The sequence below is a fragment of the Elgaria multicarinata genome, chromosome 6, assembly GCF_023053635.1.
Source record: "Elgaria multicarinata webbii isolate HBS135686 ecotype San Diego chromosome 6, rElgMul1.1.pri, whole genome shotgun sequence".
Classification (NCBI taxonomy): Eukaryota; Metazoa; Chordata; class Lepidosauria; order Squamata; family Anguidae; genus Elgaria; species Elgaria multicarinata.
This window is the reverse complement of record NC_086176.1, coordinates 84,119,996-84,331,856: the sequence shown is the minus strand read 5'-3', so window position 1 is coordinate 84,331,856 and position 211,861 is coordinate 84,119,996. Positions and strand designations below refer to the sequence as shown.

The window sequence follows — 211,861 nt, the reverse complement described above, 5'->3', positions numbered from 1 at the left end:
CTACTTGGTGGCCTGCCTGCTTACCTGGACTGCTTCAATCTGCAGCTGACTAGTAAGGGGTTGCTGCTGGGGACTGTGTGGTGGCTGGATTAGGCCAGAGCCTCACCTGGAAGAGGTTCATGAAAGTACCAGCCCTGCTGTGCCTTTTCTTCCTTCCAGCAGCACAAGGGCCCAACTGGCAGCATGGGGCTGATTGGGCCATGCAAAACACCTCGCCTTCTGCTGTTTTACCTGCCAGCAAGAGTGCCTTCTTGCTTCTCCAAGCTTTGCTTGGTGGCCTGCCTGCTTACCTGGACTCTCAATCTGCAGCTTTGCTGGTAAGAGTTTGCCGCTGGGACTGTGTGGTGGGTGGATTGGGCCAGAGCCTCACCTGGAAGAGGCTCATAAACATCCAAGCCTATGGTAAGGGGTCTTGCCTGGATTGTTCCCAAGTGGTGGCTTGACCCCAAATGTGGGGCAAGCTAGGCATTTCTCTCTTCCCCCCTTCTTTCTCTTTTCTTATCCTTTCATATTCTCTCTCTCTCTCTCTCTAAGTTCTGGGGTAAGGATTTTTACAAACCAAGTTGTGCCAGGATAGAAGGGAGGGTAAGGTGGAGGTAGAGGGTGCTGCCATAGCAGCAGGGCCCGGGCCAGACTATCTTGCACCCTAGGCAAGGTGAGCTACTTGCACCCCCCCAAAAAAATTGCCAACTTTGATTTTTAAGAACAAATGTTTTGTAGAAAAAATAAAAAGCACAAAACTTGAAACTGCTAAATTTCTTTTAAATTACAAGAATAAGTAATAACTAATCAATTTGTAATTATCCTTCGCAAATCCAATGGGGCGGGGGGGGGGGAAACCCACCATCTCACGTGGAGACTGAAGAGGCCCAGAGGGGTGCAAATGGGGTGCAGAAGCACCGCTTGCTTAGCCCCTTCCATGCCTGCACGTGAACATATCGGGGGAGGAAAGAGAGGTGGAATTTGCCCCACTCCTTTCGGTAGCTGTTGCTGCTGCCGCTGCAGTTCTTCTGGTCCGAAGCAGGAGCTGCCTGCGGCCCACGATGCCGCCCACACGCGGCGGCAGCAGCTCTGAGCCGCCACCGCCGCTGCCTTTCCATTGTAAATCTGGCAGTGTGGGAGGGAGGCAATTCCGTGCCAAAGGACAGGCGCCCTCGGGTGTTCTGCGCTCTCAACGCCCCCTCCCCCCCCGCTCTCTCTCTCTCGTCCTGCCAAGAGGCAAGAAGAAGGCACAGGGGGTCCAGAGGACAGCGTCTTCCACTTGTATGACTCCCGTGTTTTCCCACCTCTTCTGTCATATTTTTTCTCTCCAGAAAAAAAAACATTAAGGGGGAAAAGATGGAACATGTGTGCCAAGCCTTTTGATTCATAGCACTCAAAGCTCTCTTCCTGGAAGTACACCTAGGCGACAGTCCTATAATCAGTTACCCGGGAGTAAGCACCATTGAAATCACTGGGGCTTACTTCTGAGTAGACATGTGTATGATTGTCCTTAATCTAACTAGACCAGGATTATTTATTTTTAAATGAAGGAAATATCTATGACAAACACCCACACTCATAAGTAATGCCTCAAAGCAATCACCACACTCCCCTGCCCCCCCCACTCCCAAGTATTTTTCTTAAAATCCAGTTCCCCCATTTCCTTTTGTTTCAGAATTATTAACATGGGGGGGGGGATATACAGCTCTCCAGGAAATGTGCTAGATGCAAGTCAGGAAGCTGTAAGAATTCAAATCTCTTTCATGATAGCAATCACATGTCTTAATGCTGCAGGGTCTGTCTTCAGTGCCAGAGCAACAGCTCCTGCCCAGTCTGCTGCCCTCCAGATGTGTTGGACTACAACTCCCATACTCCTCAGCCAGCATGGGCAATTGGCTCAAGAGTGTGGGATTTGTAGTGCAACACATCTGAAGGGGGCAGTGTGGGGAAGGCTGCGATACCTCCTCTCTCTTTCTCTCAACCCCCACCCCACCCCACCCCACCCCACCGTCTGGCATGAGAAGAGTTCAGTGTCGGGCTATGCTGCCTGGGCTTCGAAGGCAAAGCAACTGCAGCTATTAATTAAAGCGGATATTCTTGCCCCTCTCCTTCAAATGGGGCCATGGATTTGCCCAGAAACGGGGATCTGTGGTGTTTTGGGGGGAGGGCAGCAGGTGTGCTTCTAGATCAGAAGCTAAAACTTGATCCCAGGGGGCTCCTCCTCTTGATGAACTTAAACATCTCACCCCTCCTGTGCAGTTGCCTTGCTGCATGCATACAAATGATACCTGCTGAGGAGCCCTGTCCTCCTTTCCATATGGTCACCCTATGGTGTAGACATGACCCAGCTTTGCCCATCTGGTTATTTAGTGCAGCACCAAACAAGCTTGAGGGCCAGGGGTTGGGAGTTGCCGTGATCCATAAAAGTTAAATCTTGCTCACCAGGAGATCCCCTCTGCCCTGGGATAGGCTATGAGGGCCTGTACCTTGTGCTGAGCCAAAGAGACAGATTAGGGATACTATTGGTGTACCACCCACATTGCTACCCAATGGTTTCCCTGACTGAGTTGCCTGGGGAGCTCTCGGATGTGGTCTTGGGAAATCCTAGGACCTTGGTCCTGGGAATTTCAATGTTCTCATTGAGGCTGCCTTAACAGGACCAGCTCAGGATTTCATGTTCTCCATGAAAACCATGGGGCTGTCTCCATTTGTCACAGGCCCAACACATAGGGCAGGGCATACCCTTGACTTGGTCTTTACCTCAGGGTGTGAGAAAGTGGTCTGGATTTTGTGGGGAATGGAAATTACCCCATTGTCATGGTCAGACCACTTCCTAGTGCAATTTGGTCTCATGGTGCCAGTCCCTCCCTGCAGGGGTGGGGTACCCATTAAGATGGTTTGTTCCCAGAGACTTATGGACTCCGAGTGATTCCTGAATGCTTTGGGGGAGTTTTCAGTAGCCAGAGCCAGCGATTCTGTCAAGGCTTTTGTCACACTATGGAAGGATGCAGTGTAAAGGACCATTGACACAATCACTCCTGAGTGTCCTTTTCAACACTGTAGGTCTTGGAAGGCACCCTGGTTTACTGGGGAGATCAGGGCAATGAAACAGGTCAGAAGATGGCTGGAGTGTAAGTGGCACAAGACTTGTCATGCAGGTGATCAAACATGTATAAGAGCGTATAATTGTGCCTACTGCATGGCAGTGAAGGCTTACTTTGCTGCCTCCATTGCATCAAGCTGTTATCCAGCAGAGCTTTTCAGAGTGGTTCGGAGATTACTTACATCTAACCCACCAAATTCAATACTAGAACCCTCGGGGGGCTCACTGTGATGAGTTTGCAAGACACTTTGAGGATAAAATTGCTCACCTTCACACTGACTTAAACGCCACTATTGATTCAGTGTCTGTTGTGATGTTCAGTGCATTGTCTTAGCCTGTTTTGTGGGATCAATTCCAGTTTTTGGAGCCTGAGGACGAGGACAAGACACTAGCATCTGTTCAACCCACCACATGTTCTCTTGACCCTTGCCTGTCATAGCTTATCTGAGCTAGCTGTACTGGCCTTCTCCTCCTGGCTGTACTGAACGGCAAATGAGCAAAGAAACCCTATTGAAATGCAGCTTCTGTTTGAGGGACACCTGAAAACTAAGGTGTCTCTTTGGATATTGCAATTAGTAAGTTTTACTCTTTTTTTTTTAGTCTTATTCTATTTGTTCTTGTACATAATTGTACATTTTCACTTCTCTTCCCCAGCTTCTCTGTCTGCTTGATCAGCTTGCTTCAAAGAAAGGTAAGTGCCTGGGAATTGATTTTATAACATGTTTTGTGGTTTGAACTGTTGGGGGATGCATTTTACTTCGTCCTGTATTTTGTGGTTTGAGAGTTGGTTTGTGTCATTCTTCAGCATTTATCGCACAATGTTATGTGTGTTTAATCAGAAGTAAATCCCAATGGCCCTGTTCAGAAGGCACCTTAAACCATGGTGGTTAAGTCTTTTTTGTTAACAAAAAAGCATTAGCCACTGTGGTTTAAGGTGTTGAGTGTTTACTGAACGAGGCCAAGATCTTTGACTGTGAAATGGGAGGGCACCAGGTTGGGGAACAGTGGTGTAGAGGAAGAATGGCTGGCAGTGACAGGGTTAAACACACCTTACCAAGATTCCTTCCTGGCTTTCTCATTGTGCTTTCACAATTTATATTGCATTTTATTTGATGATGCCTTTTGTGGATTGAATTGTGGATTGAATTTTATTTGATGCATTTTGTGGTTTGAATTGTGTATTGCATTGCATTTGATGATGCATTTTGTGGTTTAAATTGTTGTGAACAGTCCAGAGAGATCAGTTTTTGGGAGTTGGTTTGTGTCATTTTTAGGGTTTTATCACACGCCTCTACATGTATTTAATTAGAAGTAAATCCCAATGTCTATAACTGTGAAATGGGAGGGCACCAGGTTGGGGAACAGTGGTGTAGAGGAAGAATGGCTGGCAGTGACAGGGTTAAACACACCTTACCAAGATTCCTTCCTGGCTTTATAATTGTGCTTTTGCATTTCATATTGTGTTTTACATCATAATGCATTTTGTGGTTTAAATTGTTGTGAACAGTCCAGAGAGATCAGTTTTTGGGAGTTGGTTTGTGTCATTTTTAGGGTTTTATCACACGCCTCTACATGTATTTAATTAGAAGTAAATCCCAATGTCTATAACTGTGAAATGGGAGGGCACCAGGTTGGGGAACAGTGGTGTAGAGGAAGAATGGCTGGCAGTGACAGGGTTAAACACACCTTACCAAGATTCCTTCCTGGCTTTATAATTGTGCTTTTGCATTTCATAGTGTGTTTTACATCATAATACATTTCGTGGTTTGAATGGTTGTGGATTGCATTTTATATTTTATTTGCAAATATAAAACATAAATATCAGCATGCAAGGAGTAAGTATTAAATTGCATATACTTTTTTTCTAAAAAGAAATGAAGTCCAACTATACAGAGTCCAACACTATAAACACACAGTACAAATTTAACATTAGTTCTTAGGCAGATTTAAAATATAATTAACTAATGGGAGGAGGATAGGTCCCAAATCAAAAGCAAGGCTGTCAGTTTATTATTGTTTATTTTAATGTTTATTCCTGTGAAAAAATTGTAATGATAAGTTATTAAAGACATTTTGAAACCGTGTTGGTGCTTTTATTTCGTTTGTCCGTCTAATAAAACACCGGCATTCCATTACAAAAGTGTCATTTTTCTTTACGCCTCTTAATACTTTAAAACGTTGAATAAGTTTCTCTCAGAGTGTTATTTATGATACTACATTATACCATTTCCTTACGTTTAAACTTTTTGCGACATTTGGCAATTTGCATTACAATTCATAATGTGTTACATGGTTTTAATAGTTGTTCTTAATTGTCCAAACAGCTTAGTTGTAAGAAATTGTTTGTGCTACCTTTTAAAAGGATGAGATGCCTATAAGGTTTCTCCCAGGTAAGTGTGCTTAGGAATGATGAATTCATTAATATCACTAGAAGACTTGCAGGCCCAGGCCTGCTGCCTCAATTTTCACAAGGTGAGTGTATAATTCTAGACATGTGAGAATAGAATCATAAAAATAAACACAGCAAGCATCCCATTGATTGGGATGCCAGGGTCTTAAACCTACCCTGCCACCCTGTTAAAGGGCTGGCGGATATAAAACTGTGTTAGACACAGTTAGCGTCCCTTTCATTGGGATGCCAGGGTCTTAAACCTACCCTGCCACCCCGTTAAAGGGCTGGCTGATTAAGACTGTGTAAGACACAGTTAGCATCCCATTCATTGGGAAGCCAGAGTCTTAAACCTACCCTGCCACCTGTTAAAGGGCTGGCTGATTAAGACTGTGTTAGACAGTTAGCATCCCTATCATTGGGATGCCAGGGTCTTAAACCTACCCTGCCACCTGTTAAAGGGCTGGCTGATTAAGACTCTGTTAGACACAGTTAGCATCCCTTTCATTGGGATGCCAGGGACTTAAACCTACCCTGCCAGCCCGTTAAAGGGCTGGCTGATTAAGACTGTGTTAGACACAGTTAGCATCCCTTTCATTGGGATGCCAGGGACTTCAACCTACCCTGCCAGCCTGTTAAAGGGCTGGCAGACCTAAAACTGAGTTAGAAACAGTTAGCGTCCCTTTCATTGGGATGCCAGGGTCTTAAACCTACCCTGCCACCCCGTTAAAGGGCTGGCAGACCTAAAACTGAGTTAGAAACAGTTAGCGTCCCTTTCATTGGGATGCCAGGGTCTTAAACCTACCCTGCCAGCCTGTTAAAGGGCTGGCAGACTTAAAACTGTGTGTTACACACAGTTAGCGTCCCTTTCATTGGGATGCCAGGGTCTTAAACCTACCCTGCCAGCCCGTTAAAGGGCTGGCAGACCTAAAACTGAGTTAGAAACAGTTAGCGTCCCTTTCATTGGGATGCCAGGGTCTTAAACCTACCCTGCCAGCACGTTAAAGGGCTGGCTGATTAAGACTGTGTTAGACACAGTTAGCATCCCATTCATTGGGATGCCAGGGTATTAAACCTACCCTGCCAGCCTGTTAAAGGGCTGGCAGACTTAAAACTGTGTTAGACAAAGTTAGCATCCCTTTCATTGGGATGCCAGGGACTTAAACCTACCCTGCCAGCCCGTTAAAGGGCTGGCAGACTTAAAACTGTGTTAGACACAGTTAGAATCCCTTTCATTGGGATGCCAGGGACTTAAACCTACCCTGCCACCCCGTTAAAGGGCTGGCTGATTAAGACTGTGTAAGACACAGTTAGCATCCCATTCATTGGGAAGCCAGGGTCTTAAACCTACCCTGCCACCTGTTAAAGGGCTGGCTGATTAAGACTGTGTTAGACAGTTAGCATCCCTATCATTGGGATGCCAGGGTCTTAAACCTACCCTGCCACCTGTTAAAGGGCTGGCTGATTAAGACTGTGTTAGACAGTTAGCATCCCTATCATTGGGATGCCAGGGTCTTAAACCTACCCTGCCAGCCTGTTAAAGGGCTGGCAGACTTAAAACTGTGTTAGACACAGTTAGCGTCCCTTTCATTGGGATGCCAGGGTCTTAAACCTACCCTGCCAGCCCGTTAAAGGGCTGGCAGACTTAAAACTGTGTTACACACAGTTAGCGTCCCTTTCATTGGGATGCCAGGGTCTTAAACCTACCCTGCCAGCCCGTTAAAGGGCTGGCAGACCTAAAACTGAGTTAGAAACAGTTAGCGTCCCTTTCATTGGGATGCCAGGGTCTTAAACCTACCCTGCCAGCCCGTTAAAGGGCTGGCTGATTAAGACTGTGTTAGACACAGTTAGCATCCCATTCATTGGGATGCCAGGGTTTTAAACCTACCCTGCCAGCCTGTTAAAGGGCTGGCAGACTTAAAACTGTGTTAGACAAAGTTAGCATCCCTTTCATTGGGATGCCAGGGACTTAAACCTACCCTGCCAGCCCGTTAAAGGGCTGGCTGATTAAGACTGCGTTAGACAGACTTAGCGTCCCATTCATTGGGATGCCAGGGACTTAAACATACCCTGCCAGCCCGTTAAAGGGATGGCAGACTTAAAACTGAGTTAGACACAGTTAGCATCCCATTCATTGGGATGCCAGGGACATAAACCTACCCTGCCAGCCGGTTAAAGGGCTGGCAGACTTAAAACTGAGTTAGAAACAGTTAGCGTCCCTTTCATTCGATGCCAGGGTCTTAAACCTACCCTGCCAGCCTGTTAAAGGGCTGGCAGACTTAAAACTGTGTTACACACAGTTAGCGTCCCTTTCATTGGGATGCCAGGGTCTTAAACCTACCCTGCCAGCCCGTTAAAGGGCTGGCAGACCTAAAACTGAGTTAGAAACAGTTAGCGTAACTTTCATTGGGATGCCAGGGTCTTAAACCTACCCTGCCAGCCCGTTAAAGGGCTGGCTGATTAAGACTGTGTTAGACACAGTTAGCATCCCATTCATTGGGATGCCAGGGTCTTAAACCTACCCTGCCAGCCTGTTAAAGGGCTGGCAGACTTAAAACTGTGTTAGACAAAGTTAGCATCCCTTTCATTGGGATGCCAGGGACTTAAACCTACCCTGCCAGCCCGTTAAAGGGCTGGCTGATTAAGACTGCGTTAGACACAGTTAGCGTCCCATTCATTGGGATGCCAGGGACTTAAACCTACCCTGCCAGCCCGTTAAAGGGCTGGCAGACTTAAAACAGTGTTAGACAGACTTAGCGTCCCATTCATTGGGATGCCAGGGACTTAAACATACCCTGCCAGCCCGTTAAAGGGATGGCAGACTTAAAACTGAGTTAGACACAGTTAGCATCCCATTCATTGGGATGCCAGGGACTTAAACCTACCCTGCCAGCCCGTTAAAGGGCTGGCAGACTTAAAACTGTGTTAGACACAGTTAGAATCCCTTTCATTGGGATGCCAGGGACATAAACCTACCCGGCCAGCCCGTTAAGGGGCTGGCAGACTTAAAACTGTGTTAGACACAGTTAGCATCCCTTTCATTGGGATGCCAGGGACTTAAACCTACCCTGCCAGCCCGTTAAAGGGCTGGCTGATTAAGACTGTGTTAGACACAGTTAGCGTCCCATTCATTGGGATGTGAGGGAATTAAACCTACCCTGCCAGCCCGTTAAAGGGCTGGCAGACATAAAACTATGTTAGACACAGTTAGCATCCCTTTCATTGGGATGCCAGGGACTTAAACCTACCCTGCCAGCCCGTTAAAGGGCTGGCTGATTAAGACTGTGTAAGACACAGTTAGCATCCCATTCATTGGGAAGCCAGAGTCTTAAACCTACCCTGCCACCTGTTAAAGGGCTGGCTGATTAAGACTGTGTTACACAGTTAGCGTCCCTTTCATTGGGATGCCAGGGTCTTAAACCTACCCTGCCAGCCCGTTAAAGGGCTGGCAGACCTAAAACTGAGTTAGAAACTGTTAGCGTCCCTTTCATTGGGATGCCAGGGTCTTAAACCTACCCTGCCAGCCCGTTAAAGGGCTGACAGACTTAAAACTGTGATAGACACAGTTAGCATCCCTTTCATTGGGATGCCAGGGACTTAAACCTACCCTGCCAGCCCTTTAAAGGGCTGGCAGACTTAAAACTGTGTTAGACACAGTTAGCATCCCTTTCATTGGGATGCCAGGGACTTAAACCTACCTTGCCACCCCGTTAAAGGGCTGGCAGACTTAAAACTGTGTTAGAGACAGTTAGCATCACTTTCATTGGGATGCCAGGGACTTAAACCTACCCTGCCACCCCATTAAAGGGCTGGCAGAGTTAAAACTGTGTTAGACACAGTTAGCATCGCTTTCATTGGGATGCCAGGGACTTAAACCTACCCTGCAAGCCCGTTAAAGGGCTGGCAGACTTAAAACTGTGTTAGACACAGTTAGCATCCCTTTCATTGGGATGCCAGGGACTTAAACCTACCCTGCCACCCCGTTAAAGGGCTGGCTGATTAAGACTGTATTAGACACAGTTAGCATCCCATTCATTGGGATGCCAGGGTCTTAAACCTACCCTGCCAGCCTGTTAAAGGGCTGGCAGACTTAAAACTGAGTTAGATACAGTTAGCGTCCCTTTCATTGGGATGCCAGGGTCTTAAACCTACCCTGCCAGCCCGTTAAAGGGCTGGCAGACTTAAAACTGTGTTAGACACAGTTAGCGTCCCTTTCATTGGGATGCCAGGGACTTAAACCCACCCTGCCAGCCCGTTAAAGGGCTGGTAGACTTAAAATTGAGTTAGACACAGTTAGCGTCCCTTTCATTGGAATGCCAGGGACTTAAACCTACCTTGCCACCCCGTTAAAGGGCTGGCAGACTTAAAACTGTGTTAGAGACAGTTAGCATCACTTTCATTGGGATGCCAGGGACTTAAACCTACCCTGCCACCCCGTTAAAGGGCTGGCTGATTAAGACTGTGTTAGACACAGTTAGCATCCCATTCATTGGGATGCCAGGGTCTTAATCCTACCCTGCCAGCCTGTTAAAGGGCTGGCAGACTTAAAACTGTGTTAGACACAGTTAGCGTCCCATTCATTGGGATGTGAGGGAATTAAACCTACCCTGCCAGCCCGTTAAAGGGCTGGCAGACATAAAACTGTGTTAGACACAGTTAGCGTCCCTTTCATTGGGATGCCAGGGACTTAAACCTACCCTGCCAGCCCGTTAAAGGGCTGGCTGATTAAGACTGTGTAAGACACAGTTAACATCCCATTCATTGGGAAGCCAGAGTCTTAAACCTACCCTGCCACCTGTTAAAGGGCTGGCTGATTAAGACTGTGTTACACAGTTAGCGTCCCTTTCATTGGGATGCCAGGGTCTTAAACCTACCCTGCCAGCCCGTTAAAGGGCTGGCAGACGTAAAACTGAGTTAGAAACAGTTAGCGTCCCTTTCATTGGGATGCTAGGGTCTTAAACCTACCCTGCCAGCCCGTTAAAGGGCTGACAGACTTAAAACTGTGATAGAAACAGTTAGCATCCCTTTCATTGGGATGCCAGGGACTTAAACCTACCCTGCCAGCCCTTTAAAGGGCTGGCAGACTTAAAACTGTGTTAGACACAGTTAGCATCCCTTTCATTGGGATGCCAGGGACTTAAACCTACCTTGCCACCCCGTTAAAGGGCTGGCAGACTTAAAACTGTGTTAGAGACAGTTAGCATCACTTTCATTGGGATGCCAGGGACTTAAACCTACCCTGCCACCCCATTAAAGGGCTGGCAGAGTTAAAACTGTGTTAGACACAGTTAGCATCCCTTTCATTGGGATGCCAGGGACTTAAACCTACCCTGCAAGCCCGTTAAAGGGCTGGCAGACTTAAAACTGTGTTAGACACAGTTAGCATCCCTTTCATTGGGATGCCAGGGACTTAAACCTACCCTGCCACCCCGTTAAAGGGCTGGCTGATTAAGACTGTATTAGACACAGTTAGCATCCCATTCATTGGGATGCCAGGGTCTTAAACCTACCCTGCCAGCCTGTTAAAGGGCTGGCAGACTTAAAACTGAGTTAGACACAGTTAGCGTCCCTTTCATTGGGATGCCAGGGTCTTAAACCTACCCTGCCAGCCCGTTAAAGGGCTGGCAGACTTAAAACTGTGTTAGACACAGTTAGCGTCCCTTTCATTGGGATGCCAGGGACTTAAACCTACCCTGCCAGCCCGTTAAAGGGCTGGTAGACTTAAAACTGAGTTAGACACAGTTAGCGTCCCTTTCATTGGAATGCCAGGGACTTAAACCTACACTGCCAGCCCTTTAAAGGGATGGCAGACTTAAAACTGAGTTAGACACAGTTAGCATCAGTTTCATTGGGATGCCAGGGACTTAAACCTACCCTGCCAGCCCGTTAAAGGGCTGGCAGACTTAAAACTGTGTTAGACACAGTTAGCGTCCCTTTCATTGGGATGCCAAGGACTTAAACCTACCCTGCCACCCCGTTAAAGGGCTGGCTGATTAAGACTGTATTAGACACAGTTAGCATCCCATTCATTGGGATGCCAGGGTCTTAAACCTACCCTGCCAGCCTGTTAAAGGGCTGGCAGACTTAAAACTGAGTTAGACACAGTTAGCGTCCATTTCATTGGGATGCCAGGGTCTTAAACCTACCCTGCCAGCCCGTTAAAGGGCTGGCAGACGTAAAACTGAGTTAGAAACAGTTAGCGTCCCTTTCATTGGGATGCTAGGGTCTTAAACCTACCCTGCCAGCCCGTTAAAGGGCTGACAGACTTAAAACTGTGATAGAAACAGTTAGCATCCCTTTCATTGGGATGCCAGGGACTTAAACCTACCCTGCCAGCCCTTTAAAGGGCTGGCAGACTTAAAACTGTGTTAGACACAGTTAGCATCCCTTTCATTGGGATGCCAGGGACTTAAACCTACCTTGCCACCCCGTTAAAGGGCTGGCAGACTTAAAACTGTGTTAGAGACAGTTAGCATCACTTTCATTGGGATGCCAGGGACTTAAACCTACCCTGCCACCCCATTAAAGGGCTGGCAGAGTTAAAACTGTGTTAGACACAGTTAGCATCCCTTTCATTGGGATGCCAGGGACTTAAACCTACCCTGCCAGCCCGTTAAAGGGCTGGCAGACTTAAAACTGTGTTAGACACAGTTAGCATCCCTTTCATTGGGATGCCAGGGACTTAAACCTACCCTGCCACCCCGTTAAAGGGCTGGCTGATTAAGACTGTATTAGACACAGTTAGCATCCCATTCATTGGGATGCCAGGGTCTTAAACCTACCCTGCCAGCCTGTTAAAGGGCTGGCAGACTTAAAACTGAGTTAGACACAGTTAGCGTCCCTTTCATTGGGATGCCAGGGTCTTAAACCTACCCTGCCAGCCCGTTAAAGGGCTGGCAGACTTAAAACTGTGTTAGACACAGTTAGCGTCCCTTTCATTGGGATGCCAGGGACTTAAACCTACCCTGCCAGCCCGTTAAAGGGCTGGTAGACTTAAAACTGAGTTAGACACAGTTAGCGTCCCTTTCATTGGAATGCCAGGGACTTAAACCTACACTGCCAGCCCTTTAAAGGGATGGCAGACTTAAAACTGAGTTAGACACAGTTAGCATCAGTTTCATTGGGATGCCAGGGACTTAAACCTACCCTGCCAGCCCGTTAAAGGGCTGGCAGACTTAAAACTGTGTTAGACACAGTTAGCGTCCCTTTCATTGGGATGCCAGGGACTTAAACCTACCCTGCCACCCCGTTAAAGGGCTGGCTGATTAAGACTGTATTAGACACAGTTAGCATCCCATTCATTGGGATGCCAGGGTCTTAAACCTACCCTGCCAGCCTGTTAAAGGGCTGGCAGACTTAAAACTGAGTTAGACACAGTTAGCGTCCATTTCATTGGGATGCCAGGGTCTTAAACCTACCCTGCCAGCCCGTTAAAGGGCTGGCAGACTTAAAACTGTGTTAGACACAGTTAGCGTCCCTTTCATTGGGATGCCAGGGACTTAAACCTACCCTGCCAGCCCGTTAAAGGGCTGGTAGACTTAAAACTGAGTTAGACACAGTTAGCGTCCCTTTCATTGGAATGCCAGGGACTTAAACCTACACTGCCAGCCCTTTAAAGGGATGGCAGACTTAAAACTGAGTTAGACACAGTTAGCATCAGTTTCATTGGGATGCCAGGGACTTAAACCTACCCTGCCAGCCCGTTAAAGGGCTGGCAGACTTAAAACTGTGTTAGACACAGTTAGCGTCCCTTTCATTGGGATGCCAGGGACTTAAACCTACCCTGCCAGCCCGTTAAAGGGCTGGTAGACTTAAAACTGTGTTACACACAGTTAGCGTCCCTTTCATTGGGATGCCAGGGTCTTAAACCTACCCTGCCAGCCCGTTAAAGGGCTGGCAGACCTAAAACTGAGTTAGAAACAGTTAGCGTCCCTTTCATTGGGATGGCAGGGTCTTAAACCTACCCTGCCAGCCCGTTAAAGGGCTGACAGACTTAAAACTGTGATAGACACAGTTAGCATCCCTTTCATTGGGATGCCAGGGACTTAAACCTACCCTGCCAGCCCGTTAAAGGGCTGGCAGACATAAAACTGAGTTAGACACAGTTAGCATCCCTTTCATTGGGATGCCAGGGACTTAAACCTACCCTGCCAGCCCGTTAAAGGGCTGGCAGACTTAAAACTGAGTTAGACACAGTTAGCGTCCCTTTCATTGGGATGCCAGGGACTTAAACCTACCCTGCCAGCCTGTTAAAGGGATGGCAGACTTAAAACAGTGTTAGACACAGTTAGAATCCCTTTCATTGGGATGCCGGGGACTTAAACCTACCCTGCCAGCCCATTAAAGGGCTGGCAGACTTAAAACTGTGTTAGACACAGTTAGCGTCCCTTTCATTGGGATGCCAGGGACTTAAACCTACCCTGCCAGCCCGTTAAAGGGCTGGTAGACTTAAAACTGAGTTAGACACAGTTAGCGTCCCTTTCATTGGAATGCCAGGGAATTAAACCTACCCTGCCAGCCCGTTAAAGGGATGGCAGACTTAAAACTGAGTTAAGACAGTTAGCATCAGTTTCATTGGGATGCCAGGGACTTAAACCTACCCTGCCAGCCCGTTAAAGGGCTGGCAGACTTAAAACTGTGTTAGACACAGTTAGCGTCCCTATCATTGGGATGCCAGGGACTTAAACCTACCCTGCCAGCCCGTTAAAGGGCTGGCAGACCTAAAACTGAGTTAGAAACAGTTAGCGTCCCTTTCATTGGGATGCCAGGGACTTAAACCTACCCTGCCAGCCCGTTAAAGGGCTGACAGACTTAAAACTGTGATAGACACAGTTAGCATTCCTTTCATTGGGATGCCAGGGTCTTAAACCTACCCTGCCAGCCCGTTAAAGGGCTGGCAGACTTAAAACTGAGTTAGACACAGTTAGCGTCCCTTTCATTGGGATGCCAGGGACTTAAACCAACCCTGCTAGCCCGTTAAAGGGTGGCAGACTTAAAACTGAGTTAGACACAGTTAGAATCCCTTTCATTGGGATGCTGGGGACTTAAACCTACCCTGCCAGCCCATGAAAGGGCTGACAGACTTAAAACTGTGATAGACACAGTTAGCATCGCTTTCATTGGGATGCCAGGGACTTAAACCTACCCTGCCAGCCCTTTAAAGGGATGGCAGACTTAAAACTGAGTTAGAAACAGTTAGCGTCCCTTTCATTGGGATGCCAGGGTCTTAAACCTACCCTGCCAGCCCGTTAAAGGACTGACAGACTTAAAACTGTGATAGACACAGTTAGCATCCCTTTCATTGGGATGCCAGGGACTTAAACCTACCCTGCCAGCCCTTTAAAGGGCTGGCAGACTTAAAACTGTGTTAGACACAGTTAGCATCCATTTCATTGGGATGCCAGGGACTTAAACCTACCTTGCCACCCCGTTAAAGGGCTGGCAGACTTAAAACTGTGTTAGAGACAGTTAGCATCACTTTCATTGGGATGCCAGGGACTTAAACCTACCCTGCCACCCCATTAAAGGGCTTGCAGAGTTAAAACTGTGTTAGACACAGTTAGCATCCCTTTCATTGGGATGCCAGGGACTTAAACCTACCCTGCAAGCCCGTTAAAGGGCTGGCAGACTTAAAACTGTGTTAGACACAGTTAGCATCCCTTTCATTGGGATGCCAGGGACTTAAACCTACCCTGCCACCCCGTTAAAGGGCTGGCTGATTAAGACTGTGTTAGACACAGTTAGCATCCCTTTCATTGGGATGCCAGGGTCTTAAACCTACCCTGCCAGCCCGTTAAAGGGCTGGCAGACTTAAAACTGAGTTAGACACAGTTAGCGTCCCTTTCATTGGGATGCCAGGGACTTAAACCAACCCTGCTAGCCCGTTAAAGGGTGGCAGACTTAAAACTGAGTTAGACACAGTTAGAATCCCTTTCATTGGGATGCTGGGGACTTAAACCTACCCTGCCAGCCCATGAAAGGGCTGACAGACTTAAAACTGTGATAGACACAGTTAGCATCGCTTTCATTGGGATGCCAGGGACTTAAACCTACCCTGCCAGCCCTTTAAAGGGATGGCAGACTTAAAACTGAGTTAGAAACAGTTAGCGTCCCTTTCATTGGGATGCCAGGGTCTTAAACCTACCCTGCCAGCCCGTTAAAGGACTGACAGACTTAAAACTGTGATAGACACAGTTAGCATCCCTTTCATTGGGATGCCAGGGACTTAAACCTACCCTGCCAGCCCTTTAAAGGGCTGGCAGACTTAAAACTGTGTTAGACACAGTTAGCATCCATTTCATTGGGATGCCAGGGACTTAAACCTACCTTGCCACCCCGTTAAAGGGCTGGCAGACTTAAAACTGTGTTAGAGACAGTTAGCATCACTTTCATTGGGATGCCAGGGACTTAAACCTACCCTGCCACCCCATTAAAGGGCTTGCAGAGTTAAAACTGTGTTAGACACAGTTAGCATCCCTTTCATTGGGATGCCAGGGACTTAAACCTACCCTGCAAGCCCGTTAAAGGGCTGGCAGACTTAAAACTGTGTTAGACACAGTTAGCATCCCTTTCATTGGGATGCCAGGGACTTAAACCTACCCTGCCACCCCGTTAAAGGGCTGGCTGATTAAGACTGTATTAGACACAGTTAGCATCCCATTCATTGGGATGCCAGGGTCTTAAACCTACCCTGCCAGCCTGTTAAAGGGCTGGCAGACTTAAAACTGAGTTAGACACAGTTAGCGTCCCTTTCATTGGGATGCCAGGGTCTTAAACCTACCCTGCCAGCCCGTTAAAGGGCTGGCAGACTTAAAACTGTGTTAGACACAGTTAGCGTCCCTTTCATTGGGATGCCAGGGACTTAAACCTACCCTGCCAGCCCGATAAAGGGCTGGTAGACTTAAAACTGAGTTAGACACAGTTAGCGTCCCTTTCATTGGAATGCCAGGGACTTAAACCTACACTGCCAGCCCTTTAAAGGGATGGCAGACTTAAAACTGAGTTAGAAACAGTTAGCATCAGTTTCATTGGGATGCCAGGGTCTTAAACCTACCCTGCCAGCCCGTTAAAGGGCTGGCAGACTTAAAACTGTGTTAGACACAGTTAGCGTCCCTTTCATTGGGATGCCAGGGACTTAAACCTACCCTGCCAGCCCGTTAAAGGGCTGGTAGACTTAAAACTGTGTTACACACAGTTAGCGTCCCTTTCATTGGGATGCCAGGGTCTTAAACCTACCCTGCCAGCCCGTTAAAGGGCTGGCAGACCTAAAACTGAGTTAGAAACAGTTAGCGTCCCTTTCATTGGGATGCCAGGGTCTTAAACCTACCCTGCCAGCCCGTTAAAGGGCTGGTAGACTTAAAACTGTGATAGACACAGTTAGCATCCCTTTCATTGGGATGCCAGGGACTTAAACCTACCCTGCCAGCCCGTTAAAGGGCTGGCAGACATAAAACTGAGTTAGACACAGTTAGCATCCCTTTCATTGGGATGCCAGGGACTTAAACCTACCCTGCCAGCCCGTTAAAGGGCTGGCAGACTTAAAACTGAGTTAGACACAGTTAGCGTCCCTTTCATTGGGATGCCAGGGACTTAAACCTACCCTGCCAGCCCGTTAAAGGGATGGTAGACTTAAAACTGAGTTAGACACAGTTAGCGTCCCTTTCATTGGAATGCCAGGGACTTAAACCTACCCTGCCAGCCCGTTAAAGGGCTGGCAGACTTAAAACTGAGTTAGACACAGTAAGCATCAGTTTCATTGGGATGCCAGGGACTTAAACCTACCCTGCCAGCCCGTTAAAGGGCTGGCAGACTTAAAACTGTGTTACACACAGTTAGCGTACCTTTCATTGGGATGCCAGGGTCTTAAACCTACCCTGCCAGCCCGTTAAAGGGCTGGCAGTCCTAAAACTGAGTTAGAAACAGTTAGCGTCCCTTTCATTGGGATGCCAGGGTCTTAAACCTACCCTGCCAGCCCGTTAAAGGGCTGACAGACTTAAAACTGTGATAGACACAGTTAGCATCCCTTTCATTGGGATGCCAGGGACTTAAACCTACCCTGCCACACCGTTAAAGGGCTGGCTGATTAAGACTGTGTTAGACACAGTTAGCGTCCCTTTCATTGGGATGCCAGGGTCTTAAACCTACCCTGCCAGCCTGTTAAAGGGCTGGCAGACTTAAAACTGTGTTAGACACAGTTAGCATCCCTTTCATTGGGATGCCAGGGACTTAAACCTACCCTGCCAGCCCGTTAAAGGGATGGCAGACTTAAAACTGAGTTAGACACAGTTAGAATCCCTTTCATTGGGATGCCGGGGACTTAAACCTACCCTGCCAGCCCATTAACGGGCTGGCAGACTTAAAACTGTGTTAGACACAGTTAGCGTCCCTTTCATTGGGATGCCAGGGACTTAAACCTACCCTGCCAGCCCGTTAAAGGGCTGGTAGACTTAAAACTGAGTTAGACACAGTTAGCGTCCCTTTCATTGGAATGCCAGGGACTTAAACCTACCCTGCCAGCCCGTTAAAGGGATGGCAGACTTAAAACTGAGTTAGACACAGTTAGCATCAGTTTCATTGGGATGCCAGGGACTTAAACCTACCCTGCCAGCCCGTTAAAGGGCTGGCAGACTTAAAACTGAGTTAGACACAGTTAGCGTCCCTTTCATTGGGATGCCAGGGTCTTAAACCTACCCTGCCAGCCCGTTAAAGGGCTGGCAGACTTAAAACTGAGTTAGACACAGTTAGCGTCCCTTTCATTGAGATGCCAGGGACTTAAACCTACCCTGCCAGCCCGTTAAAGGGATGGCAGACTTAAAACTGAGTTAGACACAGTTAGAATCCCTTTCATTGGGATGCCGGGGACTTAAACCTACCCTGCCAGCCCATTAAAGGGCTGGCAGACTTAAAACTGTGTTAGACACAGTTAGCGTTCCTTTCATTGGGATGCCAGGGACTTAAACCTACCCTGCCAGCCCGTTAAAGGGCTGGTAGACTTAAAACTGAGTTAGACACAGTTAGCGTCCCTTTCATTGGAATGCCAGGGACTTAAACCTACCCTGCCAGCCCGTTAAAGGGCTGGCAGACTTAAAACTGAGTTAGACACAGTTAGCATCAGTTCCATTGGGATGCCAGGGACTTAAACCTACCCTGCCAGCCCGTTAAAGGGCTGGCAGACTTAAAACTGTGTTACACACAGTTAGCGTCCCTTTCATTGGGATGCCAGGGTCTTAAACCTACCCTGCCAGCCCGTTAAAGGGCTGGCAGACCTAAAACTGAGTTAGAAACAGTTAGCGTCCCTTTCATTGGGATGCCAGGTTCTTAAACCTACCCTGCCAGCCCGTTAAAGGGCTGACAGACTTAAAACTGTGATAGACACAGTTAGCATCCCTTTCATTGGGATGCCATGGACTTAAACCTACCCTGCCACCCCGTTAAAGGGCTGGCTGATTAAGACTGTGTTAGACACTGTTAGCATCCCATTCATTGGGATGCCAGGGACTTAAACCTACCCTGCCAGCCTGTTAAAGGGCTGGCAGACTTAAAACTGTGTTAGACAAAGTTAGCATCCCTTTCATTGGGATGCCAGGGACTTAAACCTGCCCTGCCAGCCCGTTAAAGGGATGGCAGACTTAAAACTGTGTTAGACACAGTTAGCATCCCTTTCATTGGGATGCCAGGGACTTAAACCTACCCTGCCAGCCCATTAAAGGGCTGGCAGACTTAAAACTGTGTTAGACACAGTTAGCGTCCCTTTCATTGGGATGCCAGGGACTTAAACCTACCCTGCCAGCCCGTTAAAGGGCTGGTAGACTTAAAACTGAGTTAGACACAGTTAGCGTCCCTTTCATTGGAATGCCAGGGACTTAAACCTACCCTGCCAGCCCGTTAAAGGGCTGGCAGACTTAAAACTGAGTTAGACACAGTTAGCATTAGTTTCATTGGGATGCCAGGGACTTAAACCTACCCTGCCAGCCCGTTAAAGGGCTGGCAGACTTAAAACTGAGTTAGACACAGTTAGCGTCCCTTTCATTGGGATGCCAGGGTCTTAAACCTACCCTGCCAGCCCGTTAAAGGGCTGGCAGACTTAAAACTGAGTTAGACACAGTTAGCGTCCCTTTCATTGAGATGCCAGGGACTTAAACCTACCCTGCCAGCCCGTTAAAGGGATGGCAGACTTAAAACTGAGTTAGACACAGTTAGAATCCCTTTCATTGGGATGCCGGGGACTTAAACCTACCCTGCCAGCCCATTAAAGGGCTGGCAGACTTAAAACTGTGTTAGACACAGTTAGCGTTCCTTTCATTGGGATGCCAGGGACTTAAACCTACCCTGCCAGCCCGTTAAAGGGCTGGTAGACTTAAAACTGAGTTAGACACAGTTAGCGTCCCTTTCATTGGAATGCCAGGGACTTAAACCTACCCTGCCAGCCCGTTAAAGGGCTGGCAGACTTAAAACTGAGTTAGACACAGTTAGCATCAGTTTCATTGGGATGCCAGGGACTTAAACCTACCCTGCCAGCCCGTTAAAGGGCTGGCAGACTTAAAACTGTGTTACACACAGTTAGCGTCCCTTTCATTGGGATGCCAGGGTCTTAAACCTACCCTGCCAGCCCGTTAAAGGGCTGGCAGACCTAAAACTGAGTTAGAAACAGTTAGCGTCCCTTTCATTGGGATGCCAGGGTCTTAAACCTACCCTGCCAGCCCGTTAAAGGGCTGACAGACTTAAAACTGTGATAGACACAGTTAGCATCCCTTTCATTGGGATGCCAGGGACTTAAACCTACCCTGCCAGCCCTTTGAAGGTATGGCAGACTTAAAACTGAGTTAGACGCAGTTAGAATCCCTTTCATTGGGATGCGGGGGACTTAAACCTACCCTGCCAGCTTGTTAAAGGGCTGGCAGACTTAAAACTGTGTTAGACAAAGTTAGCATCCCTTTCATTGGGATGCCAGGGACTTAAACCTACCCTGCCAGCCCGTTAAAGGGCTGGCTGATTAAGACTGCGTTAGACACAGTTAGCGTCCCATTCATTGGGATGCCAGGGACTTAAACCTACCCTGCCAGCCCGTTAAAGGGATGGCAGACTTAAAACAGTGTTAGACAGACTTAGCGTCCCATTCATTGGGATGCCAGGGACTTAAACATACCCTGCCAGCCCGTTAAAGGGCTGGCAGACATAAAACTGAGTTAGACACAGTTAGCATCCCTTTCATTGGGATGCCAGGGACTTATACCTACCCTGCCAGCCCGTTAAAGGGCTGGCAGACTTAAAACTGAGTTAGACACATTTAGCATCAGTTTCATTGGGATGCCAGGGACTTAAACCTACCCTGCCAGCCCGTTAAAGGGCTGGCAGACTTAAAACTGTGTTAGACACAGTTAGCGTCCCTTTCATTGGGATGCCAGGGTCTTAAACCTACCCTGCCAGCCCGTTAAAGGGCTGGCAGACCTAAAACTGAGTTAGAAACAGTTAGCGTCCCTTTCATTGGGATGCCAGGGTCTTAAACCTACCCTGCCAGCCCGTTAAAGGGCTGACAGACTTAAAACTGTGATAGACACAGTTAGCATCACTTTCATTGGGATGCCAGGGACTTAAACCTACCCTGCCACCCCGTTAAAGGGCTGGCTGATTAAGACTGTGTTAGACACAGTTAGCATCCCTTTCATTGGGATGCCAGGGTTTTAAACCTACCCTGCCAGCCCGTTAAAGGGCTGGCAGACTTAAAACTGAGTTAGACACAGTTAGCATCCCTTTCATTGGGATGCCAGGGACTTAAACCTACCCTGCCAGCCCTTTAAAGGGCTGGTAGACTTAAAACTGAGTTAGACACAGTTAGCGTCCCTTTCATTGGAATGCCAGGGACTTAAACCTACCCTGCCAGCCCGTTAAAGGGATGGCAGACTTAAAACTGAGTTAGACACAGTTAGAATCCCTTTCATTGGGATGCCGGGGACTTAAACCTACCCTGCCAGCCCATTAAAGGGCTGGCAGACTTAAAACTGTGTTAGACACAGTTAGCGTTCCTTTCATTGGGATGCCAGGGACTTAAACCTACCCTGCCAGCCCGTTAAAGGGCTGGTAGACTTAAAACTGAGTTAGACACAGTTAGCGTCCCTTTCATTGGAATGCCAGGGACTTAAACCTACCCTGCCAGCCCGTTAAAGGGCTGGCAGACTTAAAACTGAGTTAGACACAGTTAGCATCAGTTTCATTGGGATGCCAGGGACTTAAACCTACCCTGCCAGCCCGTTGAAGGGCTGGCAGACTTAAAACTGTGTTACACACAGTTAGCGTCCCTTTCATTGGGATGCCAGGGTCTTAAACCTACCCTGCCAGCCTGTTAAAGGGCTGGCAGACTTAAAACTGTGTTTGACAAAGTTAGCATCCCTTTCATTGGGATGCCAGGGACTTAAACCTACCCTGCCAGCCCGTTAAAGGGCTGGCTGATTAAGACTGCGTTAGACACAGTTAGCGTCCCATTCATTGGGATGCCAAGGACTTAAACCTACCCTGCCAGCCCGTTAAAGGGCTGGCAGACTTAAAACAGTGTTAGACAGACTTAGCGTCCCATTCATTGGGATGCCAGGGTCTTAAACCTACCCTGCCACCCCGTTAAAGGGCTGGCAGACTTAAAACTGAGTTAGACACAGTTAGCGTCCCTTTCATTGGAATGCCAGGGACTTAAACCTACCCTGCCAGCCCGTTAAAGGGCTGGCAGACTTAAAACTGTGTTAGACACAGTTAGCGTCCCTTTCATTGGGATGCCAGGGTCTTAAACCTACCCTGCCAGCCCGTTAAAGGGCTGGCAGACCTAAAACTGAGTTAGAAACAGTTAGCATCCCTTTCATTGGGATGCCAGGGACTTAAACCTACCCTGCCACCCCGTTAAAGGGCTGGCTGATTAAGACTGTGTTAGACACAGTTAGCATCCCTTTCATTGGGATGCCAGGGTCTTAAACCTACCCTGCCAGCCCGTTATAGGGCTGGCAGACTTAAAACTGAGTTAGACACAGTTAGCGTCCCTTTCATTGGGATGCCAGGGACTTAAACCTACCCTGCCAGCCCGTTAAAGGTATGGCAGACTTAAAACTGAGTTAGACACAGTTAGAATCCCTTTCATTGGGATGCCGGGGACTTAAACCTACCCTGCCAGCCCATTAAAGGGCTGGCAGACTTAAAACTGAGTTAGACACAGTTAGCATCCCTTTCATTGGGATGCCAGGGACTTAAACCTACCCTGCCAGCCCGTTAAAGGGCTGGCAGACTTAAAACTGAGTTAGACACAGTTAGCATCAGTTTCATTGGGATGCCAGGGACTTAAACCTACCCTGCCAGCCCGTTAAAGGGATGGCAGACTTAAAACTGAGTTAGACACAGTTAGAATCCCTTTCATTGGGATGCCGGGGACTTAAACCTACCCTGCCAGCCCATTAAAGCACTGGCAGACTTAAAACTGTGTTAGACACAGTTAGCGTCCCTTTCATTGGAATGCCAGGGACTTAAAACTACCCTGCCAGCCCGTTAAAGGGATGGCAGACTTAAAACTGAGTTAGACATAGTTAGCATCAGTTTCATTTGGATGCCAGGGACTTAAACCTACCCTGCCAGCCCGTTAAAGGGCTGGCAAACTTAAAACTGTGTTAGACACAGTTAGCGTCCCTTTCATTGGGATGCCAGGGTCTTAAACCTACCCTGCCAGCCCGTTAAAGGGCTGGCAGACCTAAAACTGAGTTAGAAACAGTTAGCGTCCCTTTCATTGGGATGCCAGGGTCTTAAACCTACCCTGCCAGCCCGTTAAAGGGCTGACAGACTTAAAACTGTGATAGACACAGTTAGCATCCCTTTCATTGGGATGCCAGGGACTTAAACCTACCCTGCCAGCCCTTTGAAGGTATGGCAGACTTAAAACTGAGTTAGACGCAGTTAGAATCCCTTTCATTGGGATGCGGGGAACTTAAACCTACCCTGCCAGCTTGTTAAAGGGCTGGCAGACTTAAAACTGTGTTAGACAAAGTTAGCATCCCTTTCATTGGGATGCCAGGGACTTAAACCTACCCTGCCAGCCCGTTAAAGGGCTGGCTGATTAAGACTGCGTTAGACACAGTTAGCGTCCCATTCATTGGGATGCCAAGGACTTAAACCTACCCTACCAGCCCGTTAAAGGGATGGCAGACTTAAAACAGTGTTAGACAGACTTAGCGTCCCATTCATTGGGATGCCAGGGACTTAAACATACCCTGCCAGCCCGTTAAAGGGCTGGCAGACATAAAACTGAGTTAGACACAGTTAGCATCCCTTTCATTGGGATGCCAGGGACTTAAACCTACCCTGCCAGCCCGTTAAAGGGCTGGCAGACTTAAAACTGAGTTAGACACAGTTAGCATCAGTTTCATTGGGATGCCAGGGACTTAAACCTACCCTGCCAGCCCGTTAAAGGGCTGGCAGACTTAAAACTGTGTTAGAAACAGTTAGCGCCCCTTTCATTGGGATGCCAGGGACTTAAACCTACCCTGCCAGCCCGTTAAAGGGCTGGCAGACTTAAAACTGAGTTAGACACAGTTAGCATCAGTTTCATTGGGATGCCAGGGTCTTAAACCTACCCTGCCAGCCCGTTAAAGGGCTGGCAGACCTAAAACTGAGTTAGAAACAGTTAGCGCCCCTTTCATTGGGATGCCAGGGTCTTAAACCTACCCTGCCAGCCCGTTAAAGGGCTGACAGACTTAAAACTGTGATAGACACAGTTAGCATCACTTTCATTGGGATGCCAGGGACTTAAACCTACCCTGCCACCCCGTTAAAGGGCTGGCTGATTAAGACTGTGTTAGACACAGTTAGCATCCCTTTCATTGGGATGCCAGGGTTTTAAACCTACCCTGCCAGCCCGTTAAAGGGCTGGCAGACTTAAAACTGAGTTAGACACAGTTAGCATCCCTTTCATTGGGATGCCAGGGACTTAAACCTACCCTGCCAGCCCGTTAAAGGGCTGGTAGACTTAAAACTGAGTTAGACACAGTTAGCGTCCCTTTCATTGGAATGCCAGGGACTTAAACCTACCCTGCCAGCCCGTTAAAGGGATGGCAGACTTAAAACTGAGTTAGACACAGTTAGAATCCCTTTCATTGGGATGCCGGGGACTTAAACCTACCCTGCCAGCCCATTAAAGGGCTGGCAGACTTAAAACTGTGTTAGACACAGTTAGCGTTCCTTTCATTGGGATGCCAGGGACTTAAACCTACCCTGCCAGCCCGTTAAAGGGCTGGTAGACTTAAAACTGAGTTAGACACAGTTAGCGTCCCTTTCATTGAAATGCCAGGGACTTAAACCTACCCTGCCAGCCTGTTAAAGGGCTGGCAGGCTTAAAACTGTGTTAGACACAGTTAGCATCAGTTTCATTGGGATGCCAGGGACTTAAACCTACCCTGCCAGCCCGTTGAAGGGCTGGCAGACTTAAAACTGTGTTACACACAGTTAGCATCCCTTTCATTGGGATGCCAGGGACTTAAACCTACCCTGCCAGCCCGTTAAAGGGCTGGCTGATTAAGACTGCGTTAGACACAGTTAGCGTCCCATTCATTGGGATGCCAAGGACTTAAACCTACCCTGCCAGCCCGTTAAAGGGCTGGCAGACTTAAAACAGTGTTAGACAGACTTAGCGTCCCATTCATTGGGATGCCAGGGTCTTAAACCTACCCTGCCACCCCGTTAAAGGGCTGGCAGACTTAAAACTGAGTTAGACACAGTTAGCGTCCCTTTCATTGGAATGCCAGGGACTTAAACCTACCCTGCCAGCCCGTTAAAGGGCTGGCAGACTTAAAACTGTGTTAGACACAGTTAGCGTCCCTTTCATTGGGATGCCAGGGTCTTAAACCTACCCTGCCAGCCCGTTAAAGGGCTGGCAGACCTAAAACTGAGTTAGAAACAGTTAGCATCCCTTTCATTGGGATGCCAGGGACTTAAACCTACCCTGCCACCCCGTTAAAGGGCTGGCTGATTAAGACTGTGTTAGACACAGTTAGCATCCCTTTCATTGGGATGCCAGGGTCTTAAACCTACCCTGCCAGCCCGTTATAGGGCTGGCAGACTTAAAACTGAGTTAGACACAGTTAGCGTCCCTTTCATTGGGATGCCAGGGACTTAAACCTACCCTGCCAGCCCGTTAAAGGTATGGCAGACTTAAAACTGAGTTAGACACAGTTAGCATCCCTTTCATTGGGATGCCAGGGACTTAAACCTACCCTGCCAGCCCGTTAAAGGGATGGCAGACTTAAAACTGAGTTAGACACAGTTAGCATCAGTTTCATTGGGATGCCAGGGACTTAAACCTACCCTGCCAGCCCGTTAAAGGGCTGGCAGACTTAAAACTGAGTTAGACACAGTTAGAATCCCTTTCATTGGGATGCCGGGGACTTAAACCTACCCTGCCAGCCCATTAAAGCACTGGCAGACTTAAAACTGTGTTAGACACAGTTAGCGTCCCTTTCATTGGAATGCCAGGGACTTAAAACTACCCTGCCAGCCCGTTAAAGGGATGGCAGACTTAAAACTGCGTTAGACATAGTTAGCATCAGTTTCATTGGGATGCCAGGGACTTAAACCTACCCTGCCAGCCCGTTAAAGGGCTGGCAAACTTAAAACTGTGTTAGACACAGTTAGCGTCCCTTTCATTGGGATGCCAGGGTCTTAAACCTACCCTGCCAGCCCGTTAAAGGGCTGGCAGACCTAAAACTGAGTTAGAAACAGTTAGCGTCCCTTTCATTGGGATGCCAGGGTCTTAAACCTACCCTGCCAGCCCGTTAAAGGGCTGACAGACTTAAAACTGTGATAGACACAGTTAGCATCCCTTTCATTGGGATGCCAGGGACTTAAACCTACCCTGCCAGCCCTTTGAAGGTATGGCAGACTTAAAACTGAGTTAGACGCAGTTAGAATCCCTTTCATTGGGATGCGGGGGACTTAAACCTACCCTGCCAGCTTGTTAAAGGGCTGGCAGACTTAAAACTGTGTTAGACAAAGTTAGCATCCCTTTCATTGGGATGCCAGGGACTTAAACCTACCCTGCCAGCCCGTTAAAGGGCTGGCTGATTAAGACTGCGTTAGACACAGTTAGCGTCCCATTCATTGGGATGCCAGGGTCTTAAACCTACCCTGCCAGCCCGTTAAAGGGCTGGCAGACTTAAAACAGTGTTAGACAGACTTAGCGTCCCATTCATTGGGATGCCAGGGACTTAAACATACCCTGCCAGCCCGTTAAAGGGATGGCAGACATAAAACTGAGTTAGACACAGTTAGAATCCCTTTCATTGGGATGCCGGGGACTTAAACCTACCCTGCCAGCCCATTAAAGGGCTGGCAGATTAAAACTGTGTTAGACACAGTTAGCGTCCCTTTCATTGGGATGCCAGGGACTTAAACCTACCCTGCCAGCCCGTTAAAGGGCTGGTAGACTTAAAACTGAATTAGACACAGTTAGCATCCCTTTCATTGGAATGCCAGGGACTTAAACCTACCCTGCCAACCCGTTAAAGGGATGGCAGACTTAAAACTGAGTTAGACACAGTTAGCATCAGTTTCATTGGGATGCCAGGGACTTAAACCTACCCTGCCAGCCCGTTAAAGGGCTGGCAGACTTAAAACTGTGTTAGACACAGTTAGCGTCCCTTTCATTGGGATGCCAGGGTCTTAAACCTACCCTGCCAGCCCGTTAAAGGGCTGGCAGACTTAAAACTGTGATAGACACAGTTAGCATCCCTTTCATTCGGATGCCAGGGACTTAAACATACCCTGCCACCCCGTTAAAGGGCTGGCTGATTAAGACTGTGTTAGACACAGTTAGCATCCCATTCATTGGAATGCCAAAGTCTTAAACCTACCCTGCCACCCTGTTAAAGGGCTGGCAGACTTAAAACTGTGTTAGACAAAGTTAGCATCCCTTTCATTGGGATGCCAGGGACTTAAACCTACCCGGCCAGCCCGTTAAAGGGCTGGCAGACTTAAAACTGTGTTAGACACAGTTAGCATCCCTTTCATTGGGATGCCAGGGACTTAAACCTACCCTGCCACCCCGTTAAATGGCTGGCTGATTAAGACTGTGTTAGACACAGTTAGCATCCCATTCATTGGGAAGCCAGAGTCTTAAACCTACCCTGCCACCTGTTAAAGGGCTGGCTGATTAAGACTGTGTTACACAGTTAGCATCCCTTTCATTGGGATGCCAGGGACTTAAACCTACCCTGCCAGCCTGTTAAAGGGCTGGCTGATTAAGACTGTGTTAGACACAGTTAGCATCTTTTTCATTGGGATGCCAGGGTCTTAAACCTACCCTGCCAGCCCGTTAAAGGGCTGGCAGACTTAAAACTGTTAGACACAGTTTGCATCCCTTTCATTGGGATGCCAGGGACTTAAACCTACCCTGCCAGCCCATTAAAGGGCTGGCAGACTTAAAACTGTGTTAGACACAGTTAGCATCCCTTTCATTGGGATGCCAGGGACATAAACCTACCCTGCCAGCCCGTTAAAGGGCTGGCTGATTAAGACTCTGTTAGACACAGTTAGCATCCCTTTCATTGGGATGCCAGGGACTTAAACCTACCCTGCCAGCCCGTTAAAGGGCTGGCAGACTTAAATCTGTGTTAGACACAGTTAGCATCCCATTCATTGGGATGCCAGGGTCTTAAACAAATCCTGCCACCCCGTTAAAGGGGTGGCAGACTTAAAACTGTGTTAGACACAGTTAGCATCCCATTCATTGGGATGCAAGGGTCTGAAACCTGTCCTGCCACCCTGTTAAAGGGGTGGTAGATTTAAAACTGTGCTAGACACAGTTAGCATCACTTTTATTCGGATGCCTGGGACTTAAAACTACCCTGCCACCCCGTTAAAGGGCTGGCTGATTAAGACTGTGTTAGACACAGTTAGCGTCCCATTCATTGGGATGCCAGTGTCTTAAACCTACCCTGCCACCCCGTTAAAGAGCTGGCTGATTAAGATTGTGTTAGACACAGTTAGCGTCCCATTCATTGGGATGCCGGGGTCTTAAACCTACCCTGCCAGCCCGTTAAAGGGCTGGCAGACTTAAAACTGTGTTAGACACAGTTAGCGTCCCATTCATTGGGGTGCCAGGGACTTAAACCTACCCTGCCAGCCCGTTAAAGGGATGGCAGACTTAAAACTGTGTTAGACACAGTTAGCATCCCTTTCATTGGGATGCCAGGGACTTGAACCTACCCTGCCAGCCCGTTAAAGGTCTGGCAGACTTAAATCTGTGTTAGACACAGTTAGCATCCCATTCATTGGGATGCCAGGGTCTTTAACAAATCCTGCCACCCCATTAAAGGGGTGGCAGACTTAAAACTGTGTTAGACACAGTTAGCATCCCATTCATTGGGATGCAAGGGTCTGAAACCTGCCCTGCCACCCCGTTAAAGGGGTGGTAGATCCTCCAATGTTGTTCACTGATGCCCCCATGTGTAGGAAGCAGACCTTGAGGAGCTTCATCTCTTCAAATTCCGTAGGCTCAGATGTGAACGGCAGAGATGGAAGAAGCTGCAGTTTGGCGCCTCCTTTGAAAGCAACATGCTGACCTAATTAGCCTGCTTTGCTTCTTAACAACCAGCCATAAATCAGTCCAGCCAGAACCAGATCTCTGCTGCCTTCAACTGTAAGTTAACTTCAGGATGTTGCCTTGCTTCTCTGGACCCTGCTGACTCCTGGACCCTCAACAATCCATCTGGCCCACTCTCCTGCACAGCAGCTTCTAATCTTGAAGGATGAGTTCATAAAGTGTTTAGTTAATTCTTACAGAAAAGAGACATACAAACTGAGTTTCTTTACTCTGTGATGTAAAGCTTTTGCTGCCAAAACTAATGCTGTTGTCTAGTGTCTTTGTCAGTCCTTGGAAATCCATGGCAATACCTGGGGTCCTTGTCTGAGAATCGACAGTGCTCATCAGGACCACATCGGTAGAAGCCCTTTGGGGACCATCATCCCAGTGCGCACCAAGGTAAGGGACCTTTTGAAATCCCTATTGGCTTGGCCTCCCCTTCGGGTGGAACCGTGGGTCCAGAGTACGCTCGAATCCCAGCCCAGGAGCTCTGTGAGAGCAAGCAAAACAGAAAAGTGGACCTGACTGCCTCTAAGTAAAGAATGTAAAGCGTTTTACTCACCACATAGAGTATTTCTTGATATCCTAAACATGTTGTGACCTTGTTGAAAGGCATGATGTGGCTTTTTCCTCCTTTGGAGGCTGGTTTGAGTTTCCTGACTCCTCTTCATGAAATCCCAACTTCCAGCCTGATCACCTGGGGTCTTGGAATTTTATGAAATCCCTTTTTGCAGTTAATGAAAGGGAATATCGAGGATACAAGGACACACCATGTTTCAGAGGAGAGGAAAACCCATACCTTCTTGGTATTCTGAGCCGTATGCAGAGTGTAATGCCATGATTAATAGCATAATTACACTGGTTTGCCAGGCTGAGCTAGCAGATGAACTGCTGTCTGACTATTGCAAGAACCTAATGAAGTGTGTTCAAGTTTCTCATTCACAGGTAGTCAAAAATTGCATCAACTACTAGAGAAAGGCAAGAGCATCCGTTTCCTCCAGCCTGGAGACTGGATCTACATCAAATTGTTTCAAAGGAAGAACATCTTGTAACCGAGGTGGAAAGGTCCGTAGCAGGTGCTTCTTGTGACCAACGCCACTGTGAAGTATAACCAACGCCGTAAGTGTGAGGGCTACAAAAGCTGGGTCTACATCTCGCACTGCAAAAGGGTGACTGCTGCCGTCAGTCAAGAGATGACACCAAGGGACAGAGACAGCGATCCCCGACGGAGCGATGCAGGCTGCCCAGCCCAGAAAAAACTGACTGCAGTTGCTGATGGCTTTCTCATAGTACCACCAGATGGACTGCTACTCCTGCGGGAGACCTCAAAGTGAAGTTGAAGAGACTGAACTGACAGGATTTGCCCTCAGTGAAAACTGGTTTAGAAACCAGTTACTCATGGGTTCAGCCACGCTGGTTTTACTTAGTGTGTTTGCTTTTCATAGTCATTATTATTGTTACCATAATTTTGTTGACAGAATTCTGATGATGAGAGAAATCCTGCTATTAGTCTTCCTATTAGTAAACCCCTGTGCGTTCCTTCTACTCAGGCAACACTTTCCTCCACTATGTAAAGCAGATAGAACAAGACACAGAACAAGACCCACTACTGGGTCTGTTCTCACAGGCCCAAAGATGCCAAAAGTGGCCTACCCATATTTTCAGTCCTGGCCGGTCTTGAGTGGGATGGGGAAAATGTCTCCTGGATGTAGGCCCCAAGTAATGAAAGCTTTTTACTCTCTAGCACAAGTGGGTACCCTCCTCATATGCTAATGGTACCCAAATATATGCTCAGATGAGCCAAGGGAAAAGCAGGAGTCTGGCAGATCCCTTCCAAGACAGTTTGAGCAATGTGTAGATTATATTTGTCTATGCATATGCAGCTGGAACATTTTGGCAATGTAAAGAGAGTGTCCATGAAATGCTTCCATACAATGACATTGGCCTGTGTTCTTCCTCTGGGAGAACCCTGAAATCCTTGCCTGCTCCCCAGATTCACAATTATCTCAATGCTAAGGGAGGAGCAATAATAGAAACGTACCTCAGAGGAGCTGTTCCCTTTTATGAGGCAGGTGCCAAGCACATGGATATTTTAAAATTATCTGCAGCCCTAGAACTGGAGAACTCTATGGCCAAAGCCCTCGGAGCCATGAGTTCTGAAATGGGGCCAGTAAGGAAATTGTCCCTACAAAATAGAATGGATGAGAGAGCCACATGGAACTTTTGGGGACCACTATGGGATTCATTAAGTAGTTCGGGGAGTATGGGGCTGTGCTGGCAAGGGCTGATGGGAGTTGAAATTGAAAACATTAAGAGGGTACCAGGTTGGGGATTGCTTATATATCAATATATCTGGAATTTTATGGAGAAGGTGCCAACAAAGGTGAGCCAATTCAATTGTACCTGCCTAGGCTTCCTTGCATAAAGGAAGAAGAAGCATGTTTATAGGTTTTTTTAAATGTTTGTTGTGTATGCTGCAAGTTTTTATGGGTTTTAATTTTATGTAAACCACCCAGAAAGCTTTGAGAAATGTAATAAATAATAAGCAAGAATGGCTGGAGCAGAATGTTGTTGCCTTGATGTGTCATGTTATTCTACCCCTTCAATAGAAAAAAAAATAGCCCATGTATGCCTTCATCTTATCACCAAGAATGTAGTTGTTACTGAAGAGAGTTGAGATGCTTCAAAGGGGATTAGCTAAATTCCTGCTCTGCGGTCCACCTTCAAAGGTGTGGTTGGCTGGGATGCAAAATTGGGTTTGTTCTGCAACACTCGGGTTATGCATCTCCCTCCTTGTTTCCCTCCCTTTAGCTTTAGACATTCAATTAAGACTTCTTTTTATTATTATTTCACTTAGCTTGGGCAGAGCTAAGTGAAATAACCTGTTGCTACAAACTGTGGGAGGAACAGGAGCAGCGAAGCAGCACTCCAAATTGGGGATGGGAAGTCACTACGGATAACTCCTGATGGACTAGAATGGAGGGAGCAGAGCTTGCAGGAAAAGCCCCAGGCTGTGGTGAGACCAGTCCAGCTGCCCCAGCCCACAGCCACGGAACGGGGAGTGAGTTTGTGAGCGACCCTCACCGGGTGGCTCCTCTTGCTCTTCCTCCAGGGCACTGAGGCAGCGACCTGGGCTTCAGCCCCATTACAATTCAGTGCTTGGGCTGGTCATTGCTCCCACCAGTGGCCAAAGCTGTAACAATCACCCACCCTCCCACCTCACTGCAGTCTAGAAGTATGAGTGGGTTGAGTGAAGGACATGGCAGGGGGAGGGAATGTGTGTGGGATGGTGGCCATCAGTCGGCCAGGCCACCTCCCACCCAAAGAGGAACAACCCACGGGGAACCTCCACTGGCCATTCTTCCCATGCTGGCTGGCTAAGGAGCAGGTGGTAGTTGCAGAAGCTGCTGGGGTACATCAGCTAGAGGTGGCGTCTTCTTGCCTGGAACTGCTCTCAGGTGCAGGCAGGTTGCTCCTGTTAGGTAATTGGAACAACTCCACACATTTCCAGACACCAGGGGGCCAGCCATAGTGATTGTCCTGTAGCTCCATCACTTCCTATTTCCTGCTTCTTCCCTTTCCTCTTCCTCTCTTTGTTTTTGCAATAGGCACCATGAAAGGAGCAAGTTGACATATCTTATGCCTTCACTCACTTAACTCAAAATACCCAGCATTAGGAGGTGTTAAAGCTGGGTATTAGATAGCCTTCTCTGACAATGTGTATAAGCACTTATAAAGTAAGTTGAAGTTGTTGCCATCTTGTGTTTATTGCCTCCCATATAAAATACTGGGTTGCCACACTTTCTCTATATAAACAACTCTGCTGTAAGTCACACCACACTTAGTAGCTCTGAGGCAGCAGCCCCACTGTGTGGCCTAGAGCTTTCCCCACCGCTTGCATGGCCAGCTCAGTGAAGTGTGGAAAGTGGTGGTGCCCAAGGTATTCTTGCCCAAGTAAGGGCCCCAAAGAAGTGGCCTTGATGGTCTGGTTGGGATCCACACTCACAAGCCATTTTGAAGGCTGAAGGTTGGCATTTAGCCCCTGCCCACCATCTTTAAGGGGGCTATTACATTACATCAAAGGGAATCACATGCTCAATTTTGCAGGAGAGCATGTTGGGCTTAACACAGCACGTGTGTATGCACACGCACACACACACGTTTCATTGGGCAGGAACAAGGGTAAAGTCCTGTAGAAAAGCAGCCGCTTCTCCTGACAGACACCCCACTCTCCCATCCCAACCCATCAGTTCTCAAAAAATGCAGAGGAAAATGGACTTATTTATTTATTTATTACATTTTTATACCGCCCAATAGCCGAAGCTCTCTGGGCGGTTCACAAAAATTAAAACCACAATAAAACACCCAACAGGTTAAAGACTTGTCACAGCAGGCCGCCTTGGGATGATTGCTGGGGCATTTTGTCAGTTGTTACCTCTTCCTCCTGGCTCATAGCAACCTCACATGCTAGGCATGCCCCCCAGATGTTTTGAGCAGTACCCCAAATCTTTAAAGGTGCTCTAATTGCCATCATCTGTCTTCATACAAGCCTTCTTCTTCCCTCTGAACTCAGAAGCCGTGCAATTACTAGGAGACCTTAGGATTCACTCCCTTAGACTAATAGGGAGCAGAACAGAAAGGCACCAGCCTTCTAAACTCGAGGGGAGGCTGCCACCTTTCGTTTCACAGCCAGCTCATTATTTTCGTTAAGTCCAGAGTCCAAAAATGATTAACAGCACCGCTGCCACCAAGCTTTCTTGGAGTGTGCCTGACTCGGCAGAGACCTGCCCAGCTGATTGCTACCAGGCAATTGCACTTTGAAGACACGTTCAGAGCCTGAGGCTGCTGCCTCAGACAGCTGATTTGGGACCTCCAAGTGGAGGCATGGAGGGTAAGTGTTCAGTAAGGACGGTTTGGGGCATTGCAGATTGCACAGTTCTGTCCTGAAGGCAAGTGTTAATTTACTATTAAAAATCACTAGGGAGGGAGTAAAGGATGCGGCAGGCGGGTGTCCATAAAAGCAGCAGCAGCAGGGCTCCGAGGAAGCACCGTTGAACGCAGAGCGCTTTGCTGCGAGGCAAAATCGAGGCGCAGCATGGACAGGCTGGCCCCAAGCGGTTGGAAGGTACAGGCTAGAGACGGAGGACACACACAGCCATGATGTCGGCGCTTTAAAACCTCCCGCGCCGCACAAAAGACAAGGCCAAACCCTCCCACCAAGCGCTGTTCCCGAACACAATTGGAGATAAGAGGGATGGGGGCCTTCCAGGCACAGGCTCTCGCACTGTTCGTCTTGGCAATGGATCAGTGGCGTGACGTGTGAGCATGTGCAGAGCGCTTTAAAGTAGCACCCACGAGGGAGGAGCACACAATCCACACACACCCCTCCCATGCCCTTTCCAAGTTAAGGGCTATGCGAGGGAGAGCCATCAGAGGTGGGCCCTTGGAGGGTCAGGGGGGCAACTGATTACAGCCCCTCTTACGCACCTCTTCTGCAACCAGCTGCGTCCTCAACTGCGCGTGGGTCACCACCGCCCTCCCCATTGGATCCACGGATGAACACATTCCCCTTACGTTAACCCCTCTCCTCAGCACCCTGAGCGGCACCTCAGCCTCTCGCTGCCCTTACAAAGATGGGGCTGCTTCTGGCCCTTGTCAACCCACCGGCCTAAAACCTTCACAGCCTTCTAAGTGCATCCTGAATTTTAACCTCTTTTTATAAAGGGCTGATTGACTCAAACCAGTTTGGGCTATTGCGATATAAGTATATCATCCTTAGGAAGGTGGGTCCACCCACTAAGTAATTTTCTAATTTGCTAGCTAAACGACTGACATTGTAAATGGAGAGAACAATCAGATCCTCATAAAAAGATCTCTCTTCCCCTTCTGAAATGTTCTGTATGCCTGTCGGAGGCTAAGATGTTTTCTCTGATTCTCAGTGAACTCTGGGTATACCCTAGAAACCAAGATTTTACTCAAGTAGGTAACATGTAACTAGTTCAATTAGACTGACTTTATTGACTTTATTTATAATTTTGTGCATGTGTGTATTTGTGACCATTGCTTTCCCTTGTTTTTTTCTTTTCCCAGCTCAAAACCTTTTTATATTTGGCTATGTTCTTTCAAAGGGGAATTCTCACCAAACTCTTCTCCATGCGAAGGACCACAAGGTTACAAAACTACTACTTATGGTCTCAGTATTTTTACAAGGTTTTGTTAAATTTTCTTTTTCTGGGTCCACCGGGAAGAAAAGTCATCCCTGTTCCAACTCTTGTAACATGTAGTCTTGAGTCTTATTTTTTGTATTGGATAGTGTAAACTGGCACACTATACTTGAATCTAATTAATTTTCTATCATTTCCAATGTGAAAAGTATTTTGTAGTCTTCCTTGAATATTCATATATCATTGTGAGTAGATTACTATAATTCAAAGTTTACCGATAGAGACTGCAGCTGAGAATATGACTTGCCTATGACCAAGTGTTTCATATTTGTATCACAAACTTAGAAAATTTGTGTGCCTTAGCCACACCAGGACACCTCTAATGTGTTGAGAAGGGGAGCAGGGTCACATCCATCAGTCTTGCCGTCTGCCATTCCCAGAGGTGACACCTGCTGGCAAATGTTTGGTGAATGTGAGAATGTCCCTACATGTGCTCCGGTGTACTTAAATTGAATGCCTCCTCGTGAGGGGGGATTTCATGCTCACTAAACATGTGGATGATCATAGAATCATAGAATAGCAGAGTTGGAAGGGGCCTACAAGGCCATCGAGTCCAACCCCCTGCTCAATGCAGGAATCCACCCTAAAGCATCCCTGACAGATGGTTGTCCAGCTGCCTCTTGAATGCCTCTAGTGTGGGAGAGCCCACAACCTCCCTAGGTAGCTGATTCCACTGTCGCACTGCTCTAACAGTCAGGAAGTTTTTCTGGACTTAACCATGGCATGGGCTAGCCAGCACAGTACCTTGACTCTGCTTTGAACCCATGAGGGGGGAATCCATAATCTGGGAATTGCCCTATCATCTGGGAGATATGAAACCTAACCTTAAAAACCTATCCATTAAACTTTCCTGCTAAGAGAATGGCTCAGGTATATTAGTTCCAAGACAGTGCAAGTTTTCACCTCTTGCCAAGTGGTAGGACCGGACAACCCAACTGTTGGAACTCTTGGGACTTGTACCGATCCCAAGATGTTGTGTGCATAACAGCCTTATAACACAATAAAAATGCAGTAAAAATGTGTTTTTACTAGCCTGGGAAATGGCAAAGGGGAGATAGAGAGCTCTGGTCCTTCTTCAGTTTCCACTGCATGTAGAACAGAGAGGAGGGTGCGCCCCTCCTCCGATTACCTGCTTGGTTTCTATGGTTTTAATCTTTGTAAACCACCCAGAGAGTCTTGGTTATGGGACGGAATAGAAATCCAATAAATAAATATGGTGGGCACAGAAGAGGAATGGAGCACGCCATCCATTCTCTGCCATTCCCTCACCTTCATGCAATTCCTTGATGCCCTGGTTATGAAGGATGTGCTTAAATAAAAGGCTGCAATATAGCTATAACATGCCAAGTCAATTTTTTAGGCTGTTTGGATGGCCTGCGAATGTACAACAATAGAGAAAATCCCCTTAATCTTTGAAATGTGATTTCATGGAGAATGGAGTGCAGAGCTGCTATTTTTTGCCCAACTGTAAAACTGTGGATGATGATTTCATAGCAATTTGCACTTCAACAACTAAAACTGTTTCACAAGCCTGGCCATGTAGAACTGGAAAAGCTGAAATAGTCTTTACTGCTAAAGCAGAAACATTAAAGTACAGTTTTATTAGTGGTTATTCTGTTTATTTTACATTACAGAGAGTTTCACAATTCAAGAAATGGAGTCTTATAAGATTGTTTTGGAAAACATTCTATATCAATTAAAATATTTTGGAAAATATGTTAATTGTAAATATATTATGAATAACATTTTAAAACATACAATACATAATTTATATAAACACAAATATACATATAACACTGCTTTCTTCATATTGCTGGTAAAATCCCTTCATTTAAGAGTTAAGTGTCCCTCATCATACATTAGATGAATTATTTTTAAAATAGGCAGAAAAGTAGAATATCCTTCATGATACAACTTCCTACCTTGTTTTACCTACACAATCTATTACACTGCCATGGGCTTGGTGCTATCAACTGGTCTAATTCAATAAGCGAATTGCCCCCCTTAAAGTGAAGTTAATTGTTTTGGAAACGCAGGGCATGCTTTGGACAACTGCACTGAAAATAGTTTCCTATGAAACCACAGAACAGAAATGGTACAGGCAGTACAACAGCGTGGATTGATTTAAATCAAGGCAGCTAGGATTTCATTTCAGTGTGTATGTATGTGTGGTTCTGTATAGATAAGACCTAAAGTGTCTGAATTTAGGGTTCTAAATATATTATGATTGCATAAAGTGCCATAACATATATTTGTACAGTAAAAGGTGAACTAAATCTTAAATCTTGGCCTTACTTCCAAATTATCAAAAGCTCACATTTAATAACATGATCTATGAAGTAGATATTAATTACCAACTGAAAGCATAATCCTTTCACTTTTCTTCCATATCCAAGAGTTATGAAAATGACAGCCATCAGTATCAAGATATATTGAGAATTGCTGACTTTTAAAGAAAGGCTTAGTACTCCTAAAGAAAGGACATCTTGTTCACCAGCCTAAACAAAGTGAACATTCAGTACATTTTTATTCTTCAAAATATGAAAAGTTATTGTAAGGGCAACTATTTGAGAGTAAAATGTTACTTTGGATAGTGCAAAATCATCTATAAAATGTATACACAATGGAGAAAGCCTGAGCAACATATTTTACATCCAAACTATTGTACCATAACAATGATCAAAATGTCCTTCTTAAAATATACTGTATTCATTTGAAAAATGCTTCTATAGTGCCCTTAGAATTGTTTGACTTGGCTTTTTTGGATGTTGACTGTGGAGCCATTGTTCCAGACCTGAAATTAAACACACACAAAAATATCACTAATTAAATTAAACAACTGTAGTAACAGAATGGTTGATAGTATTACATTCTAAACATTCAAGTAAAAGTTTACTTAGCACGCACAGAGCTTACCGTTTTGTTCCTATTGTTGAGTTTGTACCATGTTGCCCTCTATCCAAGATTCCTAAAGAAATGAAAAAATAGCATGCATTCTCTAAGAAACATATAATACAAATGGAAAGCCACAAAAACTGAAGAGAATTCTACTACATTACCTTTCCCTCCACTGTTATCCCCCCACCCCATTTTTTCCTCTGACATCTCTACAACTCCCATTTACCATTCTTTTTATATCATGCTTGTCACCATGTTGGGGGTTGGGGGGAAGAAACATCTGGCTTTAAATGATTCATCTATATCAATAAAAATGTAAATGTTCGTTCGAAACAGACGTTATATCTCCGAAAGTTCTTCACCAATTGCTTTGAAATTTTGACAAAACGTTGCATTCGAATACGCAAGCGTTGTTATGGAACTATGTTCTATATGGGGTCAAAAGTTTGTCTTAAAATCGAAGAAATAGGCCTCCTCAAAACCAGTCCTGCTGATCATTGTGACATCGCCAACCAGTAGGCCAATCCACTGCCTTTGCCTTCTCTCCTATTTGCATGTTCTCTCCTATTTGCTCTTATAGGTCATTGTGACATCGGCAACCAGTAGGCCAATCCACTGCCTCTGCCTCCTCTCCTATTTGCATGTTCTCTCACAATTGGCTGAGTGAATATAGATGTCACACCTGTGACAGTTACACGTTCTGAAGAAAGGTAACTGCCAGGAGTTTCCACTAACCTCCTCACCGTAAAAACATCCTTTTTAAAAAACCAAACAGTAGGCCAATCCACTGCCTCTGCCTCCTCTGCTATTTGCATGTTCTCTCACAAAACTTTGCAATGGCACGCGGCTTGCAGTAAAAAAATTACTGAGCAATGTCATAGAAGGAACAATCTTGACAGGACCTTTCAAAGGTGAAGATGTCCTCATTCCTCGCATTCCTATGATTCCAACAGATATGCCATTTCAATTTAAGAGATTGCAATTCCCAATTCGATTGGCGTTTGCAATCACCATCAACAAAGCTCAGGGCCAATCTTTAGAATTGTGCGGTTTAGATCTAGACACAGATTGCTTCTCACATGGACAATTATATGTTGCGTGTTCTAGAGTCGGAAAACCAGACAATCTCTATATCTACACAGACAATGGAACAACTAAAAATATTGTATATCCACAAGCATTGTGAAATTAAACATATTAGAAACATCCGCTTTGTCTTTTCTTTCTTTTCAATTTAACCAGACTGAGCCACAGCAACGCGTGGCAGGGTACAGCTAGTATCAAATAAATTTAAGAAACTCTGCAGGTATTTTTCAAGTGTGGGTCTTCTTCCATTCTGAAGAGGCAAAGGAGGAAGTAAAGCAATAACACCTATAGTAGATTTGGGGCAACAAGGTATCTCAATCCACTTTAGAGCTCTCCCTGCCCCGTGGTTGAGCCCAAGTCTCAGTGGGAGAGCCCAATTTCAATGAGACCAACACAATTGAGTCAGTGCAATCAGTTCAGGGACAAAAGTGGGATGAATAGGGGTGAGAGGATAGATTTAGAGGAAGCACATGGAGGGATGCACTTCTGAGACCTAAGCAAACTACAGATTACTTCTCCAATGGGTAATGCTGGCTGAGAATGGTTAGCTAACTATGTTCACAGTCCTCTGAGACTCCCAAACAAATAACGGAGAGCTTGTGTTAGGTTGAGTGGAGGTGACAGTAGATCTTCTTGCTCCGGTGGGCAGAGGGTTGGATCATTTTGGACTCCCCTCAATACATTTTCTCCAAAAATATGGGATCTCGTACTCTGCCTGATCTCCTACTTTCACATCTGCATGCAGATAAATTGGGTGACAGATGCATATATAATTCAGGACTTCCAGGCCTTAGAATTATTTAGGACAAGGTTCAAAGTATGGGACATTTATTTACTATACTTTAACGGTCAGTTGAAACCTCTCTTATATAGGCAAAATAAACTACTTCTGGTTACACTATAAAATGCAGGCACTAGTGACCTCAAGACTGGATTACTTCAAGGTAGTCACTGAGGTCATCAGATGGGATGCTTCTGGTAGTTCCACATGGACCTATAGTCCAATTAGAGTCCATCCAGAGTATAGCCTTCAGTGTGGTGGTTCCTTTTCTGAGGAACTCCCAGCTCCTAGAGGTTAGACAGGAACCAACGCTGTGTTGTTTTGGGCCCCTGCTCAAGACACTCTTATTTCAAGAAGCCTTCCTTGACTGAACAGCCATGTGTTTTTTTGGTTTTCTGTTTATAAAAAAAATCAGTATGGTGTTTTATTCTTTTATTGTTAAGAACACTGGAATCTGTTTAGATGTGGAACAATATATAAATGTTGTAACAAATAAATTAGTAAATTAAAAACAACAGTAGAAGAACGAATTAAAACTTCAGCAGTTGAAAATAGTCTTACTGAACAATGAGAGAAGTTCGCTACAAGACTACCGCAATGGTGGTCGAAAGAGAACTGAGTGGGGGAACAGGTGGGAACCTGTTAGGGAGGTGTGCCATGGGATGGTAGGGTTCCCGTCAAAACTTCCTCAGCTACAGACGTTTTCTGAACAAGGCTCTGAGTGGGTGTGATGATGAGCCATCACAAACAGTAACTCTTTACCAAAGGATGGAATATATATATTAGCCAAGTATTTCCAAAACAATGCACAATTCTAAAACATGATGCAAATTTACTCAGACATAAAGTCCTCCATGTTTAATGGGCCTTACTCCCAGGTAAATACACATAGGATTGCAACCTTAACAATAATTCCCCTTGATTATTGTTATTCAATAAAGAAAGTATTACTTTGAGCAAGTTTTTCAACAATTTTTGTTATGTATTTTTCTGTATACATTAAAATATCTCAACATTACATTGCTTCCAAATGAAACGTAACGTTTAAAACCTTTGTGAAGTTTTTTCAAGGAAGCTACATTCAAAGGTGTATTTCTTTCATTACTACATATCTATTTTCATGACCTAGAAATTTATTGCTACCCCCACTAATAAATGTGTGAAGTAATTTTTATACTGTTAAATACATGCTCCTCTATTTTCTATGCCAGACTTAACAGTAATATTGATAGCTTATAAAACAGATGACAAAATTAACTCAGTATGATTCAAAATATGTAGTACTACCAGTGAGGTGGCACTCTTTGAGAAAAGCCACTAGTAGCTGGTTTACTAATAGAGAAACAAATATGGGACATACACTAGATAAAATAAAGGTAGGAATAATTCATCCTGAAACTTCCACATAACCTGTATAAACCAAAGATAGGCAGCACCTGTTTTATTTCTTATATTTATATCTTATATTTATATCTTATATTTTGTGAACCACCCAGAGAGCGGTATTGGGCGGTATAAAAATGTAATAAATAAATAAATAAATTTATATCCTAGTTCCTCAGAGTTTATGAACTAGCTTTTATTTTTTTTGAAGAAAAATTAAGCCAATTTCTTTCTTTTTTAAAAAAAGTAGGGAAAACAGATCTCATATACATTCACTTGCTGCACCATATTCAAGGCCCTAATTTGTTCAAAATATGCCTTTAAAATTCTTTAAAAGAATGACTGGTAAACTAAATACTCACCCACGCTTTTTGAATTTTCTGTCAACTGCTTGATAATGCCTTTGTTTAAACAAACATCCACATGCCTATTAAACAATGTAAGATCCTTTGTTTCTTGTTCTAAGTTGCAGACTGGACAAACTAAAATGTTGCTTTCAGTAGCATCAGAAAAACATGGCAAATTGATTTCTGAACAACTGGACTCTTCAAAATATTCTTTTTTCCCCATTAACAAGACATTAGAAGAAAAGTCCTGTTTTGCATTTATATCAAATACAAAGTCACTAGAAAGGCTATTTCCACTATCAGTAATTTTTTCATTATCTTGAGGCATAGGAAAAATATCTGTGCTACTACTGGTAGCATAATCAACTACATCTGTTGATTGCACTTCAACCCATGGCTTACATGTTTTATTTTTTTCACATTCTTTCTTTTCCCGGTCCAAAAACAGATTGGTTGTATTCTCCCATGATTTGCTGCTATTTGTAATTTCCGCATTATCTTTTTCTAATGTTCCACTAAGGCACTTGTCAATATGCCTATTAAATTCCTCTAAAGTCCTATCTGGATGCTTTTCAAAACAAACAGGACAAATGAAGATCTGGTGCTCATTATCCTTTCCTTGTTCATCTGGTGTCATCTCTGGTAGATTCTGCTTCTTTGAAGGCTCACTTGAAGAAGTTTCTGGATTGGCTTGCTTTCTTGTAGCTCGTTTTTTATTGAAAAAACTTTCTTTCTCGGGTCCTTTTGGAAAATTTTCCTCAACAGATTTCCTAAAAAAGAGCCTAGAAGCACTGACTTGTTTTCCTGGCTCTAAGAAATTAACAATGCTCTTTTGTTGATATTTCTTTTCATCTTCATTTAGAAAACCTGATACTCGTATACCTAAATATGACAAACAAGCCACATAAAGTTGAATGGCAACAGAACTTTAAAAAATCTCACTGAAATCAACAAATATTAGGTAGGTAAATAAATAAATAAATACAATTTCATGCAGAACTGCAATATTCCCTACAGGAATGAGCTCCCTAAAGAGGTTCGCCTGGCATCTACGTTGTACTGTTTCCAGCACCAGGTAAGGATCTTTTTATTTTCCCAGTATTTTAGCAATTTACTATCCTAGTCTTTTAACGCTGCTATTTTAAACCTGTATTTTAAATCTCTGCATTGCTGCTCAATTTTATTCTGGTTGTGCCTTTGTATTGTGGTTTTAAGCTTCCATATTATATTTTATGCTGTACTTGTGGTTTTAACTTTTGTGAACCACCCAGAGGGCTTTGGCTACTGGGCAGTAGAGAAATGAAATAAATAAATGAATAAAACAAACTTTTGCAAATAGAACATTTTGATTAACCTTACTATGGAATCCTGACACCTGCATGCCATTCTAACATGTTAGCTGGGCCATCCTATGGGTCCCTGGGACAGCATGCTAGGGGCCAAAGCACAGACTGGAAATTCCCCTCCAAGGTCAGAAACAGAGCTTCTATCTTGGAGGAAGAGATCCACTCTCAGATTCCCCCTTCCTACTCTGTGGAAAGATCATCCTTCCAACATAGCAGAGGAGGAAAAAGAGAATCATGGTGTTGGCAGAGTAGGAGAGACTCTGGTTTCCCCACAACAGGGAGAAATATTTAGACCAGCCCTGGAGCACTTGAAATGGGAGGGAAATGGTTAAAAAAAGTGGAAAAGTAGCAAATACCACTCCATGCCCAACAGGACAACTGCCCTGCCCAACAGGACTTTGGAAGTATCAGAGCGCTCTGACATAACAATAGGATTGCAACTTAAGATAGTTTCACTCAGTTCCCATTGAAATCAATGGGATTTAAGTTAGTTAGGAGTAACTTTGCAGACTGATTTCAATGGGACCTAAATGCAACAACCCATTATGAATTCCGGAGCTTATAAAACATTATTGCACTTCAACACATGTGATGCCGCTAATTCCGTACCATTTTATATATCTTATAAAATACTTATTCTTTGAACATGTCGTCTTAGGATAGCTGCTTTTCAAATCTTTTTAAATCTTAAAAATATTTATCAAAAAAAAGCTTAGAACTCAAAATTCCTCCTGCTGCCAATGAAAGTTTTATGTAGCAAAGATTAATAGAATGTTCTAAGTTAGCATATTTTGTTACAAGTAGCATTTAAATTTGTGTTATTAGGATTTTTTGGCAAGTAATGACTAAAGGGAAACAGAAAAGTATTGCGACTGAAAACCATAGACATGTAGTGATGATGATGATGATAATAATAAATAATATATTTATTTCTTACCCACCTCTCCCTCTGATAGCATCATTATCACTTAAATGAAGCTTTTTCCTGACACCGCCTGAAGAGTTTCAGCTGCATCACCACAAGCATGAGGGTCTGCTTTCTTTTCATTTAAGTTAAAACTGATATTCTGAGAAATAGAATTCTGCATGGAATTCCCTTGCAAACACTGGACTGGATCCAGATTTAGGTGCATGTAATAGAGTGTGTGGGAAATGACTTTCCTGCCCCCTCCCTCCCATGCCAGCCCCTTCAGCCCCCTGAAAATTCTACACAGATCATCAGGGGACACTGCTGAATGGGGTACACGCTGGGGTGCTCAAAGAAGGTGTCTTCACCTGATTTTCAGGGATGTCTCATAGAATCATATAATAGTAGAGTTGGAAGGGACCTACAAGGCCATCGAGTCCACCCCCCTGCTCATTTGCACAAATCTAACTTAAAGCATACCTGACAGCATCTCTTCCTGTGCACTCCAACCTATCCCATTCAGCATGGTCCACCAACCCTCTGTGTAGCATTTTCAGGGTGGGACGGCAGAGATGCCCAGGGGAAGGAAGTCACGGAAGTCTGTTTCCACCAGCTGTGCTGCATGTGCCTAAAACTGGATCCAACCCATTGCAAGTGGCAACCAGTCCTGTTCATAATTAATGAAGAACCAAACCTCTCAACAACATAAACCCAAGTAATTGCAAATAACATGCAATTGTCATTTGAAGAGGTGTTGTTATATTTGAAGAAAAGTGGTGTAACAATGGCACATGGTTATCATGACTGTCTTTTCTTTGAAACATCCAGTGCTACTACGTTGCATGATTCTTTTTAAAAAGTGTTTATTTAATGTTCAGAAAATATAACCGATATAAATTAGTTATAACAAACCAACAATACAATTGCTAAAGTGATATTTACCCATCAGTCTTAGGCGTAAAGGTTGTGGACTGACACCCTCTATTTCTGATCTAAGCAACTCTTTAGCAACAGCAAATATTTCTTCTTCAGTAGAAACTGCAGACAGTATTGTAGAAGCTCTTGTCTTCACTTCAAAGTTTACATTCTTCAACTTTAAAGTTACAGTTCTAGCCTATTAAAAACAACAAGCCTTTTCAAACAGATTTAGAACCTTTTCTCATGTTACACTATTCTGAGATATAAGATACAGCTTTACAATAAGGTTCAAACCCCTTTATGTGAACTTTTAACAGATGTCATTACTCACTGACATTGTTTTTCTATTATGTCCTTATAGATAGGGTTGTCAAGCAACTGATCATTCAACTGTCTTGCTTTTGTCCAATTGTATTGAAGAAAAGATTTATCAGTATTCCTTAGGTTGTCAGACACTAATGAAAGCCAGGGCAAGGCTATTCAAACAGGAGCAGGCTCAGTTTTTAATGGTTCTAGTAAAGTTTTATGAGTCAAAATAAAAAGGATGAAAATTGGAAAGGCTGTTGGTGGAGAGATGAACCCTGTTCTTCTGAAGAAACAGGACTGAATATCATTTTTCCCTAAGGGCCGAAAAATACAGTATAGCCGTTGCAGATATTGCAGTGGTGGTGATGGGGAGCCTGGTACTGGGTGACCCAGCTTTCACACAGTGTGTTCACACTGAGGATGTTCACACAACACAACAGCATACTGTGGGTTATTTAATCCACAGTGATGCTGCGTGGGGGGGGGGAGTGCAGCCCCCATTTTGAATATGCAACCCCCACTCAGGGATTGTTTTGTCATGTGAACTTGGTGAGTGTGGGTTGAGGACTGAACCATCATTTGTTTTAGGGTTATGCGAGGGTTGTTTAACCCTCACATAAGCCACACTCACTGGGTTCACACAACACAGCAACCCCCATGCAGGGCTGGATAAGGAATTTGGCGCTCATGGGTGCCGTGGCTCAGCATGGGTTAAATAACCCACAATGAGCTGCGCCGTGTCAGCAGTCTCGAAACAGAACACATAGAAGTGCATCACAACACATCTTTTTGCATTTCCTAGTGCATAGGCCCTCCCTCCGTTCTTCCTGTCCATCATAATTGATTTTGCTAGTCAGTGAAAAGTAACAGCATCTCTGTGGTTGTCATATTTGAGAAAAACAAACACAAAGAATATTGGTGGGAAAATGTTTACATTAATATACCTAAAGATATATTATATTCACCAATAAGTGTTTGTACAGTGTTCACTTTTCATCCATTTCATCAACACTTGAGACCTTTTCACAGAGGAATATAAAATAGGTCACTTTATATCAATGATTTTATAAGAGATTGTTGTGATACTACATAATTTAGGTCTAGATTTGAGGCTGATTTAAAAAAAAACGACTTCAATGAACTTATATGGAGTGTAATTTAGAGCAAAAGTAGTAACCAAATTAATTATGCCTCTGCTGTTATCTCTTTAAATAAATTCCAAATAAATAAGTAGTAGCTAGAATTCCTCTAGATGTCCTTGAGCATTTCTCCTTCTGGTGCCATAAATGTCAAAATTAGACAGTGTAGCTGAAGTTCAGTACATACAGTATACCATTCTCTATTATATGTCTGCCTTGGGCTGCATCTATTATGAATTAGATGAGAAGAAATAATGGTACATCTTTTAAATGTTTGATCATTATATGCTTGGGCAGAGTAATACCAAAAGCAATCTATTACTGTTCCTTCTTTTACTAATTAACAGCTTTTACTACAACATCTACTCTATGCAAAAGTACTTGGTGAATTGATTTTGTGAGGCACAACATAACTTTAGGCTAGATAAATTCTTGCCTAAATTATTCCTTACAGGAAAACAAACAAAACAAAAATACGTCCCACACAATGCCAAGCGATGCAGAAGGCCTGAATACTAATAAGTATGAGGAAATTTATATTTTATCATGAAGTTACCTACTTTAAGTCCTTCCTTTTTCAAATCCTGAGCAAGATCACTGCAAAGGTCTTGACACAATTTGTATTGTTCTGCTGCTGCAGTTATTTCATTAAATGTCCTGTATGCCAAAAGAGGGAGGGGGGAAATCCAAGAATTTGTCCTCAAATATCACAGGGGAATTTATCATTTTTCTATTGACCCTTGTGGAGTACATATCAAAGTATTAAAGAGATAGATTTAAGCTAAGCAAGAGAGATTTGCAAAAACTACTGAATAAAAAAAGGCTATTTTACTCTGGCATTTTAAAAAAACAAATATCTCGATATGTAATAGAAAATGGTTATCAACTAAACTCAAGGAAACAGCCATAGTATGGTTTCCTGTGCACCCTGCTGTATAATACCAGCAAAGGAAGTGATGCTTGAGCTCCTCAGCATGGGATAAGACTAAGTTACTCTCACTTAGTTCCCAATGAAATCAATTTGATTAAGTTAGTCATGACTAATTTCTTACATTAATTTCAATGGGATCTAAGTGCTACTAACTTAGGCCTTTTAGTAGAATGCCTAGATCTCCAATAAGAAAGGCTCAAGTATGCTAGAATCACATAATTTCCATCTCCAAGGAACCAAAATCTATTCCTCCTAAAGCTGTTAAAACAATTATAAAGGAATGTTTTTATAGGAATAAGTGTTGTACTAGACATATTGTCCTTACCACTGTCTGTTCCCTTGATGAAGAAGGATGTCCGCTGGACACAAGAAATAGTAAATCAAGATAGAAACTCACTATAGTACAAACACCTCCACATTTGTGTTTGCATCATCTATAAGAAAAGTGACGTTTCCAGCACTAGGAAAAACTTTATAGGTTATTTGCTTAAGCAAATTCAAGTGGTGTGGTATATACATGGATATACATGTGACTACATACCTTTCAGTACTCATACTTTTTCTTTCCCCATCCCTTTAAAAAGAAAGAAAAATATGAATGTCCAGACAAGTGTTAAATTTAAAAATACCACAATCACAGTGTAGACCCAAGGAACAAAACCTCAAGATTTATGAGCATTTTACACACATAAACAGAGCAAGAAACAAAGCAATGGAAATGTTAATTACTGTAACTAAGTATGATATAAAAGAAATAAGAACTTCAGTAAAAGCAATCACTTCCATGCCAAATTGCATAACAAATTTGATACAGGTTCAGTGGATGCAATTTTGGCTCCTGCTTGTCCAATTACAATGGATATTTTTTCAAATTGTACAGCCCGAGGATGTGGACAGGATCCTTGGAGAAGTGAGGCCTACCACTTCTGTGCTGGACCTTTGCCCTGCCTGGGTTATAAAAGCAGACCAGGAGGCGGGGGTGGGAACTGGCTGAGTGGGTAAGGACAGTGATTAATACTTCTTTACGACAAGGTGTAACTCCATCTTGCCTAAAGAGACAAAAAGCAGCTCAGAACCCCACTGTGTTGAATAATTTACAACCTGTCCGTCTTCCAAATCGGCTCTGGAATGTTCCAATGGTGGATGGTCAGCATTGGATACAATGCAGAATAAATACAAGATTAGAATAAACATATCTTTGGCTTGGTAAAGGGCAGTTCCAGTTGTTCCTTTTATGTATGTATGTACTTATTTATTTGAAGTATTTTCATGCCACTCCTCTGCCCAAACAAGGCTCTCAGAGCTGCTTACAAAGAATCAGTGAAATAAGACATAGAATATGTAATATGCTAATAAAATATTCAGAAAATATCTAAAGTGAACGTAATGCACAAACTACCTCTCCAAATGTGTTGAACCCAAACCAAGAGAGATTTCCAAGAAGTTACGCCAAGATGTTTCAGAGAAGAGGAGAGAAATCAGTGCCCTCTGTTGGTAAAGTTCTGTGCAAGTCACAATTCCCAAAGCTTTGAGCATTTTCTCTGTTACTTTTCCTATGCCAGGCACCTGAAAGAGAATTATAATACACCAATGAAAAGGAAACTTCCAGTAAAACAATGAGAGTATACTTCAAACATTTCCTCTGGAAGTGAGAATATTTATCAGTCCCAGTTACTCCCAATGATTAACCATCAACAAGATTCTAAGGTACAAAGCACGATGTAAACTAGAGAAAGATAACATACAGTAATTTATTAACTATTATCTTGGAAATAGAACTATTTTTTAAAAAAATCACAAATAGTTACATGCCCTTGTAAAGTGCCTGCCATGGCTGGTGAAGCTATTACATTTTACGGCTTCAATATACTTAGGTCCAGCTGTGCTGTGAAACATGTGCATTGAAGTCTAAGATAGTTTATCCAGTTTATCCAGTATAAAATTAATACATTTTACTTTGTTCCAAAACCAGTAGAATTGCAGCAGCAGTGCTTAAACTTAAAACTTAAATTTATTTTTTTTCAAAAGGAAAATGTTGGGGCTCCAGCTTTTCTAGAAGCTGCCTACTCTACCGAAGCCCTCGATCTCTTTATTAAGCCACAAACAAACAAACCAAAACCAGTGGGGAGGAAGAAACGAGGTTGTTGGGCATGATGAAAATACCCTCGTCTGCAGTTTTTAGTAATCTTAAAATGGAGCAGAGCTGCTGTGCAGATTTAACTAGTTTAAACCATGCTAGCATACCCTTCAAAATTTTAGATGAAAATAGGGGCATGGCATTTCTACTACCAAGGATCACTTTTCAAGCCCCACCCCCTCCAATATGAATATAGTGTTGAAGGTTCTTAAATGTCTGCTGAGCAGAACCTTATCCTCTGTTGATTTAAAGTCAAGAGGATGATTGTTCTTTTGGTTACAGTTGTACTCGGAAAACGTAATACATTATCAACACTTCAAAACATACCAAAAAAGCAGCAGTGTGTGCAAACAGCAGGCTGTGTACTACCTGTTGCCCTATCCGCATTCTCCACGCCATGCATAATTTTGTACACCTGTATCATGTCCCCCCCCTTAGCCTCCTTTTTTCTGTTGTTGTACTCTTCCTTCATGGGGGAGATGCTTCAGCCCCTTGATTATTTTAGTTGCCCTTATCTGCACTTTTTCCAGCTCTACAATTTTTTTTTTAAAGTATGGTGACCAAAACTACAGAACTAGCCACACTTGGATGTTACAATTTAGGATTTTTATCATCCAGATGATTAAAAAAAAATGGCATAGGCAAAGAAGTTGAGTGTTGCTAGTCTCCAGTGATGTTATGGGCACCAAATTGCTCAAGACAATCATGCAAACACATTTATTTATTTATTTATTTATTTATTTATTACATTTTTATTCCGCCCAATAGCCGAAGCTCTCTGGGCGGTTCACAAAAATTAAAACCACAAAAAACATCCAACAGGTTAAAAACACAATTACGAAATACAGTACAAAAAGCGCAACCAGAATAAAACCACACAACAAAGTTGATTATAAGATTAAAATACAGAGTTAAAACAGTAAAATTTAAATTTAAGTTAAAATTAAGTGTTAAAATACTGAGTGAATAAAAAGGTCTTCAGCTGGCGACGAAAGCAGACAGATTTCAGAATGCATGACAAATATTAACAGAAAATCCGGGAGGGAGAGATCACATTTTTCCAGCAGCATCCCATGCCAAGAATATATTGTATGGGAAGCCCTAGTCCAAAAAGGACCTAATTAAGAAGCCACGGATAGCATATAAGTACCTCAGTTACTGAGAAGTATTTCATATTTGCTCCAGCTTTGACATAAAATTCTCCTTTCTCAAGACTGATACAACAAATGGAAAGGGGCACAAAAGGGAAGCCGAACGTAATTATGAATAGAATTATGAATAGTATAGAATGCCATTTGGCAGTGCATTTTTTATGTATCCAAGGGTTTTTCTTTTTTTGCAGGTATCAAGCAAATATTTCAGAAATGTAATTAGGGAGTCCAGGCTTCATGTAGGTATAGAAGAAGAAATGAAGACTAAGAAAGAGGTTAACAGGCAGTAAATAGTCTACTTATGCAGACACCAACAGAAATAAGGGTGGCAACACTGAATAATAAACCAGTTAGCACTTCTTACCTTTCTAATGGGTAAATCTTTGATGAAATTCATCACAGTATCTCTTTCTGGGGTGATTCTGTATTGACCATTAGGTTTATTTTGATCACTGCACATTTTTGCCAACATCATATTTGGAGCGATGCCTAAACAAAAATGAACAAGCATCAAACAAAACAAAAACAAAATATCTTCCATCTTCAATTCTCCATGATTTCAGAGATAACATACTGGTGCTGCATATGTAGTAAACAAGAATAATTTTAATTTTAGTTGAGTTTATTTTCAAAGATATAAATAGATCCTAAAAATCTTGACAACCACAGGTCAAGTTCAACCATTCATTAAGGTAGTAATGAAATAGTAGAAGAATTATCACTATGAATCCTTTGTGAAATGTGCATAGTTGAATGTGAAAATTACTACTACACACATTTCAAACACAAGATTCTCTGCTATTTCAGTTATGAAAGCTACTTTATACCACTAAGAGGGACAATGAAAATCATCATTTATGGAAAAGTTATATTTAAATGAATAATCTGTTCTAGAAGTATAGTTCTAACTTTTTCATGAAACGACTAAATAGAACCAAGGATTTGGAATGAGGTGTCATCAATACATTATTTCTCTTTTACACTGGATTCAGTGGAAAAGCTAAATCAGTGCTTGATATCAATAATGGAATGGATGAAGGCAAATAAACTGAATTCTAAGATGGAGGTGTTGTTGATAGGTGGTTTGTTTGTTCAGAGAAGTGGTATTCAAAAAGTTCTGGATGGAACTGCACTCCCCCAAAAGAAAATTCACAGTCTGGGGATGCTCACAGACCCAGCTTTATCCAGCAACTGGTACTGAGAGGCATATTGCCTCAGATACTGGAGGTAGTGTATAGCCGTCATGCCTAGTAGCCACTGATAGCCTCCTTCTCTATGAATTTGCTAATCCTATTTTAAAGTTCTGGTACCACAAAATTCTGGTAGCAAAATTACAGAGTTTAACTATGCACTGTGAGAAGAACTATTTCCTTGTATCTGTCCTGAATTTCCCACAACTTAGCTTCACTAGACCAAGTTGTAGTGTTGTGTTAGAGTTAAACTTCTTTCTGTCCACTTTCTCCACACCAGGCATAATTTTATACACCTCTATTATGTCTCTCCTTGCTTGCTTTTTTTCTAAGCTAAAAAGTCCCAAACATACTACTTACACAAGTCAGTAGTATTCTGAGAACTACATTCCCCGGTACATTCCTTGTATCTGGCCCACAGCCATAGCAGCATGCCAGGCATGGGTGGGGGTGGGGAATCCTCTGCTTTTCCTCTGCATCCAGAATAGCAATAAGTGTAAGAGGGATGGGAGGGGGCTTGGAGGAGATTGGGGGGGGGGTTGATGAGATGGAAAGCAGGGTTAGGGTTTATTCTTTGTTTATTCTTTGGAATTTCTGAATATTAAATACTTGAGAGTGGAAACTAATCCCAACTTTATCAAGGCAAAGGTTAGGTGTATGGTGAACAGAGTTCACATCTCTGTTTATCAACTGTTGAAGAATCTATGCCATTATAGAGTAGATTTAGCCTAATTATAAGGCTTCTATAATACTGATTTAAGCCTGAAGATTTCAGAATTGTATTTCTCATGGTTAAAGTACATGATTCTTAGACAGTGATTTTAGCAAGTCACTGTCATTTATTTTTTTCTGAAAATAGAATCCTCACAGTTTTTCACGTGACAAGAATGTTGTGAACCTACTGTGAACTCTGAGATGTACATTTTGGAATTAAAAAATAATATAATAATATAAATGTATTTACCTGCACTGGCAGTCAGCCTTGTTTTTTGTTCAATCCTAAAGCGAATTTCCTCCACAACTTCCTCAGCAGATATTCCAAAGACAACTGATTTTATTTCAGTTATTGATTGTTGATGTTTCTCTTCTTCCAAATGCAGCAGAGAAGAGTCCACTGAATGCTTATTTATCAGAGTATCATCATCAAACAAGACTGGTGAACAGGAATGCACCTCTTCACTCAACTTTGATTCATTGCACGTAATTATATTCTGCTTGCCTCATTATAAAAAAGGGAAAGAAACCATCAGAATTCTGTAAACGAAATGATCCCTTACACAGCAACAAAAGTAGATCCAGCTTTTCTATTCACTGTATTTGCCAAGTATTTGCAATTTTTTATAAAATGGCACTAATGATTTTTTTTTCATTGTAATTGCTGCAGAGCCTGCTTGCCCAAGGCAGGGAAAACTGTAAGGTCTGCAGTGCCACAGCAAAGGAGGTTTCGAATGCATACTCCTTATAGAAGAGTTGCACATTTACAACAACAAAAATTGGCTCTGAGTGAAAGGGTGTATATTAATACAAGCAATATTTCTTTAGATTTATTTATTGCAAGCCACACAGAGAACTTTCTGTTATTGGGCAGCCTAAAAATGTAGTAAATAAATGAATAAGCTTTTATAAGCTTTAGCATTTTCTGTTTACAGATAGCAAGACAGAGCTGCAATTAAGATCACAATTCAGACCAGCATTCACCTATCCTGATGAAAGTAATTTGTCCAGGTAAGCAGAACAGGAACTCCCTCCTAAAATGAATGCAGACACTCATATACAAAAGGGATTCAGAGTACACATGGAATGCTAGACTGTGACATCAGTCTGTTGATCTTATCAATAGCTACTTGACTAGTGTTCTGTCTTGACCTTGTCAAGAAGCCCGCAGGCCACCATGGAGTTAGGTATTGCAGCACTGTGAAGAGTTCCAGTGAGCAACTCGCTACAAAAATTTTTTTAGGACTGGACTGATGTCTTTTATTCCTCCAGGGCTAGATCACCCATCCCAGTCTCTACCCTTCCTTGAGGACTGGAAGGCTTTAAAGAGATAGGTCTTCGGTTTGGCGCCTGGATAAGATCTACTCTTGATGCTGGGGCCTTGATCAGCTTCCAGCACCTTTGCCTCTGGTGCCACTGATCTTATGGATCTGGCAAGCTCCTCCTTATCTGAACTGGAGCCCAGACTGTTGCTCAAGGTGGAGTTCCTTATTATGCAGTGTTAATTTGAGAACTAATTTTAAAAAGTAACACCTTTGAAATTAACCAGTATGAGACTTAATAGCAAGTGATTCTTTCAAAGATGGCTGCAACTTTACCTCCTGGAAACAAATTAATTCTACTAGGTTTAATTGGAAATGAAATATTAAAAAGGAAACTGTGCGGGTGATTTCAAAAAGTGTTCCAACTAAATTACTCTGAAATAAACATTACATGCAAACAGCTAATAATTAAAAGTATTTAAAAAAAATATTCCTCTGCCATGTAATTTCCTGTGCTTGCAAGTCAAAGTAAATACAAAGTAAAGTATTCTTTTGGGATGGAAATTCCTGATAATTGCTTACCAGCTAGAGCAGAGTTGGATGTTTTGATGAAATACCTTCTTTTTCCTTCATCCCAGTTCTTTCTTTCTTCTAAGTACTCTGTTATATTCAAGTAGGCTTCATCAAGACCCATGGGCATATAGTGAGGATCATATTTGGCTAGTATTTCCCTAACCTTGATAAATAGAAATACAAAATACAAAGTCGTGCTACTGTTGCATAAAAATAAAAAAAAAACCTTTGAAATACCATGCATCTACTCAATACCAACACTGACAACAAACCATTGGTTTAAAAGCTGCTAAGATGCCGTGCACAAGAGAGAGGAGGTGCACTGGCTGCAGTGTGCCTGCCTCTTCCGCTTTTATTTAGCAACCCAGGATCAACTCCTGCTGAGCCTGGGTTTGGATGTCAAGCTCAGCAGCTGCCACTCATGGATTGCTGAGCTAATCATGGGTTGCTGAGTAAAAGCGGAAGAGGCAGGTGTGCTGCAGGCAGCACACCCACTTTCTCCCGCTTGACTCCGATAACCAACTGATTTTTAAACCTATTGGTTGTTATTACGCACCATTCAGCATGGGAAGTAATGCTGGAGGCTTCATAAGGAGGGGGAATTAGTGATTATCTTCCCCTGATTGGAGCATCCTGAGTAGAACTCTACAAAGAGCAGAACTCTCCATCCTACTGATGGAGAAAATGTTGGATCATAACCACATTTATATGTAGTAAAACTGAACCTTCTAATAAAACTTTGTTCTAGTTAAATTACTGTTGCAATAGAAATCAGACACACACACGAATATCTTCAGTGTTCTCTTTCCTTGCATGTCTTTTTTTTTTAAAAAAGCAACCCTATAATATTCAAGTTACGTGTCACCATATGATATCATAGCACTGACAAAAAATGTAAACAAATATTTGCTGCAGAAATTATTGCCAGAAAAGAAACATCTCCAGTCATCATCAATGCCTACACATGCACACAAGATCTGTTTTTATATTTTAAGGTATCAGGATACTACATATACCTTTGTGAAATTAAATCATGGTACATTTTTTACTAAATCCTAAATTTCAATAACATTGAAATTCTGCAATACTTCCATATGAAATTAAAATACAAAGTGTCTTCATGAAAATGTTAAGTATAGACAAACAATTTATATTAATGTATTACATGAATAGAATCTCTGTACCATTAATATTATATTGGGTTCTTTCCATTGAATTTCATGGTACTAGACAAGTTGAGATCTTTAATATACTTTTTAAATATTATTCTCTCTTTTGCAATAGTTAAACTGAATTTCATAACTTTTGTTAAGGAACAATTAATTTTCTTCCATTTCTAATGTATTTTCATAGACAGAATAAAAACTATTTGAGAAATGCATTTTGATAGACAGGATAAAAACAATTTGGGAAACAGCTGTTGCAGAGATGGTCAGTTGTCTGGGTAAGATCAGCTAGGTGAAGTTAAAATGGGCTTGTGGCCATATAAAAGAGGAACATGTATAGAAATAATTTGAGGATATGGAACATGCTGTCTTTTAAGAAACAGTCAGGGTGACAGATACATGTTGCCTTCAAAGACAGAAACACATTCTTTAAAACAAAGAAAATTGCTTGTTTCACTTGAATTTAAGAGGAAATAAAAGCAGGTTAAATAGACAACCATATCTCCTATACAACTTATTTTAATAGGTGCTAGTGGAGAAGATAAACTGTCTTAAGGGTAGTTCTATTGGAAGGAACTACCGTATTTCTTTGATTCTAAGACACACTTTTTTCCCCATATAAACATCTCTAAAAATGGGGTGCGTCTTAGAATCGCGGGTGCGTTTATTATTTCTTAGAATCAAAGCTTTTTTTCTGTTGGTGGTACTGAAATTAGTATGCATCTTACAATCGATGGCGTCTTAGAATCGAAGAAATACGGTAATCCAAAATCACAGGTATTAACTCTACTTTTCTGTCTCCCTCATTACACAACAAATATGTGATAACAGCTTTAACATAATACTTTATTCAGAACCCAAGGAAATTAACAAAAATATGAAGCTTAGCGATAGTCATTTCAAAGAACACATATGACAAATTAATATATTTTATTTATTTTTATTTATTTATTGCATTTTTATACCGCCCAATAGCCGAAGCTCCCTGGGGTTCACTGTTCACATAATCAATGTGCATTCAAATATGGAATGAAATTACATACCTCTTTACTTACTTCTTCATATTTCTTAAAGTTTAATGGCACTATAGTAAGATTTGGGCAGAGTTTCTTAGCAATAAATCCAGGCATGGCTGCACGTACCCCAAATCTTCTAGCAAGATAATTTGAAGTAGACTTAAAGAGACAAAGACATAATTTAAAGTCATACAACAAAGCCATTTTGAATGAATTGTATATTATTGCTAGAATACAATACCCAGTTAGGTATGCTTAAGTTTCATTACTATCTAGAAGACTTCAAGTACCAGTAAGCACAGCAATTACATTCTTTCATATAATAAATATTATAAGCCAATCCCATATCTTTTCACACAACACATGAATGTATCTGGGCAAATGTAAAATCACTAAAAATATGATAAAAAGCAGGAAGAAAATGTCTGGGTTCAGACAACACGATAACCAACGGTGGTTTAAATAGTCGACAGTTGGTTATTTAACCCAGTGTGGGTCATTGTGTTGTGTGGAGGAAGTTTTTTTTAACCAACGTTTGGTTATTTGGCCGAAATAACAAACACAAATAACTAATGTTGTGCATAGTTAGCTATTTGAACCACCATCGGTTATCGTGTTGTGTGGAGGACACCATTGCTTATTTCCTTGTCCACCACTGGTTATTTCGTCAGCCACAGTCACAAGGCAAGAGTGGTCAAAGAGACGGCTGCTGCTCTAGTCCAGCTGGCAGCAATGGCTGATGGGATACAAGCGGGGGTGAGAGGGCAGGAGATGAGTGAGTCAACTCAGTGTGGACTAACAGTCAACTCAACATTGATCCTAACCCACACCATGTTTGACTATTATCATGTTGTGTGGGGAGTACACCTAAACAACTGTCAAGTTGATTATTATTCCACGGTTGACTATCGTGTTGTCCAAATCCAGCCAATGGCTACTTTAGCTGTCCTAGAGATTTAATTATGAAATGTCTAATCAATTATCTTGGGACCTCTTAAACAGAGTGTATATAAGAACATAAGAAGAGCAATGCTGGATCACTACAGAATTCTGTAAAACACTACAGAATTCACTACCATAAGATGTAGTAATCACCACCAATTTGGATGGCTTTAAAAGGGGGTTGGATAAATTCCCAGAGGAGAAGGTTATCGATGGCTACTAGTCCTGATGTCTGTGTGCAACCTCCAGTATCAGTATATACACCAGCTGCTGGGAAACATGGGAAAGAAGGTGCTGTTGTACTCGTGTCCTGCTTGTGGGTTTCCTGTGGACAGCTGGCTGGCCACTGTGTGAACAGAGTGCTGGACTAGATGGACCCTTGGTCTGATCCAGTATGGTTCTTATGTTCTTATCAGATATGAAATTAAGTGATTTATATGCTACCTCAAGAGGTTTTATCGTTAAAGGTGGCCTAAAATTAATTTAAAATAATGAATAATACTACCTTTTGTTTTCCAAGATTTAACCATCTAGATATATCTACCTGTACTGTGCCCAGTTCAAATCAGGGCCTGTACGTTGGTATTGGAATGATCATGCCAATGGATCAGACCATTTCTCATGCTTAGAGCATGAAAATTTAACACCAGAGTTCAAGACAGTGGATAATTTACTTTGTCTCAAACATGCAATGAAGGCAAAGAATGATACAATTCACGTTGAGTTTAGTCAAGACAAGTTTCAACTCATAAGATTATGACATTCTTGTACCCTCAAGGGCGGGATGTTGGACATGCCAATGTACCAGTAGTGCAAGTTGGATTCCTACCATATATTTATCACACTGTCACATAACTAGCTATAGTGTACACTGTTATGCATAACTTCCTCTTTATTTTTGATAGCTCAAACAATCTCCACTCCCCTTCTTCTGTGATTAGTGTTTCTTCCACATTATTGTTGATATTGTTTTAAGTAATCCAAACAAGTTTGATGGCCTAATTCCTATGACCAGTAATTTTGACATTGCCATGGTTTTGCAGCACTATATATATAGGCAAGTAGCTCAATGGAAGTAAAGTTATTGATGGTTTTGTGAAAACAGGAATCTTTCACATCAATGTGATGGAGTCAAAAATGAATGGTGCACAATATGTGAGGAATCTCCATGGAATGATAAACCTAGCTGAAGCAATACAGCATATGAAATGAGGTACATTTTGGGTGGTGACAGACAGCATGAAGAACCAGAGCAATTCCATGTTCTTTATTAGGTCACATTGTTTTTTTAGCAGCATCTTGGAGTCGATTAGCCTTGTGAGAGGCCCAGAGGGGATTGCTGGTTGGCATGTAGACAATGTAGACATTTTGAACACCTTAAAGGAGGATGAATCTGGCTTTTCTTGAAGGAATGGCTCTGGCTGTCTCCATGGTCACAAAATACCTAGCTCTGTGGAAGGGAGTAGAGTGCTTTCAGCTGGGGCAGTGTGAAAAGTGTCAACCCTCCCTTTGACTTTACATTCTGAAAGGGAGGGGGGAGCATAAGGTACTGGCTTAATTAGGGTATATAGTTGAGGAGGGCTGCCATGCCATTTGCCTTTGAGTCTCATCTTACTTCAGAAGGAGGTGTCATGTTTGTCAAGCCTAAGCAGGTCCAGAGTAGTCCTTTATTGTTTTAGTCTGTGTTTGTGTTTCCAACTGTTTGTACTTGGATTATTCTGTACCAAATTTTGCTTTGTAACTTCCAGCCTTGTACCAATTTGTTTTTGTGACTTCCAATCCCCTTTCTCTTCTTGTAAATAAATTATGTACCTTTTAAATCTGTGTTTTTTCCAGCCCGGGTCAGTTTTAAGTCCAATATTACTCTGCAGCTTGCACTACTAACTTTATTCTTCTCCTTGGCTCTGGGGAATTGAGGGAACCAGTTTCGGTTGGTCCCTGATCCGGCAGAGTTAAGGAGGCTAAGCAGTCCTGAGGAATCCTCCATCTCAGATGGGTAGCAGAGGGGGGTTGGCAACTTTCCATTAGAAGTAGTTCGTCTTTGAATCACATTGTTAGTTCTGTCTTCCTTTACAGACAGTAGTAAATATTTCAATATTCTGCATGCAATTAGGCATTTGATGATGCTATTAAAGGAAAGAAATTCTGCACACTGTTATGCAGTTTGAGGAAGCCCTTCCATAGTCAATAAACTAAAACATGATTTCCAAGAGTTCCCAAAGGCTTGTCAGAAGCAATCACAAATGTGAACTTACTGGGACCAGTTTCTTAGTCTTGATGAACTTCTGAAGAATTTAATTGCTTCAGACAGGGAAAGTGACTGGGAAGGTCACCTTCAGACAATCCAAAGTCTTCTTCCAGTCTTCCATGAATGTATAGCATTAATTATGGTACTTTATCATGGTACATTTAGAAAATGATTAAAGCTGATCATTCAGATATTTACAAAAAGTTGAAGCAGAACATTTCGTTGTGAAGTAGAATCAAGGACTTTTCAATGCTGTCGATCTCCCTGACATGAAGTGAAGCAAACAGTACAAAGATCCGAGAAGAGTTTTGAAGTTATAATTGCACAAAGTTACGTATAGATTAAGACAACTTCAAGTGTGTTTCTCAATGGTAACTGATCTATCATAAGTTTGAAACTATTTGTGACACCTTTTGACAAGTCGCAAATGCTGAAAAGGGCTATCATGAAACAGTAATAGACCGTGGATGGGAATGCAAACCAAGAGTTGTATGCAAGTAGAGTCAAGATTCATAAGTGGAAATTGTCAGTCATTATTTTCTTATGGAATATAAGAAAATATTATATCTTTCAGTCTACCTTACTACAACTGTTGTTGTGAGAATAAAATGGGGTGGGAAGTGAGGAAAGGAACCAGAATTTAGTATGCTGCCTTGAGTTCACTGAAGGAAAGGCAGGATATAAATGTAATAAAAATAAATATAATTATCTACTCTGAATTAACTGTTTGATTCAAATGTCTACTTACCACAACTTACAAATAAGGTACCTAGAAACTTTTAGAAAAATGACAAATATTCTTCTAAATTAAATCATAGAATCATAGAACAGTAGAGTTGGAAGGGGCCTATAAGGCCATCGAGTCCAACCCCCTGCTCAATGCAGGAATCCACATTAAAGCATCCCTGACAGGTGGCTGTCCAGCAGCTGCATCTTGAAGGCTTCTAGTGTCGGAGAGCCCACAACCTCCCTAGGTCATTAGTTCTTGTTTGTTTTACAATGTAGCAGTGTTCTTGTCAGGCTTTGATACTGTAACAGCTTGGCTGGTGGACAGCCCTAATACTAATAGCCAAAATACTGTAGATAAGTACGGGAACTCCATTTCCATGGAGAATTACCAAAGCCCAAGTTTAGAACATCTTTTAGAAATATGTCATTTACAGCACAATTCTGTGCTATCATGGTTACTTATGCATCTGGTGTTGTTGTTGTTGTTGTTGTAGCAAATGTTATTTTGCACCTTACCAACATACTCAATGATCCCACTGCTATGGGCTTGTCCTTCAATTCAGGATTGTCTCTCATTTCTACAGCAGCATAAAAGGCATCCATATCAATATGTACAATAGTACAGCTAAGATCACGGCTCTGATCCAATTCCATTGCAAGCTTATCCATCTGTGCATAAATAAATGTACAAAATTGGATAAAGACAGAGCAGCTTTTTTTTTTGGCACATTGTGAGTCTTAACAAAAATTTAGCCATGACTATACAAACAGTGCTAGCATTTTAGAAGCTATCTTAAGAGTGTTTAACACAAAAAAATGAATAGCGTAAAGAGAGATTGTGCCCTACTACATGATTTTCCCCACACCATTTCAATGCATTCAATTTGCAGTAGAGAGGAATAAACCTCATGGCAGCATCTAATCAATGTCCCAAGTCACTGAGGTTTGTTACATGAAGCGTTACATGAAATTCACCAAGTGAATTTCATCACAAATGGTTTCTGTAATAAAGTTTGTTTGTTGTGACATGAGGAAGTGGTACATGTACATATAGGAGTTGTGGTATGATTAACTTAGGGTGCAATCCTATTCCGATTCCTGTCAGCCTCTGAACTCAGAGGATGGCAAGAATCCTATGCAGAGCAGGAGCAGCACAAAAATGATCTTCGCCTCTGGGCTCCTCCACCACCACCCCCTCTGCATTTTAGCTAGATGAGAATTTTTGCCCATCTAGCTGAGGCATTGGGCAGCCTCCCCAGTCTCCTCCCCTCCCTGCCCACCAGCATGCCCCTTTCCCTTTCCCTCCAAGGTCATGTTTGCGACCTCGTACAGGCAACCAGAGCAGTTCCCTGTGCGCTGGCTACAAGAAGGCAGGGTAGTTGGACTTCATAAATAAATGTTTTAAATTGGTCTACACAAATTCACTTATTGACAATAAAGAACATATATTTGAAAACCAACAGTGTCTATATGGATATAAGACCTTAAATAATCACAGAAACGTAATAGCATTTGAAGTAAAAAAAGAACAAAAACAGACATTCTAAATTCTCTCCCACACTTTCTCTATTCTGTTTTCACTGCTCAGGTGACAAACTGTTATCTTAATTATGTTTTAAAGCGCTCTCAAAAGAAAGCATTATACAATAAAGCATATTAGAGAACAAAAGCATTACTCTGTAGTTTCTGTCCCTATTTACAAGATTTTATTCAGCTTAGGCAGTCAGGTTTATGGGGAAGGTATTCACTGATACACATTCCCACTCCCATAACAACAATAAATTCAATAACAATAGCTTCAATAGCTTCTGGGGTTGTTAAAGATGAAGGTCAGAAGATCTAGAAAAACCAGTTGAGGCACTCCAGAAGGTATGCTCCTGGAATTTATGCAAGAGGTTGATAAGATTGAGGGAGGCATGAAGCAAACCTATTTTTCTTTACTTAAATGGCAAACCCTTTGTCAAAAGTTGTCTTAACAGCATGTTTACACATGAGAGTATAGTGAGTTGTCTGAAGAATACTGTACTCATGTACTAAGGCCTGACCTATACAGACGTTTTAAAAAAGTAAAACCAAATAAATCAAGATTTTTCATAACTGAAGTGGTCTACACTGGAGGAATCTTTCTACCCCTTTTTTCTATGTGTCCTAGCCTTCCCAGCTGGATATTACCTGTAATTGTGCTTTTATGATTTGTTGGTCTGTGATTTTATTTTTGAGTTTCAGCATTTTTTCAATTCGTCTGTTAACTTGTTGATCTTTCTTAAGTTCATTTTCATAAAATTTAGAACCCTGCCAAAGAAATTAACATTGATTCTTAGCCTTATTTAGCACATTAGAGATTGATGTAATTCTTTTTAAGTTATAAAGGGCATTTGAAAAGCATAAAGGAGGGGAAATGGAACTAAACCCAAAGTGTTGTCAGACCAGCTCTTAAGAGTGACATACATTATCTTCATGTGATTCTGGTTTCAGTGACTGTGCTGCCACCTTCATTTTCTGCTGTTTAAGGGCACAATCCTATGCATATTTAGATAGAAATATGCCCTAAAACTCTCAGTGTCTCCCTGCAAGCCATGATGCTTGGAGTTGTAGGACTTATTTCTGTCTAAATGTGCATAGGATTGTGCCCTTAAACAGCAGAAAATGAAGGTGGCAGCACAGTCACTGAAACCAGAATCACATGAAGATACATCAAACATTAGCAGAAGATTGTGTCAGAATACTAACTATTACACAGAAAAATAGGTTTATTTGCATGAAGATGAAATATGTTTTGGTAAGCTATTTCATGCCACTGTGAGAAAGGCAGGGTAAAGTGCTACCAACAATTAACTAAAGTACTAAACTAGTGCAACATCATCAAACAACAATAGATAGATACTGCAACAGCAACACTGCAAGCAGAATTGCACCAATATTTAGGATTTGCACAGAAGGTTGCAATTCTAAGAATTTAAAAAAATGTGAAATATCCAATTGATTCCAAGTTGAGCTAGATCATGATGATGACTAGCATACCTTGCCTTCTACACTGAACAATGAAGTCATACTGGTAAAAACCCTGCACCCTTTATTGAGTGCAATCAATACCTATGAATAGCTAAAGCATTTGTGAAAGCTTATACAAACAAACCTTGGAGGCTTCCATTATGATTTTGTTGATCTTCTCTTTATCCAGCCCTTGCATTCCAGCTTTGTTATCATTGAGGCCCATTCTAAGCAGAAGTCCCTCTCTGGAAGAGGCATTACCTTTATTCTCATTTTCCATTGCACAACCAAGCGAACAGTTTCTCAATTCTTGCCCTGAAAAAGACAAACCGCATAGTTTTGAAAAGTGTACTGCTAACACTATTATATTACAATGCTACAGAATTATTATCACTTAAGCAGACCAACATCAAACTCTTTTTTTCTGTGAATAAAACTCAATTCCAATATGTTCAGCCAAACCTGGATGAAAATCTAAGGTCATATCAACATTTGGAGACAGGAGGCTGGTTCTAAAGAACTGTAGGCATAAACAAAATTGTCACTACTACTGTTCTGTGAATGCTTAGTTTGTGCAGTGTTGTAATAGATGGGCTTTAGAGCATGCTTCTACTTGTGCAAGAGGTTACACAAGCCTTTTTACAAGAACTTCTTTGGATAAAGGGTGCTTCCAGGTGAGGCTTTCATGGCACCATCACTGTGCCTCATTCACAGACATCTGGGGAACATGCAGACATCCTTGTCTTTTACACTTGTGACACTCCCACGTTTTCTTACTGCTTCTTTCAACTTTGTCCTTAATACAGAAAATCTGTTAAGGGGGAATAATGGAACAGCTACACAATGCCTTCTAGTTGTTAGTCTTAGGAGCCCTCCATCAAGAAGCACCCTTATACCAGTACAAGGTATAAAACACCCTTTCTTTCAGCAAATGGGCACCATTGGATTCAATGCAGTATTTTAAAGCAGTTGTAAAAAATACTAATCCATTGGATTTTACTCATTGCAAAAGTTCTACAGTGGTCAAATTATGGGGAAGTCTGGTTCTTAAGGAAACCCACAAACAACACTCACTGGTTCCATGCTCCCCACTGTAGCCTTCTAAAAACAGTAATGAATAGGGCTACCACAAAAGTTAAGGATACACTTTAAAAAGAACATTCGATACAGGTGCATCTGCTCATAAGTATCAGACAGAAACTCATAGCTTAAGGATCAAAATGAGGCATTTCTCACCTACAATACTCACCCAACAAAGTGAAAATAATGGCAACACTATTACAGGACCCAATAATACCATCCACAACTTTAGGGGTTCATATAACTGCTCATTGTTCAATGTGAAATATGTCCTCATTTGCCAGCATTCTACAGGCCTAATAGGCCAGTCACTAGGAAAAAGAATAAATGGACATAATGGCAACGTCTGGGAATTTCAAAGACAGATAAATTGCTTTAGTATAATTCATCAAGAGATTCTTATTTATTTACTTATCACACTATTATTATTATTATTATTATTATTATTATCATCATCATCATCATCATCATCATCATCCCGCCTTTTGTCCAATGCTGGGCCTCAAGGCAGCATTACAAAATATACATTAAAAACCTATAAATAGAAATATACAAAGTTAAAAATATGTTAATTGGCTCAGCACTGCAATGTTTGTATTATCACGCAAAGTTTTTAAAATAGCAACCATTAAGGTAATCATGACTGTAAGTACTTTTTGCATTGCGAATCTCTCAGGCAAGGCAGTTTACATCACCCTGCCCCCCAGCATGAGTATATAAATCTGCCAATTTCATGCATCTGATGAAGTGGACAGTGTTCATGAAAGCTTATACCACAGATTAGGAAAGGTAGCACCAAGCCCAAGAGGTCACCAGCATTATTAACGAGCAGTGTCAAGAAAGCAATTAGAGAAATGAAGGTTTACTTTAGAAATGGAAGTCATGCCCAAATGAGAACAAAAGGCAAAGAAACTTGCACAAAGGAGATGCAAAAAAACAAAAAAAAACCCACACCCATTTTGAGGAGCATATCACAAATAATATCAAGGCCAATGATAAAGAATTCACGAAACATATCAGAAGCCGGAAACCAGCTAGGGAGGCAGTTTGATCGCTGGATGACAATGGAGTTAAAAAGAGTACTAAAGGAGGATAAGGAGATTGCAGAGAAGCTAAATGAATTGTTTTCATCTGTCTTCACTGCATGAGATGTATAACAGATATTGGTGCCTGAATGGATGTTTTCAGTAAGGGAGTCTGAGTTCCCATAACTGCCACTTTATCCACTAAGTCATCTCTATTGGTCAGAATCTAGTCAAGGATATCCGATCCTCTAGTTCTTCCTCCACTATCTGTAGCAGAAAGTAATCAGCAATACACGCTAGGAATTTCTTGGAGGGGCCACATTTGGCAGAATTTGTCTTTTAACAGATATCGGGGTAGTTGAAGCCCCCCATTACTACTACATCGCACCCCTGATGAAACATTAGCAATTTGCTTTTCAAAAGTTTCATCCTTGTCTTTTCCTTGATTGGGTGGTCAGTAGTAGACTGCAACTACCATGTTCCTTTTATTCCTTGCCCCATTTATTTTAATCCAGATGCCTTCGATGGGCTACCAGGTTCATCCTCCTGTATTTCTGTGCAGGGATAAGTATTTTTAACATATAGTGTGACTCTGCCTCCCTTTCTATTTCTTCTGTTGTTTTTGAATAACTTATACCCTTCAATTGCTGTAGTCCAGTCATGGGAGTCATTCCACCAAGTTTCAGTTATACTTATCAAGTCGTATTTGCTTTCACATATTAAGAATTCAAACCCGTTCAGTTTGTTTCGAGTAGACATTAGTATATAGACATCAAATACCATGTGCTTTATAGTCTGGTTTAAGAACGTAAGAAGTGCCCTGCTGGATCAGACCAAGGGTCCATCTAGTCCAGCACTCTGTTCACACAGTGGGCAACCAGCCATCGGCCAGGGATGAACAAGCAGGACATGGTGCAACAGCACCCCCTCACCCATGTTCCCCAGCAACTGGTGCACACAGCCTCAAATACTGGAGAAGTTTTTTTAAAATATCCTTTTTAACAAGAAAAATAATAAATAAAGTATCTTTTCACAGCACCAGAGCCAGCGTCTCTCTTCTTTCGCACACCCATGTCCAGCCATCTTTTTTTGCTCCTCCCTCCCAAAGAAAATAGCTCCTTTTGTGCCTTTTCATTTAGGGTTGGGATCTTTGGTCCCCCATCAATTCTCAACTCTGCATCCCCAATTCCCTTCCCCAAATATCTCTATTTGCAATGGTGCTTTCTTTCCAGTCACCTTAAAAGAATGTTTAATTTATTTAAAACATTTGTATCCCACAATACAAATGTTTTAAATAAATTAAATAATTTATTTCATTATATCATTAAGATCTCAGGGTGGCATACAGATAAAAGCAATAATTGCTTTTATTATTATTAATAATAATAATAATAATAATAATAATAATAATAATAATAATAACAACAGCTTGCTGAAGATAAGTGCATAGGATGGGAAGTAAAAAGCCTGCATGAAAGCACCACCTCTTCCTGGCTCTGCTCCAGCCTAGGCTCAGAAGGCGCGTGGAGCGGGTGTAGAACAGGCTGGGCTAAGCAGAGCCACTTCTTCTTCCATAGAATTGGAAGCATATCACCTGCATCACCTGCTGGTACAGCAACTTAAAAAGTCAAATTCCTCTCAGGCTTCCCAACCAGTGGAATTTTCTTATTGCCCAGCACTACCCAGAATTGCAATTTGCAGTTTGTTTCGCTCTCAGACTACTAGCGCCCATGGCGAAATGGACCTTACACTAATTAAACAATAGCTTTCCTTTATTTTTGAATATATCTTTCACCTTTAGCACCACTGCTAAAACATATGCCATAGTAGCATAATTAACTGAATCTTGCAAATAAACCAAATTAGGAAGGCTAAACCATTCCAGCAGGCTGTAATGGAGGGAGATGAGCATAGAAGCAGGGCCATTACATCACCCCGGCTGAAAGACCACACACCTGAAGGCTCCTCCTTTCTCAATTATCATCTCCAGCAGCCATTCCAGCAGACTTTACAGAAGATGAGAGAGGACGCAGAGCCATTCTATCAGTTCTGCTGAAAGACTACTCAGAGTGCAATCCTATGCATGTGTAGACAGAAAAACGGCCTACAACTCCCAGCATGCCCAGAACCTGCCATGTGTTGTAGAACTTTTTTCTGTCTAAATATGCATATGCCTTTTCTTTTCCCTTCCCCATTCCTTTTTCCTTGTGTGTCATGTAATTAAGATTGTGAGACTAAGGACAAGGATTGTCTTTTTTTACTGACTTTATCTAAGATACTCCAGAAACCTTTTTGGCTAAGGAGTGGGCTAAAATTACTTTAAATAAAACAAATAAGTGTGCTGAACTGCTAAACTTTCATAACTTCCACAATGGAACAAAGCCCTATTTGCCATGTTAACAAAATTGATAAAGCTCAATACTCATTACATTATTTATTAAGAACTTTTGTACTGGCTGAGATTATTCAATCAATTATCTATTCTTCTGAATTTAATGTTTTTGATTTATTCTTAATATGGAATATAATATTCTGTACATCTAATATCCCTTTTCTAAAGAGGCATCCTTAATATTGGTAACAATGGATTTTAGCAAAATATTTAAGATTCACTCATTTCAGCAAAAGATGTTCACCAAATTAGGTTATGAAGCATCAGGTTTTCCTTCACCTCCCCACTCCCCTAATCCGTGCTCCTAAAGATTGGAAGTATTGAAAAAAGACATGTATCTGCTTGTAGGGCATATAATCCTTCTGTAACTATCAGGAGCATTCTTTCCAGTCACTGGAGCTTTGCAATTTAGAAGAGCACTAGTGGAACACAGGATTCTTGTCAGTTTCAATCTCCTGCTGGTTTGCAAGAATAGTAATACTGACAAGGAGAATGGTGTGATTAGTTTGCATGTGCTCAGGGGCTTATGAGGCTTGGCTTGCCATAGGCTTTTTCAGATTAATAGCTAAAATCACAGCATTGTTATAGCCTTTGTTTTACAGGACTAGCAATGACAGCAAATGCAAATATCTTACCATTATAGTGCAGTACTGAATATTTTTAAATCACATTTATGACCTAGTTAACATGAAATGCTAGCTACAATTTTCCGCAAATGGCCAAAACTCTTAACTTTGATAGGCTGTGGGTCAGACAGATCACTCAATAACATTAATCCAGGCTAGGGTTTTTTTCCAATCATGACAGATAATTTTGGTTGCACCATAGCTGACAACAGTTTGAATATGACTCCTTTAGGTTCACAGAAAAATGGTTAAAATATTGAATGGCATACAAAAACATGGAGAAAATCTTAGTTTGCAGTTATAGGGTGAAATCAGACTTAAGATGCTTTAGGAATAAGAAGATTATATGAAAGTAGCCACAAATAGGTAACTGGAATTTATGAGTCTAATAAGTAAAAGAAAAACAAAGGACGGCATCCAGAGAAATGCATAAGGAAGTAGATGAGTAGAAAATGATTTTCCTGCCCCCTCCTCGCCAACTGGGCAGCCCCACCAAAAAGATTGTCTCTAGGGTGGGGGAAACTTGCTGAATCAAATGAGCAGTGGCATGGGCCTTCCATGCATGAATAATGCATTCGCCCAATTTTCAGCAATTCATCCCTTCCCACCCAGCCACATGTTACAGCCATCTCCACTCAAGGGGGGCCCCTTGATGACAAATCTTGATAAAATAGTTAAGAGCAGAGACACCACACTGACAACAAAGGTCCGCATAGTTAAAGCAATGGTATTCCCCGTAGTAACCTATGGCTGCGAGAGCTGGACCATAAGGAAAGCTGAGCGAAGGAAGATAGATGCTTTTGAATTGTGGTGTTGGAAGAAAATTCTGAGAGTGCCTTGGACTGCAAGAAGATCAAACCAGTCCATACTCCAGGAAATAAAGCCAGACTGCTCACTTGAGGGAATGGTATTAAAGGCAAAACTGAAGTACTTTGGCCACATAATGAGAAGACAGGATACCCTGGAGAAGAGGCTGATGCTAGGGAAAGTGGAAGGCAAAAGGAAGAGGGGCCGACCAAGGGCAAGATGGATGGATGATATTCTGGAGGTGACAGACTTGACCTTGGGGGAGCTAGGGGTGGCAACGGCCAACAGAAAGCTCTGGCGTGGGCTGGTCCATGAAGTCAGGAAGAGTCGGAAACGACTGAACGAATAAACAACAAAACAGGAAAGTCACCTTCATCAGGCATTTCTCTGGATCAAACACAATGCGTCCAATTTTAATATAGCCTCTTCATTTGTTTTCTAATTGATAGTGGCATCCACAATGGCCATGACCTGTAGACTTGCATGGTTTGAATCTATCCAGCCATTGATATGGAAGTACTGAGCCACTCCAATCCTGCCAGTAGTTTTCTGCCACAGAAGTAAATGAAGCAGTTTATTTTATCCCAATCAATTCAATGGCAACTATTCATTCTTATGTAAAAAGCAGAACCTCGGAGCACTGGGTGATAACAGAATGAAGACAATGCATTATATCTCTTCCCCAGTAGCCCCTGTAATATACTTGACCCCCTGACTGTCATAATTACAGATATTTCAGTACCATATAATATACACATTTTTAAAAAAAACTTAGGAGACATCCCTAAGTGCACAGCTACAAGACTAACAATTATGTAATTTGCTCAGTAATCGTCAGGGGTGCAACTGTAAAACAAATGTGTAATTACCCTCTAACCTAGGGCAGTATTGTATGTTGTGATTACTATAAGAAACATAACTTTGTTTTCTCTACCAAATGAGTCAAGTATAGAACTCATATATGTATCTATATTTGCAGGTAAACACACATATTATTATTATTATTTATTTATATAGCACCATCAATGTACATGGTGCTGTACAGAGTAAAACAGTAAAACAGTAAATAGCAAGACCCTGCCGCTTAGGCTTACATTCTAATTAAATCATGGTAAAACAATAAGGAGGGGAAGAGAATGCAAACAGGCACAGGGTAGGGTAAACAGGCACAGGGTAGGGTAAAACTAACAGTATAAAGTCCAAACAACATCAAGTTTTAAAAGCTTTAGGAAAGGGAAAGGTTTTTAGCTGAGCTTTAAAAGCTGTGATTGAACTTGTAGATCTCAAATGTTCTGGAAGAGCGTTCCAGGCGTAAGGGACAGCAGAAGAAAATGGACGAAGCCGAGCAAGGGAAGTAGAGGCCCTTGGGCAGGCGAGAAACATGGCATCAGAGGAGCGAAGAGCACGAGCGGGGCAATAGTGTGAGATGAGAGAGGAGAGATAGGAAGGAGCTAGACAGTGAAAAGCTTTGAAGGTCAACAGGAGAAGTTTATATTGGATTCTGAAGTGAATTGGAAGCCAGTGAAGAGATTTCAGAAGTGGAGTAACATGGTCAGAGCGGCGAGCCAGGAAGATGATCTTAGCGGCAGAGTGGTGGACAGAAACCAGCGGACTGATGTGAGAGGAAGGAAAGCCAGAGAGAAGAAGGTTGCAGTAGTCCAGCCGAGAAATAACCAGTGCATGAACAAGCGTCTTGGCAGAAGAGACAGACAAAAATGATCGAATCCTGGCAATATTATACAGGAAAAAATGGCAGGATTTAGCTACTGCCTCAATATGAGGAATAAAGGAGGGCGAGGAATCAAATATAAAGCCAAGACTACGAGCTTCCTTGACTGGAGTAAGTGTAACATCATTGACAGTAAGAGAGAATGAGAGATGAGGAGAAGATTTAGGAGGAAAAACGAGCAATTCAGTCTTTGCCATATTAAGTTTCAAACGACGATGCAGCAGCCAAGCTGAGATATCTGAAAGACATGCCGAGATATGATCGTGAACATCAGGAGAAAGTTCCGGAGATGAAAGATATAATTGTGTATCATCGGCATACAGATGATATTGGAGGCCATGAGATTGAATAAGATTGCCCAAGGGCAACATGTATAAAGAAAACAACAACGGGCCAAGCACCGAGCCTTGCGGAAACCCTACTGAAAGGGGAAAGGAGGAAGACGAGCTGCCATTAGCCAACACGCTGAAAGAGCGACCCGCTAGATAGGAGGCAAACCAGTTATAGACAGAGCCGCAAAGTCCAAGGTCATGAAGGGAATCTAAGAGAATGATCAACCGTGTCAAAGGCTGCAGTTAGATCAAGGAGAATAAGAACGGAATAAAGGCCTTTCGACTTGGCAGTAAGAAGATCATTGGTGATCTTAGTAAGGGCTGTTTCAGTGGAATGCAAAGGACGGAATCCAGATTGAAAAGGATCCAGAGCAGAGTTACTAGAAAGAAAGTCAAGACAACGAGAGTAGACCACACGCTCCAGGATCTTTGAAACAAAAGGCAACAAAGAGACAGGTCGGTAGTTAGACAGAGATAGCCTATCAAGAGTAGGTTTCTTGAGAATAGGAGAGACTGTAGCATGTTTAAAAGCAGAAGGAAATGAACCAGAGGACAGAGAAAGATTAATAATATGAAGCAAGGAAGGGAGGATAGCGGGAGTAAGATTAATAAAGATGCGGGAAGGAATCGGATCACGAGAACAAGTGGAAGGCTTCGAGGAGCGCAGTATTGTAGACAGTTCATCAGCTGAGACCGAAGGAAACGTAGAGAAATTTGCAGGAGGAACTGACAGATGAGGAACAGGAACTGGAAGAGGAGCAGAGCTGGCCAGATCAGAGCGAATAGTTTGGATTTTAGCATTGAAAAAAGAGGCAAAGTTATTAGCAGACAGAGAGGCGGGAAGAGATGGTGGATTAGGCTTCAGAAGAGAATTGAAGGACGCAAAGAGCCGCTAAGGATGCATAGCATTTGACTGGATCAGCGTTGAGTAGTACTGCTGTTTGGCCAATGAAATGGCAGAGGAGAAAGAGGAGAGTACAAATTTGTAATGGACAAAGTCCGCCCAGTCCCTGGTCTTACGCCAAAGGCGCTTAGCTGCCCGGGAACAAGAGCGAAGGTAGCGGAGGAAAGAGGTGAGCCACGGTTGGGGTTGAGAAGGGCGAACTATCCGAGTTGTAGATGGAGCAAGATACATGCCTAGGAAATTTGGCCCAATCAATAAGAGCAAGGCTACTTTTCCCTCTCAAAAATGTTCTGCCAGTTACTAACATTTTCTTATTAAAAATATTAATTTTGGAATAAAATTGACTAGACCAGAAGTTGACCAGTATAAGGTCTAGACAACTTCACCTCTCTGAGCTACAATGGAAAGTTGCTGCAATTAAGTGAACATCTATTCTTCCTACTCCTTCCAACCACAAGGCTCCTGCTCATCCTTCATTACCAAGTTACAAATATTAGATTTAAATCTGCAACAGTAATTTGTCCTCATTGTTCTGTACCTATATACTCATAGAAATTTTTATCCAACCCTTTGGAAGCAATCCCATGTGAGCCCCCTGTCGTCGTCCCCCCCCCCCCCAAAGACAGTATCTGGCGGAACATAGGGTGGTTCGGTTTCTGGACTCTGAGGTTGGAAACAGGGAACTGACCATACTTCTCAGCTACATTTTCACACTCAAAAATGGAATGCAGAGACACAAAAAGGAGGCATTCCTGGGAGTGGGGAAGAGACTGGGGCAGCAGCCATACTATGTTTCCTATGGCTGCCCCAGCCTTCCTCTTCTTTCAAAGCACTTTCACCTGTCTATCAGAAATACAGGACAGCTGGACAGCAGAGGAGAAGATTGCCTCCACACTCCAGCTGCCATGCATTGGATACCCAGCAGCCTCTGACTTCAGAAGCTGCCAACTATCTTCATAGGACTGCACCCTAAGTCACTAACAAACAAAAAAAGGGGAAATTCAAGTGTCACTTTAAATACTACATCAGAAAGCACGATGCTGTAACTATCCCTGAAGGATGCTTTACAAAACTCTCCAAGTAGAAATTTTGCAATATTACCAGGTAACATATATCATTCCTATATATATATATATGTAAGTCTCCAAGTATTCGGAAGCTAAAGGGTAACAAAAAGGGGAATTGTTCTTCACTTTCTTGTGGCAACCTTTAATAAAATCCCTTATCCACGTTTCTTATTTCGCAAAATGAATTTCTAATATTCTAATCTGTTGTTGCTGCTTTCCTCTGAACTGTTGCCAGTTTGTCTGCATCCTCCTTAGGTGTGGCAACCAACACAAGAGTAGTTCCAAAAAAAGTTATGATCAAAGCAAAGTAGAAAACTGTCACTACCATATTTTGTCTAAAAAAATTAATGAAACTGTCAGTTTACTAGGTCTTTTTTCTTTCATTTAAAAATACAACTTTTGGTTTGCCCTCCTCTAGTTTTTATCCACCTTTCAATTTGATCCTTGCCATAGTATTGTGTATTCCCTTCTGCTTTCCTGTTTATATGAATATTATATGAATAATATTGCTTCCCTCTTCTAGAAAAACTTGTGTTAATGTTTGGGATTAAAAAAATACTCCAATTTTGAGGTAGCAAAAATATTTTTCAAATCCATGTTCAGTGGTACTGAAAATACCCCAATAAAATGTTCCAACACATTCACGGAGGGATGTACACACAGTTTTTAGACCCACTGGGAAATTAACTAAGGGTGTAATCCTATGTCCCCTAGACAGCATCTGGGGGACATAGGATTTTTCAGTTTCTGAGATCCAACATCGGAATCAGAGCTCTGACCTCAAAACCCAGAAGCTGTGCTTCCTGGAAATAAGTCCCATCAAACTCAATGGGACCTACTTCTGAGTAGACATATAAGATTGTACAATAAATGTAATTTTTAATTTTAAAAAAATCTATTAAAGAACAATATTCCCCTCCATTACTTAAAAAAGAATATTCCAGAGTGCAAGCATTTTCCCACTACAAACTAGTAGGAAAATATAATAGTGCAAAAGTTTTTTCTTCTTACATTGTCAGGAAGATAGTTAGAAAATTAAGACATATTATCATTATAATCTTCCTCCTTGTCCATTAAAAAGAACCTATTTGGGGTGCAATCCTGCCTGGATACCCATCAGCTTCCCAACTTGGAGACTGACAGGCATCCTAAGTAGAGCAGGAAGATTTCTCCCACTCTGCATTTTTGTTAGACTCTGGGGAGGGAAGGAGGCTGAGGAGGGCTGGGGACAGCTCACAACCCCGCTTAACCAGTCCCCTCCCACAGAACTGCCATCTTTTTTCTCCTCTTTGAAGCACAGGTCCCTTTATGACTCCTGGATCCGAGATTGGAGCGCTGTCTCTGACCTCGGATCCAGGAATCTGAACTATCCAATGCCACCCCCACCACCCCCACACTGTCTAATGGCCATATGATTGCTCTCTCACAGGGTTAATTTTATTGGAAGCAGAAATAATGTTTATTTGCAGCTAGTTTGAACAGAGAACACAACTCCAAATATTATGGAAACACAAATCTGCAAATGATGAAGACTTCATCCTACATCTTACATGCATGCTAACTAAATCCTATGCTGTTGACCCTCATCACTAATATAAATGTAACTGCTGCTTTTTGCAAATATTTTCCCTTCATGCCCAGTGCTGTTCTATGACGGAGGTTGGAGGAGTAAGGAGGGACCACAGCTCAGTCGAAGACCACCTACTTTGTAGGCAGAAGGTCCCAGGTTCAGTCCCTGACATCCCCTGGTAGGGCAGGAAAAGCTCTGCCTGAAAACCTGGAGAGCTGCTACCAGTCAATACTGGGCTATATGGACCAATGGTCTGACTCAGTATAAGGCAGCTTCCTCTGTTCCTGTGAGAGAAACACCACTCGCTCCCATCATTTCTAATCCAACCTATCAAATTTATTTATTTATTTAATTTAATTAAAACATCTGTATCCCACCCTATATCCCTAGGTTCTCAAGGTGGTGTACAGATAAAATCATGTAAACAAATACACACAGCTAAAAAGTATTAAATTATTAACAAATTAAAACCAGATTTTTTTAAAGCAATAAAAATAATTAAAACTATGTGTGACCATAGAGAATTTAGCCCTCAAAGATTTTGATAAAGAGCTATGTTTTAACTTGGCACTGAAATGAAGCCAGTGTCATCACCAATCAGGCCTCCAAGAGAAGGGTATTCCACAGCTGGGGTGTCACAACAGAGAAAGCCCTCTCCCATGTCCAAACATAATGCATGTCTCACATTGGTGGGACGCAGAGGAGGACTTCTCCAACAGATCTCAAATCTCAGGCAGGCGTGTGTCTCCCTCACACCCTCTGCCAACTTTCTGAAAGTAATGGGATGCTACAAGGGGGCAGCATAATCACGTTTTCAGATTATGTGTTAGAACTATCACACATTCATTGGATTCAATATTTGCAGACCCTCCTTTTTCAAACAATGAGATAGTTGGAATTTGTTTCACATAAAGAAATATAAAGAATACAAGAGTTGCTTTGCTAGGTGAAATCAAAAGGGACATGTAACTCTTTAACTGTGTGGCCAGCCAGATTATGTAATGGCTACAGCCTCTTTTCTAGGTGAACCACTGGTTGGTTGGATTGCAGTGTGCCCATAGATGAAAATCAATTTGAGAATCTGTGTTCCAGATAAAGTCTGGAAAGTAGGATTCACAGGCTGCAATGAAACCCCTGAGCAAATTTATTTGCCCCCATTGGGCCTACAAGCCATTGCACAAGGTTTACTCAGCTTTATTCGTAAGTGAAATAGTTTTCAAACATTGCTAGAGGTGATCTCTTTCCTGTTGGTTTGGATGCAATGCTCTGATCATAGCCAGGCACATGAACTGTTCTTAACTGATCGCTAACTTGTGCATTTCGGGTCCTTGACCTGAATAACGTCTGGGTTGTTGCAGCCCAAAGTCACCACGTTTCTCACCCCCACAACTATCAACATCGCAAAATGCCCTAAGTCTCAAGTTAACTTCTCTCACGTAGACCGAACCATAACAGCAGCAACATCAGTGCTAGCCTTTTACAGAGCACTGCTACCCATGTTTACTCGCAAGTAAGTGCCACTGAGATCAGTGGGGCATTCTGTCAAGTTCACGAGACTGCAGTCTTCGTTTCCTTGAGGAGGCAATTGCAGCCCCTTCCTCCCCTATACACGTTGCCCGACACCCCACCCCTCCCTATACGTGATTAAACAGGTATAAAGCTTCATTTGTGAGGAGAGCCTCTTTCACTTCCCTTCGCCGTTTTGTGTGTGCGTGGGGGGGGGGAATCCCTCTATTTACACTCAATTTCCTTCAGGATTTCCAGGATTTTCAGGATTTCCTTCAGGAAAAGACGCTAAAAAGGCGAGAAAAAGAAGTGCAAGCCGGACACAAACCCAGCTTCTTCCTAACAAACGACAGAGCAGCCACAAGCTCCCCACCAACAGACACACCTCAGTCTCAGCTGCTTCACCAGCCCCGGTTTCCGCAATAATTAAGCCGCGCCAAAATGGCGACGAAGTTTTGAAAAAAGGAGAAATGACGCCAGGATTTACGAAGCCCACCCAAAACTACAACACCCAAGAAGCCCAACGAACGTAAACGGCCGCCGAACAATTCTGTTCCTCCTTCCCACCTAAGCCTGCCCCATTTCCCAGAAGGCATTGCGCTGCGAGACACTCCGTCCCAGAGGACTACACTTCCCAGCATACCGTTGTACTAGTCTACACAATATGGGAGGAGAGTGTGACATGGGCTTGGCAAATAGTGGCCGAGAGCGAACTCCATGAGTAAGATGGCGGTCGTAGCGATAGTGCTGCTCTGAGAGGAAGGGGAGGAAAAGGAAAGGGGGAGACGAGCGCTCGCCCCGCGGTGTGGCTGCTTCAAATGGTCGGGGCTGCAAGCGTGAGCTGAGGGGTGGGGAGAATTTCGGGAACTGCGGTCCCGGCGGTGGCCAGAAGGGGACAGACAGGAAAGCTGCGAAGGTGGCTCAGGCTGGGGCGGCGGTAGCAGCAACAGCAGCGGCGGCGGCGGAGCCCCGAGGAAGAGAGGTGTCACTCAGGTAGAGCGAGCCGCTGCGGTCTCGGCGTTTCGCGGCTCGGTGGCGAGGGGCTGAGGGACGCGTCTCCATGTCGGACAACCAAAGCTGGAATTCCTCGGGCTCCGAAGAGGATCCCGAGACCGAGTCCGGGCCGCCTGTTGAGTTCTGCGGAGTCCTCAGCAAGGTAAGAAGCTCCTCCGTTCTTCCCTTCTAGCTGAGGGGGAAAGAGATTGGGGGCGGGGGGTGGGGTATCCATCTGCCTTACCTGAGCTACTGAGGAAGTGGGCAGCTTCCGCCGCCCCCCTTTTCCTTCGCCGTTGCTGGGGTACTTGCCGTGGGGAGGCGCAGTCATGCGCTATCCTCTGCAAAAGAAGCGCTGGGCAAGCCATGGTGGGAGCCTGACGTTGAGTCACTCCATCTGCCCACCGCCCGGCTGGCGTCGGCGGCCTACGATCCTGACCGCCTTTCCAGGGAGTGGGAGAGCCCCCGCATATCTCTTCTTCCCCGCCGCCTACTCAGCGAACAGGGTGTGGGGGGAAATAATAAGCAGCGCCCTATAATCCATTACCACCGCAGTCTGGGTGGGCGCTGGGAATCCTTTTATCCTGGTAGGGATTGCCTGAGCTTCAAAACGAAACGTTACCCCTTCTCCCCCCCTCTAAGCGGAAGGTATCCAGCCCTTCTTGTGAATGTCTCTTTTAGTAATTCCCTGGAGCCCACCCACCACTACCTTTATTTTTTGACGCTCGAGTATGATTCTAGGTTTGAGAAAGGGTGGGTTATTAAATCTTTGTGCTCATTGGATGGGATTCCTTCTTCTCTCTCGTTGGTGCGTGTGTGATGCAGAGAAGGAAAAGATCAATCCATTCATCAGGTTCTTCTCAAGAGCCTAGTAATCCTATCCCAGCCTTCACTTGTCGGTATAAGCTGGCTGAGTAATGCTAAAGCTAACTTCATCTTGGCCCTGTGAAGGCAAAAGCTTTCAAGGCTTTGTGTGTCTGTGTGTGGTTTTCCTTTCTTTTCTGAATAAAGGAAAAGAAATCATATGTGCATAAGCAAGTGTAACACACAATTGTAGCATTGCAGAGGAGTGGTGTGACTTTTACACTAAATATCAAAACGGTACAATAAAATAGATTGGTTGAAGGATGTTATAGAGGTGAGCAAACGTACTGAAAGGAACAAGCTGTATATGTTACTGAAGGCCTCTATATGCTTCCTAAATTTTAGCTCGAAACCTTGCTAGTCTTGCTGTTAAAAACTTGTAAAAGAGACTTATTAGCCAGTTAGGAAAGTTTTAAAAGAAATGGATTAAGCTTCAACGGAATGCATAAATCCTTCAGAATTGTGAGAATTATGGCTTTTCAAAGCAGTTTCACTCTTACTTTTTTATATATAGTTTTGTGTACTGAAATAATAAGATGTTTCTATTCTGTCAGGGATGCTTTAGGGTGGATTCCTGCATTGAGCAGGGGGTTGGACTCGATGGCCTTGTAGGCCCCTTCCAACTCTGCTATTCTATGATTCTATGAAATCAGAAAACATACTGGCAGAAAACCCATATAGTTTGGACATTTTCCTGGGGAAACTTAATGCAGTCTGCAAATTCCCAGTCATTTATTCTCTATTAGAAGGTAGACAGAAAATTTGGATCAGATAATAAGAATATTACATATGTCATCCAGTCCATACAACAGAGAAAGCCCATGAACCCACAGGTTCAGCATGACTTTTCAGATTAATATTATGTATCATAAGGAATTTAAGAATCATTACTACAGCACACTGCCTAATTGAATACAAATTGTTTCTGGTGGTGGGGCTGAAGGGGAGTGCAAGCTTGCATCCATCCTGGTTATTCCCACTGGTCTTAACCACATGCCTGATGTCTGTTCTAAAGTTCAAGCTCAGGGTGCTCATCTGCACTGATCTATGGACAGAACTATAGTGCTGGCAGCCAGTGTGTGCAGGCATAGAAATGGTGCAATGTGATTTGTATGTAATATAGCGATTGCTCAACATCTTTGGCAACTTTCTTTTTTTTAGGAACTATGAATATATATGTATATATATTTAAAGCAAAACACCTATTATTCACAGCATACTGTAGCTTTTATTATTAGCCAACATACATTCTATGCCATTGTTTCAGCTTCTTGTCACTATGTGGCTACTAAACATTAAATCTCAAGATGTGTATGAAATGCCTGTAGCTCATTATAAAATGTGATGTATGTGGGGTTTTTTTTAGATTTTTCTTTTCTACTGTTTGAGCCAGTCTGACACAAGATGCCTTTCCTGTTCTCATCCATGCAAGAACAGATTGAAGGAAATCCAGTTTAAAAATATGGTGACGCCTGTTGCCTAAAAATGTGTTGAAATTCATTGTTGAATAGTATTTAGAATTTTCTTAATGAAAGTCACATTCAGTTGAATTTATTGATAGTTTGCTAGAATAAAAATATTAAATGTGCAGAAAAGTATTTAAAAACTTCTGCTAATTAGTTTACCGCTAAATTAAACTATCAGATTTTAAAACAATGGCAAATTTTATTACCTGCAGTGCAGTTGCCAGTGCAGCTACCAGATTTCCAGAAGGATTTAAAAAATAACATAGAGCTAAATATATGTGCAAGAACAAATTGTTTATTTAGTGGTATTGGGCAACCTGTAGCCTTCGGATTGTTTTGCCTACAACTATCATCATCCCTCACTGTTAGCTGCATTAGCTGGCCACTGTTGATGGGAGCGGGAGGGGCACAAGTTGTTCACACCCCTTATTATAGAATGCCAATTTGAATGGCAAAATATGCAAGTGCATAATATATATGCACATGTATTATCACTATGGATTTTTATGCAGAGAGGAACTCTCTGAATTGACCATTTTCTAGCTTGCTTCCACCTTTTGGTACATTTTTTCTTCTGTGAGTATTATTTTAAAGTCTTTTTCTTAATTGTATTTTAGCTATATAATATTTAAGAAGCAATATAGCGTTCCTGATCAGCAATCAAGTTTGTTCCTTAGGTTATTGAAATATAAGTACCAGTGGAAGCAGAAAGCTCTTGGTTAAATGCTTTTCAGAATTGATTAATAGATTTGTAGATTTGCTTTGGGGGATGATCAAGCAATAGCTGATATTGTCTGCTATCCTGGTTCTCAGTGGCAGCAAGTTGATTGCTATTAAAGACTTAGGAACTTCTTTTAAACAAGGTAAAAATTATTTGAAAGTTAATGTCTATCGAGATCAACTTTACATTGTGATGAATTTACTCAGGAACAGCAATGTGGGTTTTCTGGGAAAGTCATAAAATTCTCAATCCTAGATCAGTTAGGTCTTATTTGATATCTTTAGATACTGCATTGTAAGCTTAAGCTTGATGTATATATGTCCTAGAGATAATCTTTTAAAAAAGAGTTGCAACTTTGAAATTCCCTATTTTGGTATTATACCCATTCATGATGTTTCAAATAAAATTTATGAAATGGATGTCTTCATCAGATCATTAATCTGCAAGCATCTCTATAAAATCAACTAGTACTAAACACTATTTGCTTTTCTAAAAATCATTGATCAATTAACTGAAGTATAGGTTGCTTCCATCCTTATTTCTAGACTGCTTATTTTGGTTGAGAAGAAGTTCTTTTATGTGGGAAAGAGTGAATTATTTTCTCTTTCTCCATGCAGATTTACGGTCTTGGATATGTTCATCATATGAATTTCTCTTCAAGATGAAATCTATGGTAGTTACATATATTTCTTTAAAATATAGGTAATTGGGTTGATCCACTGGAAAAAAAATCCAAAACGCCATAGTAATGTAATGCTTTTATTAGGTGTAGCCTAAAAGCTGCAAATTAGTGAGAACTCCAAAGCTTTCCAACTAGTTTGTGATGTTTTAGATGGCCCTAATAAACATATTATTCTCCTGTGTCTGCATTGTAAGAATGGATGACAAGAATTGCACTCTGTGTCCTAAGAACTGCACTATGGCTTTGTCTATTCATGTTGCTTTCCATTCTGTTATAAATAGTTATGTTTGCCTTTTGAGTAGTGAGATGTGCAGAACTGATTATTGCATTATTATAAATGAATCCCAGTGCGTTTTCTCTGTTGTAATAAACTCAAATTCGACTGCGTGTATGTAAAATTTAGCAGTGATTATTTCTAGTGATTAAATATATTACAGTTACCAATTTTGAGCTCTTAATAACTCATAACACGGGGTGCTTCTACATTACAATTGTAGGCACAGGGGTGCCTATATGTTACAGTTTTCATTCATGGTGATGGTCCCATGAATGTACAATAACTAGCACTCTAGTGGTGGTAGCACTCCTATGTGTAAAAATCCATAATGAGAGAAAACAATTCTGGAAAGCTGTTTACTTCAATTTTTTTGAAGTTTTGTTTTCTTGAAAACTTCGTAGCATCTAATAGTTATTTATTATTTATTTATTTAAAATATATCTCGCCCTATATCACTAAGATCTCAGGGTGGCGTACTTGTCATACAATTTTAATTATTAGTAGTACATGTAAAATAGGGCTTTTTCACAGCTGGACAAAATCAGGTGCTGGAAAAGTACATCTGTCTAAGACCCTGGAGAGCCTCTGTAAGTCAGAGTAGACAATATTGGGCCAAATAAGCAAATAGTCTTATCTAGCAGAAAGCAAATTCCTATGTTCCTACTCAGGTATGGAGTTACCAGCCCCAAACATGAGCATTTTACATTGTGTTTGTGTTTAGAATCTGGAGAGTAGTAAATGGAAAAGATGTGTTTCTTAATTCCATTCCTCCTGAAACATCCTTGAATAGTGCAGGGAATAGCTAAAAAAAAGTATTGCTTATTTTTCATTTCCCCCACAACTTCCAATTTTTCCATGTGTGTGATTGTGTTCCATGGCCTCAAATTTTCTGGAAATTTTACATCTCTTCATCTGGGAAGCTGAAGTGTTTTGCACATGGATTTTGAATATTCCCATTTCTGAAGTCAGATTTATGTCCATTTATACAGAAGGGCATTACTGGTAGAACAAGCTGTGTGTATATGTGTATGCCTGTATGTGTGTCACAGTGCAAGTTGAGCAAGTAAATGAACCCTTTATTTATTTATTACATTTATATACCACCCCATAGGGGCAGTTTACAAAATGTTGTGGGTGACATTATTAGGTCCTGTAATATAGTATTCCAGAGGCGATATCAGCACAGAGCGGGCATATGGGTTTGTTGCGTCTAGCCCCATGTGTTTATATCCTTGTTATGTGGCCTGTTAATGCTTGTGAGGAGCTGTATTAGGTTTTGGGGCAGTCTATAAACAAGCACAGGCCTTCCACCCAAGGCCTGTGAGAAGAAAGTGTCATTGTTCAGGATGGGTTGTAGATCATTGATACACTTGAGTGGTTTTAGCTGGGAATTGTAGGATTTTTATCATACTACATGTGGTAATTGGCTTACCTAGTTCCAGGATGTTTGTTTGATCACTGTGATTTGTAACTGTGAGTACTTACTACATTTAATTTCCTTCTGATCTCACTGTTTACAATTCTTTTTCTCCCCCACAAACACTATATAAACCTGAAACTCTTCATAACACTCCATGAATCTGATGAAATGGACTGTAGTTCACAAAAAGTTTATATCAGAATATATGTGTTAGTCTTTAAGGTGCCACAAGACTCTTTATTGTTCTTATAGTGATCAGCTGAGATGCGAACAGTTCAGGGAGAGGAAGAGTCAAAAACAGCTGTCCCTCAGAGTTGAATGGGGTGCCCCTGCTTTTTCATCTCTTCCTTTGTTGCAGCCTGATCGAATGGTGGCCCTGTATCACTTCCAAGTTGATCAGCACTCAATTATCTGAGTAGCCTATTAAAGGGGATATTTTTATGAAGCCACTTGCTTATGTTATGCATGAGTTATGCTAGCATTATTTCTTTAGCACTTTTCAGTGCATATTATGACATACTACGTAATACCAAGACCCGTCCCAAGAGGTTTTTTTGCTGTCATACACAAATTAAAATGTCACTACTCTACCTACAAAGTCCTTGTCTTATCTCACATCGCATAAAGGCTGCAATCCTAGACCTAGTTTCTTGGGAATAAACTCCATTGAACTCAGTGGGGCTTAATAGGATTACACTGTAAATTATCAAGAGTTGATCATGGTACTATTTTTTCTTTCTTAATGTCTGTTACATTTCTTTCCCCTGAATAGCAATCGAAATTAGAAGGCTGTTCTCTGGCCCTAGAATGCAGAGAGTATCAGCCATCCAGAAAACTGCTGAGCTGCCTTTATGGACTTTCTCCATAAGAGAAGGCAATGGCATTGTTTCCAAGGTATTTACATAGCTGAGGCTGGTGCCCTTAACATTTTCTCACCCTAGGTGGTTGCATGGTTTGCTTCAATAGTTTTATAAATCCTGATTATGTTCAAATAACATCCCAGACTTTGCATTGCTCATTGAGGTTTCCCAAAATTAAACATCTAACAGGTATTAGTATGACCTCAATTTAGTTAGAATCTCAGCCATCTACCACAATTCAAATTATTCCTCATCATCATATGTAGACTTTTATCATTAAGAGTGGCATTACTTTTAGCTAATTTAGCTGTACCTAGGTGTGATATAGCTAAGCAGATTTGTCATCACTTCCCACCTTCTTGTGCAAAGTTGTAACAGTGCAACTTTGATGGATTCTGTACTGTTCAGGAATCCACAGGTTTTGCTTATATTTGACAGCCAGCTATTACTTTTGGTTTCCACTGGCTACCCTCTTCCATGCCTGTATAACATTTTTTTCATTCCATTCCATTTATTATAATCCTATACTGCCCCATAGACAAAGCTCTCCAGGGAGTTCACAAAATGAACCACCCAGAGTTATTTTTGTGAATGCTGCCCTATGAAGAGAGACTGAAACAACTGGGCATGTTTAGCCTGGAGAAGAGAAGATTGAGGGGGGACATGATAGCACTCTTCAAATACTTAAAAGGTTGCCACACAGAGGAGGGCCAGGATCTCTTCTTGATCATCCCAAGACATGGAATAACGGGCTCAAGTTACAGGAAGTCAGATTCCGGCTGGACATCAAGAAAAACTTCTTGACTGTCAGAGCAGTACGACAATGGAACCAGTTACCTAAGGAGCTTGTGGGCTCTCCCACACTAGAGGCATTCAAGAGGCAGCTGGACAACCATCTGTCAAGTATGCTGTAGGGTGGATTCCTGCATTGAGCAGGGGGTTGGACTCGATGGCCTTTTAGGCCCCTTCCAACTCTACCATTCTATGATTCTTTCTTTATCAACCATACATTTGGCTTCATCCTGGTAATGTTGGCCCCTTTTAGGCCCCTTCTAACTCAGTATGCTTCAGCTGATACAGGGTTGTTACAGTCACATGAGCAGGTATTAGTAGAATGCTAGAAACAGTAGTGGCCTCAGCCAGTCAAATGCCTTCTATATGAGGAGCTACTGATAAGATCTACCCATTGAGCTCTGCCCATGTGCATTGTAGCTACAGAAGCAAAGACCACCCACTGTGGTCCATCCATCCTTTCTGACTACCAAGGGTGGTGGTGATGGATGGTAGCAAGGGCAGAAGTGGTTTCATCATTTCACTGCAAAAAAAGTGGTTGCCAAAATTTACGGATCCAATTGCCAACCCGGCAAGTGTTTGCAAAGTCCTGGCACCGTGGACTAGCATGAGAGTGGTGGGCATGTCAGTTGAGCTATGGAACTAGTCTGATGGAGCTAGTGAGTTATCTTGTGCAAATTATGATTGTATTAAAATATTTCCAGCAATATTAAGAACCCAAGATTAAAATCACAACTGTGAAGTAATCTTAGTACCAAATATTAAGAGAAATGTATATTCAAATGTATATACAATTGGATTTTGTAATAGGTTGCAGAGCACTCTACATATTAAACATTGCTCTGAAGGAGATCACATAATTTAGCCTGGACTAATTGTACTCTGTGTACAGGTGAAACATGATACATACTCAGAATAAACTTCAGTTACATGTACAGTTTTTATTGTGAAACTGTAGTTTCACAGTGGTGAATTTTTTGAAAAGAGTATGAGATGGACGAGCAAGGAGAGTTGGATTAGGATATAGAGTTTCTGTGGAATTATACTGTTTAGTCTCCGGCACATGATCGTTAAAATGTGTGTTTAAAGTCCTTTTTCTACACATACATTGCTTGTGAGCTATCAGTTTTTTCATGATGAGGGCTGCACTTTTGCTGGTTTTAAAACTGTGGTTGAGATAGACATGAAGACAAATTGTGTATCAAAGTCCAGAGTTTCTACTTGATGATGTATTATGTGGCATAATTGTCAATTGCAGCAGATTTGCTAGCTCTGATTTCTATGGTTGTGATCCTTACCTTCTTCCTTGGGAATTAGCATTTCATATTCAGTGTTGTCATTAAATGATTTATTTAATCCAAAGCTTCCTGAATATTTTACAATCCCTCTAAGTTGTCTACATCAATATTTAAACTTTATATGTTGGAACTTTTTTGATTCAAAGTACTAAATATTGTCAATTTCATCTCTTAAAATAAACTGGTTTGTGAACCAATTTTATGAAAAATGAGTAACAAGATGTGGAACAAACTAAGAAAATTATACACTAACTTTATTATGCAAATATGGTACCATCGAAGAACATGATAATTATTTTGGCACATGTTTTAATAAAATATATGCATTTGTATTCTCCAGTGGACCAACTACATCCATGGGTGGCAGGACCGGTGGGTGGTCTTGAAGAACAACACTCTAAGTTACTACAAGTCTGAAGATGAAACAGAATATGGCTGCAGGGGCTCAATCTGTCTGAGTAAGGCTGTTATTACAGTAAGTGCTGTCTTAAAGTTTCTTTATCTTGTTATATCAGTGCTTTAGATATATTTCCAGACACTAATATGGTCAAATCAGAATAATCTTTGATGTAATCTTGCGTCGGACAGCGTGGCTAGGAAAGTATTGTATAAGAACTTGTGAATATTTTTAATTGACCAGACCAAGATAGAAGATCTTCCTTGCAAATTATCAAAAAATAGGACCAGGTCAAAAGCATAATATTTTCACATCAAGGAGAACCATGCTTATAGCCAGACTTTTGGTTTATTTGGTGTAGCAATTCACACTATTGGAAGAGACTGCTGTTTAAAAAGTGGCTTTTCTCCCTGGTAGCAGGAACACGGCACAAAAAACAAACAAGCTCTAGCTGTACATGTGGTTCTCACATGTATATATATGAGACTGGCCTGGTCAAGGCTATTTAAAAAAAAACATTTGGTAAAGACATCCGATGGCTGATCATACATTACCAACAGCAGTATGATACCAATGTTGAGAGTGTGGGTGCTCCCATGCAGATCTGCTGATGTATCAGGAAGCAATCATGTGTTTACGCTGCTCATGTGCTTGCTTCACATGCCAGTGCCACTTTGCCCCAGGATCTAACAATACTGGCATAGAAAGTAACTATGTTTCTGTCTGTGCCTCCATGATGGCTTCCTTGAACTGTTGCCAGAACATCACAGGAACAACTATGCAACGTTGGCTCCTTCCTCTGCTGGTAATAAAAGAATGGACCATAATGTAGTCACGCTCAATCTCAACTTCCTATATAATTTCAGTTGAATTAGAAGGAAAAGACAAGTTGCTACCCTCAAAAAAGCATTGGAAAGAATAACATCTGTGTTTCCAAGGGTATATGTAATATGTCAGATAGCGTGGGAAATAAAGTGTATATGATGCCCAGCAATAGCTTCACAAACATTCCCTTACAAATGCATTTGTGAAGTGGTAAATAAAGAGAGAAAATGATTACGCAGTGAGGTTGTGGGAGAACACTGCTTTGAGAGGTTATTCTTGAATTGTAGCTTGTGAAATGCACAAGGATTTTTACTGAACATGTCATTGTCTGTTTTATTGGCTAGTGACCATTCTTTAGTAGGGCTATGCACAGTCTCCCCAATTTGCCTTGGAGGCCATTTCAGAGCCCCCGAAACAGTCCCAATTCAACTCAGGGTGCTTCAGGGGTTGCCCACCTCGTCTCAGTGCAGAAGCCAAGGCAAGATTTGGGCCCCCTGAGGTGATTCGGCCTTACAGGTCCCTGGGTGCCGTCAGCACAGCCAGCACTTAGGAAAGCCAGGAGCAAGGCTGGGCAGGAGTCCATTGGACTCCAATACCTTGCTGCCCCCTTACCCCTCCAGCCCAGAGCTGCTGCTGTTGGGACTTACCCACTCACCTTCTGCCACCCCACTGCTGCCACTGCCACATCATCGCCATCACCGCCACAACCAGGAAATGTAGCATCCTACTGAGAGCCAGGCCACAATTTCAAGGTATTGTGGGGGGAAACTACAATGGCCACAAAGGGCCCTGCTTTAATTGATGCATCATTTCTGTTCTGTTGATAGTTATATGCAACTTAGTTACATCAAGGCTGGATATTGTTATATGCTGTAAGTCAGACTGCCCTTAAAGAGTGTCGAGAAATTTCAGTTGTCAGGAAATGCTTCTGCAAGGCTGCTAACCAGAACCAGTTTTACAGAGCATTACTCCATCACTCCACTGTCTGCCAGTTTGTTTCTGTGCGTAATTTAAGGTGTTGGTTAAGGTCTTTTAAAGCCCTAAATGGTTTAGGGCCAAGTAACATTATGGACTGTTCCCTGCAATGAGCCAGAGAAGCGCTTCGTATTCCACTGCCAACTGAGGTATGGTAGGAACATGGAAAAGGCTGTTCTCAGTAGCACTGCTCAGATTGTGGAACTCTATTCCCCATATAATTGGATTTACCTGCCAAGTTGAAACTTTCTGTTTAAGCAAGCATTTGGCTAAATTATTATTTTTACTGTACCATGGTTTAGTTTAAATTATGGTTTTAGATGTATTGTGTTGTATGCCATCTTGAACACTCAGAGCAGAAAGGCAAAATCTAAATCCTGTAAATAAATATATATTTTTAAATGAAGATGCCTGCATTTTATGGATTTGTAAATTCTAAATGTCTGCCCCCTTTATTGGTGTTGCCTTTTAAATCAATCAATCTGAACATTTTATACCTACTTCTAAATGGGTTTCATTCATACCTTTCCTCAAAATCTTGGAATTTTGGGAATAAAATGTTTTTGGAAAGGGAGACTATTTAACTGTCTAATTTAGCACACAGGCATAATATATTCTAATTTGGTGCTTTATCCCTCTAGTTTGTACTTCATGGAAAGCACTCTTATCACATATTTGCTTCTCTTTACTGTCATTTAATAATGAGCTTCAGTTGTTCTATCACTGCCATAAACCCTGTATATGATAATAATTTATACTGATCAGGCTCATCATTAAGGCGTTGTAACACAGGGTCTAGAAATAAAGGAAACAGCATTGTCATAAATAAACTGTGCAGATATGAAGGAAATGTAGCTTTAACAGTCTTTTAGGGTAAATTATTTTTCAAAGACCTCAGAATCATAGGCCAGGCTATCCTTTTTTCGGATAGTGACCCAGTTCACGCGATGAAACAGTCCATGGTTTGTTAACCTGAAAGGCAGCCTTTTATAGATCTTAAATCTGCAGTTTACAATCCTTCTGGACCGCACCTCTGTATCTTTAGATAGCTGAGCATTGTTACGTTGTATTGTAACATAGTCACTTAATGAAATAATAGTGTTTGTTTTTGCTGTTGAAGTGGCTTTGTTAAGTACAGAAGACTAAATCCAACACAGAGGGAGAGGCCTGCTTTAACCTATTGGTTTCAAGTGGCTTAAGCATGGCTAGCTCTCTGTTGGATTTAGGCCATGCTGCATTTTTAATGGATATCCTGTTTTTAGGCTAATATATAAATACACAGCCATTCCTGTAACTTGGAAACATCTTATAAAGCAAATGTGAAATTACTTTACTGATGGAATTTTGTAAACTAGCATCTACAAGCACTTCTTTTGAGACATTATAAATATGTACTTGTGAACAAATGAGGGTTTCTGATCTCCATTCCATGACCTGACTTTTTATTTACTTATTTAATTAGAGAAGTCTTGGCAACTAGTGTTTTGGAGTCATGGCAAAAGCTGTGAGGAAATGTAAAGGGAAGCAGTAAAATCTCTGTATAAATACATTATATGTTGTATTGCACATCGCTTTACAGCAAAGGCACGGGTTTGCTTCCTATATAGAATTTTCTCATTCTGTATATTTTATCTGTGAAACAATTACTTTGAAAGTTTTTAAAGAAAAAAATACAGCCTGAGCTTTTAGTAATTCTAAACTCACTAATATGTGAGTAGGCAATGTGGTGCCCATGGGCACCAGTGCACCCCCATACACCTTTATGAGTGCCTACCAAGATGCCCTATCCCTAATTTAAAAAAAAAAAAAAAGATTAACACATTTTCTAAGCAGCAGCTGGGTTTGCTTCAAAGCAAAGTGAGAGCTACCAGTTGCTGCCATCTTCATTTCAAATTAAAACCTCTGGACTACATGTTGGGGTTCAGTGACATTCTAAGGATTGAAGATGAGAGAGAGAGAGAATATGGATGGGGGCATGCGAGTGTATGGTTGGAGTGAGGGACTTCTCTGCATGGCTGCCCCACATCTCTGGAAAAATCCCCATTGGAGGTCTGCCATGCACCATCGTTGCAGGCTTTTAAGAAGGCTTTAAAAACATTTTATTTTACCATGGCCTTCTCATGTTATGAATACTATTATTGCTGCTATTGTCATTGTTGTTCTTGTTGGTTTTATTGTTGGCTTTTATTGGTTTTAATTGCTAGTTTATTGTGCTTATGTTTTAATTACTTTTAATATTGTATCTTTTTTATTTATTTTATTGTTGTAAGCTGTTACAGAGGTGCAGTCAGAGCTCCAAAACAAAGCTACTCTTTTGATCCCAAATAAATATGACTCTTGATGACAGAACTTTGCATCATGCCAGACTCCCAGTTTAAAAAAATAAAATTAAAATATCAGGAGGGGCAGGTGGGGCACCAAGACAGGTGTCTGTGGGCACCTCATTGGAGACCTTAGCATTGCAGTATAGGTCTGGCCTGGACCTGAACATACTTCATTTTAGAAGGTAGAGCTGCTTCTTGAGTCTTGGAAGCATGAGCAGGCTTTTGGGGGGCCCAAATTTGGCCTAACACACTACTTAAGGGCTACGAAGCCTTGCCCTTAGTAGGGCAAATGCACTGGTTGCTATTGCATATCTCAATTTCAGCCTTTCCCCTATTCCACTTCATTTAGCAGCATAGATATGGGGTGTGGAATTTGCAGGTTGACTATTTGCACCCAAGGGGAATAGGTGTGGAATGAATGTTGGTGGCATTTAGTCAGTGGAAAAGAAGATTTGGATGACAGAAATGTTTAGTCTGAAGGGCAGGGCTAGCAGCTATTTTGAATGTGAGAGGATTTTGAATGTTAAGCAGTGACCGCTTAGATGTTGGAGTTGTGAGCAAGAGATGGATGCTTGGACCCAAGGAGCTAATGTTTGAAGCAGTACTGATTCATGTAAAGGAAGTTGGGTATGCTGTATGTGGAGTTGTACAGTGATCCTGGCCCCTACAATATGTATTTTGCTTCATTTGTTATTGTGAATATTAACAAAGCAGAACAAAAAATAAATCGTGAAAAAGAAAAACAAACATTACTTATATAAGAATATCATCGTTTCCCCCCCCCATAAAATATACTGTTCATTTAAAAAAAGGGTGGCGGGGGGGAGTTATGCATAGGTTTCAAGAAAATCAGAACAAATATCCATGTATTTATCCACTTGCAAATCATACCTATATAACACCTGTTCAGATGTTTATAGTGTTGGTAATTCCTCAGTCCATTGCATTTTATTCTTCCAGCTTGATGGTATAAGTCTTTTAGCTCTCATAAGAGCTCTGAAAATCCATTTGCGCTGACTATGTGTTAACTTCCAAGAAGACGGTAGGTAGTTTAGAAGGACATGCACATCGTTCCATATTATGTGAACTGCCCAGAGAGCTTCGGCTATGGGGCGGTATCCAAATGCAATAAATAAATAAAAATAAAAAGATTGTTTCAGTACAAAGTTTATCCTTATTATAACCTCCTCCCAAAAGGAGGCGACTATTGGGCATTGCTAAAACATATGAATTAAGGAAGAATTAGGTGCATTACGTCTCCCAAGAATTGTGCAAGTTAGATAAAACCTTATTGAAAAGGCGTTGTGGAGTCCAATAAACCAGAAACATTTTTTTTTTTTTGCTAAATAAGACATAGCCTAAGATCCATAGAAGCTTCAGATACAGATGCTAGGGCAACAATCCATTGATTAGGCAAAATAGGACAATTCTCTATTCCAATCTTATCTTAAACTATGGGTCTCATATTTATTTACTTCTACTAAATGCTTATACATATGGGTCGTAGATCGACGCATCTGTTCAGCTGCTATAAGTGTTTCTAACAATACTGGAGGCTTTGAAGCTGTAAAAGCAGCCAGACCAAACCTAGATTCCTAAATTATCTGCCCACTGCCTGTTTTTAATAAATCCCACTTGTTCTGGTCTGAGCAGTGTTCTAATGACTTGTTGCAGTCTATCAGCTGAAATTGCAGTTAATATTTTAATAACAATGTTTATTAGTAAGATCGGTCTGTAATTCGCATACTTAGTATGGTCCTTGCCAAGTTTAGGGATGACTATAATATAAGCATCATTTAATGATGAAGAAAGCGAACCCGCTTCAAATATATGTTTGTAAAGTTATTAAAAGTTTTAGAGGTAGAAAAGTAGAAAAAGTTTTATACCACTCAATTGGGAACCCATCTAGACATGGGGATTTTCCATTGTTAATACTCATAATTGCTTTTGTAATCTCTTCAAGTCTTATAGGAACTATAAGATGTTGTCTTTGCAAGGAATCTAAGCAAGGGAGCTTAATCTGGGCAAAGAAAGTATTCATATCTTGCTCCGATATCTCGCTACCCTTACTATACAACTCCGTATAAAATCTTAAAAATTGTAAATTTATATCTGTAGGAGAAGTATGTATCATGTTATTCTCATCTTTAATGGCGGAAATGACATTTCAATGTTTTTGGTGTTGAAGACAGTGTGCCAAAATTTTACTGGGACCTTCCCCATTTTCCCAGTATACCTGTCACAAGCAAGTTAGGGAAAATTACGCTTACTGAGAAAGAATATTGTTTAGTTTGCATTTAACTTTTGCAACTCCTAATACAGTTGTGCTGATGGGGAAGTGGCAAACTGGGTTATAAGAGATTTCAACTTATTTAAAGGCACCTGTTGTGCTGTTCTAAGTTTTTTCTTATGTGAAGCATAGGCTATGATTCAGCCCCCAATAAAGGCTTTGCTGGCCTTCCATTCCATGGCACAGGAACCCACAGTACCCTCAATATTAAAATATTCAGACAATTCAGCAGAGATCTGAGATTTAAAAGAGAAAGATTTAAAATCATTTAAAAGAGAAACATTAAAACGTCAAAGATCTGAAGGCCTTGGCAAGTCTGAGAACTGTAACTCCAAGCATACTGGGGCATGGTCTGAAATTACCAATAATTGCCTGTTGCAGAGAAAGGGAAAGTCGTTTAAGAATTAAAATTGCCACCCCTTTGGAACATGTTGAAGTATCTGTTACATGAACCTCACCAACCCAGTCCTTGTTTAACAAGTGGGCGTTTTCAGCAGTCAGGTGGGTTTTTTGTAAAAATGCCACATCAACATTAAGTTCTTTTAGCTTAGACAGCACTCTTTTCTGCTTGTTAGTATTTCAGGGTGGGGGTGAATGGGGTGTAAAACCAAAGTATTACAAGCAAAGAAGTATCTGCTTGCCACTATAATTCAGCCAAAATGGTTCCCTCCAATAGATTGTTTTGACAATTTAATAACATCTTAATAGAAAGCAGTCAAATAGAATTTTGCGGCTGCTAAATCTTTCCTTATCAAGCCTTTGCTACTCTGTGTTAAAATAGGGGGTGTTATTATTATTATTATTGGTGGAAAAGTCATTTGATGCTGTTAGAATAGAAAAACGAATGTGCAGGTTTTACAGTACATGCATAATAGTTTCAGTGGGACTGCACACCAGAGAATAAGACTGAGAAAGGTGAGGTGAAAGGGAAGACATCTAAAATGTATTGGAACAGAGGGGGAAAGACATAAGAACTATAACAATACTTTTGCATAGCATTTTCAAAATGAAGTGTTCAAAATGCTTTACACACACTGTCTAGTTGTAAGTATTTACAACTCTACAAGATGGTCATTATCATCTCCCATATTGCAAAAGAGGTGACTTTTGGACTTTACTGCAGAAGTATGAAGATCATCAAGAATGGAAAGATAGCTAATTTGCAGATATAGTTAGGAATGCAGCTCCTTTTTCTGATCTTTGTTTTACATGCAACTATGTGGCTATAAGAGGGCAAGGATTATGCTCTACTTGTAACTAACCAGGTTTTTGTCTTGAACTTTTGTCCCATCAGTTCTTGGATGGGACACCTCCTGGGAACCTCAATATATGCCACCTTCCTTGCTATTGAAGAAACGCAGGATTGAAATATAATAGATAAACAATTTAATGACACAAAGCAACCAACTGTAATAAACTGAATGGTACTTTATCATATTTCTTTCCAATGAGCTATATATGTTCTGTGAAAAGAAGTTTTGAGGGGGAAGGTTTAGTTTAATTCATAACTTAATTTATCTTTGGATTAATTTGTATCAAATGGTGTCTGAGTGAATTTCTCCTCCCTCAGTGCCCCCTAAATCTGCTCTAGAGGTTTGGAGGATCTTCTGAAGCAAATTTGGGGGAGATATGGATGGCTGCATAGGGGGTAAGTCCACTCACACAACATTTGATTTTAGCCCTTTGTTCCTGTGGTGTGTTTTGAAACAATGAAGCTAAGAAGAATATTAGCAGAAGTGAAGTTTCTAGATTCTGTGTGCATTTTAATTCAAAGAAGAAAAACTAAAGAAGCTAGGTGCAGTTAATAGAATTTGGTGATTGTTTTGGGGCCAATTCTAAAGGTGGGATATTTATGCATTAGTTATATTAGTAAGTTTTAACTGTAGTACAAAAGAATTGATCTGGAAAATCACCCTAGATTTCTATTACAGACTAAAAGACAAATCTAGCCTCTCCCAATCTGATGCCCTCTAGATATGTTGGACTGCATTTCCCATCAGTTACCATGGGAATGATTTACTATTTTATTATGTTTCTACCCCTCCCAATAACTAATGTTCTCTGGGTGGATTGCAAACTGTTAAAAACTAAAATCCCACTGAACAGTTAAAATATAACATACAATATAAAAATTTAAAAGAACAAAATACATAATGCTAAACAATAGACAGCACTGGAATTGATAAAACAGCCATAATAACATAGAATGATGGGAACTGCAGTGTTAACACATCTGTAGGTGGTCTAGAAAATACATAAAATTCCAGACTGTGTTACCAGCCAAAATAGTTTTAGGTGTGGAAATCCAAGGAGCAAAACTGACACTTCCATCTCAAGCCAAGACTAGCTGTGTCTTTCTAAGTTCACACAAGTGTATTGAAGTCATATTGGAACTCAGCCCATGGAGGAAATTAATACTATTGTGTACATTTTTTATTTTTTTGCTGTACAAGGTTGAAAAGGACTATGTCTCTTAGTTTGGTTTAAAGTACAATTTTTTAAAAATATGTTACTTACTTCATCTTCAGGTTTATAATTAACTTTTCAACTTGCTGGGTTTTCTAAAGTCTGATTACAGGAATACACAACAAATTTTATTGCATTCCAGCACACCGAAAGTTACATACATAAGGAATGAGTGTTCATTTAGCTATTAAAAGGACAAGTAGTCATGGAGGATCTAATAGAAATGGCCAAGTTCAAAAATTTGGCCACTTGGTCGGTGATTGACTTGTCTGAATTCTGAAGTAGTAAGGTCATTAGGAATTCAATAGGGTGACCAGGAAAAGACTTTAAAATGGGGTTCAGAAGATCATTCCTAGCCCTTTGATAAAATCTACAGAACAGTAACACACGTGATGTGGTTTCCACCTTGGTATTATTACAATAGCATCTGTTGAGTAGTGGGATTTTATTATATCTGCCACCTAAAAGTTTAGATGGAAGAACATTAAATCTAATGTTTAGAAGGAAGTTTTGAAGGAAGAACGTTAAGTCTGAACATCAAAATGCTGAGGAAGTATTGAACTTTTGTGCATCCTTTCAGCTCTACATCTAAGTTATGGCTTGCTGAATGTCTGAGTGTAGGGTTTGAGTGGTTGTCCTTTACTCATTGTAGATGAGTAGTGGCGATGAATTTTGTATTATGTTTATACGGGTTGATTGTTTTTCCTTTCTATATTAGGATTTCCCATCTCTTCCCCTGGATATCCCTTTGAGAGAGCTAAGATGTGTGTTACAGCTTTCTGCTTCACTTACACGGGGGTGACGTGGATCTGTTGTAGCTCTCTGTAGTGTTTCTGTCAACTAAACAAGGATCCACATGTCCTACTGTACATAAAATCACTGGGCTAGATCCAGAGTTTTGGTCTGTTGGTGGGACCATCCCCAAACAAAGGCCCACTCAGAATGCTCCCACTGGGAGAAAGTGGAAGAGGTGATCTTCACTGATTCCCCCTCCCTCTGCAGCTCCCAGTGCCGCCACCTCCACAATTCTGAAGGAGTAGATTTTCAGGGGACGTAGGCAAACATCCCTTTCCCCATTCATCCAGCAGAAAAGCTCTGCTGGATCAAAAGCGTCCTGCTGACGAAAGGAATCACTCTTTCCTCTTTCCGTGAGAAGCGTGGCCAAATCCAACCCATCATTTGAGGGGAGTTTGACCCCCAGCAACTAAAATTATTGGCTGATTAAGGCCAAAATATAACATATGGGAAGGATTTTAGTAAGTGGCTTGGAAGGGTCATATTATTATTATTATTATTATTATTATTATTATTTATTACATTTATAAATGTATAGCCGAAGCTCTCTGGGCGGTTTACAAAAGTTATGAATGGATTCAGAACCAAAAGAAAGTGCTTCTGCTCTAGGGCTTCTCTCCCCACCTTTAAATATATATAAGATCAATAATACACTGTTCAATCCAGTCATAAAATCCTATTTTAGCTTAATCTTTTACTCTCATAGTCCTGAACACACTTGTACTAATTAATGTGTAGGCAACAGTTTTGTAAGCCCTTTTCCGCTGTCACCTAACGCTCACTCCCAACTCCTTGGTTACCAAAGTCCTGTTAGAACCCTCCGAATCTCACTGGTCTAGGGCAGTGGTGCAAAAAGTAACCTCAATAGGGCTATCCCCTTTTTTCCTGCTATCTCTGGACTTGGACAGCGCTAAACAGATCACCAAACAGAGACTACTGGATATAGACCACCAAGAGCTCCGGGGAACTGCCTGGGGACCATGTTCCCCCCAATCATTGGGTCTCCTAGTCCCTTCTTGCAAAGATGGAATGCCATATCTGGGTTGGTTAACCATTCCCAAATACAGGAAAGCATTCACCCTAGCAAGATTTAACGTCCTCCCCTCCAAGTTGCTGGAGGGCAGATATAAGAAAATTCCATCCAAAAACAGATACTGCCCATGTAATAACATCGAGGTGGAATCCATTCTGCACGTGCTCTTCCATTGCAATTTTTACCAACAGGCAAGAAAAGACCTATTATGTCCTATTATGCAACGTCTCCCTGGACGATCCCCTGAGTCACTCCTGATTAGTCTACTTCAGGGCTCCAGTAAATCTACCACTGAGCAGGTGGCCAAATTCCTGAATTTGGCCATCCGCACCAGATCGCTTATGGATGTTGATTGCGTTTAAATCCACAGATTAGCAATTTTATTATCTATATATCCCTCCCTTTTTCACTATGCTAGGCCCCAATAACCCAATTCTGTTCCCTTTTCAGAAACCAACAAATAACAATCTAGTATCTTTAGTGATTTTGTAACACTCCTTCTTTTTTATCCCTACTCTGTATTGTTTTATATAATGGTGTATCTTCTTGTTTTATATTGGTCTGTTGACTGTAAATAAAGAAATACAATACAATACTATAAGCCTTTTTAAAAAAAGTAATCTGTCACTTCTAAGCTTTATAGTCTCTAAAACTGTTTCAGGGTGGTATTTTTTTTATCGCTCTTTGGGAACAACCTTGCAGACAGCATAATAAAATTAAACAATCGTGTGCAGGGGCCTGTGAAATACCCTATGAAAAGAAAACAGTTATTACATTTGAATATGATGTAAAACTCTGACAGTATGCCTACTGTTTTTATTGCTGACTCAACAGGAAATCAGTGATTAATCTCTGGCAAAATTCTTTCCCCACAGCAATGGTAAGCCACCATACTAAACTACCAACTTCCAAAGAATACAGTATTGGAAGTGTCAGGACAGCTAGGCAAAAATGCAGTGCAATCATGTATACCTTGGGGTAGGATAAGGCCACTCTTCAGCTGGTAAACGTGACTCAAAAACTAGGAAACAGTGAAATTGAGCATTAAGGCTATTGTCTTTTTCAGGAAGTCGAACTGTATACTCCTTGTGGCACCCACCCTCTGGGAAGCCCTACCTCATACGGTTCATGAGGCAGAAAATGTAACATCCTTTAAATGCCTTCTGAAAGCATACCTTGTCACACAGGCTTTCCCGGGATTTTAACTTATTTTTATTTATTTATTATTGCAAGGCAGCATACCTCCTTCTCCTCCTCCTCTCTGTTTTATCCTCGCAACAACAACCCTGTGAGGTGGGTTGGGCTGAGAGTCTGTGACTGGCCCAAAGTCACCCAGTGGGTTTCCATGGCCGAGTGAGGACTAGAACCTGGATCTACCGACTCCCAGTCCAACACCTTAGCCACTACACCACACTGGCTGTCTGGTTTTATATTGCCTTTTTAAACTTTTAACATTTAAAATGTATATGATACTTGTTGTATTTTATGGTTTTAATTGTGCACTGCTCAGAGAGCCTCCACTAATGGGCAGTATAAAAATGTACTAAATAAATAAAAATAAAAATAATGATTCAGTAGCAGTTGATTGAAAGGTGGTATAAAAATAGGCTGGCCTCTTCATGGGAAACTGATTGGAAGGTGGTATAAAATACATCTTATAAACATCCAGAGATGGATAGCAAATTATGGGAAGAATTAGTTATGGAGTGGGTGTATTTGGGCTTCCTGATACAAGGAGGAACCCATGTAAGAGGATGCCCTAGATGACAGCTAGGGTGCAACAGGCTAGATTAAAAAGAAAGTTTTAAAAGATGTAAGTTGGAATTAAAATAAAATAAATTGGATGTTTATTTTTAGTTGTCAATACTAGCTTTCTCTTCAAGAATAATTGAATATTGAAAAAATCCAACATCGCATAAGTGGACTATACAATAGGACTTTCTTCCCCCAAAATCTCCTGTGTAGGATTCCTCAATCCTCTGGAGTGGATATTAAGAGAGTGAAGAGAGCTGCAAGTAGGCAGGGAAATCACCCTGTTCCTGTTCTGCTGACAGAAGAAGTTATGTCAGTGGGAGGGGCTAATGGGATGCAACCCATCAAGTCTGAATATAAGCATGTTACCCTATATATCTCTAAACTGCATCAATACCTCTACAAAATACATTGGGTAGGATCCAGACCAAGTCATACTTTGAGTAAGTTAATTGATATCAATGGAATTCAAATTCGTCATGAAATTGCAAGGAAAGGGGTGGGTGGGAATCTGGCATGGCTGACCTTGTGTTAAATCACTTATCTCTCATCCTTGATGTTGCTCATCTGTAAAATAGGAGTGCTAGTTGGTTGCTTTTGACAAGGTCTTGGTTCAGTTCAGGTTCAGATTGTTATGTTAGTTTATCTCAGCAAACTCACAGATAGATTTGTATTTTATTTATTTCACTTATATACCGCTCCCATAGCCGGGGCTCTCTGGGCGGTTTACAGAAATATATGCCGGTGTGTGGTTCATAGCCTGTAGTGACCCAATATCCTGAACCACCATGTTGTATCCAACTCAACATTCTAGTGAAAAGCAAAATAGATCCCCCAAGCCTGAAGTCTGCCTTTCCCTGGCCTAGTGAATTTATTTATTACATTTATATACCACCATTTTTCCTCCTTTAGGAACCCAAGATGGTGTACATAATCCTCATTTATCGATTCTATCCTCACAATAACAACCCTGTGAGATAGGCTAGGCTGAGAGTTTGTGACTGGCCCAAAGTCACCCAGTGACCTTCCATGGCCAAGTGGGGACTAGAAGCCAGATCTCCTGACTCTCAGTCCCACACTGTAGCCACTACACCACACTACACCAGAAGTATACTCCCTCCTGCTACCAACTATCTCTGGAGAGGCCACCAGTGAGGGAGGAAGCAGCAGCCAGGCACCTCTCCACCGTGCCTGGGTCCAGCTCCAGCTGAGAGCCCCCTCCCTCCTGCTGTCAACTGCAACTGCTGAACTTTCCAACTAAGATTGTAGTGCCTGAGTTTGCTTTCCTTTTCCCCCTCCTCCTCCTCCCTCCCAATCCCCTTTCCTTTTGTGTCATGTCTTTTAGATTGTAAGCCTGTGGGCAGGGACTGTCAAGAAATACTTTTGTAAGCCGCCGTGAGAGCCTTTTTTGGCTGAATGGTGGCATAAAAATCCTTAAATAAATAAATAAAAATAAATAAGTATTGATGAGAAATTTGATTTAAATCAATGATTAAAGCTGTCTTGCTAATTTAAATTGCCTTGATTTCAGTCAATCCACCCTTGGGGGCAAGGTGGTCCAGTGAGAGATGGTCTGCCAAGCTATTGTTGGTGAACTTCTTGGCATGTACTTTGTGGGTGGTTGAGAGGACTGAAAATATTATGTTTTCTGCTGCTCTTATGAGATTAATGTTTCTGTTTCTGCTGTGTTTATTTTGATGTTGCTGCACTGAGAGATTTCCCCTTTAATTGTAAAGCTTTGCTATGTATTTTTTTTTACTGCTGTCCTAGTGATTTGGATTAGTTAGTGAATGATTTATTATGTGAATTTATAACTATTTTTAAAATATTGCTCTTATTTTTAAAATGTCTTTTTTATGTTTAGGGAAATGTTTTTGATAGCTTGCTAATGTGGATATAAATATTATATTGTGCATCATTTTTACTGTACCTGCTTGGATGTGCTTGCTGCCCCCCTATTTACTTTTGGAGAGCTATCAGGGAATTACTTAAAACTTTGCTTTTGCACTTTCTTTCCCATATCAGTCTGAGGACAGTTTCAAGGTATAAGGCTGAAGGAGTGGTAGGAGCCTACTTGCTACATGGTTTAGGACAGTTCTATAATTAAATCCATCTGATGTCATAGTAATCGAGAGATGTGATTTTAGAGCAAGGGCCAGGGGGATTATATAGAAAACTTGTGTTCTGTTAGCTTCTGTTACTTTTATTGGTTTGGATATAAGTAAAGTTTTTTTGTTTTGTTTTAAGAATTGAATTGACCACCTTGTAGTTTGTCATCGTTCATCTCTTTCACGTTTACATTGTCCTAATTATCTTTTTTTTCTTCCACAGCCCCATGATTTTGATGAATGCAGATTTGATATTAGCGTAAATGATAGTGTTTGGTATCTACGAGCTCAGGATCTGGATCACAGACAACAATGGATAGATGCAATTGAACAGCACAAGGTATGGCTCTGTTTCTTAGCAATTAATAATGGTGTATGGTTATCATAGAATCATAGAATAGCAGAGTTGGAAGGGGCCTACAAGGCCATCGAGTCCAACCCCCTGCTCAATGCAAGAATCCACCCTAAAGCATCCCTGACAGATGGTTGTCCAGCTGCCTCTTGAATGACTCTAGTGTGGGAGAGCCCACAACCTCCCTAGGTAACTGATTCCATTGTCGTGCTGCTCTAACAGTCAGGAAGTTTTTCTTGATGTCCAGCTGGAATCTGGCTTCCTTTAACTTGAGCCCATTATTCCGTGTCCTGCACTCTGGGAAGATTGCTTAACAACTTTAGTGAGATATCGATGGCTGAAAGCAGATGCTGGTGTGCTCAAGCACTAGAATAGGTAATACGAGTGAATGAAATAAAGATTGTGTAGGATGTTGCACTTGGCAATTGTTGTAGAAATTTTAGCAATAATGAGAGACTGGGGATGTATGGAATCAATGTATGGCAATGCAGAAAAGAAGCAACAGGCATTATCTCTAGCATGTAGAGGTTAAACCAACTTGAATAAAATATCTTATGCTGATAGTAAAGTTAAAACATCTATTTTTACAGTAGGTGGCACTAGGATAAAGCAGTCTTGCAGTGGTGATTAAAAATGGTCAATTCTAAAAGGTGCTGTTGGGTTCATCCTGAAATAATGGCTGGATTTTGTGTCAAAGGTTTTCTTACACTAAGGAAGAAATCCCATGGTCCCTAGACAGTCTCTGGAGGCCATAGGAGAATTTGGATTCCTAGTTCCAAGGTTGGAGAAACTGTTCCAACCACAGATCCATGGAATCCATGCTCCCTGCACCCTAACACTTGCAGCTGGCGCAGGGAGAACCCCACTGACTGCCTCTCTAAAGTCACAAAAGTGACCTTGGAAAGGGGGTAAAGGGTGAGTGCCAGGGGTGGAGGGCACTGGAGAAGCCAGGACGCAGTGTATCCTGTGGCCTCCCATCTCTTTCCCTCCCATTTCGACACACCCCAGCTAGATGGGCAACAAAGCCCATCTAGCCAAAAGGCAGAGCAGGAGGAGCCCTGAGAAGGAGCTTACTGGCATTCCCATAGGATTGTGTCCTTAAATAATTATTAGCTAGGATTTTTGTTTCATTTGCTTTTCCTCTTGGGTGGTAATTAAGGGAAAGAAAAGATTTATAATCAGCTCAAAGGCGCATTATTCTAACCTTTAAGCTTCTGATTTGGATCTGAATGACTCATCTAATGCTGGTGTGATAGCATAAAAGACCAGGAGTATATTTTTCAAATGCTATTATGAAGTATATTTTTCAAATGCTATTATGAAGTTACAATAGGAACTAACTTTCCATTAAACATCTTCATGTTTCTATCATCTGTCTAAAGGATGATAAAGAACATACCAGATAAATCTTCTGTGGGAGAGCATTCTACAAAGTGGGTGCTACTGACAAAACACTCGTTCTGTCTCTTGTAAATTGCATGAAAAGGGAGAAATGCACTCTCAAAAAATGTCAAATTTGATTAGAGCCCAATGCATTTTGAAAAATTACTTTCCTTCTTCAGTGGAAATCTGAATAAATATGTTTTTGTATTCAGGTTGCCCCTGAAGAAGGAAACTAATTTTCTAAAACACAGGGGCTTCTTACAATTGACATATTCTGATAACTTATTTCTCTCTTGTGTTTATGCTGCATGTAATGCCTTCTTTCTCTGTTTCTCCTTGAAAATTGCACATGTGTAAAATGCAGGACACGGGCCTCAAAAGGTGATCTCAGGGACTGGAGGGAAACATATGGGAGTAGGCTCTTCCTTAGGTATGCAGGCCCCAGGCCATTTAGGGATTTCGAAGATGAAACAAGCACTTTGAATTGTGCCTGAAAGTAACTAGGCATTCCATGTAGGCAAACCAAGATTGTGGTGTTATGCTCTCTATATCCTGCTTGTAAGAAATGGGAGTTTGCTGCCACTTCTGAAAAGTGTTTAAAGACAGTACATTATATTAAAGGGCATTGCATTAGCCTAAAGAGAGTTTACTGAAGCTAGACCAGAGCCAGATCTTGATCTAATGAAGTGATGTAGTTTGTTCATTGTAAAAAGTGCTATGGCTTCCACTTAAAAATCAGTAGGAATTTTTAAGTGGGGAGAGGGGAACAGACTACAAACCTCCTTTAGAGAGAGCCTAACCCTGGCAAGAATCGATCAATTAATTATCTTAAAGGCTATATTAATGGAGTCTGTTGAATCTCAATTAGAAGAGAGTTCTACAAAGTGGGGCCACTATGAAAAAACCTCTCTCCCTTCTGCCTGCCAGCCTGATTGCTTTCACCAGGTGGGTACAGACACCTGGGCTCAGAAGCATGTGGCTCAGAAGCATACTCGGACTCAGGATGTGGGCAGGCTGATATGGATAAAGGCAGTCCTTCAGATAATCCAGTCCCAAACTGTTCAGGGCTTTAAAAGTCATTACCAGCATTTTAAATTGCAGTGGTAACCAATATAATTCATACATTATAGGTGTCACATATTCTGACTGCCTGGCACCCACCCTACGCAGGTGGCCACGGTTCACACCACTTGAAGTTTCCAAGCCCTCAACATTGCATAGAGGGCATTACAGTATTCCAGCCTGGATGTTGTTAGTGCATGGCTAACTGAGGCAAGGTCTGTCCTCTGCAGATGAAGTTGGTGTACCAGCCTAAGCTGATAAAAAGCATTCCTGGCCACCACTGCCACCTAAGCTTCTTCTGTTGATGTCAAGCCCAGGAGAATTCCCAAACTGCAGACTTGGTCCTTCAAGGGGAGTGCAACCCGGTCTGAGACAGCAGTAGTCAGTTTTCTCAGCCGCTGTACCTCCATCTTATCTGGATTACATTTCAGCTTCTTCACCCTCATCCAGCCCCAAACTACCTCTAGACATTCGTTCAGAAGTTCAACGTTCTCTCTGGGATAAATAGATGGATAAGTGAAGTAGATATGAAATAAAATGACAAGATATGCCTAGCCTTTCTGAAAATTAGAATTAGGGGGGGAATTTTAAGAACAGACTCTTGAAATTTGAAAAATGCACTTATATTGTCTAATGCAATTATTATTATTATTATTATTATTAATAATAATAATAATAATAATAATATACAGTTAAACAGTTCAACATAAATGTTTAATGAGTGTTGAATATTACCACATTGCCCAATGCTCACATCAAAGCACAGTAGTTCATAAAAGCTCAGTAGTTTATAAAACAGTTAGCAATAGGGCATGGATATGTGCTGTTTGAATGGAAAAAGTAAAAGCAAACACAAGAAATCCACTGGACACACTCAAGGCTTGAGCATGCTTAAAGGATCTGTCTTGGCTCCTAGCCAATGATTATGCTAAGTGATGCTGTAGGCTCTTATATTCCGGTGAAGCCTTTTTAAATGACATCATGAGCAAGTGTCATCCAGTGCTGTCCTAGCTGGATGTTGAAGTGTAAAATACAATCTGCAAGGGTCACTTGAAGCACTTTCATGAGTCAACAAGCCAATCTTGGGAGCTGCATCATTTAGATTGTGTGGACCGTGGACACAGTTTCATATTCCCACCTCCATTGCATCTTCATGTCCAGCAGAGCTGTTTTGGATGGTAAAAGGTCTATTATGATCTGACCCTGAAAGGGAATTGGTTGTTTCTTCGATGGCTTGCTGCTACAAATTCGTAAGTCACTTTGAAGGGGAAACCGCCTGCTTTTGGCAGTGTAGTTCCTGTAATTGCAATATCCAGAGTACTGTCTGGTCCAGTAGTATTGAATGACAGTTGCTGAGGCCCAGGGATGCAGAAAATGTCCTTGGATGAGTTCAACCAGAATGCCCAATCCTTGTTAGTCTTGGCATATTTCATTTAATAAGGAGGCAATTGCCAGTTGGGTCTGAGTGATTATAAATTGCTCTGAGAGAGGGGGGAGCATTAACAGTCTCTCTGAAAGAGCCAGAAGTTAGGCTGCTCCTGAAGAAACCTTCCCTAGACCCACTGGTGGAAGACTGTAGGACAGTTGCTAATATCCCCTTCTTGGAGAAGGAACTGAGTGAGTAGTTCCTGATCAACTCCAGACACAATTGGATGAAGTTGATTTTCTAGACTCATTTCAATCTTGAGACAGAAACTGTCTTGCTCTCCCTGTCTCTTTAGAGATCAATAGGCTAGTCTCTTGATGGGAAACTTTTTAATGCAATATTACTACTACAGGAATGAAGCTATGCTATAGCTCTTGACGCTGCAATTGAAAAGTTTCCTGCAAAGTGCAAAATGCCCCAGCCAACCATCCATATATGTGATATTGTACTGTGATACTGTTGAGACAAAATTATGGGAGTTGTAATCCAACACATCTGGAGGGTGCCAGGTTGGGAAGGCTGCTGTAGACTGCAGCGGAAATGAGCATTTTGTCCAAACCTGGATTGTAGGGTTGTTGAGGAGCTAAACAAACCAGCAGTTAGCCATTGGTTTGTTGTTGGGTTAATTGCTGGATTGTTTAGCTCCTAAACAGCCCAGTGGTCTGGATTCAGACAATCTGCTCAGCAACCTTCGACAGAACTGCTCATAGGTTGCTGAACAAAAGCGGAAGGTGCACGTGTGCAGCAAGCAGAGTGTCCCATGGGTTGAGGCAGGTAGCTTTCCAGAAATATTGTATTCAGGGCTCTGTATTAAACCATCTGCTCTTTTTTATGTTGTTGTTATTATTTCTATATTAAAAGCTGCTCTTAGAAAAATGAAACCCTGTAACTAGTATGACTGTGCAAATTAAGCATTTTATTTTATTTAGTTTTTTTGGTTGCTTCTCCACTAATAATTCCCAAAGTAGTATACAGCATAAACACATGATAGATTAAATAAAACTACAAATCAATAAAAACATTTGCTGTGGCTATTTCTGTTTTCTTACCATAGATGGGATAAAGAGCAGTGAAGGGCATAGAAGCCCATAGAAATCTCTAGCATCTGCAATTTTGCCAGGCAGTACAGCTTTCTAGTATATCCATAGCTTTAATTTTGGGGGAGAAACTTTTGTTTAATATAAAGAAAGCAGAGATTCTTAGGATGTAGAATTCTCTGCTTGTTTAATACTGGCATGGTGTGATTGCAAAATCACAAGTTACTGACTATATTAAATTTATTACATATCCTGCCCTTCCTCCATGGAGCTCAAGGCAACATTCATGAATCATCCCCACCCCCATTTTATGATATGAGGTAGATTAGACTGAAAGAGAGTGATTAGCCCAAGGTCACCCAGTGAGCTTAATGGCTAAGTGGGGAATTTGATCCTGGACCTCCCCAGCTCTTTTTGCAGCATTTAAGCCACTACCCTATTTCTTCAATTCTAAGATGCACTTTTTTCCCCATATAAACATCTCTAAAAATGGGGTGCGTCTTAGAATTGCGGGTGTGTCTTAGGTTTTTTTTTTCTGTTGGTGGTACTGAAATTAGTGTGCGTCTTACAATCGATGGCGTCTTAGAATCGAAGAAATACAGTATATTACACTGTCCCTCCCCCACATCCTTCTGTAACCACACAAGAAATTAATTGACCTTTGTTTAGGGTCAGTATCGTTGGCCTCTAAAGAAAACAACAACAACAACAACAACAACTGTTAGCAGTTATAATAGGTCCTGAAGCCTCAAGTCCATCTTGTAAGTTTTACTCTGAAATGGCTAGGCCCAAAAGTCTATAAAGAGAAAATCTTACGTTTATTGGGTTATGATTCTCAAGGTTTTAGTTTAAGGAACATGAAACAGTACAGGATTTGCATCTAAAGCCAGACATTTTTGAATCTCTAATCATTTAACATTGGGCTGCCTTGAAAACATTTTAAAAGCAGAATAACTGGTATATAATGAAAGCAGGATAAAGGTTACTGTTGGACTTTGACCAATAGTAACCTCCAGCAGTATCTTCATACTCTTCTTATTGCTGCCATCTAGTGGCTACTATCATTTCTTGGATGTAATTTTTATTTTTTCTTCCCAAGATTTCTAGCTGTGTAATTTAGTGTCTAATCATGTCATCTAAATACAACAGGTATCATTTTTTGCATCTGAGAGCAGATCCATGTGTTTCTACACTAGAGTGTTTATGCATGCACACACACGGAAAATGATCAGTTAATATTTGTAAGTAAACTGGCTTCCTAGAAACAGTATTTTAAAAATTTATTAACAGTATCTTATAATAAATTTAAATTTAGACTTAAACTAATTAACTTAGATTTTTCTGTGATGTGTGTTGAAGGCGATATGCTGTTCTACATTCAGTCTATTTGCTTAAGAAGCTTCTTCTTATCTGGCTTCGTAAGAGTGTTACAGCTGCATCTCCACAGAGCTAGGAGAAACTTCAAGTGCATGTAGCCTTGAGATTCAAAACATTAACCTCCTGTAGTGTTGGGCTTTGAAGATCAGGTTATGCTGGATCTGGGAGTGGACAGGAAGACAGTGTAGGGATTTAATGAGAGATATCATGCGATGAGAGAGGTGAATGGTTTGGGCAAGAGAGTGCTGGATGAAGTGACCAAGGTGAGATAATGGAAGAACAGAGAGAAGACTGCAGTAGTTTAGGCAAGAGATGACTAGGCATGGACCAGAGTTTTTGCCTAGTTTTGTAAGGAATAAGTGACATAATTTGGGTATGAATATTATTATTATATAATAGGGAATGAAGGAGAGCTAAGGCAATGTGCCTGTTCAGGGTGGATTGTAACATTGTTAATGGATAAGGAAAAGCATTTGTGGAAAAGAGGGCTTTGGAGGAAAGATGAGAAGATTGGTCTCAGAGAAAATTTTCATGTCCTAGAGCAGGGGTGGGCAACTTGTGACCCTCCAGATGTGGCCCTACAACTTGTGGCCCTACAACTCCCATCATCCCTCACCATTAGCTATGCTGACTAGAGCTGATGGGAAAACATCTGGAAGGTTACAAGTTGCCCACCGCTGCCACAGCGAGGTCTAATTTAACATGTTTATTTTACTTGAATATAGTAAACAAGGTAAAATGAATACCCCATGTACTTAACCTGAAATGTTTGAGAAGGGGGAAATAAAGGACATTAATGTGATTTAAATGTTACAATATATAGAATTTGTTATTGGAATACTTGTAAAAAAAATTGAAAACAATAGCATGTACTTCCTTTATATTCTTTAAATTTAAGAAAAAGTACTGAAAATTGTTGACACAGTAATTATTTTTTGCAACTAAAAGACAATGCATGATATGCTGACAACCTCGCATCTATTTCAACAGAGTTCAGCTGTCTTCCACTATGGGCGCAATCCTATGAATGGTTAGACAGCAGAAAAAAAACCTTACAACTCCCAGCAGTCTCCAAACAGCAAGACTGGCTGGGGATGCTGTGACTTGCAGGACATTTTTCTATCTAAACGTGCATAGGATTGCACCCTGAGGGTTGTTGGGTGCAATCAGTTTTGCGGTCACTAGTTGTTAGTTCAATTTCATTCTGACACATATATGTATTTTCTCACATACTTGCTAGGTATAATCACCTGAAAAACATTAATTACAACTTTGAACCTGCCAAACCTGCCTAATAGTGTATTTGCAATTGGCATGCATTCATTTTTACTGATGGACTTATGAAATTTAAGAAAAATGAAGTACTGAAAGTAATTCCATGGAATGTTTTCCACCCTATATCATTGGGAGACCATTCAGACCCAGAGGTAAAGCTGGGTGTCATTTGCATGCAGATCGTACTGAAAGCCATGGGATATGTTGAGGTCATTCAGGGACAAGAGAGAAAGAGAAGACTAGAAGGCCAAGAACTTTAGGAAGCAGGGCAAACATATTAAGAGGTGATGCTAGGGATGAGTTGAAGGTTGTAACTGCTGTCTGCAGAGCAGGCAGAAGCAGAGCCGTCCCTCTCATGAGGCAGAGTGAGACCTTGTCCCAAGCTGTGAATTACATGTACACCCCCCACCACTGCAGGGCCTTTCCAGCGCTGCCAGCTAGGCACAATGCCTTGCTCTGAAGATGGATTCCTTAGAGTGAAGTATTGGGGTGCTGCAGAGAGCCTCACTGTCTGTTCTTCTGCTGCAGCAAATATCACAGTAGAAAAAAGTCTGCCATCACTCCCTAGAGCATCTGGTCTGATGCCTTCCCCAGAGGAGTTCTCATAGGGTAACATAACAACAGCCATGCTGGATCAGACCAAAGGCCTATCTAGTCTAGCATTCTGTTTGACAGTGGCCATCCAGATGGTTAGGGGAGACCCACAAGCAGGACATTCTTGCAAAAGCTCCCACTTGCTCCTATTTCCCAGCAACTGATATTAAGAGCCATACTGCCTCTGATACTGGAGCCAATATGTAGTCATCATGCATAGTAGCGACTGATAGACTTATGCATGAAGTTGTCTAATCCCCTTTTAATGCTGTCCAGGTTTGTGGCTATCCCTACATCTTGTAGTAGCGAATAACATAGTTTAACTATGCACTGTGTGAAGAAGTGGTTCCTCTTGTCTGTCCTGCATCTCCCAACGTTCAATTTCATTAGATGATTCTGGGTTCTAGTATTATGAAAGAGGTGGCCTATTTACTTTCTCCAAACAATGCATAATTTTGTATACCTCTAGCATATACTCCTTTCTTAAGAACGTAACAGCCATGCTCGATCAGACCAAGGGTCCATTTAGTCCAACATTCTGTTCGCACAATGGCCAACCACCTGTCAACCAGGACATTGTGCAAAAACACCCTCCCACCCATGTTCCCCAACAACTAGTGTACATAAACATACTGTCTCTGAGGTAGCATATAGCCATCAGGGCTAGTAGCCTTGATAGCCTTTTCCTTGTTGCTACCTTTCCTAACCATTTTAGCTGAGTTTCTGTTATTATGGTTTTGAGTAATCCCCAAGCATTTTGAAGGGATTTAACCCTCTTGACTCGCCCTTCAATTTCCTTTTCACTAATTCCCTCATTTTAGAGAAGTTTCCTTTTTTTTTTAAGTCAAATGTGACTGTGTTGGACTACTTGCGCAATTTTCCAATGAAATATATATTAAATATGATATCACTTCCTCAAGATTTCTTGCTCTTTATTGCAACTCTGCCCATTCTCCTTTGCTGCACCTGTGTATTCAGCTCCCTCAGAACATGTGCATCTCTTCCTTGAGTTTCTACCTCAAAACCCACTTTTTATGTGAGGGCTTTGCTTATCCCCTTAATCCTCAATTGTAGTTATGACCAAATTTTAAATACATATAAAGGCTGCATTTACCCACATTTATCACTTCCTGCACTCTGTTGGTTTTCCTTTTGTGTGTTTTAGATTGTCAGCTTGGGGAAAGGGACCTGTCTATTTTTGCCTATGAAATTCTTTTAAGTTGCCATGTATGCTACTTCTGTGTAATTAGTACCATTGCTGTTTATTTTTCCTTGGCATAGTATCGGAACTATTGCTATTTATTTTTCCTTAGCATAGTATTGGAACTATTGCTTTAGAATAACTTATTTGGAAATGGAATGAATATACTGCTTGGGACAACTATTATAAAGTTCTACCAGGCAGCTGTTTTCTTTTTATTGGTCTTAGAGAATGTTCTTTGAGAAATGCAATCTATCGTATGCGATGTATGTAAAGAATAGATGCCACCTAGTGGGCACTTTATACTGTTTAGCTGAAGCCATTGGAAGACAGTCTTGCAATTCCTCCACCCTGAACCTCCCTACCAGCATTTGATAATCAATCTAATTTCTGTACTTTGTATTTTCCTGATGACTACTAAAACAGCTGCGATCTCAGAAAATGCCTGAAATGATTTACCTAATTTAGCAGCTAGAACTTAGTTCCTCATTAGTAGCCATACAGCAGAATAAAATATTCTGAAATATGGTACTCAACTGCAGGCTTCGTAAACAAAGCCTACTTACTTTCCAGATTCTCACATGTATTATATATTGGACTCACACTTACCTAAGGAGGAAGGATAGCCACTGCAAGGTCCAGGTGCATAAGACTTATGCCTCCAAGTCAAAAACATGTTCTGTTAGAGCTCTGTCCTCCCACTACAATATAGTCAGAGCCAGCATATTTTGCAAACCAAAATTACATAAGATACGAAGTTATTTTATAATCATATCAATGGCCCATGCCCATCAAACAGAGTGTTTCCAGAATCTTGGGCAGGTGGGAAGAGCCATAGCTCAATTGGCAGAGCACATGCTTTGCATGCGAAAGGTCTCCGGTTCAAGCCCTGGCATCTCTAGGCAAGGCCAGTGAAAGACTGCTGTCTGAAGCCTTGGAGAGCCAATGCTAGCTAGTATAGACCAGCTTTCCTCAACCTGTATCTCTTCATAGTCAGGGATGATGGGAACTGTATGCCAAAACCTTTTGAGGGACCCAAGTTGGGAGAGGCTGGTATAAATAATACTGAGGTAGCTGAATCAGTGCTCTTACTTGGCATAAAGTAGCTACTTCTGCCTTTTTCCGTTTGTTTTCCTATGATTCCAAGAAATTAAAGTAGGAACCCTTCCTTACAAAATAGACAGAAAGTCCCATCCAAATGAAGCCGTTTGCATTGACTATCACTTATGTCTTTGTCCCTCTGTGCCTATCGTGTTGGAGTGTTTGCCTCCTGGCCCAGTGCTGCATTAGATTTTAGTAGACATGTGACACTACTATCCTCTATCTCTCAATGTTATTTTGGTCTGATTCTTAAATTTTCATCCTCTCAAAGTCATAAATGAGGACTATGCCATGGCAGCTCCCCCTCTTTTTCTTGGTGTCTTTGGGAATTCTAGTTGCCCTTCATCTGAACCAAGATGTATGAAACCTTATTTTGATGAAAGTGTTTGAGCCACAATCTCCACCCCTCCCCCAAGCTTTAAATCATAAGCAGTATGTCTCTAGTAATGCGTGTGCAGAGTTTTGACCCATCTTTTTACAGTATCTTCCCCTTACCTACTCCAGGATGTTCTCATACCTTGATGCTGCTTAGCTTTCTTTTATCTCGTTTTATACTCGATATTAGTGAGGTATGGATCAAAAAAAGCATTCTTCATGTAATTACTTTATATAAAATTGGTAAATAGTATCTGTAGTGTGTTTATCCTGCTGTTTCTCTGTTGCTTTTCTTTATAATCAGAAAAGAGTAACTATTTGCTTATAGCTATTATGCAGCATATCGAAAAATGTCTGTTTCAGCATGTGACAGTTTGAGTTTCATGGGGGGTTAAAGTAAATGTATCTAAATATGAGAAACCCAGGGCACCAGACCAAGTGATGTTTCCCATGAGCCTGAGCTTTTTCTCTGAAGCGTTGCTGGCCCACTTAAGGAAATCCCAGTCAGAAGACTGAGTCAGCTGTGAAGGTCTGATTTGAGGCTGGATACACTTAGCTATTGTATTGCTGAATGCTGATTCTCTTGTTGCTGACAGACACCATCGCCTCCACTAACAAAATATTACTCAGAGCTTAGGACCATGTGACATTCTCCTCTCTACTGTCAACCTATGAAAGAGCTTTCTGAAAAGAATAATGGAGGCTGTTCACAGATGCAAAAAGCTGGTGAAGATGTTGCAGTGTGCTTATATTGTCAGTTTCAAATGTAGCTTTGAGGCTACACCCCATGCATGGATTTCTGGTGAAATGGCTTCTGGATGTTCAGCATGGTAACTGGCATTCGTGTTTAATGTTATGTATTGATTGCTACAACAACAGCGAGCAACTCCTTTCATTTCAAGGTGGTGACTGTCTTTTTTTTCCTGTTGAGTAGACTTTGGCTGCCTCTGTGTCTTTTAGCAGCCCTGACGTATTCATACTTGGGGTGGAAGACTTTGTATCATCATCATTTTTCATCTCGATTATAACGGAGTTATTTCTGCAGCGAATTGCTAATGATCTGCTCTGCAAGACATAAAAAGTGCGGCACTGATCTGATCTGGCTTAGATGTTGCAGTAATAGAATGGTGGGGCTTTGCATGATGCTCGCTTTCATTTTTTCTCTCTCTGCATGCTGCTTTTCTTTTTCTTTTTGCAAGTTAACACTACCTCCTATACATATCTCTATGCACTATTAATATTCCTTGCTTTTCTTCTTTTTGAAGCTAAACTGAGAGACCCTGGATTTAGCTGTTTTCCACAGTAGTAACTAAAACATTTTTTTTTCTTTGTAACAGACTGTCACAAATTATACAAACACTGACACTGCATAAGGTTACTCTCCTGTGTTGTAGCAGATGAAACTGTGCAATATGCTGTTTTGCAACTCTTCAGTAAAATTAAATAGTTTCCTAGTATACCACTTTGAAGCCTGAAAATATACTTAAGGATGCTATTCAATGGAGGTGGAAAATACTATGAATTGAATGTACTGATGTAAATGTGTATCTCTGTTCTGTTTGGGACTGCATTCATTGAATTGAACAGAATTGTTTATGTGTCAGTGGTATTTCTGGCAGAATGATGAAGGAAAGGCAAAAACATAAGGTACTCATGTCTACTCTATCATATCCTTTGTCAAACAAACTGGCTTCATTTTTAAGTCAGACTGAGTAAAAACTCAGGCAGGTAAAGTTTGCTTAAACGTGTTGATACTTAGTTATCTATTAGATTCTAACAAATTGTGTTTTGTGTTTGGACAGTTATGACAAACTGCTTTCTTTACAGAGGCAGTTTACTATAGCACAGAGGCTCTTTAAAAGTGGGCAAGATTCCCCAGATTTCTGCTTGTGCATTTTTGAGGAGGGGAGAAAGATGATTTGTTTGTGTATGCTCTAACTTTCTGCAAACTCCGATCACGGTGACTAGTTAAAATTTTGGGTTACCAGAGGATGGTTCTATCATATACAATATATTGGTACATATCAATACTGCACCAGCCTCCACTTTGATATTGCAATGCTGGGTGAATCCTATCTTTTGATTAACCAAGAGGTTTTCCTTTAGGATCACTTTTATCCATTCATCTATCTGGGTCATTATTCCATTTGAATCCTTTTGCTGGATCTCCATTTTTCACTGTATCAAGTTCATCAATTTTTAAACATGGAGCCATTTTGACTGTAAAGCAGTCTTTGAACTAACATTCCTCCTTGATTCCTTCCCAAAATCTGATTTTCTTATTCTTGATAGCTGTAACATATAAATTATATGTTAGCCCTTAACCTACTTTCTTCACTACTCCTTAGTCAGCTTGATGTATTGTAAAACCCTTTTCAGAGCAGACATTAACATTAAGTGGTTATTCTCTTCTTGCTATTTTGAGATTATGCTCTCATATTACAGTGCTCTAAAATATGATTCCTGTAAAGTTTAATAAATTCATAATTTCTTTGGTTATTTTAAGTTTGAGAGGTTTAACAGAAGTTCGTAGTTGAGTGTGTGCCAGTAAAATTGCTTCCCAACACCAAGATGTACACTTTTAACCTATAATTCCTTTAGGAAAAAGAGCTGATGATTTGTATTATAACAGCATCACCAAAACAGTACAAAAATTATAGTAGTTGCGTAAAATTGCAGATCTAGTCTTTAGTTGTGGAGCATTTGATCTGATAAATGTATTGCAAATTCTTGTTTTTAATGATTATGTTGAATGTCTTGCATCACAGAACATGTATGAATAAAACAGAACAGGCAGTAAGCCTGTGTGCACCAGTTGCTGGGGAACACAGGTGGTAGGGTGCTGTTGCATCATGACCTGCTTGTTGGTCCCTGGCCAATGGCTGGTTGGCCACTGTGTGAACAGAGTGCTAGACTAGATGGACCTTTGGTCTGATCCAACATGGCACTTCTTATGTTCTTATGTATTGTGGACTTCTACTTTCTTAGCCATGTTTAAGTTCAGCATAAATGTGCTTTGGTGATGCACCACTTCCTGTGGAGAACCTTTGGTTATCTGTTGGATATGCTGCCACCATTTGCTTGACTGAAGTTCCAGTAGACTGAGATGCTGGTTGAGAGCTGGGAACTGGGGCAGCAGATAACTTCCAAGTTCTTTAGACAGGCCTCTGCTGTTGTAGGGGGAAGGCAGAGGCCAGAGCTGGGGATGAAGGGAGAATGGAAAGGGGTGGGGATATGTTCCCTTCCCTCTAGCTGCTTAGTTAACTTTGAAGATGTATATGTTATGAACAATCTGTTTTTTGTTCTGTTTTCTATTTAACTTTTCATTAGATAAGATATGAAAACAAATTTAGATTATTGCATCTTGCAGTTTGCAATAATTTTTCTTCCTTCCTACAACAAGATATCCTTTCTGGTATTGGATCCTTGTTTCATTTGAGTTCATACATTTGTTTAGATACCTTTCTCTAAGCCACAATTCTAGGAATATCAATTTTGAGAAATCTCTACAATAGGGATTTGCTTCCTACTATTTCATAATTAATGCATGTTTGTTTTCTTCAGACTGAATCTGGCTATGGATCTGAGTCAAGCTTACGGCGCCATGGCTCTATGGTATCCCTTGTGTCTGGAGCAAGTGGGTACTCTGCAACATCAACCTCTTCATTCAAGGTTAGTGATGAACAGTGTAGAGACCATGGGAAATCTATTTGATTACGTTTTCAAAATAAAAAGGAAATTACTGGAGATACATTGATGATACTTTTATGAAGAATATGTAGCATAAATTCAGGCTTCACTGATGGGTTATGTTGTAAATTCTCATGGCAGCAAAGAATGTATGAGCTCAGGGACCATTTGCTTGTATAGTACTCTTTGAAATATCTGCTGCTGTGGTTTCTCCTGAAGGCGCATGGTCTCTTTGGCTGTTGTGGACAGAAAAGGCCCATCTCTTTCTCTACTGATATTCCAGCTGATGCGCATGATACAGCACTCCAAAATCAAAACAAATGACCGCTAGTAGCACATCCATTTTATAAATTTTAAAACTATTTTTGTTAAATTATAAACTGGCTGCACTACTAGTGTTTTGTTTTGTCTTTCTCTACTGCTGGAAAACATGACAGACCTCCATAACAGCCCTGCACCTTATGGTCTAGTAACCCTCTGAGTTACTGTGGCATAACTTTAGAGCAGCACTAAAGAAATATGGTGTGTTTGTGCTGTCTGTAAGTAGTCAAGCCTGCCCAAACACTGGCATGCAGGTGTGTATATGGAATAGATAGAGCTTAATAAATGGGAGTAAGTAATAGGGACAATTCAAGTGGCTAACAGATGAATAAAACATGTAAAAAGCATAGATAATGTTCGTAATCGTTCTCTGAACTGATAACTTTAATAAACACAAGACCTGCTCAGGTGGGACAATGAAATCAGCATTTTTGCTATTTTGTACTTTTTAATGAAATATATATGCTAATTATACTATCTGGTTACATATTACTTCTTATAATTTTGTTGAAATTCAAAAGCTATTTACATCCCGTACTTAAGCAGCTTTAGTGTTATTGGTCAACTTCTATCAAGGTTTCTTAAACTCAGCCTAATTATTTATCAGATACCCTTAAAATGCATTAAGCACAGCAACCAAATCTAATGGTATAATGCAAATAGCCAGTAAATGTTACCTTCTCCACATTTCCTTACAGAAATATCATACCCCATATATTACATGTGTGTCTGTGAAAAAATGTGAATCTATAGTTGGGGTAGGTTAGTAATGTTAACAGCGGAATGATTTTTAAATTCTAATTTTTCAGAAGGGTCACAGTTTGCGTGAGAAGCTTGCTGAAATGGAAACCTTCCGAGATATATTGTGTAGACAGGTCGATACATTACAGAAATACTTTGATGCTTGTGCTGATGCTGTCTCCAAGGATGAACTTCAGAGAGATAAAGGTATACCTAAAGTCGATTATTTTAAACAAAAGGCATCATATTCTATTCTAGGGTCTAGTTGGTAATTGGCAAATTTTAAGCTGTCATAGTAAGATATTTTCCAAGCGCTGATACTACGCACTGTTGTTCTGAATTCAGACCCCATGTCAGTGAGCCTTGCTCCCAAGTAAGTGTGGATAAGATGCAGCTTTAATATAAGTAGTGCTTAGTTGAAAAGATTTTTCACTGTATGCTTTGACAATGAATTTACTGTAACTAGCCAACTGTTCTCAATACAGAGTCTTGATATTTTACAGTAAAGCTTCTAAAAACATAGCAATGAGGTCAGCCAAGTTTCTCTATTTTCTTAGAGAATCCAAAGTCATGGAGTAACTTATGCAGTGAAACCAGCATAGTACTGGAGCATATGATTAAAGATCACTTTAACTGCTTTGCTGAACTGGTGTCTCATGAATGAACCATTACTATCACCTCCAGGATTTGGATTTCTACCAGTTTTAATTTTCTGCCACATGTAGACAGAATGGTTGGTTTTTTTAAGTATGCAATTATGACCATGGAAACTATCTCCATGTAGGAAATGAACTTATGAAAAAACCCCACAAGATTTAGTAGCATAGAAACTCTGGCTGATCCTCCAGATATTACTATTCCAATAAAGAGTGTTTTATCTGCTGCTCTTGGGATTCTCTGCTAGGCTTAGTAATCATCTGTTTCTTTGTTATAGTGGTAGAAGACGATGAAGATGATTTTCCTACAACACGCTCTGATGGGGATTTTTTGCCTAATAGTAATGGTAGTAAAGAAAAATGTGAGTATTTTAAATGCATGATGTTCAAAATGTTCTGAAGGTATAGGAACAGTTTAAGCACTTATCCAGAAGGAAACCAGGTATAAATATAATGTATAAATACTTCAAAAAAAATTGTTGTAAGTATTCGTTTTTAGAGTTTTTGGATTGTTCCTGCTCACAACATTTTAAAATAATGACACTTCTACAGAGATTTGAAATGCAATTCTAAGCATAGCTACTCAGAAGTAAGTCTTGTTGAATACAATGGGTCCTATGGCCAGCTAAGTGGGTATAGGCAGGTATGTTGGTCAAAATTATTTTGTTTTTTAACATGCAAGAGATTTGTAAGTAATGGAGTTACTGAGTTCATCTTGCTTGGAATTGCCACGGAGCCAAGACTTAAGCCTGTTCTCACTGACGCTCTTAAATGTCATGAATCTGTTTTACTTTAAGGTCCAAAACTTTAAAAACTTTTAATGTTTTATTTTGCTGGCTTTTTGGTGATAACTTCCTTGGTGATTTTAGGCAACAGGCTAGTTAGTTCTCAAGCACTTTAGGACGCAGTCCTATTGATAGCACCCTCAATGTTCATAAGCCTCTGAACCTGGAGGCTTACGAGTATCCAGTGCAGAGCGGGAGCCATGACGGAGATGATCCTTGTGTCCACCGCACTTCCTGATCTGCATTTCAACTAGCTAGCTTTTTTGCCCATTAGCTTGGACGTCTTGGAGGAGGAAGGAAGGAGGCTGGAGAGACCTCGGGATACAGCGTAAGCCAGTCTCTCTAGTCCCCTCCTCTTCCTGCCCACTGAAGTGCCCCCTCTACCTCCTCTCCAATGTCACTTTTTCAACCTCAGACAGGCAGCTGGTGCAGTTCTCTACACCAGCTGCCATGGGGATTGGGTAGTGTAGATTCCTGGGTCCAAGGTTGGAGCACTGTCTCTGACCTTGGATCCACGAATCCTATGACCCTGCCCTCCCGACTCTGACTAGGGGACTTAAATTACCCCCTTAGTTTATTTATTTATACATTTCTACCTCACCCTTTTAGTGCCTATGCACTACTTAGAGTTGCTTACAACAATACTTTAAATCACAATATCATAAAATACAATAACAATGCATTAAATACAACAAAAGCTGAGACTACAGGCAAAACATAACCTGTATCTGTTCGTTTGTTTGTTTATTTGTTGTTTCAACCATCATGGTCATATCAACGTTAGAGATAACATAACCTGTAAACAAAACAACCAATACTCCATGGGTAGGCAAGTACTGACACCTAGTTTTCTGTTTGCCTATCTGGCAATCTTGTCGAAGCCATTGTAAATCTCTGGAATACGGAAATTATTTGGAGGTTGACATGATCATTCATATGTGTCCTCTTCCGCTGAAAAGGACTTTGCTGGTTTCTTGCTGTGATGAAAAAAACAAAAATGTGTTGGCAATAAAAAAAATTCCAAGATCCATATTACTGTAATACCTTTATTGGGTCAATTAAAAGATCACAAAAATGTGCAAGCTGGAGATCTCAAAATTCCCCCCATATGCAATACAGATTTACTTTCTTTTACTGACATGTCTAAGAGATAGAAGAATAATTCCTCATTTTATTTTGTCATAACTTTGAACAATCTCCTATTTAAAGCTATTTAACTTCTTCATGAAACCATTGGGAGAAATTGTTAGGGGATGTGGAATGAGTGCCATCAGTATGTAGATGAAAGGCAGCTCTGCATCTCCCTTCCTTTTGGACCAAGTGTTGCTGCTGAGATTCTAAATTGATGCTTGCAGGCAGTTATGGCCCAGATAAGGGCAAATAAATGGATAAGATGAACATCTTGATGGTGCTGGGTTCTGGTCATGTGCAAGTAGGAGTTTGTTCTGTTCTAGTTTGGTTGTATTTGCCCATGTTTGTAGTTGCAGAGTTAAATGTTCGTTATGTTTTAGTTTAGGTTTGGATACAAGTGGGCAAGGGACCTTGCTGGAGCTACGGCTGGTGGGTGGTTAGTGGTGAGAGAGTGTGAATTCAATTGGCTTGAGCGTGTAAAGTGGGAGGGGGAGGTATTAGTCCCTGCTGTCCTGAGTGTGTTATTCCTTTGTCTGTGTTTTTCCCCCAAACCTCTTAGGTGTTTACCTTAATGTGTGGGCCCTTAAGGAAGTGTGTTTGTGTAAAGAATAAAAGTGTTTTAGTCCCTATCTCCCGTGTGGTGTTGTTTCCTTGAGAACCAAGACTCCTAAAGGGTTAAAAGCTGCAGTGAAGGGGCGTGTGTCTGGGCTGGCCGAGCCAGACCCCCCTTTCCTGTCCGGGGAATTGCTGAGTCAAGCTGAGCAGTTCCACCACATCCAGAAGCAGTGTTTATCAGTTTAGGCCACTCTTGGTATTCCTGCTCTTGGGATATACTGAACTAGCAATGGTCACACATGCCATGGTTTCTATATATTAAATTGTTGTAATGAGAGTCCAGAATGACTTTGTGAGGTTGTTGGCTGGTACTTTTTTTAATTAAACATCTAAAACAGCCTTACTCAATCTGGTGCTCTCCAGATGGTTTTGGTGATAACTCCCTGTCCATTGGCCATGCTGGCTGGAGCTGATGGGAGTTGGTCCAAAACATCTGGAGAACATCAGTTTGGGGAAGACTGGGATAACACCTTTCTTTAAACAACTTCACTGGATCCTAATTGGTTTCAAAGTGCAATTCAAATTGCAAGTTTTGACCCTTTAAGGTACTTAAAAGACCCACTGTTTTCCCATACGACCTTGTATGCTTACTTAATTCATGATCTGCATATAGCCCGTTTTTTGCTCTTCCCCCGACTAGTAGCCAGAGTAAAGCCTTTTCAGTCTTGATAGACATTTGAACTCCCCTCCTAAAGAGCTTTGTCTGGCACCCGCTGCCTTTAAGAAACAGGTTAAAATCCTGTTTTAGAGAACTTTTGAGGGTGAAAGGGCCATGATGATTGTATATCGATATTGCAGTGGGGTTTTAAAGTTCTGTTCATGCTGATTTGCTGGGTAGTTTCCCTTTAGTGGTACTAAATTTGATCTGAGTATACTTTGTGATTATGCTTTTTATAATATGTTAGCTGCCTTGAGCGCCTCTTCTCAAGGCAAAATCATTCTTAATAATTATTATTATTTATTTATATAGCACCATCAATGTACATGTAATAATAGTATAACATTGCCATTGTGATGAGGGGAAGTACTAGCAGTTTCAGATCCTGCCTGCATATTGCTGTCTCTGCTTTGGCAAATCTTGTTAATGTACTTCTTGGAGCTGCAACATTAATCAGTTCATTGAGTAAGTTAAAATGGGGCTCAATTTAAAATTGACCTAACTAGTCATGTATTGTCCCTATCATCATTCAACCTACCATTTTAACTTGTGACTCTCCTCTTCTCAGCCAGGAAATGGAAGGTCACTCCTGAATTCTCTGTAATGTCCTTTCCTTTTGTACAAACTTTTTTATTTTTACTAGTAGTTAAAATGATGGTTTTATCCTTTAAGGTTTTACAATTCCAGTGTTTTATTAATTTAAACCTTCATATGCAGCTTTTTATTCACTTAGTCCATTTTAAATGTGTTGTTCTCTACACATTTCCCCTGATGAAGGAACACTTGGTTCTAAAACCTTTTGGGATCAATAAAAAGCTTTTCATTGTGACCTTTGGGAATAAGTTCTCTTTTCACATTCTGTCCAGTTTTGTGGCTTGCACTCTGGTTTTTATTATTATTATTATTATTATTATTATTATTATTATTATTATTATTTATTTATATAGCACCATCAATGTACATGGTGCTGTACAGATAACACAGTAAATAGCAAGACCCTGCCGCATAGGCTTACAATCTAATAAGTTGTAGTAAACAATAAAGAGGGAAGGAGAGCCTGTGAGCACACTTGGGCATTTAAGAAAATGTACTGGGCTGCTGTGGAAGGTCACAAACCTGCCAAAAACACTGAGTACAAAGCAGAGATGGCATCTGAGCCCCAATACACAAAACTATTCAATTTAGAAACAATAATTTTCTGTATCGATAGAAACCTATTTTTTCTCCCCTTGCCATCCCCAGCTCCAACAGCCAACCCGTTATCCTCCATCTCTTTTTCTTGCAAACTCTGTATTGCTATCCATACTCACTCACCCTGCCATCACATGTATGTTCTATCTTCCTCTTTCTCTGTCATGCACATATACACACCTCCCTTCTTTTCACAGCAAGCCCACACAAGGAAACCACTCACTCTCTTTCAGGATCCCTCCAAAATCCCCCTCTCTCCCTGGATCACCTTTCTTTCACACACCCTTTCTTTCACACAGACAACGTAGCACTCATCCATTCAGACATACAAGCACACAACTCTCTCCAACCTTCCAGGTGGCTCTAGTAGCATCCCACTGGCATCACCTGCTCTCCCTAAACTCCTTTCCACAGCCTTCCTGTTGGCTTTCCTAACCTTCCTAGCCCCCAACCCAAGCTTACTAGACTGCAGCAACAGTATGTCAGGAGACATCTGTTCACTTTTGTTTGTGTTGATATAGTTTGCTTTGCTGCTTGGTTTCAGGTTGTATTAAGTGTCTGCAAATGTGATTGCCAGGTGGCCAACTGTGGCAGTAACTTCCAGGTAACACCTGGAAGATCTTGCATGAAGAGGGTGACTCTCCATGTTGGGTAGGAACAACAGACTTCATGTTCTCTTGAGTTCTCTAGCATATGCAGAGAACTTACAAGAGAGGTCAGTGTTACTTCACACTGGGTTCTGGAACACTCAGAAGCAGCAAGACTTCGATGCTTCTCAGTGTCTTCGAAGACCGACACAGCAAGATTGACAGGCATCTTCCCCCAATAGAAAAGGGTCAATGGCCACCACAAATAGTGGCTGGCTGCAAAGACTAGCCAGATTTTGTTATTTACTATGTTGTAGCTTAACAAGCATTTTGTCCAAAGTGCTGAAACTTTTGATATGCGTTCAGAGTCTAACATAGCATCTTATGCTGGAGACAGATCTCTTCTTTTCCAGAGGCAGTTTAAAATAGGTTTTCCAATTGGGAAATTATATCAGTGATCAAGTATCTCTGTTACCCAAACCTTGGATCTGCATATAAAGAATTTGGGCCAAATTAGATGTTTGTCACTTAGTTCAGCCTTGCATAACTGATTTTTAAAAAGAAATTGCCAGCGGGAGGTGGCCTCAGCTATATCAGGTCCATGGCTTTAACAATTTGCCCATGCTATGGACCAAATGAAAATTTGCTATGCGCCACCCAATGCCAGCTATACACAAAGAAAGGAAAGCTCATTTGGAATTGTTCTTTGCCTGCTAATTGCATCAAGGCTAGAGTGAGGGCAAACAGTTAAAGCCCCCTTCTAAACCCCATACTGTAGTCCCATGTTAGCTGCACACACACCTTCTTTTTTAATCCAGCTACACAATGGCAAACTATGTGATAAATCTGTCTAATTTAGTCCTTTGACCCAGAACTCCATCAGAAGTACAGAGTGTCTGTAGAACTCCTAGGGAGCAGTGTCTTTGCTATTCATTGTTTTTTCAGAACCAAATTCGCATGCACAGTGTTATATATATGTGCACACGTAGCTGTCCCTGGAGTTCTGAAGAGTAGGGCATCTCTTCTTCATGTGAAAACTCTTGTGCACAAAGGGAGCTTCTTATTGATCTACTAGCCATATCAATCTGCTGAAATAACTTCCATGCAGAAAATTCTTAAGATTAATGAAAACAGAGTAATAGCTCTGTCTTGGTCTCTCTTGTCCTTCCATTTTTTTTTCTTTAGATCTAGAGCTGTAGGAATTTGCCTGGATTGGGGTGTGTGGAAAAAGGGAGATTTCTGAAATGTCATCATTCACTTCGTCTCCAAAAGCTGGAGAAACTAGAAAGACATGACTATTCTGTGTGTAGACTTGTTTGTCCCCATACTACAAACTTTTATAACCGTTAGTATTGGTTTAAGATGATCTGTCACACAGAGCAAAAACTTTGAATAGAACGTTGTATTTGAAAATAGAACTTATGAGAGGACTTAAAGCAATGTTCTCTGAAAGATGCTGCTTTCTGTATTGCTGTTTACCTTTTAAAACAATCAAATAGATAATCTTGAAAATTATAGGCAATTCAATTAGAAGAACTTCAAAACCAGCAGCAGGATGATGGATGTTTTGGCTAATGTACATTTATTGAATTAAATTGCTTCAGCAGAACTTACCAAAGCTATCACCATCCCGTTCACATGATAAAAGCAGCCCAACGTGGTTTACAAGCCGTGGTGGGCTGTGGTGCATGCCAGGCAGGATTTGCATCTTCAACCCCCTGCCCTGGCTTGTTGTTTTGTTTAACCCTTGCATAACCCCTACCACTTGGGTTTACATGATGTGAAAAGTTGCAGTCAGGCGTTGAATATTCAAAATGGCCACCCACACATGCAGCCCACTGTGGCTTAAAAAAGCCATGGTGAGTTGTTTGATAATGTAAACCGGATTTTAATATCCTTGCTTCTACCAGATCCAATTCTGTTGACAGAGATTTGTACACTCCCACCCTATGAAACTGCCTTAGTCAGTGCCCTATGACAGCTCCTAAGAGTATGCTGAGAAGTGTCTGCTTCAGACCATGCCTCCACCATGAACTCGCTAGGTGGCCTTATTTTTTTGGGCTCCAAACTCCACCTGATAATACTGGTTGTTGTAATCACTGCAAATGGATATGAAGCTTTTTGAACACTCTAAAGTGCTGAACTGCCAAATGGTGATACCTTGCAATGTGCTGGTTTCCGTTATCTGTTACAGGTTACTTACTTAGGTTATAGATGTACTATTTTAAATCACATCTATTTTGGATTGATGCTTGGAACGCTCTGTATACTGAGCTACGATAACAACCCCAGTCTTAGTATGTCAACACCTGACATGATTTGAATAATATGTTTTATCACCCTTAATATATGTTCATGTATTTTTATACCATTCTGTCTCCTATACTTTTAAATAGATCACTTTTATTTAAACATGCTTAGCAACAGATGGCTGGTGCAGTATGAGGTATTTGAAACCATTGTAGCTAAGGAAAATTCATCTGTTTAGGTATATTCAGATAATGCCCTTCCACTTCACTGGACATCATTACAAACCTGATCACTTTCTGTAGGTCACTTTTTAATAGTTCATAATTAGATTCAAGTGCATGTTAATTATTGGTTTTGAAATACTGCATCTGCTAAGCTTTAAGGTGGTTCTGTTTTAATTAGGTCCCACTTCAAGCTGTCAAAGTGCTATTGTTACAACAGCATTACCACTTCTGCCACCCACATAATTTTTTTCGATGCAGTTATACAGCATAGAAGAACTGAGATAATATACTAAAGATATAGTAGAAGAAGGGCATTTCTCCTGCTGAGCTTTCCCTATGTTTTGCAAGTAGGAGAACTCTCACGGACGCTGATTTTAACTCCACTCAACCCATGTGTTACAGTAAATGCTTTTTGAGGTAACACTTATTTGAATAACTTAAATTTGTACTGATAAATCTCTAATCTGTTTGTTCTAGTGTTTCCACATGTAACGCCCAAAGGAATAAATGGTATAGACTTTAAAGGAGAAGCTATAACTTTCAAGGCGACAACAGCTGGAATCCTTGCTACGCTTTCCCACTGTATTGAGCTAATGGTAAAACGTGAGGAGAGCTGGCAGAAAAGATTGGATAAGGTAAGATCTCCTAGCTTCTGCAAGAATGAAATGGTGTTTACTTAGCTTCAAGTATATTGAGGATGGTCATTTTTGTGTTTACATACAAATATGTATATTAAGAATGTATTTGACAAAAGTTTTTTAAACTGTCAGTCCTTCACCTCTGGTATAGTGGGTTTTGGCTCTCCAGCCCTCATCCATCCACATATTCTCTGGCAATTTGTTGCTTTTTGCTGTTGTGTGTTTCAGGTGTGCCTGTTACAAATCAGTTTGTAATTAGTTTGAAATTGGATTAAAAGACAAGCTTCAGTAATATTATGGGAAACCAAGGGAAACCCTCCTAATCTGTATTAGGCATACTGTTCATAAGTGCAGATGCTGAGTACATTTGTTGGATCTAAAGTTGCCACGTGGAAGGAACTTGTTTGTGCAAGGTGGGCTCTTCAGTTCCACTGATTCTGTCTCTCATACACACACTCACACAAACACCCATTTGACTTTTTCCTATGCTTTTAGCCAGCAAATATTAGGGAATAGAGCAACTGTTCTTGACAAATGTATTAAAGACATGAATAAACTGCTAGTATGTGCTGGAGGACTTTGAACAGTTGACCTGTAAATGTCCATGAATACGCCTTTATTTAAATAGTGTAACAGACCTTCAGTATTTACCTTTGAGTGCATGTGTACATACATACACCCATGCACACACATGTTTAGAGAAACAGGCAGCAGAAAGTTTGAGAACTTGGATTTCAGTGATTGAGAATAGACTTATTTTCCTTGTTCGAGATAATTGTACTCTTGGTGCTTTTTAAAGTGATGATTGTTTTATCAATTTAAGAGAGCCAAATAAATGCAAAAGGGAGTGCAATATAAGCAAAAATGGGTTCATAGGAAAGCAATTGCAGTAGTAGCCATTCCATTCATGACGTCTTGCTGCAAATGGGTATAACCTCTTTTTTCATTATCTCTTGATTATGTTTGATTATAGTTACAACAACCATTCACCTTTTCCTGTTGGGTATAACTGTATTGCATTTCTTAGTGCCTCTGCTTTTGTTTTTAAATGCTATAAAAGTTAAAACCAAATGGTTCCAATAGCTTTCATCCTGATAACTGTATATTTCTTTTTTTTCCAATTAATACTTTTATTTATTTTCCACAAAAAACAGACACATAAGGAAGGTACAAAAAACAAACAAACTATACAAACTACTACACCACACATACATCTAGTAAAATAAACACAATACATAATTTCAATACATATTTCATTTAAAGCGATCTTCATGACAGACGGCAAACATCCGTTGTTTCTATATTGCCAGGTACGAATTTCATAACAACAAGCTAATGTATATATATCAAAGGCAAAGGTACAGGTTATATATAAAACCCACAAACAAATAAATCATCCTTTTGCTGTTCTTGTATATACTCAATAAAAGGTTTCCAGTCCAATACATATGAGGCTATCGTTCTTTCATGTACTAGTGCCGTTAATTTCTCCATCTCTGCCAATTCCATCACCTTGATGCCATTTTCCATTGTTGGTACTTGTGTTTTTTTCCATTATTGCGCATATAGTAGTCTTGCTGCTGTCACCATATGTTGGAATAACAATCTTTTTTCTTTAAATTGATCATCCCCGAGTCCAAGCAAAAGCAATTCTGGTTTCATTTCTATGTTTATCTTTAAAATCTTTTGCATTAATACATGTATTTTAACCCAGTATGCTTTTGCTCTTTTACAAGACCACCACATATGATAAAAGGTTCCTTCTTGTTCTTCACATTTCCAGCAGTCCTCCAAACAACCACTATACATTTTTGCTAACTTTGATGGAGACATATACCATCTATACATCATCTTACAATTTTTTTCCTTTAGTCTGGTACTTAATGTGTACTTTAAACCGTTTGTTCACATATTTTTCCATAATTCAATTGGAATCTTATGCCCCACATTGTTTTCCCATCTGACCATACAGTCCTTCATTTGTTTTTTCTCCCCCTCCAGCTGTAATAACAGTTTATATACTTTACCAATAAGATGTTCATCATTAGTACATAATACTTCTTCAAACAATGATTTTGACCCCTCAAATCCTCCCTCTTTTAAATCACTCTTAAACTTCTCCTGGATCTGTAGATACGAAAACCATTGACATACATGTCCTTCTTTTACCAACTCTTCTCTTGGTCTCTCCTTGGGTTGTCTCCAGGACATCCCTATATTTTAACCATGTGTGTCCACTTGATAGTTCTCTTCTGAAAAAAGCTTCTTGAGCCGACACCCACATTGGAATCTTCTGATATAAACTCAATTTATATTTCTTCCATACATTCAAAATAGACCTTCTAACAAAATGATTGTTAAAGTCCACATTGACCTTTGCTTTCTCATACCACAAATATCCGTGCCACCCAAATCTTATATCATGCCCCTCCAACTCTAATAGCCGTCTGTTCTCCAACACTACCCATTCTTTCATCCACACCAAGCAACATGCATAGAAGTACAATTTCAGATTGGGTAGTCCCAAACCTCCTCTTTCTTTGGCATCTTGTAGAATTTTAATTTTTATTCTTGATTTTTTACCTTGCCAAATGAATCTAGAAATATCTCTGTGCCATTGCTTGAATGGTACATCCCCTTTTACAATAGGTATTGTTTGGAACAGAAATAATATTTTTGGCAAAACATTCATTTTTATCGTGGCAATTCTTCCCAACAGTGATAACGTCAATTTCTCCCATTTAGCTAGGTCCTCTTTAATTTCATTCTATACTTTCACATAATTATTAGCATATAACATACAGTTCATATTTGTCAGCACAATTCCCAAATATTTAACCTTTTTCTCTATTAAAAAGCCCATTCTCGCTATCAACTTTCTTTGTTCTTGTATTTCCATGTTCTTGGTTAATATTTTCATTTTCTGTTTGTTAACCCTAAACCCTGCTATTGCACCAAACTCTTTAAGTTTACTCATCAAGGTCTCAACTCCTTTTAGAGGGTCCTCCAGTATCCGCCATCTCTCCCCGCCTCTCTGTCTGCTAATAACTTTGCCTCTTTTTTCAATGCTAAAATCCAAACTATCCGCTCTGATCTGGCCAGCTCTGCTCCTCTTTCAGTTCCTGTTCCTCATATGTCGGTTCCTCCTGCAAATTTCTCTGCGTTTCCTTCGGTCTCAGCGGATGAACTGTCTACAATACTGCGCTCTTCGAAGCCTTCCACTTGTTCTCGTGATCCGATTCCTTCTCGTGTCTTTATTAATCTTATTCCTGCTATCCTCCCTTCCTTGCTTCATATTATTAATCTTTCTCTGTCCTCTGGTTCATTTCCTTCTGCTTTTAAACATGCTACAGTCTCTCCCATTCTCAAGAAACCTACTCTTGATAGGCTATCTCTGTCTAACTACCGACCTGTCTCTTTGTTGCCGTTTGTTTCAAAGATCCTGGAGCGGGCGGTCTACTCTCGCTGTCTTGACTTTCTTTCTAGTAACTCTGCTTTGGATCCACTTCAATCTGGATTCCGTCCTCTGCACTCCACCGAAACAGCCCTTACTAAGATCACCAATGATCTCCTTACTGCCAAGTCTAAAGGCCATTATTCCGTTCTTATTCTCCTTGATCTAACTGCAGCCTTTGACACGGTTGATCATGATCTTCTCTTAGATTCCCTTCATGACCTTGGATTTTGTGGCTCTGTCTATAACTGGTTTGCCTCCTATCTAGCGGGTCGCTCTTTCAGTGTGTTGGCTAATGGCAGCTCGTCTTCCTCCTTTCCCCTTTCAGTAGGGGTTCCGCAAGGCTCGGTGCTTGGCCCGTTGTTGTTTTCCTTATACATGTTGCCCTTGGGCAAGCTTATTCAATCTCATGGCCTCCAATATCATCTGTACGCCGATGATACACAACTATATCTGTCATCTCCGGAACTTTCTCCTGATGTTCACGATCGTATCTCGGCATGTCTTTCAGATATCTCAGCTTGGCTGCTTCATCGTCGCTTGAAACTCAATATGGCAAAGACTGAATTGCTAGTTTTTCCTCCTAAACCTTCTCCTCATCTCTCATTCTCTCTTACTGTCAATGATGTTACGCTTACTCCGGTCAAGGAAGCTCGTAGCCTTGGCTTTATATTTGACTCCTCGCTCTCCTTTATTCCTCATATTGAGGCAGTAGCTAAATCTTGTCGATTTTTCCTGTATAATATTGCCAGGATTCGATCATTTTTGTCTGTCTCTTCTGCCAAGACGCTTGTTCATGCACTGGTTATTTCACGGTTGGACTACTGCAACCTTCTTCTCTCTGGCCTTCCTTCTTCTCACATCAGTCCGTTGGTTTCTGTTCACCACTCTGCCGCAAAGATCATCTTCTTGGCTCGCCGCTCTGACCATGTTACTCCGCTTCTGAAATCTCTTCATTGGCTTCCAATTCACTTCAGAATCCAATATAAACTTCTCCTGTTAACCTTCAAAGCTTTTCACGGTCTAGCTCCTTCCTATCTCTCCTCTCTCATCTCACACTATTGCCCCGCTCGTGCTCTTCGCTCCTCTGATGCCATGTTTCTCGCCTGCCCAAGGGCCTCTACTTCCCTTGCTCGGCTCCGTCCATTTTCTTCTGCTGCCCCTTACGCCTGGAACGCTCTTCCAGAACATTTGAGAACTACAACTTCAATCGCAGCTTTTAAAGCTCAACTAAAAACTTTTCTTTTTCCTAAAGCTTTTAAAACTTGATGTTGTGCAGACTTTATACTGTTAGTTTTACCCTACCCTGTGCCTGCTTACCCTACCCTGTGTCTGTTTGCATTCTCTTCCCCTCCTTATTGTTTTACTATGATTTTATTAGATTGTAAGCCTATGCGGCAGAGTCTTGCTATTTACTGTTTTACTCTGTACAGCACCATGTACATTGATGGTGCTATATAAATAAATAATAATAATAATAATAATAATAATAATAATAATAATAATAAACAAATCGTCTGCAAAGGCCCTCAGTTTGTATGTCTCTTTTTTAAGCCTTACTCCACCAATTCGTTCATCTTGTCTTATCTCCCGGTTCAAAACCTCCAACACCATTTTCTATACCGCCCTAGACCGGAGCTCTCTGGGTGGTTCACAAAAATTTAAAAAGTTCTTAATCATCATTGTATCTTGTCCTTCCTTTGGTATCAGTGTTATATACGTAATAACTGTATTATTTCGTCTTACCATTTAAAATAACTCAACAGTCCACTGTACCTCTGCCTCTTATAATGTGATAGTAACTTATGAAGATACTATTGCAAAGTGTTCAATGTTTGTTTTCTTAGGAGTAAACTTCTTTCCTTGTGTATATTCTTACAGGAACTAGAAAAAAGGAGGAGAATAGAAGAAGCATACAAGAATGCTATGACAGAGCTTAAAAAAAAGTCCCATTTTGGAGGGCCAGACTATGAGGTATGAATTGGCATGCAATAACCCTGTTAAACTAAGCATGGATGGTGTACCTTTTTGTCTGTCTCTTCTGCCAAGACTCTCGTTCACGCACTGGTTATCTCTCGGTTGGACTACTGCAACCTCCTTCTCTCTGGCCTCCCCTCATCTCACATCAGTCCGCTGGTCTCTGTCCACCACTCTGCCGCTAAGATCATCTTCCTGGCCCGCCGCTCTGACCATGTCACTCCGCTTCTGAAATCTCTTCATTGGCTCCCAATTCACTCCAGAATCCAATATAAACTTCTCCTGTTGACCTTCAAAGCTTTTCACGGTCTAGCTCCTGCCTATCTCTCCTCTCTCATCTCACACTATTGCCCCGCTCGTGCTCTTCGCTCCTCTGATGCCATGCTTCTTGCCTGCCCAAGGGTCTCTACTTCCCTTGCTCGGCTTCGTCCATTTTCCTCTGCTGCCCCTCATGCCTGGAACGCTCTTCCAGAACACTTGAGAACTACCAACTCAATCACAGCTTTTAAAACTCAGCTAAAAACTTTTCTTTTCCCTATAGCTTTTAAACTTTGAGTTTGTTCTGACTCTATACTGTTAGCTTCACCCTTCCCGGTGCCTGTTTACACTTCCCTGTGCCTGTTTGCATTCTCTTTCCCTCCTTATTGTTTTACTATGATTTTATTAGATTGTAAGCCTATGCGGCAGGGTCTTGCTATTTACTGTGTTATCTGTACAGCACCATGTACATCGATGGTGCTATATAAATAAATAATAATAATAATAATAATAATAATAATAATAATAATAATAATGAAGCTGTTACGGAAAACTGGATACCACACGGAGAAACTGGAATCCACACCAAAGTTCTTGTTCAAACAGATAGCTTTATTCGCTAGCGAAACAGCAGCACGGGATGAGTCCACGGGCGGCTGCCCTGGGGACTGGGAGGAGGGGCTTTTTATACACGCCCCTCATACAAAGGGAACGCACGCCCCGTACAAAGGGAACATGCACGCGCATACATTTTACACAAAGGAATTGCGTGCGCACCTATAGCAGCATGGCAGAACCTGTTCAAACCTGTTCGGCAGGAATGTCTGCTTCGGACCTCAGGCATGCGCAAAGGGCACGGGGTTCATTTACTCCGAGGTAAGGTCATAACCGGAATGACAGCCGGTTCCCTCACATTCCCCCCTTTGATACACTCTTAGCGAAGGCACAGAGTGCTATCATTATTACAGAGTGTCCTCATTGATAGGAACTGGCCTGTAATCCTGCAAGGCCATTAGGTGCACTGCAGTACGTCTATCTGCAATTTGCTCTATCATGTCTTTCAAACTTTGTATAATCATTGTCATAAGACAGGGTAACAGCAAGCATAACAAAATTCCTACAACAACAATACCGATCACCCCTTTTAGCCCACCAAACCAATTGAACCATGAGCCTAAGCCCTCGGCCCATTCAAACCCTTTCCACGTCTGGACTGGAACATGGGTTAACTTAACCATTCGATTCGTGATGTCTTCGATGACTTTCTTGTTGTCATCTATTTGCAAACAACAATTACTGAGATTAAATTTCCCACAAAGGCCTCCTTCCGCAGCGAGTAAATAATCTAAAGCCAAACGGTTCTGATATACTGCGTTTCTAAGCTGGGTCTGGGTTTTGGATAAGACATTCAGAGCGCGTGCAGTCTCATTGATAATTAACTCTAATACTGCTTGCAACCTGATAATACGGTTTAGCATGTATATTGGTGTTCTGTAACCAAACATGCCATCTTGTGCCCAAGTGGCAGGCCCGTAATATTGGATTATCTGCTCAGGGGGCCAATCTTCATCTGCCCAGTCACCAATTTTTATATTGGTCAGGTCTTTGCGCTTTCGATCATAAACTGTATGACCTAGGCGGACCCCATCAGTTAAAGGGATCAAGAAGAAAGAGGGTCTGATCTCCCCTATGGTACAAGTGCCCTCCCAGGGTTCAGGTAATTCAGAATATGCATAATTTCCACATATCCAATATAATCCTCTGGGGGCTGGCCAGGCGCTATTTTGAATAGTATTTAATCTGGCCTGAAGTGTGCTTGGCCATAGGCGATTAGGAGGTATGACAGTTTGATTTGGCCAATAGGACAAGATAGTTTGGTTCAGCGTGGTAATGGTCTGACATGGGGTTTCCCCGATCTTGGGAGCTCCGGAGGATATTCTTTGGATGCACCACCTTCCAATTAGGGTGTCTGTCAGCATCCACTGACTATGGGGGTTGGGGTCAGTGGTCTCATTATACGGCTGGCTGACATTGTATTCTTGGGCTTCCCAAGGCCATTGGTCTCCTAGGTTGGTTCCTCCACATACATAACAATTAGATACATTCAGAGTCGCAGCGACAGTTTCTGCAAAAGTGACAAAAAGGATGCGCGCTATCTCTGGCACTTCGAAAGGCTGTTCGACTTCTTTCCAAAAGTCTTGGAAGAAGTGCTCTTGTATGGTGTGGCCTGTTTCTACAAACTGAGCGAGTTTTAGGTAAATCCGCCCCAGGGGATCTGCTCCCCGTCCATGAATGCGGAGCCCGAATTGGTTCCCAAAAGTGGTCACGAACTGTTGTGGGTTAAAAACGGTAAAATTCACCAAGTTGCACTGTTGTGCTTTGCAGTCACTGAGGACTGGCACTTTGGTTAAGGAGGCGTGGATTTTACCGAGGGGGGGTGTTGTTGAATAAGTGGCCCACCATACACAGTTCCAATAAGGACAGCTGTTATCGCAATTGGCTTGTTTGGGGATGGTAGACCGCATCGGGTCTGTGGAGGGGCATATCAAGAACGCTCTTCCAGAACATCTGAGAACTACAAGTTCAACCACTGCTTTTAAAGCTCAACTAAAAACTTTTCTTTTTCCTAAAGCTTTTAAAACTTGATGTTGTGCAGACTTCTACTGTTACTTTCTACTGTTAGTTTTTCCCTACCCTGTGCCTGCTTACCCTACCCTGTACCTGTTTGCATTCTCTTCCCCTCCTTATTGTTTTACTATGATTTTATTAGATTGTAAGCCTATGCGGCAGGGTCTTGCTATTTACTGTTTTACTCTGTACAGCACCATGTACATTGATGGTGCTATATAAATAAATAATAATAATAATAATAATAATAATAATAATAATAATAATCTTTTAAATATTTATCTATTCAATATTTACCCTGGATCATGAATAACTGGAAGCAAGGTTTTAGTGCAAGCTTTTTGACAATCAAGAAAAGGTTATAGCTTAATACCTTAATACATCAGCTTAAATACAATTCCTGCTATAATACTACCACCTTAAACTGTTTGCAAGTAAAATTTCTTGCTTAGTTGCATGTTTGCTTTCTCTTCCTCTATGTCTGTAAATGTATGGCTTGCATTTTTTAATTGCTGATGACCACTTGAGTCTAGTTTTTTTTCTTTCTCACATTGGTAATGCCCTTGCTTAACTATGTAAACTTGGTTCAATCTTCTTGAACAATTACCTTAATATTAGAACCCCATGTTCTTGCCACCTTACTGTAAATATAAGAATAAAAGGGAAACATTTTCCTCATGATGAAGAAGTGGGAATTCAATTTTGTACGTATTATTAACCTATCTTTCACTGATCTTTGCTGTAGGAAGGTCCTAACAGTCTGATTAATGAAGAGGAATTCTTTGATGCTGTTGAAGCTGCTCTTGATAGGCAAGATAAAATAGAAGAACAGGTAATTCATGTTTGTGTATGCAATTTAGTGCAGAAACTATATGTTATAGTGGACTGACGGCCCCCTTAAGAACACATAGGAAGGTGCTGTCCAAAGTGTACACTTCTCTATGGATTAAAACAATCCATAAATATTTGTTTATGGAATATTATTTATATTCCACTTTGCTATGTAAAATATTTTTGAAGCAAATATTTATTTATTTATTTATTACATTTCGATACCGCCCAATAGCCAGAGCTCTCTGGGCGGTTCACAAAAATTAAAACCATTCAAAGTATAAAACAACAGTATAAAACCATAATATAAAATACAATATGCTCAACCAGATAAAAACAGCAGCAATGCAAAATTACAAATTTAAAACACCAAGATGAAATGTATTTATAGATTGGCGTCTAAAATACTGGGAGAATAAAAAGGTCTTCACCTGGCGTCTAAAAGCATATAATGTAGGTGCCAAGCGAATATATCTTTATTTATATTTATAAATATTTAGTTATATTATGCGGAACACTATAAGTGAGTAAATTCTAGAATCATGATGGTTTAATGAACACAATGAACTTGTTTGTTAAGTTCCTTACATTGTAATTTTTTCTGCTTTATTAATTCCCCCACCCCACCCTAAAAAAACTTGCATTAAAATAGGAGACAATTGCTGTCTGCTGTCAGTGCAGCCATTATGTTTAAGGCTTTGCGTTTTTAACTTACAGGCTGGAGTGCCATGTCGTGCCTGCCATAGAGAATTGTTTTTAGCATTTCTGTGGTGATGTATTCATGCTACATCCAAAATTGCAGACTAATAAATGTGCTTTTGTTCTTTTAGTCCCAGAGTGAAAAGGTCAGATTACACTGGCCATCATCATTGCCACCTGGTGATGCATTTGCTGGTGTGGGGACACATAGATTTGTTCAAAAGGTAAGATGCTTCCTAGGGTGCTCCTGAAGCAGAATCGTTGTGTTTTTTGTAGTCTGACTAACATAACTGATCTGCTGTGATGCAATCTGTGGAGATTCCTAGTAGGTGTGAATGAAGTCATTCAACTTGCTTATTACTTTGTGGGAAGGAAGCTGTTTTTAATTGTTGGCCTTAAAACACTTCTGCCGTTAAGCGTTTGTACTTGGAAATTAAGCCCCCGAAAAATCACAACTTGAGCCAAAAGCTTTATTTACCAGGTTTCTACGAGTCTTTGCACCCTGTTACGGATTCTGTACTTTGTACTGTTGAACATGTCTTGTCTATCAAGCCTAGCCAGCAACATTTAGCATTACTGGGAAAGGATTCTTTGCAGAGCAGTTTCAAGAGCATAATACATAATAGGTGCATGAAGTCAGCATTTGCTGCTGTACTCGCTGCTTATGGTGCTTTGTTTTTCCTTTTCTTCATTATGTTGTGCTTGGAAGTTGGTACTGAATGCTCTGTCGTGCCTTTGTTCTGATTACTTGGTTTTTTCTTTGTCTGTCTCTGTTAGCCCTATAGTCGCTCTTCCTCCATGTCTTCCATTGATCTAGTCAGTGCCTCTGATGATGTTCACAGATTCAGCTCCCAGGTACCGTATGACTACACAGACTGGCTTTACCATTTCTTTGCGTTTTATTTCATCTTATTTAATGCCTCTGTTCCTCTTGTTAAACATTTGTGCTTGTTTTAACTAGAGTACAAATGATACCACACAGAGGAATTTTGTACTCCAGTACTACAAATGATTATTTCATTGTTTGTACATCTACCACTCCATGCCAAAGTCTGGTTCTGGAGGGGAAAAGGCAGCACTAATTTATATAATAAAGTGATTTTAAAACTTTTTCTATTATTCAGCATCCTGGGTATAAATAATTTTTATCATAAAAACAGAAAAACACCTGGTCTGTGTAGGATGAAGACAAATTTGGTTTCAAAATAGCTGCTGTTGTATATAAATTCAAGATGTTCCAACCCAAATTTAATTTCTGTAAAGAATCAATATATCTGAGTTAATCAGTGCCCATTACACTACTTTAAAATTTTCAAAAGATTGTGTTTGGATTTCCTAATTCTTAAATTTAAATCTAGGCTACATCTATCTTGGCGAAGTTTATCTTGAAAGCTCCAGATTGTTTTGAAAGCTCCAAATATAGTATCTTCTTGTTGAGAATATTTGGGATTCTGATGTATCTATTATTATTATTATTATTATTATTATTATTATTATTATTATTATTATTTATTTATTTATTTATTTATATAGCACCATCAATGTACATGGTGCTGTACAGAGTAAAACAGTAAATAGCAAGACCCTGCCGCATAGGCTTACAATCTAATAAAATCATAGTAAAACAATAAGGAGGAGAAGAGAATGCAAACAGGTACAGGGTAGGGTAAGCAGGCACAGGGTAGGGTAAAACTAACAGTAGAAAGTAACAGTAGAAGTCTGCACAACATCAAGTTTTAAAAGCTTTAGGAAAAAGAAAAGTTTTTAGTTGAGCTTTAAAAGCTGCGGTTGAACTTGTAGTTCTCAAATGTTCTGGAAGAGCGTTCCAGGCGTAAGGGGCAGCAGAAGAAAATGGACGGAGCCGAGCAAGGGAAGTAGAGGCTCTTGGGCAGGCAAGAAGCATGGCATCAGAGGAGCGAAGAGCACGAGCGGGGCAATAGTGTGAGATGAGAGAGGAGAGATAGGAAGGAGCTAGACCGTGAAAAGCTTTGAAGGTTAACAGGAGAAGTTTATATTGGATTCTGAAGTGAATTGGAAGCCAATGAAGAGATTTCAGAAGCGGAGTAACATGGTCGGAGCGGCGAGCTAAGAAGATGATCTTTGCGGCAGAGTGGTGAACAGAAACCAACGGACTGATGTGAGAAGAAGGAAGGCCAGAGAGAAGAAGGTTGCAGTAGTCCAACCGTGAAATAACCAGTGCATGAACAAGCGTCTTGGCAGAAGAGACAGACAAAAATGATCGAATCCTGGCAATATTATACAGGAAAAATCGACAAGATTTAGCTACTGCCTCAATATGAGGAATAAAGGAGAGCGAGGAGTCGAAGATAAAGCCAAGGCTACGAGCTTCCTTGACCGGAGTAAGCGTAACATCATTGACAGTAAGAGAGAATGAGAGATGAGGAGAAGGTTTAGGAGGATCAGTCTACCTTAAATCAGTCTACCTAGTATCAGTCTACCTTAAATTGGCGATCTAGTGTATAATCAGTTGACTTTAAAACAGGATATCAACAAGCTATATTTGTAGGAAGTTGAAAGACACTGGCAATTCCCTCTATTTTGTCCAGCTTTGCCATACTCTTGCAGATGGATTTTCATGAGGTGCTCCAAATTGAAGAATATCTCTCCCATCAATCGATCTTTGAAATAACTGCAGCAGAGAATTTGAAAAACCTGTGTTCAATTGCAAAAATAGGAAATAAAACCACCCTAAAATGGAAAGCCTTTAGACAGCAGAACTTCTGAGTCCTGAATCTGGTTTTGAGAGTTTTGAGTTTTGAATTCTATATGCTTTGGAGAGAGCACCTCCAAAATGCATTTCAAAGAAATTCCACATAACACTATGAAACCAGGAACAAGGAATAATGGTAGGGTGTTGTTGTTGTTTTTTAAAAATGCAAATCCCATTCTAACAAGAGTACAGATCTCAAGATCTTCAGTTATCACTGTTCTTATATCTAGCTCTCTGCTCTTGCAGTTGGAATTCTGTAGTTACTGGAACTCCAACTGAAAATTTTGCAGTACATTTTCCAGACTAGGAAAAGCAAAACTTAATTAATTGTCTATCCTGTGAAAAATGTTTTGTGGTACTGTGGCTATGTAAACCAAGAACAGATTCAGAAGACACATTGCAGCTCACCATGGGTTGTATATATCACAGAATATGCAACACCCGCTTGGGAGGTTGTAGTGTTGTATGAACCCAGTGAGTGTGGGTTATGCAAAGGTTAAACCACCCTTACGTAACCTAAAACGTACCATATGTGGTATACCATAGATTAACCCTTGTATAGCCCACACTCACCAGGTCCACATGATATGACAACCTCCGAGAGGTTGCTTATTAAAAATGGCAGCCACATGCATCCCACACATGCCACAACTTCACCATGGATTAAATAACTCACAGTGGACTGTCGTGTCATGCAAACAGCCCTTATCTGTGTTTACAAATGAAAAATCAAATTATTGATGTGCTCTTGCCTTCTAGAGAAAAATCCCCCATATCTTTCTTCTTACAACAATTATTTCTAACCTTTGCAGTTTCAGGTGTTGGCCAGTCTATGTTTGTATGATGCTCTAGTAACTGAAGATTACCTTTATGATATAGTGGGATGGTAGCAATATTTCATCACTGGCATACACTAGTTTGGAAGGGATCCAAAAAGTGTGCAAAGAGAAGGAAGAGCTGTACCTCATAATCTGGTGCACATAATCATAGAATCATAGAATAGTAGAGTTGAAAAGGGCCTATAAGGCCATCGAGTCCAACCACCTGCTCAATGCAGGAATCCACCCTAAGCATACTTGACAGATGGTTGCCCAATGATAAAATCCTTGGAATAATGGTTGTTTTAATATGCAGAGCTCCTTTCTCGGATTTTCCTTGTCATACTTGGCTTAATCAGGGAACAGAAGATAAAGTTTAGAAGTGGACTATTAACTTTTCTTTCAGGACTAGCTTGATGTTCTGGAAATGTTAGCATGGATGTCTGGTTGTCACTTAGATAAGTAATCTGCAGCTTGGCACAATTTGTTCTCTTGTATTAAGATGGAAACCTAAGAGTGACTATGTGAATGAGTGTTGAGGGCATGGTGTTGAGGTGTAGGATCGTATTTGCAACAGCTTCATCATCCTCAAATCAGGCTAAACTCATGGTTGTAACTAGAAGTAAGTCTGGGTAACTGAGCAGTGTGCTATAGGGTGCAATGATTGGTTTTTCTTCCTAAGGCTGAAAAGCCTTCAAATATGGTCTTCCTAAATACAGCTGTCATTGTAACAGTTGGGCATAATAGAAAAGTCAGAGTGGCCTACTAAATATTTTTGGCATTGTGTTATAGCCTTGAAGGTGGTAAACGGTCAATTTCTTGGTTAGTTTTGTTCCATGGGAAATCTTCCAGCTATGACTGAATATGGTTCTGCGGGCTTCAAACAGATGGAAACATTTAAATAAATTGAAATTAATATATGTTAAAAACCAAATAACCCTGAGGTGCGCAACCCTAGGGTCACCTTAGTAAGTAACCAAGTCTAGGTTTCATAGACATTGCGTTATGGCCTGGATAGACAAACACACACAGCTTCTTTTATTAATATTGCTTTGGTTCTTCTTCTTTGTTGTCTCTGTGCATCACATATATGAGCTCTGCGCCTCTGCAGACCCTTGATTAAGAACCTTCTATCGCTGAGGTTTTTTTTGTGGGAACCCTCCCCCACTGTCCCAGTGCATAAGTCTCTAGTGGTTCCCACCTGTTCTTTCAGTTCTTTTTCGACTGCCATTGTGGCAGCCTTGTAGGGAAATTTCTCTGTTCATTTGTTTCTTCCTGAGGAAATTATGATATGCTGAAGCAAACCAACTTACGTTTTTTCTTCTTTTTTCTGTTGCTATCCACTTGTTTCTCTTCTGTTGTGTTTTTCTTTTATTTGTATTTTATTCATTTGCAATCTGTGCAATTGCTTGAGGGCATCTGGCCCTTCAGCACCTTTTCAGAAGTGGGCCCACTGTGGCAACAAATTCCCTCCAACAGACGGACACTTCCCATGCCTGTCTGGAAAAAGCGCATAAAATAGAGTCCTGCTTGTTTTCTCAAGCAGACAAGGTGTAATCAAACAGTAAAACTCCAAGCTGTTCTTTCAGAGAGATCTTTGGAAGCAATAGAGCCTAAGATGTGAAAGGACACACAACCCAATTGGGGCATCGAAGTCCCTGGCACTGTTGCCTAGAGAGCCTGTGGAGACTCAGGGATCTAAGTCTCCATTGCCAATGAGACTGGCCATACCACACCACCAACACTTGGCAAGTTTTTGAAGCTTATGGTAACAAAACAAACTCCCCCAAAAAGTGACGGTTCATAAGATCTTCAGAACCAAAGAAGAAGTCTTCAGTGTATAGTCCATCCGTGGCCCCAAAATCAGGTTCGTCTCTGTCAGTATCAACTCTGCTTCTGAACCTGTCAGCACCTCCTCCGCTACTTGATTCTCCAGTTCCAATGCAGTTACCTCCAGCATCAGAAACAATGCTGACAGTTGTACTCGTAGACAATCCTCTAGTACTTTGTGCGTGCTTGCTGGCTTGCAGAGGTTCCTTTGTCTAAATCCATTTTTTCAGTTGTTTTGTTGCTAATATTATTTGTGTACTCAAAAATGAATATAGTGACTGAATTCTGTGTACAGAGGAGAAGGTAGAAATACTTTTATGAATATTTTTTCTTCTGCCCCTCCCTTGTGTTTTAAAGGTGGAAGAGATGGTGCAGAACCACATGACATATTCATTACAGGATGTGGGGGGTGATGCTAATTGGCAGCTGGTGGTTGAAGAAGGTGAAATGAAGGTAAGTAGAATATTGTAACACTTCACATTTTGGAAATGTAAAACTAAAATTTTAAACTGAAGGAAAGAATAGAAAGGTTTTAAATAAATTAAGGGGGCAATCCTATGCATGTTTAGACAGAAAACAGTCCTAAAACTTGTAGCATGGCTGCCTGGGGACTGCAGGGATTTATAGGACTTCTTTCTGTCTAAACATGCATAGCATTGCATACTGTAAAGTGATGGTTAAAATTGGTACAGTTTCTTAAAGGCATTTGAACTTGTAAGTAAATTGCATGTGTCACAAAGTTAGCAGAATCTTACCTCAAGTTCCATTCCTTTTTGAAGAAGACTTGTCTACTTACCACCATTCCTTTAAAGTCCCTTATCAGAAGGACTTATTCCCTTTTGCACAACTGAATAAGTGATGCTGAATACCATATATATCATCCAGTGTATTCATTACTGCTTTTCTGATGATAACACACAAATAGCTTGAACAGAGACCAAGTATTGCTAACTTGCCTTAGGCTGTCTCATGTTCCATAGCAGGGTTGAGATTTGAACCCAGCAGTCCCACAGATTCTGCCTAGTGATCCAGATACTCTATTTTTCTGCTTCAGGTTACTCTTTGATTTTAATATTCAGAGCAAGGGTGGGCAACCCTGGTGCCCCAACAATGAAATATGTGGTAGTGGCGGCAAAAAAATTCCATTGGCTTGCCACCAAATTTCAGTGGCAAACTCTACAGAGGTCAGATTTAGTTTGTTCTCAAACTAAATTTGACTCCTTTGCTGCTCTGTAGTGGTTTGCCACCACAGAATTTGATGGTGCAGCTCAGCGCGGCCCATAAAAGGGTTCAGGGGGTCAAAAGTGGTGCCTGGATTCTCCGCCCCCCTCAAAGTTGCCCACCCCTGATTTAGAGGTAGCATTACATTGTCTCTCTCTTACATTTGAGTTAAAAATCCTACTTTAAATTTGCTTAGAATTATGACTGCCAATTTAACTCCATTTTAAATTAATTCTAAGGATTAGTTGTATTTTGAATGAAGTTAAGCAAATGTTCTCAAACATTTTATGTTTGCTCAGGTATATAGGAGGGAAGTAGAAGAAAATGGCATTGTTCTAGATCCTTTGAAAGCCACACATGCAGTCAAAGGCGTTACAGGGCATGAGGTCTGCCACTACTTCTGGAATGTTGATGTTCGTAATGATTGGGAAAGTAAGTAACCCATTTTTCTGCCCTAGATATGTATGAAAACATTACCTATTTAATTATTTTGTTTTGACAATTATCCTTTTTTCCATTTTAGCAACCATTGAAAATTTCCATGTCGTAGAAACTTTAGCTGATAACGCAATCATAATCCACCAGACACATAAGGTAACACTTGACATTTTTATATAACACCTTCTTATAAAACTGCAAAGAACCATCTATGCCAGGTTTGCAGAACTAGTTTGTGGTGAGGGACTGGGTTGGAAGGGGGAACAGTGCACAGGGGAATCCCCACTGTTACTTCCAATGTCAGAATGGAGATAATAGTGGGAGCGGGTGATGTCATCACGTAAGATGGTAATTTAAACCAGACCTCCAAACCAGCATAATAATTAAAACCAAATAATGAAATAAACAGCCAATACATGCACACAAAAGACAGGTCTAGAAAGGGCATACCAGTCTCTTAGCTCTCAGGACAGGCAGCTGGAGAAATATTTTGGACCGAAAACTGGACCAGCAAAACAGGAACTAGGAGAGGATGCAAAGGCCGGCCAAAATGAGTGAAGTCAATATGGTTATTATGGCAGAGCAGATTAGACAATTTAGGAATGATTGGACTCAAGCGATAAACCCACTTAAAAAATAAATAGAATGAGCAGCGATAACACAATGATATCTCCAAAATGGCCAGTGAAGCAATGACTTTAGGAGTATGCCAACAACTTCATCGTATGGAATCTCCAGTGCAGCTTTATCAGGACTTGCGTCCAAAACCCCTGATAAAAAAGAAAGGTGCCTAAATTCTGTATGGAACAGTTAAGGAAAGCTAAAATAAATTACCACTGGGAACACCCAGTTAAACTAATTCAGGAAATGGGGTGGGTGGGTGGGTGAAACCCACGCTGTCAGTACATGAGTGGAAGTGAGAAGGTTATGGAAATTGCTCAACCTAAACTCAGGGGAGGAGGATGGAACAAGCTGGGAAGAAGGTATAGTGGCTGGAGATTCCTTAGGAGAAGAGCAGACTGAGTACGGCAAAAAACAAAGGACGAAAAAAGCAACATGCTAAACCCATGAAGTTGCAAGTTACTCAGCCAAAGCAAGTAGACTGCTTGCTCTGGCTGAACCTCAGTAACAACAATTATTAAGTTGGAGAGGTTTGTCTTCATACTACCCAGAGTTTCATAGAATAATACTGTTTTAGGTTTATTCACTTCTTAAACTGTTATGGGGGGGGGGGAAAGGAGCTCGGGTAGAAAGGGGTAAAATTAGTTTGTATATTTATTTCTTAGAATTTTTTTATTTTTATTCTTGTTGTTGTAACAAGTTATACATATTGCAACCTACATCCTGCCAAAATAGCCATACCTGGAATGAATGTAGCACAGGGTTAGCTTTTGGCTAACTTGTGAGTTTTCAGAATGTGGGGAGGTGGTTGAGTGAACAAATAGTTGTGCTCAGCGATTTGTAAAGGTGTGTACCATCGCAGAAAAAGAGCAATATGGAAATCTGGGGTAAATGATGTACTTGTGAGAATCTTAGCAAGCAATACTTTTAGAAGTGCAATGCCAGGCTTGAAAATGTTATCTTAGAATGTAAAGGGAATGGGATCACCCATTAAGCATAAATGAATATAATACCTGCTTCACAAAGAAAATCCTGACATTGCACTTCTTCAAGAAATGCATCATAATAACAAAACAGAGAAGGATCACTCCTGAAATATACAGGACTAGGAAATATACATGCAGCCACAGGATCAACAAAATCAAGTGGGGTTTTTTTTTATAGCAGTGGCCAAAAGATATGCTTAGTCGTGACAGAGACAATGAAAGACCTACGTAACTAGGCAGATAAATTTCCCTGAAAGGCACATTAAGATCCAATAAAATAAACTCTGAAATGCTTGTTGATAGGCATAGTAAATAAGACTTTGTAATGACAGTAAGCTTTGATTATGTAAGGTTGTACCTAATTGTTGCATGAATGGAAATAAGAACATGGAGCCAACCTTTCCCACACTCTGTGTCCCTGAATAGCCTCACCAACGGGTCATGGTGGGCCTTCTGAACATCATGAGCTTCAGAGTGCCATTTTGTTTTAAAATTTTCATTTTGGGAGATGTTGCCCACCCCTGCCCTAATGGCTTCCATATTTATTTTAAAGCTGGTGTAGTGGCTAGACTAAGCTACAAATCTTTGAATCTCTTTTGCCATGGTCTTAGTTGTTGGCTTTAAGGCAAGCCATTCTCTCTGTCTCTGCAATATGTGAGATAATACTGATCTGCCATACAGGGTTGTTGTAAGGAATGCAATAAAATGTGGGTGAAGTTCTTTGAGCATTCTAAAGTATTCTATAAATTCATACTTCTAATATCTTTCCCTATAGAGAGTATGGCCTGCTTCTCAACGTGATGTGCTGTATTTGTCTGCTATTAGAAAAATACCAGCTTTCAATGAAAATGACACTGAAACATGGATTGTCTGCAACTTCTCTGTGGAGCATGAAAGTGCACCTGTAAGTGAATCTTCCAGTTCTCTGAGGGTGTTTTCTCCTTGAATAATGTAACCAAACAACTCCCCCAACTGCCAGAATAAAATTCTCTGGATACATTGTTGAATGAGTTTCTTTAATTGACAAGAAAATGGAGGGGCAATCTATGCTGTATTATGCCCTTATAATCCATATGCAACCAACATAAAAACCTAAATTCTTGTATTTCTTGACAGTTGAACAATCGATGTGTTCGTGCCAAAATAAATATTGCTATGATATGTCAGACGTTGGTAAGCCCACCAGAAGGAAACAAGAAAATAAGCAGAGACAATATCCTATGCAAGATTACGTATGTAGCAAATGGTAAGGCATAACTACTTTTTACAACTTCACACTCACATATGCTACAGATTTAGTTTAGGGGAAAAGATCCCCATCTCCCAGTCTCCTTTTCTTAACAAAATGTGTAGTTATAGGCACTCTTATCTCTACCTATAAAGCGGAAAGTATGTGTGTGTCATGTATGTCCGGAAATGTTTACCCACTTCCAGATGAGTTAGAAATGTCTGACACAGTGATAGGTCTGGCTGTACAATGTACCAGAAAAATCTATAAACACAAATTTCAGGGTTTTAAGTATTTTGAAAGAATTAATAAAAACCTAGGTTTATGCCTACAACTCCCAGCTTGCCTTGGGCAGAACTCCCAGCATGCCTTAGGTGGGAGGCCAGACTTACCAGCCTTTGGTGGCCATTGTGATTCCTAAGGTCAGTCTCGAGAAGTCAACCCAATACCACATAAAAGGAAACCACCCGCATAAATGGGCTGCATCCATTTGCGGTGCCTCCTCCCACCTGCCATGTGTGGTTTTAAAATCATAACTAGATACGACAGTGTAACTTTGAGAGGCTGGACACTGGACATGCTCAAAGACAACCCCATCCTGATATTGCTGTTTTTCAGAAATGGGGGGAAGCACACACGCAGCCTTCATCCTTCACAGGGAGGGAGAGAGGAAAGGGAAGCACTCAGCACAAGAGGCTCAATGGAGGGGGGCAAGTAGATGGGCTTGCCCTGACCCTTCAGTACAGGCTCCTAATGGAGCTTGGTGGGCAAGAAGTGCCGGCTGGGGCAGTCCTGGCAGGACTTGGCTGGAGCTGGGCGTGTCCATTGACAGCCGCTCACTTCCCCTCCTTCGCAATACTACTACTCTATCGTAGAGCAGCATTGTCACTGAGAGGAGGGAAGCGCCTCTCAGAGGATGTGGGCACCTGTGGGTCGCCAAAGGCATGTAGAGTGGCTGATTTTAAATAAAGCTGGGTTAGCAAACCAGTATGTGCAAACCACGTCACTATCTCTCAGTCCTAACTCCACCCCCACTTTCCTGACCTCTCACGAACTGTCTTTGTTCTCCTTCTAACTGACTTTCCCCAACTGCCACTAACCCTGCGACCATTCCATTCTAGCCTCATCTATCAGTCGTCCTCCATTCACTCTTCTGTTTCTATAGTAAAGTCAGGGGGGGGGGGGGAACGCAGCATAAAAAAGTCTCATCAAGTTAAAAGGCCCTGGAAAATATATTTTTTAAAAAAATCACTTGTCACTTAAAAGCCGTTAATGCAGTCATTAGGCAAGCCTCCCTGGGAAAAAGAAATCCATAACCAGGGTGCCACAACTAAGATGGCCCTCTCTCCAGTGTCTCCCACCACACCTCAGACGGTGTTCAAAGATGAACACATTATTCAGGGCCTAGGTGTATACCTACAACTCTACAATGCCCAAACTGCCTTCCTTATCTCAAAAGATGCAGAAGGTTGCCTAAAGTTTCAAGTACTTTTGGACTTAATTTCATATTCAGCCATGATCGGACTAGTTCTTTTCTAAAAAGGATTATAAATTGAAATCTAATAAAATAGTCGAAATCTTGCATTTTGTAGGTTAGGAACTTATGTTTATTACTGTGGAATCTTGTAAGAGTGGTTTATAGTAAGATTAATAAATTACCATTACTCAAGACCTATTGTGGAAATAACAAGAGCAAGTTGAAGGGTGGTATAGAAAAGAGGAGTAATTTATTAATTGCTAAAGAGCAGTAACACTTTTGACCACACTATGTCACTGTAAAGCAATAAAAATAGTTTCACAGTTTCTGCTTCACAGAGAACTAACCTTATTAAATAATATTGCTTTGTGAAGAAACTTAGGTTGGTTCAAAATTGCAGTACAACACATCTGGCAGGCACCAGGTTTAGGAAGGCAGTTGTACACCATGACTGCATGTATTTTGTCACACATAAATACCATGGCAACCTGAAGGAACATGGCTAGAATGGGACTTTCAGCCATATGTGTTGCGTGCTACCAAATAGATTTGCATACTCTTTGCATACGAGATTCACACTAGAGGCACACAATCTACAGAGAAGTGACATTAATGTTGGAAACTTGTCATTTGTGAGGCAGCCTGTATAGTTTTGTGTGTGATCACAATTGATATAAATCCTTCCTCTATAAGTTCTGGTCCAATGCTTTGTTTGGGCTTTAGACACCGTGAAGTGTATTGCCACCATGCCAATTGGCACCGAATGTATAAAAGAGTAAGGAATGGGAATATATTCCCAAAACTAAGCTTTGGGCCACCGCAAAACATGCACACTAATTGCCATGAGAGTGTCCTCTGGATGGTAAACCATCATGCCTGGCCCAGCTCTTCATTTGTGCCCAGGCCACTTTCAAATGCATACATTTCTGACACTGCCAGAAGCCCCAACACTTGAAAGGTTTGTAGTACTTCTGGATGGTAAAACCACTGGACTGTGCATAATCAATGAAGCAAAACAGCATCTGTTTTGAAGAAACTCTCTTAATGCCTGGAAAATATTCCACAATGCAGGCAGCTCTGAAACACCCAATGTTCATGGAGGTCCTCCATGGGTAAAGGTATTTCAAAGATATCTAAAGTTACCAAATTCTGCAGACTGGGATTAAGAGAGGAAAGGTGGATCTCACCAAAGTGAACAACTCTTCGGCAAGCTCAGGAAAAATGCGATGACCTGATGACATTGGGCCAGTTCGCATGTAACTGCACATCGTGGGTTAATGGGCCAGTACGCATGTAATTGCACATCGTGGGTTAATTAACCCACAATTCACTTATTCAAGTGGGCAAGAGTGGACCTGCAGTGCATCAGCCTCTTCTGCTTTCAGTCAACAACCTACAATCACCCAGGTCATAGGTTTAAACTGATTTGCAAACATGGAACACTGGGTTGTTTAGGGGATCAACAACACAGTGGTTAACCCATGCTTTGCACTCCAGGTTCACACATCATGCTCAATAACTTACAACCCAGCTGATCATAGATGCTTGATTAAAAGCGAGAGTGAGGAGCACGCAGGAGGTAGTACTCACTCCTGGTTGGGCAAGGCAAATTTTGGGTTATTTAACCCATGTGCAAACTAGATCATCATAACTGGAAAAGGCATGCAGAGTCCTATGCAAGTGCTACAGTACCACCCTTACCTGCACTGCTGTATGCAACTGTGAAGAAACTATTTTCAGGAGTGACGCTATATAGTTCACAGAGAGAACTTATGCCATAAACAGAACAAATATTTAGGTTTTCAGATGAAGCTTAAAATAGTACATGAATGTGATCATATTTATGTCACATAAACTTATGTCCCATACAGTATTAATTTGCATACATAACTGAGGAGTGTGCACATTTATTTGGGGGTTATTAATGGTGGTAACATTTAGTTTGTGATGGATATATAAATCTTTAAAGACAATATCTTGCAGTATTTAACAACATTTTCTAGTGAGCCACTTACATGCATATTTTAAAAGATAATAGAATTTTACTGTAATGCAAGGATTCTTATTCCTAACAAATTGGATAAACTATCTGAACTACCTGTCAAAACAGACCTATGTTCAAAATCTTATGAGCCTCATGTGGTGCAGAGCGGTAAAGCAGCAGTTTCTGCAGCTGAAACTCTCCCCACGGCCTGAGTTCGATCCCAACGGAAGCTGGTTTCAGGCAGCCAGCTCGGGTCGACTCAGCCTTCCATCCTCCCGAGGTCGGTAAAATGAGTACCCAGTTAGCTGGGGGAAAGGTAATAACGGCCAGGGAAGGCAATGGCAAACCACCCCGCTATAAGGCCTACCGAGAAAATGTCAGCGAAAGCTGGCGTCCCTCCAAGAGTCAGTAATGACTCAGTGCTTGCACGAGAGGTTCCTTTCCTTTCTTTCCTTCAAAATCTTACTTAAAATATTTGGGGTTAAGGTGACCTTTATACTGCTGCTCTCGCTTTCTTTGTTTGAATACTGTATTTAAATGAATATAGTCTGACATGGCCTAGAGGCAAATTAAGAAGTAATTTCCTATATCCAAGAGATAAAGCAGCTAGTCTTAACAGAGCTGTTCGTTTTGCATTTTAAAAAAGTCCTTTTTTAGTTGCGTTTTTACATATGCAATGTCACTTTTTTCTTGAGTAACAAATAACTCTCATCTTTATTTGTAGTGAACCCTGGGGGTTGGGCACCAGCTTCTGTATTACGGGCAGTTGCAAAACGAGAGTACCCCAAATTCTTGAAGCGGTTCACATCATATGTACAAGACAAAACAGCAGGAAAGCCAATTTTGTTCTAGTATTAAAAGGTATGTAATACTTGCATAAAAGCCTTTCTAACATTCATTATATAATCTTATTGGAGTTAGAGGCAGCCATTATGTAGTTAAAGGTATACTGAGATCCTTGAAACAAAATGTTCTTCATCGTGGTCTCTGTGCATCACACATATGGGCTCTGCACCTGCGCGGAGCTCATTCCGGAACTTCTTAAGATGAGTAGTTTTGGCGGGTGCCCCTGCCCCACCGTCCACTGCGCCTGTCCACAGGTTCCCACCTATCCCCTCAGTTCTCTTCGACCGCCTTATCAATGGAATGCTTCGTGAAGCCTCTTGTCACCAAAATACTGTGAAGTGTCATTTGAAAAGTATGATTTGCTGATGGAGTAGCTGCCTTGAAGCATGTCTGATATTTCGGGCAGTTTGATTCCTAGTGCTTAGTATGAAAGATTGCTGGGTGTAAATAGTTATTTTACTCTTTATTAGGCTCTACAGTGTGTTGCTGTAGCCCTCGAGAACATTAGAGAATCATGCAAATAGCAAATGGTATGAAGTTACATAGGTGATGTAATAGAAGGCATGTTGATGGAAATCTTCCCACTAGTAGATTAACAGTTTGTAAATATGTAATCACTAGCACATCCTTGTTTGCGTGAGAACCCAGGAGGCACTTTCAATATTGTGCTATAAAATCATCTCTTTTTTTGGTCTCTATTTGTGGGTGTCACTTTTTCTAGTATATGTTTAAAGCCTCTTTTAATTGCTTTAAATAAGAAATACCTTTTTTTTAATTTAACTTTTTATTGTTTTTTCCAAACATAAAAAACAGACAAGTAAACAAACATCACAAAAACAACACGATTTTCTCCACAGCAAAAATAAGTAACAATAAGTTCTTTTTCGTGGTCTCTGTGCATCACACTATGGGGCTCTGCGCTTGCGCTGAGCTGAGCTTCGGAAAGGATCAGTAGCTGAGTAAAAAAAACGTTTGGAAGGCGGGAACCCCTCCCCCACCGTCCACTGCGCATGCCCCCGCTCGCTCCCGCCTTCCCCTCAGTTCCTTTGCGACCGCTTACCTGCTAGCTTCGTCGGAAGGATCCTCCTCGTAAATTCCACAAACGTTTATAGCTGAGCTTTTTTCTCCATTTTTTCCTTCTCAAAACTTTTTACTTCTTACTTCTTATATTTTCCTCCCTAAAAAAAAAAAAAAAAAAAAAAAAAAAAAAAAAAATCTTATTCTCGTCTTGAGCTATTTTTCTTAACTATACTTCTTCCTTCTCTAAAAAACTATTTTTCTACCTTGTATGGCCCTCAGGGCCCTATTTCGAAAGTGTGTCCGTTGCGGCACGAAACTCCCTGCAGCAGACGGCCACTCCCTTTGTGTCCTCTGCCTAGGAGAAGCCCATGTGGTAGAGACCTGCCACCACTGCCAGGCCTTCTCCAAACAAACTAGACGCCACAGGTCTGATCGCCTGAAAGCCGAGCTGTGGAAAAGAACGCTCCGCTCTGTAGACACGCCTAACCCTACGGGTTCACAAATGGCGTCATGCCCCGTATCGATACCGAAAGCTTCGACAACATCAGCTCCCTCGGTATCTACGGCGCATAACGAGCCATCACGCTCTATTACTATATCGACTGCAAAGAAGCTCACAAAAAAGGCAAAGAAGCCAAGGTCGTCCCCCGACGCCCAGCCTAAAAAGAAAAAGAAGCGTCCACTCCAAACGCGAGGGTTGTCGACAGCACAGCACCCGACGCCAACTAGAGAACGTTCAAACCCGCCTGATTGCCCGGTCACCGAACTTCTCTCGACGCCTTCGGAAGGGGAGATCAGAGAATCCTCCTTATCACCACAGAGACCACTCTCTCCTCCTCCTCCCCCTAGGAGGACTTCCAGCGCTTTGTCACTAGTTAGACCTCCCTCAGCCAGTCAAGGAGCTCCACAGTTTTTTCCTCGGCGCCCCTCTCCAAACCAAGAGCGTTCAGAGCAGGCAGTCACGACTGCACTTCAGCCCTCCTCAGAAACCTACCGTCGACGCCAGCACTTTCCAAGATCGACTTCCGGATACCGTTCTCCCCCATACAGAGAGCACTATCCGAGGAGCTATTATGATAACTACAGAGGCCGATCTCGATCACCGCCTCGCGACTGGGATAGATACTCGGATTACCGCTATCTGGGGGATTACCTATACTATGACAAGGACTCTTATTTCGATCCTTACTCAGATAGGCGTCAATCTCGCCTTCCACCTTCACGAGATATGTCTGCACCACCTGTACCTCCTCGGTCTCTGTCTTTACCGCCTCAGCCTCAGGAAGATACATACCACGTGCTACAACCTGACCAGACCTCCCAAGAAGGCTATCAATCTGATTCTTCATCCTCAAATCTCCAGCCATCGCTACCCTCTCCTGGGGATGAAGTCGGCACAAAGGACCGCCCTTCGCCATCGGAGGACATGGGTTCATTTTCCGAACAAGTCCTTTATATGGCCACTGCTCTAGGCGTCGACGCCCAACAACATCAAGAGCAGATTCACGATCCGTTCTTTGACAATATGTATACGGAAGCCTCGACGCCAACCGAAATACCGTTCTCGCCTATCTTACTGCAAACACTAAAACAGACTTGGGAATCACCATCGCTCATCTCGCCCACATCACGCAGGCTCGAATCCATGTATCGAGTTCAGGCTAAGGACGTTGAGTTCTTATTTTCGCATCCCAAGCCCAACTCGATAATCGTAGAATCCTCACATTCTAGGTCACAGAAAACACACTCCTCTCTGGTCGATAAAGAAGGTCGCAGATTGGACTTTATGGGTCGTCGTGCGTACTCCGCGTCAGCTTTAGGTCTTCGAGTGACTAACTACCAGGCACTGATGGCTCGTTACCAAGCTTTTCTCTGGGACAAGATGGGCTCCTTGTGTGACTATTTGCCAGACGACCAGAGAGAGTTAGCAAGAGCTTTTCAAGCTCAAGCATCCAGACTTTCTAAGCTTCAGACCAACTCTACCCGGCACCAAGCCGACTGTTATTCTAAACTCATGACAAACTCAATAGCCCTCCGGCGCCACGCCTGGCTTAGATCTGCCGGTCTCACTCCAGAAGCCAGGTCACGCATCGAGAGCCTTCCTTTCGATGGGGATGGTCTTTTCAACTCAAAGACCGATGAACAGATGGATAATGTCCAGAAGGCAAGAACAACTGCCAAAAAGATGGGCATCGGCCCACAGCAACAGCAACAACAACAATTCCAGAAATCCCGTCGCTGGCCACGTCAATACCAGCCATACTCGCAGAGGCAGTCTTTCGACAGAACACCAAGATTCCAGCCTTCTCAAACCTTCCAAAGGAAAACGACTACCCCTCAAAACAAGTTTAGATCCCAAAAGAAAGGGGACAATTTCTCTAAACGTCGTTTTTGACGCCACGCCACACCCTCGATCCCACCTCTTTCGAGACCGTCTCGCCCCATTTTTTCACGCGTGGGAAAACATCACTATGGACTCGTGGGTGTTAGACATCGTTCTTACAGGATACAGGATAGACTTCCAGACTCTCCCTCCCCTCGGCACTGTGAAATATACAACACCGTCGGAAGTACTGCTTCAAGAAACATTGACACTTTTGCACAAGGGAGCTATCGAAAAAATTCCCGAACAACTAGCAGCCGGGGTTTTTTTCTCCCGGTATTTCACAGTTCCGAAGCGAGACGGAGGTCTCAGACCTATTTTGGACTTGAGAGACGTAAATTCATTTATACGTCCCCAGAAATTCAAAATGACAACCTTGAGCACAACTCTACAACTCTTAAGGGAAAGCGCCTGGTTCGCCGTCGTCGACCTCAAAGACGCCTATTTTCATATTTCCATCCACGAATCCTGCCGTCATTTCCTACGCTTCGCCATAGGCGCGGACACCTACCAGTTCCGCGTGCTACCCTTTGGCCTCTCATTGGCCCCAAGGGTGTTCACCAAATGCATGGCAGTCGTCTGCGCCTATCTCCGCCTCCTAGGCGTCGAGGTTTATCCATATCTAGACGACTGGCTCTTGGTATCAGACTCCAAACAGCATCTCCAAAATCACATATCGAACACTGTCTCCCTACTAAACGACCTCGGACTGTGTATAAACCACGAAAAGTCCGTTCTCCAACCGACCCAATCAATAACCTTCATCGGAGCCCGTCTCGACTTCGTACTTGCAAGAGCCTACCTGCCACTCGAACGATCCCGTACACTGATAAAGAAAGCCCGAGTCATGATGTCAGCCACTCGAACATCAGTACACTCCATCCAGTGCCTACTAGGATACATGGCATCGACCGTCGCCGTCATCGAATGGGCCAGGTTCAGAATGCGCCCCCTACAGCTTTGGTTCCTCCGACACTTCGACGGGTCACGCAATCCCAGGCGACATTTCCTCAGCCTCCCGAAACATGTAGCACAATCCATTCAGTGGTGGACAATACCCAGGCATCTCCTTCACGGTGTTCCATTCCATCCGACACCGCCGTCACGGGTCCTAACCACAGACGCTTCCACCATAAGCTGGGGAGCCCACTGCGGCCCGCTGCAGATCCAAGATCGTTGGTCGCGATCGGAGGCAAAAAACCATATAAACTTTTTAGAACTCGAAGCTGTCAGGAAAGCTCTGCTCTCATTCGAACCCGAACTTTCCAACCAACACGTTCAAGTCCTCACGGACAACACCACAGTCTTGTGGCACATCAACAAGTAAGGAGGCACACACTCGTCAAAGCTCGTCAACCTTACCCTGCAGCTACTCAGCTGGACTATTCCCAGAGGAATCCACCTCACCGCAGTTCACATTGCCGGTACGGACAATACCCTAGGAGACTCTCTCAGTCGTCATATACGCCCCCAATACGAATGGAAACTCTCAACCTCGATGACCCATTACCTCTTCCATCTCTGGGGCCGACCAGACATAGACCTCTTCGCCTCCGAAGAGAACACAGCCTGCAAGCATTACTGCTCCAGAGGAGGTGTAGGCACTGCCTCACTAGGAGACGCATTCCTCCACAATTGGCACGGTCCTCTACTCTATGTATTTCCTCCGTTTCCCCTGCTCATCAAGGTGATAGCCAAGATCATCACAGACAATGCCAATTGCATACTGATTGCCCCTCGGTGGCCCAGACAAGCTTGGTTCTCCTCTCTTCTCCGCATAGCAGACAAAGAACCGTACATTCTACCACTCTACCCATCTCTTTTTCCGCTTTTGCTTCCGCCAACTCCTTCCTCCCTGAACATTGCTCACCTAAGGACGTCCTCCTCTTTCTCCACTACTTATATTCCAAAGGATTACAGTACTCTTCCATTAGGGTGTATCTCGCTGCACTATCAGCTCACAGAGGCGAAATCAAGGGCAGAACCCTCTTCTCCACTCCAATCATCAAAAAATTTCTAAAAGGCCTAAAGAATCTAATTCCACCTATAAAGCCTATATATCCAACTTGGAGTTTGTCTGTAGTCCTCAATGCCCTCACTACAAAACCCTTCGAGCCACTAGCCACTACATCGCTACACCTACTTACCTGGAAAGTTGCCTTCCTTGTCGCCATAGCATCTGGCCGAAGATCATGTGAACTCTGCGCACTCCATGTCGATCCACCGCTCACAGTATTCCACACCGACAAAGTTGTTCTCCGTCCAGACCTCGCCTTTTTACCTAAAGTAGTTTCAGAATTCCACATCAATCAACCAATCGTCTTACCAGCCTTCTTTCCTTCTCCCACCACCTCCCTTGAAAAACGATTGCACTGCCTCGACGTCCGTAGGGCCCTTGCCTTCTACAAAGACAGGACCCAGGCCTTCCGCACCACTAATAGACTTTTCGTTTGCTACGGAGGTGCTCAGAAGGGCCAAGCAGTCTCTTCCCAACGCCTTGCGGGATGGATAGCTAGTACCATCCGCCTTGCATACCAAACGTCAAAGCTTCAGCCCCCCACCGTGGTAAGGGCACATTCCACCAGAAGTTTGGCCACATCCACTGCCTTCGCCAGAGGAGTTCCACTTATTGACATTTGCAAGGCAGCTACTTGGTCGCGACCGTTGACCTTCGTCAAACACTACGGTGTCGACACCCATTCCAGGAATGATTCCTCCTTCGGCAGAGCGGTCCTTTCGGCAATCTTACAATGACACCGACCCTCCTCCGGTGAGTACAAGGCTTGGTAATCGCCCATAGTGTGATGCACAGAGACCACGAAAAAGAAGAACAGGTTGCTTACCTGTAACTGTGGTTCTTTGAGTGGTCATCTGTGCAGTCACACAACCCTCCCTCCGTCCCCTCTGCGGTGTCATGCTAGGTTGTTCGACTCCGTCTTCCTCTCGGTACCAGGTTCGATCTAGTCGCAAAGGAACTGAGGGGAAGGCGGGAGCGAGCGGGGGCATGCGCAGTGGACGGTGGGGGAGGGGTTCCCGCCTTCCAAACGTTTTTTTTACTCAGCTACTGATCCTTTCCGAAGCTAAGCTCAGCGCAAGCGCAGAGCCCCATAGTGTGACTGCACAGATGACCACTCAAAGAACCACAGTTACAGGTAAGCAACCTGTTCTTCTCTTACTCTTTAATCACCAAAAAAAAGGGGAAAAAAGAATGAGAAATGCCCCTCTTTTTGATGTCTTAAAATTCTCTTCTTATTCATTGAATCCACAGACAAACAGGTCATTTTTTTCTAGATCCTGCAAAAAGTCTATAAGAGGTTTCCATTCAGATGGAAAACTGACTTATGAAATCATGAATGGGAAATATAAGATAATGTAGTGTTTTCATATTGTCATAGTTCATAGCTTTCATGTTTCATAGCACTATCCCAGGTTTTGGTTCTGGTGGTCAGAATTGAAACTTTCATCCATTTCCCCCCTAGTGATTGAAACAAGGCTGTGTGAACATTCCATGTTGGAGAAATGAACCAAAATGAATGCTCCAAGCTGGAACGTAGGATCTACAGTCTTATGGCCCAAGTCCTGGATTCTGCACTCAACTGAAGAAATATTGCAATGCCATGAAGCTGAACTTTCACTGTCTTCTGCTAGCTCACTTTGCTGAATTGGTGTGTAATTATAAAAATACATGTGTTGATACATGTATATGGCTCTACTTTATTTGCTTGCTTTAGAGGAGAAAAATACAACTTTGGGTCACCAACTTGGTTTATTGCTTTAACTTTTGAATAATTTGAAAAGCTTTTGTTTACTGTGGAACTTCATAAGACACGCTTACAGCTCCCGCTTTTGTGTATGTCTAAAAAGCACAAAGGACAAATGCACATATAGCATACTGTATGTGCTTTATATACACACAAAAACTGTGTTATAACTTTTTTCTTAAGGTTTTCAGTAAACTCTGCGTGTCTTTCCCGAGCGGATTTGCATTTGCTTTGTATAATCATAGTTCATTGCTGCTGGTTTCTATGATAAATCATCTTATGTAAAACGTCTCTAAATACGTGAGGGCTGTCAAGATCCTTATGACTTTGCCTTTTCTATGCTCCTATGAAGACCTTCTGGGTTCTGATGGAGTAGGTGTGAAAAGCTTTATTTTATTTTTTCCAGATATCTTTATATTTCTATTGTATTTTTTAGTTGTGTAATATGTGCTACAGAAATTTGGTTCTTGAGCATGATCCAGAAACTTTGTAATAGATACTGTACAAGAGGGCAGGACTGCCAGGGGGGAAAGGTACAGCAGTGTCTCGCCCAACTTGTGTGTTATGGGCTGCTTTCTTGCCATCAGATTTCCTGAAGCTGCAAGAACTTCTATTTATTGACGCAAATTGGACTACAGAAGATAACATTCCCAGTCTTAAAGAATGAGCAAATATGCTGTTTTCTGGTTCTGCATGTGTGTTTTTCTGTTGAATAAAGCTGTGCTATGAAGTTCATATATAAAACCTTTCACACATGTAACATTTCCCACACACACACAACCTGCACTGTAAAATGTAAAAATCCATAAAACCTAAAATGCAAAGTTCCCTTTAGTTGCTGTGAGAACTTAACTTTCAAGGATCTGCCTGTCTTGAATACTAAGAAATAACATGAAGGGTGAACTGTGGGAAGAGATTTATGGTCCTTTTGAGGGAATTCCTCACTTGATGGTTGTGCTTTTAAATGGAGATTATTCAGATGAATTTTTTTAGCTGTTAGATCAGCTTGTGTATATAGAGAGAAAGACAAGATTTGGATATATTTTTGAAAAGAACGCAGGAAGTCTTATTTCGTATAGAGTAGGTGAGGCCTGAAAACAAAGACAGTACTTGTTAATGAAGATACAGCTGATGAAAATCTTTTGAGGTTGGAAGCAAATTCTTTCGGATATGGCTGGTGTGTCTTCGGTACGCTACAGTAGACACACTAAGGTTGATTTATGCACATGCACACAGATTTCATGCTTTTTAGTCTCCTTTATTTGCCTTTCTCTTAATAATGTGCATGGAATATGCCTTATTACAGAATAACTCTGATCATGATTTGAAAATGTAGAAAAGTGCCTATGGGGTAATGCTAGTAAGGCAAATAAGATGGGAAATTAGATCTGTTTACTATATCACCATTTTATATACAGTTTCTTATACCTCAGATGTGTTTAATCTTTTTACAATCAACCGGGAAAAATGTTCGTTCACCATAGCCACTGATGGGAACTTCCACAACAAAATAATGCTTAGACCCTGTACACAAATTTAACACTTTGCCATTTCTGGTAATGATCATGGAATACATGCCAAGTTACTTTAATTTGATTGGATAGCTTTATTTTACAAAGAGATGGAAAGTTTACATAGCAGTATATAAATCTTAATATCATTCGTTGCATTTGCACTAAATGTGATGTATTTTGCAATTCTGTAAATAAAAATTACACTAAAGATACTATTTGTAAAGAATACATTCTACTTTTAGACAAGTGGTGTCGCTTCATCAGAGCTAGTCCTGCCCAATTGATCATCAGAGACTTCTTGGAGAATATGGCAAGAGCTAAAAGTGGCAAAAAAGTGTTTCCCAAGAAGCTGAAAAGCTTGGCCAGTACATATTAAATCGCTGTTGTGCCCTTTTGGAATAGAACTTTTTCTTTCCCCACCATTTGGTTGTCTCCTTTAAATTAGTCATTCCATCTGTCTGATACTCATTCTGCCAATCAGTGCCCCCCTTTGCCTTTGGTAACTGATGAGCAGACACGCCAGTCCCTTTTATTTACTTTTGTATGAACTAAACTATACTTAAAATGCTGTGGGTGCAGAGATGTCTCCAAAGGTCACTTTGTCTCCTCAGCTGTTGTTGCCTTGAAAGCCTGAATCTGCCACCACACACACACACACCCCTATCAAATTCACTCCTTTTTGTTTAGTTATGGCGGAGAGAAGATCAGGAAAAAAGGGCTTTTCATTTCGACCTTTTTAAAATCCTTTATTTTTTGCAGACTCGGGGGCAGGGGGGAATGCTATTTCACTTTGAAAGAAGTTACTCTTATCTTATTGGGCTGCACTGGTTCATAAGAAGTTGTACTGGTTCTCCTTAATCAAACTGTCAAGTCAAATTTTCACTGATCTTTTTGTCAACTGTTGTATAGATGAAGCTGTATTTGAGTTGCCACTGTTCATCTACATACTCAAAACATGAATCAGTTTTTAGAGTATCTTGAGTGTGTAGAGTGTGACTGTTCTATGATAGCTTTATGATCCTGTTAACTTTAAAAACAAACAACTAAATGGAGTTGGCTCTTCCATGTTACAATCACAAATTTAAAAACCAGTATTTAAAAGTGAAAAAGTATTAAAAGATATTACAAACACATTTCTTTGTAGTTATTTTTAATACTCAACGTGAAGTTAAATTTCTTTGCTAGTACTACACAATTGTACTAGTTGTACATAGTATCCTTTTACTGCTACACAATAGTAGTACACAAAAGTACTATTGTTTGGTAGTAAAACGATACTATGAATAACTCTTGTCTGTCTACTGACAATGCAGTTTAGAGTTTGTTAAAAAAAAAATAGAGCTAGCAACTTCTGTAGAGCTCAGTTGACATTTTGCCATTGCATATTGGTTTGAGTAGTCAATTTTTATGGGCAATCCAACCACCACAAAAAAAAGGTAAGGTCGTGTGCAGATGTGCAAGAAATAAATAATAACTGGCTGTGAGATGTGTTGTGTAGGTAAGGCTAAGATAATTATTTTATGTCCACTTACATAGGTACTATTGACTGTGAGCCAGATTACACATTTTATTACCACTTCCCTGTTCAACATGGCACTGCAGATCCCCCATGTAAATTAGATGGTACAGCCACCAGCCTTTTCTGCTACCACAGTGACATATTTCTTACCTGCTGTCACATAGTAGTTGATGATTGGCTGCTGGTAGCTGCTGGCTTTTACAACCTGATGGGGAGCGGCTATCACTTGATGGTAGAGCTTGCACAGAAGGTCTCAGTGTTGGGGGAGCAGGTGATGGGAAATTTTATTTTATTTATAACTGCACTTTTATCCCGCCCTTTAGCCAAAAAGTCTCTCAAGGCAGCTTACAAAAATATTTCTTAAAACAGTCCCTGCCCTCAGGCTTACAATCTAAGAAACATGACACAAAAGGGAAGGGGATTGGGAGGGGGGAAAGCAAATTCAGGCACTAGATTCTTAGTGGCATTCTTTAATGTTTTCGCTTTAAACAACAAAGTCACAACTAGGTATAAAGGCAGGCCTCATTGCACATCTCTGGAATGCATTACTATCTGGGACCCATCAGGTTCCAATTCTACATGCTTTTAAGAAAGCTCTGAAGACCCATCTATTTTCTTCAGACTTTTCCTGATTGTGTTTTATTGCACTGTTCCTGACTAGCTGCAATTGGATATTAGATCTTAATACTGTTTGTGCTGGATGTTTGTTACTATTACTGGTATTTATTCATCTCATTTTTTTAATTATTGAATGGGGATTTTATTAAGTTACCTAAGGCAGACTAGAAATAGTTTAAATAAATAGACCTCGGGGCAGTATCCAATGCTACATGAGCGCTAATGTAAACTACATTACGCTAGCATAAGGGGCTTCTAGTGCAACAGCAGTAGCTGGCATGATGCTTTTTCTGGAGAATGCAGTGACGCGCTAGAGATCTCTTGCTAGCGTGACGTAACTTACGTTAGTGCTCATATCACATTGGATACTACCCTAAATGTCCCACATAAAACTGTGTGATCTTTATTCAGAGGACTTCATTTCAGAAGATGAAATAAACAATGCCATTACTTGCAAACACAAATTCCATTATTACTGGATGGCACATCTTTCCAAGCTTGTTACACTTTTCTTTCTGAGGCAAACTTGCAACAGTTCATAAGCAGCAACTCTAACCTAATTCCCTAGCTTATGGATTCCTAGACAGCCACAATTAACATAGTTAGACTTTGTTAACCTTTGGAGAACTGATGATGTAGATGGGTTGTGCAACTACTTGGGAAATCCTTGCACAGTATTTTTACTGGGTTGATTTCATATCTAAGTTGCAATCATTCCTCATGCTTTATGTCTCTGACATCTGTATTAATTGTTCCTCTCCATGTATTATTTAAATATGTTCTGTATTGGGATGTTTCCTTCCTCTCTTTCCCAGAGCATCAGCTCTGGTATACCAATTTCATTCCTTTAAAAACTTGCAAGTTTTTGCCCATAATGGACACACATAAAATGTGCTGGAGTTCCTTTGGGTGGCAAAGGTGCTGCCTTGGAGTCCGATGCCCCCATACCTCATGATCACCCAGGACTTTCATACCAAATGGCTTATTGCCGGAGGTGTCTGAATTTCTTTCACCCCAACCACTGTCTCCACGTTGGAGAGGGCACAAAGGGTGGCTCAGAACGGCTCATGTTTGGGAAGGAACAGGAAAACATGGCCGCTTCACAGTCATACAGGGCTTTCATACACCACTTTCACAAGGAATGGCTCATATTTGGAGGGCGTAGGGAAATGGATAGACTCACTCCATCTTACATACCAAGAAGTACACAGGATTATTCATAGAGAGACCAGCCCTTGCTTTTGAAGCACCACCGGTCATTAGGTTGCCCCTGGCATGGGGTTGCAGTTGCTGATTCTGGTACTCAGCCCAATTTCAGTGCAGCCGCACTCTCATACAAGGACTCCGCATTACCCAGAAAATAACAGATAATTCCTTTAGCTTAATCTAGAATAATAGAATCAGAATAGCAGAGTTAGAAGGGGCCTACAAGGCCATCGAGTCCAACCCCCTGCTCAATGCAGGAATCCACCCTAAAGCATCCCTGACAGATGGTTGTCCAGCTGCCTCTTGAAGGCCTCTAGGGTGGGAGAGCCCACAACCTCACCAGGCAACTGATTCCATTGTTGTACTGCTCTAACAGTCAGGAAGTTTTTCCTGATGTCTAGCTGGAATCTGGCTTCCTTTAACTTGAGCCCGTTATTCCATGTCCTGCACTCTGGGAGGATCGAGAAGAGATCCTGCCCCTCCTCTGTGTGACAACCTTTTAAGTATTTGAAGAGTGCTATCATGTCTCCCCTCAACCTTCTGTTCTCCAGGCTAAACATGCACAGTTCTTTCAGTCTCTCTTCATAGGGCTAACAGAAAGTTATGTCAATCTAACAGAGTTGTAGTAGAAAAGAAGATGAGGCTTACCCAGAGCAGGAAAAGAGGTGGAATGGCAAAGTCAGAACCCCAAAGTTCGAGATTTCAAAAGGCCTCCTACCTTGGGTGTGCACATGTAGGGTTTAGACAAAGCCAGTCCCCAAACCTCTTATCAAGTTGTGCTCATCCCGGACCAGAGCCCCCAAATTATTAAGGATAAAATCCACTTTGGTTGTAAGGCAACTCTGTTTGAGCATAATACAACTGTATGGAGAGAGTCTTGATGCTATCTGCATTTTCAAAGAAGCATAATCCTTTTCATCTCATTACCTGTCTGCTCTTTGGGTTATCTCATGCAACCTTCATATAAATAAATATAAGCATTTCTTCAAAGGTTCTCATGCTCTTTCTCTTCAATAAATAATGCTCTCACTCCCCCCACCCCCAATCACATATAAACACACACACACACATTTGGGTGGAATTTGTACCATGACGTTGTGGCACCCGATTTGTTTTTCCTGTTTGTTCTTCTTCGTGGTCTCTATGCATCACACATATGGGCTTTGCGCCTGCGCAGAGACCAGACCGGAACCTTCTCTAGCTGAGTGGAACGTTTTTGGCGGGAACCCCTCCCCCCACGCTACCGCGCATGTCCATGGGGTTCCCGCCCTTACCTCAGTTCTTCGTCGTCCACCATTGTGCACAGACCTGTTTAACTGAACCTCTAGCGTTTTCGTATAGCTTCTTCTTGTTACTATCTTCTTCGTTCTTCAATCTTTTCTAAATTCTTTCTAAACTCTTTTTTCTTACAAATTTTCTTGTATCTAAAAAAAAAAAAAGTTATTGTAGATAGTTTTCCTCAGCGACTTCGGTCGCGAAACCCTCGAACCCACCCCTTTCTCAGGTGGTTCCTGTCCTGTTTCAAGGCTGGCAAGTGCCGTGGGGGGGGATCTATATGTCATCCTCGAGGCGCCTTCTCTCGATGTATTTTCAAAACAATATGTAATGATTCGCATCACACACAACTCTCCCTTCCGTGGCATTTCTTCAATTAATCCTTTTCTGTTCCATTTGTTCTGTTCACAAGTCTTGCATATTCCATCCCGTTTCGTTTCATTTCATTTTGTATTAAGTCCTCGCTCAGAATTGGCAGGCTTAGGTTTAAATGTATCTAATTTTTGATGTTTTACTTTCCCTCTTTTCTTTCCTTTATAAGTTTGTCTGCACAGGTGCATTAGTGTGCCTGTAGTGTTAGTATTGCTTACTGCATTTTACAGCATTTAGAGAAAGATGGAGAGGTTTGAAAACATAGGTGCTCTTTTCAGCTGCATCGCTGTGTCAGCAAATGCAATGTTATGTGCACTTAGTGCATTGGCACTACTTGAGGATGAAGAAAAGCAGCGCTGTGACAAGCTCATTAGAACCTTTAAAATGTTCCATAGATGCAGGATGAGGCAAGCAATGATGTTGCAGGAGGAGAACAACGTTCTGGTTCGTGGCACTGATTATATCTGTTTACCTACCGTAATCCGCCGCTACTGGGTATGTCCCAGTAGCAAGGATTGGTGGGAAAACCTTTGTTTGGAAAGGTTTTGGAATGACGAACAGTGGCTCAAGATTTTCCATATGACCAGAGGAACTCTTTTTGAAATTGTGGCTGAACTGACGCCACTTCTTCAGAGGCAGCAAACAGCCATGCGAGAGCCTTTGTAAGTATCGAAGAGGGTGGCCATCAAATCAAATCAAATCACTTCATTATGGTCCGAGACCAGCACAAGGGTGGCCATCATGATTTGGAAGTTGGCCAACCCTGGATTCTATATTAATACTGCTGAACAATTTGGCGTTGGACAGACCACAGTAGCAGAAGTGGTCATGGAGGTGTGTTTGGCAATAGTTAGGTTCTGTCTGGAGCACCACCTGGTGGCCGCAGTGCACCCTGCCAGCCGCAGAGTAGTTGCAGGATCCAGGCTCATATCATCAAGCATTTACAGGTGGACTGATGCAGACCAGCTGGGAGCAGCCAGGAAAGGGCTAATATTTATTTATTTATTTACATTTATATACCGCCCCACAGCCGAAGCTCTCTGGGCAGTTCACAAAAGCTAAAAACAGTAAACATTAAAAATATACAAAATTTTAAAACTATCAGAAACATAAAAAAACAGTATAAAAACAGCAGCAGCATTTAAAACAACAATTCTGGGGTCCATTAAAAAATAAACTTAGCGTTCAATGCCTATATAAGAACTACATTTCCACTCCAGCTTGGCCACAGCAACATGGTCTCCTGTGCCTGCTGCAGCCTATACCTGACTACCTGTGAATCCCGGACCTTGCCGTCCCTGACCTTCTGTTTCTCCTGACTATGATTTCATTGAGCAAACGACTGTAAAACCTTGTTGAAAAAGCACTGAGGGAGGACGTTTTTTGTCCAAAATGCATAGGCACCTTCATTAAACTGTTTTCATACCAATAATACTTTGCAAAGATTATCCTTGGTTCCGCCCCTGCTTTTGGCTTGTTTTTTCACTCCCTCACGGGGTTTCCTTTCTCTTCCTGCACCTCTGGACCTAGCCTTTTGCCTCCGGCCCTTCCTGGACTCTGTTTGCCGGTTCCACCGCTGTCCATCTCAGCCCAGGCGTTCCTGCGCTGAGGCCTTGCCGCCCACGCCCTGGACCCTGACAGTTTGCTGTGGCTGAAACACCATGCCCTGACCAGGAACAACATAGACGGTGCCCAAGCTGGAGATTTCCCTGGGGTACTGCATGCCTTGCAGGTCCAGGTGAATACTCTCCATGCTGAGCTGCAAGCCCTGTGAGTTGCCTGAGTGGTAGTCACGCCACCCACTTGCCCAGCGCCAGCTGCTCCACTACCTGAGCGATTCCACGGAGAACGAAAGGCTCTTCGAGGGTTCGTGAACCAGTGCCAGTTGCTCTTTGAAACCTGTCCAGAAGCCTACCCCAGCCAGTGGAGCCATGTTTCTCTCATAATCAGTCTGCTTTCTGGCCCACTTGGGTCTCTCCATAACTTGAGGGCAATGACCCGTTACTGGGGGACCTCAATGGCTTTATCCAAGTTCGGGTACCAGAATCGGGCCCATTCCACTGAGCTGGCCCTGCAGACACTGCAGCAAGGGTCATGATCCATCACCAAGTATGTGGCCGAGTTCCGTTGCCTTGCGGCAGACACCCTGTGGAACGAGGCCGCTCAGAGGTTTCATTTCCAGCTGGGTCTGTACCCGTGCATCAAGGATGAATTGGCCCAAGTAACCCCGCCAGTTGCACTGCCTGCCTTCATCACTCTCTGCCTCAACTTTGACGCCCGTCTGTCAGAACGAAGTGCTGAATGGCGGGATGGGCACTCTCCGAGGGAGCAGGGTAAGCAGGACCCAAAAGCTGGCCCTTAGCCCATGCAGGTCGAGGGCGCCCAGCAGCGACTATCAAATGCTGAAAAGCAACAATGGCGTTTGGTGAACGTCTGCCTGTATTGCAGCCAGAAAGGCCATTATGCAGCTGGTTGCCTGGCCAAAGCACTGCTGCTGGGAAACGGCCAGCCCCGGTGGTGTTAGGGGGAGCCCAGCCAGGGCCTTTAACCTTCCAACCACAATTCCTGGCGCCCATCAGTCTTATCCTGCTCCAGGGTGGGCTTCTACTGCTGGAGGCCCTGATTGATTCAGGGGCCTCATCCAATTTTATGGATTTGGCCTTCACCAAGAAATATCAGGTGCCCTGCTGCTACAAGCCGGTCCCGGTTCTGGTTACTCAATGGGACTCCACTCGCCTCGAGACCAGTGACTCACAAGACTTGCCCCCTGGCCATGCTTATTGCGCCCAGGCACCAAGAAGTGCTCACTTTCGATCTGGTCCAGCCCCCCCCCCCATCCATTGTCCTGTCATTCTGGGGATCTCGTGGTTGTCCCGACACAACCCCACCATCATCTGGAGCCAAAGGACCCTTCAATTTGTGTCCCTGCACTGCTGGAAGGTCTGTGCCCAGCCTCCAGTGCTGCCTTCGAACCCCGTCCTGCCCAGGAAACCCTTTTTCAAGCTATGTGGCACCACGATGGAGGATTCCTCTGCTTTGGACCTAGCTGCCCTTCCAGACCAATATCTTGATCTGGCCAACGTCTTTGAAAAGAAAGGGGCCAAGACTTTTCCTCTGCATGACTGTCCCATTGACCTCCAACCTGGGGCAGAGATCCCCTTTGGGCGCATCTATGCCGTCGCAGCTCCTGAGCTGGTGGCACTCCGGGACTACCTGCAAGACAACCTGGCACGAGGATTCATCCGCCCATCTACCTCCCCCACAGGGGCCCCCATTTTCTTTGGCCCTGCATTGACTATCGTAAGCTGAACCAGTTCACGGTTAAGAACCGGTACCCACGACCTCTCATCCCCAAGCTCTTCGAGTGGTTGCAGGGAGCCAAGATCTTTACTAAACTGGACTTGCAGGGAGCATACAACCTGGTGCGCATAAGGGAAGGGGATGAATGGAAAACTACATTTCACACCCGATATAGTCATTTTGAGTACCAGGTGATGCCCTTCGGACTCTGCAATGTGTCTGCCACCTTCCAGCACTTTGTAAATGATATCCTGCGCAATATGCTGGACCGCTTTGTTGCCACATATTTGGATGACATTTTGATTTTTTCAGAAAACCTAGAAGAACACCACCAACATGTCTGCTCGGTCCTGCAGCACCTCCAGGAGCACAGATTATATGCTAAAATAGAGAAATGCACATTTCACCAGGAAACCATGGACTTTCTGGGCTGTATTATCTTCCCCACCAGTCTCCAGATGGACCCCCAGAAGGTCCAGGCAGTCATGGATTGGCATCCCCCCAGGGACATGAAGGAAGCCCAACGGTTCATCAGTTTTGCCAATTTTTACAGGTGCTTCATCCAGGGGTTCTCACACATCATCGTGCCCATCACTGCCCTGGTCCAAAAGGGGGCGAAGTTCCAATGGACCCCTGCGGTGCAAGAGGCATTCGAAAGACTAAAAGCAGCCTTCACTTCAGCCCCCATCCTTGTCCACTCAGACCTGCAGTCCCCCTTCACGGTGGAAGCCAATGCCTCCAGTCAGGCCCTTGGGGCGGTCCTGTCTCAATAGCAAGGACCGCAGTAGCTCCTTCACCCCTGTGCATTCTACTCATGCCTGTGGAGAAGAATTATGACATCTGGGACAGGGAACTCCTGGCCATCAAGACAGCATTTGAAGAGTGGCATCATCATCCAAGCAATGAAGTGCCTGTCATGTCTAACCCTACTTGCCCCTGTTTCAGGAAAAGGGGTTTCAGGTAATCAATCAGAATCAGATTCAGAACTAGAAGACGCAGTGCCAGGCACCAGCTGGACTGTACCAGTCCAGTACGGAGGGGAGGAAGCTCTCACGGGAGATTCCTCAGCTGGAAATTGCAGGATGACACAGCAGCCTGGAAATTCTTCCAGACAGCAAACTGTCTTTAGATTAAGAGAGCAACCTCTCTCTCTCCCTATTGTCTATTGTCAAAGAGCAGTGCATCTTGTTTGACTTCCAGGAACAAACATGATAGGAAGGCTAGCTTGGCACACACAGGTGATAAGGGAAGTTGATTCCACACACAAATAGGACAATGGAAGTTGACTCACCCAAAGAGGAGGGGGGAATTGAAGGGGTACGAGAATGGGTATATAAACTCTTTGTATGTTTTTAATAAACATGATTTTACCATCATCACCTCTGCCTCTTACATCGGTGTGCGAGATTCCTACAGAGTGGCGCCCTGAACAGAGACCCCAGCAGCCACCAAACATATTGATCGTCGCCTGGCACAGGCCCCGTGGTACCCTCATCTTCTAAAGACCCCTTCAAGCGGTGAGTATGGGCTGTAATCTGTCTCACCTCCAGCAGAAACACGCGGCGGAATTAACCCGCATTCTTCATAAAACAGAAGGGCAGGGAACAGAGTCCTCATTTCGGAAGATGGTTGGTGAGATAGGGAAAGTTTGTTCCTGGTATCTGGAACGCGGGTCGTTCCGCTTGTCAGATTGGGAAAAAATAGGGACTGTTTTTCATCAAGAACCCCGTGCCTCTGTTGAAATTTTGCTTTCCTGGTATCAGTGTCGGGTAGCTTTGGAAAAATTTCACCATCTGTCCTCAGCCACTTTGCCTACTGGAGATTTAAGCTTTAATCCACCACCCCAGTACAAGGCAGTCGAAATTTGTAAACCAGTGCCCCCTGTGGCTCTGGCCTCGGCATTGGCATCTGCTCCCAAGGAAAGTGCACCTCAGTATGTATCACCCCGTCAGGTTTTAGAAGCCCAGTTGACCAGGAGATGTCGTAGAATTGTCAGAAATGCTTTCCTTGTGTCCTGTCCAGGACACGGGACAACTAGATGCCCAAGGTGCTCGTATTGTAGAATACAAACCCTTATCCTATTCCATCTTAACAGAACTTCGGAAAGGGATCAGAGATATGGGAATTGACAGCACCTACGTAAGAGGCATGCTAGAGGCTTTAATGTGTAACCACCTCCTAGTTCCAGAAGACTGGAAAACCACTTTGTGAATGCTTTTAAGCCCTGCGCAGTATATGGTTTGGGACAGTGAGTTTCGCCAACAATGCCTGTCTAGTGCAGCCCAGTCAGGCGGTGTCTACATCCCTGATCAACTCTATGGGGCTGGAGCCTTCTCTATACCTCAAGCGCAGATAGTTCTTCCTGCTGTCACTCTTCAAATCGCCTCAGAGGCAGCGTTCAGAGCCTTCACTTGTGTCCCAGCCTCAGGAAAACCTAGCCAAGGATTCTTAACAATCCGGCAGAAAGCCAGTGAGCCTTTTATAGATTTTGTCAATAGGCTTCAGGAAGCCCTCCATCGCCAAATTGACAATCCTGTGGCTCAGTCAGAACTATTGTTAAAACTTGCTAAAGAAAATGCCACCACTGTGCCATTACAGGATTAGGCATAGATCCTGAATTAGCAGAAATGATTAAAGCCTGCCAAGACGTGGGCACAGCTTCTCATCATGCAGGAATTTTAGCTGCAGCTCTTGCAAAAGGAGCAAAACCAAAAGGAACTTGTTATAACTGTGGCAAAATGGGTCATTTTAAAAGTGAGTGGCACAGTCCTGGCGGAGGCGCCGCAAAAGGAGGACCTCCAGGTAAATCTGGAAATGCCTCCCGTCCAAAAACCAAGTGTCTTAAATGCCAAAAAGGTTTTCACTGGGCCAGAGATTGCCGCTCGGGAAACTCCCAGGCGGGCCTGTCCCTGGCCCCAGTGCAAACAGGGGCAACGTTCAACAACGTTCCTCAACAATAGCTTCCACCCCTGCAGCCACAAGTGGCGGTGCAGGAATAGATCTTATTTTACAAATGGAAGAAGAATTTAAATTTCCCGGAGAAGTGCAGGTAGTCCCCTCTCAATTTTCTGGTCCCTTGCCTTCTGGATATGTAGGCTTAATACTTCCCCACTCAAGCAGTGGGAAGAAAGGGATATTTATTGTTCCAGGAGTAATTGATTCTGATTACACCGGAACCATTTTTGTGCAGATTTGGACAAATCTGCCACAGACCCTTCCACTCCACAACAGCCCCGCTCAGCTCCTTCTTGTTCCCTATCATGTTCCTGTAGGGGGGCTACCAGTGGAACATGGGGTGCAAGGTTTTGGCTCAATGGATCATAACCAAGAGCCACTCCCATTACTTCTAAGCACTCCCATTACTTCTCGCCGGCCACAGTTACAGCTGCTCCTCGAGGGTAAGCCATTTTGGGGGTTGCTTGACACGGGAGCAGACGTTTCTGTGATTGGGAGGAGATTTTGGCCTTCAGAGTGGCCCATAAACGACTTCCCTAGCGTCTGGGGAGTTGGAGGGCATCAATTAGCTAGTCAAAGTGAACAGTTTCTAACTGTTACCTGCCCTCCATCAACCCTTTCAGTCGAAATTCAGCCTTATGTCCTCGACATCCATGTTAACCTGTGGGGTCATCGGGACCTCCTCAGCCAGTGCCACTCCTCCATTACCCTGGACATCTAAGCCGCCTGCACCAATCCCTCTTACCTGGCTCACTACAACGCTGGTATGGATAGAGCAGTGGCCACTCTCTAAAGAGAAACTCACTGCTCTGCATGAATTAGTTCAAATACAATTAGCCGCCCACCATTTAGTGCCCTCTGTGAGCCCCTGGAATCATAGAATCATAGAATAGCAGAGTTGGAAGGGGCCTACAAGGCCATCGAGTCCAACCCCCTGCTCAACGCAGGAATCCACCCTAAAGCATCCCCAACAGATGCTTGTCCAGCTGCCTCTTGAAGGCCTCTAGTGTGGGAGAGCCCACAACCTCATCAGGCAACTGATTCCATTGTCGTACTGCTCTAACAGTCAGGAAGTTTTTCCTGATGTCCAGCTAGAATCTGGCTTCCTTTAACTTGAGCCCGTTATTCCATGTCCTGCACTCTGGGAGGATCGAGAAGAGATCCTGCCCCTCCTCTGTGTGACAACATTTTAAGTATTTGAAGAGTGCTACCATGTCTCCCCTCCATCTTCTCTTCTCCAGGCTAAACATGCCCAGTTCTTTCAGTCTCTCTTCATAGGGCTTTGTTTCTAGACCCCTGATCATCCTCGTTGCCCTCCTCTGAACACGCTCCAGCTTGTCTGCGTCCTTCTTGAATTGTGGAGCCCAGAACTGGACGCAATACTCTAGATGAGGCCTAACCCAGGCCGAATAGAGAGGAACTAGTACCTCACGTGATTTGGAAGCTATACTTCTATTAATGCAGCCCAAAATAGCATTGGCCTTTCTTGCAGCCATATCACACTGTTGGCTCATATTCAGCTTGCGATCTACAACAATTCCAAGATCCTTCTTGTTTGTAGTATTGCTGAGCCAAGTATCTCCCATCTTGTAACTGTGTCTTTGGTTTCTATTTCCTAAATGTAGAACTTGGCATTTATCCCTATTAAATTTCATCCTGTTGTTTTCAGCCCAGCACTCCAGCCTATCAAGATCACTTTGAAGTTTGTTTCTGTCTTCCAGGGTATTTCAGCATCTGCTCCGCCTCTTTTAGGTTTTCCAGCCTCCAGTTTGCAGTTGCAGCTTGAAGAGCAACTGCAATTAGCTCAGCAGAGAAGCTATTGAGCAACATTGATTGGTTTGTTTGAATTTCAGCATCTGCTCCGCCTCTTTTAGGTTTTCCAGCCTCCAGTTTGCTGGAGGCTCGAGCGCACAAGGGCTCTCGGCCTGAGGCTCTCTGCCGTGGGCGCGAAGCCAGTCAAGCAGAACTTCTACTCCGGAGGAACAACCCCAGCCGCGGTCTGGTCGCTGCTACTTTCTGATTCAGGACACAATCTTCTCATTTCCTCCTCTCAATTCTTCTCTCCTCATATCTGTTCCTTATGGCTTGTTCCAAGTTCGTCTCTCCTAACTTAGTTCCTATTCGGTGCCTCCCCTCTTCTCAGCTGCCTTTTTCGTGTTCCTTATGGAACTGTCGATCTCTTGCTTCTAAGGCCCCTGTCATTCACAACTTGTTTATCTCTAGGTCTCTCCACCTCCTTGCTCTTACTGAAACCTGGCTTCCTGCCCATGATACCGCCATCTCTGCTGCCCTCTCTCTTGGAGGACTCTCTTTCTCTCACACTAGTCGCCCAGAGGGTCGGGGTGGTGGTGTGGGTCTTTTATTATCTAGTCTGTGCCAGTTCCAGCCTCTTTCCATTCCATCTTCACATTGCTTCTCCTCCTTTGAGGTACATGTGGTGAGGCTCTTCGCTCCATTGCGACTGTGGATTGCAGTTCTGTACCGCCCCCCCAGGCTCGTCCTCAAAATTTATCTCTGATTTTGATTCGTGGCTGTCCTTTTTCCTCTCTGATAACTGTCCTACTCTTATTTTGGGTGATTTCAATATTCATGTGGATGACCCTCAAGATGCTGCAGCTCTACGATTTCGCTCATTATCTTCCTCTTATGATCTTAAGCTTTGGTCTGATGTACCCACGCATTCCCTTGGACACTGTCTGGATCTTGTTCTCACTCGGAATTGCTCTGTTTTGGACTTTTCTACTACTCACTTTCCGTTGTCAGATCATCACCTAGTTTCTTTCAATATTACTCATAATCCTCCTCCTTCTCGTCCCGCTTCTCACTCTTGTCGTGACTTGCAATCTATCAATTATGAGGCTTTTTCTCAGTCTCTAGCCTCCTCTCTTCCTTCTGTCTTTTCGGCTGTCTCCTTAGACTCAGCTGTCTCCTTTTTTAATTCCTCCTTATCTTCAACTCTTGATACTCTTGCTCCATCTACAACTCGGATAGTTCGCCCTTCTCAACCCCAACCGTGGCTCACCTCTTTCCTCCGCTACCTTCGCTCTTGTTCCCGGGCAGCTGAACGCCTTTGGCGTAGGACCAGGGACTGGGCGGACTTTGTCCACTCTCCTCTTTCTCTTCTGCCATTTCATTGGCCAAACAGCATTATTACTCAACGTTGATCCAGTCAAATGCTAGGCATCCTCAGCGGCTCTTTGCTTCTGGGCAATAGGCTGCATTGAAGAAAAATGGCCAGAATGGCAACTTCCAAGTGACCCAAATCAAACAAACTCACCAGTCACACATTACTAGCTAGGACTCATATAATAAGCTCCAGAACTTTCACAGAAACCATGTTCTGATACCTGTTCTGGGCCATAGTCATACTGCGCAAAACAGGCCACAACGGCACCTTCCAAGGGAGCCAACTCAACGCAATTCACCATTCACACATAACTGCAAAGGACCGGTACAATAAGCCAGAAAATATCCACAGTAACCATGTTACAATACCACTTCTGGGTGATAGTCCATATTCCACAAAATGGCCTGGAATAGCAACATCCAAGGGAGCAAAATGAGCCAAAAACTTTTGTATGGAAATAGACCAGCATGGGAACTTCTGAGGGAGTGAAGCTAATCAAATAACACAACAGTCATTTTACTAGATAGAATTGATGCCATGAATCATGAAATGTGGTTTCAGTGGGTGTTTTGCGGCTAATTATATCAATCCTATCTAGTCTAGCAGGTAAGCCCAACCTTGAGTAAACATGCTTAGAATTGTGTGGTCAGTCAAGTTAAATATTGGAATTCCCTTTCAGAAACTCCAACTGAAAGGCCACAGATGTCTTAGGTATGAGGTGCTGAAAAGAGCAACCAAAATGATCAAGGGTCTGGAGGAACTCTCCTATTAGGAATGAAGGTTACAACATTTAGTGCTTTTAATCTCAGAGAAAATGATTGCACAATTGGTATGAATTGTAAAAATAGCCTGAGGGCGCAATCCTATGCATGTCTAGATGGAGAAAAGTCCTACAACGCCCAGCATTCCCCAGCCAGCCATGCTGGGAGTTGCCTTGCTTTTTAAAATTTGTATTTTAAATTTGTATTTTTGCATTGCTGCTGTTTTTATCTTGGTTGTGCTTTTATATTGTATTTTATATTATAGTTTTATACTGTTTTGTTTTTAATTGTCTTAATTTTGTAAACCGCCCAGAGAGCTTTGGTTATTGGGCGGTATAGAAATGCAATAATTAAAATAAAATAAATAAATAAGACTTTTTTTTGTCTAAACATGCATTGGATTGCAGCCTTAGATGTTTTTCCACTTTCTTCCTAGAGCCAGGTAAGGATCTGATGACTCTTCAGTGTGGGTCTCCCCAGATTCCACTCCCCCCCCCCATATACTCATGGCCTGACGCAGGGGAGGAATAAGCTGCTGAGCAGCCCTAGAAATCAGTATCCTGACTGAGCACCAAGAAAAATAAAATGAAGCTGAGGAGTTTGTGCCTGAGCTGGTGTGATGTGATGAAAAGGAATCTGATTGGCTCTCCCAGCTCTGGGGTGACTATCCCATGGTTACTGCTAAGCATGGCTTGATATGAAACACTCCTCAGTCACTCTTCAATAAGATACATGGACAGTATTGTTGAGGGAAGTGGGGGGGGGTTTGCTGGAAAAAGCTACCAATCTTGTTCATATAATGTTGAATAGCTGGTTTCTTTTGTGTTTAGTCCATTTAAAAAAAAACTGCAGGAAGTTGTTGTTTTACATATATGTAGATCTTCTCCTCCCACCCTCCTTTTATTTCATCTCTTCTCCTAGTATAATTTGAGCAAATCTCTCTACAGATGTATCTGTCAGTGCTGTATAATTGGGGAAGTTATTTAAACACCATCAAAACTGCTAGCTTTCCTGCTTTTTAAGTTACTTCAGGTACATCACAACCTCCATTCTGAATTTCTCTCACATGCAATACAGACTCCATTCTGGATTTTCCTCTACACCGTGTAACAAGCAAACTCTTTGCACATGCCCTGTTGCTACCACAGTCCCCCCACCCTTTGCACCTTTGCCAGATCCACTTCTTACATTTCAATAGCCATAAGATTACTGACTTCTTTGTCTATTTCTTTTTCATGTTCTCTCTCAATATGCCTGAGAACCATTAACCTTATCTCGGGTGTGCTGATGATGTTGGCAACCTTCCTAATGCACAACCTGAAGCTGCATATGAATGTTTGGAAGTAAGCAACACACATAAATATAATTCCTAATGCTGTAGCCCCATACTGAGTATCCTCTTCGCTAAACCACTTAATGAATTCTGTAGTGGATCAAAAGGTTCCATTGGGTCTCATTGACCTGAGCTTGCCTGGGAGAACATTCAAACATGAAATTCTCCACCTGCACTCTGAAATAGTACTGCCCAAGAACAGCTGTTTGAAGTGAACTGCTCTTTGTATATAGCAGGCCTTACCCATGTTGGAAAGGGTGGCCATGTCAGGGTAGGTGGGTTGCAGCAAAGTTGATGCAAACACACCATTGGCATACATTTGAAGAACCTCTTCACTGCCACTTTGGGAAACACTTGAGGTCAGGGGCAGCCAACCTAGTGCCCTCCAGATTTTTTGAACTTCAATCCCATCAGCCCTATCTAGCACAGCCAGTGGTGTGGTATCATGGGAGTTGTAGGCCAAAACATCTGGAAGGCCACAAGGACTCCTGCTTTGACTATGATAGGTTCCAAATATATGATTCAGGTACTCAAAGGCACGCACACTGTGGCCATAACTAGACCTAAGGTTTATCCCTGGATCGTCCAGGGGTCAAACCTGTTCATCTAGGTGACACACAGGGGATCCAGTGCTCAGGTGGGGACGAACCCTGGATGATCCCGGGATAAACCTTAGGTCTAGCTGTGGCCCCAGCCTCCTTAAAAAACAACAACACTAGAGCATTGGTCTCCTTGTGCAGTCAAAGTGGGACATGTACACCTCAAAATGCCAAAAGATTATTTCTTTTGGGAAATCCAAAAAAAAATAAATTAAAAAATCCTGATCTTTAAAAATTTCCTCTCTTTTGAAAGGGTAAAACATAAGATCAAAGGATTGTCTTTGACCTAGATAATAAAAATTAAAAGTAATCTTTATAAAGGGCATGACATTTCTTGCTTTGAAAGGAACAGGATTAGTGCAATTTCCTTTGGTGAGAGAAGTTGATAATCCTCAATGGAAACAGAATGTTCTATGTAGGATGGGACATGTAATTTTTTAAAATATAGAGCATTTAGGAGCTGCCCTTCAGCATTCATTAATTACATCAAACTCATTACATAGTGCAAGATGTCCTATGTACTATATTATGCCACCATCTTGGCATGGTGTGGAGAATGTGGATAGGGAAATATTTTTCTCCCTCTCCCATAATACTAGAACCTGGGCTTATCCCATGAAGCTGATTGCTGGGAGTTTCAGGACAGATAACAGGAAGTACTTGTACTTCTGCACACAGCCCATAGTTAAACTGTGGAATTCGCTACCATAAGATGTAGTGATAGCCACCAATTTGGGTGGCTTTAAAAGAGAGTTGGATACATTCCTGAAGGAGAAGGCTATCAATGGCTACTAGTTCTGATGGCTATGTGCTACCTCTAGAATCTGAGGCAGTAAACCTATATACACCAGTTGCTGGAGAACATGGGTGAGAGGGTGCTGTTTCACTCTTATCCTGCTTGTGGGTTCATGGTTGACAGCTGGTTGGCTACTGTGTGACCATCCTGACAAACCACGGCTTGTTCTTGGGGTGGTTTAATTTGCCATGAGGATGGCAAATTGATAACACATGACAATGAAAAGGCTGGAGTGCTCAATTCCTACTTTGGCACAGTCTTCTCCCAAAAGTGGGTCTATGACCCCCCTGGAAAAAGTAAAGCACAAGTTGAGGGGGCAGGATTGCAGTTTGAGATTGATAAACAATGGTCAAGGAACACCTAATTTCTTTGAATGAGTTCGAATCTCCAGGGCCCGACATTTGCAGACATGGGGCCTATATATAGCCCCCAAGAATTTGTATCTGGAGGCAACTGGTTGGCTACTGTAGGAACAGAATGCTGGACTAGATATGCCTTTGATCTGATCTAACATGGCTCTTCTGTAATTAAGGATCCTTGTAAAATAGGAGCAACAATTTCTGGAGAGGATGGTTATCTGCTCTAGTACAGCCTTCTCCAAATGTCTTTTGTTGTTGTTGGCTTTTCACAGTTAAGCAAGTCTATGAACTTGTATATTTCAGGTGTCAAAGGGAACAAAAACTTGTATGAAACATACAAGGTAATTGACAAGAGAAGACTTCATATAGACCAGTGGTTCCCAAACGGGCGGCAAGGGGGCACTCGAGGTGGTGTTTTCCGAGAAGTGCCTCTCCAGAAGGTCTCAATCCACACATGTATTAATACCGTTTAAGAAGAGTCCTTTTAACGGTGAATTGAAATGTTTCAAAAGCACCAAAACGCTAATAAAGAGACATACCTGCTTGGTGTGCCCCGCCATGCCGGCTGCAAAACAGAGTCGTTCTCTCTCTTTTCCTTCCCTCCCTCGGCAAACCTGCGGCAGGTGCTTCCCATTTAAAGGGGCTGATGGAGGGAAAAGAGAGCCTCTGTTTGCAGCCGGTGTGGCGGGGCACACCAAACAGGGTATGTCTCTTTATTAGCGTTTTGGTGCTTTTGAAACATTTCAGTTCACCGTTAAATGGACTCTTCTTAAACAGTATTAATACATGTGTGGATTGAGGAGGGTCTTGTTAGCAGCACGGCTCTGGACAACTCGGGCTGATGGAGCGCCTCTCCTGGCATGACCCTACCCAAATATACTACACTCATCATCTAAGGCCCTCCTCAGAGTGCCTCTTCCTAGCAGAGGTTTGCAAAAAATTGAGGGTTTTTTTTTTAAAAAAAATTAAGTTAGGATACTGCTGTGATTGACCTGCTTTTTAAGCGCATGTGTTCTCTTGCAGCAGCATTTTGGCCCCGCTGAGCGCTCCTTGGTGTGGGCCTTGCTGCCACTGTTAAACCCTCCCCCCTCCCTCCCCAACCCCATTGGACTCCGTGAGACTTACTTCTGAGTAGGCATGCACGAGATCAGGGAGGGAACCTGTTGATTATGATTTTTTTTAATGCTAGTAATGCCTTAAAAGAAGATTAAATCAGAACCGGGTACAATACAACCAACGTCGATATCTCTATTTATTTACATTTTGGTGATTTTAATTAAGCATACACAGACTGGGTGATAAATCCATTTTCAGATATTGAGGAAGTTGGAGTAGTGGAGGAAGAACTAATTGAGCTACAAAATGTCATTGAGCTGAAGCCAAAGTTTAAGAAATCGTACCAGGAGTTTTGGTTACAGAAGGAAATTTCTGATCGCTATCCTGCACTATGGAGAGTGGTTCAGAAGCTCCTGGTTGCATTTTCAACATCATATTTGGTGGAATGTGGTTTAATTCTCTCCAAGCAAAGAAATCGACTCCAGATTACTAAATGTGGTGATTTAAGACTCATGTTAAGTGACTTTAAACCAGACATTGGGAAACTGGTATCACTTCATCAAGCCCGTCCATCACATTAAGAATTTACAGAATAGTGAGGTACTCTACCCTAGTTACTAAATGTGATATCTAATATTCTTGCTAAATGACTATCAGACTTTTAAAAGATGATATCACTGGATCACGTTCATCAATTATGTTTAATTGAATAAACTAAAAAAATGTAATTGGATTTTGAATAAATATTCAGTTAATTGTTACTGTTTTGAATTTTATTGTTATTATCTTCCTTAGTGGGTCGTTGAAAACTGCTATTCTGAATAAAGATTTTCATAGTGTAGGGTAGGGGGCACTGGGGGCGGTTACCTGGAAAAGTTTGGGAACCACTGATATAGACCGATCCAGAGAGGCGTGTAAGAAATTATTATTATTATTATTATTATTATTATTATTATTATTATTATTATTATTATTATTCTTCGACAGGTGGGGAAAGGGGGTCAAGTTCACCCTTCTTACTGAGGCTTACATTTCCTGATGCTTTGAGGGATTAAGATCGGCTACTTTACACATACTTTTTTTTGTCTGCCTTTCTATATATTCCTTCACACAACTGCTAGGTGACACTGTGTTATAGTCAAATTGTGCAAATACACAAGACTTCTATAATGCTATTGAAAAAATGTCAGTCTTTCCGCATTGGAAAAAACAAACAAAAACAGCACGGTTGCAAAGCACAGGAGAGGCTCTGTAGGAGGCTGACATAATGTAAAGCGCCTGCAAACTACTGTGAGTGAGGAATCACAAGCATACAATAAAAGCCTCAGGTAGAAAGGCTCTTAGGCTGGCTTGACGTTGAAGTCATAGGGTTTGCATGCTAAGCTTGAGATGGAATGGTGAGGAGGGGGTCTGAAGACTTTCACTAAGGCTCTAGCACAAGTTCAGGAGTAGGGATGGGCGTACTCCCCCATACCTTATTTGTGCACTGATCACTGGCTGCTTGCCCAACCCTGATTTTGGGCAAAATGGTGGCTTGAGAAAAAGCGGGAAAATGTGAAATTGCCCAACTGAGCACTCATTGAGTTGGGCAAGCTCAGGGATCCACAAGCTGGCGTCTGGGGATCTGAGCTGGTGAAAACTCGCTAAGCTCCACCTCCCAAACCAGATTACTCTGATATCCCTATTTGGGAGGGCCAAGGCTATTCCCCTACCCCCCAGATCACCATGCAGGAATCCTATGGGGCACTAGTAGCAGCAGCAAATAACCAAAAACCCTGCAGAACACTACAATGGCCAAACTCAACTGTAATGAACTAGTTAGCTCTCAGTTTCTAGAGGAAGAGCTACTGAGGCAGCTCATGTTCTGATTTGGAAGGCCTTTTCTTAATCCCTCAGCGTCTGCTGTATTATTTTATGCAAGAATTCTGTCTCCTCCTCCAAGATGGTTATACACTGAAGATGTAAATCTGCTGCAATTAGTGCTGGAGTAGTTCCATATCTTCTTGCTTCATATGTTTTAGGGTTGAGCCATGCCATTGGTGAGATGGAGCAATCTTGTATAGAGTCACATCCACTTACCTGGAAGCCATGCGCTTTTAAAGTGATTCAGACAGTGGTAAGAAACAGTGTTGATTCTCCTGTCCAGGTAGACTGTATTTACAAAGATTAAATATAGTTCCATCTAATAGAAAGTGAAAGATTATCTGTCCTCACATAAGAACACCCATCTGGAATAAAGCATGGACAGTAATTGACCTATTTTCCCCCCTAGTGTGATAATGACTTGGTCATTAAGTAAAGCCACCTACTTGGATGGATTTAAAATGCAATGAGACAAATCCATGGAGCTCCACATTCTACCATTTGCATTGCAACCACTTTTAACTGAACTCAATGGCATCTCACTCTGCCACTCTCAGGTTTAATTTACTGATTTCCCACGTTGCCAGGAATTGGATAGGGGCAGGTGTTGCGCAGCATGAGGTGCTATTGCTGCTGTGAGAATGGAGCTACTTCAGCATAGATGGTTGTGTTGCTGCTTGCTACTGTAAGAGAAAACAGGTAGACTGCGCTGGATAAGGACACATGGGTGATGTGGTACAGGAAGAGGGATTTCTTTTATCTTTGTATGACACACTAAAGGTTAATAGACAAAGGGCCTTGCCAACACCTGGGGAAGGGAGGATGGTATGGCGGAGGCTGGCGCCAAGACTTATCTGTCAAACGGCCTTGAATGATCAGCCAGGCCAAGGGAGGTGTGAAACCAGGCTGAAGAACAAAGCCGAAAGGGAGTGGGGAGAGCTGAGGAGTGGTATAAGGGAGGCCTTCCCTAATCCTGGGGGGTTCGGTTGCTGGCAGGAGCGTAAGATCGTGAGAGATGGGCTTGGCAGTTAAGTTGGGCAGTTAAGTTTTATTATTTTAGACCGCTACTGGGGTTTTTTAATGCTATACATGCTTTTATGTTTTATTAGTTATTCTTCCCCATGTATCAACCCTACCCTTAGTCTAATAAAGTCTTCTACCTCACTTGGTGAGCCTATGGCATCTTTGTCCTGGGGCCCGTGCTAAATCCGGTGAGAATGGTGCCCTACACCTTTACAGCTACCTCTTTGCCTTACAAGGAGGTGCTCCTCTGGTCCAGTTAAACTCAAGGACATTCCCCACCATGGTGTTTAATTTACTAACCTTTCTTCTTGTCCTGAGCACAACATGAGCAACCCCAAAAGGCTTCTATGTCTATGCCTGGACAGGTAATATGAAGCTGTCTCTCCTGTTTTCTACAATGGCTTTCCATTGTGCTAGCTGTCCTGCAACAGACAAACCGCAGCCTCCTCAGAAACTCAGGCTTAACATATTGTCCAGCTAAGCCCTTGCTCTAATGGTGGGCTTGTCAGGCAGGTCAAGGTCCTTGGAAATGGCTGCTCAAGCCTCTGCATCACTGGATTTGCTAGCATTTTCATTATTATTATTATTATTATTATTATTATTATTATTATTTATTTATTTATTTATTTATTTATTTATTTATATAGCACCATCAATGTACATGGTGCTGTACAGAGTAAAACAATAAATAGCAAGACTCTGCCGCATAGGCTTACAATCTAATAAAATCATAGTAAAACAATAAGGAGGGGAAGAGAATGCAAACAGGCACAGGGTAGGGTAAGCAGGCACAGGGTAGGGTAAAACTAACAGTATAAAGTCTGCACAACATCAAGTTTTAAAAGCTTTAGGAAAAAGAAAAGTTTTTAGTTGAGCTTGAAAAGCTGCGATTGAACTTGTAGTTCTCAAATGTTCTGGAAGAGCATTCCAGGCGTAAGGGGCAGCAGAAGAAAATGGACGGAGCCGAGCAAGGGAAGTAGAGGCCCTTGGGCAGGCGAGAAACATGGCATCAGAGGAGCGAAGAGCACGAGCGGGGCAATAGTGTGAGATGAGAGAGGAGAGATAGGAAGGAGCTAGACCGTGAAAAGCTTTGAAGGTTAACAGGAGAAGTTTATATTGGATTCTGAAGTGAATTGGAAGCCAATGAAGAGATTTCAGAAGCGGAGTAACATGGTCAGAGCGGCAAGCCAAGAAGATGATCTTTGCGGCAGAGTGGTGAACAGAAACCAACGGACTGATGTGAGAAGAAGGAAGGCCAGAGAGAAGAAGGTTGCAGTAGTCCAACCGTGAAATAACCAGTGCATGAACAAGCGTCTTGGCGGAAGAGACAGACAAAAATGATCAAATCCTGGCAATATTATACAGGAAAAATCGACAAGATTTAGCTACTGCCTCAATATGAGAAATAAAGGAGAGCGAGGAGTCAAATATAAAGCCAAGGCTACGAGCTTCCTTGACCGGAGTAAGCATAACATCATTGACAGTAAGAGAGAATGAGAGATGAGGAGAAGGTTTAGGAGGAAAAACAAGCAATTCAGTCTTTGCCATATTGAGTTTCAAACGACGATGAAGCAGCCAAGCTGAGATATCTGAAAGACATGCCGAGATACGATCGTGAACATCAGGAGAAAGTTCCGGAGATGACAGATATAGTTGTGTATCATCGGCGTACAGATGATATTGGAGGCCATGAGATTGAATAAGCTTGCCCAAGGGCAACATGTATAAGGAAAACAAAAACGGGCCAAGCACCGAGCCTTGCGGAACCCCTACTGAAAGGGGAAAGGAGGAAGACGAGCTGCCATTAGCCAACACGCTGAAAGAGCGACCCGCTAGATAGGAGGCAAACCAGTTATAGACAGAGCCACAAAATCCAAGGTCATGAAGGGAATCTAAGAGAAGATCATGATCAACCGTGTCAAAGGCTGCAGTTAGATCAAGGAGGATAAGAACGGAATAATGGCCTTTAGACTTGGCAGTAAGGAGATCATTGGTGATCTTAGTAAGGGCTGTTTCGGTGGAATGCAAAGGACGGAATCCAGATTGAAGTGGATCCAAAGCAGAGTTACTAGAAAGAAAGTCAAGACAGCGAGAGTAGACCGCCCGCTCCAGGATCTTTGAAACAAACGGCAACAAAGAGACAAGTCGGTAGTTAGACAGAGATAGCCTATCAAGAGTAGGTTTCTTGAGAATGGGAGAGACTGTAGCATGTTTAAAAGCAGAAGGAAATGAACCAGAGGACAGAGAAAGATTAATAATATGAAGCAAGGAAGGGAGGATAGCAGGAATAAGATTAATAAAGACACGAGAAGGAATCGAATCACGAGAACAAGTGGAAGGCTTCGAAGAGCGCAGTATTGTAGACAGTTCATCCGCTGAGACCGAAGGAAACACAGAGAAATTTGCAGGAGGAACTGACAGATGAGGAACAGGAACTGGAAGAGGAGCAGAGCTGGCCAGATCAGAGTGGATAGTTTGGATTTTAGCATTGAAAAAAGAGGCAAAGTTATTAGCAGACAGAGAGGCGGGGAGAGATGGCGGATTAGGCTTCAGAAGAGAATTGAAGGACGCAAAGAGCCGCTGAGGATGCTTAGCATTTGACTGGATCAGCGTTGAGTAGTACTGCTGTTTGGCCAATGAAATGGCAGAAGAGAAAGAGGAGAGTACAAATTTGTAATGGACAAAGTCCGCCCTGTCCCTGGTCTTACGCCAAAGGCGTTCAGCTGCCCGGGAACAAGAGCGAAGGTAGCGGAGGAAAGAGGTGAGCCACGGTTGGGGTTGAGAAGGGAGAACTATCCGAGTTGTAGATGGAGCAAGATTATCAAGAGTTGAAGATAAGGAGGAATTAAAGGAGGAGACAGCTGAGTCCAAGGAGATAGCCGAAAAGACAGAAGGAAGGGAGGAGGCTAGAGACTGGGAAAAAGCCTCATAATTGATAGATTGCAAGTTGCGACAAGAGCGAGAAGCGGGACGTGAAGGAGGAGGATTATGAGTAATATTGAAAGCAAATATTGCTCTGGATTTAACTGGGGGAGGTGAAGAGCATCCGAGCCGTCCTGCAGAGGTTGTAGCCCAGCTTTCCCTTATTACCAAAAAACTTGCCCAAACTCATTCAAGCAGAAACTGGTTATGTATCTTGCCATATGCTCCTATTCTGAGATTGCTCGTATGCCAAAATGTGGAGTTGCTGCATTACAGCAACAGATTCTTAGACATCCCTCCCCTCGCTCAGAACTGGCTCTTCCAACAACTTCTTAGTGCAAAACCTACTGGAGATCAGTATGAACAGGACCATGATGGTATTTACATATAAAGTAACACAACATCACCAACGTTGCTTTTGCACTGTTTTACTTAAACTGAAAAAAGTATTTGTACCAAAATGTACACAATTTTGTAATAGTACAAAATGGGTTGCTGTTTTTTTGAAAGAATGTCAGTTACATTCACCAAAATGGACACTGAACAAACCATTTATTGCTAGCTCAGTGTTGCATTAAATAATAAAATCAGTAAGTTCAAACTCTGCATAAATAAGAAAAAAGTAACTGTTTGGACAATACTGAAGATTGACATTCATGATGCTATTTACAAGTAGCCACAGCACATGCCTAGCAAGTAATAGGTGTTGACTTGCTTTAGCTTTATGAAACAAATACATACAAATTAGAGACTTGTATTAACAATTAAGGAGTACCACCATTTCTACTGAATTTGCATAAAGGGATTCTGGCAATGGGTTCCAATGGGAAGTCTCAAGGACCCCAGTCTTCAAACCAGCTTGGAACAGCGAGCCATCATTGCGTTCAACTGCTGAGACATGCATCTGTACTCCTGCTCCCCTTCTTCAGCTTGATTCTCCTATGTAACACTGTGGTCTGCTTCATTAAAATGCAGCTAGCTTGGCTGCATTCACTTTTCTTCTGACATCATTTCATCAAATCCTGTAGTTAGTATTTCTTAAAATATTAAGCAACTTGGAACTCCCCCCGCCCCAAATAAACTACAATTTCTTCAGGAAAAGAAATAAAATATCAGTACTAAAGAAGCATGAATTTAATGGTTGTCAAGAAATTCACACCATACTTTAGTGGTGATTGAGAAATAGTGTAAACACATATTTGAATTTCTTTAATTCCCATTAAACAATGCTAAACATTTAAACTTTACAAAGAATGCAGTCCACTGTGAAGTTCACCTGGGAAAAGCACCACTGAAATTAATACAGTGCTTTTGAGCAGCTGCTAGCCATTTTTACAGGGCTTGACCAGGAGAACTACCAGGTGGATTGTACCTGTAAGTTTTTCACCCCTGTGCAAGATAAACAAAGTATCTGGACAAAACACCTGAGAATTTTAACTCAGTGGTTTTATACCTTGAAATATAGTCTCTACCAACTTCATTTGTATTGCAGAAATTGATATTCTTCAAAGGTCAGAGAACTAACATGAAAAAGCTGTATATATAGCACAACAGAAAGTGAAGCTCTCCAAGAGGCTTATAATACTATTGTGACTCAATTCAATTATCCCAATGTCTAAATCCTAGGCTTAAAAACTTGTGTAAGAAGCAATTAGATCAGACTTGAAGACAATTACAACTAATTTGAAAACAAAAAACGAACAAAAAAGCACAGAAGGCCATTTTAACCCCCTACCCTGCCTACATGAGATAGATTTGGTAGAGCTGTGAGCCTGGCTATTTCCTTGACCCAAAGGAATGGTAATATGTTCCAAGATTGTGGCTGTTGTAGATTTATATGCAAAACATACCAGGTTAGCCCGAAACAGTGATCACAACACAACATTGCAAAGCAACTAATTGAGTAGACTGGTTTGAAAACAGTACCAAAAACAATAAGTTACAGAACTTGTATTTCTTCTCAGTAGTAGACCACCCAGAATTCTTTTCACTCCAAAAAGAACAGAGGCTGGTCTTTTTGGATAGGTTGGATAAACTACCTGAAACCCCACTCTATAAAATGTTTTAAATCCAGACAAGCTAGAATCCCATTCCAAAGTAAAACCATCTGAAGTATTTCCCATAGAGAAGCATCCCTTTATGGCAAACAAAGGGGGGGGGGAGGATGCAGCAAGCCATGTGTAGACTACATGTCCACTGATCCTCTTAAGTGTCTTTCCAACAATTCACTGTATTTGAATATTATCTTCCTTCTAAATTTCACAGATCATGTGCTGTTTCTTTTCACTTGTTGATTTGCCATAGCAATGCTTTGCTTCAAGTTTCTGTCAATATTCAAACAGCTTTCTTGGTGCATGTTCTTTGAAGGTCTTGTAGATTTATTTTTGATCTAGAAAAACAAGATTTGTTAGATTTTTATATTATATTTTGTTGCCTACTGGGGTACAGAGGATGGGAATAAGATGTTGAAAGACAAGATCATAGAATCATAGAATCAGATGTCCATAAGACGTCCATTTCCTTATTACCTATTGTGGATCATGTGGCTTTTGACCAAATGCCCAGCAGCTAAGGCAGCCATTAGGGAGAGCTCTCCTGCCATTACTGTAGCACACACGATTTTGGCAAGCTGACGGGCATTTTCTCCAGGGTTGTCTGTACTTGCTCCTTGCACCCCCAACATCTGTAATCAGGAAGAGATAACAACATGCCTTAGAAGAAGAGCTCTATTAAAAATGCTTTGACCCTTAAAAGGAACTATCTAAAGTTCTTTAGAAACATGAAAAAAATAAAGTAGCCTCCAAAGTTCAGTGGCAGAGCACAAGTTTACATTTAGCAAGTCCCTGGTATCTTTTGGTAAAGGGTCTTCTGTAGCAAGATTGGGAAACATTTCTGCGTAACACCTTGGAGAGCCACTGCCAGTCATAGTAGGACAGAGATGGGGAACCTCTGGCCAACTGGCCTAATGTGGACCACCAGACCTCAGGATCCAGCCCATGACACTTCCTGAACCATGCCCCCACCCTCTGCCTTAGCCATGCCCTTTCCCCAATCCACTGCCACACATCCAGTGCAGGCAATAATGACTCCGCTGTGCTGCTACTCTGCTGTGCTACTTCTGGTTTCCCTCACCCATTTTTACTCCAACAACTCCTGGGTAAAACGGAAGAGAGATAGAGAACGTGTGTGGGCACACACATGTGCATGCACTGTATAGGAGAAGTCTGAAATGAAAAACTTGCTCAATCAGCTTTAGCACCACCCACCACTGGCATGCAGCCTCCAACAGATTTCTATGGAGCCCATGCAGCCCTCAGGCCAAAATTTTCCCCCCACCTCCCATATAAGACAGTAATGGTTTGAACTAGAGAGTCCAAATCAATTTAAGGAAAATGAGAATATCCCCTACATGCTATGTTGCACAAAGTTGGGCATCATCCTAATACTCCCAGGGGGTCACTGTTCTGAAATTACAAACACACTTCTCACAATGGTAGATGCTTCTGTTATTTTAAACACCGGCATGCAAGTGACGTGCAACCATTTCCCAATGGTAAAGACGAGACATTCATCCTATCCATGCACTCTGGATAACAATAAGGCTCTTAAATGTGGGAATTCGCTGGCAGAGTCCAGGGATTCCAAACTGCAGAACAACATGAACCAGACACATGCAACTAAGGCCGTTTCTACACATGCCTTTTCCGTTGGGATCATCCCTTTGCATCCAAATGACACACAGGCAATCCCAGAAGCAGGCAGGGACGATCCCTCCATTTTCCTGGGATAATCCTTAGGTGTAGAAAGGGCCTAAGGCCTTAGATTCACAGTACGATACAGAACTGGGTAGGGTTATAATTGAACAAATTTGTTTCTTTAGATGCTTCATACCTGTAAACAAGCCTGCTGTGGTAACAAATTGGTTCCTCCACCCACAGTCCCAAGTTCTATTGAGGGCATTGTGCAACTGATGTACAGATCTTCATTGGTAGGACCAGCTGATTCCATCAGTGTGATACAGTTTGAGCTGCTGATATTTTGGGCTGCATCCTACAGTCAGTGGATATATTTAGTTTACAATTTAGCATCTCAAATACATGATCTCTCTCACACACAGACACAGTTAAGTAAATGAACTTACCTGCCCACACGCAATATACATGGCAGTAACAATGTTTGCTGCATGAGCATTGTAGCCACCTATGCTGCCAGCCATTGCAGAGCCAACCAAATTCTTGTTTATATTGACTTCAATCATGGCCTCCGTGGTGGTCTTCAGCACCTAGAACGAGGCCACAAAAAATTAGATGAAGCAGTAAATCTATGCTACTAATTGTTGTGGAAAATAAAATAGTCAACCAGAAAGGAATACACACATCTCTGAAATATCACCAGATTTACATGCAAGTAATAATTTGAAGGGAATTTTAATGTCACTACTAAAACAGATGCTGCATGTCATGGACACAGTACTACAGCTGAAATTAAGCAGGTGTAGCTTTGTAAGCTGCCAGGATGAAAGTCCATATGGGAACCATAGGCAAGCTCCTCTGAGCAATACAGAGAAGAGGTGCAAATAAAAGACCGTGATTATTTGAAAATGAATTCAGCACAACCACTTAATAAGCATGTTGCATTAAAAGGTGTTGGTTCATAGAGCAAGTACTCACTTCTTTAACAACCTTTGCTGGAATGACTGCTTCACAGACCACTGACTTCCCTCTCCCCTCTATCCAGTTTATAGCAGCCGGTTTTTTATCTGTACAGTAGTTACCACTAACTGCTACAATGTGGAGATCAGGAAACTCTTCTTGAAGTCTTGCAAGTGCCTTCTCAGTACCCTGTTTAGAGAAGGGGGTGGGAGTGGGAGTGAGAAGAGAAAATATATTGAGTACCAGCTATGGTGCCTTGCAGTATTGAATGATTCCTGCTTCAAGGCAATTGATGCAATATAGAGTGGGAAACTAGAGAAAAAGAAAAGGCAGAATTTTCAAATGAATAAATTTTAATATTTGAAGTAGCATCACTACTGAACTCCAGAGGCAATGTATAAAACACATTAAAAATAAACCCAAAAATAACTTGTTCACAACTAAAACAAACCAATAACTTCACTCATGACAACCGTTGCTCTTTAAGACATTTGTGGATGGTATGCTGTGCTAAAAATTGGGCTGGACCCAAACTGTGCTCTTACAAGCCTGAGCATCCCTTCAGCAAAGTTCCACTCAGGCATGTTTCTGCTGAGGTGTGTGTGAGTTTCGGCAATTCTCCCCTTTCGCTGCAACTCCTTGTGCCCTCTGTAAATCTGCTCTGGAGAACAGGGAACCATCAAGTACAATGAAGTGGTGTTTGGGCCTGCACTGGGATGAAGGATATTGGCAAAAGTTGCCTTCCCCCAACTTTTTGCTGGTGGGATCACTCCATTGGATCAAGATCCTCTTTTGCAAAAGGTGAAAACCGGATCCAGCACATTGTATTTGATAGTGTAAGAAATAAATGAAACATAATATTAATCTATATTAACTGCAGACAGGACATCCCAGTGCTCAGGACACAGAATGCGAGCTCTGAAAATGTTTTATTTTAAAATATTTGGAAAATTTAAGTGTATAAAGAGCACAATTTCACTTGCCTTCTAAGGGAAGCCTGTGAAGCCTGTCCCCTTTTTAGCAACGGAGCAGAACATACAGCAATTTGTACTAGAATCCCCAACTGGTCCGATAAACAAGAAAATGGTATTGTGTTTCAGCTTAAGTGTAAGATGTTTACACCCAAGTAGATGCATATGGAAGAAAATTCTAGATCTTATCTTTTCTCCCTTCTCAGGATATTGTGTTAGAAAAGGGCTTGAATAAGTTACTGTATTTTGAAATGAGCATCTCTTTAAGTAGGCAGAATTCTGGAGCTTACTTTTGAAATCATATTCATTCCCATTGCATCACCAGTTTTAGATTGGAAGCGAATATAAAGGTTATGGCCAGCCAAACAGATATGAAGTCTTTGTAGACGAGCAAACCTATAAAGGAAATATTTAATTAGATTATATTTGTGTGCTTTTACTTTGGGGCTGCTTTTCAGCAAAATAATGCAAGATTATTTTGTAAACCACCCAGACAGCTTTGGCTATGGGTTGGTTTAGAAATGTAATAAATAATAAATAATAATAATAATAATAATAATAATAATAATAATTGATTATACACTCACCCACCCAATGCTTATATATTCCCTATACAAAATGCTGACCTGCTTGTGCTATCAAATGCATCTTTGACAATCTTAAACCCTTCTGGTGTTTCAAGCCAAGCCTTCACTTCTGCAGATTGGCAGGCAGTGGGTAGCCTTACCACAGGCCCTCGGGTCATTCCATCTGCCAGAACACGGCTACTGGCACCTCCACCAAGCTGAGATAAAAATACAACGTAGGTTTAATGACTAATAAATGTGCAGGTTCAACAACAGCAAAAGTAACTTTAGAATTACCTAGGACAACACCCAAACTTCTGCTCACACAATGGAAAATCTCCTTCCTCTGCCCCACCGCACTCCCTCTCGTGTGTCCCCCAATCTACTCTAGGGTCCCTAACTGGTATCTGCACAGGGAAGGGGAATCCACTCTGTCAGCAAAGTCCATTCTGCTGGCAAACGGACACAACTGGGCACAATGCAACCCATATCAGCTGCTTAAAATAGAGCCCTACCAACCTCGCTTGTGTGATCAATACTTACACATATTGCTCTGCACCCTCTATTTGTGCTTGCAACTAGACAACCTTCTGTTGTTGCCATTGGAATTTGAAACTCTTTCTTGTCCAGAAGAAGGGGGCCAGCCACTCCCACAGGGATTGGCATGTATCCAATCACATTTTCACAGCAGGCACCCAATACCTTAACAAAAAAGATCAACAATCTTTTAAAAAATATTGATATTATATTGCCATTGCTATTATATACCAAGAGATACTTTATTAATTATATTTAACAGCAGCATTTTTAAAAAAATCTACTACAGCAACTTTACTTTTATTTAACTAGAAAATAACAAAAATATTAAACCAATTAGGAGGTTGGAGTTTACAGTTACTTGATATAAACAGTAAATATTTTTCTTCTACTTCTCCTGTCAATTTATAAAACTGCCAAATTATGTGTCATTCTTTCCGGTGCCAGGTTAAGACTTCCTTCTTTGCCCAGGCATATGGCGGCACATCTTAATTACCCACACGTTTTAGTTTTTTAACAGTTTTTAATGCTTTATGTGTGTATGTTTTGTGTTTTAGAATTTTAAATTTTGTATACTAGTTTTAATCTTAATTTTAGAATTTCTTTAAACCTCCCAGAGAACCCTGGCTAAGGGAGCGGTATATAAATGCAATAAATAAATACATGTGTAGCAAGTAAGCCTTTTTAGTTAAACAAATTCTTCCTAATGATAATGCCTCTAGTCTAATTTGCTAAAACCGCAAAACATGACTTGTTTATACATTTACATGAGAACATGCTTCGTATGAACAAGGAGGTGAAGCTTGTATAATCTTGAAATACAGTCATTCTGCATGCTGGAAAGAAAATGCAAGCAAGAGAAATATATCCATGTTTACTAAAATTACAAAACCAACAGAAAATCCAAGGAGACACCATTTTGTGAACAGAATGCTGGACTAGATGGACCCTTAGTCTGATCCAGCATAGCTCTTCTTATGTTCTTATCTCTGCTGACTACAACACTAAATTATATCTGATTATCTCTCTTGACATTTCTCTTAAGCTGCAAATTTGTATCTGCTATAGATGACCAAACTTGGATAATTCAACTCCAAATCAAGAATGACAAAACATTGGATTTCTCAGCTAAAAATAAACAAACAAGCCTGCACATTCTTGTTAGTCCACACTTCAACTCACCATAGAATAATCGTAGTTCTTGTAAGGAAGACACTGTATGGAAGAAGGTTCAGGAAGCTTCTGAGATAACATTTGTCTACGAATAGACACGCCACGTTCCTTGGTTTCCATCAAAGTTTCTAGTTTGTAAGCAGGAATATGCTTTGCATTGACTAAACTAACAACCTCAGCATCAGTAAGAAACTTTACACCCATCTAGGAAAAGGAAAATATAATTACTTTATTATTTTCAGGTCGCCTCTTTGCACAAGGCAACATACTACATTAAACCAACATTACAATTAAGCAAAGAAATAGTTAAAAGATCAATTAACATCCAAGATAAAGAGAGATTCACTGAAATCCACTACATTACCAGTACCTGTAATTTTAACTGTCAGTAGAGGCTTTCCAAAATAAACACTCTATCCACTTTGAGAATTTCAGTTATTATAAAGCAACGCAAGTAAAAAACAGGCAGTTTTCAAAACTCTTGTGAAAGTCATATTTACTATATACACAATTATGGGGGGATACCCCCCCCCCCGTTTTCATGATGTATTTTCTGTTTTGTTTGTTGATATACACAATAAAAACTTTAATTTTTTTTTTAATTTTTTACAAGTCTACTGGAAAATGTTCCGGCAAAAATTCCATATCCAAATATTATGGAACAAGATCCTAAGCAATTTAAAGCATTAGATGGCTTCATGGTTCTCTCTGCTTACCTTGCCATTCTGAAATATGCTGAGACATTCTTCAACAGAGCGTTGCTGTTTAGGCAAATCAATTCCAGTCTCTTTTCTATTGCTGATTGAGGATGTTTCTTCAGGAGCAGAGCTACCAACCACAAATGTGGCCTTTGCTGGTGACTCTGGAAGCACAGGCTTTATAGTTTCATCTGCATTAAAATCAACAATGAAATATGAGGAAACACAGATGGTGGAGTGTTGGAAGACTCAGTATTAACCTTTTTTTTAAAGCAAAGATGTCACAAAGAAGGTTACCTTTTCTATCTTTGGCAGTAAGAACATCTACTTTTCTGGAGTTAGGATTATTTAGTAACGGTATAGATTGTTTTCTGCAGCAGTTTTCAGGATTTATTTTTTGGATCACTAATGGGGATGTTATAGGATTTTTCAATGACAGTGTGGATTCCATCTCTGTCTGTTCAAAGAAGATGTATTTGACAGCAAGGAGAAGAGCTAAACCAAGGGTAATTACTTGCTCAATGTCCATACTTGCCATTCTAGAAAGGATCAAAGAAGGTAGTCAATAATGTAATACAGTACATTGCTGTAATGAAGGCCTTCATGACAGTATTTTAAGCCAAAGAATTTAGCAAACCCAAGTTTTTAAACTTCTGCATATCCGCTTTCTCCTTTCATTCACTGCAAATACTTTGTATCACTGGCTAGTTATTGGGATTCTTGCAAAGACTGCTGAACTAGGTTGTTCTTGATTCAATTCCTCTCTTCCCTTTATGCTGGGAACTGCCTCCATGATACCTCCCCTCTTTCACTTCCTTCACATCACAACCTTCTGATTCTAACCAAACTACATGTAAAACATTTGAACATTCCTCAACTGTTTACCCCTGCCACCTCTTCTTTGTAAAGCACCATGCATACAGATTGTATTGTGTTTTTAATGCTCCTTCTCCAGCAAAGTACTTCTAACTTTCTCATCTCATGCAACAGTTCACCGTCAAGTCCATTTAACATGGACTAGTTATGCCTTAACTTTTAAGAGATTTCAAATATGTGCTCTTGTTCTGTGAATTGAGCACACAAGTGGATCATGAGGAAAAAGAAGAAGAGATCATGCAAGACTAAAAGGTCAGCCAATACCTAAACTATAGGATATATCTCACTATCACTAAAGGAATTATTCAAGTTACCGCTGTGGGCACTCCTGCATTGTCAGGTTCTATTTTATAGAGCATGGCGTCAATTTCCAGGGGTGAGGTAGCTGCACCCTTGCTGAATCTGTTGACTAAATTCAGCAGTGCAGCAGAGAAAAACACCCATTTTAAAAGCAGGAAGCCACATTTAATGTGGCAGCACCTGGAAAAAGGGGCCATTTTGCTTAAAAACGTTTGTCACTGCTAAATTCTGGGAGCAAGCTGTAGTTTTTACCTTTTAAAGGGAAGCTTGTTTTCTGCTGCCATGTCACCAAAATTCAGTGGTGCAACAAGGCACTGGGGAGGCAACTGAAAAGGCTGGGGGGTGTTCCCATGCAAGACCACAGTATATTTATTTAATTTATTTAAAATATTTATATCCCGCCCTATATCACTAAGATCTCAGGGTGGCGTACAGATGAAAACATACAGTATAAAACAATAAATATACACAGTTAAAAACAAATAGGGGAAACAGATAGGATGGGCAAACAACATGGTCATTGTCCATCACCCTCTTCTGGCCAGCAGTACTGGCCTGCAATGTAACTATCTTAACTTGTGTGATTCCTGAATACAGTTATTGTCAATGTAGAATACTGGCATTCGAACAGCTGTCCTGCTGTATGAACAAGCCGGAAGCAAAGAATTTCACTTATTTGAATAGCCTACCAAGCATATAAATCATCTGGATGATTGCAACTATGAGTATTCTCACTAGGCCAGGACAGATTTAACAGTTCTGGTCTTTTAACCCATGTTCATTACATTGGCAGTAGGCCAAAGAGTCACACTCCCTCCCTCAGTGCAAATTCCTCCTTCCACTGCAAGCTTTAGCTATAATGAAGCAGATACTACTGTTCACCTTGATAAATATGGAACAACCCTTGGTTAAAAAAAGACCCTGAAGCAGTACACAAACAAAAGACATTTCTGTGCATGTTATCTGATGAATCTTACTAGATCCAAAAATAATCTGCACAGAAATTCAAATCGGAGGAGGAAAAGAAATTCTATCATTTAAATCAATAAGTCTGAGGTCACTTGCAAAGGATTTAAATGATTAGAAATGTTCTAAAATTAATGACTCATGCAATCAAATATTAATTAGCAACATTATGCTTAAACACACCTGGAAAGATAGAATTGCCACAGAGAAACATTAGGCTCAATTCTCTTTGGTGCATTTTCATCCAGTCCCATAGAAATTTCTGCTGTGCTGTTCTGAGCAGATGGTTCTGCTATCCAGCGACTGTGAGCATGAACAAGAACCAAACCTAGAGACTTTAAATTTAAGAAGTAAACTGTTAGCTACTCAGCTCCCCAGGAATATTGATCATTATACTGCACGTGTCAATGACATTAAAACAGAAAGCTGAAATGAGATGGAAGCCATAATAGTTAATTTCAATGTGATGACCCCCACCCCCTTTTTTTCTTTTTTGGTTCTTGTCAAGTTAAAGCACAAAAATGGTTGATCTGACAAAAATAAAGTTTTAAAAAGCAGCTTGCAACACCATTATGAAGGAAGAGTGCAAACTATACAAGCACTGTCTTAGCTAAAGGTATACAAAACATTGAGTACTGGCTGTACATGCTGAGACTTGGGGGGCAGGGAGATCACTAGAGCTTGTCCTCATACCAGGCTCTAAGCCCACACAGCCTTAACTCCTTACCCTTTCTTTTATCTGCATGCCGTACTCTGACCAAGAGAGAGCACTAACACCCAAGTTCTCTGGCATTTTAATGTGTTACATGTGGGGAAACTCAGGCCTTAGCTAGACCTAAGGTTTATCCCGGGATCGTCCCGGGGTCATCCCTGTTCATGTAAATGACACACAGGGGATCCCAGGAGCAGGCAGGGACGACCCCAGGATGATCCCGGGATAAACCTTAAGTCTAGCTAAGGCCTATGTATGGTGCTCACAGTGAAAATGTTTAACAAAAACAATGACCTACCATAATCATTTTGACCCTCTGTGTTACAGGGTTAGGTTTGTTTTCTTCTTCTTCAAGAACACGAGCAAAGTGGCTAAGCTGCCATATGGGACGGCCTTCACGACTTTCCCGTGAAAGCTGCAGGAAAAATAAAATTGTTTATTCAGTACACATATTCACTCTACTGCACAGGATCATCCTCTGTCACATTAAAAAGTCACATTAAAAAGAATGTCAAATTAATATTTCAGAATGGAAACTATGCTAAAGAGTCTTATATAATTGATTGTTACCTCTCCTAAATATTACAAAAATTAAAGCAGAAGGGTTTATCCTCTATACATATTCATATGCATATTTGAATAGAAAATATTTTAACATAAGCTAATTTAAAAATATTTGACTAGTAAAACGAAACAGAACCACTACAAGCTCTCAAAAAACATACACTTCAATCTGTATCAGAATTAGAGCAACTGGAATGTTCTATCACTGCAACTATGCTACAAACATACAAGTCTAATGTCTGCAGTATGAATCCCAGGTGTCTGCAGGCAGTTTGGCGATAGATGAAGGCAAACAAGCTTAGACTCAATCAAGAAAAATTGATATACTGTGGGGAAGGAAACCGACTAATCTGGATGGAAAGTTTCATCTGTTCGTGGATGGGGATGTACTCTCTGTGAAGGACCAAGTGTTTGGGTGTGCTCCTGGACTGGGCATTAACTGTACACCACCCTGAGATCTTAATGATATAGGGTGGGATACAAATGTTTTAAATAACTAACTAACTGGGGAAGCTTAGGTGACAATGGTAGCCAGGATTATTTTTTACCACCTTAGGCTGGTATGCCAGTTGCAACCCTATCTGGAGAGGAAGGATCTTGCCTCAATTGGTGTCAACTCATGTGACACCAATACTGAGCCAGCTGCAGTGGTTGCCAATGCATTTTTAAATCCAATTTAAAGTGTTGGTTCTAACCTGTAAAGATTTACATAGATTGGGCCCCAAGTTACTTGAACAGTCGTTTTCTCCTACAGCAGACTGCTTGGACCCTGAAACAGAGATCCTTCTCACCTGCCTGCCACCAAGGATGATTAGGCTGGAGAGTACAAGGGAGGGGGGCTGGGTGACAGGATTTTACTGGAAAGTTTTGTTTCTCCTGGTTTTAATTCTGTTTTTATGGATTTTATTGAATAAAAATTGTACAACTTTGTGTGTGTGCGTGCGTGCGTGCATGCACGTTTATCTTGCATGCCACCTTGAGAGGATTCCACCTTAAAGGTAGCCTAGAAATAATTTTAGATAGCTGAATTATAACAAAACTAGCAGTTTATAAATGTCCATGCTGTTACCTTACTCTTTGTAGCTCAAACAATACTAAAAAATACAGTATTTGAATTACCTAATGTCCCCATCTGAAGTTCTCCTGCCTAAGTTTCACTGAAATTACTAGGAACTTCACATGAGAATGTGTGTAGCTAACATTCATTTCAATTGCTCAGGAGAAATCTTCCAACCGATTGCACATGAACCAATATTTTTCCTTGTTTTGTTTTTAAAACTTAGAACAAAACAATTTCCAAAATCTTAATAAAATTAATCTCACCAAACGAATACAATACCTCACGTTAACTACAGACATACATTATTTATTGCATTTATTTATATGCTGCTCTTCATGATACAAATCTCACCAAGGTGCCTTACAATAAAGCCACCACAATATTACATTTAAAAAGTCATTAGGATCCTTCTCACAAGGCAATTAAATTAAATTACATAGTTGTGTTACTCACTGCATGTATAATATACATTAACAAATTATGGTATACTGTACATTTTATTATAAATCTTATCTTTCTATAATTAAAGCACCTTAGTTTGCATATTTGGATATAAAGTTTTTTTTTGCAAAATATAAATAAATGGAGACTAATTTACAGTAAATTTGTTCCATCTTCCTTCTGTTATGTTTATATAGTGTAGTTAATTTGACTATGAATGCAAAGTCCCAAATTTTATCTACTCATTCTTTTAAGGTGATCTCCAATCCTTTGCATAAAGAGTTTTGGGAACAGTGACCATGGAGGATTATACTTCCCTATGATTCTGATAAATTAGTATCTCTGCATAATTCAAAAGAAAGAATAGAGGATCTAATGGAATCCCACACATCCCAGAATCTTTTCTAGTGAAGTATCCCCACACCCAAAAAATTATTTTGCCAAGGAAAATTTCCCTTATATGCAATGGAAATCCACTTTCTTTTTCTGGCATGTCTAACAACACAAGAGTTTTATGTTATTTACCAAAATTGAGATCATATTGCCATAACTCTGTAACAGTTTCCTTTTTTATTGTTATGTTTAAAAGTATGATTTTTATTCCATCATCTCTTCCAGCTCTCCACAGGTATATTTTCTCCTATATTTTGAGCCCATTTTGTAATAACATCTTTCACTTCTTATGGTTCTGAACCATAGTAATTTATAGAACTTAAATAATGGTGGTTGTATTATTATTATTATTATTATTATTACTACTACTATACCACCAGTGGTGCTCTTACCTCTAATACTAGGGACACACATGCAGGAAAGAAGGTCATGAAGACAAAGTAGTTGGCAAGGACAGACATGCAGCCAAAACAGCACATGATTTCGAGCTGTCTCACTCCTGTTAAAGAAGCAAAACACCAAGCAATTAGAATCACAGAATTTTTCCAATTGACTGTTGTTGGGTTATTTGAGGATTGTTTCCCCCTCTGGACAATATAATAAGATGTGCCCAGGCATGAGATTAGGCAAATGGTGCTCTGCACACACTAAAGCTAAAACAAGCCACTGTGGTTTATTTAACTCACACAGATCGTGCAAACCTGGTCAATGACTACGATAAGTAACAACACCCAGCTCATGGATATGCTGTGTTAAGATCCCAAAACTTATTTTTTAAATTCTTGCTGTAGTCTTAAAATCCCCCAGCTTACCAGACATTGTACCAACACCAATGACAAGACACTCAACGAGGGCATCAAGTGTAAATGTAGGGCCCAGGATTGCCATTCCACGTGAAATATTCTCTCTTACTTCATCCTATATGAGAAATAAACATTTAAGTCACTTAATACATAAATTGGAAAGAATGACGTTCATTAACTATACGAAGGAGGATAAACAATTAAAAAGCAGGCCAAACAGGTACAATTGTTTTGTATTTATGTTTTTGCAAACCAGAAAAGGGGGACCTGAGGGCAAACACATACCTTCTCCTTTTCAGACAGTTGCTGGAATAACATACGTGTGATAATGAACTTAAGATGATTAAATATTACATAAAGCATAAATACCTTCTATGAACTATTTAAACAAGTCCATGGTCAGTATAGACATGAACATTTGTTTAATTATCCCCAAGGCTTTGTCCTGAAATCATTTTACGTAACAGCTTATCCTTTAATGAGTTTTATTTATAATGTAGCATGTACGGTTTCAGCTATAATCACTGAGACAACATGCCTGGAAAATGTTAAAGCAATATGAGCCGAGGTGCACAAATTCTTTCTGATTTCCAAGCGTATTTTTAAGTAAATTGGAATATAAATTCCATTACACCTCAATAATTGCTGACAAAAAAAAGCAAGCACTCAGGAGATTCTACAGTTTGTTAATATTCTTTGGAACACCTGTACTTCTGTTATTTGAAATCTAGCAACTGTTGTTATCAGGGTGACAAACAAAATGATTTATATTAAAAAAATGCAGAAAAGGGCAACTAGGATGATTAAGGGCTGGAGTATCTCCCCTATGAGGGAAGGTTACATCAACTGGGATTGTTTAGCTTGGAAAAAAGGAGGCTAAGGGGAGACATGATAGAGGTGTACAAAATTATGCATGGTATGGAGAATGTGGACAGGGAGACATTTTTCTCCCTCTCTCAAAATACTAGAACCCGGGGTCATCCCATGAAACTGATTGGTGGAAGATCCAGGACAAATAAGAGAAAGTACTTCTTCACACTGCGCATAGTTAAATTATGGAACTCACTACCACAAGATGAAGTGATGGCCACCGATTTGGATGGCTTTAGAAGGGGGTTGGATAAATTCCTGGAGGTGAAGGCTATCAATGGCTACTAGCCCCGAGGGTTGTGTGCTATCTCCAGTATTCGACACTGTAAGCCTGGTGCACCAGTTGCTGGGGAACATGGGTGGGAGGGTGCTGTTGCACCATGACCTGCTTGTTGGTCCCTGGCAGATGGCTGGTTGGCCACTGTGTGAACCCTTGATGGACCCTCGGTCTGATCCAGCATGGCACTTCTTATGTTCTTAACACAGACCCAATTTTATAAAACAATTCTAAAACAAAAAGTAAAAATCATAGGTAATAGTCCTAAAACATTCTTCCCAAGAGTGAAACGGCCACAGTGAGATCAACAGCTTAATACTTAGGGCTCATCTATACCAAGCAGGATGTTCCATTATGAAAGTGGTATGAAAGTGGTATATAAAAAGCAGGAGCCACACTACTGCTTTTTAGTAGTATTGAAGTGCACTGACAACTGTTGGGGCCCATTGAGGCATACTGCAACGGCACTGATCTCATACAGAAGGCCTTGCCTAGCACACTCTTCTCAAGCCAAGCGCTACCTCTTGAAAAGCCCGAGGAAAGGGTAAAACTAACACAACCTCTCCCCTATATGTGAGGGAACAAGGTAAAGCGTTTTGGGAAATAGGTTCTATTACTGAGGTACTGAGCTGCAGCTGTATTGTTAGATGTTTTTACACTGTGTACTACAGCAGATAATAAATCCGAGCTGATGCGTGGTTTGTGGTAACAGAACACAAAGTAAAGTTTATTGAAATGTAACAAATATTTAGTATTTCAATTTAGATCAAACCTGCATTTTTATACTCAAAACAACAACCCCAAGTCCCTTAAAATTCTATCTCCTCACACCAAACACTCTCACAAAGCACAAGCCAGACTAAAACTCCCAGACTAAAACCAAAACCTCAATCTAACACCCCAAACTAAAATCACAATCCCCTCAGCCAACCTATTTATACTCCTCCCTCCTGTCACCGCATCACTAACCACACCCACTTAGTCAAACATTGCGCACTCATTAGACATACAAAGACATACCTAAGGGACAGAAAGGTGGGTATCGCCACACATACCATATACCACTTTCATACTGCTTTCATACTGTTATATCCTGCTCGAAGTAGATGTGTCATGGGCCCTAACAGTTGTCAATGCACTTCAGTACCACTATAAAGCAGTAGTGTAGATCCTGCCTTTTATATACCACTTTCATACCACTTTCATAGTGGAATATCCTGCTTGGTGTAGATGAGCCCAGAGTTGAACGTAACATGCATAAAATTGGACCCTTAGTCTTTGTATCTTTACTAAATAGTGGTGTAGTATATATTTCATATGAGCTACTATTACATTAGCTTTAATAAAACTATTAAGTACTCTGAAAAAAAATCTTATTTTTTTATTTATTTGTATTTTTTTTAAAAAAAGAATCCAAGCCCTGAGTTGTGCTATAAAAATGTGCTTTCTTTCTACTAAAATAGAGACTTTGGCTGACCTGTGAATTGGAGCTGAGTGCAAATTTGGCTAATGCGCTGGCTCTGGACAGGTCAATCAGAAGCAAGAAGAATGGCAGGGCTTCACTGAAAAGAAGCAAAATAATATTGTGCATTTAAAATATAGTTATAAACATGCAAAACAGCACACACACACACACACACCTTGAAAACTACCGTAATTATGTAGGCCCAAATAATTTATACCAGAATGAGCCACATTTTAAATTTTAAGCTTCAAACATGCATTAAGATATCTTCCACGGGATACATTCATTCAACATACCTAATCTTATACATGTCTTTAGGCTACATGAGGGCATGGGGAATGGAGACTGAATAAGCAGAGTAAACTGCAGTGATGACATGCAATATAGTGTGGGACAAAGAATCCCACTCTTCTGGAAGGAGGAGGGAAGGGATTGAAGGACTACTCTTTCAGTGTATCCTTCCGAGGTCGGTAAAATGAGTACCCAGCTAGCTGGGGGAAAGGTAGCCATGACTGGGGAAGGCAATGGCAAACCACCCCACTACAAAGTCTGCCAAGAAAACATCAGCGAAAGCAGACGTCCCTCTAGGAGTCAGTAATGACTCAAGTGCTTGCACAAGAGGTTCCTTTCCTTTTCCATACCACCAAAACATTGAAATGGAAACACAGGAAACTTCTGTGCAGGGCTATCAATGGGATTTTTTGGGCCTAGCACCGGAAATTTACAGCTAATGAGGTACATCAAGTGAAAGCACATTCCAGAGGCCTCATGTCTACCCTGGAGGCTTCTGGAGCGTGTTCCCACTTTGCCCCATCCCACCCATTTTGAGCTTCAGGAGTAGATCTGCTCCTGTGAAGATGAGGGCATATTTTCATACACACAACAATGAATAACACATACTTCAAGCCTGTCAATTCCTTATCAAGGAAATGAATCACCACCGTACTGAAGACAAAACTTGAGAAGATTGTGAAGAGTCCAGCAATACCTACGAAAAACAAAAGTCTATGTAACAAGGCATTAAAACCAAACACATACACACATGTGTTTCCTTGCAAAGCAGCATTTTATAAACGTTTACTAATCAGATTCCTTCCCTCTTCAGGAAGCATATGCATGTCAGAACCTACCATGTAAATGCTATATCAGTTACACAGAAGATGAACATGGTCAATTGAGATAGTTCTATCTAGTTGTTAATGTAGTTCTATCATTTTGACCTTTATTAATATTTTCTAAGGAAGTATTTAGTGTACAAAATACTTTACCATTTTTCATTTTTTAGATTTTTTTAAAAAATAAAAGACGATCTAGATTTTGGAACAACTCATCTAGCCCATGAAAGAGTTGGCAGCCAGCTGTAGCACTGAAATTTCTGTGGCCCCATTCAGACAACGGCATTGCATTCCGTTAACCATTTTGTGGTTAAGCAGCATGGTTTAGTGTGTTGTCTGAACTGGGCCTGTGTGTCAAGCAGTGTGATGTTTTACTGTTTAGTGTTAAGTTTGCTAAATATAAAGTATTAAGAGTTGCAGAGTTTAAAAGGTAGTACTCACCGTGTGTGTGTTGCTGATTGGTAAGTATAAGGCATAAAAGGGTTAATGAGTGCTGGATAAAGGTGAGTGCTGATTGGATGTTGGTGGGGGGTGCCTGAATTGGCTGTGTATGTGAGGGAGAGGAGTCGGAAGACTGAGCTGAATAAAAGAAAACTGCTTCTGAGGTAAAGGATGGAGAGAGAAAGCTTTGGGTTAGAGTTAAGAAGGGTCTCTGTGTTTGTTGTTTTGGGAGATCAGAGTGTGGGAAGAGGATAGTGTAGTTAGAGTGGGTAGAGCAGGCAGGAGGACTACTGAAAGTTATATTGTGAAACGTTTAAATGAATGAACCTAAGAAACCATTACGCTATGTGCTTGTAACCATATGCTTGTTAACTGAAGGAAACCAATACGCTTTGAACCTGAACAATCTTCTTGTTAAATAAATATCGTTTAATTAATCCTGGTATGGACAGTGAAGTACCTAGGAAAGGGTACGGGTGAAATCTATGGTGGCAGCGGAAGGGAGAAGGCTGGGGCAAAGGTGTTGAACTGGGCTGCTGTGGGGCCTAAGTTGAAGCAGGCGCACCACAGAGACAGACTTGGCATCTATAGCCCTAACTTGTGCACCTGAATTGGGTCCTTTGGCATCACAAAAGTAGTGACGTGATCCAGGAGGATACCCAGTGGAGGGTGGACGTCTCTCCTGTGGCAACAGGTGGATCAAGAAGGTTCCAGGGACACGGGGGACCATCACAAGCAGCAATTACCCAGAAGCACTGTTCTCAGTTAGAAATTCAAGTTAGGCTCCTTCAACTGCAGGACTGAGTTCCTGCCCACTGAGGACAAAAGACAATCCCTGCAATTATAGTGTCCTACTGCCCAAACACTGAGGGGATAAGATGCAGTCTTTTTCATCTAGAACTCAAAGCAATGATGCTGAGTCTCTGCCATTTGTCTCTAGTATTCTCTTATCCACCATAAACAGTGGGTAGCAAACCTCTCCCTTGGGTTAGATCAGCATAACTCTGAAATAGACAGCCATAATCCCCAGAGCCATTTCCTACAATTTCTGTAGTCCTGAGCCATGGAGATGACTCAGTTGGATAGTCCACATATTAGAATTACATATGCACTACTTTTCCCATTTGGTAGACCTAGAATTATCAGAGGGAATGTGCTCAAACTCTTCTCAGTTATTTCAACAACTTTTACCTATTTCCAAGCAAACTTGTCCCAGTTCAAAAAATGGCGAGAAGTACTGTAAATGCTGGCAATATAAACCATTTCTTCTGGAGTTTAAACAATTTCTTCTGCAGTTTGTCCCAGCCACAATACAGCAAACTTCTGCATGTGCTGGACCCAATTTGAGTGATACAAAGACACAAACCTGTTTGATGCATGGATCATGGCACACGTATGAAACGTTATTATTATGCTTCATTCACTTGCTTTGTACTGACAAAATAAGAACCATAATACAAATCAATATGTCTTACCTAAAATATATTTTGATCCAAGCTGTCTCAGATTCTGAAACTGGAAGTATATATAAAGGATTGCTATACAGCGTGTGATTGTCAGTATTATGATATCACTACTCAAAACATCCTGCAACAGAGAAAACATCATTTTAGTTTATTTTTAACATTAAAAAGAAAGAACACTGAATTTTTGAAGCAGTTCAATAAAAGCCAAACAGCAATTTAGGTGTTCAATCTTTCTGAAACATTATTATTACTGAAGTGTCTGAAATTCATTAATCTTCACAAATGAAAAGTTACTAAAACTACAAGCTATCCTATCTATTCAAAGGTGCACATATCCAAAACTTAAACTAAGATCACATTCACTCAAATTAATTTAGTCAGCAGCTAACATTAAACATTGCTTCGTTGAAGCTATCTTAGCTCAACCTAGCAGCTTAGTTTCAAATTGTATGATTACATTGCCCAGTAAAATTTTAAAAAACAAATGTAACATCTTACTTCTTCAAATTTAGGGCATTCATAATTCCAGCCACATATCTTGTCATTACCAGTGAACATCTTCATGGACATCATACAGATGGTAAGAGTTACAGTTCCCACAATGACCTCCCATGGGTGGGAGGCCACAAAGAGGCCATGCATTCGAAAGAGTCCAGACAGCATTTTCAAAACTGTTTCCCCAGATCTAGGACTAAATACAAATAAAAACTTGTTTGTGTAATAAATTATATGTATGGGTAAAAGTTTAAATTTATGAAATTCCATGCAGGTTTGGCAATGATGAAATATTTAAAGCTTTAATTCATGAAAAAGAAACAAATTTCCACATTTTAAGGAACTTCAGAGCCCATTTCCTCCCAGATGTTTAGGCAGTATCCTGCTGGAGGTCCCTCCTCCTCCTCTTCCTCCTCCACACAGAAAACACAACTGAGATTAATGGGACTCAACAGACACCCAGTAGAAGCTTAATATGGCTTTATTAAGAACGGAAAGGGAAAACATTCTCTGCAGGCAGTTGGAGAAACATAGGAAGGTGCCATATTGGTCCATCCAGCCCAGTATTGACGACATTGAATGGCAGTGGCTGTCAAGAGTGTCAGGGAGGATTTTTTCCTTGCCCTATCTGAAAAGAGGACTGGCAGAGCCTACACCTAAAGGAGAGTGATGTGCATATCCTGGCTATTGCAGTTTTGGGGTGCCAGGGGCTGCTATCAGATGATAATATGATTCAATACAAAAAGTAAGCTGCTGCTTACAAAAGGGCGCTATTGACATGACATAGGGATCACAGTCAAGTAATAAGCAACCAGCTAACAACATCCAACTAGTCAATTGGCAGGCATCCTTAGCTTAGCTCCACAAGATGTTCCAACTCATTTTTTTTATCAAGTCTGTTGAACGTGCCTGAGAGATATTTAGGCAGGAGAACTAGAAATATTTTTCAAATATATTTCCAACCAGAAAACCTGCCTCTCCTATTCAATTAGTATAAGCTTGGAAACAACTGCTGCCTATGACAGGAGGAAATTGCCTTTATGTGATCAGGGGCAAGGAAAGTTTACATAAAGTTGGTTCTTTTTCTTTCCAGCAAAAAAACTCTGGCCAATGGGATGTGCAGGTAAATGGCTGAATAAAACTGTGGACTAATTCATTTGGTAGGTATATTTACAAGGCTAAATTAGTATGCTGATTTTTCAAATTTTGCACGGCTAAAAAGCTGTATTTTCATAAAGTATATAGCTTGACAATTTCAAAACTAGGATTTTTGTTGTTGTATATTTCAAATATTATGTTTTAATTTTGCCTACAAAGGCTGAGCCCCTCAAATAAATATTATTGTACCTTTTCCTCATTAAAAAAATACTAACTTCTGTCAACTCTTAGGGCCAAAAGATATTGCATGGACTACAGGTAAAGCGCTTACCTGGGTAGGTATTCTATGTGCACTCTGTCACATTTAAATCACCACACGAGATTGTTTTCATGTGTAGCATTAGCATGCTAGAGATAAGCAACCCAGGCAGATTCACTGCAGATGTGCTGCTAAAGGCAAATGAGTTTGTGCATATGTCAAGTGCATTGACATATGGTGAGACACATGTGGAAGTCTTACACAAGTGCTTTAGCCCACATCAGTTCAGTTCAAAACATTTCCTCAGAGAAAGTAGCAATTCTGTTTTCTTTTAATAGCACAATTAATAATTCACAAGCAAACTGGATATAATTTTCCATCAGCTAGGCTGACCACTAAATGTTTTTAGCAATACTGTTCACAAATCATACAGCAGCATCAGAAGCAACTACATTAATTTTTCAGGAAGGGTTGTAACTCAATGCATTCTCATTGCAATTGCCAATGGCATTCTGTGACGTAAGGATGGTTCTAAATGCAAAGTTATAGGTGCAGCTAGTCAAGGAGTCAGATCAGATTAATCTACAGTAGTCTTTGAAATCAGGATCTTCTGTAGGTCTGGAAGATTCTTTCAGTGCCATACAACACCTATGTCAGACAGACAGGCTCGTCATCTCACTTGAACAGTCACCTTACTTTCCTTAAGAGAGGTTCTGACTTGGGGCCTTTCTACACCTCCCGGCATTCTGGGAGGGAGGGGGAAGGATCTCGCAATATTCTGCTCGCGAGATCCTCCCCTAAGTCCACACGTGCACGTGACATCCTGGGAGGAAGGAGTGATGTCGCACCTGCCATTTTCTGTTTGTTTTGATTTTTTAACAGAGATGAGCACACTCGCGCTCCAACAAAAATGTAAGTAAAAGCAAACAAACCCCACCCGCGCTCCACTCCACCCCCGCTGGGCATGGAGCACCTAAAGAGCTCCGTGCCCCATGCTCAATTCCTACCTCCTCACGTTTACTTGCAAGGAGGTGGGACGAAGCAGGGGCAGGCGGCCATACAACTCCCGTGGTCTCGGGATGATTCTGAGACTGCGGGAAGAATTGGGTTTTCCCAAGGATTATTTGTCTCTAGGAAAACCCGTGCTCATCCCCTCCCTGCCTCCCAGGAGTCCCTGTGTATCATTTGGACGCACAGGAACTTGGCCGTGACCAGCCTGGATTTTTGGGCTGGTGTAGAAAAGGCCTTAGTCAATAAGAATTATTATACAAATGTCTACTATTGTATGAGAAATAGAGCTACTTTGTTAGGTCACACAATAACCAACACACAACAGGGATAGATTCTTGGCTACTTTCTCAGATATGAAATCTGAACTAATTTAAATTCCAATTTTATAAATCTGCATGGACATACTGCAGTTTTACAAAGTAATCCTCCTTGAGGATGCCATTCCTTGAGCACTATTACTTTTGAGCATTGGTGGTGTTAAAACAGGGGCCCACTTGGTTATGGGGCCTTGAGTCTTCCAAGTTGTGCCTCAGATCTTTAGAGCTGCCCCAATTGTCACCATCTACCTTAATACAAGCCTGCTTCTTCTCCCTAAGCTCAGTAGTCCTGCAATTACTAGGAGACCTTAGATTCACTCACTTAGCAGACTAATAGGAAGTGTAGCATGTAGGCACATGCGTTTTAAACTAGAGAGGAGACTGCCACCTTTCCTCCCAGTCTACTCATTATTTTCTCTCTCCCTGCTTTCCCACTATATATATGTGTGAGGAAGATAGGGACTACTTGCTCTTTTATGTTCAAAAGCCAAAATACCTTGTGGCACATTAAAGATTCACAAAATTGCTGTGGCATAATACATTTTCATGGACTGAAGTTCACTCTACAGAAAGCTACTTCGAAAGATATTGCTTTTCATGAAAACGGAGAAAAAAATGACACTCGCTGAAATGATCTCTGTTGGATCTGATCCCAATTGGACTAGCTGGCGTTTTGCTCACATGTACTGTTGCCTTCTGCTGCCTCCCTTGAATCTTTCTGGCTGAGTCCCCCCACCCCCCAAAATCAAATATCCCCCTCCCACCTGTCCATTCATCCCTTTTTATAAATAGGGATGTTCTCAGGAGCCCGGGTCTTTTAAAGACACACACACTTTAGAGCCTGAGGCAACTCCCTCAGAGAGCTGATGAGCAACAAATTGCACATTATTTATTTTATTAGTATTGTATTTTCACTGCCATAGAATGTGAGAGGCACCTGTACGATTTTCTGCCTCACCAGCCGGAACAAGTTCACTGGCTTTGGGTACTACTATGCACCTTGACTGCGGGGAGGTGCCATTTGCTGCTCTGCCTCAGGCAGCAAAATGTCTTGGGGCCTAATAAAACTATCCAACTATGCATATTCAGAATCCTATGCTGAGGAGATTGCTAGAAACTTAATATTGTAAAATTAGAGTAAATTTTAGGATTGCAAGATGTTATAATCCAATAACTGGGGGGGAAAGTGTTCTAGAATCTCAAAAACTAAAATAACTTTCTGAAATAAAATGAGGCGCCACCATTGGCAGCAGCTTTCTCTGCCTCCTTGCCTGGTCTACAATATACTCCAACACTCTCCCTTGCAGTGCACCATTTTCATTTTGTAATTAATTGGTATATGTTTAAGGTGGCATACAACTTTGGGGGTGGGGGTTGTCCTAGTCAGAGACACTTGGTTAACCCACAATGTGGAGGATACAAACCTTTTCTTCCCAGAGGCAGATATGATTGGAAGGTACATCTTACACATTTACTGGTAAGACCCTATACTTGGAAGAATCGGGGTTTTATTACCCCTCTTTGAAAATGAGATGCCGCGTCATTAAAAAATGTATGTCTGAGAAGATATGCTCCAGCGAGGACCTCCTCTTTTCATGTTCACCTTGCAATTTATACATAAATGTGTGTTTTTTTAATATCATGGTACATAAATGTTTAAGGTGCCATACAGTTTGTTAGTCCCATGCATTCTATTCTCCCGATCTGGATTTGGGCCTGAAAGACCAAGGAAATGTGTGGGTACATGGAGAGCAAATTGTAAGCAAGCAAAATTTGTGTCATTGCACAGTTCTCTTCTGAAAGCAAGCAAGAGATTAATTAGCTTGCCTTCTATAAAACCTAAATTATAAAAATTATTTCTAATTATGCACATATATGTAAGTTACCATCTCCAAATTTGTGCAAACTTGTGTCCTATGGGTCTGTGCCACGAATCTTTTCAGTACCTAGCACTGCCCCTACTTTTCAGCGAGTGAAGTGCATGACAGCAGAAAGTCACTTCCAGCAATTTATTCTGACTGAATAACCAGAAATTCATGGGTACCTTATCCTTTTTTAATCTCCCTCTAGCCACTTCTGCCCCATACTCTCCTAGGACTTATGAAATATCTTTCCATTGCACTTATAGAGAAATAGAAAGGAAATTCCAGGACAAACATGGATATAAAAGAAGAGGTGAACTATTATGACTATATCAGAACTTGTCACCACCTAGTCCCACATTAAAATACTTCAAAATGCACCCATTATTGTCATAGAAATGACATAAATAAGCATACTCGTAAATTACATTAGAGGTGACACAGTACTTAGCAACCAAAACAGAGTAGATTTAAAATGAGCTTTTTAAAAGGATTAGAGAAAAAGCAGCTCTACATAGAAAAAAGTGAGATTACAATCTATTTAAGCACCACTGCTTTGCAAATATTACCCTATCAGCCACACCCACAAAGCATTCTTCCTATACACAGGCAATACTGGATGTGCTAAGAATCAATATAAATGGCCGGGCAGGGGGAGGAAACATTCAGCAGCTCCTTTAACAGAATTACTAAGAGCTCCTTATCTTCACATGGCCAGACTTTCAGAACATGCTTTTATCTTTTGGGATTTTATTTATTTTCTAGATCGCCCCTCTGCTTAGTGAGGACTCGGGGCGATATACAAATATAAACATTTTTTTAAAAAAAATGAAACAGATAATCTACAGACAACCGTACAATGCAAGCTGTATAATAACACCGGGGTCTTGACTTGGCAGCCTATTTTCTTCTCAGCCGCCCAAAGCACAGCGCCAAACCGGAGGCCGCTCCATGATGCTTTACTAGTCGTAGTCAAGGACCAAGCCCTTCGGCCTCCTTGGGCCATAAGATGCCAAAGGCGGCCGGCGCGGAAACAACGGACCCGACAGGGAGGCCCGGTGGAGACACCGGCGAAGCACCTGCAACGAAGCCACCCAAGGCGTGGGGGGACGGGGACCGCGCGCTGCAGCAATTCCGCCCCGACTCTCCTGTCGGTTGGATCTCTGCCGCTGCCGCCCACCGAGCCGTTTAAAAGCCACCGCCAATGACCGCGCCCCCGCCTTCGGCCAGGCTGACGTGGGAGTACTCTCTCTTCCTCGGGGGCAGCAGGTGAAGGCCTGCAGTGCTGGGGGACACCACGGAGGATGGGCGGACAGCGGCGCCCTCCACGTACCTGACTCCCCATTCCACCGGACCGGGGTCGGCACCGAGCGACGCCTCACACCCCACCAGCGTTACGCTCCCTAGGACTGAAAGGAGTCGGGCGCCCTAGCCGGGCTCGGGCTCCCAACGGCTCCTCAAGAAGGCAGAGAGTCGCTCCTTGACGGAGCCCAGACGGACCCGCCCAGAAGGCCCCCTTCAGCCCCAAAAGGAGCTGTCCGAAGCGCGCCTGACCGCAATCCCAGACCCCGTTCTTAAACGATGGAAACCGCGCCCGTTTCCCACCGCAGCGCAACGGAGCCAGGCTCAAGGAGACGCTGTTGAGCCCGCGGAGCGGTCCATACCTCCGTCAGTCAACGGCCGGGATCGTGCTGGAGCCGGCAAGCTGGTAGGCGCCTCCTCTCCCTCTCTCCTCCTTGCCGCAGACTGAGGCGACCGCCGTCCCCGCTACACAAGGACATCCGGCTCGCAACACCACGGCCGCTGCCATGGGCCGATCGCGCAGCCAATAACGAATCTCCGGCACGCCCAACCAGTTTATACGTCATCCTTCCCGTCACCTTGGCAACCGGCGAGGGAAGCTGTGCAGCGCCCGACAGATCAGGAGGCGGCCACGCGCCATCTCGCCACGGGAACAGCAGCCAATGAATTGCCGCCCAAATCTCCTCGCGCCTCCTCAGTGGTCCGTGGGCTACTGGCTTATTTGCATTTGGGTTTCAGCGGGCCAATTGCCTTTGCGCTTGTCAGCGGGAGAGAAGAAAGCTCGGAGGACTCTATATTTCCATTTGTAAAGGAGAGTCTGCGATACAGTTCAGAGCATTTTTCCGATTGATTGTGGTTGCCACATTTTCCTCTAGCAGGTGGAGAAGCAAGGCTTAAAATGTTTTTCATTTGTCTGTACCTATAAAAGAAACCTGACAGACAGAATTTCTGACAAACCTGTTAAGAACGTAAGTGCTATGCCGAATCAGGCCAAGGGTTCATCTAGTCCAGCCCTCTGTTCACACAGTGGCCATCCTGTTGTCTGCCAGGGACCAACAAAGCAGGGCCAGATCTACACCAAGCAGGATATAACACTTTGAAAACAGTTTGAAAACTGTATATGGAATGGGTCCTGGGGCCCAACAGTTCTCAGTACCATTATGAACTGTTTTAAAGCAGTAATGTAGATCCTGCCCAGGACACAGTGTAACAGCACCCTCCCACCCATGTTCCCCAGCAACTGGTGTGCTGTGTAGACAGGCTTACTGCTGCTAATACTGGAGGCAGCACATAGTCATCAGGATTAGTAGCCATCTATATCCTTATGCTCCAACGGGAATTTATCCAACTCCCTTTTAGAGCTATCCAAATTGTGGTAGCGAATTTCATAATTTTACTGTGTGAAGAAGTACTTCGTTTTATCTGTCTTGAACCTCCCATAATCAGCTTTATGGGTTCTAGTATTACAGGAGAGGGGGGAAATGTCTCCCTATCCATATTCTCCACACCATGCTTAATTTTGTACACCTGAATCATGCCTCCCCTTACCCTCCTTTTTTCCAAGCTAAACAATCCCAGCTGTTGTGACTTTCCAGCATAATGGACATGCTCCAGTCCCTTGATCATTTCAGTTGCCCTTTTCTGCACTTTTTCCACCTAAATATTTCTGCATTGATATATCGTAGAGCTGGGAAAAGTGCAGAAATATTTAGGTGTGGTGACCAGAACTGCTAAATTTCTTCCTCTCTGGCAAGAGAGGCAGAGGGATCCTGCTGCTGGCATAAACGTAGCAACCATTGACACACCCATCTGGACAAGTTAGTCTACTCTAAAGCATTGTTGCTTTCATTGTTCTTTGCCTACTTGGCAGTGCCAGAC

General features: G+C 41.7%; 3 protein-coding genes across 7 annotated transcripts; 1 reads left to right on the top strand and 2 right to left on the bottom strand.

Moving 5' to 3' along the window:
• Positions 1 to 36,911: 36,911 nt before the first annotated feature.
• On the bottom strand, positions 36,912 to 77,799 carry POLK (DNA polymerase kappa). 3 transcript variants are annotated; one of them, XM_063127939.1, is made up of 16 exons: positions 77,734 to 77,799; positions 64,708 to 64,849; positions 63,604 to 63,773; positions 62,640 to 62,759; positions 60,984 to 61,136; positions 56,576 to 56,707; positions 54,376 to 54,529; positions 52,782 to 53,036; positions 50,992 to 51,116; positions 48,739 to 48,905; positions 47,881 to 47,913; positions 46,969 to 47,065; positions 44,988 to 45,159; positions 41,808 to 42,674; positions 38,214 to 38,265; positions 36,912 to 38,091 (listed from the first exon to the last, which is right to left on the bottom strand). In XM_063127939.1, exons 3-16 carry the CDS (start codon positions 63,736 to 63,738, stop codon positions 38,007 to 38,009), a joined length of 2,547 nt encoding a protein of 848 aa, XP_062984009.1. In that variant the 5' UTR covers positions 63,739 to 63,773; positions 64,708 to 64,849; positions 77,734 to 77,799; the 3' UTR covers positions 36,912 to 38,006. The 3 variants fall into 3 exon arrangements, with proteins under 3 accessions (XP_062984009.1, XP_062984008.1, XP_062984010.1); XM_063127938.1 differs by lacking the exon at positions 77,734 to 77,799 and adding an exon at positions 76,882 to 76,963; XM_063127940.1 differs by lacking the exon at positions 77,734 to 77,799 and adding an exon at positions 76,882 to 76,963 and having other exon boundaries at positions 56,588 to 56,707.
• On the top strand, positions 77,218 to 159,342 carry CERT1 (ceramide transporter 1). Of its 2 annotated transcripts, XM_063127941.1 has the most exons (18): positions 77,219 to 77,652; positions 86,210 to 86,344; positions 101,058 to 101,174; positions 115,582 to 115,689; positions 116,838 to 116,976; positions 117,704 to 117,787; positions 125,344 to 125,501; positions 130,840 to 130,932; positions 134,567 to 134,653; positions 135,483 to 135,575; positions 136,129 to 136,206; positions 141,088 to 141,183; positions 142,251 to 142,383; positions 142,475 to 142,545; positions 144,772 to 144,900; positions 145,113 to 145,242; positions 149,410 to 149,546; positions 156,414 to 159,342. In XM_063127941.1, exons 1-17 carry the CDS (start codon positions 77,557 to 77,559, stop codon positions 149,535 to 149,537), a joined length of 1,875 nt encoding a protein of 624 aa, XP_062984011.1. In that variant the 5' UTR covers positions 77,219 to 77,556; the 3' UTR covers positions 149,538 to 149,546; positions 156,414 to 159,342. The 2 variants fall into 2 exon arrangements, with proteins under 2 accessions (XP_062984012.1, XP_062984011.1); XM_063127942.1 differs by lacking the exon at positions 136,129 to 136,206 and having other exon boundaries at positions 77,218 to 77,652.
• A 24,363-nt stretch (positions 159,343 to 183,705) lies between these two features.
• HMGCR (3-hydroxy-3-methylglutaryl-CoA reductase) lies at positions 183,706 to 210,481 on the bottom strand. 2 transcript variants are annotated; one of them, XM_063127936.1, is made up of 20 exons: positions 210,346 to 210,481; positions 204,138 to 204,330; positions 203,649 to 203,760; positions 201,518 to 201,605; positions 200,630 to 200,714; positions 198,015 to 198,120; positions 197,595 to 197,701; positions 195,043 to 195,159; positions 194,216 to 194,367; positions 192,188 to 192,429; positions 191,909 to 192,081; positions 191,202 to 191,396; positions 190,026 to 190,184; positions 189,543 to 189,700; positions 189,207 to 189,312; positions 187,964 to 188,134; positions 187,435 to 187,575; positions 187,185 to 187,343; positions 185,822 to 185,976; positions 183,706 to 185,682 (listed from the first exon to the last, which is right to left on the bottom strand). In XM_063127936.1, exons 2-20 carry the CDS (start codon positions 204,300 to 204,302, stop codon positions 185,628 to 185,630), a joined length of 2,646 nt encoding a protein of 881 aa, XP_062984006.1. In that variant the 5' UTR covers positions 204,303 to 204,330; positions 210,346 to 210,481; the 3' UTR covers positions 183,706 to 185,627. The 2 variants fall into 2 exon arrangements, with proteins under 2 accessions (XP_062984006.1, XP_062984007.1); XM_063127937.1 differs by lacking the exon at positions 210,346 to 210,481 and adding an exon at positions 210,015 to 210,153.
• Positions 210,482 to 211,861: the final 1,380 nt, after the last annotated feature.

What these genes read in the sequence shown, in the direction of transcription:
- POLK (XM_063127939.1), bottom strand. Translation starts at nt 63,738, where the DNA reads ATGGAAAATGAGAATAAAGGTAATGCCTCTTCCAGAGAGGGACTTCTG. An exon ending in TCATAAAAGCACAATTACAG is followed by an intron (nt 61,137 to 62,639) that starts GTAATATCCAGC and finishes ATTTATGCACAG; the next exon opens with ATGGATAAGCTTGCAATGGA. An exon ending in TGAAAAAGGAAGGACTTAAA is followed by an intron (nt 45,160 to 46,968) that starts GTAGGTAACTTC and finishes TGTTTTTAATAG; the next exon opens with GCTAGAACTGTAACTTTAAA.
- CERT1 (XM_063127941.1), top strand. Translation starts at nt 77,557, where the DNA reads ATGTCGGACAACCAAAGCTGGAATTCCTCGGGCTCCGAAGAGGATCCC. An exon ending in TGTTCGTAATGATTGGGAAA is followed by an intron (nt 142,384 to 142,474) that starts GTAAGTAACCCA and finishes TTTCCATTTTAG; the next exon opens with CAACCATTGAAAATTTCCAT. An exon ending in TAATCCACCAGACACATAAG is followed by an intron (nt 142,546 to 144,771) that starts GTAACACTTGAC and finishes CTTTCCCTATAG; the next exon opens with AGAGTATGGCCTGCTTCTCA.
- HMGCR (XM_063127936.1), bottom strand. Translation starts at nt 204,302, where the DNA reads ATGCTGTCTGGACTCTTTCGAATGCATGGCCTCTTTGTGGCCTCCCAC. An exon ending in GTGTGTCCCTAGTATTAGAG is followed by an intron (nt 195,160 to 197,594) that starts GTAAGAGCACCA and finishes TTTTTCCTGCAG; the next exon opens with CTTTCACGGGAAAGTCGTGA. An exon ending in CACAGCAGGCTTGTTTACAG is followed by an intron (nt 185,977 to 187,184) that starts GTATGAAGCATC and finishes TCCTGATTACAG; the next exon opens with ATGTTGGGGGTGCAAGGAGC.